This window comes from Urocampus carinirostris, chromosome 11 (assembly GCF_059441175.1).
Source record: "Urocampus carinirostris isolate Australia breed hairy pipefish chromosome 11, RoL_Ucar_1.0, whole genome shotgun sequence".
Classification (NCBI taxonomy): Eukaryota; Metazoa; Chordata; class Actinopteri; order Syngnathiformes; family Syngnathidae; genus Urocampus; species Urocampus carinirostris.
In genome coordinates, this window is record NC_142359.1 from 24,204,525 (window position 1) to 24,430,775 (window position 226,251).

Consider the following 226,251-nt stretch of genomic DNA (forward strand, 5'->3'; position numbering starts at 1 on the left):
TGTAATTGCAAGAAATTGTTTTTTTTTTCAAGCCTTAATTGTTCTATTTTTGTAAGTGATGTTATGTGTGGCCTTTAAGAATTGTCACAGGATATTAAGGCGCCAGTCAATCAGAGGCAAGTTTTAACAGCACTAGCCAATAAAGGCTAGCCAAAGTTTGTAAGCAGCACGCTATGTGACGAAACCCTAACACATTTCTCCAGAAAATGGCACTGTTTTCTTAAGGTTAAAGCATGTCACTATAATTAAGTACTCACAAAAAAAAAAACACAGAATATGCACTTTTCCTTAAAAATCGAAAATCACATTGAGGTTGCAATACTGGTCTGCACAATCGCATTTAGCTTTTTTTCCCCAAAATCAAGCAGACCTCATATGGATTTTATTATATCAAAAACAAAGCTACTGATGCAATGTGTTTGATTCCATAAAATAGCAAATGATTAATCATTAAAGAGACAGTGTGTATGATTTGATCACTAGATGTCGTGTCGGTATCTTGTAGTGCAATCGAAAACCAGTGATTCAAAGCACAATACTGAATAACAAATACGGAGACTCAAAGTGGCCATCATTTTTCTTGTCATATTTTGCCGTAGCAGAAAGATGGCCGACAATTCTGATGAGTCTTACGTTATCTCAAATAAATCCGGTGCAAATCCCTTCCAAAGCACGACGACGCAGTTGGTTTTCTTTGACTGGCTTAATCTACGTAAAAACCGTCTTCAAACCATGAAAACTAAAAACATACACATCAAACACAGTATTAAAATATCATCAGTTATAAAACTAACATGGAACCGAAATAACGAACAAAATGAATAAATGAGGTGGCACGGCAGCTGGGTGGTTAGTGCGCAGCCCCACGGTGCCGAGGTTCAGGGTTCAAGTCCAGCTACTGCAGTCTCCCAGTGTGTAGTTTGCAAGTTCTCCCCGTGCCTGCTTGGGTTTCTTCCGGGTACTCCGGTTTCCTCCCACATTCCAAAAACATGCTTGTCTGGTTAATTGGCCGGTCCAAATTGTCCCTAGGTGTGAATATGTGAGTGAGTTGTCTGTCTCTGTGTACCCTGCGACTGGCTGGCAACCAGTTCACTTCCCAAGGATAGCGGGGGTGGGCACCCCTGCGACCCTACTGAGGAAAAGCGGTGCAAATAATGGATGGATGGATGAATAAACAAATGCTTTACCTCATGCAAATATCTCATGCAAATCTTTTTTATCACAAATGTACATGTATAATAAGTAATTTTGCTCATCAATTCAATCATTTTTTTTTACAATGAATGTTATTTTTTCCACCATTCACAGCTGGCGGATCTCTTAACGACCTGTCATGATTTGCCCATTGCCCTCACCTGTTCCTGCTTGTCTGGCCCCAGCTGTTGCTCGTTTCCTGATTGGTTCCCCTTTTATTTAATTCAACACTTTCATTCACTCCTTGTCAGTCCGTCAATGAACCTCCACACATGCAAGACAAGCACTTTTTAACTCTGGCTCCTGTCTGTCCCGTCCCGTCCCGTCCTGCTCATCTGTCCCTGGCTTCCCGATCGTCTCTGGTCACCCGACTTGTTTCCGTCCACCGACCACGCTCCGATCTCCCGTCCCGGCTGCCAGACTTGTTCCAGTCCTCCACGCTCTGATCTCCCGTCCCGACTGCTCAACTCGTTTCCGTCCTCCGACCACGCTCTGATCTCAAGGGCTTCCGGCTTCTCCTGCCCAGCGAGCATGTCAGGTTAATAGGCCGGTCCAAATTTTCCCTAGGTGTGATTGAGCGAGGGAGATGTCTGTCTCTTTGAGCCTTGCGACTGGCTGGCAAGCAGTTCAGGGTGTGCCCGGCCCACTGCCCGAAGATAGCTGGGATGGGCTTCAGCGCCACAACCCTACTGATGATAAGTGGTGCAGATAAAGCATGAATGTATTGCAAATAAGTTGAATAGTTCTGTTTTGGAGCTGTTTTTGAGGCTTACGAGGTGGGGGCCCAAGGTCGCGTGAAGAATCCCGGCTCCTGGGAATCCAGATCGCGTGGTGGTTCCTGGAACTGCACCCTAGACCAGTGCTTTTCAACCACTGTGACGTGACACACTAGTGTGTCGTGAGAGATCGTCAGGTGTGCCGTGAAAAATTGTCCGATGTCACTTTTTAGAATTTACAATTTTATAAAACATTTATGAATCAATATTATGTCATTGTCAAGTGTCAAAAAAAAACACTGCCCTAGACAGTCACGTATGCAAGGAAGGGCGTCATCAGGGAAAGCGAGAGAAGAAAGCCAATAATAATTTTAAGAAACGGATTGCAGATGTCATGTAACCAATAAAATGGGAGTGGGTAGTGTTTTTGTTGTTTTGATTTGAGTATTGTATAGATAACTCTTCGGGGCTCCTCGGGAAAAAGTGTCTCTCCCTGATGGCCACAGAGAAGCACCGTATTGGTTTTTAGCTGTTAGGAATAAAATCTTGGGTGATTCGGCTGATGGGTTTCCTGGTCTTCTCTCTTACAGAACACCATGATTGTTAGGAAAGGTGAAGCTAAAGTATTATTAGTTTGAATGAAAAATGTATGTTCAAACACTAACACTAGATAGCTGATTGTTTCCAATGATTTATTAGTTAAATTGTATTTCACATGAGAACACTCGACACACAATAAAATAGAGTAAAACGCAAAGTTTGAAATGTCTGAGCAGGAGGTTTCGGAGCAGTTTACTGAAAATGTTGACTTTGTTACAATAGATAGCAGAAAATGAGTTCGACACCTCTGTTCTGCACCGTACAAATCTTCATCTCATCAGCTGCACCGCTTATCCTCAGTAGGGTCGCGGGGGTGCTGGAGCCCATCCCAGTTATCTTCGGGCAGTGGGTAGGGGACATCCTGAACTGGTTGCCAGCCAGTCGCAGGGCACACAGAGACAGATAACTCACTCTCTCATTCACACATAGGGACAATTTGGACAGGCCAATTAACCTGACATGCATGTTTTTGGGAATATAGGAGGAAACCAGGGTGCTCAGAGGAAACCCACGCAGGCACGTGGATAACATGCAAACTCCACACGGGGATGCTGCGGTAGCAGGACTTGAACTCTGAACCTCTGGGCCGTGGGACTGAGCGCTAACAACCCAGCCAATTCCGTTGTGTTTGTTTGACTTCAAATTTGTTGAGTAAAAAAAAAAAGAAACATTTTCGTACAAGTTTAAATATTTTTGTTTATATTTTGTGTCTTTTCCAGGGATCTCATAGCTTTTTCTATCTTGTTTGTTTTTGGCTTTTTTAAGGAACGGCTATACAATACAATAATTTATTATTTAAAAATGTGCCCAAAAGGAATAGGGTGAAGCTTTTTATTTGTTAAAGTTCATTTTGATTTTATGTTATTTATAATCAGTTGTGGCACTGAAAAGTAAACATTTTTTATAAACATTTTGTCATGTTGTGCATATTTCAGGGTTTCTGTGTTGGCTGACTTTAAAGGCACGGTGCTACTTTGGAGGTGTCTCTAAAAAGTCGAAAGTTGAATATTTTCTCTTTCTAGTATGTGTTAACAATGCCCAACTGGAAACGTGACATATAAAGCCTGTCTTTTCTATAAAAAAAAATTAAGTATAACAAGACTATTTAAAGACTGATGGTGGATAATACAAAAAAGGCAGTGAGGGAGCAGCTTGGCCCAACCCAAACATAATGATTGAGATTTTCGGCTCGGCCGGACTGAAATTTGGATCGGATCAGACTTCGGCTCGGGCTTAAGATTTTACCTGTTGGCTGAAGGTGGTGGACAAAACATTTTCCCACTGGCATAAGGCTTGCACGCATCAGAGTTGTCCGACATTCGGCTATTGAATCAATACAACAATGTATTTCCTTGTTCAACAGCTCTTGGCACATTGGTGCATTACCAACCCCTAAGGGCCCGGTCACTCAGCCGTTTGCGTCTGTATCGCGGGTAAAATTTTGCGGTTTTTTTTTTGCCCGAGGTTGCCCGCGATGGAAAATGCGCAAAATTGGCCAACCCGCTGTTCATCGGTGGTATGCCCGCAAAACAGACGCCGGCGACTGTTCCGCTTCCTCATCGCGTCATTTCCGCGTCATTTTCTCGTGTGGACCACAGGTATAAAAGCTGCCGAGCCGGCGTCATGCCGAGAAATGCATCCTTGCCGAGATTTGCATCCCCTCGCTACTACAACCACTTTTACCTCGTTTTATCTAACTTTTATATCACTTTTAGGGAATTTAATGGCGAACATATAACCAAAACCACTTCGTCTTGCATTTGTTGGGAATGTAATACAACTTAAACCATTCCGTCTTTGTATTTGTTGTGAATGTAATCGAACGGTAATGCACGCCGTATACAAATCACTTTTGAGCAGGTAACATGTTTATTTTGCCTTTTTCTATTCAAATCGCTCGTATTGAAACTGTTATGCACTCTACCATAAAGCTTATTTCTGCATAATAAGCTTTACGGTAGAGTGCATAACAGTTCTCAAAAGTGATTTATATACGGTGTGCATTACCGTTCGATTACATTCACAACAAAAACAAAGACGGAATGGTTTATGTTGTATTACATTCCCAACAAATGCAAGACGAAGTGGATTTGGTTATATGTTCGCCATTACATTCCCTAAAAGTGAGATAAAACGAGGTAAAAGTGGTTGTAGTAGCGAGGGGATGCAAATCTCGGCAGGGATGCATTTCTCGGCATAACACCGGGCTGTAGAAATCATAACCGCTCAAGACACAGTCCCGTGAAGATCAAGATTTCAAGCTATGGCACCGAAGAAGCCAATATGTTATTATTGTAATAGTTTTTCATTTTGATTTTATTATCTTGTTATGAAATGAAAAGAAATGTCAAGAAATAAAAATGGATTAAGACGAGGTCACTACGGTGACGGAGATCCATGTCCACCCCTTGACGTCTCGAGCACAACTGATGTGTGCTCGGCAAATCGCGCTGTATTTACGCGGAGAAAGGCGTTTGACCGTCACACCCGTAACACGCTAATTTCACGTAATAACACCGCGATACAGGCGCAGAACATGCTATGACCGTGCTCCACCCACAATTACCCGCTGAAATTTCGCGTCCTACCCATGTGTAAACACGCCCTGGCCGCGGCAAGAGCACGTCGTTCCGCGTCATTTCCGCGTCATTACCTCGTGTGCCGCCCGCGGTTAACACGTGGCCTAAAGTTTTGAGCAGCGCAAAACTTTTTCGCGCGGCCAACGGCGTGTGAATTTCCGACCGCGTGTAAAGCACTGCTGTATCTCGTCTGTATGGCGATCTCAAAGCGTCCAACAGCGTCTGCTTCACAGGCAGAAATTTCTGGCCGTGATTCAGACGCAAACGGCTGTGTGACCGGGCCCTAACATTTTCTCACACCCGCCAACTCCAAATCCGAAAAATCATCAGCTTTCTCGAAGTCTGATATCATTCCCGAGGGCCTTCAGGATTTTTTGTGAAGGCTTCTGGGTAGATTTCTAAATCTATCAGCTACTGATGGCTGAAATGTGATTGGTTAAAATCATCTGAAAGCAGTGAGACACAGGGGAAAGATATGAAAGATGGCTGACAGACAATTTGGAATTATTTGATAAGTATTAATGAAAAAAAAAAATCTAATGCTCCAGATATGTTCTAGGCCAGCAGACAAGCCCTTGAAGGGCCTCACGGCCTACCACTGTGATGTGCCTATTAAAGCAACAACAACAACATCTGAGGGTCTGTTTAGGAGCAGTAAGAGCCGACTCTTTTTAGTTGTTCGAGCTAAAAAAGCCGGTTCTCTATAAATGAGACGGAATTACTATGAATAAAGCATAAGCTTCGACGTTAACCAATCAGGAACAAGTTTAAGGAAGCCGCCATCTCCCTTCCTTCCACTAGATGGCGATGAAGTGTTGACAACTACATATACAAGCGTCAGGCGCTGTCTCGATCATTTGGTTCCTGTTAGCCGAGGCGATAGCAATGGCTGCTATCAAGATGATGGTAAAAAACAGTTTATGTCGAATTATCTTCGTATAATACTTAATTGTACTCGAAGAAGGAATCGAATTGCGTCGTATTGTTCAGGCAGTTTGCACGCAGGGTTGTTATAGCACGCGGATGGCGGCGGATGATTTTCAGGTCACCTCATTGCGTCGCGGCGCATTGAACGCTCACATTAGTAATTTTTATTCTTTTCAAATCGATGTATTTTTTTCCATTAAATCAAATACAATTTAAGTCGACATTTTCTCTCCGATGCAACACGTGGTAAACGTGGTTTCCAATTCTTGAGCGGCTTGAACGCAAACTGTGTTTTGTCTATAACGGGATTAGATGACTACATTTTCATAATTTATTGAACGTTGGAAATATATGCATTGTAGTTAAAGGATCGATGCAAAAAAGCAATTATGGCTGGGACTCTTAAGGGTACGTGATTCAAAAAACTTCGATAGCATTTTAATAAAGTTCCTCTTTGTATGATTTAATCAAATAGAATTAAATTTCACTGCAGTTAATGCTAGTGGTGTGCTTAGTTCGAATCTCTAAGCATGTGTCGTGTATTTTAGATGAGTGGTTCATGATCGACGTGCGTGTCGATGGCGTATGTGTTGACGTCATAAGCCCCGCGAGGCGGGTGGACCACGTGACTGGTTCAAAAAAGGATTAGCCAGGTTTGAGTGGTCGTGACTAAAAGTGGCAGTTAAATTGCGGATCTCTCAACTTCGGGCTGGGATTCTCTCGCCCTCGCTGTTTTTTTTTTCTTAAGTAATGATCAGGGTTGGGTAGGGTAACTTAACCTTGATTACTTTTGGATTACTCCAATACCAAATATGCTAATAAAGACAAAAGAAACTAAATATGAATAAAATTGTGACTCACAATACGTGGTAAGCTTTCGCTCCTGACTTTGATCTCCGGCAAAACTAACATAAAATGTGACGGAATAAAAATGAATAAGTCCAAACAGCTTGCCAGCATTATTTTTGCAGTTTAATGTGCTCCGTTACTCCCCAAGCCTGCACAAATTTTAGTCATTTTACTCATATTTAGTTTATTTTGTCTTTTATTCGCGTACTTGGTATTGGAGTAATCCAAAAGTAATTGAAAGTAATCAAGTTAAAGTAACCCAACCCTGGTAATGATATGGATGACTACTGTACTTCCAGGTCGCTCAAACTTACAAACATGGGCTTTGAAGTGCACCATTGATTTGAAGCTGTACATCCGTGTGGCATTTCAGCGCCGTGTGTGCTTCTGCTAAAGAAGGCACCTTGCCAAAATGCAGCTACTCGTTTACTTCAAGCCCAGTCTCTCAAATCAAGTTTGGTTTGGGCTATATTACACCGCGGGCTGGACTTTTTAGGCCTGGTCTTACTCCAACCGCCATTCATCCAATTTTTTGCGCTACATATCGTCTCACGCTCATTCACACCTAGGGACAATTTGGACGGGCCAATTAATCTGACATTCATGTTTTTAGAATGTGTAAGAAAACCGGAGATTGATTCCCTATTGTATACGACACTATCACGATGTAGTTGTCTGCCTGAGAACTGATATCCTTTTTGGGTTTTAGGTAATCGGCCCTGGATGCTGTGTGCATAAAAGGCAACGAGAGGCAGTGAGGTACGTTTATAAACGGTACAAAAAAGGCTTGCATTCTTAAATGCTGTGATTAGGGCTGCACAATTAGGAGGATAAAAAAAATTCTGATTTTTCAGACCAGTTTTACGATTTTGATATTTTCCAAAAATGGATGCGTTTTCTATTCTAGTTTTTTTTTTTTGTTTTTTTTTTTTTTTGTGAAAACTCACCCCTTGGATGCATGACCTACCAGTACATAGTCTTCCATTAGCGGTGTCAAAGATTAGTGGGCCACATTGCAAAAAAATACTTATGGCAGCATGTCATAAGCATGTTTTATGATGAATACAGATGCTACCCTACTTATGAACGGGATAGGTTCCGGGCGATCGTTTGTAAGTTGAATTTAAGTTGCTTCAGTGCTATATTATGTATGTTTAATGTTCATATAATTGGGTTTAAGGCTTCTATAGCTAACCCGCATTGTTTTGTACTAAAAAAAATCTTTTAATAATATAACATGCTCTATAAAGATAATTAAAGTCCAGTTCAACATTTCTGGAAGATTAACTTCGAGAGTTGCGCGATTTCCTCCTCCGTGGCAGAAAGTGCCTGAAAAGTGTTCCAACCATTTTCTCAACCACATTAAGCTTTCTTATTCGACTTACATTTCAAAAGAACCGGCTCTCTTCTTTACACTTTATACCATCCATATTGAATGGTTGCACGAGATATTAAATAAAAATGTCAAAGTTCTTGGCGTGCTGGAGATACAGTGTGGAATGTTTACTCACAAACTAGGAAGAACGAGCATATTTCTTCTTCAGGGTTGATGTCTGGTGAGCCCTCAGTGCCTCACGCCGGTTGCGGCAGAAAGGAGCACTACAGTAATGCTCGCACTTGGAAAAGGGTGCACTCAATACAAAATCTAACTTCCACCAATGTCCGGATATTTTTCGACATCCCCAAAAAAATGATCGTATCTACTGTTTTTGGTTAGTCGAATGGACGTGAGTAGGGGAGCATCTACTTGGAATATGACATTAATAACAACGTTTTGAAGATTTTAAGGAACAAGCACCCATGGGATGGTTTTGACCCCATTTGTGATTCCAAGTGTTAATACTAGTGACAAGCCTTAAACTTGGGTAGACAGCGGCCTCTTCTGGGGTTGCTGTCTGCTCACAGGAGGCTCACATGTTGCCGAGTGCCGTTAAAACCTGCCTCAGATTGGCCAGCACCTGAGCTATGACAATTCTGGTCGGTCAAGTGCTAGTCACCAAAATAGAAAAATAGCTTTAAACTATTGAATAGGTACAGTGTTTGGCGATTACACAGTCGCAATACCTCACATCGTAATCTTACAGCCCTAATGGTTATCCTTTCTCTTGAAATTACTTTTTCTGGCGTTCATAGTTTCCTCCAGAAGTCATTCTATTGATTTGGTTTTTTTGTGCTGCAGGTAGTGACTATCTTGTGCAAAGACTACAATCCATTTGAATCAGGTAGGCCATAGGATTTGCACAGGGTAAAGGTTTCCCTCGCTGTGATGACGTTTCCTAACGTTCGTAGTTTCCACCGGAGGTCATGTGACCAAAGATGGCTAATACTTCCTTGGATGTCTGAGCGAATTTTTGAAAATATGGCCAGATGCCATTTTTTATGTTCTATTAATTATATTTATTTGTGCTGCAGGTTTCAGCCATGTTGTGTGGTCAGGCAGCCCAAGTCTACTGAGTCAGGTAAGAAAGCCTTATGGTGCATGGCAAAGGTTTCCCTCGCTGTGATGACGTTTCCTAACGTTCGTAGTTTCCACCGGAGGTCATGTGACCAAAGATGGCTAATACTTCCTTGGATGTCTGAGCGAATCTTTGAATATATGGCCAGGTGCCATTTTTTTTATTATGTTCTATTTCATTTATTTGTGCTGCAGGTTTCAGCCATGTTGTGTGGTCAGGCAGCCCAAGTCTACTGAGTCAGGTAAGAAAGCCCAATGGTGCATGGCAAAGGTTTCCCTCGCTGTGATGACGTTTCCTAACGTTCGTAGTTTCCACCGGAGGTCATGTGACCAAAGATGGCTAATACTTCCTTGGATGTCTGAGCGAATTTTTGAAAATATGGCCAGATGCCATTTTTTATGTTCTATTAATTACATTTATTTGTGCTGCAGGTTTCAGCCATGTTGTGTGGTCAGGCAGCCCAAGTCTACTGAGTCAGGTAAGAAAGCCCAATGGTGCATGGCAAAGGTTTCCCTCGCTGTGATGACGTTTCCTAACGTTCGTAGTTTCCACCGGAGGTCATGTGACCAAAGATGGCTAATACTTCCTTGGATGTCTGAGCGAATTTTTGAAAATATGGCCAGATGCCATTTTTTATGTTCTATTAATTACATTTATTTGTGCTGCAGGTTTCAGCCATGTTGTGTGGTCAGGCAGCCCAAGTCTACTGAGTCAGGTAAGAAAGCCTTATGGTGCATGGCAAAGGTTTCCCTCGCTGTGATGACGTTTCCTAACGTTCGTAGTTTCCACCGGAGGTCATGTGACCAAAGATGGCTAATACTTCCTTGGATGTCTGAGCGAATCTTTTATATTACAGCGAACACTCTTTCATATTCCATTCATCATGTGCTCAGACTATGTTTGAGTGCACCTTTTGAAATTGGGATCACATGTTCAACGTTGTTAAATTACAATTTTAACTTCTGTTTGTGATGCAGGTGGCAGCCATTTTGTGGACAGGCAAACCAACCAACCTAATCTGGTCAGGTATGTACAACCTTAAGGCAAAACTTCAACATTTCTCTCGCTATGATGACGTTTCCTAACGTTCGTAGTTTCCACCGGAGGTCATGTCACCAAAGATGGCTAAATACTTCCTTGGATGTCTGAGCGTTTTTGAAATTCGTCCTTAAATGGTTGACAGATTTGTTGCATTTGACTCCGATTTTTTCTTTGTTCTAGGTTGCAAATTTGACCTGATCAGGTCTTGCATGTATCCTGGGCACAAGTGGATTATTTGTTTCTGTGATGACTACACTTCGTGCTGTTGGTGGCAAAATATATCCCAGGATGTTGTGGTCAGTTATCGTTTCTGAATATACAACTACCAGCAAGTCAAACACATGAGAGCGTTGTCTGTATTTTTCTGATTTATTCAACCCAATAAAGTTTTTTAAGTATTGACTGAGAAATGTTTTTTTCAAATGCTTATTAACATGCTTGTCAACCTCAGCCTAATGATTGCAATTCGTTTTATGTAGCAAGAAATCCTTTCACAGGAAGAAAAAGAACAAACTACTAACATTGAGTAATCTGAGTTAGAACACACAGAAATTGATGGTGTTTATTCTCGCCTATAACCTTACCCTGAATTAAATGCCTACAGATGCCATACCTGGTAGTTTGTCAAATTTGATAACAATCTGAAAAGAGTTTATTTCACACATTTTTCTAAGGGTATGTTTAGCAGCTTTCAAGAGAGGGCATTCGTTCTTTTTATAACACTAAAATATTTGCATACGTGTATTTTACTTGGGTCTTTTTTTTTTTTTTTAATTGTTAAGGGGTTAAACGTTTTAATTATGTCTTATTACCATTGTGCACACTTCAAAAATGCTGTGTGAAAATGAATCACCAGTGGTGTTACAGGGTTTAATTTAATTACAATAGAGACATCTTTGTATTGATTTCATTGAGAATTTCATTGGCAAAGCAATGTGTCAATCATTTGGATCGTTAAGTTATTTGGCGGTAAAGATGGCATCCCTTTTATCAATACAGAAGCTCTAGGTTTCCAAGCAGATCGGAATCGACCCGTCACCAGCATTCCAATAATGTGGAAGCATATAGACACGCACGCAATTATCCGATGACGATCTTAGTCTGACAGAGTATTCCAATTGCGTTGGTTGGGTACGTTCTTTCATTATCTGATGGCATTCAAGAAATCCAGTGACTCGTTTCAGTCAACCCGGTAAATTTTTTTGCCTTCGAGCAGGGGTCACCCACCACCAATGGGCTGCGGACCACTATCAAGCCACACGCAAAGGTTGCCATATTTTTGTCCTAATTCCGTATACAGGACTGTCTCAGAAAATTAGAATATTGTGATAAAGTTCTTTATTTTCTGTAATGCAATTAAAAAAACAAAAATGTCATACATTCTGGATTCATTACACATCAACTGAACTATTTCAAGCCTTTTATTATTTGAATATTGCTGAATTTGGCTTACAGCTTAAGAAAACTCAAAAATCTCATCTCAAAATATTAGAATACTTCCTCAGACCAAGTAAAAAAAACAATTTTATAACAGCAAAACTAAATCAAACATTTGAAAATGTGTATTGATGCACTCAGTACTTGGTTGGGAATCCTTTTGCACGGATTACTGCATCAATCCGGCGTGGCATGGAGGCAATCAGCCTGTGGCATTGCTGAGGTGTTATTGATGCCCAGGATGCTTCGATAGCGGCCTTCAGCTCATTTGCATTTGTAGGTCTGGTGTCTTTCATCATCTTCTTAACTATACCCCACAAATTCTCGATGGGGTTCAGGTCAGGGGAATTAGCAGGCCAATCAAGGACAGTGATGCCATGGTCAGTGCACCAGTTACTGGTGGTTTTGGCACAGTGGGCAGGTGCCGGATCATGCTGGAAAATGAAATCCTCATCTCCATAGAGCTTTTCAGCAGATGAAGCATGTAGTGCTCTAAAATCTCTTGGTACACAGTTGCATTTACTCTGGACTTGATGAAACACAGTGGACCAACACCAGCAGCTGACATGGCTCCCCAAACCATTGCTGACTGTGGGAACTTCACACTGGATTTCAAGCAACTTGGATTTTGCTCCTCTCCAGCCTTTCTCCAGACTCTGGCGCCTTGACTTCCAAATGAAATGCAAAACTTGCTTTCGTCTGAAAAGAGGACTTTGGACCACTCTGCAACTGTCCAGTGCTTCTTCTCCATAGCCCAAGTCAGACGCTTCTTCCGTTGTCTTGAGTTCAGAAGTGGCTTGACCATGGGAATACAGCTATTGTAGCCCATTTCCCGGACACGTCTGTGAACTGTGGCTTTTGATACCTGGACTCCAGCTTCAGCCCACTGTCTTTGAAGCTCCCCCAAATTCTGGAAGTGACTCTTCTTCACAATTTTGTTAAGGCTGCGGTCATCTCTCTAGGTTGTGCAGCGTTTCCGCCCACATTTTTCCCTTCCAACAGACTTTTTGTGGATATGCTTTGAAACTGCACTCTGTGAACAGCCTGCTCTTTGAGAAATTTCTTTTTGTGTCTTACCCTCCTAATGGAGGGTATAAATGATGGTCCTCTGGACAGCAGTCAGATCAGCAGTCTTCCCCATACTTGTGATTTAGTTTACTGAACCAAGCTGAGTGTTTTTAAGGCTCAGGAAATCCTCGCAAGGTGTTTCGAGTTAATTAGATGATTCAGGTGATTAGTTGAATAGCCTACTTGTATACTTTTTCATGATATTCTAATATTTTGAGATAGGATTTTTGAGTTTTCTTAAGCTGTAAGCCAAATTCAGCAATATTAAAATAATAAAAGGCTTGAAATAGTTCAGTTGATGTGTAATGAATCCAGAATGTATGACATTTTTGTTTTTTTAATTGCATTACAGAAAATAAAGAACTTTATCACAATATTCTAATTTTCTGAGACAGTCCTGTATATTACACATCATTTACCCACATAAGATCCCAACGTGTGTGTTTCTCAGTACTGTAATGCTCTTGAGCATGAATGGATCAGTCAAATAAAACTTTGGATGCAACGGGAATCCAACCCGGGTCGCAGGGGTCAGAGCACCGTATGCAAGTTATTTGGCGGTAAAGATGGCATCCCTTTTGTCAATACAGAACCTCTAAGTCTAATGTCGGCTGTGCACTGTAATAAAAGCCTGCAATTGGCTAGAAATGATGTCATTCAAAAATGTAGAGGTTGACTACCTATAGAAAATAATTTTTACTATTCAATTTATTTTGGGGGGCTAAACAAAGAGCATCAAAGAACGTCCATCGATGCAGAGCTTGTGGGCAGATTTTAGGCATTTTTTATCTGTCTGCATTGTCGTGTATTTGAGTAAATACTTACACTCCGGTTTCCTTCCACATTCTGACTCAAGCCCAGCAGTGGCACTCTCCTCCCCGCAACTTCTCCCGGGGCGTTCTGGAAGGGGCTTCTTTTGAAGGGAGCCTTCCCCGTGTTGACTACGCAGGCGGACGTCTGTTAGAGCGCCTTCGTCGTGGCCGCGCACGTGCACACCGAATCAGATTGCTTTCGCGGCAACAGCTTTACTGGGGCGGAAGACGCATCGGCGGCCCCGAAGTGCCTTTTCAAATCCCGCCACGAGGAAGGAGGTCAAAAATTCAGAAGCGTTTGCGTGAGCAAAAAGACTCTTTGGGGGAAAAAAATCCAGCAAGCAGGCCCGTCTATCATCACGTCTTTTTTTATTGTTTATTTACAAACACTTTTTTGGGGGAGCATCGCTCATACTCGAGAAGGGTACAGCATCTGAGGGAAAATAAACAATGCATATTTAACGGGCGGCACCCAGAGGTGAACAAAAAGCCACGGTTTTGTTACCACTCGTATGCGATGTCCGATGGCTTTGGCGGGCAGGTTGCTGGTGAACTTTGCCCTCACCACACCGCTGTTGCCGTGGGGACGCATCACCTTGCCCCAAATCACGCGCGTCTTGTTGGGCTTACCGCCCGGCGTCACCATGTTCCTAGCGAGAGCATAAAGACCCCACCTTGACATCGAGGATTCTGGGATTTGCCTTTTCGGGGCTGCCCTGCCACCACCTTCTTGACATGTCCCGGAAAAACTACGGGGCACTTTTAAGAGATTCTGACAGTCTTTTTACGAACGATTTATTGGTCTAAACCAATGTTCTAAAACTCTCCCAAAAAGTAGTGTGAAAAGTAAGGAGGCGATCAAACTCCTAACTAAACACAGACTAAAAGATGCCTGTTACATCTCTGAAATATAAACCATTGTTCCTGTAGTTTCAAGTACTCACATAGGCACGATTCTTGTTTCTTGCTCAAGCTTTGTTACTCAAATTGAAAGTGCATCTCTAAAGAACTAAAACAAGGAACTAGCAGATATTGCGGACACAGAATTGTCACCTACCCCGTGGTCATTCATCTGACAAATAAGACGGATGGGAGGCCTGATGGATTGGCGGACCCTAAGACCATAACAGCTAGGTTGGGCACAAATAACCTGAGCTTGAAGGCCTGGGACAGTCAAGTCTAAACAGTCAGTATCAGGAGCAGCTGTCCGGGGGGTCAGTGTTCAATGGGGTCTCGTCTGGGAGGACAGTGTCTGGAGGGCCCATACCCAAAAGGATCATGTTTTCAGAGCACCGTGGTGGGTTTTGTGCATTGTCAATTGCAGTATGATCAACATCTTGTTCGGGGATGTGCTGACTTCCTTGACTGGATGTATCGACTGTGAGAGATTCAGACTGGGCATCAGATCTGCTGTCGAGTGAGTTATCCTCCACCTCTAAATGAACTTGCTCTTCACCTGACTATCAAAGTCAGAGTAGCTGACAACAGCATCATTGGTACTAGCATGTTGGAACATGACATCGACAGGGAGAAGGGATCCTCCCAAACACTAGGTAGAACGGTGCAAACCCTGTTGTCTCATGCTCTGTGCAGTTGTAGCAGAAGGTGAGCTGCTGCAGCATTTGTGGCCACTTTGCTTTTGTCTTTTATTTTCTCTGACTAAATCGTTCTCTGACCGCAAAATGCAATATGTTGTTCGGGAAATCCAGTTTGAGTATAAAATACTAGGACATCGTATAAAATGACAAGGATGCATTAACGAGAAACTGGATGATTCTTCGCTGGAATCAGTTTTGTCCTTCCTCACTCGCCGTACAGGTCGTATATGTTAACTAGTTAGCAGGTTCTGTTAGCCGGCACCGAGAGGATGGAACCACATGGTATCAAATTATTTCAAGCTTGCTGGTTCTGTTAGCCGCCTCTTCGAAAATGGAACCAAAGGTAAATCTGTGACAATCGTGTTTTGGTTTTAAAATACATGAAGGAAAAATACAATTTCGGTACCACGGCATGTTGTGCGCAACGCGACCCGGTATTGACGTGGCACCTGGTTTAAAAATGGCGATTACCGGTAATCATTTTAATGGCCCGGTTTATCCCTCGCACACTAATTCCAGAACGATCTTCTGAAGATGACCCACAGAGAAAACTGGAGGTAAGTGTCGGCGATCAAGCATCCGCGAAGCTTGCCAGTGATCCACAACAGTCGAACCGAACCGTTCTTCAGGATGCAACACGAGCGTATGCACGTCCAACACCGAGGCCATGAAGCCATGCACGCTGAGATGGTTCTGATCCTGCTGGCCACGCTTGTGGTGGCCCAGATCGTCCTGGTCCAGTGGAAGCAACGTCACCACCGCTCTTACAACGTAAGCGTGCGGACTGCTTTTTTTTTCCTGGGATGCTTTAGCATACTTGTCAAGCTCCACGGCTCCATCCCCTTACAAACTGTCGTATTTTCCCCCTACAAAATACAAAATAATCTTACACCATATTTTTTTTTCCAAACGTGTTTATTTGTTTAGTTTAACATGTTATTTTGTACATGTGTTTGGTTATATCATATATATTGTTAATTAACACTTTGTTGTGAGGTACTGATTTGCATGACATGAATGAGGTTTATTATAAAAAAAAGTTCAAAAATGAAGTAGCTTGGACGTTCACTGTAGAAGTAATACATGCAAATATAATTAAATACAATAATACTAATAATTTTCTTATTCAAATTATTAATTCATTTTCTGCATTAAATTATTGTTGGTAATATACTGATCAAAGGGATAACCACAAACCTTTCTTTTTTTCATCTTTTCCTTTTATACTTCCTTTTTTTCTTAACGTCTTTATACAACATAATAATTCGTAACATGATGCTTTAAAGCAAGAGAGGCGTTTGACAGCCGGCTCTCTTTAATGAGTAGTGCCGAAAAAGCCGGTTCTCTAAAAAGAGACGGACTTCCTTTCACTAAACAACTACCACGGAATGATGCATTATGGGAAATCTTCAGGCGGCAGACGCATGCGCAAAGTAGCATCAAACCGCTCGCTTCGTTTGCAACGAAAAAACCGATACCGAGATGGAGGCTACCGCGGCGAACTTGTTTGACTTGATTGATTTGCAATTTCGTGATAGTCGGTGTATACCGGATGGTACCGATAATTGAAAAAATTGCTTTTTTCTGTACAGATTTTTATGTACGTCGTACACTTCTTAAAATGCATAATAAACGTACTTTGTACGGCGAAAACGCACAGGTTGACAGGTATGCTTTTGAACGGGGCTGTCAAACACATTTTTTTTTTTTTTTTTGCTCAGTCAACAAGTATAGAAAATATAAGAAAAAGTGCTGAACATGTACAAAAAAAGTATGGAAAAAGTACAAAAAATAAGGAATTGAACCCCTTAATGTTCCTGCAAAATTTGCGATAAATCCCAATCCAAGACTCACCTAAAGCGAATTGAATTCTGTTAAACTGTTTTGGGAATATGGACGGTTTTGTTCCTTTTTTAAAGACAATACTCCGAGGGTTTGTCCCATACTGAAATGATCACTGCAAGTAATACTAACATTGAGAAAATGAAAAACGATCAAAGTATTCAAATGTATTTAAAAGTACTGAAAACAACCAAATTGTATGGAAGACTTGAAAAGTATGGAAAGAGTACAAAAATATGAAATTGTTCTTAGAAAATGAAACTGTATGAAATGGCACTGAAAAGTACTCAAAACAACTGAAAATGTAATAAAGTGCTATAAATAAAAACACTATGTAAAAGTATTAAATGGTATGAAAGTGTACCAAAAGGTTTGTAAATATACACCATGTAAATCGACAAAAAGCAACACTACTGGACCATAATATCTTACTAGACCGGTTGTAAAAATGGATTGGTCTCTCAGGAACTGTCCTCTTATGGTTCAGATCCTACCTTTCAGATAGGACGCACTGTGTTAAATATGGTGAAATGACATCTGAGCCCTTTAGTATTACCTGTGGTGTTCTGCAGGGTTCAGTACTTGGCCCCCTTCTTTTCAGCATTTACATGCTTTCATTAGTTATAATATCAGTTTCCATTGCTACGCAGATGACACTTAACTATATATTCCGTTGGAGGAATCTGCCCCACTAACTGGAAATTTGGAGGCCTGCCTCACTGGGATAAAATAATGAATGTCACTCAACTTCCTGCGCCTTAACTCTGAAAAGACCGAAATGTTAGTTATTGGTCCATCTAAATGTCGTGACTTGTTCTCAAAAACTGCTCTGAACATTGACAAAGGTAATATCACCCAGAGGGACTCAGTCAAAAATCTAGGTGCCACATTTGACCCCAATCTGTCCACTTACACATTAAGAATATTGTTTTTGAGTTTTTCCTTGCCCTCATGTTGGTTTTAGATCAGGGGATGGTGTAATAATAGTCTGGTTTGCAACAATCTGTGATCTGTGCAGCCCTTTGAGACTCCTTGTGATAAAGGACGATACAGATAAACATGACTTGACTTGACGTTGAGGGGAATGGGTTCAACCAGGCTCTCCTTGAAGTGATGCCCTGACAACCCTAGCTGTTTAGGACTCCAACCACAACCACCAGTGAATAGTACTGGAAAGTGAGTGTGTGTGAACACTATGGTGACATCCAGTGGACATGTTTGAAACTGCAGCTCATTATTTTAAGAAGTGACTCATTTTTGTGCCGCTGTTGTCTCACCGGCTGTATTCAATTTGTAGGCCGGCCGTATGTTTGACACTCCCGCTGTAGAAAGTTTCACCCAAGTTCCTTCCCCAGCTGGTCACCTTGCTCCAAATGTGGGTCGTCCCTCTTTACTTCACCGTCAAACTTTATTGGTGGAGGTTCCTGTCCATGTGGGGCTTCTTTTCCGTCATCACTAGCTATGTGATCTTTAGAGCTACGCGAAAACCGCTCTCCTGCAGGACACCGAGGTAGGCAGCAGAGATAAATCGCTGGATGACACAAACACCGATTCTCCGATCTTCTCTTTAGGATGGTGTACAAATGGTTCCTGTTGATCTACAAACTGAGCTACGCCGTGGGGCTCCTGGGCTACACGGCCATCATGCTCACCATGTTCGGCTTCAACGTCTTCTTCAGGTGAGTCAGTGTGACATCATGATGGCCGGCGACTGCTATGATTTTACTTTTCTGGTGACGCCCAGGATCAAGGCGGAGGACTCCATGGACGTGGGCGTGGTCATGCTGTTCTACGGCCTTTACTACGGCGTGCTGGGCAGGGATTTTGCAGAGATCTGCTCCGACTTTATGGCATCCACCATTGGGGTAATGCATATCAAGTATAACTTGGGGGTTAAGGGTTAGGGTGTTAAGAGATTCGGGTTAAGGTTTCAGCCCTAAACTAAGCATTTTATGTGTTTTGGCCGGTTGCTTAACATGCTTGCCTTACACACACAAGGTTTTGGGTTAGAGTCCTTATCAAGCCCATATAAATTCTAGAGTTTGGGGTTAGCGTTTAGGTTGGAGCTATGTAAATGGGTCTGGGCTTTCACTCCTAAATTATGGGATTAAAGTGTTTTCACAGGTAGCTCAACTGGTAGAATGCCTGCCTTACACACAGGGTTGTGGCTTCAATCCCCAGTTAAGCCTGTATAAATTATAGGGTTAGTGGGTTAGTTTTTGAGCTAGGGTTAGGATTTTGGTGGAATCTACGGTTTCAGGCCCATACTGCAGTTTCAAAGTCTTTCCAGTCTTTCACCCCAAAACTACGGGATCTAATTGGTTTCACAGGTAGCTCAACTGTCAAGATGCTTTCCTTACTCATAACAGGTTTGTGTCTTTGATCCTTAGTCAAGCCAGTAAAAATTCTAGTTTGGTTTTGCTCTTTAGTTGGATTTAGGTTAAGGGGTGATGGTTTCAGCCCTAAACTAGGGGATTTTACCCAGAGCTCAACTGGGTTAGGTATATAGGATGATTGATTACAATAATCAGAAGTTTTTGATCCTCAAAATCTGTAACAACTATGGAAAGGAACCAGCTAGAGACTCGAAACTTTGTATAGTTGTCCAGTGATTGGAAATTTGTTTTCAGTACTACAGCGGTGGCGGCTTCCCCAGCCGCAGTTTGAGCGAGCACACCTGCGCTGTGTGCGCTCAGAAGATCCTGGTGGAAGTAGACGAGGAGGGCGTTATTGAAGACACCTACCAGCTGTCCTGCGGCCACACGTATCCTCAGCGCCTCCAGAGCATCTTCGGAACAGCCGCAATCACTTGCTCCTAAACTGATCTTGTAGATTCCATGAGTTCTGCATTCGCGGTTGGTGCATTGTGGGAAAGAAGCAGACGTGTCCTTACTGCAACGAGAAGGTGGACTTGAAGACGATGATGAACAACCCGTATCCTTGTGTCCAATCATGTGCGAGTGTGAGTGTGAATGTGACGATCCCACGCCTTATGTCTCAAAATGATCAATTTACTTGATAAAATTATTGTACTCAACGTTCTCAGAGAAACAGTGTTTATTTTTTACCTCTAAATCTCACTGTATTGTGTATTGCTACCTCAAATGAGTGCTACAAAGCACAATAATAATTGCAAACTACAGAGATACAAAGTGACTAAAGTGCAACATTTCTCATTTTTTTCCTCTCACAAGTTTGTGGGGGGTATCTTTAGCAGCAAGATGTCAGACAATCATGTCGGCACACTTTAGGTAAGCCTCGCGCTTCTACTATAAAAAATAAATAAATAATGGTCCATGTATTTTGCCTATTAGTCAAATCAATAGTTTTTTTTTTAATAAATTAAAAAAAAATTAACCCTAGGTATGTGCTGCATAATAAAGGTCCTGGCTTTTTATTCTTTTTCTTCTTTTTTTCATTTTCTTCAATTTTTATTCCTTAATTACTTTTACTTTTTTCTCTTATTGTCTTTTTTTTCTTTTCTTTTTCCTCTTTTTCCACTTCTTTGTGTTTTCTCCCTTTTTTTCTATTTTTCCTTTTGTGTTTTTCCTTTTTGTCTATTTTCTTTTTTTTCCTTTGCCTTTTTTCTTTTTTCTCTTGCTTTCTTCCTCTTTTTACCTTTTCATCATTTTTGTTCACAAAAGGCTGGGAAAACAATAGTGGAAAGGTGGAAAATGGTCTCTTTGAGTCAAGTTCTCCCCAGTTGCCATTTAGCACAGTTTTTTCAGTTGAATTATAACGGGGGTCACCTACCTGTGTAGCCGCAGTTGACTTTAGCACTACCCTAGTAGATCCCTGAAGCTTTTTTGGAAATGTTTGAAAATAATTTTTGTCAGTTTTTTTTTTTGTAAGAGGGGCAAAAAAAATCCTAACCTTTTTTTAATGCTTTAAAGGTATTTTGAATACATCTGAAATATATTATTCAAAATAAGTATTAATCTTCATTTCTTTCTGTTTAAAAATTGATTTGTATAACACATTACCGACTCCACATAATTGTTTTTGGGTCAGTTATGGCTTTTTTCAAATTTGTGGTCGCTGACCCCTACACTATACAATACAGCAACATCTTGTGTTCAAATATTCAACACTGTCCCTTTTAAAACACTACCAAACTAAAATAAAAAACTGTGAATAGTAAAATATATTACAACAAAAGGTCAGAAGTAAAAAAAACAAATCATGCAATCATGAAAAGTGGGTCTAGCATCTATTGAGTGTGGCGGCAACGCGATTGAGTGGTTACCACTTCAGACCCACAGTGCGAAGGTCCAGGGTTCAATTCCAGCTACCAGCCTCCCCATGCGGAGTTTGCATGCTCACCCCGTGCCAGCGTGAGTCTCCAGGCACTGCGGTTTCTTCCCACTTTCCAAAAACATACATGGCAGTTTGATTGGCGCGTCCAAATTGTCTCTAGGTATGAGTGGGCGTGTGAATGGTTGTATGGGATGGGTTCCAAACTCCTGTGACCATAGTGAGGATAAGCAGTGCAGAAACCGATGGGTCTTGAGTGTCCAATCCTTAAGCAGTTTCCACACCCAGCTGGGAAAAGACGCACGTCCTGTACGGACAGTTACTGGACTGGTTGCGATACCTGGTCGCTTGGCAACCCATCATCATCGGCATCGTCCACGGGATCAACTTCGCACTGGGGCTGGAATAGAATCCATTGCCAAAGAATGTGAAGAAATCACCTCATCAGTTTGCAGACTCAAAATCTCAATTCACTTCCGGACAGTGACTCTTCCGCTTGACGTTTCTTTAAGGGGTTGTTATGTTTTTTGTGTCACAGAAAAATCCAATAAATGTATCTTGAACATCCAGATGACCTTTCGGACTCAAATATCCAGCCGCTTTCCCGTCAGTCTTAGTCATGTTTGCAGTGTGATGACATGTCCTCGCAGAGATCCACCAATAGGGCTAAGGGGCGTCGCGGCCGAGCTTAAAAAGCATTCAGGAGACCGCCGGACAGAAGAGCAAAACTGAGATGAAGACGACACGGGTTTTGCTGCTGGTTTTCCTTTACGTGAGCGGGGTCACCCCACAGGGCAACCTGGATTACGATGACTACGACACGGTGAATCCAATCCCGCAGCCGTCGGAATTCTTTTCTGACATGTTGGAAAATTCTAACGGTTTGTACTTGCAGGATACAAAGACTTCCCCCAAGATCAACACGACGGTATGTAACATCGTTTAGTTTTTGCTCTTAAAGCCTCCCGCACAACTAGCGCCAACCGTGTGCGACGCCAACAACACTTTCTGGAGGAACATGGCGCAGCGACAATGGCGTCAAGTAGCAAACACGTTTCATAATTTTGGTGCTTGGACGTCAATCTCCAAGTGCCACAGAGGGGAACTGCGAGCTGCCCTTTTCCATAACGAATGCGGTCCAAATACAAAAACACTGCACTTGCTATTACTCTTAATTAAATGAAGATTGTGCAAATAAATGCAAACAAAAAAGTGATTGGCTTAAGTAATCTATTTCCCTCGTGTATTGCAGATCTATTGGATTTAAGACTATCGGCATATACAAAAAATGAAATACGTCAATCAGCTATTTTTCTTCCCCTGTGCAACCTTTTTCAAACCAATGCAGTCCGCGACTCAAAATTTCTGCTCACGCCTGTCCTAGAGAATCAATGAGTCAATTGTTTAACCAACATTTTTAATAAAATAACAGGAACAAAACTGGGAATTTGAAGGTATTTTATTTAATATTGTCTACGTACTCATATTTCACCTTTTTCACCCACAAATCAAGTTCTCAGATTACACATCTGAATTGAAGAGCAGTGAGAGGTGTCTATCGGAAAAGCTACCGTTCTCTCCTTGTATCATCAAAGTCATTGAAGTTTCCTTTAATCCTTGAGGAACAATGGCAAGAGAAGGCAATTTGGTCCTTTACAGCGTCAAATATCAATGACAACAACACAAAAAAATGACTTCTTACGTCTGTGTTGCAATCTGGCGCTTTTCTCCACAGTATCGTAGCCCTGCTTTTGTTATCTAGAAATATAGACCTCACATTTTACATGATGCAACTCTCTAAAGCGCCGGACTTAAACACCCTAACAAGTGTCTTTGTTTCCACAGGACCAAACGGCACTACACGCTCGTGGCCACCGCCCAATGAATCGAGGCCGGGACTCCTACAGTCCCACTCGCTATTCGCCGCCCCCCATCAGTGGTGGCAGCAGGTCAGCCTTTTCAACCACTCCCAAACGTAACTGTGATGCTAATGCAGAATATGGTCAGGTACCAAGGACGTCCCACCACAACGTCAAGAGGAACCGTGGAGCCGGAAGAGAAGAAGGTGTTCCCAGAATCAGGAGGATGTTCATTTGGCGGAGGAGAATTGGTAAGCGGAACTGAAACATTTATTTGCAATAATCCAATTACTTCCACTTGATCTTAATCTTCCCCCTTCTACTTCCTTGTTGAGGGGAAAATAATGATTTCTTCGGAATTAGAAACACAATTCCATTTTACCACGTCATAAGTCCGAGGCGCACTATTTTGGTCTTAGCACACACAAATTTTAACAGCTTTTTTTCACTTAAAACTAACTGTTAACAATAATAAACTGTAGTGTTTAGCTTGCATAAGAAATATGTACGCCGCCAGGTGAGCACTACTGCGCTACACTCTTGTTTATTCTTCCTTTTGCTCCATGCAACCACTTCTCACTCCTGCCTCTGTGCTTTTCCTTCTCGAAGCCCCCTATGTAGGGACTTAAGTTTCATACTACAACACAACATAAATACATATAATTTGTTCATTCCCTCTGGTTGGTAATGCGTGGTGTGGCCAGGGCACTACAGATCTGTCTTCATGAAAGGAGGCTTGTGTCCTTTAGGCTACCCCATTCCCCTATACTTTGGCAATAAATGGGACAGTCTTCTTCTTGAGGAAAAGGGCAAAATAGAGGCGAAGGAGGAGTAACAGTATGTTTTTATTTTTTAGCACAGTCTATCCTTAAACCTGAGAGTCAAATAAGGATTCTGTTGAGGTGGGATTCATAACTGTTTTCTCCCCTCACCACCAGGGTGTGCTGTGCCCGAACGGATGTGAGCTGAAGACTGCGCTGCTCAAACAAGAAAAGAGCGTCAGCACGGTAATATCAAACATTTAATATCAAAGATGTGAAAAAATTCAGATTTAATATCAAATTAAATTTTGCGTCTATTCTACTTTCATTATTTTATGTCAAGTAAATACAATTTAACAAATTTGGAAATAATTTTATAAAAGTGGGAAACAAATTTTTTCAAATGTCTGTAAATCAAAGAAAACTTTGAAAACGTTCCATATTAGTTTCCATATTCTACACCACACAGCGACATCTACTGGTCAAATAACACACACTGTCCTTTAAAAGATGAGAGGATTTTTCTTATTTCCGTATTTATTTGTGTATGGGATTTTTTTCACCCAAAAAAGAAGCCAAAGTTGGGGTGTGTTTTATATGCGAGGTGTCAAGGCAGTATATTACCATATTTGTGCAATGATTTCTCAGTCAAAAAATATCGCTGACCACAATCGCAAAACACTGGCTACAACAGCAAAAAAAACCCGGGTTACGGCAGTGAGAGTGCTGAATCCTATCCAATAGACCAGTGGTCCGCAACCTCATTTTACCACAAACCTGTTTAGTGTGTGACGGCATTCTTGCAGCCCGGCTCAATAACAACATGAGTAAAAATGACGATAATAAAAAAATCACTTGTCATCTACAATCCTAATGGTATAGTGGTTAAGATTTGGCGCTTTCACTGTCACTATCTTGGTGCAAGTCCCATTGCATTTAACGCAAATGAGGTCAGTGTTAATTGACGACTGATCAATCATGGATCAGATAAAGTTACAATAAAACTTTGTGTACAGGGCGAATGTGTGTATTCACAAATAAATAAACTGTAAGCATCAAATAAGGGCTGGTACCGTCCACGGCCCGTTGTATGCTAATCTCTGTAAGTGACCACCAGTGATATACAGAAAATGGAGGGGTCTGAAATTTTCAAGTTCTATTTTGGTCTCATCTGACCACAAAACTTTCTCCCATGACTCCTCTGTATCCTCAAAATGGTCTTAGGCAAACTTAAGACAGGCCTTGACATCTGCTGGTTTGAGCAGGAGAACCTTTCGTACCATGCATGATGTCTTAGTAGATTAACTACAGTAACTTTGGAAACGGTGGTCCCAGCTATTTTCAGGTCATTGACCAACTCCTGTCGTGTAGTTTAGGGCTGATTCCTCACCTTTCTTAGACTCATTGAGAACCCACGAGGCGATATATTGCATGGGGCTCCACTAGGATTGCGATTGACCGTCATGTTTAGTTTCTTCCATTTTCTAATGATTACTCCAACAGTGGACCTTTTTTCACCAAGCTGATTGGCAATTGCTCTGTAGCCCTTTCCTGCCTTGTAGAGTACAATTTTGTTTCTGGTGGCTTTGGACAGCTCTTTGGTCTTCACCATGTTACAAGTTAAAGTCTTACTGATTGTATGGGGTGGATAGGTGTCTTTATGCAGCTAAGGACCTCAAACATGTGCATCTTATTCAGGATGATACATGGAGTGCAGGTGGACTTCCTATGGGCGGACTAGCAGGTCTTTCAGGGTCAGAATTCTAGATAATACACAGGTGTTCAAATACTTATTCACAGCTGTATCACACAAATAAATTGTTAAAAAATGATGCATTGTGATTTCTGTATTTTTCTATTTAGTTTATCTCTCACAGTGGACATGCCCCTACGGTGAAAATTTCAGACCCCTCCATGATTTCTAAGTGGGAGAAATAGTAAAACAGCAGGGCGTTCAAATACTTTGCTTCACTGTATGTTATACAAAAGGCATTAGATATTATTTCATCATTGCATTATTTTTATTTACTGTAATAGAAACGAATGTTGGAGAAAATAAAAGGTCATTCGAAATTATATAAATGCAAAAAGCATAATGTGGGAAACAACTCATCGGTGTATCTGATGAAGAATCAGGCTTTAACACAGCTCTCTGGTGGCTTCACCTTGCCATTGCATATTTTCTTGCCTCATTATTACCGGCCCCTGGCATTAGTTTGTCTAGAGTTATCCTATAAAGCATCACTTAAACAGGGCAATGTGAAATGTGTATCAGTGCAAGGATTATGTATCAATTTTGGACATTATGGGCCACATAAAAAAATGAAGTAGTGTTCCCGGAGAAAACTGTAGTAGGAAGAACTTCCTGCAACTGAAAAAGTAACCTACACACTACATTTTTAACCAACATCTATTTGGGGAGAGATTTGTCTCACAATATTTTCACTCGTATTGTTCAGATCAACAAATATATACGTATATATATACGCGATGTACTCAAGATCGAAAAATCATCCGTATAAATAAATGCATACGCAAGATTATTCTCATGATTATTATGTAAATCGCAGATATATTTGTGATCTGCAAAATACATGATTCACACCGTATTTACACTTTTAATGGTACTGGAGCTATTGAAAAATGTTCATTGGACGTCCTTAAAAAGGGCTTGATTTAACCATGAAAAAGGTGTACAAACACCATTGAATACGTACGGTAATTGTGTTAATTTATATGGATTACTGCTCCGTTCTTAACAGCCGCGCGTTGTTAAGAATGGAGCAGTCTGTGAAGAACACCTCACCCTATTGGACCCTTCTTGTTTTTTTTTTTTTCGCAGAGCATCAACGAATTGACTCCACTTGTGGACGAACTATCGCGTTCATCCAACATTGTCTACAATTTCGCCACCGACATGTCCTCCTCGCTGGCCGAGCGCCAGCGCATCATCGGAGGTCGGCGCTCTCATTTTGTTTCTCAGTTTCCGTTCTCACTTTCCAATCTCCCCATGTCCAATCACGCGCACTCTCATCTCCGTAGACAACGGACGGGTGGTCAATCAGTTCACAAGTCAAGTGGAAGAACAGCACGCCTTCATTAAGGAGACGGTGGACACGGTTTTCCCCTCCACCATCCGAGTCCTGCAGGTACGGCACGCGCTAATGCAATTAGCGCCTTGACTTGCTATAATTAGCAAGTCTTCTCCCTAGCAACAATTACGCAACGACACCTTTGCATATATAGCCATCTTTTCAAACGCCACGTGTTGATATGTCTGTTGATGACGCTAATGAAATTAGTCATCGGCAGGGACAGATTTCACCAGCAGGGGGTGTTTTTGTCCACGCAGGGGGTCGTGGATAAACTACGTTTGAAGATCGAGAAGCTGGAGAAGGCCATTCAGACGCAGAGGGAGCAGTGCAAGGAGCCGTGCCACACTAAATGCCCCATCCCAGTGGTTTCCGGTAAGGGGAAAAATATGTAATAAATATTATATATAATATATATAATAATCCATTTGGGATCGGCATCTGAACACCAAATTGTTCAAATAGAGAAACAATTTTTTTCCATATTTTTATGTTCCTACACATTCCAAAATACCCAGGAGTGTGAGGAAGACAAGACTTTGTTCTGAAGCACTTAATGTACACTTAAAATTAGAGTCACTGTAACTTTAAGTGAACGTACACTAAGGCTGCTTTATTTTGAGAAAAAAAACTAATTGCGATTTTTTTTTTTATACCAGTTTCAATGCGATTTTTTTATTTTAAAGGAAAAGTGCCTTTCCTGTGCTAGTCTCTTTTTTTTTGGTGAGTGCTTAACCTTTGGATGCATGACCTACGAGTACATACTCTCTTCCATGATTGAGGTCGAAAATCAGAGGGGACATGAATAAAAATTCGAATTGCATCATGTCATGTATTATGAGGAATACCTGAAATATTACAATTTTACAACTTTTTTTAATTTTGAAGATTTTGAAAAATAACAACGCATGGGGTCATTTTTGACACCATTTAATCATCTAAGGGTTTGTACTAGCAACATGCTCTAAACTTAGTAAAGAGGCACTGTTAAAACCTGGACCATGACAATTCTGGTTGACCAAACGTTCCATCACTAAAATAACAAAGGGGAACTATAAGATCTTGAAAAAAAAACACAGTTCTACGCTCTACGTCACATATAAACGATTAAATTCAGGTTAATCGTGCAGCCCTAACATACATTTTTAACAGCACAATTTTTTGCCTGTTTTTATTGATTCATGGCAAATATTTCACTTTTTATTGGTCTTTTGAAGAAAAACCTATCCAATTGAATTGTCTCTGCTTTCCCTTCAAAATGTTACTGAAATGCGCAAGTGTCAAAGTGCCGTAGGACGACCAGTGAGCGCTCTCAAACGATAAGCACTCTCGAGCGCTAAGTGCTCTCCAGCGGTGATTGCTCTCGAGCAGTCTCTAGTGGTAGCCTTTGGGAATGTTGGTAATTTGTATTTTCCGTCGTATGTGGAGCAAGAGTTTTGTTCCACATTAGTCACGTATATTGAAATTCCCGTGTTTAGAGGTGCTTGTATAAAGAAGTATAACTGTACATCTGAAGCAGTGACAAAATACTTGATTATAAGGCTGGGGAATACATTAATTATTCTGAATAATTTGCCTTCTCTTTTTGTTATCGAGAAAAAAGGACACATGTTGTCGGACTGATAATCTCTCTCCAAAATGATGCTAACCGAATAGCCAAGAAGGCCGATCATCTCACTCGGCCACTCCTTTGATTGACTGTGTTGAGGTGTGTTCTAATACCGAACCAAAAATGTTTGGGTCGAATACTGATTTGTTCAAGTACAGATTACCGAGGTATCACAACCGAACCCTGGCATTATAAGCAATATCCTTTGCTGACGTTCTAAAGACAAAGTAGAATTACTTTGCTTATCAAGAGCAAGCACAATAAAAACAAAAGTCTGGATAAACATTAAACAATTTTGTCATCAGAAGCAATCATCCAAAAGTCGCCAAAGGGGGAATAATAATTTAATTCCTTTTTAATATTGGACACCTGCAAAGAAGATTGCTTAGGACGCAGATCTGTTACTACTATGCACTGTTTACATCATTGTCACTATTACAGCAATCTTGTGGCGGGTCTCTGATTTCCACACCCTATAGTGGTCACCAAGCTTTTATAAAGCACAGACCAGTTAAATGTCTGACTGTAATCTCACGGCCCAGCCCAACAATAACATTAGTAATAATAATGAGCCCAAATCCACTGTGTAATCATTAGGCCACTAGGAATCTAGATGACATAGAAAATAGCATCGATTTTCTCATCACCACACTGTTTTTACTCACAGTACCACGTTTTACAACATTATTTCGGATGAACTCTTTCCCATGATGCCCCATCAAATGTTGTAAGAATAATGTGATGTGGAAATAAAATTTAATGCCCTTTTCTTTGTCATCTACAATCCTAGTAGCCTTGTAATTGGGATTCGGCGGTCTCACTGCTACAATCCAAGTTCGGTTCCTGCAGCATCAAATGCTGAGCAAATGAGGTCAGCGATATTTGCCGACTGATCAATCATCGCTCAGTTACACTGATGTTCTACTGTAAAACCAAACTGAGTTTGTTCAGAATTACTCGTATACTTAAATTAACTCGGTATAAGCAAAAAATAAGTTTTTTTTTTTTACGTGCAGCCAGATACCAAACGACCCACGGCCCTGTACAGGTCCTCGGTCCAATGGTTGCCAACCACTGCCCTATAGGACTGGTCTGCTTTTATAATCTAGGAGATTTAATAAAAAGAAAGGGCTCAGGGGAAGGCCTTCAAGACAGGTTCGGATTTCTTATTGGAGGTTTGGGCTCTCCTGTTCTTCTTGCAAGTTCAAAACCCATTGGTGTCTTCTCTCCTTATTTTTGAGTCTCTATTAAAATATAGATTTATCAATCATTTTTTTCTGTCTTTGCAGGAAAGGAATGCGAGGACATCTACCGCCGTGGTGGCAGGGAATCGCAGATGTACTTAATCCAACCAGACCCCTTCGCTCCGCCGTTCAAAGTCTTCTGTGACCAAAGCTCCCACAATGGAGGTAGGTAGGGGGGGTTGGATTGAGGATTTACAAGGACTGTCTATTCACACCAACTTGGGCCGGTGCCACCAGGATGGCTACTCATCCAGAACCGACTGGACGGCAGCGTGGACTTCGGCCGACGTTGGGACGAGTACCGACGCGGTTTCGGAAACATCGCCTTGGACGTGGGCAAGGGTCACTGCGAAACCCCAGGTCTGTTTATTTTGGGGCGTGAAAGGCCAGCATGGCGATGAAGCTCACTCCCCGTGGTGTGACAGGAGAATACTGGCTGGGCAACGAGCACATCAGTCAGCTGACCAAAATGGGACCGACGGAGCTTCTGTTCGAGATGCAGGACTGGACGGGCGCCAAGGTGAGTTTGGCGTTTCGGGTGTCTTTCCATGGACACGTCTGTCAAAATGGCGCCGTTTTTGCAGGTCCAAGCCACGTACCGCAAGTTCACCATGCAGTCCGAGTCGTCTAACTACATACTGGCGGTGAGCGACTACTCGGGCAACGCCGGCAACTGTCTCCTGGATGGTGCTCTGGAGCTCTTCGGGGAAAACCGCACCATGACCAAACACCACGGCGCCAAATTCAGCACCTACGACAGAGACAACGACAACTGGTGAGTGCGACCAAAATTTGGGCGGGGTGTACAGACTCAGTGCCGAGGACGCCGGTGGCCCATAAACACATTGAGCGTGCCAGGGACAGTGATAGACCACTGTGCTGTTTTTAGAAGGTCAATAAATGATAAAATCATTTGAAAAAGGAAACCTATGGTTTGTTTTAGGTCAGTTTCGCCTTTGGAGCACCACAGCAGTTTTTTAGATATGTATATCAGGAAAACGCCGTGGTCACTCTCCTAATCTAAACCAGGCGTGTCAACCTCATTCTTACGGGGGCCAGGCTAGTAAATGAATGGTGTAAAAGTGTGGCATGGCTGGAGGGCAAGGGTTTGTTTTGAAATCACACAATTAAATCATGATTCGGGGACGTAAAATTTGATTATAAAACGATCAATGAGGAGTTTATTTATTCACTAAGTTTTGGACTCTTGTCGTATTTGTGAAAAAAAGCAAAACAACAATTCATTTCTGCTACTGTTCTTTTCACCTCGGGGAAACTCATGCAGATTGGAAAGTGGCAAAAAATACTAAATAAACACCAACTTGACTGTTTGATATATCGAAGTAAGATTTTTTGCTTTTTTGTTTTGTTTTTTATGAAAATGTTTATCTAAATATAGGCACTTTGCTGTTAGATTTAGATCTATGATAGAAAGGAATTAAAGCTTATTCAGTGTTCTCGTTTGCCTGCGTCCTAGACGCATCATTTTTGCTGGGGACGCATAGTCTCAAATCAACGTGCGTCCCCGGGACGCAACTTTTTTGACACAAAATTCAAATTATTACCCAATTCCATTTTTTTTTTTAAACAAAGATTTACCGCACTCCAAACTTTTCGTCAGGCAGATCCGGCAGATGTTGTTTTGATCTCGCGCTTCAAGTTTTCATCTGCACGCCGATCTCGAGTTGTGTAGTGAAAAGTCAGTCTCTTTTTAGAGAACCGGCTTTTTTGGAAAAAAAGTCATTAAACTCATTAAAGAGAGCCGGCTCTCAAACGGCTCACTTGCTTTGATGCATTATATTACGAATTGTTATGTTGTATTAAGAAGTTAAGAAAAAAAGGAGAAAATGAAAAAAAGACAGGTTTGTGGTTATCCCTTGAATCGGTATATAACCAACAACAATTTGATGCAGATAATTAATTAATAATTTGATAATTAAAACTGAATGAATATATAGATTTTTATTATATATTTGTCACCGATTTACAATTTCAACCTCGATAACACTCGATTTTGGGGACCCATAGATCTCTGTTGGGACCCATAGATTTTTGAGCATGCGAGTCCCCGGGACCCATCACTTTTCAGAGGTAAAATGAACACTGCTTATTTAAACTTCTGCAAAGTTATTTTTCGTATTGCATTAAGCAACACGTCTGTGACTTTTATTTTGGGTAAAATGATAACTTCAGGGTGGTTTAATAATAGTACAGCAATTCCCTACTTACGACCATTCGACTTACGAAAAACGGTAGATACGGACATTTTTTTCTGGATGTTGAAAAATATTTGGACATTGCTGTAAGCCGGAAAAAGGTTCACACGATACAAAATCTGAGTACAGGACAGTACTGTAGTGCCTCTTTCCGGCGCTACCGGTGTGTGGCCTTGTGAGAGGTCACCCAGCATCCACCCCGAAGAAGAAATCCTCTTCAGCTTCCTAGTTTGGTGTAAACATTCTATACTGTTAAATTTTTATTGTTATTATCTCGTGCATCCATTCAATATGGTTGGTGTAAAGAAGAGGTGAGCCGTTTCTTTTGAAATGAAAGTGGAATAAGAAAGCTTGATGCGGTTGAGAAAACGGTTGGATTGCTTTAGGGAAACCTTTGGGGAATAGTCAATTGGGCGTTATTTTAATGAAATCAATATCGCCAGATCACTTCAATTGATATCTCTGATTACATACCATGATTCGTCTCTGGTCGTTTGTTGATTGTATGTAAAAGAGTCGGTTCAAGAGGGGGTAGGTTGAGCAAAAATAATAAAGTAAAAATGCAAAACAGAGCCCAAAAAACTCTAGACAGGAAATAATTTGTCAGCGAGACCAAGCTGAAAGCGAAAAAAAAACCTATTTCATCATCCCCGGAAGTTGACTTCTGGCAGTATGTGTTAGCGTTTTATGTTTTTTTCCTCATCTAGAGTTGCAATATCCTCTGCACACCAAATCTTTTTTTATGCTAGGAATCCCGGTGACCCCTCGAAGCAGTGCGCCAGAGAGGATGGTGGCGGTTGGTGGTACAACCGTTGCCACTCAGCCAATCCGAACGGGCGCTACTACATTGGCGGGGCCTACACCAAGCAGATGGCCAAGCACGGCACGGACGACGGCATCGTATGGATGAACTGGAAGGGAAGCTGGTACTCGCTCAAGGCCATCAGCATGAAGATCCGGCCCGTCTTCGCCTCCAGATAGCAAAGGACACCTAGAGAGACACTGTGAATAAAAGTCACACTTACTCATCCAATTGTGTTCTCCCTCATCATTAAAACTCGCATTAAGTGATAGTGATGGGAATCCCGGCTCTTTTTAGAGAATTGGCTCGTTTGCCATTCTTTCGGCTCCCAAACAGATCTTCTGATTTATTCTCGTTGCTTTACTCAGTTTATTACCAATTATAATGAAAATCATGCACAAAATAACTTACATTGAAATATATGTTATATACCATTTTTATTTTCACTCTACTGTGGACTTTTAACCCATTTACACTTTTTAACCTTTTTTCACCTAAAAGAGCCATAAAAGCAAAATCTTTTAATTTTTTTCATGAGAGAGCCATACCATATATCCATCCATCCAATATCTGCACCGCTTATCCTCAGTAGGGTCGCGGGACTCCTGGAGCCCATCGAAGTTATATTCGGGCAGTGGGCAGGGGACACCCTGAACCGGTTCCCAGCCAGTCGCAGGGCACACAGGGACAGACAATTTGCTCGCTCATTCACACCTAGGGACAATTTGGACAGGCCAATTAACCTGGAATTTGGAAGGAAACCACGCAGACCCGGGGAGAACATCCAAACTACAGACGGGGGAGGCTGCGCTAGCTGGACTTGAACCCTGAATCTCTGCACCCTGGGTCTGCGCGCTAACCACCCATCCACCCTGCTGACAAATACCATATATTTTAAGACAAATTTCAGTAAATCTGCCAAACGCGCTCTACAGACAAAATCTTATTTTTCAGTGCATTTCAATTCACTGTGTGGCGTTAAAAGATTCCATTAGATTTATTAAATAGAAATAATGCCGGAATCCGTGTCCCATATCAACAAATACCCAACTTTAAACTTGTCTCCTTTTTGCAATTACTTAATATAGTTGAGGCTCATTTTGACCTTTATTTTTTTTAAATAAATAATATTTTCAAAACAAGGTGCAAGCAGAGAATGTATACCCCCTGCAGGCACGTAGGATTTCCTTGTTTTGCCGTGACAATGTTGAACTGTAATTACTGATTTCAAATTGAGGGATCTTAAGTAATACTGCACCTATTAGAATGCAGGTGTATTTACTCATGATACTGAGGTGTGGTGATGGTTAACCTCAGGACAGGAGGTGTCCTTTCCGTCTTCCAAAGACGGCAATCTTTGAAAATGTTCATCCGTCTACAATAATATGTATTAAAAAGAAATCTGCATCGCCCGCTTCTTTCTGCTCTTAAAAGGCCTCTAGCTGACGCCACTTCGGTGTGTGAGTGAATGGGTGAGTGTGAAATACATTGTAAAGGTCTTCAATGACTTGAAAAGCGCTATACAGACACTCCCCTACTTACAAACATTCGACTTACACAAAATGGTAGATACAAACATTCTTTTCGGGATGTCGAAAAGTATCCAGACATTGCTGTAAATTACATTTTGTGTTGTGTGCACATTTTTCCGAGTAGAAGACAGTACTGTAGTGCTTGTTTCCGCCGTGTGGCGCTGTGAGGGGTCACCCAGCATCTACCCCAAAATAGAAATCCGGCTGCCTCTTCCTAGTTCGTGTGTAAACATTCTATACTGTATCTCCAGTGCGCTAAAAACTTTGACACTTTTATTGTTTAATATCTCGTGCATCCATTCAATATGGTTGGTGTTAAGGAGAGCCGAGCCGATTCTTTTGAAATGAAATTGTAATAAGAAGGCTTGATGTGGTTGAAAAAATGGTTGGAACGCTTTTTTTCGGACGCTTTTTACCGCGGAGGAGGACCTCTTGAAGCGCAAGTCCCAAAAGTAAATAAAACTCAACTTTATATATCTTTATAGAGCATATTATTTTATGAAATGTTTATTTTTTAGTGCAAAACAATAAAGGTTACCTATACAAGCCTTAAACATCCTTATATAAACCTTGAACATACAAAATATAGCACTGAAGCGACTTGCGAACAAATTCAACTCACTAACGATCGTTCGGAACCTAACTTGTTCGTAGGTCGGTCAGCGTCTGTATAAATTCAGGCCGTTTACCATCTACCATACTTAGAGACTTTAAAGTCAAGCAACATTGGATCTCTGAAATACACACAAAAAGATTTGAAATTACTAATATTTATTTTTCAGTGCCACAACCAATAAACCATGAAATACAAGAATAAATTTCTGTACAAGAAAAAAACTACCATTGAAACACAGTATTTCAGGAAAAACACAGGATATATAAACGAAAATATTTGCAGATCTATGAAAATGAATAACAACATCCTAAACAGTTGTAACGTTTTATATACAAAATATCGTAAACCACACAGGGTCATTGAAAAAAATGTACATTGACCAATCACAACATAGAGTTTTGAAGGGAGCTGGCTCCTATACTTTGCCAATAATACATCACTTTAAACTGACACTTCCTGTTTGAAAACAGTGTGAGAATGTGTTTGCTGACTTGATTATTATTTAAACTATTTTAGTACTGTTTTAAGTAAAATTTAGATCTTATTGTAGAAATATAAAATAAAAAAGGGGCAAGCTAGCTCAATCCCAGCTCATGAGGAGATGTGATCAGTTTAGGTCCCGAATCTCATCTGGGCAGCGTTTGGACATTTCCCCTTCTTTCGGTAAAACCAATTGGACACACTCGGATGGGAAACCGTCTCTAACACTTCAATATAAGACAATCATATAAATAAGTGCCCTAAACCGGCACATTCCTGAATGTCGGAGGCAGAAGATCACCTCAAGCAAACTCCATATTTCATCCCTGTTAACGAAATACAATTGCTTCCTCAGGCAAAGGTTAGGGGGCTTGAGCAAGACTCCTCCGCCAATGGTGACGAAGCTATCTGGAGCCAAACAAAATCAAATTGTCGGATTCCTTTAAAATTCAATGTTTAACTTTGTAGCAAATGCATCTTAGATTTACAATAATCCTATCAGTAAGTATGCCAGGTTGGTTGCTATCTTACTCCAAGAAAGGGAGGGCATTGTAGAGCTGAATAGATTTTCACAGAGAAGTTAGCATTTCTTGACTATAAATGCATTGTTATAACTTCATGTAGAAACGGGGGGCAATAATACACACTGCACAAATAGTCTGTGAAATTAGACTTAATTATTCAGTATTTCTACATGTTACGAAGATTAGCATGTACTTTAACGGCTAAATTACCCTCACCTCTTTTTCTACTATCAAAACTAGCACCATACTTCAATAAAGGTATATACACCAAACGGACAAATGCCCATAATTTTGGGACTCCTTCTAGGGACAGTGTGTAATATTTGACCACTAGATGTCGCTGTGTTGTGTTGTGCAACCGTAAATGAGTGTAAAAAAAGCATAAGGAAGAATACAAACTACAGTACTCAAAATGACGAACACGTACCATTGTTCTTTTCATTTTTTGCCCAGTCTTTTGCGTAAAAGAAAAAAAACGAAAAGAAAAGATGAAGGGAGAAAAAATGGCGGGAAATGAAGAGAAAGCAAAAAAGGGGAAAAACAAGGCAAATGGAAGACTAAGAGGAAAGAGAGCAAGCAAAAGAAGAAGAAAGAAGGGAGAAACTAAAACACAAGTAAAACAAGAATAGAGAAAGAGAATTAAAACAAGAAAGGAAAAATAAAATAGAAATGTAGACTTAAAGAAAAAAGTTGGGAAAATGAGTAAGAAAAAGGAAGAAAAATAAAAGAAAGAGATGGAAAAAAGAACAAAAAAACAAACAAACGCGAAAAGTATATCCAAAGAGAGTTTGTGTGATTTTGCTTATTAATCAGATCAATATTGTTTTTAAGCACTAGAAGGCACTAGGTAATACAGACTTTAATACACACTGTCCCTTTAATAACGTCTGAATTTTACACTTTTTTTCACGTGTAACTGATGAATTGATTAAGTGCTAAGTTGCTTCGGGTTCGCCATTGTCATAAAAAATCTTGTTTTGCACGATGTCTTCAAACTGTGTTAGCAACTCGCGTCGCACTGCCGGGATCTGCTTGTACGCTTTGGAAGGGGGCGGGCCCACCGGCACAGGCCGCACTTTGATTGGTGCGATATCTCTTGGGGGCGGGGCTTTCTTCCCACGCCGCCTCCTAAACTCATCCACCCGAAGATTCCGATAGCCGTTCGGGTCGATCTCGAGCGGAACCGCCATCTTGCAGGAGCCGCCGCATGCTCGTAGCTTCATGTCCACGTCCACCTAGCATACGCGGAAAAGGCAAATCAGCTATTGGTAAGGCGTCGTGAGGGTTATTCTCAGGGGACACTCTCATCGGGTTGCAAACCAGTCACAGGGGACAACCCACTGAAAAAAAAACCACACAAGCACGGGGAGAACATGCAAACTCCGCACGGGAAGGCTGGTTGCTGGAGTTGAACCCATCACATCAGAACCTGCTTTCGAAATAACTCTTTTACAAGGTACAGATGTCGCATAGTTGTGTGATAGCAAGTTTGTAAAGAATTGGAAGTGCATATTTCTGTGATTCACAGTACCAGAGGGAGACGTTCAACTCTAGGGGCGTTTCATTACAACTATTATTTCAAAACCCGTTTAAAGCTCGCAAAACATTTCCGGAATCAGTCACGTGGTACAACCGCTTCGTGAGACTTTAAACGTCACTGCTTACGTCATCAACACACACCTCGACTCGCGGTCCACAAACCACTCATCTGAAATACTCGGCACACGCGTCAGGGATTCGAGCCGAGGAGCTCATCACTAGTGACAGCTATAAATCCAAAATAGAGGTTTGAGGCAAAGAACAAGGAAATATCTTTTCGCAACTAGAACTTGATGCTTGTGTTGCTAATTGCTAATGCTAGCAGCCCTCAAATCCACAAAGAGGTAAGAGAAAACACGTGATATAACCACGAGGCAGCAGAAATTTACTCCCTGAAGGTTCAGTGGGCCATCAGAGACTTGGCGCCCGTACTGATGAGTTTAGACTGAAACAGATGTTAAAAGACGGCCTGCAAAGAGAGCAACCGTTGATATCACTATATATTTTCGGAGAAACTGTAAACCAAGACGCGCACCACTTTTCCGAGAAACGATAGTTTGTAGTTACTGGCATCATTTTGACTGGAAATAAAATCTCTTTTCAACCCACTTGAGCTGAGTCAACAAAGCCCGTTTTCATCTCCAGCCAGCAATGCCGTCTGACTTGACCTCACCTCGACTTTCAGCATTTCTTCAGCCTGTTGCCGCACCCGCCCTTTTAGTTCTTCCAGTCGTTGTTGCAACCGCTCGGATCGTTGCCGCAGTAACGTCAAGTTCTTCGCCATCTCGCCAGCGTCTTGAACAAACTTTATCTCCGAGACTGCAGAGGGCAGCACGCACGATATAGTTGACAACAAACTTGTTGCATGCAGGAAGTTAAGGATCTTCATTTAGACAAAATGCATGTTCTGCAGGGACGGCAAAATTATCTACCATGTCAGAATATTTTCAACATTATTTTTATCATATTATTATATTTTTTTTGTTTAACACGGAAAATATGGAAACTTACTATCAAAATAAAATTTTGGGTTCTGTGGTCATAAATAAAGGTAAGCACCTTATTTTTTTAAATAATTTAATTTTATATATTTTAATGAATATTAATTTATAACTACAAACAATAAAACAAAGCGCAGTATGCGAAAACATATATATTTAATATTAAATATTAAACAATAGGTCTGATATTTTTGCTCATTATTAGATTTCTTATTTAAAAAAATATTTTCAAAATATGGTTAGAAAAATAAGAAATAAATGAAAGAAAATTATCAACTGAAAAAGATTTTTTTTAACAGGGTCCAGCTACATTGAAAATTATTACAAAATCAAAATATTATTCTGTAAATACAGATGAAGCCGAGGGTCTTATAATGTTCAATAATATGTAAAAATATTAATTCATAAATAAAAAAAACAAGAAAACAAAGCACGGTGTCAAAATCTATATAGTCTTTAAATAAAATATTTAAAAATATGATTCTTTTGTCCGCTAATATTTCTAATTGTTATGTTTTTTTCATTATTGGAGAAATGCAATTTAAAATGTACCTGAAAAAAGGAAAAAAAATGAGTTCAATTAAAAAGAAAAAGATTACCAAAGAAAAATGCTGGGATCATTACTAATCAAAAATATTATTTTTGGAATAAAAAAACAGGACAAGTGTAAAAAAAAGCTTTGAATTGAAAGCAAACCCAATAAATAAATAAATAAATGTGTCCAATTGGCAATCTTGCTGTCAAGTGAGTTGAGGATCTTCATGGAGACCAAATTGAGTGCCCCGCCGCCATTTGCAGCCGGTTTGGTGCCAAGCTACCACATTCAAGAGGGTTAAGGATCTTGAAAGTAGCGCTATGGAGATTATCAACCACACATGCTTAAAAAAAATTGGCTTTACCGTGTTGCATGACCAGGGCCCTCCGGTGGTGGTGGTAAACCCTTGCCAATTTCGTCATAATTTCTTCACCTGAAGCCTCCACTGTCATCGCAGTCTTACATAACTTGGACAGCTCACTGCCCATTTTCACGTCCACCTCTGAAAGGACGGAGCTAAGACGACAGCCGGACGGACACTTCCTGCCCTGAAAAGGAGGCTCGGTCAAAAAGGGGACAACACCAAATCTTTTACGACGTTGATAAAAGGTAATTAGAAATATATAACCAAATAAAGGGATAATTAGACATTTAAATGTAAACATAGGAAATACATTGTAGTAAATATTGATCATACTACTACAGATATAGTACAAAAACGTTGATAGAGCTACAAAATAATATAGAAATACTACAAGAATGGGCAGCACGGCACCGCAGTGGTTAACGCGTGTGCGGCACAGTTCTAAGGTCTTGGGAACCTCCTGTGTGGGTTCAAATCCACCTACCGGACTTCCTGCGCGGAGTTTGTATGTTCTCCCCGTGCTTGCGTGGGTTTCCTCCCACATTCCAAAGACATGCATTTTAGGTGGATTGGCCGGTCCAAATTGTCCCTAGGTGTGAATGAGAAAGCGAGTTGTCTGTCCTTGTGTGCCCTGCGATTGGCTAGCAACCAGTTCAGGGTGTCCCCTGCCCACTGCCCGATGATTGCTGGGATGGGCTCCAGCACCCCCCCGACCCTACTGAGGATAAGCGCTGCAGCTAATGAGATGAGATGAGATACTGCAAGAATATTAATATGTAAATACTAAAGAAAAACTACAAAATACTATAATAGAAACATTTGAAATATATTTCTAAAGAAATACTACGAAAATACCACTACAGCAATAGTATAACATAAAATTACTACTAAAACAATACTATAATTCGAAAATACTACTACAGAAATGTTACAACAAAAATACAATAGGAATACTCCAAAAATACTACTTTGTAAATACTACATTGGAGGTAGAGCGCTCGTCTTGTGATCAAGAGGTCACAGGTTCGATTCCCGACTCTATGTCGAAGTATCCTTGGGCAAGACACTGAACCCCTAACGCCCCCGATAGCAGGTAGTTGCCTTGCATGGCTGATGCTGCTATCGGTTAGTTAGTTAGTGTGAAAAAGGAAAAGTGTGAAGCACATTGTAAAGCGCTTTGGGAGGTCTTAAAAGACTTGAAAAGTGTTATATGAATGCAGAGAATTTACAATTAAAAAAAAATATAACTAAATAATCCAAAAATATAAACTATTGTAATCAGCAGACTGTCATGATTACCCAAGTGGAGCCACCTGGGGTAATCATGTGGCGCGCTGGAATGTGCTTCCTGATTGGTTAATGCTCCCTTTTTAAACGCGTTACGCGGAGAACTCTTGGTCGGAGGATTACTTCTGTACCCCGTAAGACTCTCCCGATTACATGTGCCTTCTTGTTTACCTGATTCTGCCTGCCTGCCTCCGATCCGACCTGCCTCTGATTCGACCTGCTTTCGTCCCACGCTACGATCTTCTCTTCAGTCCTGGTAAACTCGACCTGCCTTCGTCCCACGCTACGATTGATCACGTCTCCCGCTAACCCTTACGCTTCCCCAAATAAAGAACTGTACGAACGCTCTGGGGTCTCCTGCTCTGTTCTGGTCTTCCTGACACAGACGATTTGTAATTCCATGTTCAATAAAGTTTTGTAAAAAAAAAGAATATCATTAGCTTGTCATTGGTCAGACATAACCTTCGAATATCAAAGCAATTGTTAGCACGCCGTTGCCTGAAAAACAAAATCTCTCCTTTTCAAACAAACTTCCGTTTGACTCCGCCCGGTGATGGTGTGAATCGCAAAGGACGGAAAAACCCAAAGTAGACACGTTTTGGCTGTTTAGTTCCATGGACGATTAGAAGTATTGGTGATCTGATTGAAATGAAATGAAATGATCTGCATTTATATAGCGCTTTTCAAGTCAATGACTTCCCAAAGCGCTTTACATTGTGCTTCACATTTCCCAATAGCGGCCGTGATGTGTGCAGCCATGTAAGACGCTAACCTGCTTATTGGGGGTAATTGAGGGTTCAATGTCTTACCCAAGGACACTTCGACATGTAACACGGACAAGCCGGGATTCGAACTGGGATCCCTTAATCCTAAAACGATCGCTCTACCTCCTGAGCTACTGCCGCCCCAGGTGAATGTAACCCCGTTACATAGTGAGTTACAAATAGAAAAAGAGGATACAAAATTAAAATTTGGTAAGAAACGCATTGTAATGAATATGTGTTCATATTGGTGTCAAACAGCCGGCTCTTATTATTCATGTGGTTATTATTAGAAATGTTATAGTCGTTGTTATTATTATCGTTGTCATTGTTTTGGAAAAAGGACAAACGCGTCTAATGGTGCCCTTATTATTGTCAAACAAAGAACTAGTCAGTGGTACAGAAAAGGTTGCCGACCACTGCCTTAAACCAAGTAAGAGTCTCCTTTGACTATAATTTAGGTTAAATGTTGTTTATTACCCCGATCTTAGCTAACCTGCATTGGCTCCCTGTTAGCTTAAGATGTGATTTTAAGGTTCTGTTGGAGGTATACAAAATCATGCATGGACTTGCTTCCTCATTTTTTTCAGATATAATTTCCCCCTATGTTCCCGTCCGGAGCTTTGAGCCTCTGAAAATGCTGGTCTACTAGTGATCCCAAGAGCCAAGAAGAGATCTGCAGGTTCGAGAGCGTTCTCCATTCGGGCTGTGGAATGCTCTTCCCCCGAGATTCGATCTGCAACCTCACTGGAAATGTTTAAATCGAAGCTTAAAACACACTTCTATTCTATAGCATATGAATAACCGATATTTTATGTTGACTATATCTGTGTAATATTTTCCCTCACGTAGGTTTGAGATCAGGGGATGGTGTCATAATAATCTGTGGTTTGTAATAATCTGTCGTCTGTGCAGCCCTTTGAGACTCTTTGTGATTATGGGTGTCACAAATAAACATGACTTAACTTGACTATTCGCTTGTCCAAATTTCATTGAATTGCCAACTTTGTCCCAATTTATTTTGACTCTGGTGTTTCCCCTATTAATTTTACCACTCATCCAACCTAGAACTAGTCCAGAAGCTCTCTTTCCCTCTGTGTAATAGCATAGTTGCTACACGTCACACCAGGTTATCAAAGAAGACAAATTTGTCGCTCTCACCCAGTTGCCATGGGAACAGGACGGCACGTCCGTCCTGGCGGGGCAGCGTCGCTCATCGGGTTGGAGGCCGGGCAGCCGTCGGCCATGTTGGACGTGCAACGTGGCGCATGCTATGGACACAAGGCAAATATGTGGTGAGCGTGCCAGGGTCCAAGGACGCCCTGTTTGTTTGCTTTTGCGCACAACTCAGTCCAAACACGCAATGATTTCTTTTTTCAGGCTACCGCTTAATATGTACACAGTCGAGCAAAAATTAACATAACCCCGCAAATGTAAACTCAAGTTATCTTTCTCTTGGTAAGTATAATTTTAAGTTTTAGCACTAACGGAATGCCATTTTAGTTGGACAGAATTTTCCCACTATTCGAACCCAATAGTGACTTGCTTTGTGCTTAAGTGTCATTGCTTGTGTCAATGTCATCTGCTGTTGTACTTGTGCATGACTACAATGGAATGCCTATGGGTTCCATTCGTGCACAAATTCTGTCTACGAATAAAATTACGTTTCATTAGTGGCAAAATTCTGCTGATGTTACGTGACAGCAAAACGAACAACAACATGTACCATGCACACATACAATGAAAATTAACATCAACACCATCAATGAGACTTGACTTATTTCAGATTTCAGATTTCAGATCTACTTTATTGTCATTCTAGTACACGAGTATACAGAACGAAATGTCGATGCATCTGACCCCCACAGTTTCCTTGAATGTACAGATATAAATAAAGTTGTATTGTAATTGGCTACGTATAGTATTTTACCATAGTGCCGATAGTGCAAGAAGAGTAGCTAACCAGATGTGCAAAATGGGCAGTCAGGTTAACAAGTCAGGTACACAGTAACATTAACACTGTAACAATAACGCTGTAATTACCATAGTGCAGAGAGCAATGTGCAATGAGTGGCAAGCTATAAAAAACTGCCAGTAGTGCAAAAAGTCAGATTAGCAGCCGTTTAGATTTAAGTTAACTATATGTTAGATTGACCATTTAACAGTCTAATGGCCAGGGGGACTAGACTATTGCGGAGCCTGGTGGTCCTGCACCGCACACTGCAGAACCTCTTCCCAGAGGCTAGCAGAGTGAACAGTCCATGATGGGGGTGAGAGGGGTCCCCGGTAATGTTCTTAGCATGGGATAGGCAGCGCTTCTGGCCAATGTCCTGAATGGAGGGAAGTGTAGTCCCGATTATTTTCTCTGCTGTCCTCGTTACCCTCCTCACACTACCCCAGTCGGTAGCGCTGCAGCCTCCACACCACACAGAGATACAGCTGGTCAGGATACTCTCTATGGTGCCCCTGTAGAATGTGATGAGGGAGGGTGGGGGCAGGTGGGCTCTCCTCATCCTCCGCAGGAAGTACAGGCGCTGCTGTGCCCTCTTAACCAGTGATGCAGTGTTCACGGACCAGGTGAGTTTGTTTGTAATGTGCACCCCTAGGAACTTGATACTGCTGACAACCTCCACAGCCTTGTTGTTGATGCAAAGTGGGGCATGGTTGGGCTGGTTTTTCCTAAAGTCGACAATGATCTCTTTAGTTTTGTCAACATTCAGGACCAGGCTGTTGTCCCTGCACCAGCCCACCAACTGCTCCACCTCCTCTCTGTAGGCTAGGTCGTTGTCATCCCTTATACACATAGAAACGACACGCAACAATAAAGGACCCCACACAACATAGTCAAACCACACATTGGCAACCTACACATTTTCGCTCTACTGAAACATCATTTTATATATATATAGACAGAATTTTGCACCTAATGAAACCCAAAAGTAGAAGGGCATATACACAACAGCAGCTGACATAAACACGAGCAATGACACTTATGCAGTCAAGTCATGTTTATTTACATAACCCTTAATCACAAAGAGTCTCAAAGGGATGCACAGACCACAGTCTATTGCAAATAACTATTATGACACCATCCTCTGATCTAAAACCTACATGAGGGCAAGGAAAAACTCAAAAACCTCAACATGAGGAAAATGAAGAAACCTTGAGAAGGGACTGCACATGAGGTCATCACCCTTCCAGGATGACCAGGCTGCAACGGATGTTGCAATAACAAATATTACACACATATTGTCAACATGAACTATAGGTCATTTATGAGATATAGAATATAAGTTTGTTTAAACAAATAAAATAGTTTCTAACTAGTGGACACACACTATTCTAAGGTTAATTTCAATCCAAATATCAATATTATTGATTCTAAGATACTATTGTACTGGGATCGATACTTCACTCCTCCACCAGTTTCCTCAAAGTGCATTTTCTCTCTGTACACAGCACTTCACTCCCTCACCTCTCTTCAACCACTCTTTTAAATTTATGTCTGAGTCATGACTCATACTACCCGACTTGCTGATGGATCCTGCCCGCCAAGCAGAAGGAATGGCCAAATCTAAGTGTCTATGGTGTGGGCAATACCAGTTTAAATTTGTGTGGTGAAGTGGTCCATTTCTGTGGCAACACCACACATTCACATAAACTCATGAAAAAGGAGAATTAAATGAAATGATCTGCATTTATATAGCGCTTTTCAAGTCAAGACTTCCCAAAGCACTTTACAGTGTGCGTCACATTTCCCAACAGAAGCCGTGCAGCCATGTAAGGCGCTAACCTGCTTATTGGGGGCATTAGGGGTTCAGTGTCTTACCCGAGGACACTTCGACATGTAACACGGAGGAGCCGGGATTCGAACTGCGATCTCTTGATCCCAAGACGAGCGCTCTACCTCCTGAGCCACTGCCGCAACCAAAAATGGGAAAGTGTTACTGTTCCTGAACAAAAACCTGCAAAAATATTTTCTCAGTTTGGCCACAGAACCAATGACAGACAACTGACTCTTTATTTGCACGACAGACTTTATTTTCAAAATAATGTGCAATGGAAGTTATTTTTCTTTTCTTGTTGACATTGTTGTACAGTATTTTTGCTATATTACTGCTTTTTTGGTTCGACTCTTGGCTTTAACGCTGAAACAATTGTATTAGAAATATTTATATTTATTATTTTTACACTGTTAAAAATCGCAGTGTAATTAGTTAATGAATAATGAAAGGTTTTTAGTGCCTACATTTCTTTGCATTGTTTATGGAAATCATAAATTTACTTAAGGGGGCAAGAGTTCAATTACCCAATGATCGTGACGTTTCCGAGGAAAAACTATCCGTATCGATCGATACTACCATGTATTTGCTTGGATCGGATCGATACCAAAATTCCCAGTAACGCCCACCCCTACTCTTAATATTTTGTGAGGAGCAAACAGGTTGAAATACTGATAAGAACACACACAGATCAGATAAGGTGCACATGGATACTTTATTGAGGTCATCACTCAACATTCTTCAAAAGTCAACAAAGCAGCTCACAATGTGGCAGGCCGCACAAACATTTGCACTCTCTTTAATCGACGCGCTCCCCAAGTGGCCCCGTTCCGCGAGTTGAGCTCCGCAGGGCCGCAGTCGCTATACCACCAACCCCCGCCCTGCGTCAGGGCGCAGTTTCCCGTCTCTGTGTCTTGGTCCCGGTCCCAAGTGCTGAACTTCATCCCTCCGTGGGACGCGGCCAGGGCGTCTCCGGCCGTGCCCGAGTAACCGGAAACGTGCAAGGGATAACCTTCGTCTTCCGTCCCCACCTTGATGACGTATTCGGCGCTGGTTACGACCCCGGACGTGTCTTCCATGTCCACCCTCAGCAGGGTTTCCCCCTGCTTGGCCAACAAGTGAAGATTGCGGTTGCCCAGCCACATCTCCCCCTTCCCCTGCTCGTCCACCCTGCCGAAACCTTCGCGGTACTCGGCCCAAGTTCGGTTGAAGTCCAGCAAGCCCTTCTCTCGCTGCTGGACTAACAACCATCCGCCCAAGAGCCCCTCTTGGAGGCAGTACACTGACACTACATCGGCGGCGCTGCTGGAGACTTGTACGGGAAACAGGCCGTTCTTTTGCCCACGGGTGTGCTTTTGGAAGATATCCACGCAATCTGCAAAACAGTAGTTGTTTGCGTCACTTTTTTTAACACGGACGCTAAATGTACTACATACCCACAAATTCCACCAATTAACGCGCTAGACTACTGCTTTTCTCCCCTTAAAGGTGCAGTGCATCGTTTGAGGTGTCCTGTATGGAATTATGAACTTTCTAACTTTCTGTCGCCATCTCCTGGCTTAATGTCATTATTGCAGCCTTAGTCAACTTATTCATGATGCACGTGCAAGTATGTGCATTTCTCAGATGTGCTCCAATAACATCTTCCTTATTTCATCTTTTAGAGGTTTAGGTTCTCCTTTGGATTCTACTTGTGGCAGCCCTTTTCTTACTTTCACCATTTTCATGCCCTACTGGCAAATAGATATTTAGAAGAAAACCTGTGGGATGGGCATGTTGCCACTCTCCAGTACTATCCCCCTCAGACCCCTTTCCTGGAACCTAAAGTATTTTGCCCCAAACAACTCAGAAAAAAGTAAGATACAACCAGATACCCACAGTGCAAGGGCTCTTTGAACTCAGCTGGGCACTGTTAACACATTCTTAATAGATAAAATATTTAACTTTCAACTTGTTGAGGACACCTAGAACGACGCTACCCACCTATAAGAAAGTTGCAAGTTAAATATTTCCTCTGTTAAGTATGTGTTAACAATGCCCAAATGATTTCAAAGAGCCCTTATGCTTTATTTTCCACCACGCCTATCTGCTTTAAGCTTACTTTTAGCAAAGCTGTATGGGGCGGAACACATTAGGTCGAAGGAATGTTGGGAGTGCTGGAAAGTGACATAATGGTCGTCCCACAGGTTTTTGATTTGTCTTTGTTGGTGTAACTTGAAAATGGTGAAAGTAAGAAAAGGCCTGCTTCAAGTACAGTCCAAATGCCAACCCAAACCCGAAAAAAAAAGGCAAAAAAAAGTTATTGAGCACGTCTAAGAAGTGCACTTACTTGCACACGCATCATTACAAGTTGACTGAGGCAGCAATAATGAAATGCCAGAGATGGCAGCAGCGAGTCAAAAAGCTCCATTTTCCCTACAGCTCCTTCAAAAATGCCTACATATTTTTATTTTATTTGAAAAGATACCTAATTTAAACACTAAAAAAAGCCTAGTATACTAGCCAATTGCTTCTTTATCTTGAGGCGGGACTAACTCTTTGAGCAGAGACAAATGACTCCAACAAACGCATGAAATTTCCGTTTCGGTAAAAGTTTGCCACTTCCGGTTTTTAATATTGTGGAGACAGATTATGTTTTGCCCCTAAAAACAACGTGCACGATAACATCTACTCCTTTTTAATGTCAAAAGGTGGGTATGTATGACACCACCTTGGAAATATTAGCCTATATATCCAAAGATTCTGTTTGATCGTATTTTTGACGTTTATCCTTGAGTGCCACATCTAATCTCAATGTAAACAATGACACTATGTTGTTATCAATGACAATAAAGACCATTCTAATTCCGTACTAGACATACAGCAAGCCCGTTGGTCACTCCACTATGCTAAAAAAACATATTATGACCCTAATAAGTGATGAACTAAGTGATAAAATACAACTCAGGAGTCGACATTTGTTTTTCTTATTTCAATTTGAAAAAAATGATAGATTTTTAAAAGATACATTTGTTTGCTGTGCTTAAGGGGAGAAAAAAGTCTAATGCATGAAAAAAAGTGTTGGCGGGTATGCCATCTGCAAGATCTACCTTAACATTCTCAGTGATTGTATTTTTTACAAGTTTATTTTTAAATAACGTGTCTCATTTCGATTTTAACAATTTACACTCAGTTGTTATCAATGCCATTAAAGACGGCTAATTCTACTTCTGCGTACAGTAAACCCGTAAGTCACTCCACCGTGATAACTCGATACTCAAACGACACTGTATTAGAAAAAAAATCGGTGTTCAACCAAGAAATTAGAGTCATCTTTGCTTCGTATTCGGACAAAAAAATGGGAACTTGAACACAGCCGAACGGGTGGCCGAGTGAGATGAGGTAGTATTATTTCAACAGCGATGGTCAATCCAACAAGAAGTGTTGAGAACTAATTGCGATTTGGTGCATTTTATCGCCTGTATTATCCAGTCACAAGAAAGTTCGGAAAAGAGAGAAGAATGTCCAGGTTGAAGAAGGAAATGTTTGCCAAATACAAGGATGGTGTTCAAGTAAACTGATACAAAATTGCTAAATAAAACATTTATATCCCATTATGATCATTTTTTTATTATCTTCACATTTAACTTATTATCGTAGTTAAGCTACATGTTCCAATTCATATTTTGGCAAGTTTTAAACACATTGCAACATGTAAAAATAAATCACAAGACTTTGCCATGGTTACAAATGTTTTGCTTCTTGAACAAATTGGTTTTGCTTCGTATTAGAATGAGAAAATGGGACCCGGAAAAACCAGACGCATTCAAACCAGTGGCTAAGTGAGATGATGATGAGCATAATTTGAAGGGAGAACAGTCCAACTACATGTGTTGACAATCGATTGTCATTTAGTGCCCTTGTTGCATTTTTTGTCACGGCAATGCTGGGTCTGAAGAAAGATGATAAAGGGGTAGGAAAAAATTGAAAAGAAACAGATAAAAAAGGAAATAATTGCGAATCATATATGAGTGTCTGCCAAATTGTTTAATCTTTTTATCTTTTCTATGTATCATTATCCACACAATTAAATCATGGTTGATGTACACGTATTACTCATATTTTGGGTATTCATAGTTGTTTAGGTACACTTTATGACTATCTGGCTATGATGTAATGTATAGGAACATATTGGGTTCGATACACAAACATTTCAGTGGTTGAACACCAATCCGGAACAGATAACGTTAGAGTACTGGGCTCTCACAGTATTTGCTAAGCTAAGCTAACGAAAGGCGCCGTCATTCCAGATGGGAGGCCGGGGTACCTTTTCCCGTGTAATCGTCGATGCGTTGGACGTGCGCGCTCTTCACGGTTCGAGCGTGCACGTCGGGCAAGTCGTCTTCGGTGTTGTCTTTAAAGAATCGCCCCAGGTCGAAGCCCAACTCAGCAATATCATCAGTGTGGCTCCCCTTAACGCCGCTGACGTGAACCGTCTTGATATTGTGGGAGATGTGAGTTAAACCGGGGAAGAGGGAATCCAACCCACCCTTAGTGCCTGACACTCCCTGACAACCGGGTCCCTCCCTGGTTTCAACTAGCTTTTCCTCGGGACCGTCCTTGGTCAACACGATTGTCTTCTTGGTAGCGATGACGCAATTCTTTGTGTCGACACCGGATAGGTTGACTTCTTCAAAGGTGCCGGTGCCAAACAAGTCCTTGTTGCTGCCTCCCGACAGCTCAGTGATGGATTTAGAGGAGCCAGACAAGGTGGGGGAAGTACCTGGGACTTTGGAGATGGTCGCAGGGGATGAGCTAGAACCTTCCGTCTCCAGAATCAACTTGTGCGATTTCACCTGACCAGGGGAGAACAAGAAAGTCAATGGAGAGGTGGTTATCATGATTTTGTGGTGAGATGAAATGAAGTCTGACCTCTTGGAAGAGATCGAGTGGGTTAGTTCCGGTTTTGGTACTCTTGGATTTGTAAATGCTGCCCTGGAGGACTTCTTGCAAGGGCCTGCTTTGCATTACTTCCATGTGTCGCACAGACTCGATGCTCTGCACCCTCTGGGCCTGGAGCTGATTAATCTGTGAAATTTAGTTGGATTAATTCAATCAATCAATTGAAGTCTTTAAGGCTCAATATTTAGGTTTAAAGTTTTAAGTGACTGATTTAAGTCAAAAGCTTCAAATCTTAAGTCTTACATTTCAAGTCCCAAGTAATCCTCACATCATTCACTTAAATCTTAAACCTTACCTTCGAGTCTCAATCCTTCAAACTCTGAAGTAGCTACAAGCTTCAAGGGACTTAACTTTTTCGAGTGATATTTAAGTCAAAACCTTCATGTCTTCAACCTAAAACTTCAAGTCATAGGAAATCCTCACATCATAAACTTAAGTCTCAAGCCTCAGCCTTTTACTCTGTGTCTTTCAAACTCTCAAGTACCTTCAGGTTTTAAATAACTTGACTCTTCAAAATTAGTTTTAGTCAAAACCTTCAAGTCTTAAGTCTTAAACTTCAAGTCCTAAGTAATCCTCACAGTGTATATCAAAACCTCAAGCCTCGACCTACAAGTCTCAGGTAAAATTCAAGCAAAACCTCAAATTCTTAAGTCCAGAGTAATTCTAATATCCTAAACCTAAATCTCAAGCCTTAAATACTCAAAAGTTTCTTTCGATTTGAACCTAAAACTCAAGCCTGAATCTTCAAGTTCCTTGGACTTGTAAATGCTGCCCGGGAGGCCGGCTTTACATTGGTTACATGTGGCGCACAGACCCGATGCTCTGCACCTTTTGGAGCTGATTCATCTGGAATGTGTTGTTAGAATTTTGTTTTAAGTGAAGGCTTGGTAGGAGCTCGTCAGGTTTCCTGCAGATTATCAATAAACCTTAGGGCCCGGTCACACAGACATTTACGGCTGAATGACGGCCAGAAATTTCTGCCCTAGAGGCGGACGCAATTGGACGTATTGAGCTCGCCGTTGAATCGTTATGGAGCTGTGCTTGACTCGAGTTCGGGAATTGGCGCGCGGGTGGCAACGAGATTTACTTTTGCCCTGATTGTTTCCTCGGAGCGCGGGTACAATTCCTTAAACGAGCGTAGAGAGGCTCGAACACGACCAGAAATATCCAGTCGTGAAGCAGATGCCGCCAGGACGTTATTTGACGCTTTGAGCCCGCAATATAGACGAGATAGAGCTGTGCTTTACTCGCGGTCGCAAATTTTCACGTGGTTGGGCGCGTTCAAAACTTTTGAGCAGCTCAAAAGTTTGAGCACGTGTTTAAAACGCGTGCCGCACACGTGGTCAACACGAGTTAATGACGCAGAAATGACGTGCTATGGTCGCGGCCAGGGCGCAGTTACACTTGGGTAGGACGGGGAATTTCAGCGGGTAATCGTGGGTGGAGCATGGTAATAGCATGTTCTGTGCCTGTATCGCGGTGTTATTACGTAAAATTAGCGTGTTACGCGTGTGACAGTCAAACGCCTTTCTCTGCGTATAAACAGCGCAAATGCCAAGCGTGCTCGTGACGTCAAAGGGGTGAACATCCCCGTCAGCGTAGTTTCTCTTCATTTCGAATAAATTATTTGGTGCATCTGTTATGGTCGCAGTAAGGCTGTGAAGCTAGGACCTTAACTTTGCCTTTTGGCTGAGGTTAAGAATCCCTGCTTTTATGCCTTAATACACATTTTGATTCTGATCGATATTGAATAATGAGTACATCCTCACTAAATCCTTCAGCCCCACGCCCTCTCAATCATCATTACAACTTGGTCTCAATCCACTTTAGTATCTTGACATATATTAACTCGATAGGAAAATAAGAATGATGCTATAGCTTGTAAACTTTTTCCTCACAAGACTGTGAATTGTACCATCATGTTCTTCCACAGCCCGGTTCCAAAATTAGCGTTCCCCCGCTACTTCAACCATGTTTACATCATCCTATCTCACAATGAAGTAGGGAATGCAATGACGAATATACAATCAAAACCTCCTCATTATTCATTTGTTGGAAATGTAGTACAGATTAAACCGTTCCGTCATTGTTATTATTGTGAACGTAAATTGACGGTAGACCCCCCCCCCTCGCGTGAACGTGCATTCTCCTGCGCTCCCAACGAATGCGAACGTATTCTATATAAAACATTTATTAAAACTATAAAGCGAGCTAATTATAACAATTGGGAGATCCTAGTCTATATAACGCGTTTATTTAAACCAAAAATTGCGATCTTATTTTACAAAATGCGTTTGTTAACATGGAAGGAAAAGTCACGTGAGGGTGTAGGGCGGTTTGGTTGGTTGTTGTTGGTCTTAACACGGAAATGACCCGCAAATGACGCGATGAGAGGAAGGGGAACAGTCGCCGGCGTCTTTTTTCCGGCCACACCACAGGTCAAAAGCGGGTTGGCCATTTTTGTGCATTTTCCATTGCGGGTAAACACGGGCGAAAAAAAATCCCAAAATTTTAGCCGTCATTCAGCCGCAAATGTCTGTGTGACCGGGCCCTTAGTTCCAACCTATGAAAGAAGAGTCTGTCCTTCATATTTCACCAATATGTCTGGTTTTCATCCGAAGGAAACCATACCAAGATAGTTTGTGACTAGGGGAAGGAAAAGTTGAATGAGTATGTCAGAGGCCAGCTAACCTGTTTGTCCAAAGCCACATAGCTGTCGTGATCCACCTGGTACTCAGAGTACTTTTCACAGGATCCTTTGCAAGAGCGCAACTTGATGTCAATGTCCACCTGGAAAAAGAAGACTAAGACCCTCCTAAACGCATTCCTCATTTCAACGGGGCATTGCGAGGCTAACCTCCAGCCTCTGCATGTCAGCCACTTGATCCATCACCCGGTCGCGGAGGGCCCCCAGGATTTTCTGCTGGGAGTCAATCTTCACCTTCATATCGGAAATTTTCTGGCGGAGGCCCTGCGCCAAGTTGTAGTAACGGTCGTCTTGTCCTATGGGAAAACCGGCCATGAGTCACACTCTAAAATGATAATTTTCCGAGAAGATGTGTGAGGACCAACCGGAATTGAGGGTGAGCTTCTCTTTCAGGTAGTCATACGTTTGCTTGGTGACTTGATCGGCCGAACGGCGGCCTTGTTCGTTCTGCTGTACTAGACGTCTGATTTTTTCAATTTTTTTTAGGAGACTGTGGTCTTGGTGGTCCATCAAACCTTGGATCCTACAACCTGACGGGCACTTGTGTCCCTGGTGGCAGAAGGGAAAAATCCTCTTACAATTTTGAGACATTGATACACCTGCAAAGGATATTGCATAGGATAGCAGTTCGTTATTTTGACTATTATTGCACACTGTTGTTTTGATTATTATGGACTTTTTATATAATTGTCAACATCTGTAAATCATGTCACTGTTCTTTGATGACTGCACCCTTTAGGGTGAATCTTCTTTTGTGTCCTAGTTTTAATAAAAAGAAATAGCCCAGGGGAGGGCTTTCAGAACGGGTTGGAATTTTTTATCTGTGGTTGGGGCTCTTCCCTGTTGTCTTTGCCATATCAAAATCCATTGACGTCTCCTCTCCTTATTTGGAGTGTCTACTACACTTTAAACTTCACAACTTTGTACTTAAAAATCACAAGTCTTCCTAAGATAAAAGATACTACAGTTCTAGAAAAAAGTGGTGTTTAACCCAAAAATTTGAGTCATTCTTTTGCTTCGTCTTCGAACAAAAAATCGGAGTTCGGACAAACCCGGACACCGCCGTACAGTGTGGCCATGTGAGATGAGCGTCCGTCCATCTTGGCTACTCAGTTAGAATAATTTGGGAAGAGAAAGTCAGTCCAACTGAATGTGGTGAGAGTTGATCATTATTTAATGCATTTGATTGTCTTTTTTCGTCTATAATAGTGAGTCCTAAGGAGATTTAATAAAAAGAATGGTCTCAGGGGAGGGTTTTAACAACAGGTAGTACTATCTTATCTGACATTTTGGCTTTCCCTGATCTCCATGAAATGTCAAAATCCATTGTTGTCATCTTTCCTTGTTTTCAGCGTTCACTAAACTTTGAACTTAACAACTTTGTACTTAAAAAAACATTTAAAATGTATTTTCTGGACAATAAAGCGCTAGAGGTAAGATCAGGCCTAAAAAGTTGACAGGATATTTTTTAAGCATTCTGTCATTTAGAAAAGTTGATAATTTGGCCATAAACCAGCATCAATTTGTCCCTAAAGATCTAGAGCGGCACTTTAAGAGAGAAAAAGGCAGAGAGACAAAGAACATGATGGCCAGGTTTTTTTTTGTAGTTAGGTATCCACACATTGTTATAGTACAGATTATTCAAACATTTATCATTATTATTTTTTGAAAAATCAACGGAAAAAAAGCTCGTACTGACCTGAACTAACTACCCGGTAATAGAGATTTTAGGCCCGAAATTCGGGTCAGGCAGGTCAGTCTCGGACTCGGTCTTGGGCTTAAAATCTCATCTCATCTCATTAGCCGTACCGCTTATCCTCAGTAGGGTCGCGGGGGGCTGGAGCCCATCCCAGCAATCATCGGGCAGTGGGCAGGGGACACCCTGAACTCGTTGCCAGCCAATCGCAGGGCACACAGGGACAGACAACTCATTCGCTCAATCACACCTAGGGACAATTTGGACCGGCCAATTCACCTGAAATGCATGTCTTTGGAATGTGGGAGGAAACCGGAGTGCCCGGAGGAAACCCACGCAAGCACGGGGAGAACATACAAACTCCGCACAGAAAGTCTGGAGCTGGATTTGAACCCACGACAGGTTCCCATGACATGAACTGTGCCGCACAAGCGCTAACCACTGCGCCGCCGTGCTGCCCTGGGCTTAAAATCTTACCTCTAAATCGCACCTTTAAAAATTGCAAGGAATTCAGAAAAATGCCTTGTATTCAATTGGGTGCGCTTTGTAGTAAATTAGGCTAACTAATTAGGCGAGATGACCACTCTTCCGGAAAGTATGGTGTGTGTGTGTGTGTGTATATATATATATATATATATATATATATATATATATATATATATATATATATATATATATATATATATATATATATATATATATATATATATATATATAGTTATCTGCACCACTTATCCTCAGTAGGGTTGCGGGGGGTGTTGGAGCCCATCCCAGCTATCTTCGGGCAGTGAGCAGGGGACACCCTGAACTGATTGCCAGCCAGTCGCAGGGCACAAAGGTACAGACAACTCACTCGCTCATTCACACCTAGGGACAATTTGGACCCGCCAATCAACCTGACATGCATGTCCTTAGAAAGTGGGAGGAAACCAGAGTGCTCGGAAGAAACCTATGCAAGCACGGAGAGAACATGCAAACTCCACACAGGAAAGTTGGTAGCTGGATTTGACTTCCACACAAAAGCAATTACAGTACCCAGTCGTCGTCTATGCAAAATGGCCACTCTTTCTCCGTGGCGCATTTTTCAGATCGGGTGTTGGGCACCACCGGTCGTGCTCCCCTGGGGTCAAACCCGCTCACCTGTGGACATTTTTCAATAGTTAATATCCCCCAACTCCGACAAAATGTTCATTTTTCTATTCCTCACCAGTGAGGTGGCACACAAAAGTCCGAGGTAAACCAGCAAACCTGACCGTCGCATCTTGTGGAATGTTCCAAAAATCCCGAGCTCGACTGTTTTTGATGTCGCTTCTCACAAAAGTTGCGCAAACCGCCCAGAAGTCGACGACCTTTTGTTCTATCGCCCTCTGTACACAAATTTGGACTCACACTTTCCCGCCATGAGGACACTCGAACAGCAAATAGGAGAAATCGGCGTGTATTTACACAGCCTATTCCAATGTGTAGTCATAAAGCGATCCCAGGATGATTCATCCGACTTAAAAACAGTGTATTAGTACGCACAAAAAATATACTGTACACAATGTAACATCATCGTTTATGTAGAAATGAAAAGACAGGAACATATCATACTCGACAGGGGTGACAAAACGCATCGATATTTGCAGATGACGGACGACATGTTTGACCTACAACACTCAGAGAACAGTGTAGTTATATTGAACTATGTCACTGCCTGTATTTTGTCATTTTCTTTATTTATAACTTCATTTATTTAGTAACCGTGTAACTTCAGTTGTGTTTTACTTTGCAGCCTGCACTGGCCTTGAACGTCATGTCAGGTCCGTCACCTTATTTCTTTGAATGGAATACACAATGAGAGACAGGAGACATCAGTTTCAGCTCCAACAAAAACAAAAACAATTTATTTCCTCAGGCAAAGGTTGAGCAAGAATTCCCACAAGAGTTATTATAGGTAGGACAGTGCTCTATTCCACTGTGGGTTCCTTTAATGATTATCGTTTGACTTTGTAGCAAATGCATAATAGATTTACAATAATCCTAACAGCCATCATAACAGTACTTGTTAGAACCGGTTTAGATAAAGTCTATATTTTGGTTACAGCTTTTGGGCCGCTCTTTTAGTATAAAAATAATGGCGATCCGTTACAATCTTTGCTCTTGTTAACTTTCTACAGCAGGGCTTTCCAATATGCTTGTTGTGTGGCCCCTAAGAACAGCTGAGGAACTCCCAGACCTCTGGCCAGGTCAGGTATGGGAGGATGCGCCGCTAAGGCACTTCGCCTGATCTGAAAATGTCTCACCAGTTCTGGGTCATTGTGATTGTAAAATATTTTTTAGTGGTAGTTTCAGTTTATCTAACCCTTCTTCCGATAATTAAACCTGGTAATAACATAAGTTGTTATTTCAGAAATGCATATCAAACTGGGCGCCCTTTGTGCTAAAAAGGATAGAGACCCCTGGTCTACAGCCATCGTCTGTGACACATTCATGCCCAGAATATTCTGTAAATAGAACCTTTGAAAAATCTGCTAATCTCTCCAGTCTTTATTTTGATAACCAAACCTTTTCTCTACCCGGAGTCAAACGCGGAAGAAGAAAGAGACGGATTACAACAACAGAAACGTCATGAAAGAGTAAAACTCACAGCTGAAACAGTTACAGAAAGTACAAACTGAATTTGAGACCAAAAGTGCTGTTCTTTGACAGCCCGGGGCAGCTTAGATTCTCATGGCAACATAAGAAACCTGAAACGTGATTGGACAATAAATACTGGAAAAAGTTCAGCCAACAAATCCCTATCTTTTATCCAAAAGTCAGCAGGTGAAGCTCCCCCCGTAAAGTATTTCGACAACGGAAACATTCCCTTCATACATCGGTGGCATTAAGGCAGGCGGAAGCCACTTCCTGCTTCCCCTCCACCATCTTTGTCCTCCCTTCGTCTCCTCCTTCCGCCTGGTGGGCAGAGTCCGGGCGCCCCCGCCGACACCCTGCGTTCCTCAGTTTGAAGGCGGCGAGGAAGGCGGCGCGGTAGTTGCGGTTCATCCAACCGTAGAGTAGCGGATTAGCGAAAGTGGAGCACATGGCCATCACGTGGAAGATGGTATAGAGCAGACGGAATTGCGGCATGTCCGGAACGCTGCTGTCGATGTCGGTCGCCAGCTGGAAGGCGTGATAAGGAAGCCAACTGACGGCGAACACCACCACCATGGTCACCAGCATCTTGGTGGTCTTGCGGTGGCGGCGATGGCGTTCTGAACCGGAGGAAGACCCTTCGGCGTCCGACGGGCTGACGTGGGATCGCAGCTTGGACCAGATTCGGGCGTAGGCAAAAGTGATAATGGCCAGCGGGAGGAAGTATTGCAGCACCAGCATGGAGACGCTGTAGACCGTGCCGTCCGTGCTGGACCCGGGCCACTTTTCGGCGCATACCTGCAGGCGGGGTGGGAAATCGTCATCAGAAAAGGGATAGGCTTTGAGTCAAGTCAAGTCACATTTATTTATATAGCCCTTAATCACAAAAATGTCTCAAAGGACTGCAAGGGATTACAATTACACAACTACCTGATCTTAAACCAACATGCCGCTACTCTACAGTTGGATGAACCGCAACTCTCACGAGACTTGCGGGTTTACGTTTTCGAGTAAGTCTGAATCACAACCGAAGGCAAAATCTTATATCTTAAGTCTCAAGTCTTATAATGGTATTTGTAATTATTTGGTTGTAACTATTAGAAATAGGGTTAAAACAAGTACAGTCAACCACAAAAGCAACTAACCATGTCAATGATTTCTCATGCCAGTTAGAATTCCAATTTCCTAGAAAATCTAATTGACCTATTGCGGGTGAGTCAGAGGACTACTCTGGTGCTCTTAGGTGGCTACCTGGTGCCTGCAGGCCGCATGTTGGAGACCTCCAGTGTAATATTTCAAATCAATATTGTTGTTGTTTTTTACCACTTATAGGTGCTAAATATCTCACAATGTCCTTTTAAGCATGACTCAGCGATCAACTCTATATGTTAATATGATCATGAAATATGACAAAATACTACATTCAGGGGACAGTGTGTATTATTTAGTGCCTCCTAGTGCTAAAAAACATTATTCATTTCATAGAGAACAACGTTGATTGGAATCATAAGAAAAAATACCTTCACTATTATAAAAATGGGAGTTTTTGTAAATACTTGGAGGTGGAGAAATTGGTATTTATTTGTTGTGGATCAACTACAGGGAGCTGTCAAATATGTCAGCCATCTTGCCTTTTTACTTTCTTTTTTTCCTATTTTTCTTATCGTTTTCTTATGTTTTCTTTTATTTTTGTCATTTTCCATTTTTTCATTTCTTATTTTTTTCCCTTCTTTTTTAATTTTTTTCTCCTCTCTTTCTCATTTCTTAAATTTTCTTTTTTTCTTTCTTTTTTCCTTTTTGATCTGTCTTTTCATATTTTATGTTGTGATTACAATTTTACTTTTATTTTTATTATTTTATTTTTTATTTTTTTTACAATTTTTATTTATTATTATTATTATTATCACTTTTGTTATTTTTGTTATTTTTATTATTTGTATTATTTGTATTATTTGTATTATTTGTATTATTTTTATTTTTATTATTTTTACTTATTTATTTATTTTAAATTTGTTTTATTGTTTTTGTATGTGTTTGTCTTGCTGTCAGTCACCCCTCTCAAGGAATATGACCAGGGTAGATACATAGATGTTGTGATTGCTTCCCTTTTCTGTCTGTTTCCCGTTTTTTCCCTCTTTCATTTGTTTTTCTTTTTCAATTTTCTCCTTTCTCTTTACTCTTTTTACTTCCCTGTTTTTCTTCTTTCTTTCATTTTCTATTTTTTTCCTTTTTTCTTTAATTTTTTTCTCATTCATTCAAAAAATGCCGGGCACAAAAATAAGAAGGAAAAACAGTGCACTTTGTTCACTCGGAGCGTCCATCCATCCACCCACTATCCGCAACGCTTATTTTCAGTAGGGTCCCGGGAATGCTTGAGCCTATCCCAGGAATCGTTGGGTTGTGGGCTGGGGACACCCTGAACTGGTTGCCAGCCAGTTGCAGGGCACACAGAGACAGACAACTCGCTCGCTCATTCACACCTAGGGACAATTTGAACCGGCCAATTAACCTGACATGCATGTCTTTTGAATGTGGCAGGAAACCGGAGTGCCCGGAGGAAGGGAGAACATGCAAACGCTACACAGGAGGTTCAATCTCATGACCTCAGAACTGTGCCGCACACGCGCTAACCACTGCCCCGCCGTGCTGCCCCAGAGCGTCCTAAATTTGTGATTTCCCCCGTGTTTTTCCGCCCTTGCTTCTAGTTTCACTCCTCAATACCGTGACATCTAGTGGTCAACACTGTCCCATTAACTCCAGTTCACAATGATGTAAAATGAAAAGATTGCTCCACCTGTATGGTGTGACCTGGCATCAGCGTGAAAGATCCATACTCTCGGAAGATGGCGAGCGGGCTGGCCAAGGCAGCGCTCAGCAGCCACGTGAGCGCAATGACAACGAAGCACGTGTCCTTTCGCATTCTGCTCTCCAGGTGATGAATGATGCACCTAAAATGGCCGCGAGCAAGCCGTCAATGTTAGCTTCAAGGGCCGCAGAGATGCGACCCTCGTCCGCCCGCCTACCAACCTGTGGCGGTCCAGGGCGATGACGTTGAGGGTCAGAGTAGAGACGTGGACGGTGAGGCCCTGGGCGAAGGGCACCAGGAAGCAGAGGGCGCCCCCAAACTGCCACTCGCCCTGGAGCGTGTAGACCAGTGTGAAGGGTAGACACAGCGCGTTCACAAGCAGGTCAGCTGAGAGACAAAAAGTGGCATTTCAATAATACCGCTTGTAGCTTGAGGGTAAGCATAGAAGCGTGTCATTATTTTGTCTTGTTGGGCTGCAACAATTAGTCGACGTTAGCGACAAAAATCAATTATGGAAACAGTCGACTGAATTTCATTGTCAACTGTTGTCGCCTGACATGTTTTTCAACAGGAGGTATCTCTACATGATTAGAATCTCTACTGAGAATCGTTCATGCACAATTGAGTCTCTGTCTCGAGCGGTAAAACATTCAGAAATGGTGGCGTCGGTTTCAAGTACAAGAACCAAAACTTCGAAAGTTTTGGAGCATTTTAGCTCAGATACGGCTAATAAAAAGACTGCTAGAAAAGTTTGTAAAGTCGACCTTGTGTATGATGGCAGTAGCTCAGTGACGCGCGAACATTTAAACAGTTGAACTGAAACAGAGTCTGACTCGCCTCGGTAGGATTCAAGTAACGTTCAAACCAGTCCCGTTATGATGACATGCATCGTACATTTTATACACGTATATTTTAATATCAAAGAGAGCTTTAGCATTATGTCACAATGTTCCTGACAGACATCTTTGAAATTAAATGCATGCAGTTCGAAGAACAAACATCAGTTGTTAAAACATTAAAAACAACAAACGTCAGTTGTTAAAACTGTTTAATTTAGAACTCTTAGTCAGTGATGGCTAGCGATTTGTTTTTGTCTTGTTATTTACATATCATTCGTATATTTTCTAACCTCTTATCCTCACTAGGGTCACTCGGTGGTGCTGTAGCCCATCCCAACTGACACTGGACAGTATGCAAGGGACTCTCTGAACTGGTTGCCAGACAGTCATAGGGGACATTGAGACAAATATTCACACACTCACTCATTCCTAGGAACGATTCTCACTTGCCAATCAACCTGCCCAGTATCTTTTTAGTACGTGGGAGGAAAACTAAGTGCTGAGATATAAGCCACCAGGGCAAACTGAGAACAAGGAGGGTGGTAGCTGGAATTAAATCAAGAACCTCTGAACTGAGAGGGAGAGGTGCTAGCCACCGTTTTATAGTTAGATTGACGTACCTGGTAGCTAATGGTGTTTGTCAATTAAAAAAAAAAAAAACTAATGGAACACATTAGATAGTGTTTGTCAGTTTATAGGTCTAAAGGTCTTTGAACATACCGACGGCCAAGTTGGCGATGAAGAAGTTGGTGACCGTGCGCAGCGTCTTAAAGCGGTAGATGACATAGATGACCAGAGAGTTACCCACAAGCCCCAGCAAGATGATGGCGCTGTAGGCGGCGATCAACACCACCTGTGGGAGGGCGGACAGCACATTGGTTAGCAGGAATTCCGGTCCTCGAGGGCCGCATGCCCTGCAAGATTTAGAAGGTTTCCCTGTGATTTCAATCACCAGGATTGTGAACAAGCTTCCGCCAGCTTGCTGAGGAGCTGATCATTGTTTTCTCCTGAGTTGAAGAAGAGAAACTTCCAAAACCAAGCAGGACAGGTGACCCTCGAGGACCGGTGTGCCCGCCCCTGGGCTAGTCACATACCTTGACGCCAGGCAGTCGGATGGGGTCTTCAGGGAAGGTGCTGCCATCAAAGCCGAGGTGCTTGACCTCGGCCGCCAGGTCGTCGTAGTCATCGTGATAACTGAGATTGGTCGCTGCCGACGGTTCCTGATCATCACAATCCATGTTGTACGTTGGACCCTTCCTTAAGAAATTCCTGTTCGTCCGATGACGTACTTTTGTCCAATAGCATTCGTCCTACCACTAGTTGTACGTACGTGGTATGGCGACAACCTCCGATCTAAAGTCTCCCATGTGAATTTATTTGTCCTCCAATTACCATCCAATTACACGCTAATCAATCACTCAGTATGTCACCTCGCACTTATTAAATTTCTCATGTTTCGCTCATTAAACCAATCGTATGCTCAATCACATGCGTCCTGAGAACAATTTAACATCCGGGAAACCCAATCGGGCCTCCTGCGTCTTATCTCGCATCTCACGAGTCCGGCGGCGGGCATCATTCCTCCGGTGACGATTGCCGATTCAGCACGCCGCCTGTGAATGGAAAACATTTGAGGAATTTCAATTGTCAGGGACGTCGGGAAGAAAGAGCCACGGAGCAATTGGCACTTACTAACGCGCCGGCGAATGCTGATTTATTCATCAACACGTTTGCCGTCTTGCTATTTCGGTCTCAGTCTCATCTGGAGGAGTCGGCGTAGCGTGAGGCGAAGACATCACCTGGATACGAGGCCTTCATTCACATTTTACGGCATAAACAATTTGCCAGGTAACGAGCACGTTACCCTGAGGGACTCCGCCGGGAAGGCTGACGTCAGAAAGTGACGTTGTGGATTCGCTGCATCGGAGATACAAAATATGAATGTTATAAATGATAAATATTGACACTTTGTTGACTGAAGACTTGGCTAATTTATGTTGCTAATACAGTGATACATTGATACTACAGACAACTCTCCATTTCAATAAGTCTGTATTAGACCCAAAGATTTTGCCTATTCATTCAAGCAAAAAATTAGAACTGAAACAAAAACGAACACACCCAGGGTCGGTTAAATGGCCATCTTGGAGATATGATCTTTCACATAATAGCAATAATATGTTTACTTACTTAAACATTATCATTAAAATGATAAATTTGAGCTTAAATTGACTCCTTTACGACCGGGTTTCGTTCAGGAACTGGCCATAGAAGACAGATATACGGTAAACTCATAAGTCACTTCGCTATGTCAAAAAATACTGCAGTACTCCAACGACTATATTTGAACGAATTGGCATTTTGCTTAGGGAATTTGAAAAAAAAAAATTGGAAACACATAAAAACCCAAACACGTACGGATTTAGATATCTTGGAGATATGTTCTTTTTAAATGACAGTAGCCGTATGGTGACTTCAATAAAAATGACAAATGTGAAGTTAAAGTCCTTGAGTTACGAATTTGTTTTTTAGCTAGGATTTTCTCGTGAATTACTCGTACATTGTTATTTGTTTATTTATTTATTTATTTGATTTGATTTTTTTTTTTGTTCACCACTTGATATCACATGTCAAATGAAGCTTTTTTGGGAGTATTTTTAAATACTTCAATTTACATCCAATTCGGCTAACTTAGTATAACTATCTCTGGTCTATGTAGCCCATTGAGACTCCTTGTGATTAAGGGTGTCACAAATAAACATGACTTGACCTGACCCGTTCTATTGATTTTCCACGAAATGATTTTTACCCTTATCTCCAAGTTATTCACTGGATCGATACTCTTAATTTCTTATTATCTACAGGGCTATATCAGATAGTGGGCATACGCGATCCCTCGTTTATGGCGGGGGTTACGTTCGAAAAAGTTCGTGATAGGTGAATCTGTGTAGTAAACACCTTTATTTTAATTTAAAAAAAATGTTTTTTATCATACAATTAAATGTTCTATTATACACTGAAACCAAAGAACAAACCCTTTTTACAGGCTCAATTATATGTTTAACAAATTGAAGTACAGTACTGTAATGTATGAACGCGTTTTCATTTTTTTTACAAATATCTACTGTACTGTAAAATAATAAGTGGGGGGTTTAGCAAATCAGAACGCAATACACAATGCACGATGCAAATCTGCCAAGTAGCAAAGATGTGAAAGGTAGACTGCGCCATTGCGAGAGTTTTACTGTATTGTGATTCAGTTCTTTCTTCTTCTGTCACTTAATTTAAAAAAATTCATATATTCTGGTCATTTTACAAAACTCCTGAAATATTGCAATGTTCTCATTTTTTTAATATTGCTGCTGATCCTCACTCAAAATATTTGTATAACATGAACGCATACTCTAGTAAGTTGTAGGCAACAATCAGCACTCTTAATAAAAAGCTTGAAATATTTCAGTTGCTTTGGAATAAATCCAGAATGTATGTCTTTTTTTTAATTCCAAGACCGAAAAGAAAGAACTTTATCAGAATATTCTCTTTTTCTGAGACAGTACTTCATATGTAAACAAAAGCGATCATGTCCCTTCTTTTGTTTTGAATTGAATTGTCTTTCTTGTCGCGGATAACGACGTAATGAAACGTTGTAGGCAATGAGATTAGACATGGCACTCCAGGGTAAACACGCAATACTTTAAAGGGAAAAAATAAGATAAAACAATCCAAACAGGAAAAAATATATCTAACGTTGTGTCTAGAGACTGGCGGAAGCTGTGATAATAATTGAATGAAAACATTGTAACAGTAGATCAATGAAAAGTAGTGCAATCATTTTGAGCAGAAACCAATATATATATATATATATATATATATATATATATATATATATATATATATATATATATATATATATATATATATATATATATATATATATATATATATATATATATATGTATATATATATATATATGATTGCACTACTTTTCATTGATCTACTGTTACAATGTTTACATATCATTTTTTTCCTAGTTTGCACTCTTGTTTAGGGAGGTGATGGCCCTGGGGAAGAAACAAGGAAGCCTGTTTGTTTTTGTGTTTAGTAACTGACTTTTGCACCATTGTATACAAAACAAAATAGAAATACAAATCTTTCATGGGGGATAAAGAAATAATTGATACCAATCTCTGACATCATCTCCCTAAAGACGTGACACTTCATTTATTCATGGGTCATCTTCTGCACTCTGTTTTAGGGGGGAAATGCGGGCTTGATTCGTAACCATGTCATACCTTTCAACTCTTACACATTTCTCGTATTTTTTTTATTGTTTCAAATTGTGTACGCCAGGCAAGTCAAAATTACGGCCCGCGGGCTTTTGGAGGATTTCATCCGTCCCACCGTAAATCCCCCCTCCCCACCCCCCAAGAAATAAAACAAGTCTATTGATCATTTCCATCAAATGTTAGGATCTGTGTATTGTTTGTTAATTCTACATTCATTGCAACCTTGTCTTCTTTTTTTTATTTATTATGACTTGAAAAGCGCTATATAAATGCAGACCATTTACCATTATTATGATTTAAATACTTGATTTTAATTGTATTGTTTGCTAATGCAACATCCATTCCAGCCTGGTCATCTTGGAAGAGGCATTTCCTCATGTGGGGTACCTTCTCAAGGTTTCTTCATTCTCCCTATGTTGAGGTTTTTGAGTTTTTCCTTGCCCTCGTGTAGGTTTTAGATAAGGGGATAGTGTAATAATAGTCTGTGGTTTGCAATAGTCTGAGGTCTGTGCAGCCCTTTGAGACTCCTTGTGATTAAGCGTTATACAAATGAAAACTACTTGACTTTACTTTTTTTTTTTTTTTAAAAATACAAACCAAATGCTCCTGCAGGCCGTTAGAATACAGCAGAGGTGTAAAAAAGACAGATGTCCAATCTCCTTTCATGTTAAAGACAATATTATGCAGTATTTCCTCAGCTTCAGTAAGCCCAGCCTAGTAAATTGATTGGATGCTATAACCCAGTCACTTCTTAACTCTTGTTTTGTATTTGTTTCAAAGTAGTACGACAATTTAGATAAGTATATTTGTATTCATACTTGAGTTTGGTTATGTTTGTGATGTCTACGGTGAGTTGGTTCAGACTTCAAGCTGCATTTACCCAACTGTTAAAATAAACAAATTGTTAACACATTTAATGCCAAACACAAAAGTTATTTTTTTCCATTGTTTCTGAAGAAATGTGTTGTGCTTAGAAAAGACCCCTTATCATCCGTGATTATAATTTGTAGCGTAGGCTACAAAAGTTGTCAGAATGATAATGCTAAAAAACAAAGACAAATATTTTACCTGGCCTACCTGAAATAATAAAGTCTTAATGTGCCCCCCGGTCCAAACTGAGTTTGACAGGCATTTGCTGTCAACAATTTTTGTCAGGCAATTATTTTTTTATGTGTAATAAGCAAGACTGATTTTATTGCAAGCCAGGAAAGAACTAAGAAAGATTCTGAAAGATTGTTGGAGCTGTTTATTTGCTAAACAAAATCTTGTTTACAAAATCGATCTTTGTTTTTACTCTACACATTCTGTCATGCTGTGAGTAAGTAGGAGCCGCATTGTGTTTGCAAGATTTATTAATGCTTAATAAAGGGGAATTACACTAATAACAGTAGAAATTCGCTGAGGTTGACAGGTATGCGTGTTATCGAATCAATATTTTAAGAAGGTGGACACACTGACCGGTGGCGTCTCGGTGGTCCGGCCTGAGAAAAGTGCAGCAAAGAAGAGGAAAGCGTCCTAGTTGACTTTACTGGAAGCATCCATCAGCTGCTCACGCACGTTGCATCGCTGAGTGAGGCGGCAAAGAAGAAAAAGCAAGACGAGCCAACCCAAGAGAGAGTCACATTGCAGAGGCGGGGCCTCCCCCTGCCTCCCCTCTGCCTCCTGCCTGCCTCCTGAATGCCAGCGCAAGGTGCAAGATGACGAAGGAAGGAGATCAAATCCAAGCAAACAGGCGGGCGATGACAGAAGGCAACAGGATATAACAACAGAGTATGACACAAATTACTGCAAATAAAGGAAAGAAATTAAATCCTTGCAGAAAAAGTGATGGGAAAATCATGTTTATTATACTTTGTACTTTTTTTTTAGTCTGCTTATAAAGGAGAATGCTCATTAAACCGGGCTTGACTTTTTTTAACTATTAAATGCTTGCAACGAAGATTGCTTATCATGCCGGGGTTGGTTTATTTTGACAATAAAACACTTACAAAGAAGGTAATAATGCCAGGGTTGTATTTTTTTGGACTAGTGTGCGTTTGCAATGAAGATTGCTTTTGATACCGCAGTTGGTTTCGACTATTGAACAAAAAGGATTGCTTGTAATGCCAGGGTTGCTCATTTTATTAACGAAAACTTGCATAGAAGATTGCTTACAATGCCAGGGTTGAGTTTTTTTAACTATTGAACACTTGCAAGAAAGATTGCTGAGAATGTCAGGGTTGGTTCATTTTTCACTATTGAACATTTGCTAAGAAGGTTGTTTATGATGCTTGGCTTGTCTTTTTTTACTATTAAACACTTGCAAAGATGATTTTTCATAATGGCAAGGTTGTGCTTATTTTGAATATTCAACCCTTGTAAAGAAGATTGCATATAATACCAGGTTTTATTTATTTTTATTTTATTGAGCACTAACGCACTCTTTGTATCATTGCCACTGTTTGAAAATCATGCATCAATGTTTGCATCATTGCGGTTTGTCTCCACCTATGATAACGCAGGGAGGCCAATCACGTGGCTGTTCTTTGACATCCACACCCTTAAGGGTTGATGTGTGATAAGTAAATAATGAAATATTTATCCAGACATATTTTTCAAGCTTGCTTACAATGAAGAAAGTGGTTCTATTTTGACTATTAAATACCTGCAAAGAAGATTGTCAGGGGTACTAGCGTTTTGATATCTTGACTATCATTGCGCCATTTTGTTTTGTTTTTTGGGCCATTGTCAAGAGCTTGTGCACTGTTGCATCATTGTCATTATTTATTCTTTGATATCCACACCCTTTGATCTCCTCTTTGTAACTGAAGAGAGAGAACTCAGAGGAGGACCTTGAGAGCAGGTTGGATTTTTACTTCTCTCATTGTTCTAAGTGTCTTTAAACTACGGACTTCACAATTGGCCCTTGGAGCTGGATATGGTATGTAGATGTCTTTCTTTGTTCCTCTTTTCTTCTTACTGCAAGCTCAAAAATCATTCATGTGCTTTCGCCTTTTTGAGTTTTTAACTATAAATTAGCTCACAAATAACCAAACAGAAGCAATTAGGCAACCGGGGTGGGAGAGCTTGAGCTCCACTTCCCCCGGCCGAAAATCCCAAAGGAATAACCCGCCTACGTCAGCGTGTTAATGCAAATGTAGGGGGGGGGAAAGCACGCAAAGAAGCTAGCAGCGCTGATGCTACATGAATTAACTGCAGCAACCAAAAGAGATAAGATAAGGTCTAACTCATTTATTTTATCTGCAGAATTTGTTTTTTCAAAAATCTCGCTCCTTAAAAAGATTAAGAAATGCTCTTTTTGTAAATCTTTAAAAGAAAAGAAAGTATACAAGTGGGGTGTAAACCTGTATGATTTTGAGATATATTTTATTTATAAGTATTATGCAATATTATTTTTTCAAAAAAATAGTACCCAGAATTATCTGTGAAAGACAGGAGAAAATAATGTTTTCAATCACATATTTTTGTTCATATTAAATTATTAAACAGTAGAGAAAAATCAAATATAATATTTCTATTTTAATAGTTGAATGATTAAATTGCTCAAAAAAGATTGTTTATAATGGCAGGTGTAAATGATTTTATAGTGGAATGAAATTTACTAATTGTATGCCATAAATTGTTGCAATTTCTTGTTAAATCAACACAGGGTTGTTTTGTTTTTGTTTATTATGGAACGCTTGCAAAGAAGATTCTCTTAATTCCAGGGTTGGTTTATTTTGACTATGGAACGCTTGCAAAGAAGATTGCTTCTAGTACCAGGGTTGGTTTATTTTGACCACTAAACAATTGCAAAGAAGATCGCTTATATTTTCTGATTTAAATGACTTTTTTACTGTAAGTTATTTCCCAGTCAAATTATTGGCAAATTTTTCAATTTCTCAATCGGTCCTCTATGTATATTTGAAAGAACTTATTTGTGGGTGTTTTATAAATTCAAGTTGAAGATTTAGCCCCTTTACATTCTTCGATTGGAAATCTGTGGCCCGAGAAAGACCATATAAGGGTATGACACGAGGCTAGTGGTGCCCTGTTTACGGTTGCCGTCAACCGTAAGGGAAACGTTTAAAGTTTTTCCTCACCTTATCAAATGTTTTTCTTTTGACATTTAAACACAACTTTTAGATGTTGGCCATGAGCGAAAAAGCAGCCGAATTCCCCATTCGCCTGTTTCGATTTTGGTACTGAGGCTTAGAATTAGAATTTTTTTTATTGGCATTGAAAACAAGGTAGTAAATATGACATGAAAAAGACTATAATTAGAAAAAAAATATTCAAAAATGCATCAGCAACAAAAATAGTGTAAGGACATTAGCAGCAACATGTGTTAAAAACAAGAGAATAATAATAAAGTAAGAATATATACGGGCATGGGAAAAAAATATATTTTGGGGAAATCCAGAGAGCAGGGAATTACAATTATCCATTCTTCTTCAATTACAATTGTCTATATTGTGATTGTAAACAACAAAGTGAAAATTGTTTTCAAGGAGGTTGGATGATGCACTCTAGAAGAAACATTTCAGAAAAGACTTTCAAAACAAAAGAAAAAGATTAAAAAAAAGAATGTTATGAGGATTAGAAAAACGTGTTACAAACTACAACTTGGAGATTTGCCAAAGTTAGAAGTTTTTTTCAGAATAATAAGGAATTAAAAGAGACAATTTCTTTTGAAACCTAAAAAATCCCATAGTTTAAAACAAACAAATAAGACAAAAAGGCCATTTGAAAGAAAGAATATTTCTAGATAGTAGAAAAAAACCGAATTTTTAGAAAAATCATCCGAAAAGGCCCTTTACTTTGAAAAAACATAACTAAGCAAAAATAAATCAATACAAATATAAGGAACCCAAAAAAAGGCAATTCACTATTAAAGAATTATTAAACAGAAAATAACAAACAAACACATGATCAAAAAGACTTTTTACTTTACTTTATAAAAAGGAATAATTGAAGCTTAACTAATAAATGCATAAGAATGGAATCTAAAATACCAATATATTTTGAAATAATTATTTAACATAAAAAAAACAAACAAATCAATATTCAAATATGCTGACATTATATAAAATAAATACTAACAGTAACTTCTTGACTCACAAGTATTTAAAAAATGCACATTTATATGATACCTAAAGTATGATTGTTTATTTTTATGGAAATCATTATTGATTTTGTTAAATGAACACATTTTTACCCACTACTAGGCGCTAAATAATACAAAATATCCCTGTAAGATTTCTCATCTCATCTCTCATTTCATTAGCCGTACCGTTTATCCTCATTAGGGTCGCGGGGGGGCTGGAGCCCATCCAAGCCATCTCCGGGCAGTGGGCAGGGGACACCCTGAACTGGTTGCCAGCCAATCGCAGGGTACACAGGGACAGACAACTCACTCGCACATTCACACCTAGGGACAGTTTTGACCGGCCAATTCACCTGAAATGCATGTTTTTGGAACGTGGGAGGAAACCGGAGTGCCCGGAGGAAAACCCACGCAAGCACGGGGGAGAACATACAAACTCCGCACAGGAAGTCTGGAGCTGGATTTGAACCCACGACAGGTTCCCATGACATGAACTGTGCCGCACAAGCGCTAACCACTGCGCCGCCGTGCTGCCTACCCTGTAAGATTTATTTATTTTATTTTTTATTCTAGCCTCAGCTATTGTTCATATTTTGCTTCTCCAAGAGAGTGTTTCTTGTCTTTGTCATGAGCTCTCTCTCTCTCTACCGGTAATCAATAATTTTTTCCCCCCAAAAAAATCTGGATTTTGTTGGTAACCCCTTTCAAAAGGGTGCGTTTCCCCTGTGAATTGCCCGAAAATGATGTTCCTCCATTAAAATCGTGATTTGTGCACCCGTACACACAAGGGCTGGGCATGTTTTTGCAAATTGAGACTCTAAAACGCAACTCAACATTTTAATATTCCATACCTGTCAACCTCCAGGGCTCCATGCCCTTACAAACTGTTGGATTTTCCCTTACAAAATACAAAATGATCTTACACCATTTTTTTTTTTAATGTAGTTTAACATGTTACATTGTACATGTGTTTGGTTATATCATATATATTGTTCATTAACATTTTGTTGTTCGACATGAATGAGGTTTATTATAAAAAAAGTTCAAAAATGAAGTAGCTTGGATGCTCACTGTAGAAGGAAAAAATACATGCAAATATAATTAAGTAGTATACTACATTTTCTTATTCAAATTATGAATTTGTTTTCTGGATTAAATTATTGTTGGTATTATACTGATTGAAGGGATAACCACAAACCTGTCTTTTTTCATTTTCTCCTTTTATACTTGCTTTTTTTCTCAACTTCTTTATACAACATAATAATTGGTAATATAATGCATCAAAGCAAGTGAGCCGTTTGAGAGCCGGCTCTCTTTCATGAGTTGAGCCGAAAAAGCCGGTTCTCTAAAAAGAGACGGACTTCCTTTCACTACATGGGTCGGTGGTTCGCGCCCCGGCCGAGTCATTCCTAAGACTTAAAAAGTGGTCGGCGGCGCCCTCTGTTGGCTGCGGCTGCATCGGCTCGCTACAACGGGTCAGGTGCAATCGACATTTCGTTCTGTGTACATTGTTACACAGAATGACAATACAAGGAAATTATTATTATTATTATTATTATTATTACACAAGTAGCACATGAAATCCAAGGCGGCAGACGCATGCGCACAGTAGCATCAAACCGCTCGCTTCTTTTGCGATGAAAAAAAGCGATACCAAGAGGCTACTGCGGCGAACTCGTTTGACTTGATTGATTTGCTGTTTCGTCATAGTCGGTGTATACCGGATGGTACCCATAATTGACAAATTAGCGTTTTTCCGTACAGATTTTATTGTACGTCGTACACGACTTAAAATGCATAATAAACGTACTTTGTACGGCAAAAACGTACAGGTTGACAGGTATGATATTCTCTCCCGGAGACTCGTACTGCTACTCCCTCTAATTTGGGTCAAACAATTCGCGCGCATCCTGTACCGAAGTATACCGGAAAGGGGGCGACACCTGAAATCAGCATTCTATTTTTACCTTACCAACGCTCAGAAATGATCTACATTTATATAGCGCTTTTCAAGTCAATGACTTCCCAAAGCGTCAATGTGCTTCACATTTCCCAATAGCGGCCATGTAAGACGCTAACCTGCTTATTGGGGGTATTAGGGGTTCAGTGTCTTACCCAAGGACACTTCGACATGTAACACGGACGAGCCGGGATTCGAACTGGGATTCCTTGATCCCAAGACGAGCGCTCTACCTCCTGAGCTACTGCCGCCCCAGTTGTGTAAAACTATTTATTTGAAAAAAAGGATATTTATTTTAACAAGTGTTTTATGAAAAAAGGGGGGAAAACAAGCTCTCTTTTCTGTCCATTTCTCGAAATGTAAAAGTTTGTCCCACCTTCCAACACAGGAGACTAGATGGTTGCTAACCGGGCAGCTCGCTGGCGTCTTGGGATACCAGCAGAAAAATAAAAATAGACTATTATGGTGGTCTCTTGAGAGCCAACACACCCCCTTCCTCTTCTCCTTCTCCTGCAACGGCACATGCGCTTCCCCTCCCCCTACGCTGTGCAACGGAGGAGAGTAAAGGAGCGCAGGCTGCCTCTGACGTTGACGATGACGTCACGTAAAGGTTGCGTCGCGTCAAGGCTGATTCCAAGGAAACGCAACTTGGGTGGGGGGATGATAGTCGAGGGGGATGGGGGTTTCTCAAATGTTTTTTTTCTAAAAGCTCTGTGGATCTGATCCATTTCTCAGAGAATCGTTGCTCACTTGTTTTGTGTGAGTTAGTCCTTTTCAGTCGATACTGTTAGGAAATGAATATTAAAATGTACCGTTTACCAAATTGTTCGAATGAGTTATCTGACTCCATTAACCGAACACAACCTGCATTCTCCTAACAATGCGCGCTCGTTTCTTGATGGGAAAAGATGGACAAGAATAGCTGACAGTTTCACACGTGGGCAGATTTAATTCCTTAAATAATTTAGCTAAGTGAACTTCATCGAATATATGGCTGAATTAGTGTCGCCCGAGTCTCTGTCAAGCATCCTCTCTCGATCTTTTCGCTTCCTTCTCCCGGCCCAGGGTTTTTTTCTCACAAGTTGGTGTGCCGAGTCCTCCCATGGGCGTGCCAGGAATGCCCCCTCGCCTGCATGTCTGAAATGGTCAAAACATCCCCGAGTGTTTCTACATCACCAGGGCCGTCTGCGTCGAGAAGTGCTGATTATCTTATCAGCCCTTTGTCCCAGTTTCCTGCTGTTCCTGTAAACATCATTCTTCACTAGGTTGCATTGACCTCTCCCCACAGCTCAGCCAGTGAATATCTTTTGCATTTAAATGTAATTTGTATTTGATCGTACAAAATCCTTATAGTCAAATGTATAAAATCCTTCAATACCTAGGGTTTATCATCAGATATTTCTGACATATGTGACTATGTACCCCGGGGTTCACTTAGTGCAAAAATGTTCCTAAATATGACATTAGTTATGGTTAAGTGGCGTTGCTAATGTTGATGTTTGGATCACTATCTTGTGAGAGACCCCAAGTGGTGCAAAAATACTTAATTCATTGAAATAAAACACAATTGATTCCATAAGAAGCAAAAACACATGTACTATCTCTTAAAGATTCGTAGGTTTAAATATTTGTAATTATACTACTAACTTAAAGAAGCTGACGTGTTTGGCCACCGTCTTGTTTAAATGGATTACCTCATGTGCAGTCCCTTCTCAAGGTTTCTTCATTTTCCTCATGCTGAGGTTTTTGAGTTTTTCCTTGCCCTCATGTAGGTTTTAGCTCAGGGGATGGTGTAACAGTAGTCTGTGGTTTGCAATAATCTGTGGTCTGTGAAGCCATTTGAGACTCTTTGATTAAGGGCTATACAAATTAACATGACTTGACTTGATGTTAGCTGCCCTTGTAGATGTGCACTTCGGGATTCCGTTTTTGGCAAGATTCCCCCGACGTGTAGTTTGACGGTAGAGGTAAGATTTTGGGCCCAGAGTGAAGGCGTAGCTGTAAATTCCACGGCACCCCACTGGTCGTTGCTGTGTGTATATGTCAAGTGTCGTTGCTGGTGTTGATGTCAACTGCCTATGTATATGCTGTTGAATATGCCCACAAGTAACCATGTACTGGGTGTTCTAATAAAACCAACATTTTGCCATTGTGTACTTTGACAATGTCATGTGACAACCACTAGTGTTGCATGTGGGGGCAGATTCATTTTCCCTAACAATTTAACTAAGTGTACTCCATTGAAGACGGCCGAAGTAGCGACATTGGAGTCTTTGGGAAGCCTTTTTCTGAAGTCCTTTCGCTTTCTCCTATTGGACATATTCTCCCCACATAATGGTGTGCCGGCTCCTCCCAATGGGCGTGCCAAGGAAGCCCAACGTGGGCTTCACAATCTCATAGATGAGTGTCTTGATGGCTGGCTTCCTCAAAACAACGCTTGCGTCAACCGTCAGAGTCCTTTTATCAAAATTCCCTTGACAAAATATTATGCATTTCGAATGGCCTGTCCTGTCATTGAACTAAAGCCCACTCGGTGAAAATCTTGCATTAAGCTCAATAAATGTAACTTGTATTCAATCGTGTGAAATCCTTTATAGTCAAATGTATAAAATCTTTCACTATCTACTGTGGAGTTCAATTACTGCCCAAATTCGTTCAATGTGCAGTTTTTTTTTTTAATATGATGCAACGTCTGTTACTGTTTTGGGGGTTAGTAGTGTTGATGTCGGCTGCCGTTGTACATGTACCCATGTAACGCATACAGTGGGGCTTCACTAGTGCCAAAATTCTCCTCAAGTGTAGTTGATGAATGTCTTTTAATGTTGCGTGTCATTACTGTGTTCATATTTCAAGTCTCGCTGCTGGTGTTGATTTCAGCTGCTGCTGTACTGTATATGTGCACATGTAACCATGTACTGTGGAGTTCCATTAGCGGCTAACTTCTTTGTTAGTGTAGATCTGTTGGTGTTGCGTGTCATTACCATTGTCGATGTCAATTGCCGTTGTATATGTGCATATGGAAAGTGTACTTTGGGGTTCTATCCATCCATGCATGGTTTTGGAATGTGGGAGGAAACCGGAGTGCCCGGAGGAAACCCACGCAAGCACGAGGATAACATGCAAACTCCACACAGGAAGGTACTTTGGGGTTCACTTAGTGACAAAATTCTGCCCATGTGTAGTTTGACAACGACATGCACGTCCGTGGTTGCAGGTATCAATGTCAGCTGCTGTTGTACATGTGTAATGTGTAAGTTGGCTAATGATTAAATTTAGGGTGTAGTTTGTGAATGTGATTCAATGTTTGTTGGTGTTACATGTTGTTGCCAGTGTTGATGTCAGCTGCCGTTGTATACGTGCATATGGAAAGTGTACTCTGGGGTTCTATTAGTGACGAAATGCTGCCAATGTCTAGTTTGATGCAACTTCTGTGAGTCTTGCGTGTCGTTGCTAGAGTTGATGTCAGCTGTCGTTGTATATATGCACAGGTAACTAGGTACAGTGGGGTTTCGCGAGTACCAAAATTCTGCCGATTTGCAGTTAGCGAATGTGATGTTACTTCTCTTAGTGTTGAGTGTCATTTCTCATGTCAATGTCAGTTACTGTTGTACACAGTATGTGGATATGTAAAATGTACTTTGGGGTTCTGTTAGTAACAAAATTCTGCCAATGTGTAGTTTGTGAATATATGTACGTGTCAAGTGTCATCGCTAGTGTTTATATTAGTTGCCCTTTTATATGTGCACATGTTCCATTAGTGCTTATGTTCTATTAATGTATAAAATATATTTTCATTAGTGCCAAAATTCTACAAAATTGTAGTTTGACATGCAACATCCATCCATGTATGTTTTGTTTTGTTGCTCAATGAAGCCTCATGGGGATATGTCCATGTGAAGTTCTATTAATACCAAAATTCTGCCACTGTGAAGTTTGATGTGCAACATACGTTCGTGTTGTGTTTCGTTGCTGTTTGCATATATCAAGTGTTGTTGCTGGAGTCAATGTCAGTTGCCGTTGTATACGTATACTATGGGGTTCCATTAGTGTCAAAAGGAAAGTTGACATCAACTCGAGCAGAGACGCTTGACATATGCACGCAGCAATGACACGCAATACAAACGGACGCCGCGTGACATCGTCAAACGACGCATCGGCAGAATTTGGTCACTAATCTAAGGTCATTTTATATGAAGACAAAACGGAACTCCATACGGCAAGGCCGATTCGATTAACCGTGTTGGCGCCCCCACTCGATAAGCCGCTTTTGATTGGCAGCCACCTGTCCTTACCAACAAAGCACCAAGCACTACCCACATGCTTGCACAAGACAAAAGGGTATAGGATGGGGGATGGCAGGGGACACGAGCTCAGCAGTTATCAGCGACCAATCACGCGACGGCATCCGGCAAAAAGGTCAGGCCGACAGGCGGAACCCAGGAAATGGCAGCGGGTTCCCAAGGTCGAATGACGGAGGAGAGCATCCCGGGAGACGAAGCGCCGGGAAAATAAACTCCCAGCGCAACAATGACGAGCAACAATGACGAGCAACAATGCGCGGTAACCATGGCGACAATTAGCATCCTTTCCTTGCCTCCGTCCACTTCTTTGCCTGGAACACACCTGCAGAATTAAAAGAGGTTGCCGGGTCAAAATTCACACACACGCCCCTGATTGAAATGCTCTCTCACGCGCAGCATAGGGTTTTTTTTTCTTCCAGCTCACACAAAATCCTCTCACGGATTAAGAATATTCATGGGAACGACAACTGACACTCCAAAGTCACCTTGGGGCTCATTTACCACTGTTACGCAAGTGACATCACGACTCTCAGGTCCAGATGTTTTTTTGACTGAAAGAGGTTTTCTACACACACTTCAGAATCTCACTCTATCTTTGGGGTTGTTGTCCTGTCGGGAGGTGAACCTGCGCCCCATCCTCCGGTCTCTGGCAGACCAACAGATTTTCTGCCAGATTCACCCTGTATTAGGCTCTTTCCATCTTCCAGTCAACTCTAATGATCTTCCCAATCCCTGCTGAAGAAAAGCAACTTCAGCGCAAGATGCTGCCACCACCATGTTTGACAGTGGGGATGGTGTTTTCAGGGTGATGTGCAGCATCTCTCCTGACCAGAGCCCTTTGCAACTTGTTGTTTGTGTCTCTCAGGTGGCTGCTTGCAAACACCAAATGGGCGTTTTTGGCTTTCAGAAAGGGCTTTTTTCTTGCCACTCTTCCATAAATCATGCAGAGTTCCACTAACCCAGTCAGGCCCGAGTGTTCAGGGTACACGAGCATTCCAAACGCCGGAGGAGGCGCAGAAATACCCAGCAGGAAGAATATCATCCTGTATTTCCATTTGGCTCTCATGCACAAATTGTCCCACCTCAACTATGTATGCCTGCTGGTCATCCAACGTGATCATGGGCCTCTTGGTTGCTTATCCGATTAGTTTTCTCTTTTGAGCTGGGAAGGTAAAGGTCTTGGTAGATTTGTTGTGGTTTTATCCTCTCTCCATTTTTTATGATTGCTTGCACAGTGCACAGGGAGATGTGTAAATGTTGCAACATTCTAAAGTATTCAATTCCTGCTTTGAGCTTTTTATCCTGGACCAGCCTGAAGTGTTCGTTGGTCTTCATAATGCTCTGTTCTCTTTTTACGGACCTCTGAACCCATCAAATAGCAGGTGCAATCAAACTGAGACTTAATGACACTGATGCACTCTGATTATCGTTGTTGTTCATTGAGGTAGACATTGGATGATTCAGAAGTCATCAGAGAACTTCTGGAGTCAGTTGGCTGAGCCGAGAGAACATGGAGACGATATTGTACTTTCGATAGGCACTCTACAAGAGTGGTGTTCTGCCGTCCAACCGCTGCTGAAAAGGTAGAGTGGATTTTCAAATGGCTTCACATTTTTAATCTTTCTTATGTTTAATCTTTTTTTTTCTTACACATTTAAAGAACTATGCTTGTTTAGGTACAACCATTGAAATCATTGTGAAATATGAAAATGGTGTCTGCTTAAGTTCTTTTTATTTTTTAAAAACATTTATTATAATGTGTAGTATCTGTAGATTTTTGTTGTGTGGGTAAACCTTCTGTTCATTCATTCATTATCTGCAGCACTTATCCTCAGTAGGGTCAAGGGGGTGCTGGAGCCCATCCAAGCTATCTTCGGGCAGTGGGCAGGGGACAATTCGCCCGCTCATTCACACCAAGGGGACAATTTGGACCGGCTAATTAACCTGACATGCAGGAAACCCACGCAAGCACGGGGAGAACATGCAAACTCCACACAGGGGGTTCGTTCGATCTCATGACCTCAGAACTGTGCCGCACACGCGCTAACCACTGCGCCGCGGTGCTGCCCACCTTATGTTCATATTTGGGTTATTTGAGTACACGTTTAATTCACATTTGGTGTGCTGACAAGAGAATAATTACTTTGTATGGGGAAGGATGTTTCAGTAGTCGAACAATTCCATTTTCTCAAACAGATAATGTTGTCCTGGAGAGGGATGGGTGCTACCAGGCTGTACTTGTCAAAAACACACAACAGGAAATGGTGTCCCTATGACCCTAGTGATTAAGGGGTCTGATCCAACCCAACCCAACCCAACCAGCCAATCAACCAATCAACCAAATGGAAGAAACCCAACCAATGAACCAACCAAATGGCAGAAACCAAACCAACCAACCAACCAACCAACCAAATGGCAGAAACCAAACCAACCAACCAACCAAATGGCAGTAATCAAACCAACCAACCAACCAAACTAAATGGCAGAAACCAAACCAACCAACCAACAAACCAACCAACCAAATGGCAGAAATACAACATACCAACTAACCGGCCAACCAACCAAATGGCAGAAACCAAACCAACCAAGCAACCAACCAACCAACCAACCAACCAACAAACCAACCAACTAACCGGCCAACCAACCAACAAAATGGCAGAAACCAACCCATTAAGGTACAAAGCAAAATCCGCAATGGTAGAACATCACTCTTTTTGGTGTGTCTATGAGTCATCATCTAACACTTAAATGAACATGCACAGTGTGACTTTTTTGCATTAAACTGGTGTTGCTCCAACACTTTTTCGTGTTGAATATTAATTAAGTGTTGCATGTTCCAAAAAAATGACCTATTAACACTCATGGGTGTGGAAAAACACTTTCAAATGTTAATCTTCAATGAATCACAACAGCTAATAATTCCTTATATAGGGACGTTGAAAGTGTGACAGTCTCATAAAAACAATGGGAACATGTTATGATTTTTTTAAGGGAGAGAGTATTATTTAGCGCCTCTTAGTTTGAGAAAACAAAAAAACTGCCTCTGTGGGGATTGGCGCACACACTGTTTGCTGTGGGGGGCAGGAGAGTCACGCTAGTGTCCACTTACATACACAATAATAAATGAATGGGATAGTGTATTCGCTGCCAAGACTGCCCTCATTACTACATCCACTTTTCTTTGGGTGGCCAGAGCGTGTCCGTGGGTGGGCACTGCCCAACCCTACCCCTCTTGGCAACGCCCTAGACACGCTTTTTCGTCTCCTTCGGGGTTTGGGTTGGTATCTGGATCAGCACGCCTGAGAAATCACTCTTTACCACCCAAAACCTTGTCTTTTTTTTCTTGCCTTTTTCTTTTCTTTTTCCCCTACTTTTTTATTCCTCTTTGTGTTCTTTTTCCTTTTTTTTTTTCATTTGTTTTTCTTCTCGTCTTTCTCTTTCTTCCCTTTCTTCCTTTTCCACCTTTCTACCTTCTTTTTTTACTTTTTCCCTTGTGTACTCTTTCTTTACCATTCTATATTTTCCCCTTTTTCCTTCATTTATTTCCCGTCTTAATCTTGTATTTCTTTTTTTTACCCTTTTCTTTGTCTCTTTTCCTCCATTATATTTTCCTTTATCCTCTTACTTTACCCTTTTCTCCCACTTTTTGCCTCCTCCCTTTTTTCTCTCACTTCCTTTCTCTTTTTCTCTTTTCTCGTTTGTCTTTCTTTTTATTCACAAAACGCTAAATAAGAAAAGTGGTCCCTTTGCAGATTGTGTTCTTCCTTGTGCTTTTTATTACTCGTTTTGCAATTGCACTATACGATACAGCGACATTTTTGTGGTCAAATATTAAACACTGTCCCTTTAAGTTTAAGGCCACTTAAAGTATGTGATGCGATCTGCGAAAGGGGAGCCATTAGCTGGCCATCCACAAGGTGAAGGGGATGAAGAAGGCAGGAAGAGCAGTCCCAGAAGAGACCCCGAAGCAGGCCAGGGACAGAAAGCCCACGAGAGCCGCCACTGCCGCGTTCTTCTGGTCTCGGATCACAGACTTTAACCATTGGCAGAACTGAAAGAAGACACAAAAAATATCATCAAACTGCTTTGCGTCAGCAAATAATGACTCATTCAAAAAAAAAGTCCAATTTAAAGATTCAGAGAACGGAATCAAACACAAATCATGCGAGAATTTTGCACTCAGAGTGGAAATTGAGAAAAAAAATACCAAAAAAAATCAAACTTAGTTCTCATCTAGAAATGCGAGCGTCTCAATTTTCAAAGCGGCACACGACTCCCATCTAGTGGAGACGATCAGAGGCGGTTCTGCACTAAATGACTCCCTGGGCGAAACCCACTCCAGAGCCAAGCACACCTTCCCCACTCAATCATTGAGAGATATTAACACGAGTAAAACAGGTCGATATTTTTGTCAATCGCACAAATTCATTATTAAAGAATATAAAAACACTATAAAAGAAATGACAAATATTTATAAAAAATCCTTAAATATTAAAAACCAATTCGGTACATGCACTACCATAAACATACCTGTCAACCTGTACAGTTTTGCCGTACAAAGTACGTTTATTATGCATTTTAAGACGTGTACGACGTACAAGAAATTCTGTACGGAAAAATGCAAATTTGTCAATGATGGGTATCATCCGGTATACACCGACTATCACGAAACGGCAAATCAATCGAGTCAAAGATGTTCGCCGCGGAAGCCTCTATCTCGGTATCGTTTTTTTCATTGCAAACGAAACGAGCGGTTTGATGCTACTGTGCGCATGCGTCTGCTGTCTAGGAATTTCCCATCATGCATCATTCTGTGTTAGTTGTGTAGTGAAAGGAAGCCCGTCTCTTTTGAGAGAACCGGCTTTTTCGGCTCAACTCATTAAAAAGAGCCGGCTCTCAAACGGCTTACTTTCTTTGATGCATTATTTCACGAATTATTATGTTGTATAAAGAAGTTAAGAAAAAAAGGAAGTATAAATGGAGAAAATGAAAAAAGACAGGTTTGTGGTTATCCCTTTAATCAGTATAATACCAACAGTAATTTAATGCAGAAAATGAATTCATAATTTGAATAAGAAAATGTCTTATTTATTCCTTCTACAGTGAACGTCCAAGCGACCAACTTTTTTTTATAATGATCCTCATTCATGTCGAGCAACTCAGTATCTCACAACAAAATGTTAATTAACAATATATATGATATAACGAAACACATGTACAATATAACATGTTAAAGTAAACAAATAAACACGTTTGAAAAAAAATATGGTGTAAGATTATTTAGTATTTTGTAAGGGAAAATACGACATTTTGTAAGGGCATGGAGACCTGGAGGTTGAAAGGTATGCATAAAAGCGGAAAATATCCCCCAAAATGCTTAAATAATACTAATGCATTCTATAAATAAAGATGGCAAATATTTATCTAAAATGCTCAAATAACAAATAATAATTTATGTTTACTTTCCACTTGTCTGGAGTGTAAACATGCCCATCCCCCAACTGGCACTCACAACAAGCGACTAAACCAATTCACCCGACTGCTTTCATAAACAATTCGGGATCACATATTTTAAATAGATAGATAGATAGATAGATACTTTATTCATCCCCGTAAGGAAATTCACACTTCCAGCAGTATCCTTGTGTAGAAAATAAAAAATAATAAAGTAAAAGAAATATAATACATAAATACCCAATGTAACGTGTTGATATAGAGTATTTAAATAATGCTACATGAAATACACACTGTAATAAAAATAGGGTCATATGCAAACGTGGGGGTGGGGTTTAATGCGGGCTTATACTCCCCCGGGTGGAGTTAAAGAGCCTCATGGCATGAGGAAGAAATGATCTCCTCAGTCTGTCCGTTCACATAAGCGGTTGGCCTGTATTTTCAAAGTTATGAATAATGTGCCTTATTTGGAAGACTAAGGCCGCCAAATAATTAATTTCTGTATAGTTATTAGAGAAGAGCTGAGGCCAGAGAAATTTAGAAATTTAGGCCAATTGTGGCTTTAAATGTCAATCATTAAGTCAGGCGGGCAGGGGTTCTCTCTTACCGTTTTTCTTTTCTTTTTTTATCCCTTTTTTTCTCTTCGCGGAGGATCTGCACAGCATGCATAAGTCATTATTTAGATAGTTTGGTAAGCATGTTCTCTATCAGTTTTACTCCAAATCACTAAATCCAAAGAATATTTCATCCTCGTTATTGAGGTAAAAGACACGTCGCTTCCTCCCTCCACCTCCCTCACATAAGTCGTCATTTCCGCTTCTTGCCAATAGCTCACAAGCTTTACAAACTTTTTCTGATTTGGCCAAAAAATATTTGCAGCTTGTAATCTGCAGAATAAGATTTTATTTTCGGTGGCATTTCGTTCGGATTCACTTTCGGTTTTGTTCACTGCACGTCGCCAAAATACGCACTTTAGGACCAAAACGCGCATCTCGGTGTTGCACTTGCAGTGCAATGAGCTCCTGCATATCCATGTTAAACTGGAGACATGTTAAGGATTTTATACATTTGACTACAAGGGATTTTATACAACTGAATACAACTTACATTTATTAAGTGCAATAAAGATTTTCACTGAGTGGGCTTCAGGTCACGCTGTTTTGGCTGGGGAATTTTGATACCAGGACTCGATGTTTTGAAAACAAGGCCCTGATGATGTTGAAACGCTCGGTGTTGTTTTGGTTAATTCAAGACATCGCGGCGCTCTTCTCAGAGATGGTGGGGCCCACGTGGGGGCTTTCCTGGTACGCCCATGGGAGGAGCCGGCACACCAGCTTGCGGAAAAAACGTGGGCTGAGAGAAGGCTTGACAGAGACTCGAGCGACACTAATTCGGCTGATTCGGCCATATTCGATGGAGTTCACTTAGTTAAATTATTTAAGAAATTAAATCTGCCCCCGTGTGAAAAGGCTGGTTTCTTGTCCATCTTTTCCATCAAGAAACGAGCGTGCATTGTTAGGTGAATGTACGTTGTGTTTGGTTAATGGAGTCATATAACTTATTTGAACAATTTGGTAAACGGTACTTTTTAATATTTAATTTCCTAACACATGGTAATACCTAGTGCCACTGGTTAAAAACCTTTGAAGTATGTGGTCAAAACTTGCTAGACCCGGTCTAGACAAAGAGAAAATGAGAAAGAAAGAGGGAGAAAAAGAAAGAAGATATATTGCGAAAAAGAGAAGAAAAAAACGAGAGGAAAAGGGAGAGAGAAATAAAAAAAAGAGAGCGAACAAAAGAGAGATAAAGAGAAGGATTGAGAGAGAAGACAAAAAAGAATGTGAGAAGAGAAGAAAAAGAGGCAAATATAGAAAGAAAGAGAAAGAGAGAGAAAAATAAAGAAAGTAAAAGAAGGGAATGGAGGAAGGGCACAAATAAACATCCCATGACTTGACTTGATTTGAGGGACTGAGCCCCAAGTAAACCCCAAGCTGCGTAGTTCAGCCGAAACGCACAGTGAGGCGCTGACGTACGCTCGGCCGTAGTAAGGCTCCGTGTTTACTTCCGCGGCAAATTAAAGCTTCGGGTCTATTTCGGGCCCGGTTATCAAATCAAGTTAATCTGGCGGGTTCGGGTTTATGTACCAGCGACTCGGGTCGGGTCGGGTTGAATTTATTTGGCCAGATCCTACCTCTAATACAATACAGTGAATCCTTCTCCTCCCCTGAGATAGCCAGTCAGAGGTGAACTGTCCCCCTTGTCGCGCCACCCGTCCTGTATGCTTTTTCTCGTCTCTCTGCACACCTACACAGCATCAAAGCTGAAGCAAAGGGACGTCCATTTGACAAGAGGCAATTTAGCTAGAAAGAAGGTCGACATTTAGCTGGATAGCTAGCAAAAATGTACAAAACTAGCTAAATAGCTTGCTAAATAGCTTGCTAAATAGCTTGCTAAATAGCTTGCTAAATAGCTTGCTAAATAGCTTGCTAAATAGCTATAAAGACAGGAAGCTAGCCATCTACAAAGTTGAAAAAGTAGCCATATATCTTGCTAAAAAGTTGTGCATTTTTGGCTCATTTGCTTTATAAAACCCCAAAATTGGAATTTAGTTTGTTGTTTTTCCTGTAAAAAAACAAACAAACAAATAAATAAATATATTCATTCAATACACAAATAAATTGCCATTTTACTCTCTCAATTAATTGCTTAAAAATTCCCGGCTCTTCCGTGTTATATGTCAAAGTGTCCTTGGGCAAGACACTGAATCCCTAATGCCCCCAATAAGCAGGTTAGCGCCTTACATGGCTGCGTGGCCGCTATCGGTGTGTGAGTGTGTGTGTGAATGGGTAAGTGTGAAGCACATTGTAAAGCGCTTTGGGAGGTCTTTATTGACTTGAAAAGCGCTATAAAAAAGCCGACCATTTACCATTTACCGTTTTTAGATTATTTTTTGCCCATGAAGCTCATGAACTGGAACTTATTTATTTAAATTTCCAAAATAACAACTTATCATGTTATTACTACGTTGTTACTATGTTACCGGTTTAATTATCAACATTAGGGTTACCTAGACTCAGTCAACCAACAAATGAATAATTTTAGGGAAAAAATTAAAATGACCCAGCACTGGGTGAGCCAGGGCCGCAGGCACCTTAACTGTCTCTAGGGGACGCCCTCGTGATCCAGCATAATGCATTGTGTTTAATTGTATTTCACGGATGAAACGTGAGTGAGCTTCCATGTAAATTCATTTAAATCCAAATGAAAATTAAGTATGTGCCAATAACCTCATTTGAATTCATCTTCAGTACTAATAGCATTTGCACATAAAAGTCTCTTTTGTAAAAAAATTAATAAATACGATGGATATTTTATTATTTGACGTCGCTATGTTGTGTTTGGAGGAGAGTGCTAAAAAAAGCACATGGAATATCACAAACTATGGAGACCCAAAGTGACAAAACTACATTTTTTCAAACAGCCTTTCAGAAAATGTTTGGTTCTTTCCGTAGCAGCAAGATGACTGACACTAATATCAACCCCCTCAAGGTGAGGCTCATGTTGTGTGTTAGGGTCGTAGGGTCACCATTTCCTGTGGTGTCTTGGGCAAGTGCAGCCTGGGGGCGCCCATCCCTCTCTAAACCAACACATGTTTCCAACGTGTCATTTTTAAAATGAATCATTAATTAATTTGGTGCTTTTTAGAGAGCCGAGCCAAAAGGAACCATTTTTCTAAAAAGTCTGGAAATTCCCATCACTAAAAAATATAGATGTATAAATACAGACGGTAAAATACTTTATTATTCTTTCTGGTAATATAGTCCTGAAACAGCCACATATTAAATGAACTAAGTGTTTCCAACCCACGGGTATGTAAAAAAGCAAGTTTGAATTAAAGTTCATGTGATTTTGCTTGTTTTTAATTTACTATTTAAAGGCTCAAAATATTACACATTGTGCCTTTAAATACCCAGATAATTCCCCTACATATGCATGACAAATTGCCATTTGAGCTCAATCTATATTCATATTTCTTTTAAATATTTCTTTTATGGTCAAAATGTGAAACTGGAGTGCCACCTCCAATTTCGTTGTCACCCTCTTCTATTCGGCAGCGTGTTGGGGAGGCAGCGTCAAGAGGAAGGATGCCTCTCGTCTCAATAAACTGGTGAGGAAAGCGAGCTCTGTTGTGGGCACAGAGCTGGACAGCCTGACAAAAGTAGCTGAGAGACGGGCACTGGAAAAGCTGCGGTCAATCATGGACAATTCATCACATCCACTACACAGCATTATCTCCAGACAGAAGAGCAGCTTCAGCGACAGACTTCTGTCACAGTCTTGTACCACGGACAGACTTAGGAGATCTTCTCATGCCATGAGGCTCTTTAACTCCACCCGGCGGAGTAAAGGCCCACATTAAACCACACCCCCCACATTGCATATCACCGTATTTTTATTGCAGTGTGTATTCTGTGTAGCACTATCTAGATACTCTATATATGGGTATTAACACGTCACATTGGGTATTTGTGTATTATATTCTTTTTGCTTTATTATTGTTTTGTTCTCCAGCACAGGGATGCTGCTGGAAGTGTGAATTTCCCTGCTGGGATGAATAAAGTATCTGTCTATCCATCTCTCTATGTTCAACCCATTTTGTAACAATGATAATAAAGGTATATTCTATTCTATTCTAAACTCGTGGCTCGGGTGCCAAATGTGGCCCACAGGAGCTTAAATGTCGGAACGTCGAAGAATATATGGGTTGAAGGAAGTGCTTTGACCAAAAACTACATTTCCCTCATCACTGGTAACCACCATACCTAAGAACTGACTACTAAGGGGCCGGTCACACAGACATTTGCGGCTGAATCACGGCTAAAATTTTGCGTTTTTTTTTTGCCCGTGGTTGCCCGGGATGGAAAATGCGCAAATTTGGCCAACCCGCCGTTCATCTGTGGTATGGCCGGAAAAAAGACGCCGGCGACTGTTCCGCTTCCTCATCGCGTCATTTCTGCGTCATTTTCTCGTGTGGAGCCGGTGTTGTGCCCAAATCCGACTCCTACGCAACACATCCACCCCCCCCATCCCCCCACCCCCACCCCCTCGCATGAACGCGCATTCTGCTGCGATCGCTTCTGTTGGAAGCGTGCATTGACGTTGGTGACTTTTTCATCCGCGTTGACAAACGCATTTTGTAGAATACGATCGCACTTTATTGTTTAAATAAACGCGTTATATAGACAAGGATCTCCCAATTGTTATAATTGGCTCGCATTATAGTTTTAATAAGCGTTTCATATAGAATACGATCGCTTTCGTTGGAAGCGCAGCAGAATGCGCGTTCACGCAAGGGGGGGAGAATTTACGGTTCGATTACGTTCACATCAAAAACGGAATGGTTAAAGTTGTATTTCATTTCCAACAAATGCAAGACGAAGTGGTTTCAATTTTATGTTCGTTAGAAAATAATGTTACTTTCCCTAAAATTGAGATGAAACGAGGTAAACGTGTTTGTAAAAGCGAGGGTATGCAAATCTCAGCACCGGGGTGTAAAAATCATAATACACAAGACGCAGTCCCGTGATAATCAAGATTTCAGGCAATAGTATCATCTTTATATTATTATCTTGAAAAGAAATGTCAAGAAATGAAATTGGATCAAGACGAGGTCACTACGCTGATGGTTGGGGGGGGAGTGGGTGGGGGGGGTTGCTGGGGTTTAGGTGTTGTTGGTCTATTTTCTTTAATCACTATTTATTATCGATCATTTCATAATTCGCTACAAAGCTTAGGAGCCGGGATTCTTACTCTCGGCCAATAGGCCAAGTTAAGGTCCTGGCTTTATGGCCTTGTTGCGGCCATTGCGAATGCACCGAAAGATTTATTCGAAATGAAGAGAAACTACGCTGACGGGGATCCATGTTCACCCCCTTGACGTCACGAGCACAACTGATGCTCGGCATTCGCGCTGTTTATACGCGGAGAAAGGCGTTTGACTGTCACACGCGTAACACGCTAATTTCACGTAATAACACCGCGATACAGGCGCAAAACATGCTATTACCATGCTCCACCCACGATTACCCGCTGAAATTTCCCGTCTTACCCATGTGTAAGCACGCCCTGGCCGCGGCCAGAGCACGTCGTTTGCGCGTCATTTCCGCGTCATTTCCTCGTGTTGACCGCGTGTGCGGCACGCGGTTTAACACGTGCTCAAACTTTTGAGCAGCTCAAAAGTTTTGAACGCGGCCAACCACGTGAAAATTTCCGACCGCGAGTAAAGCACTGCTCTATCTCGTCTATATGGCGGTCTCTAAACGTCCAGCGGCGCTCAACATCAACTGCTTCACGGCCAGGAATTTCTGGCCGTGGTTCAGCCTCAGTACGCTCGTGAAAGATTGTGTGCCTGCGCTCTGAAAATTTGAGCAGTGTCAAATAATTTCGCGCTGCCACCTGCGCACGAATTTTCGACTGCGTGTTAAGCACCGCTGTATCTTGTCTGAATGGCGATCTTAGTGCGTCCAATGGCGTCCGCCTCAAAGGCAGAAATTTCTGGACGTGATTCAGCCGCAAATGTCTGTGTGACCGGCCCCTAAGCGGGGTAGTGCTTCCATATCAATGCCAGTGAGTAGAATTGAGAAGTGAAGTACCCCCAAAAAAATCCAAGAAGATTTTGTTGTTTTTAGTTTCCAACATATTCTAAATGTGTAGCAATTTTTTTTCCGATGCATCTGTAATGCTTGTGACTTGAAATATTCACTAAATGAATTATTTTACATGAAAGAGTAGTTACATTTACTTTAAATACCCTTCAACTGCATTTAGTTACACGCGTCCCTTTGAGGACAGCCATTCTACTAACGCGGACCTCGGTGAAAATGAGTTTGATACCCTTTGAATAAGGGGTCTTAAACTCGCAGCCCAGGGGGCAAATACAGTCCCCAAGGATGATAGTTTGGGGTCCCCCGCCGGACAGTCCATGCTAGTGTTCGCTAACATATACAATATTATATAATTGGGATATTATATGCACTACCTGGACTGCACTCACTGCCACAACTTTCTTTGGGTGGGTAGAGCGTATCTGTGGGTGGGCACTGCCTGTCCCACCGTCCCCTGGTAACGTCCCTGATTTCTACAATATTATACAGTGGTACCTCTACTTACGAATGTCTCTACATACAAAAGGCTCCGGTTGCAAAGTACCTGAACGGGAAAATATCGCCTCTAGTTACAAAATCAAAAATATAGTATAATACGTAATGCCCTTTGAAGCTCCCAGTTTCCCGAATGTAAACAACCGGGCTAATCTGCCTGGCAAATTCAGTGCGCATGCATGCTCCAAACATGCTCTTCGTGTCACCGTCACAGTTCAAAAACGAGGAGGGGTTTAGGCAAGATTACAGGGAGGACGACGCAGCCATAATTCAATCAGCCCAGGTTAAAGACATCCAAGCAAAAATCTCAGAATTTGTGGAAATGAAAAAGTGTTGACAAGTCGGGCTATCGCTACATCTGCCTCGTGTATTTCTGACGGATTGTCCGACGTCATTGGATCAGTTTTTCAAGAAACATGAGGCCAAAAGGTTAAATGAAATATTTTTTTCCTTTATTCTTAGATGTTTTCTTTACTTGTATGCCTCTCGTTTAATGTTTATTGTGCAGTAATCTAATTTGAACACGTATTTAACAGGTATTTCATGTTTTGATGCTCCTTTCTGATTTATTAAAAAAGATACTTTACTTTGGCGGGGCTGGGAACGGATTAGTGCATTTACATTCTAAATGCGTTTCTACTTAGGATGTTTTCAGGTTACAAAGCTACTCCCAGAATGAATTAAGTGGAGGTACCGCTGTACAAGTTATTCCACAATGTCTGTACCGTTGCTTGGTGAGTACGTCTTTATATCACATGAATTTATTAACTCCCATAAAATGATATAAAGCGCTTTCCTTGCATTGGCCCACCTGTTCCGTCTGGAGGCTGCGCGCATCTCCGTAGCGGCAGCAGGTGACGAAATGCTCGCAGTTGTTCCACAGCAGACTGTAGGGGACGCTACCGAGCAAGTTCTCGGCCCGCCGGGCGACCTCCTCCGCGTCGGGAGGCTCGCGATCGACTTTCTCCAGCGCGTGCGCGTTGAGGCGCACGCTCGCCCCGTAGGCAAAGTCCTCTACGGAGTCCACGCGCACGCTCGCGCGCTTGGCGAGCACGCCGAGCAGCAAGCGCGCGTTGGTAACAGGGCCGCGCAAGAGACGCGCGTCTGCCGTCACGGCCGGGAGGATGTCCGGGATGAGGTGCGCCACGCGGCCGTCGCCCACGTAGATGCCCGAGTGCGTGAAGAGCGTGCGCGCCACTTCGAGCAAGTCGCCGCGCCGGTAGACGTGCGCGCGCTGGAGGGAGGGCGGGGGCGCGCACGTCGTAAAGAAGAAGGCGATTTTGTCCAGCAAGAAGGTGAGCGCGTCCAGCATGACGTCAGGGAGAAGAAGAAAACTTTGTCCTGCGGGAAGGTGAGGCAACACGCGCGCCTGATGCTCTCAATGGGCACATTGGCACCAGGGGCGGGGTCGGATGGGAGTGGCGACTTTTCGGGATGGAAATGCTTGCGCTTTACTAGTTAAAAATCGGGAGGTTAAGGCGCTGCACGCCACCATACCTGTCAAGTTTAGCCAGTTGTTCCCCTTGTTAATGATTGCAAATCCCCTTATTAAGGAATAATAACTCTTGCAAACACACAGTGTAGGGCACGTTGCTGAAAAAAAGTACATGTATTAAAAAAAGGTAGTTGCGTGACCCCCCAGATCACTGACACCCAAAAGTAGCGCGTTACTCTGAAAGGAACTATTACCATAAAAACCTACATAGAAGCCGACCTCCTAGATCCCAGAGACGCTTCTTCCCCATCGCCACAAAGGCACAAAACTGGAAAAACACATCTTAAGACAATTTATTTTCTCTTTTGTTGTTGCTGAATAAAACTGAAGAAAATACTATCGCACGGAGCGGTGGAAAAATGTAATAATATCAACTTATATACTCTTGTAAATGAGTATTTTTTAAATTACTGTTAAATGTCTTTGCACCAATTTTCATTGCACTGTTGTTACAATGCACTTGATCTTTCATTGCATTATCTTAGGCCATATTTTCAAAGCACTACATTGTAATTATTTTTTTGTCCATTTATCCTGATTGTCTTTTTCTCTCTTAAGTCTTTATTACATATTTTACTCTAGTGTGCAATCTGGTTTCTTATATGTTTCACAGCGTTGATATCAACAACAATAAAGACAATTCCATTCTAAAACTCCTGTATAATAGCCACATAATAAAAGAAAATGTGTCCGCACACCGGTGGAAGGAGTCAAGCCATCATATTCCTTAGTTTGCAAAGAAACACTTAGCCGAGACACTTCATATCCAGTTTGTCTTTAAACCACGTGAAGATTCACTTCTCTGTTTGTCAGTAATGTCCAAAAACCTTTTTTTCTCTCCAGGCATATTGCAAAAATAATTTCAAAAATACAAAGACCAAAATTTAGTGCTCACATTGATATCGTTGTTCCTGGATAAGCCACGCAGAATACCTACACGTTGCCTATTATTTGCTCGTGGTGACACACAAACAAATATGTGAAAACTAACTGATCCCCTGATTTCAGAATTTCTTTTATAGTTGTAAATACATCTTAGATGGATGTACATACAGTGGGGAAAGTATTAGATGATCAGTAGGAAGAAATGACACGTTTTCATACTCTTTGCTTGAGACAGCCCATTCGTAAATGTATTCAGTTGTATTTTGCAAGTAGATATACACATCCTAGTTTTGTTCAATTGTTGTCGCCAGTGTAGTTTTGTTGGCGGACGGAGCATTGCAAGTGACTCCGAATTGCAGTAGATATTGTGATTCACAACATGCTTTTTAAATGTATTTTTAAAATGTAGCGGAGTAACGTACCACATTGTAGCGACTGATGAGCTACAAAATTGTATCGATCCTGCGTTACGGTACTCATTACAGAGAAAAGTAATTGTTTTCCATGAACGCGTTCCTTTGAATTAAGCCTAACACTGCAAACACAACGCAGCACCTATTTACTCACATCAAGACAACTATGTAGAATGAAAACAAATATAATTTGTGTAAACAATTCCTTTTTATATACCAACTGAACAACAAAAACAATTCATTTAGCATCTTTCTTTTCCCAATTGAAGTGAATTTAGTGTTGCTTATTGTACGTGCGGTACAGTATCACTTCCCATTGTCTACCTATAATCTATATGTACTTGTGAGAGTGAGGAAGGCAGAGGAGAATTTTGTAAATCTTTTTCATCAAAGGAAAGCGATCTTACTTGAAAGCAATTTTTAATTATTAATACGTATGACCTAAAAGACTATGGATTAATACCACGACAGTATGAGAAATCTATGACATTGTCGTCTGCTACTAGTGAGTGAGCCGATCCAGATTAGAGCCAAAATGGGCAAGACGAGATCGGTCTAACAAAAAAAAGATTTCTTTACCAAACAAAACCAGTTATAGAGCATACAGAATTGACAGTATCAAAAAACGTATAAAATACGGGGCAAATGTATACGTTTACAGGAGTGAAAATGATATGGGGCAGCAGACAATCCAGTTATTTGTGTCAGAGGTCAGCAACCGAAACTGTTGGAAGACTAAATACAAAAGGTCTGGAGCTGCAAAAAAAAAAGCCCTTTTTTTTAAAAAAAAAAAAACAAGATTGTATGTTTTGTGATTGTAGTCCTGCAGGAACCAAATTTGAAAATATATATTTGCTCCCCCCCACCCCCTCCTCTTCTTTTTCTGTTTCCTAGCAATTTTGAAAAAGATCCAGGGTGACACTAGGGTGACGATTAAGAGCCTTGTTCTGCTCCTGGGCCGCAGGTTTCTGACCCGCAACCTAACTCATGATTAAGGTGTGAAGCAGCACCACATACCTACCAACACTATAGTTTAACTCCACTTAAAAAAGGCCTGACGATTAAAAAAATTTAAAGAAAACAAAATACACTCACTCACATGTTTGTTTCTTAAATATTTCGGAGACGTATCGTGTCCCGCACATAAAAATATAATACGCGATCACATCTACTGCTTTTTAAAAATCACCTGGATGGTGGCACACACACACGCACAAGCGCACACGCTATCCACACCAGCCAATGGAAACATTGGAGGAAATAAATGGGAGGGTTCAAATCAAACATGTTTAAAAAAAAAAGGAAACAAAGTGCTCCTTATTCTCCAACTTTCCACAAAGTACGAAGGAAAATAAAGTGTCGAGCTGACGCAACCACTTAAAAACCACCAAACGGCTTCTCGTGTCTGTTACACGCACACACAAGCATCATTAAGCCCCCAACCTTCCAGTGTGTGTTGATGAGACAACAGTCCACATGACGGCTGACAAGCAGCATGCGTTGGTGTGTCTGTTTGTGCGAGACACTAAAACCAGCCAGATGTGCAGTGGCCATTGCGCTACGCTAACAGGATTTTAGCAGCGACGGCCCAAGTTATCATCGCACTTCGCGTGAAGACGACAAGCGCAAGATCAGAGAGGTTGAAGGTCATAAAAGACGCGTAGGCGGGGCTAATCGACACCTTTTACTTCCTGCCACATTTAACTGTCACAGGCTTACCCGCAATGGTTCTGAGGGATTCCACGGCTTTCCCAGAATGCCAGGGGGCCGAGTTGGCAGCGGCCATCTGCTTTCAATTGAGGAGGAAGTGGCGTTCGGTAGAGGAAGGTGAGAGGTCGACGTTCCAATCAAGCCTGTGAGGTTGGCAAATCTGTGCTTTTTTATATAAGTACACTACCGTTCAAAAGTTTGAGGTCGCTTGGATATGTCCTCATTTTTGAAGAAAAGCACTATTTCTTTCAATCAGAAATACACCCCATACATTGTTACTGTGGTAAAAGATTTTTAATGCAATATCTACATAGGTGTATCGAGGCACATTTCCAGCAACCGGATTTCAAGGGTCCTAATTGCAAATTTTGTTGGCCAGTTGTGTAGAACACTAATTAGAAAACCCTTGTGAAATGTTGTGAGTACAGCTGAAAACAGTTTAGCTGGTTAAAGAAGCTATTAAACTGACCTTTCATTCAGATAGTTGAGTATCTGGAGCATCACATTTGTGGGTGTGTTTAAACTTTCAAACTTGTCTGAAAAAAGAAAAGTTTCAATAAAAAATAACAGTCTATACTTGTTTAAAGAAATGAAGGCTATTCCATGCGAAAAATCTCCCACAATGGTGTGTACTTATCCCTTTTGAGAAGAGCACAGTCTCTTACTAGAGTAGAAAGAGAAGTAGGAGGCAGAACCAAGCAAGAAGACAACTGCTTTAGAGTCTAGTCAGACAAATAGACGCCTTCCGGGTCCTCGGCTAGCAGCTTCATTAAATAGTACCCACAAAACACCAGTATCAACATTTATGGGAAAGAGGCAACGCCAAAATGCTGGCCTTCAAGGCAGAGTTGAAAATAATAAAAAAAAAAAATTCTGAGACTGGTCGACCAAAGGAAGAGATAATCGGCGACAGAGCACAGACAATAGACAACTCATTTGGTAAATAAAAGTGCAACTTTTTCAAGAAAATAAAATAATCTGGGCGACCCCAAAATTTTGAACGGTAGTATGCATATGTCAAGTCAAGTCAAGTCAAGTATGTTTGAATTTTAACCAAGCCAGGGCTCGAGGTCAGGAAGTCCACAGAGTTTCAAGTCCAGCAACATCTGAGCCAAGGCTTTTCCCTGCAGGAGGTAACACACACACAAACCCACACACAAATGCATGCTGATTGACAGCCACCTGGTGTGTGCATGAACGAGTGTGTGTGTGTGCTTTACCTGGGGGTCACTGCGCAGGGACGCCACCCCTCCCCCACCCAGGGAATTCTTCAGGACAAAATTAAGGCCATTGATACCTGGAAGAGTGTATCTGGTACGCACAAAAACAGGCTGTTAGCATGCAGCACAACCGCCCGCATTGTCGTTACTTTAACCAGACTTCAATGCGCACTAATGAAGCGCCTGGGGCTGCCATGTTGCATTTCATGGCCTCTTTTACGGCTCTGCAAATGAGCTGATTGCTAACACGTGTGTAGTGCGATGGTAAGCAGCAGTGGTATGGTTAGGAAATACTAATACAGTGATTCCTCGTTTATCGCAGTTAATAGGGACCAGAACCCCCCACTGTGATATGCGACAAGCAGAGTTGCCCCCACCCCTTCATTTTAAACATGCGCTCAGCCGTCCCCCGGGGTTAATGGATCACAGCTGCATGGGTGCTGATAATTTCAGCTGGAAAGAAAAGGAAAAGAAAGCCACCCTGTGTGACACAAATTTGCTCAATCAGTCTTTGCTTTCAGCATTAGTTGACCGGGGTAATGGATCACTACTGCACAGGTGCTGTTCATTTTAGCCAGGAAGAATGGCAAAAAAACAGACAGGATTTGCTCTCTTGGTTTCCGCTCTCAGCAATAGCTGACTGGGGATAAAGGATCACTAATGCACAGGTGCTGGAAAGAACACAAAAAGTAAGCTGCCCTTAGTGACACAAAGCTACTCTTGGCTTCCGCTCTTAGCAATATTTGATTGGGGAAAACAGATCGCGGCCGCCCCAGTGCGGTTCTTTTTAGGCGGAAATAATGATAGATTTTTCCTGTTTATTTTGTCTTTCTTTCCCTCCCTTTTTTCTTCTTCCGTTTTTCTTTTCTTCTTTCGTTTCCTTTAAATTTCTTCTTTTCTTTGTCATTATTTTGTCCTTCTTTTTTCCATTTTTCTTTATTTTTTTCCTTTTCTTTTATTGTTTTCCCCCTCTTTTTTGTTATTTTTCGCATTTTCCAATCCCCCTCTTTTTTGCTCTCACAAGGCTGGCCCCAAAAAATGACCAGAAAACCGGTTACTTTGAGTCTCTGTAGTTTGTGTTCTGCCTGGTGCTTTTTAGTACTTGTTTTTTAGTTGCCTTATACAATACAGTGAGATCTAGTGTTCAAATATTACGTACTGTTCCTTGAAGCACACAAGTTGAATCAGTAACCCTAGATGAGTATCTAGTTTTGGAGGAACGCTTTGCCGTTTTCGGCGCTCCCAACATAAACAGTGGCGCCTTTCAGTGCCAAGATTCCGTGTGGTGGTGACGGGAAACATTTGGGACCAATTAGAAGCAGAACATCCACAGCCCCAAGCTAGTCATCTGCTTTGTCATGACGGGTCACGGCGATTTGGTAATGTTTTTGGGGTAGCAAAAGCGCTAACTGTGGCCTGCTAGCAAAAGCGCTCACCGTGTCACTGCGCCGTGCAGGCCCGGTGGGAAGAGGTGGGCCAGGTAGTCCTCCACGGCATTGGAAGTCAGGTGTTTCTTGAGGTAGGGGAAGAGGCGAGGGTCTCGAGCAATCACACCTGCGTGGAGCTAACGGTTAGCTTAATCTCATCGCAGCGTAAGATCAGCCCAGATTACCAATATTAGCAGAGTCTCCTTTGTCGCCGCTTCTGGCATATGCTAGTTCTTGCAGCGAGTAGCTGTGCGACCCGCCGGGAAGATCTGCAACGGCAACATATATCACAACAGAAGCAAACTCTTTAAAAGTACACGGGAAAAAAATGCCTGCATTGTGGAACAGCAGTTTCAATTTTCTAATTTACCACATTTCCCGCTCTATAAGGTGCCCCCCTAAAACAGTATTTTGTGATATTTTTCCTCATATATAGGGCGCACCAGACTTTAAGGCGAATGGAATTCAAACAAGAGTAAGGTCTACGGTCACACAAAAAATAAAAAGTATTGTATTTGAAATAAGTCGGACAATATCACTGCTCACAATTGCATACAATTGCACAACATTGGTTGTAATGGGAATCAGACCCAGATTGCGGTGTGGAGTTTGCCGGATCCTATCCACTATAACACTAGGGATACAGACGGCATATGAAAAGGCATTAGGTTTTATATCACTATCACACTATTTATTTATTGTTAGTGTTATTATTATTGGGCCAAGCCGCGAGAATATTGTCAGATATAAAACCGGTCTGTGGTACCAATAAATCACAGTATAGTATTGTATTGCTAACTCATATATATATATATATATATATATATATATATATATATATATATATATATATATATATATATATAATTTATATATATATGTATATCCATTATCTGCACCGCTTATCCTCAGTGAGTTGCGGGGGTGCTGGAGCCTATCCCATCCATTTTTGAGCAGTGGGCAGGGGACACCCTGAACTGGTTGCAAGCCGCAGGGCACACAGAGACCGACAATTCACTCGCTCATTCACACCTATGGATAATTTGGACCAGCCAATTAACCTGACATGCAAGTTTTTGAAATGTGGTAAGAAACTGGAGTGCCCCCAGGAAACCCAAACAAACACGGAGAGAACATGCAAACTCCACACAAGGAGGTTCGATCTCATGACCTCAGAACTGTGCCACACATGCGCTGACCACTGAACCGCTGTGTTGATATCATATACACTGGGACCTCGCTACTTCGCGCTTCGACGTTCACGGATTCAGAGCTTCACGGGCCTAAAAAATAATAATAATAAAATAAAATAAAAAAATAAAAAAAAAAAAATATATATTTTCTTTTTTTTAAAAGCATTTTTGAAGGGACGTAGCTACTTCGTGGTTCCATGTTCGCAGGTTCAGAGCTTCGCAGGTCAAAAAAAATAAAAAAATAAAAAATAAAAGAATAAAAAATAAATAAATAATTTATTTTTTTTTAAGCATTTTTGAAGGGGCGTCGCTACTTCGTGGTTCCACATTTGCAGGTTCAGAGCTTCGCAGGTCTAAAAAAATAATAATAATGAAATAAAATAAATAAAATAAAAAAAAGAAAAAAAAAAGTGGGGTTTTTTTAAGCATTTTTGAAGGGGTGTCGCTACTTCGTGGTTCCACGTTCGCGGGTTCAGAGCTTCACAGGTCTAAAAAATAATAATAATAGAATAAAATAATAATAAATAAATAAATTTAAATTATTATTATTTTTTAAGCATTTTTGAAGAAGCGTCGCTACTTCGCAGATTTTCACTTTTCGCGGGTGGTTTTGGTCCCCATTAACCGGGTCTAAATATATATATATATATATATATATATATATATATATATATATATATATACTGGACTGTCTCAGAAAATTAGAATATTGTGATAAAGTTCTTTATTTTCTGTAATGCAATTAAAAAAACAAAAATGTCATACATTCTGGATTCATTACACATCAACTGAACTATTTCAAGCCTTTTATTATTTGAATATTGTTGAATTTGGCCTACAGCTTAAGAAAACTCAAAAATCCTATCTCAAAATATTAGAATATCATGAAAAAGTATACAAGTAGGCTATTCAACTAATCACCTGAATCATCTAATTAACTCGGAACACCTTGCGAGGTTTCCTGAGCCTTAAAAACACTCAGCTTGGTTCAGTAAACTAAATCACAAGTATGGGGAAGACTGCTGATCTGACTGCTGTCCAGAGGACCATCATTGATACCCTCCATCAGGAGGGTAAGACACAAAAAGAAATTTCTCAAAGAGCAGGCTGTTCACAGAGTGCAGTTTCAAAGCATATCCACAAAAAGTCTGTTGGAAGGGAAAAATGTGGCCGGAAACGCTGCACAACCAAGAGAGATGACCGCAGCCTTAACAAAATTGTGAACAAGAGCCGCTTCCAGAATTTGGGGGAGCTTCAAAGACAGTGGGCTGAAGCTGGAGTCCAGGTATCAAAAGCCACAGTTCACAGACGTGTCCGGGAAATGGGCTACAATAGCCGTATTCCCATGGTCAAGCCACTTCTGAACTCAAGACAACGGAAGAAGCGTCTGACTTGGGCTATGGAGAAGAAGCACTGGACAGTTGCAGAGTGGTCCAAAGTCCTCTTTTCAAACGAAAGCAAGTTTTGCATTTCATTTGGAAGTCAAGGCGCCAGAGTCTGGAGAAAGGCTGGAGAGGAGCAAAATCCAAGTTGCTTGAAATCCAGTGTGAAGTTCCCACAGTCAGCAATGGTTTGGGGAGCCATGTCAGCTGCTGGTGTTGGTCCACTGTGTTTAATCAAGTCCAGAGTAAATGCAACTGTGTACCAAGAGATTTTAGAGCACTACATGCTTCCATCTGCTGAAAAGCTCTATGGAGATGAGGATTTCATTTTCCAGCATGATCTGGCACCTGCCCACAGTGCCAAAACCACCAGTAACTGGTGCACTGACCATGGCATCACTATCCTTGATTGGCCTGCTAATTCCCCTGACCTGAACCCCATCGAGAATTTGTGGGGTATAGTTAAGAAGAAGATGAAAGACACCAGACCTACAAATGCAAATGAGCTGAAGGCCGCTATCGAAGCATCCTGGGCATCAATAACACCTCAGCAATGCCACAGGCTGATTGCCTCCATGCAACGCCGGATTGATGCAGTAATCCGTGCAAAAGGATTCCCAACCAAGTACTGAGTGCATCAATGGACATTTTCAAATGTTTGATTTAGTTTTGCTGTTATAAAATTATTTTTTTACTTGGTCTGAGGAAGTATTCTAATATTTTGAGATAGGATTTTTGAGTTTTCTTAAGCTGTAGGCCAAATTCAGTAATATTAAAATAATAAAAGGCTTGAAATAGTTCAGTTGATGTGTAATGAATCCAGAATGTATGACATTTTTGTTTTTTCAATTGCATTACAGAAAATAAAGAACTTTATCACAATATTCTAATTTTCTGAGACAGTCCAGTATATATATTTATATATATTTATTTTTTTAAGGTGCGCCGCTACTTTGCGGATTTTCACTTATCGCAGGTGGTTTTGGTCCCCATGAACCGCGATAGCCGAGGTCCTACTGTGTATATATATATATATATATATATATATATATGGTATTATGCAAAAACATGTACTACTTTCTCACATTTTGCATGTTTTAGAATTTGGGTGTCCCCATACTTCTGCTGTGGTATATGGTCCAATTTTCAAGCCTTCAGAATGACAGACATTTTCTCAACTCTTAAAAAAAATCCGTCAATGATGGTAAATTGTTGGTTAAGACACAGAAATATAAATTATGTAAATGATTATATATATATATATATATATATATATATATATATATATATATATAGGTACTCAATTTGTAGTTTTCTGTCAATAAATATTTCAATCATGGCCCCACATGGGGTTTTGGGGTTTTTAAGGGTTATTGTTCTATCTTCGTTATTCATTATCCATTATCCGTTATCGGTCAGTTCATAATACGCTACAAAGCCTAGGAGCCGGGACACTTACTCTCAGCCAAAAGGCCAAGCTAAGGTCCTAGCCCTAAAGCCTTCCTGCGATCATTGCGAATGCACCGTTCCCGGAGGTACTGCAATACCGGGTGAGAAAATAATGGAGTGACATTAGCTGTGATATACTCAACAACGTGGTACCATGGGTTAAAAAAAAAGAAAAAAGAAGCCTTTACCCATGTCACCCATATCCCCAGTGGTGTAGAGGTTAAATTTCGGTGCTCTCACCGCTGCAATCTGATTTTGATTCTCATTGCATCCAATGTTGTGCGAACATTGTCTACAATATATTTCAACTGATTAATCATTTCTCAAATATGGTAATATATTAGCGTAAGAACTCAGGCATACTGCACACCTAAACTTTTAGTTCTTTTTGGCATTAAAAAAGGGCATCTCACACAAATAAATGCAATATAAGCACAAAAAAACTGTGCGACCCATTAGTTAATTTTGTGATGTGGTGTATGTTGCAAATACATGTAAATAAATACCCAAAAATCATGTGGAAAAATTGAGAGCACGCTGGACATACGCCATCTGCAGGTCACTCTGGCAATTGCAAGCTGATGATCTCTTACCTGCATCCAGTTCTTCCTCTGCACACGAGAGAGGGATTTCCTCCTCAGACTTGTCAGGTTTCGCCTCTGAAATAGATTCCACCCATTGTCCGTCCACGTGGATGTCGAGCTTTAGTTGTGACTTGGGGTGGTAGAAGAAGAGTGGTTTCAGGACGGGCGAGCTTGGAAGACAACGCCAAGGTCAATGATCGGGAAAAAAATATAAGAAAGGAAAAGGGTAGAAGGCGACTCACACTCGGGGACGCCCACCCACAATGCCGCACAGTCCAGGCGCTGCAAACAATGTTTGAAAGGCACTAGTTGGATTTCTTTTTTTTTTTTTTTTTGCAAAATGTTTGACGAAAGTACCCATGCCAGTGCCGGCGGGCGCGATCTCCCTGGAGAAGACCTCCAGTGCCTTCTTGTCTTTGTGGTGGACCGCCAACCACAGGACTGCCTCCCTAGCCTCCTGCGCGGCCAGGATGTTAGCCTGAATGGCGTTTTAAGGTCAAATGTGGAGGTCTCACTTTGTCTGATCCGCTGGCACCATACGTGTCCTCCGCTCCAAGTACTTGGATGTTGACAGCAGTGAAGTCCTCCAGTTTCAAATGTTTGAATATGCGCTTTGTCCTGCAAAAAGAAAATACACAAAATACAGTTAAGAACATTCATCTCTGGGTGGCAAATCAGGATCAATCTAAAATGCACTGTAGCTATTAAAGAATTACCCCCAGTTTTACCCCCACTGTAATCCCTCAAGACTGAAATGTGCGTGGCCATGTTCCAATCAATTAACCATCCATTAAAATGTATTTTTAATTTTTAAGCAATGAATTGCAACTCAAAGTGCTGTATAAAAACATTCAACGTACAAGAAAATAGGATTCCAATATCGCTGTCTACCACACTGTAAAGCGCTTTGGGAAGTCTTGACTTGAAAAGCGCTATATAAATGCAGATCATTTCATTTCATATTGCTGAGATCAGGTGGAGAGAGCATAAATTTGGATTGTGCATGGTGGCTCCTTTTTCTTTTCTTTCAGTCTTTCCACCTAAAATGAACTGCACCCGTACGACTGTGACCATTCATGCTTGATCGCCTATTGCTGCGTGCGGAGGGTGCACTTTTGTCCGGCCTCACGTTTCTTTTTCGCCATTCTGTCCGCCCCAAAAAATGTTTACGCACATGCGGCTGCAATTCTTTATCCTTGACCGCATATTGGAGCGAGTGGGGACAGACAGAGCACACTTTTGTCGGGACTGGCGGCTCATTTCTTGCCGTTATTGCCGCCTACAATGGACTTCACTCGTGCAACCGTTATCCGATTATCCAAGATCCAATATTGCTACGAGCGGGGAACAGCAGAATCACTTTTGTTGGTAGACGTGGATTTCCTGATATGAAAAGCATGCTTGTGGTGGTGATCCATTATGCCTGCTAACTATGGCTCAGAGCAGCGGCCAACAGAGCACATTTTTAGGGGGTCGGACTGCTGACGGGTGCCACTGTTGTCTTCTTACAATAAATTTCACTGTTTTGGCCACGATCCTGTATTCCCAGTTGCCTTTCCTTGAAACGGGGGCCGAGACAACATATTTGTGTCATGTGCAGCCATGATCCATTACCCCCGGTGGAATCTTGCTAAGAGCAGAGGCCGACAGAGAGCTTTTTTCCTTCATTTTGGGCCGCTGTAGCCTGCCTAGAATGAACTGCACAGTTTGAGCTATAATCCATCAACCCCAGTAAACTACTGCTGAGATCGAAGGACCAAGAGAGATCATTTGTGTCTGTGGCTGTTTTCTCCCCGTTCTTTCCACCTAAATTTCGCAGCATCTATGTTGCTGCAATCCATTAGCCCCAGACAACTACTGCTGCAAGAAGGGGCTGTCAAAAATTAAGCTAACCCAAAATTTTTACATATCAAAGGGGGTCCTCATTGACTGCAACAAATGAGGGGTCAGAGTATTCCTATTTTTGTGACAAACCTTTTGATGATGCTCTCTGCAGTCCTGCGAGCTTTTTCCGCCGCTCTCGGACCCCCGAGCGGACACACGGCGGTGGCGCGAAAGCCATCCATGTAAGTGGCGCACACCTGCAGAAAATGCTGGTTAAGAAGGCCCAGCTTGCCTTCAACTTAATGGCTCACCTTGTAGTCACGTGGCGAAGCAGAGCCTTTGGCGCCGCTCACCTTCACAGCACCGCCCTCAATACCTACAAAACACACCGCTGTCTTCAAAAATTGTTGGGACTAACAACTTACAAAGTTTGACAAAGAATTCCTTTTCTCGGTAATGAGTACAGTAATGCGTTATTAATATAAACTCCAAACTCTACTGTCGTTACTACATGGTGTATTATTGTGTTATTCCTTGGTTAATATATGCAGATCATGAGTAACAGTATCCTCTCATTTCTAAATATTCTGGCATTATTAATTTTGTCATATACAACCCTTGATCTGACAGCAACATAATATGGAGGGTGGGTAGGTTTATATTTACCTACAAAATACAGTATGGGGAGGCCGATTTTCTTCTTGCAGATATATTATCCCTGACATACAGTATATACTTTCATCCAAGCTGAATTTACAACTTTAAAATAAGATAAAAAAACACTAATTAGGGGGTCAGCCTATGTGCGAATATTTGGATGTGTGTCACAAGTAGCGAATGGTAGGCAGCGTGTAGGGGACTAGGCATGGGTTATACAGGAGTATCAAACCAACAGGAAATCAATGGGGCAAACGTGAGCAGAGAATTGGCGGTCAAAGTGTGTTGATTATTTTTACCGGTAAAAATATTTTTATGCCTGGAGAAAAAAAAAACAACGTCTTGGACAGTACCCTGAAATAAAGACGAAGAGAAGTGGTGTGAAGCCTGGAGACAAATGGATATGGAATGTCTCGGATAAGTGTTTGTTTGCAAGCTCTAAAAATTTCACAAGCTAAGGAACATGAAAGGTTCACTGCTTCCACGGGTTAGTGTGCATGCTTTCTTTTTCTCTTATTATGTGGCTATTTTAAAGCAGTTTAAGGGGGTCGGGTTCTATGGGAGTATTTACGGTAATTTGTAAATGGTCACTTTCGAGAGACGCTACTTTTAGTTGTAAGTAAGTTTGAGGATAATGCAACTATTTTCTAAATGAAGAAACTAATAACTGTAACCAATTATATTTTTTTCAGTAACGCACCCAACGGTGTCTTCAAAAGTTGGACTTTAAGATGAAAGCGGAAAACATACCAGGCACTTCCTGTATATGTACATTGCTGAAATCGCAAACGACGTCAGGCAGCACGTATCGCCGCGGATCGCCAATCTCGTACACAAGTTGCTCTGCCACGGTGCCAAATGAAACCAGGCCGCCCGTCTTGGGTGGTTTAGAAAGAACAAACGTGCCGTCGGCCGAGCATTCCACCACCGGGAAGCCGATGTTGTCCCTGCGAGAGGTCATCGAGGTTTAGCGAGGCAGGGCCTTTCTGGGGGAGGAGGTGCTCTTACCAGTCAGGGACGCGGTGCCAGTCAGTGAAGATACCGCCCGTGCTTTGGGCACCGCACTCGATCAGGTGGCCTGCGAGGCTGGACCGATTCGCAAAAAGTCAGTGCGTCCAAAAAATCCTCCAAGAAAAAAATAATCTAAAATAATCTACCGTAAAATTCTGACAATAAGCCGCGACTTTTTTCCCAAGCTTTCAATCCTGCAGCCTATGCAATGATGCGGCTAATTTATGAAATTCCTCTAACGCCCGCCAGGGGCGCCCGGCAGTAAATCTAAGAGACAGGTGTATATGTGTCCAGGAAGACGCAAAAGGAATGTAAATTTCGCACTTTGTGCATTAATAAATTGCATGAACAGCCCTCATCATGGAAAAGGGGTCGATCGAAAGGGGATCATTAACTACCATATTGGGAATAATTTTACAGGTCTGTTTATTTGTAAACAGAAATAACGTGGAGAAACGAACAAACGAACATCCAACGAAGCAGAAATGTTTAAGGGGGATTCCTATTCATCCGTCGACATTATCATGTGTTTTGGAGTAAATATTTTACATGGTCGGATTCTATGGATGGTCCTTGATGTAACGAAGCCAAAAGTTGAAGACGGCCAGGGGACTTATTGGTGAGTTACCCCGGCCTCATAGTTTTCGTGTATTTTGTTTCAGACTGATGGTGACGTTTCTCTGATGAGTATATTTAAAATTGTCATCATATTGAATCCTAAGAATTTAAGCTTACCAATGATATGTAGCATGACATAGTTAAGTGACTGGTAGCTCATACTGTAATCTACATTTAACGTGCCTTATCTTATGGTGCACCGTGTGTAAGGAAATTATATGACCAAAGACCATTTTTTGGGGGTGCATCTTGTGATGTACCATTTACATCCATCCATACATACATACATTAAAAAAAAGAAAATATAAAAAATGAAAATCCCTACCTAATAAACAAGATAAAAACACTATTGCTAATAATAACAATAATATTAATTTCATTTTAAAAAGTACAAGTGACCCTTTCCCCAAATTAAAACATAAATAAAATACCGTGTTTTCCGCACTATAAGGCGCACATAAAATCTGTTTTTTTTTAAAAAAAGCTGACTATAATCTGGTGCGCCTTATATATGGATCAATATTGAATTGCAAGGTCTCACAACTAAGAGAAGCAGCCACTGACTCCATTTTTCGCGTAGAAGAAGAAGTGCGCTGTGCATACTGGGAAATATTAAATAACGATTCGCTTTTATTTGTGCATTTGTATAAAGACCCTGAAATGGCTCCTATTAAGAGACACGCTTACAACGCAGAGTGTTGAGAGTCACGCAGTAGAACACGGAAATAGAGCAGCAGCGAGAGAGTTTAACATTAATGAATCGATAGTGCGGAAGTGGAGGAAGCATGAGGATAAGCTGTGCCAAGTAAGGAAGACTAAACAAAGTTTCCGTGGCAATAAAGCAAGATGGCCACAGTTAGAGGACACACTTGAAAAGTGGGTTGTTGAACAAAGAGCAGCAAGTAGAAGTGTCAGTAAAATAACTATTCGAATGAAGGTAACAGCGCTGGCACGGGAACTTAACATTAAAGAATTCAGAGGTGGTCCTACTTGGTGTGTGTTTACGTTTTACATTTTACAGTTATTATGTTATTGCTTTATTGTTATTGTTTTGCACTTGTTGTTTTTGCACATTACGAGTGTCACTATATTGCGATTGCACTAACGTTTAATTTACCATAACAGTATCAGACGGCGGCGCAGTGGTTAGCGCTTGTGCGGCACAGTTCATGTCATGGGAACCTGTCGTGGGTTCAAATCCAGCTCCAGACTTTCTGTGCGGAGTTTGTATGTTCTCCCCGTGCTTGCGTGGGTTTCCTCCGGGCACTCCGGTTTCCTCCCACATTCCAAAGACATGCATTTTCAGGTGAATTGGCCGGTCCAAATTGTCCCTAGGTGTGAATGAGCGAATGAGTTGTCTGTCCCTGTGTGCCCTGCGATTGGCTGGCAACCAGTTCAGGGTGTCCACTGCCCGATGATTGCTGGGATGGGCTCCAGCCCCCCCGCGACCCTACTGAGGATAAGCGGTACGGCTAATGAGATGAGAGTATCAGACGGTTTTTTGCGTGTTGACTAAATGGGGGAAAAGTAAAATGTTATGCCTTGCTGTTGTTCAAAGATGTTAAAGATGTGTCACGAAAATGCTTTACCTCAGAAAAAATAATAAAACAGCTGTTTATTCATTTTGGGAGTGAATGGAGTTGTGGAAAGCTTGTTTGTTTATCTATTAATAAAGTTTGACTGACTTATCTGACTGTTTTGTTGACATTCCCTTTAGCGCGGCACCATCTAATGGTTGCATAACTTAACTACATCCTCTACTGTAGCCAAGTCAAGTCACATTTATTTATATAGCCCTTAATCACAAAAATGTCTCGAAGGACTGCACAGGATTACAATTACAAAATTGCACAATTACCTGATCTTAAACCAGCATACCCTTTTAGCGCCTTATAATGCGGTGCGCCTTATGTATGGAAAACGTTTTAAAATATATCATTCATTGAAGGTGCGCCTTATAACACGGTGCGCCTTGTAGTGCGGAAAATACGGTAAATACAATTTAAATAAAATTTCAAAAACGAAAACATGTAATAATAACTAACAAAGAAAACATGAAGAAAATAATTTAATTAAAAAACAAAGATTTAAATCCACGAGTCAGCAAGTCAGGTTTTCTCACCTTCCGGCAGCCAGCAGGTCCAAGTCACCTGTTCCCCATCCAAACTGTGTGATAAATTTAGAACCCAATCAACATGGAGCTGTGTGTTATTGTGCCAACAATTTAAAAAAAAAACAAAAAAAAAACTTGAGTGCATACACTGTGCATGAGAGGCCCAAGAGCGAGGGCACTGTCCACGCATCGGCCTGTTACTACAATATCAGCACCATGGTCCAGACAACGACGGATGGGCAGCGATCTGCACAGATTCCCACATAAATGGTTTGCCACGTTGATATCGCTTACAATGTATCTTGTATTCTATTTTAAAGTGCACGTCATAAAGAGGGGGTGGTACGCCAGCTTCACTTACCCGAGGTAGGCGTTCATGCTGTGCAGGGTTTTTGGCAGGGAGCGAGTGCTGCCGTCATCAACCGTTTTGACCTCAGTCAGGCGGCTCCTCTACGGAGATGGGTTGAAAAATCAATGAGTGCACTCATCTAAGAAAAAATAAGTCAGAGAGTAAATGCCTGAATGTTGTTACAGTAAAGTAACGTCAATTCCGGAAGACAAGACACTACTTTATTATACATTTTAAACGGGTTTTCAATTCAGCTAATCTTTTCTCTTTTCGCGAGGCAGATGGTCGTAAGGGTGTCAGCGGCGACTCCTGACGCGTCCCGGACCCTTCCCAGAGATCTCCCCAGCTGTAGTGCAAATCGGGGCCCCGCGTCGGCACAAAGCAACACAGTGTTTCACGATTAAGACACTCGTTTGAGGACTGTGTCTGCAGCGGCTAATATTAATTTAATTTTCATTAACATATACGTACAAGTGCCACAAAACATCCTCATAACAAAACTCGATGTACTATACGGACTAAAATTCAGAAACCCATACAATTACAACAGCTTGTAGACATGCTGAGCTATGCAACTGGTCTTAAGCTCTCCCATCTTTTGCGCACATGACAAAGTGATGGAGAAGAGACTAAGTATTGCTTCTAACACATAAAATACAGACGCCCCTCTACCTACTTAAAACTGTTAGACTTACACAAAACAGTAATTACAAACATTTTTTTCGGGATGTCAAAAAATATCCGGACATTGCTGTAAGTTAGATTTTGTATTGTGTGCACCTTTCTCCGAGTAGAGGACAGTACACAGGACAAAGACTAGGAACCTTCCAGTGGTGTCCTGCGAAGGGCTCTCTCCCAGGGGAGCCTTACTAATCCAACTCAATCAACTCACTCGCTCTCTTTTTCTTTCTTGGTCCTCTCTCCTTCTTTGTCTCTCCTTTTCTCTCTTCCCCCTTTACACACTTGTCTCTCATTTTCTCTATCCCTCTCTTTCCTACTCTCTCCCCACCTCTCTCACTCTCTTTTCCCCCTTTTACTCTGTCTGTCGTTCTCTCTTTCTATCTGTCCCTCTCTTTCTCTCTCTTCTACTCTCCTCTCTCTGTTCTTCTTAGGGCGGGCGACATCGAGAGCAACCCTGGCCCCCAGTCCAAATGCCAGTGGTGCTTTCGAACCGTTCGCTGCGATCACTACCCAATCACCTGTACTACCTGCCCACGGGGCTTCCATAAATCAGGCACCGGCCTGTCCGAACGTACTAAGGACTTCAGAGGCTTCGTATGCTTGGTTTGCTTGGGTCACACCCCGTCAGGCCTGGCGGCACAGGACCCCTTGGAGAACTACGGAGCCTCCCACAAGCGGGTCTAGCGCTACTAAGGATTACCAAAAGTTTGACCTCACTTTATTTATTTTTATAGAGCATTTTATTTTATGGAATTTTTTTTTTTTAGTACACAACTAAACAGGTTACTAATACAAGCCTTAAACATACTTATATAAACCTTAAACATACCTAATATAGCACTGAAGGAACTTACGAACAAATTCAACTTACGAACGATTGTCCGGAACCTAACTCGTGTATATATATATATATATATATATATATATATACACACACGAGTTAGGTTCCGGACAATATATATATGAAATGAAATGAAATGATCTGCATTTATATAGCGCTTTTTAAGTCAATGACTTCCCGCTTTACAATGTGTTCCACATTTCCCAATAGCGGCCTTGCAGCCATGTAAGGCGCTAACCTGCTTATTGGGGGTTCAGTGTCTTACCCAAAGACACTTCGACATGTAACACGGACGAGCCGGGATTCGAACTGGGATCCCTTGATCCCAAGACGAGCGCTCTACCTCCTGAGCTATATATATATATATATATATATATATATGTCACCTGATGTCAGACTAAAATCTTCAATCAGCTGACACTAGTTGTTAGAATGATTCCAAGCATTGATGTATTATTATACATTCAGTGTTGTTTTGAGAATGTTTTTGTCCCCCTTTTGCGGATTTGTCAAAGCCAATTTAATTAATATCGACCGTTGCGCTAGTTGATTAAGATTGACAGCAAACGAGTATCTTTTGTGTACTGGACATTTAGGCGCAGATCTATTTTTTCTTAAATGTAAAAAATGGAAGGGCAGCACGGCGGCGCAGTGGTTAGCGCATGTGCGGCACAGTTCAAGTCATGGGAATCTCCTACGTGGGTTCAAATCCAGCTCCAGACTTCCTGTGCGGAGTTTGTATGTTCTCCCCGTTGCGTGGGTTTCCTCCGGGCACTCCGGTTTCCTTCCACATTCCAAAAACATGTATGTCAGGTGAATTGGTCGGTCCAAATTGTCCCTAGGTGTGAATGAGCGAGTGAGTTGTCTGTCCCCGTGTGCCCTGCGATTGGCTGGCAACCAGTTCAGGGTGTCCCCTGCCCGATGATTGCTGGGATGAGCTCCAGCACCCCCGCGACCCTACTGAGGATAAGCGGTGCAGCTAATGAGATGAGATGAGGTAAAAAATGGACATGAATAGGTTCGTTCCTATGGCTGTTTAACCCTGCTTCTTACAATCTACTGTCTTGTCTACTACGGACAGACTGAAGAGATCTTTTCTTCCTCATGCCATGAGGCTCTTTAACTCTACCCGGCAGAGTAAAAGCCCACATTAAATTACACCCCCTACATTGCATATTACCGAATTTTATTGCAATATGTATTCTGTGTAGCACTATTTAGTTTTTCTATATAACACGCTACAGTGGGCATTTGCACGTCACACTGGGTATTTGTATATTGTATTATTTTTGCTTTATTATTGTATTGTTCTCAGCTCAGGGATGCTGCTGGAAATGTGAATTTCCTTGCGGGGATGAATAAAGTATCTATCTATCCATCTATCTATCTATCTATCTGGTGCGGGTTGTACAAAAACAAAGTTGAGTTTCTTCCTTAAATTTCAGCGATGCTGCTTTTATTCAGGTGCACTCTGTAGTTTGGAATTTAAGGTATGGTCTTCCCTAAATTTAGTCAGAATAGGTTAAAAATGACCAAAAAATAAAAAAATAAAAACTAACATATGAGTTAGGAGTAATTACAGTCAGTCAGTAAATAAGGAATAAGAGCTAATTTACCGAGTGATTATCACTTAAAATAAACATTTGTGTCTTACTTGGGTCATGAGGTCATCACCCGTCACCACGGCAACCTTGAGGCCCAAACCAGCCTTCTTGACTACTTCCTGTATTGCCGCTGCGCAAGCTAGCGGGTTCACGCCGCCTGCGTTACTGACCACGCGCACACCTAAGACCACACAAAGTACCTTCACATCAGAGCATTACAACATAGGGCCCCGGGCTGAATCAATGTCACTGACTAAATGAAATTGCCCCAAGAAACTATGCTGTGAGAAGCACAAGAAAAATATGATCTGCACCTTTAAAAATGTCGAGCAGTTTTCACACCCTCAATTCCAAGGCTTTACAGCAGTGGGTTTTACCGGGACTTGTAACGGGTACTGGGCCTTTTGGTAACGGGCCGTACAGAAAGAAACAATGCAGCCCTTCTTTTTACTGACACCTTATTTAAGTCATATATACATGCCTATTTTTCCCGCCCAAAAACCCTCGAAGTTTGGATGCGCGTTTTTTACGGTTTTACGGTGGTGTATTATCATATTTGAGCAATGAGATCAGTCAACAAATATTGCTGACCACATTTGTTCGGCGTTGGATGGACTGAGACTCGAACCCGGATCGTGGCGGACAGAGCGCTGAGTCCTAACCACCAAAGGAGCAATATGGGAAAGAGTTCAGCCAAAACAACATTGTACAACCTGGTACTGTATGTAAAAATAGTATGATGATGAGATAAAATCTAATACCCAGTACAGTACTTCTCACTATTTTTATTTTCATATTTTCACTACTTTTTGTATATTTTCATTTATTTTCATAGATTTAATACATTCAAATACAATCTCATACTTCTCGGTTCATTTTAGAGTTTTTTTTACATTTGATTTTTAGTACTTGTCAGTTCTTTTTCATACTATTTTATTCTTTTATTTTATAGTTTTTAGTACTTTCCGAATCGTTTTAATACATTTAGAAACTTTTCTGCACAATTTTAACTCCTTCACATTTGTTCTTTAAGTACTTCCCAGTACTATTTTGTACATTTTGCTGCTTCTCAGTACTTCATACGTTTCCGTAATATTTTATATTTTTTGATTTGTTTTATACTTATTCCATACTATTCAACAAATTGTAGTACTTTTAAGTATTTTTTTTTTCTACTGTATGATTTTTTTTCCTACTGTGTGGTTTCGGAAAGGAAAGGAACTACTGGCAGTATTACGATTATGTAAACGCACGCAATCATCTGTTTAAAGTTCTGGTGGGTATGCAAGCTTTCTGATTGCAACAGTTGGGTTAGACCTTTAATTTAACCATTGCTTGTTCATGTAAAAGTATTAAAATATCCAATTTCTCATATCCCTCATCAAGGATATTTTGATACTACAAAGAATTATGGGATTTTTAGTATTGAGACCAACGATACAAACTCCAGTAAACGCTTGCAAAAAAAAAATCCTCATTTGTAGTGATTGAAATTTGCGTTTTATTTTTTTCTCCCATCTAATATAGAGGATGCCTTAGTTGTAGCGATCTATTTATAGTGTAAGTCTATGTTTCTAGCTAGCCACGTACGTTTTAATTGGGTTATTGCCCACATTCAAACTTGGACAAGGTTGTCTGTCATGAAAGTGCCCCCAGGTTGCTATGAAAACAGCACACTCACCTTTCCTGTGGATGTCATGAATGGATGGCGCCAAGGCTGCCTGGACAAAGTCAGGAGCATATCCCAGGTTCTGCAAGACACAAATCAATTGAATACCTTCCTTTACTTTCTCGAACATGCACACTTACCGGCGCCTTGGCTTTAGCTGCTGTGAGGAGCGACATTGTAATCTCACTTAGATAATCAAACACCAAGTAGTCCAGTTTCCCGCCGTGAATCAGCTGAGGCACTGATGACACATATAAAACAGAATTAAGTTGCATGCTCAATTTGCTTTAGCTGTGTATGGAGTTTCAATAGTGGCAAAATTCTGAGCCACTGTTTACATCCATTTAACCTGCTGTCATAACCGATAAATAGGATGGGTTTGTTTTTGTTGAGTTTGATCCAGGAGTGATTTTAGGTTCAGCGCTTTGGGGGTGCCAAGCACCCAGAGTGTCTGGCTGGCTATTATTATTATTTTCATCTTCAGCAGAAAAGCTTCTAAATGTATTAAAAAGATTCAAAAGTACTAAAAACTATAAAATAAAAGAATAAAATAGTATGAAAAAGAACTGACAAGTACTAAAAATCAAATGTAAAAAAAAGTCTAAAATGAACCGGGAAGTATGAGATTGTATTTGAATGTATTAAAACTATGAAAATAAATGATAATATACAAAAAGTAGTGAAAATATGAAAATAAAAATAGTGAGAAGTACTGTACTGGGTATTAGATTTTATCTCACCATCATACTATTTTTACATACAGTACCAGGTTGTACAATGTTGTTTTGGCTGAACTTTAACAGATTTAGGATTATTCAACAATTTTCAGAAGAGTCACCATAATACACCAGAGCCTCTACAGACTCTGCTGCTATTCCACAAGTAACATTAGCGGAGTGAAAAGAGGAGCGGGGAGTGCGGCGAGAGCGCTGCTAGGAATCAAGTAAACTAAACCATTTTTAGGCAGTGGAGTATTTCTGACGCTGAATTTTTCACATTTATTTTGGTTTACTTTTTATCTAGCATTTTTCATCATATTTAAGCCTATCCTGTCCTTTATTAAGGAAAAGAGAGTTTTAACAATGCCATACTTTTGGGGGGTGCTTGGGCTGGTTACATCCATGCTGTGATCACTAAAATAAAGTCGCAATCTTGCTGCTCGTCCATACTTTGTGCTTATTTGAAATGTTACTATCGATCATCCACGATCATTCTCTGTCCATCGGCTGGTTCAAACTAACATATATTCTGCTTTTCTGCCCCAACAATGCGCGCGCAGCTTGGCTACCTCAAACTTGTTTACTAACACAGAGAGAGGTCTAAACAGCAATAAAATGCAACACAAACAGAGGTCAAACGACACTTAGGCAGAATTTTGGAACAAATGAAAAATCATCTACATAGACAGAATTTTGCCAGTAATGGAACTTAAAATGCACCTGAAGTGGCCGTGTCCCCCCAGAAACCAGAAGCGCAGCCGATGCGGACCGTCCCTTTGTCCCCACAAGTGTCGGTCAAGTGTCGGGTGTTCGTCAAGGAGCAGACAGGTGAGCGCGAGACACATTGTAACGGTCTTCCGCGACACAACAAGCATGCCAACATCCTCAACGCGGACGAACAAACAAGAAAATAAAAAAGAAGGAACAAAAAAATCTAATGGGTATAAAAATTGTTGAGTTTAAGTTGGAAATGGTACTTTACTTGAGACACTGCTCGTCTGTTTTCTTCTTCGTTTTGTCACGTAGCATGCTGAAACAAGAGAGTCCCCTGTGGCGGAAAGAAAAAGTGCATACAAGGTTTTTTTTTTTAAATAAGTTTATTGGAAAAATAAAAAGTATCAATGGTGCAAAAACACTGTACTGGAGTGCATTCTGAGTTCTCCAGTGCGGGTAGACACATCCAGCCAGGAGTGCAAAAAAAAAAGCAAAGTTGCGTTTTGAATATAATTTGCGTTATCATTTTGTCTTTTTTTTATGTTCACAGTAAAAAAAAAAGGGGGGGGGGGGGGGCATGTACATATTTAAAGGGAAAGTGGGTATGATTTGACCGCTAGAAGTTCCTGTATTATGAAGTGCAACCAAAAATTAGTGAGGCCGTTGGAGGGAGCTGAGGGTGATGATAGGAATGTCAAAGGAGACAAATCAAAGGTGGAGCCAAAAACAAGAGGAAGAACGTAACCATTCAGTTGACCCTGCCAGAACTAAAGTAGGACAATGTCATGATGTGATCTCATCACCAGATCTTCAGATCAAACTCACCTTTAGTGAGCCAAAGGCAGGGACCATAGGCCATGTCTTGCTAAAGCACATTGAGCGATGGAGTCGTCTCTCCGCCTCAGGGCTCCTTCCCTAGTGAAGGTTACGTCCTATGAAGTTGCCTCTGCAAGGAGAGGCCACCGTCTGGGATGAGACAAACACTGAATGACAGGAAGAGAGTGGAATGTGACCTAAAACCCTTTGTGCACCTGGGACCACGCCACTGGCCATTGGTATTTTCTTTCTAGCGTCAGGTCTCCGGGGGGCACTTTTGGGAGCATCGATAATTTTACAGGGGGGAAAATGGCGATCTGCTCTTTTCCACAACGCAAGTACTCCAAACACATGGTGATGACATCAGAAAACATTTCAGATGCCTTTTTGGAGGATAGGTTAGTCCATGCTATTGCTAATATTTTTTACAAGTTATAATTTATAACAGGACCAAAACAGGAGGTTTTCAATATTTATAATTCACTCACAAAATTTCAAAAGTCCTGAATTTATATATCAGAATTGATCACCAGAGAAAGTGAGGAGCTAGTTTCCTTTCAGCAGCATTGTCTATTCCAGAAGTGTCAAACTCATTTTAGTTAAGAGGCCACATGGTAGAAAAAAACACTCTCACGGGGACCAGACTAGTAAAATAATGGCATAAAAAAGTGTGCATTAGCTGTAGGGGAGGGCATCTTTTGGATGCTTGCAATTAAATGCTGATTATGATTAAGATGGGTGTAAGATTAGGTTATAAAACTATTCTTGTTTTTTTCCCCCTTCACTGAGATTTAATGTCTTGCAGTGATTATTAACTGTGACTGTTAAAAAAAGCACAATAACTGAAATAATTCCCACAACTGTTTATTTAACTCAGAGGAACATGCAAACTGGAAATGAACAAAAGAATAGCACACAAACACTAATTTAAGTGCAATTGGTTTTAAACTATTGAACAAACGTTTCTGTTTCTTATGTATTTTTTTTTAATGCAAAGTTTAACCGGAATTTCGGAGCTTCTTTAAACTAATGCAAAGACACCCCTGTGCATTTTCTTAATTTTGAATTTTTTTTAATCGAGGTGAAAATTGATCATTTTCAATCACTCGGAAGAAAAAACACATAGTCTGGTAGCAAACGTTGCAGTTAAGAGGAACATCCATGCACCACACGTGAGCCCAATCACATTACTTTAAACAGCACATCTGTGACTTCTATCTGAAGTAAAATAACATCTGGACGGGGGTTTACACAAATATTCTCTGGTTGATAAATGGTAGTCCGCAAATACAGATACAGTGGGTGAATTGGAGCGGCGCCTGGCATTAGCGACATCCAGTGGACATATTCAAAACTGCAGTTTGACCGGATGCAACTCAACCATCTTGAAGGGTCAACATTGTCTGAAAACAGTGTGACCCTAACCACTGTTTCGCAACTTTTTTTGAGTCAAGGCACCCTTCCTTTCTTTCGTCGACCAACCTCCAGACACTAAAATGTTTAAAATTGAATACTTAGCACCAGTTTTATGTTTTTGAAAATCATGTTGCCGAAATTGAAAGTGAAACGATTTTCTTATTTGACACTGCGTGGTCGGCAGGTAATGCAACTTATTCATTTTGGGAAATAATTTTGGGTTTTCATTCATTATCATCTCATTAGCTGCACCGCTTATCCTCAGTAGGGTCGCGGGGGTGCTGGAGCCCATCCCAGCAATCATCGGGCAGGGGACACCCTGAACTGGTTGTCAGCCAATCGCAGGGCACACAGGGACAGACAACTCGCTCGCTCATTCACACCTAGGGACAATTTTGACCGGCCAATTCACTTGAAATGCATCTCTTTGGAATTTTGGGTTTTATACTTAAAAATTCTTTGACAATGTTTTTATATTGTTTTGTAGTCAGAAAAAAACACAACAAAAAGAGATAATGCACAAAAATGATCAGCCCACATGTTTTTTCTGACGTTTGAACTTTCCTCCCTTTTTAGTGAAATAAGAAATTAATTATAATCAGCAAAATGCTGTGCAAGTTTTTTAATTATTGGATTTACTTTATTATTTTTTGCAGTGTTTTCTGAAACAGCTTCTTAAAACAAAATTGGTTACTAGATATATTTGACTGTGCTACTTCATGAGCAGACAATTTGTATAAAATCAAGATTTATTTGTAAAGCACAATAAAAAAATCAGTTAACACACAACAACTCAGAACACCAAATACACAAACACACAATAGTTAAAATAAAAAAAATAACAATACAATAAAATCGTAAAATAAATACTATTACGTTTAGAAAGAGTTGTTTCGTTGGGCCTGCGGGTCATTTTTTTTCTGTTCTTCCCACCATCAATTTCATCCGTGTGGCTGTGATCCATTATTCCTGATCGCATATTGCTGCAACATGGTGGGGCCGAGGGAGGGGTTTTGGGGGCGCTTGAAAAGCTCATTTCTGATGGGCTCGCTTCCCTTTTCTGCCTTATGTCCGCCAAAAAGTCAACTGCACTCGTGTAGCCACAATGAATTATCCTCAATGGCATATTGCTGCAAGTGGGGGGGTGGGAGAATGCATTTCTATTCAGGCCTTGCAGCTATTGTTTTTGCCGTTAAAGACGCTCCCCAACTTACGACCATTCGACTTACGAAAAATGGTAGATATGAACACTTTTTTCGAGATGTTGAAAAATATCCGGACAGTTAGATTTTGTGTTGTGTGCACGCTTATTGGGCCACTTTTTACCATGGAGGAGGACCTCTTGACGCTCATCTCCCAAAAGTAAGTTAAGTCAACTTTTTTTTATCTTTATAGAGCATATTATTTCTTTTTTTTTTTTTATTTTAGGGCAAAACAATGCAGGTTACATATACAAGCCTTAAACATACTTATATGAACCTTAAACATACATTATATACAAAATATAGCACTGAAGCAACTCACGAACAAATTCAACTTAAGAATAATCATCCTTAAGTAGGGCAGCGTCTGCACTGTATTTCCGGCTAATAAGAACTGCACTCATGCGGCCGTGATCCAAAATCCCTAAATGCATATGAATATGCTGCAATAATATGAGAAAATATTTTTCTTTTTGACGTTATCTTTTTATTTAAATTGTCATTTAACCTGCAATGCGAGAACAGTAGTTTACTGAAAAACATTTTCCAATTTATTTTGTTTCTTTGTGGCCTGAGACTAAATCATCCATTTATGGTCAAATTCTGACCTGGATGCCTTATAAACATCCGGGATTGAGCAGTTTTTTGATCCACCAGAAGTGGAGTCATGCCGCTGCTTTTCAATTCTCAATCACGTGATCCCGGCACCTGTCGGCCAATCCAAACAGGAAGTGATGCCCACATGTTACTTTTCTGTTCTTCGTGGAGTTTTATACTTCTCGGCGTCCTCAACGAGTCGCATTGGCCCTCCTAGACGCTGCCGCTCTCTTTCCACACGTGACAAGTGTTTTCCCAGAATCCTCAGCGAGCGCTCCTTTCCATTTAGGCGTCGTCGAGCCAAAGCCAGCGCCTGCGTCAGGGCAAAGAAAAATGCAAAAACCACTGTACTAGCCTATCAATTGTTTTGGGTAGGACCCACTTAGAGAAACCATGTTACAATACCTTGGCAACTATGAAAAGTGCAATCCTCGCGACTTTGTTTTTTGTAATTCGCCACGTCAGTGCATCGTGGGTTGAAAAATTTTCCATGATCCATTATTCCTAATCACATTTTGCTGCGAGCGACTGGTGGTAGAGCACACCGATGTCGGGGCTGGCGGCTCTTGTTTAAGGAAATCTACTGGTGTAACCGAGATACATTATCCCTGATCGCATATCGCTGCAAGCATAGGAAAGTGGAGCGCATTTTTGTCTGACCTGTCCGCTGCCTTTTGCCATTCTCTCCACAAAATTAAAGAGCACTCGTGTGAGAGAAAACAGTTATCCCCAATCGTATATCACTGCGAGCAGGAGCCAGCAGAAGGCCTTTTTTTAGGAAATGTGCCTTTGGTCACCTAAAAAGAAATGCACAGATGTGGCCCGACCCATTATTCCTTGTCGAGTACAACTGCGAGGGAGCAATGGGCCAGCAGAGCAATTTTTTGGTTCAGATCAGGCAGCTGTTCTTGGCATGACTGTATTTTCACTTAAAATAAAGTGCAGCCGTGATCCATTATCCCAAATCTCATATTGCTGTGAGCAGGGACTGGCAGAAGGCACTTTTTTGTTGGACATCCTAAAATTAAATGCAGGGTTGTGGCCTAGATCCATTATCCCAGGTCAACTATTGCAGAGAACCGAGGCAGGCAAAGCACATTTTAAAGGGTTTGGCCTGCTGGAGCGTACCACTGTTGCCTTCCTACAATAAACTGAATTGTTTTGGCCACAATCCATTATACCCAGTCTACTATTGCCATTCTGGCCCTCGACTCAACTAAAGTTAAGAGAAAAAAATAGTTGTGGCCGCAATACATTACCCCGGTTGACTGGTGCTGAGAGCGGAAGCCAAGAGAGCAATTTTGTGTCATGTTTTGTGGCTCTTTTGCCCCTGCTCTTTCTGCCTAAAATGAACAGCACCCGGGGGCTACAATAGATTAGCCCCGGTTGACTACTACTGAGAGCCGGGGCTGGCAGAACGCATGTTAAAAAGGGGGGGGTCTAGTTCAAGGAGTTTGGCATATCTGGTCCCCCGGACCAGCTATAAACGGGGGATTACAGTATTGTTTCATGTGATTACTTACCTCCGCCATATGGCTGAGTGCACGGTAGGCTTGGTCTTGTTTGGCGGCAAGTGTGTTAACTTGCTGCTGCAGGGTACCAATGTGTGCTGACTGCTCCTGAAGCAACGCGCGAGCCTCCTGTTCCCCAGTCAGTGCTTGGCGCAGGTTGGCACACACGCTGTGGAAGTGCTTTGCGGGGACCTGTATGATCACACAAATGCATCACATAAGGTTGCCTACTACCTGTATTCTTTTGCCAATCATCGAACAAAACAAGTTTTAAAAAAATAAATAAATAACTGGCATCAACAGTGAGATTTGTAAGATTTCTTGATTGTTTTTGACTACAGAGGATTAATTACATTTTGCTTTTGTCAGAACCTATCTTTAAACATTCATTTAAAAAACAACATTGATTTAATAAGCAAAAATTAATGAACTATTATATCAACATGCCTTTTTCAAAACATTTTTAGGTTAAGAAATGTTTATTTATTTGACATAACATGAGCCCCACCTAAAGGGAACTGACACATTTGTTCGCCATTTTGCTTCTACGGGCACCAAAAAAAACTCAAAAAGGCTCAACCAAAAATGAGAACTAAAATGTTTTGGTCACTTTTGAGTCTCTGTAGTTTGGATATTTTTAGTTGCACTACACCATGGAGCAGCATCTAGTGGTCAAACAAAACACACTGTCCCTTTAAAAGACGCACTTTATTACTGCCCTTTAAGGACAGATGAGGTGCCCAAAGACCTTTACTGAAAATAACTCACCAGTACTGCGTCATTATTATTTTCGAGTAAAATGATTTTTTAGGGGTTGTCTTCAGAACAAAGGGTTTGAACCTTCTAACCCTGTCTTCCTTGCGAGTAAAAATCCATCAATGCCTTCTCTCCTTATTTTAAATGCATAAGTTTAAACTTGACAACTAACGTAAACTGATTACAATCATAGTCACTCTACACCCATCCCATTCCTCACCCCCTTTTCCTGCTTACTGATGTGTTGCGCATCACGGAACAGCAATGCTTAAAGATAAAAGCACATAGGCGCGGTGGATTTTTTTTAGATCAAAGCTCTTTAAACTTGGTTGGGGATTGTGAAAACACACTGCAAAGAACATATTCTACTTTAAACTGTGTAAGGACACCTCAAACGCACCTCTCCTTTAATATTGCTCAAACCAAACACGTTATTTTCTCTGACATGATTTATTGATCGAACCTTCCTGTGTGGAGTTTGTATGTTCTCCCCGTGCTTGCGTGGGTTTCCTTCGAGCACTCCGGTTTCCTCCCACATTCCAAAAACATGTACTTCAGGTTAATTGTCCCTAGGTGCGAATGAGCAAGTATGTTGTCTGTCTCTGTGTGCTCTGCCACCGGCTGGCAATCACTTCAAGGTGTCCCCTGCCCACTGCCCGAAGATAGCTGGGATGGGCTCCTGCACCCACCCAGATAATGAATGAATGAATGAATGGATGATTTATTAACTACACATGGATCTCATCACGAATGTTCGGTAAAGTAGATGTGCTTGCGATCAAGTGCTTAATTTTTGAATAATTGACATTTTTGCTATTTTTCCTTATCTCATTCATCATTATTTTTTCTACGATTGTAACCTAATGTTTTGTTTTAAAGTAAAGGAATTGGAAATATTTTTTTGTTTATTGATCAACAAAATCATCTCCAAACTCTGAAAATACAAATACGAAATAAACTACTGAAGGTTTGTTCCCACCATCTTGCAGGTATCCTCTTTACTGTCCTCCATTCTCTTAAGTTGGGCCACCTGCAGCCTTAGGCTCCTCCTCTCCACCTCGACTGAGTGCAGGCGTTGGCTGAGGACCAGGAAGTGCTGCTGGAGGTGGGACACCAGCATCTAATAGTAGACGCAGGTCAATAACAGAGAGGGACAAGATTTGAGCTTCGTTCAAATAATAATAAAAAAATTAACCTTCATGTCACCAGGTGGCAGAGTCTGTGGGATCATTTCTCGTATAATTTCGGAGGGTGATTCTGATTTCCTGACAATTTGATCCAGAAGGCAAGATAATCCAGACTTGGCGGCCGACTTCAAGTGCTTAGAGGACGAAGCAGGAGTCAGTTGGGCCATGCAGGTTAAGATGGTGGAGGACAGACGTTTGGAGCGCAGCCAGCGAGCGCACAATGCGTCGCCACCTCCCGTGTCGTCGTCACCCAGTAATGTTGCCGTGGCCACACACACCACTGGACCCGTGCCTCCCATCTGCAGCCGAAACAATTCCATTCTCCGCCTTCCGATTGCACGCCACCACTTTAGCACCGATACTACACACACATATTTTCTCCACCGTGTCCTGACCAGTGTCCCTTCCTGTGTCCGCCCCCCTCCGTTTCCAACTAAGGCACAGGCCAAGCTCCGAAGTTCCTTTTCCAGCTCTTCCTTCATAGCCAAGCGCCAAGCCAGAAGACTGTTTTGCTCTGTGAGGCATCTCAGACGGTGTTGAGCGTGCGCTGTTATGCCGGCAAGGAGCGCGCACGCCGCCAGGAAGGAGGCCGACTTTCTGCGGCTCAGTGCGAGGAGATCCTGTATTATACCAATAAAAGGGTTAACCCAACACAAACAAATGAATTGATTGTTTCCTAATACTGTAATCCCTCGTTTATCACGATTAATTGGGACCAAAACCCCACACGATATGTGAAAATCTCCTGAGCAAACCCCACACTTCGTTTTAACAGGCACTGTGCCGGCCCGTACTCACAGCAATAGTCAACCGGGGATAATTGATCGTGGCCGCATGGGAGCTGTTCATTTTGAGACGGACAAAAAAAAAAAAAAAAAAAACCTAAAAAAAGAAGAGCCACCGGAAATGACCCAAATTTGCTCTTTCGGTTCCCGCTATCAGCAATAGTTGAACGGGGTTATTGGACTGCGGCCGAATCAATGCAACTCATATTAGGCCAGCCACACAGCATACTTCAGTGGCCCGACCCGAATAAGAAATGCACTCTGTGACCAGGGGTTCACCCCTGCTCCCAGAAATAGTCGCCTGGGAATGATGTCTTGCGGCTAAAACTATGCATTTGCTTGTATGTGCGGCAGAAAGGCACGCCTGCTGACACAACTCCCTTCTGCTAGTCCCCCACATGTTGACTGGGGATAATGGATTGTGGCAGTACAGTGCTGTTCATTTTAAGGTAGAAAAAACATCTGCATGTCTGTTTTTAACACAAATTTGCTCACTCGGCCCCGCACTTTCAGCAATAGTTGATCAGGGATTTTGGACTGGGGCCTAACAGTGCAGTTCAAAGGCACCAAAGCATGATTTAGCAGCCCGAAATGATAAAAAACAAAACAAAAAAAAAAAAAGCTTTAAAATCTTGCATCTAATGCAAAAGCAGCACCTTAAAGCTGTATTTTTTTTTTTTAAACAAACCCCAAAAAAAGTTAAATCGCTGAAAAAAAAAAAAAAAAAAAGCTATGATATACTGAGGCCACAAAGTGTGAAGGGCGAAATAGCAATGATTACAGTACAAAAGACAAAAGATTATGTGCTGGAAGTTACCCGCAACTGAGTAACAGTGTGTCTGTGACGGCTGTTCCAGGCATCGGCTCGCCTCCCCTCTCTCTCCCTGGAGAGCTTGCGACACCGCTGCAGCTTGTTTATGCACCGACTCTGTTTGTCACACGCTACCTGCAAACTCGCAACCTGCCAGCAGTACCGGGTGATGCATTGGGTGGAGGCAAAATTCTACTGTAAGAACACTTTTGCAACCTCGCTCACCTTATTGTTGGCCTGCTGCAGGTTGAAGGTAATTTGCTCCACCAACTCATTGATGATGTTGCACATGTCTGACTCCTTGGAAGTACCCAGCAGGCCTTGCTGTTCCTCCAGCTCACAGCCCGCCAGCAGGCGTTTATACACACAATGCAAGAAGGACAGAAGGGCCTGTGACAAACACATATAGTGCAATACTTAAATAACCAAAAAAAAACCTAACTCGGGCAAACAAACACTGACTTCAAAGTGGAGCAATTCATTTATCATTTTGAAAACATGCAAAATGATGAAGGACAGGAATTCATTCATCCATTATCTGCACTGCTTGTCCTCAGTAGGGTCACAGGGTGCCAGAGCCCATCCCAGTTCTTTGGGCACGCCGTAAACTGGTTGCCAAACAGACAACCATTTACACACTCACTCATACCTCGGGTAAATTTTCAATCACCAATTAACCTGCCATATATGTTGTTTTGGAATGTGGGAGGAACCCAGAGTGCCCGAAAGAAGCCGACGCACACACGGGGAGAACACTGGGAGAATGTGCGAACGGAGAAGAATATACACAGGGAGGCTGGTAGCTGGATTTGAACCCATGACCTCAGAACTGTGCAGCGGAAAAGCTAACCACTTACGGTGCCGCCCAGGAACTATCACTTTTCGTCCGTTTTTCTTGTGAGAGCGTTTAGCACAGGAGGCATTTTTTAATCAATAAAACTTTCTTTATAGAAATATTTTCCGACTGACATTAGTCTGGATTAAATCTGATTGTCTAGACAGACGGGTAAAAAATACATTTTAATTTTGGTGCCATTTCACCCAGCCCTAATTCAATGTTGGCAAACCTACCTCAGAGCGTTTCTGAAGCTCTTGGTTCTGCAGGGCCCAATCACGTCTCTCCCACTGTAACAGCTGCAGAGCCTCCTGAAGTATGCGGAAAACTGTCAATCAAAGCATTTAGCCACTAGGTTCCTGCCAGTCGGGCACAGAAGATTTATTTACATGGATTTGTTTCTTCTGATCTGTCGTTACTTGTTCAAGCTTCCTTTTCTCCTTGTCCATTCTGTCGCAGGCCAACAGCAAATCTTGAACCTGCAGGTACAAACATTACAGTAATTTATCGTTTATCGTGATTAATGAGGACCTGAACCCTCCCCGATATTCAAAAACCCGCAGGTTAGTCCAACCCCCATTTTAATGATTGCTCTGCCAGCCACCGTTTACAACAATTGTCAACAAGGGTTAATGGATGGCAAAACAATGCAGTTCATTTTAAGTGGCCCGAATTAAAAAAAATATGTTCAGCCAGCTTCTTCTCTCAAATTTACGCTGTGCCCCTGCTCTCGAGTAGGGATGATGGATAGCAGCCAAAATTGGCAGTTCATTTTAGGCATCCCACAATGACAGGCTTCAGCAGCCAAAAACCCCCAAAATTGCGGTCTGTCGACCCCTGCTCTCAGCCATGGTCCATCCATCCATCCATTTTCTACACCGCTAATCCTCAGTAGGGTCGCGGGGGTGCTGGAGCCCATCTCAACTATTTTCGGGCAGTGGGCAGGGGACACCCTGAACTGGTTGCCAGCCAACACAGAGACAGGAAACTCACTCGCTCATTCACACCTAGGGACAATTTGGACCGGCCAATTAACCTGACATGCCCGTTTTTGGGAATGTGGGAGGAAAGCCACGCAAGCAGGGGGAGAACATGCAAACTCCCCACAGGAAGGTTCAATCTCATGACCTCAGAACTGTGCCGCACACGCACTAGCTACTGCGCCGCCATGCTGCCCTCAGCCATGGTTAAACAGGAATAATGAATACCTGCCTCAGTTGTGCATTTAGTTTTAGGCTGGTCAAAACAGCCTTTGGCTGGTCCCCCTCACAATAACATGGAATAGGGGATAATGGATGGCAGTTGCACAAGTAGAGTTCACATTTTGGTAGACAAAATGGCGAAAAAATAAGCCGCCAAACCAGATTTAAGTGCACTCTGCTGGGCTCTGCTTGCAGCAGTATGGAATCAGGGATAGTGGATGGTGGAATGTTTCTCAAGCTGCGTTGCACTGAGACAGCCGAGTAGTAAGGGATTACAGTACTTGTGTCAAACCTTTTTTTAGATACAACATTCTGGAACTTGAGAGATATGCGACCTAGGAAAATCACCTGTTGCTCAGCTACTTCCTGTTGACTTATCATCAAACGGAGAAGCTGCATCGGGTCTGCTGGAAGACTCTCCTTCCCATCTTCTGAAAATATAAACACGCATTGATGAGTAGGTCGGCATGGATTCCTATGGTAGTAACATCCTCGTCATACTTTTATGCGTGTGCTGTTGGAGAGCCTCTTTGATCTCTTCCAGGAGTTTTGCACAATACACCTCTTTCTTCAACACCTGAACACAGACAATCCCATTATCTCTTCATGACCAAAAAGTTAAGGTGTGTGTTACTTAGACACAAGTAGTGCGTTGTTGCCATACTGTGGGATCTACAGACAATACACAATGGATTTTTGCTCATGGGAGAAACGAGGAGGGGATACCTGTTCCAGAAGCATGCGTGTGTTGCCATGTTGCCTTTTCTCCTCTACTAGCTTCCTCTTTTCTGTCTCCAAGGCAGCAGTCAGGTCGCACTTGTACTGCTCGTACTCTTTTTGCAGGCTACACTCAGAGTGCACGAGTCATTTTCTTGTTGTTGTGTTTACTGATGTAACGTGTGTTAACTCACCAATGCAGAGCACGCTCAGCGTGGTTGCAGTTCTCTCTTCTCTCCTCGTAGGCCCTCTGCACTTCTTGGAGATTTCTACTCAGTAGCTTCATGTTGGACTGCGCCTCCTGTTGTCTATGATGCTCTGCTGCCAGCAATGCCTTTTAACAATATTCATGGAAATCTCTTAGATCCTACAAGCATAATGGCCTGGTGACGTCGAAAATTATACTTGGGCAACTTTATTGGGGCCGCAGTTTGTTGAAAAAGCGCCAGTGAGTCACTAGGGAGCGGCAAAGAGCTACACAGCGGCATTTTTACAAAAATCGCTTTCAGTCGTTTTGGAACCTATAAGTCACATACAAACTTAGAAGGCAGAAGGCACTTTCATCAAAACAGGCGAGTAGTTTTTTAAACAGTTTTTTTTAACTGAAACAAACAGCACTCATTTCCTCGAAATCTATTATCCAATATTCCTTAATGATCTGAGCAGAGACTGGCAGATGGCACTTTTGTCAAACAGCGCGGATCTTTTTTGAACATTATTTTCCGACTAAAATGAACTGCACTCCTCCGGCCACGATCCATTATCCCTAACCCTGTATTTATGCGAGCGGGGACCTGCAAAAGGCACTTTTGTCGAACCGGACAGATCTTTTTTAACCTTTATTTTCCACTTACATGAACAGCACCCTTCTGGCCACTATTCATTATCCAAAATCCCATATTAATGCAAGCAGGACCAGGCAGCGGGCACTTTTATGAAAACATGCAATTTTCTTTTTTTTTTTTTACTAGAAAGAACCGCACTTCTCCGGCCATGATCCATTATCCCTCATTCCCATTATCTCTTATTGATGCGAGCCGGGATCGGCAGAAAGCACTTTTCTCAGGAAGCGTTGTGGAAGTGATTTATTATCTCTGGACAACTATTGCTAAAAGCAGAGGTTGGCAAAGCTCATTTTTAATTCCATTATATCCTGCCTAAAATGAAGAAAAGTGCAAATTATTATCCCCGCAGAGCACTACTTTTCTGACTTTCGCATATTGTGGAGGGTTCAGGTCCCAATTGATCGCAATAAACGAGTGTTTACAGTATTGTGTAATTGGTCGATGTTGCACAGAGTAGTCTACTAACTACTTAGCAAATTATTCTCCAAAAAAATGCCAAAATGTTTCGCTGCTCGCATCTCACCTCAAACCTTTGCTTGAACTTGAAGTGAGCTTCACGCTCAGCTAGCATGTTGGCCTTCAGAGATTTGTGATCCTGTCACCGAAGAGATAAGATGCTATGGATCCTCTGCTCACCCTGTCAGGGTCACTTTACCTCCTCACCTGTGCATCCTTTTCACGGTCCTTCTGCAGCGCAGCCATTCTCCTCTGTGTCTCCTCAATCGCCTCCTCCTGATGCTGTTATATACACACATCCAATAATCTCATCACATAATCCATATTTTATGTATGTGTGAGACCTGCCTGTAGGAATCGATGCAGTCGCTCGCTCTCGGAAGTCAAGCCCTCAATTAAAGTGTCACGCTCGTCTACTTCCTGCTGCAAAGTGAGCCGTTCTTCCTGTCGAGCCTGCTCAGAAATGTCCAGAACCTTCTGCAGGGATGAAGCTTGTTCTGACACACGAACATAAATAATACTATTATTTATGACACGTTCTAATCAATAATAAATCACAGTTATTTAATACAATGCTCATTTTTTAAGAGATATGATTAGTATCAGTATCACGGTTGTTTAGTTTGTTTTGGAAAGGCTGTAATGGATTGTGAAATTAACATCCAAAAAGGTGCAGTTCATTTTAGGTTAGCCACAATGGCATGCTACAGCGGCCCGCACCCCCCAAAAAATGTGCTCTGTCGGGCCCTGCTTTTGGTAACAGTCGACCAGGGATAATTGATCGCCTCCACAACAGTGGATTTCAGTTTCAATGGGGCGGACACACACGTTTTTCAACAAAATTGCTTTATACTCGCTGCAATATGGGATTGGGTACAATGAATTGCGAGGCACAAGTGTTATAGAATAATGGCAAATAACAGCCACCAGGCATGAAAAAAGTGCCCCCGCATGCAACAATATGCAATTAAGGATAATGGACCGCAGCCACAGAAGTGCGGTTTACTTTTTGGTCGACAGTACAGCAAAAGAGCTGTAAGACCTGACGAAAAACACATTCTACCAGACCCCTCTCGCAGCAATATGTGATCGGACCGCAGTAGCCCATTGAACACAGGAACCGGGGAAGAAGAAAGACAAAAAGAATGAAAATAACTTTAAAAATGGGCCGAAGCAAGCAAATGATCCTTACTTGGAATCATTTTAACGTTATTAATGGCTCCAAAACATTGTACATTGTCTATCACTGACAGAAGAATCTGTGTTTCTTTGTGTTCCATTTAGGAGAGACTAATTACAAATATTTTTTTGTTATACATATTTTAATTCATATTTTACATCTTTTTTTAGAGGTTCTGTGTTATTTCAGTCTACATGGTTAAAACTGAATTGTAAATAGTTAAAATTGTTAAAAGTCACCCTCTGGGCTGTCCTCCCACCGGGGTCTCACAAAATTCTATGGGAAACACAGACTGATGCTGCGAAGTACGACATAGCAAGGAATAAGGCTAGTATTTTCCTCAAATTTGAAGAAAAAACAAACAAAGCCAAGTTTATATTGTATTACTTTTCCAATGATGAGGCCTCATACGTTTGACAACTTCCCACCTGCAAGTATTTCCTTGCTTTCCCACGCTCGCTGGGCATCCAGTTGGCTCACTGTTAACTGGTAGTGAAGCTCTGTTCGCCGAGCTTCCCCCTGCTCAACAGATGCTCGGAGACGTGTGAGCTCTGCCTCCAACGTGCAAAGCTGCAAAGAGCAGATCGGTGCTTCCGTTTTTCAAACGTTTCGCAGTTCACGTCGTAAACTCCATGTAAGAAATTCTGACCTGCTGGTTGTGTGCTGACATCATTTCCAGCTTTTCTTTTTCGAGCTGATGAATCCTTTGCCTGCCTGTAAGCTCACTGTGACAAGAAACTTGGCCAGTGTCCTCACCTGGATGCTGAGGGGCATCCTGCTTGGTGATGCTGATGAAAACAAAACTTGACCTTGAAATAGTGACATATCTCTAATTTATATAGTTGTCATTATTGTTATTCATAAGAACCTAATAGATAGATAAATATTTACAACATAGCGAACATTGTTTACAAAGGTGATTCCACGATAGACATGTAATAAAACACAAAAATAGAGAATCAAAATTGATAAAAAAAGAGAATGTCAGGATAAATAGATAAAAATATTTACAACAAGATCAGATGAATCTCAAGTATTTTTAATTATACTTGTTTTTCGCAGGGGTTGTGTTCCAAAAAGAAACAGTGATAGAATAAATCAGTCACATAAAAACCTTTATTTTTTAGAATAAGTATACAATAATTCCCACTTAGAAATCTGAAATTTTCTGAACTTTCTTTTTATTTATTCTATTTCTCTCACTGTGGACATGCACCTACGATGATAATTTCACACCCCTCCATGATTTTTAAGTGGGAGAAATAGCAAAATAGTAGGGTGTTCAAATACTTATTTTCTCTGATTGGCTAAACAGTTTCCTCGCTTATCTATATTTGATGACACAGAAATTATTCGTTCAAAAATTAAAATAAACATTTAATCAGTACTTTTATTTGCTGGATTCTTGAGCCTGTAAAAATGTTTGATCATTGGTTTCACTATATAATAGTATTCAATTGTAAACAAAAGTTCCTACTGTACGAAAATGTGATTTTGTACAATCTGAATTATTTCTCTCTCTCAATTTAAGAGTCAAATAACATAAGCAACAACTTATTTCCAAAGTAATAGTCTGAATCAATGAGGTGTAATTGTAAATTTAATTGAGGTGCATCTATAACGTTACCTCGGCAGCTTTCCAACGTTCAGCATTGTTACTGCTTTCTCCTCTTACTTTTCTGTTGCTCTCTTTTGCTCCTTTAGCTTGTCCTGCAATGTGGCGCCTCAGATGTCAACATTGCTGTTGAAATCTTGCTCAAAGGAGCGGAAAGACTGACTTTCTGTTTGCCGTCACAGCCGTTTCCGCCTCGATTCATGATGCTTTTGGTTGCCTTGACAGCAGAGCACCTGCTTAAACAAATGGCTGTAAAAACACCATTGTATCTTTTGACAATGGCCGGAGCCCTTTGTTTTCAAAATGACAAAACGGCCCTGCATTGGACCCACTCAACATTTGCACAGATCGAGGGTACCAGTTCACAGGTTTCATCATCAAAAGTAGCACAATAATCCAAAGGTTCAAAGAAAAGTGTCTGTCATGTAACGCTATTACCAAGCATTGAACAATATATTTAGGAATAAAGAGAACTTTCAGATTTGGAAATAAATGCCCTAGTAGTCTTAAAGAGTGTTTTAAGGGGACAGTGTGTATCATTTAGCACCTCTTATTGGTTAAAAAAACTTCATTTAGCAGTATTTCACAAAAGTGAGTACACATTTCTGTAGATATTTCAATAAAATGTTTAAAAGAACCTCACTGAAGAAACATCGCTTTGACACAGAAAAGGAGCATGTAGACAAAAGCAATGGCGTACTGGAAAGATATCCAATGGTATGATGAGGCAAAGATTAATTTATTGTGCTCAAATGGTGTGAAGCATGTGTGGAGGCAAACAGGTGGAGTACAAATATGTTTGTTATTTTTGTTTGTTAAAGTCAAGCATGGATTTGGAAACGTCATGGTTTGGGGCTGCATGATTGCAACTGGAGTTAGGAATTCCATTTCATTGAGGTTAACATGAACTCGAGCATGTACTATGAAATTCTTAAGCAAGGAATGCTCCCTCAGAAACTGTGTCGCAGGGCAATGTCCTAGCCTGACAATGACCCAAATACACCTCTAAGATGAGCAAGGCTTACCAAACAATAATGATTGAAATAATAAGCAAAAATAAATTAATTATCATATAAACATGCATGTGTTTAAATGCTTGTAGGTGGAGACATTTGTATTTATTTGACATGAGCATCACCTAGAGGGAGCTGACAATATAGTCTGCCATCTGGCTGCTAAGGGCAGGGCAAAAATGAGAGCAAAATGTTGCTTTTTGGTCACTTAGATTTTCTGTAGTTTCTACTTTTCTTCGTTTCTATAGCACTCGTTTTTAGTTGCATTAAACCAGAGTTCTCCAACATGGTGCTATCAGGCACCAGGTAGCTTCCAAAGAACACCTGAGTAGTTAGCGGGCAGGTTTTGAAAATAGCACACCAGTGACCAGTCATTTTGAGTCTATAGGAAATTTGATTTCCAACTGGCACAAGATTTTAGAGGTTGATTGGGCATGTTATACTCCTAATGATTACAACCTGGTAGTAACATAGTAACAACTTAGTAACAATAAGTTATTTGAGGAATACGCCATTGCCCACTAATGCCAAAATCTGGCTAAACTCTGAAGAGCAGACTGACACTTTACACCGAAAAGGATGGGCGCCGCCAAGCTGACTTGCCCAAGACACACCACAGGATGACCCAGGCGCTTAAAGGATCTCATCTCATTAGCTACACTGCTTATCCTCAGTAGGGTCGCGGGGGTGCTGGAGCCCATCCCAGCAATCATCGGGCAGTGGGCAGGGGACACCCTGAACTGGTTGCCAGACAATTGCAGGGCACACGGGGGCAGACAACTCACTCGCTCATTCACACCTAGGGACAATTTGGACCGGCCAATTCACCTGAAATGCATGTTTTTGGAATGTGGGAGGAAACCTGAGTGCCCGGAGGAAACCCAACACGGGGAAAACATACAAACTCCGCACAGGAAGTCTGGAGCTGGATTTGAACCCACGCAGGAGGTTCCCAAGACATGAACTGTGGCGCACATGCGCTAACCACTGCCCCTTAAGGGATCTGTGAACCGTAAATTAAACTGGCAGCCCTTCAAGCTAATCAGTAACGAAAAAGTATCCCTCATCTTAAAAAAAAAAGTTTGTGACCCTTGCACAACTCAATACAGCGACATCCAAAAGTTAAATATTACACATTGTCCCCTTTCAGTTTGAAAGTGAATTGTAGACAATTTTTAATTAACCTTAAACAAAGTAGCGATCATTAACAACTTTATTGTACACATTCCGTATGACTTTATCCATATTATAATTGTAACAATTAACGTAAATTGTATGAATGCACACTTCATAATTTTCTATACTATGACGTAGTACTGTATGGAGCAAAGCGTGTAGTTATTATTACAGTATAAATTAGTCATGAGCAGGATTTCATAGCACCTATTTAAGGCAGTAAATACAATTAAAGACTAAAAAGAAAAAATAATGTTTACTACATTCAGCTAAGTAATCTAATTTTCTATCAAACGTATAATTCTCGCATCTTTTTCAGACTTACTACTGAAATCGGGCAGATGGCGTTTGAATCCGACGCCATTTTATCCTAGTTACGTCATATCCGCTTAAAGCACGGATTGGCTTCCACTACATGCTTTGTTTTGTCGAGTTTTATTTTGTAAAGTTCCATATAAAATTCCCCATCATTAAACTATTCTCGCTTGATATTTGTATTTCTTTAATATAAATAATGTTAAAAGTATATATTAGAATAAAAAAAGGAAAATATTAATTACAAATAAATTGAAATATTCAAGTTTTTTATTATTTTGGAAATTAAAACAATAATAAATCAGTTGATTTCTAATGAATCCAATCCAGAATGGGTGACATGTTTCCTTTTTCAATCGCATTACAGAAAATATCACTGTATCACAATATTCTCATTTTCTGAGACAGTCCTCTTTAGGCCTACTGTACCTTACTAAGTAAATAAAAACAGATACGCCGGATATAAAGGAACTAAAAAAAAAACGTTTTATGAAAGAAAATATATTATTGTGAAAAGTGTTTTGACAGTAAAGGGGACGGGACCAATATAAACTCTGGCATTTTCTCGTGAGCACCTTTTTTCATTTGTTTTGGAAGAACAGGGGAAAAAAATATGATTAACGTGTTTACCTTAAGCTTTTGTAGTATTTCATTAAATAAAAAATCATGCTTACAAAAAGAATCACACTTACACCAGTTTAAAATTATCCATCTTTTTTAGCCAGCAAAACGAAACGAGAACTTTCCATACACTTGTGTTAGACTGACAAATGGAACCATGAAAAAAAGCAGTCCTACAAAACAAATGTCATATGTACACAATTTTTCATTATTATCGTTATTGTTAGAGGCAAAACGCAGAAGAGACAACAGCTAATGTGCAAAACATCCCTTCAGACGTCACTCACAGCATACGAGCAACACTCATTTACAGCTACACAACCACAGAACTGAGTACAGAAAACACTTTTCAGCACCGATGGAATGAACAACAATCTTTTTTCTCTTGCTTTGCATGAAAGTACGTACGCTTTGGACATTTAGACAGTACGAATGTTCATATTTTTCCACTTTGGTGTCTTCAACTTCAGATGGAACACGAGTTTTTTTGTTCACACGATACAACAGACGCAGAGTGTGACACAAACCTGTTCTGTGTGATGGGAGTTACATTCTTACACATACAAAGCCACTTTAATGTACAGTGTTCCCCTCCTTAAAATAAATATAGTCCATGATTTGCAAAGATGCTCACCTAACCCAGTATATTGCTTTGCTACCATCTTGTAGCATCTATAACCAATACATGCCCTTTTTTTGGGTGGTGTTAATTCATCGCAGATGAGCGGGCGAACACTGAAGTGAAGCTCACACACCGGGAATGTGTCTGCTCATTCGGATTGCAAGAATCGCAACATGTGTGTGTGAGAGATGGTGAAGGTCAAGCAGCCGAACGTCGTTGCCATCTAAGAGGGAGGTTTGGTGTAACCAAAAATTCCCACCGGAAGGTATTTGACGTGAGTGGGCCACTGGGCGGCAAGTTGGAAGAACTTGACGTCATTCCACTCGACGCCATCGACGGATACTGGAAGAGGAAAAAAAACAACTGTGTTCAGAATAGCCTAGCAAACTACTGTAATCCCTCCTTTATTCACAGTTAAGGGACCAGAACACTCCTCTGTGATATGCAAAAAGTCAATTAAGAACCCATGTTTAACAAGTGCTCTGCCGTCCCCTGTTTGCAGAAATAGTTGACCGGGGGTAGTGGATCGCAGCCACACAGATGCAGTTTATTATAGGCAGAAAACACAGAAATAAAAGAGCTGCCACGAATGCCACATATTTGTTTTCATGGACCCGGGTCTCAAAAATAGCCCCAGCTCACAGAAATAGTTGACCAGGGATAATTTATCACTGGCAAAAGTGTAGTTCATTTTAGGTGGAAAAAAAAGTTCTCTCCATTCTACCACCGGTAAAGTAAAAATGTAGATAGAAATATTTGAGAAAAAAATAAAGCAAAAAATTGCAAATGTGCGCTGCTAGGTTGCTGACTCCACTCTCAGCAATAGTCGACGGTTGATGATAGGCCGTGGCCAAAACAATGCAGTTCATTTAAGAAAAGTCACAATGGCATGTTTTAGTAGCCCAAATCAGAAAAAAGCACTATAACTACCACTACTCTCAACAATGGTCGACAGGGGATAATGGATCGTGGCCACAACTGGGCATTTAATTTGAGGCTGTCTGGATCAGCATGCCTCCCAATAAAAGAGCCTTCTGCCAGACCCTGGTCAAGGCAATATGGTATTAATATGGTCATAATAGATTGAATTGGGGGAAAAACCCGCCAGGCCTGACAAAAGTGCCCGGTGCCAGTCACCTCTTGTAGACATATGCAATAGGGGATAATGGGTCCCTGCCGCACGAGTGCAGTTCATTTTAGGTAGAAATAATAGAAAAAAAGCCACCATGTATAGCACAAATTTGCTTTCACCCCGCCCTCATCAATACGTTTTGAAGGACAGAACAGAAAGATAAACCTGCTAGGCCCAACAAAAATGCATGCTGCCGGTCCCCGCAGCAATAGTCACCCAGGGATAGTAGATAACGGCATTTTTTTAACCCACGATGCACTGACGCGCCAAGTATGAAGTATATATAATATATAATAAGTATAGTAAGTATATAGTATTAGATCCACTCAATTCAACTTCAATTTGGCTCAACTTCACTTCAGATCAAGAGACAGAATTTGATTTTGTTATGTAATTTGTTGGCTTGACATCTTTCAAAAAAAGAAATAATACAACTACCTTTTAGAATGGTCTGCTGCTGTTTGGCTGAGCAAATGAGGCGACTGATGCCTTCTATCATCTGACTCTTTGAGTCCACCTCCTTCTCTTTCGGCTTCTTTCCCAGGAAAATGGTGGCCACTGTGAACAAAAAGCATCAAGTCAGCACAACATCCCTCTATTGCAGTGTTATTTAAAGGGGCTGTCCGCTATTTGAAAATGTCATTGCTGCCATCTCACGGTTTAAAGTCATGATCACAGCCTCAGTCATATCATTCTGAATATGTGCATATCTTAGACACGCTTGAATAAACTGGTGTCAGTTTCACACAGGCTGCAATAATAAAAACAGCCAGAAAATGGCATCAGCGAGTAAGACAGTTCCAAATTCCGTACAGCACCTTTAATAGATAAAACATTTAATTTGCAACTTCTTTAACGACACCTCAAATGGTGCCCTCTATCTTTGATGAAAAAAAGGTGTTGAGAAACACTGCTGTATTGGATTCATGACTTTCCTCTCACCTTTTTTGTTCTTCTCTTTGGTCACAACCGTCATGGCCATGGTGCTAAATTGAACACCGTGAGGCTCGCCCCCTGCGCCGGCACCCCCGGTGGGCAAACGGCTGACTTGCAGCGAGCGGAAGGCGCTTTTCAGCGTGTTCTTGCATGCTGTGTCGCGCCGCTCCCCTTCTCGTCTCTTCTCCGCCAGCGAAGCTAACCAGTAGTCTACCTGCAGGCCGATGGCGTCCACGCCATGTGACATGCCTGGACTCCTGAAGCGAGTTGAGCCTGTTAGCATAGTAGCAGGCTTCTGTGCTTTCAAAGACCTTGAGGCTTACCCCTGCACGGCGACGCTTGCCATGGATGGGGAAGAAGGGGGTGTGGCCGCTTCCTTGATCATGCCTGTGGGAGAGCCATGGGATGGAGGGGACGAGGAGGGGACGGCCAGGCTAACAGCTACACCTTCGTCGGCGTCTCCTTCACAACCATAAAAAAAATAATCACATGAGATTAGAATTCAGTATTAAGAGTTTGCTTAATTTTGATAAATAACATTGAAGTGAACATTATGTACAATAAAATGACTCATGGCACTCCAGGAAAAATATCAAAGGATTATTGAAACAAATATTATAAAAACACGATTTACGATAAATAGGTAAATAACAAGAAATTGGCCTCAATTGTTTGTGAATTGGAACCAAAAAAAACAGTGAAATGACTATAGCAGTGACTGATTTCCAAAAATAGAGTTAAGAAATAAAACATGAAGATACATTTTCTATACGAAGGCAAGAAAAGTGTCTGATGTTATATATTTTGTGGAATCTGGGGAGCAGGGAATTATAATGATTTAATTTTTAGAAGGATCTTTCTTGTCATTGATAACAACGTAGTGAACATTGTTAACAATAAGATGAAACAAAGTGGCACTCCAGGACAAACATGTCATAAAACTTAAAAATATAAGAAATATTGGAATGGATCAGTCGTGCTGAGACTGCCCTAAATTGTTAAAGCATCAAAACAACAATGCAATAGCATTAGCAGCAGCATATTTCTGAAAATAGAATGGAGAAATAAAATCTGTAAAGAAATTTTCTATACAAAGTCAATAAAATTGTATTAATACTCAATTTTGGGGGAATCCAGAGAGCAGAGAATTACAATGATCTAGTGTATGGAATTGTATTGATTGGCTTAAATAGCAACTGCAAGATGAGGCAAAGTGGCACTCCAGGATAAACATGTAAAAAAATCAAGATAGAAACGGATATTAGGATAGATTGGCAGTGCTTGTAGAGTGGCCTTTATTGTAAGTGCATCAGAACAGTGCAATGGCATGAAAAGCAAAATATTTCCAAAAATAGAGCCCAGAAATAAAATACGAGTAAACACTTTATACACAAAGGCAAGAAAGGTGTTTTGGTTTATTCATTTTTAAAATTAGAATAGAATATTGATAATAACTTAGTGGGCATTATTAACAACAAGATTATACAAAAAGGCACTCCAGGAGAAAAATATCATAAAAAAGAAAAATTAGATAAAAAAAAAAAGAATATAAGGATAGATTTTTAGTGCTTATAGACTGGCCAAAGTTTTAAGTGCATCAGAACAATAGTGCAATGATATTAGCAACAACAAATTTCCCAAAATAGATTGAGAAATAGACTATGAATACTCATAATCCTGTTCATAGGCAAGATACTGGTATATAGTTTTTTTCACAGTCTTGGGCATTTGTTTAGGTTGCTAATGGCCGTACTTTTTGTGATACAAATGGGGCTACACTGGTGTTTTTTTAATGCTTAGTTATAGAAATTAACACAAATAAACACAACGATTTTCTTTTAGAAGGCTTTATTTGCACTCCATCATTAGAAATGATAAAATGTCTGCAAGTTTTCAGTTCATGGCCTCTGGCATTAGTGGCTAAAAGGTCTTTAAAATGACTTGTTTGTTTTTTAAATAGTTACAATAAGGAGTCCATTTACTTTTCAGATTTTCTTAATTAAAAAGTGTTTGCTTTAATACATACTCTATCTAGTAAAGATAAAATAGTTGGACTGGAAAATAAGGACGGTATTAAGGATTTCTCTTTTTTTTTTTTCACAATACTAGCATTCAAATAAATACTGCACTCACCCATCAGTGAGGGTCCAGACTCGATCACGCCCACTTTGACCACCTGTGAAACAGAAAGTGATGTAAGTCGAACCTTCATACTCAAACTGTGATAACTCCAAAGGTGAGACCGCACTTACGCCAATGAAGGGAATAAACTTCTGGTAGGACTCTTCTTCCCTCCTGTAAAAATATCAGAGATTGGTTAACACGAGTGTAGTCCTCTCCAGTAAACCGGGGCGTCACTCACGTCTTGTGTTTGCAGGTCAACATGGCCTCGGCAATGGGAAGTTGGTGCGTCATCGTGGCGCCGTTGATGTACTGAGCGATCCTTCCCGCCACGTCGAGTTGGTCTGCAAGTCATGAGTCTCATAGCTTCACTTTTTCGTATTAAGCAAGTCCAAACTTACTTTTAGTGTATATGTCACATTTTTTCCAGACTATAGAGCGTTCCCCCCACAAATACAAGTTTCCCAGAAATTTGAAATCGCGCTTTTTAATCCAGAGAGTCTAATAGATTGGAAAAACAGTGAATGAATTTACAATGAATTGCTTCCACATACAAATGAAACAACAGAGTTTCCAAAAATTGAAATCATTATTTCACAATTTTAAGATTGGGATTCTTTTTTATGTCGCATCATTAAAGGACTAAAGTGGTTCTTGGACAATGGTAAACCACACACCAAACTGTTACTGCAAGTGTCCATAAAAACAGTAATCTAGTAATATTCATGTTCAAGGCAATATTTTTTTTAATTTTCTGACAATTGGCATCTGCTATAGGCGCTATAGGTCCCGTAAGGCAAGGTCAAACAAGCTCGGGGACAGTTTCTTCCCCAGGGCCATCACCACCCTAAACAAGCGTGCAAATCTGTGATAATATAGATCGTGCGACTTATTTGGGAATTTTCATTTTTATAACTTAAGCCAGTCTCTAAGCACTACGTTGTAAATGTTTTTGCCTATTTATCTTGACAGTATTTTATCTTATGTTATACTTTTAAGTCTTTATTATAGTTGCCTATCATTAACTGCCTCCCATGCCCTCACCTCTATTTTCACTGTACTCTGTATTTTTGTATTTGTTGACTGTTTTTATTGATATTCTCAGTACAGCCACCTTGGGTGTCCTGGAAGGCACTTCAAAATAAAATGTAGAATGATCAATATTAGGTGCCTACCTTGGAGTGCCGTGTCTAATCTTTTTGTTGTCCATGATCTCATCTCATCTCATTAGCTGCACCGCTTATCCTCAGTAGGGTCGCGGGAGTGCTGGAACCCATCCCAGCAATCATCGGGCAGTGGGCAGGGGACACCCTGAACTGGTTGCCAGCCAATCGCAGGGCACACAGGGACAGACAACTTGCTCGCTCATTCACACCTAGGGACAATTTGGACCGGCCAATCCACCTGACATGCATGTCTTTGGAATGTGGGAGGAAACCGGAGTGCCCGGAGGAAAACCACGCAAGCACGGGGAGAACATACAAACTCCGCACAGCAAGTCCGGTAGCTGGATTTGAACCCACACAGGAGGTTCCCAAGACCTTAGAACTGTGCCGCACACGCGCTAACCACTGTGCCGCCGTGCTTCTGTTGTCCATGATAATAAAGGCAATTTAATTTCTAATGCAACCCTTGCTCTTACGCGCCTTATTGTCTCTTGTATACAGAAAAAATATCTCAGAAAAGTATTTTGAGGATGTGCCTTATAGTCAGGAAATTACAATAGTTGCATTAACAGATTGGTCTTATCTGCTTTGACGTTACCTGTGGGAGGAGGCTCGGTACGGCTAAAGAGGTCATGCCAAGCGCCGTCCAGGAAGGAGGCGCCGTAACGGTTGTCAAGGACGCCCAGATGCTTGGCAACAGGATGCGAACCTGAGGAAAACGGTGAGAATCTCACAAGTGGCTGTGGGTGAGGTTCATCAAACTCTGTCTCGCAACGTACCCAGAGGAACTACTAGGAAGCGCATGTGGTTGAGCCAGTCCGAAGTCTTGTTGGCAAGCTGCGTCACGAAAAATTGCAAGATGGCGGCCAAGTAACTGTGGCTACCCACCGCAGCCACTTTCACAGCGCGTGGCATGGAAGCGTTACAGTTGCAGCTGAAAACGAAACATTTGGTTATCTGAACCCTTTCGGAGCATCTCCGAAGTGTCCCCGCAGGAACTCACAACTTCTGGATTCGGGTGAGAATGGCAGACAGCACAGCTTGTATCTCCGCTGGCGAGCACGTGCACACTGCCGGCTGCTTGTGCGCCTGCAGCTGCTCCATCACATACTGTAAACAATCACGTAAGAGGGTGGCCATCAAGCTCAGGGAGTGAGAAAATAATCGTTTCACGTTTATAACACATTTGTCCAAATTAGCATTACACTTGTTTGTATATTGATTGCAACGAAAAATGCTTACAAGGCCAGGCTAGTTCTACTTTGATTATCAAACACATGCAAAGATAGATACTGATAACGTCAGGGTGGTTCTATTTTGATTTTTAAAAGTTAACAACAAAGAATGCTTACCATGTCAGAGTTGTTATTATTAAGCGCTTGTGACGAATAATTCTTATAATGCCAGGGTAGTTCTATTTTGATTATCAAACACTTGATACGGAGAATGCTGATAAGAGTAGGGTAATTCTATTTCAATTATTTACCACTTGCAAAGTAGAATGCTTCTCATGCCAGTGTTATAAAAATGAGCAATGAAGAATGCTTACAAAACAAAGGTTGTTTATTTTGATTATTGAAGGCTCGCAAGGAAGATTGCTTAGTGCCAGGGTAATTCTCTTTTAATTATTAAACACTTTCAAAGAAGAATGCTTACAATTCCAGGGTTGTTATTTTACTAAACAAGTGCAAAGAATGCTTATAAGACAAGGGTTGTTTTATTTTGACTATTGAACGCTTGCAAAGAAGAATGATAAATACCAGAGTTTATTTGGATTCCAGGAATGTTTTATTTTGTTATTGAACACTTGCAAAAAAGAATATTTATAATCCCAGGTTTTGTGTATTTTGATATTAATTGGGCAATGTGATAAGTATGCTGGTATTGCAAGGGTTGTTTTTTGGGGGTTATCACTGTATCATTGTTTCCCAGTCATGTGTCGGTTCTTTGATTCCCACACGCTCACGGGTTGGTCTATTTTTGATAAAGGTTGATTTGAAAAAGGGCTCAAGACTAGACCTTTAGAAAAGGCTGGATATTGTACAACTTGATGTTTTTTGTACAGTTGTCCCTTGTTCTCATTGTAAGCTTATAATTATTTGGTGTCTTCGCTCCTTATTTTTAGTGCCTGTAAAATAATAAACTTAACAGTTAGGCTCACCTGGCCCTGCCAGTCTCCGCCGTTGACCAGGATGAGGCTCTCTGGGAGAGCAGAGTCTCCCAACAAAATGTGGTTAAGCTGGTCATACATGGCCTTCCTCACCACCTGTTGGGCACTTTGTTAAAATGGCACAAACAAATTTACCACGATGTTAAGGGGTAGCAATGTTTACCGGCGTGCCGTGCCCCTGTTCGGGAGACCTTTCCGAGTCAGAGCTATTGGCCCGTTCGCTCGGCGCTTTGGACTTGACTGGCGTACAGCTGTTGCGCTTCTGCCTGGATGGGGTGTGGCCACCATCCAATCTACATATAAAATATACAGGTACAACAATACGATCTAAGCTTTTGCCATCAGGAAGCAGCTATGACGTCATGGCTTTCTAGTTACCGTGGCGACGGTTGGCTTTCACTTCTGCCAGTTTTCATAGGCGTACGGGGTTTCTCCACAGAGGACACTGTGATGCAGGGGGCGGTGTCGGAAAGCAGCTCTTGATCTGTTCCTTCCTGAATATACAAACATCAAACAAAACCAATTTAACAAAATCCGTCACTACTTGGCAGCCGCAGTGCTTTGTGGGGTGAAAAGTATTCATTTCAAATGCTTAAAAATATTCAAGATAAATTCAAGCCTTGCTGCCTGTATACTGGATGCACAATTGCAGAGCAATTTTTTCCCCCCGGTGCAATTGTGGCCCGCCTATAATAAACCTACACTGTGCGGTGTGTTGTACTGGAATGGAGGTGTGGCCACGATCCATTATTACTCACTGCTGAAAAAGAGCAATGGGCCGGCAGGGTGCACTTATTTTGTTTGGGTTGCCGAAGTGATCTTTTTGTGGCCTGCTTCAAACTAACTGCACTGTGTATGGCCGCGATCCATTATCCCCGGTGGACTATTGCTAAAAGCATGTCATGAGTTGCACCTCTTCCCTGTTCTTTACAGTACTCCGAAAATTAACAGCACCCAAGCAGCCCCGACTCATTATCCCCATTAACCGCGATAAATTAGGGATTACAGTAATGAGAACATCAATGTGACACGTACAAGAACTGAAAGAGTTGGTACCAGTGCCTCGCTTTCAGACAGAGCTTCATCAAGAATGCGGCTGCGGGACGTTTTCATCTTGTCCAAAGTAGGCTGCTCCCCCTGTTGACAGAGTGACGTTCATTATGGAATTGCAGCAGGGGAATTTTGAAGAAACCCTTCCGAACGTACCGGACTCAAAGTGTCCCGGCCCAAACTGCCTTTGCTGTTCAGACTTCCAATCTCCGTCTGGGAGCTGGACTGAGACATTCCCTCAAAAAAGGGCCTGCACATAAGGAAAATTTAAACCATCTTGTAACATCAGTTCAAAACAAAATAAAGGCGTCAAGATGATTTTATTTGGAGAAGCATTAAAAATTGATCTAAAAAATTTAATAATTCATCAAACCCTTTAGATCGTATTAATTTACAGTTTCACTACTCAGGAAAAACATTTTTATGTAAGAAGGAGCAACTTAAGTGTAACAAGAGAAGCTGTTACCTCAGTTTAGGTTTGGGTGTGCTCATGATGCTGTCCGTCTCCTCCATGTCAGGCCCGCTGTCGCTCGGGTTGTACATCTCCAGGCTATCGTAGAGCTCGTCCAGGTCCTCCTCTACTTCCTGGATCTGTTCCCTAGACACGTGCTCCAGACCAAATCCCACCTGGATTCAAAAGTCAGCAGGCACAAGTCAACACAAAAACCAAAGTGGCCCTCCCCGGCTCTTTGACATACCTCGTCTGTGACTTTGAACCTCTTGAGCAGGGCCACAAATTTCTGTTTGATGTTTGGCTGCTACAAACCGTGATGGAAAATAAAGGTAAGAAGAATCAAAACGAGTGACAAACAACACACGTGATAGCGCACCCTAGTGATGGCAGTGTTGGACGTCAGCTTCCGCCTGGGCTTTTTCTTCCTCACTTCTTCGTCTTCGTCATATAGGTACTTCAAAAGACAATAAATTGTGTCAGAGAAAATATGCCTGGAAATTTTAGCAAGCAAACCAAAGTAGCAGGCTTCAATATGGTGACTTTTTTTGATTATTATGGAACGTAAAATCTTATCCTCAACCCTACTTCTGCTGCACCACAGTTTTAATTTCATGGCAGCCGATTTTGGAAACATACCCACGTACAGGTTGTAGCTACTGTGAAAATGTGAGTGAGTGAGAGAGTGAATAAATAATGTATTCACTGAAAGGTTTCCTTGACAATAAAAAACTACTAAAATCCCTCGTTTATCGCGGTTGACAGGGACCAGAAGCTCCTGCGATAGGTGGAACTCTGCAAATTATGCAAAGTAAGACACCACCCAGACTCCCCTTCTGATTGATAATGCAGCAATTGAAAATGTGAGTGAAAAGGAATTCCTGGGAGTCATAATTGATAACAAAATTTCCTGGAAACCTTACATCAGACACATAAAAAGCAAAATCTCCAAAAGCCTTGCAGTTTTGAACAAGCTAAAACTATTCCTTGATAAGGATGCACAGTGAACTTTGTACTGTACCTTGGTTCTTACATACTTGACATATTGTGGGGAAACACTATCAAAATACAGTGGAACCGTTAGATAAAGTACAATAACGAGCACTGCGTATTATTCACAAGGATGGGAATCTGGATCATACACATGAGCTGGTTCTGCAGTCTAAGTTGCTCAAATTTCAGGACCTTATAATCTTATTTAAAGCTTTTCACTAAATGTTGCCCAAAGATTTACAGAAAATGTTGGAAATTCAAGGAAGGGCTCATAATTTGTGAGGCTATGGAGAATTTATATACCCAGAATTCGAACAGCGTGCAAGAGTTTTTGAGTGTCTGTACGTGGTGTGAAACTCTAGGACTGTCTGACTAAAACAAAGCAAAAATATTCATAGGTTTATACTATTCTACAACTATTTTGTCTGGGCAAACGTATGCGCTGCAAGGGTTTTTTAGGGGCTCTCTAATGTATGTCTGTTATTATACCATTGTTGGTGTTTTGCCCTGATTGTTACTTGCCCTTACCATTGTTGGGATATTATTTTGTTAACATTGTAAGTTTGAAAAATCATTATTTGTTTTTCAAAATTTGCTTTGTAAGGAATGGTGCTGTGCTTTGGTTTTGATTTTGAATATGTTCTTCCTGCAACAAAAAATGTATAGGGGTAGCCATTCAAAAGCTTCACCCTACTTCTTTGGGCACGTGTTTATGTATAATATTATTGTATTGTACATCTGTTTTTGTGCAAATATTTAGTTGTTTCAGTTTTGTGATTTGTTGATGTTGTTTTTTGCATTGTTGTGTCTGAATCAATCAATCAATCATTATTGCTGATTACGGCTTACAGCCAACTGATATACTATTTTAGGATATTTGAATACTGTGAAATGGGATATAAGAACTTTTTCACAATATTCTCATTTTCTAAAACAGTCCGTTTTTTTAGGCAAAAATTACCCAGACCTACAAGGAAGTGCTTGCAAAAACACATACTTGACCATGGATGGGATCGTCACTGCCTTCCTGCTCAGATGAATAGCTCTCCTCTTCCTCCTCGGAGTAGTTGTCGATGTCCGGAGATCGGTCTGCGCAGAAAGAACACAAACTGGTAAAACAACTGCTAGAGAAAGTTTCTTCCCCATAGCCATCACCACCTTAAACAAGCACATATGGATGTGAAAAACTACATATGTTGTCTATGTATAAAAATGTATATTCATAGTCAAAGGTGGTGTTGGTAATTTAAAAATGTTCTACTTGCTGACGCCATCTTATGGCTAAAATCATCATTGCAGCCTATGTCCAGCTGCTTGTTTTGCGCGTGCAAGTACGTGACTTTCTAAGATGTGCTCAAATAATTTAGTTTCTTTTGGGGAGTCAGGGGGCGGGGCTGGGTTGGCATTTAAGCTGTATTTGAAACTGTTTTTTCTTTTAATTTTACCATTTTCATCCTAGAATAAAATAAAACTGCAAGCATGCGCGTAAAATTACAGATCCTTGACTCTATTCCTCCAACTCAATGCGCTCCGTGGACGAAACACCGATGATAAAAGTAAGATAAAAGCAGATAGGCGCGGTGAAAAAAACAAATAAAAAGGCTCTTGAAACTCAGTTGGGTATTGTTAAGTCATACTTAATGGAGATAATATTTAAAGTTTTTAAGGACAACCACACTATTCACCCCACCTTTGAGTTCACTACTCTTATTTCAGAAATATTTTGCTGCTATTTGTTATTGTACCATTGTTCCAATGCACTTACAACTTCAGCCAGTCTACAAGCACTACCATGAAAATACTAATCTTAATATTATTTTTGTTTCTCTCTGAAGTATTTTATGACTGATTAATCCTGAAGTAACACATCTAATTTTGTTGTGAATAATGTCTACTACATTGTTATAATTTTCTTTTTGTAATTTTATTATAAAGACAATTCAAATTCGAAAAATAGTAGAGGACTTTAATTCACTGCTCTCCAGATTCCCCCAAAAAAGATTACCGAAATGTCCTCTTCTCCTTTTTAACCCCTTAATGTTCCTGTAAAATTAGCCTAAAATCCCAATCAAAGACGCACCCACAGTAAATTGAACGCTGTTCTTGAACCTTTTGGAGAAGATGGACGGTTTTGGTCTCTTTTGAACGGTAAGGCTATGAAATTTTGTCCCAAACAGAAATAATCACTGCAAGTGCGATTAACATTCAGTGAGTTGGAACACACAGAAAAAGAAGGTTATTATTCTCGCCTGAATTTGTTTGCAATTAAATGCCCTCAAATGAGCGTAGCATGGACATTTTAGCTGGAAAACAGGCGAGACAATAGCTTGAAGACTTTCCTGGTACTTTTTTAAATTTGGTCACAATCTGAAAAACTAAACATTGCATTTAACACGTTTTTCTAAGGCTAGGTAAGTTTAGGTATTAGCAAAAGTGACCATTCGAAGACCTCATGTTTACAGCAATAAAAACTCTGCAACTGTGCATATTACTTTGGCCAATCTTTTAGACATTGCTAAATAGTTGTAATTGTTTAGCTATTTTTTTCCAGAAGTCAATCAATGAGTGTGCACACTTGCAGGTAATAATGATTTACGATTTGTGTCGCGCATGTTTACTTTTGGCTCTGATTTGAATACACACCGTAAATGTGTACATACTTATTTGGGGCATTTAATTGGCTAACAAATGTCTCAAATCATCATTTGAATCAGTTACTACTGGTTCAAGATATTCAAAGTTACAAGAGGCCATCTCCATTTTATCAAACAGGCCCTATAGGCTGATGCGGACCATGAAAAAATGCCGGCTATTGGGAGAGTGGTAGCAATCAAAAGGTCAGAAGCTAACGACCGTATTGCAAATAATTTTACGAGTCTGTTTATTTTCAGATTCAGATTCATATTCAGATTTCAGATTTACTTTATTGTCAAAGGGGAATTTTGGAACAAAACGAACAAATTACAAGAAGGAATATCCAACGAAAGAAAAATGCTTTTAGGCGGATTTTTTTGTCGGCATTACGGTGTGATTTGGAGTAAATATTTTAAATGGTTAGATTTGCTGAATTGTCTTGGAGCAAACAAAGCCCTTTTTGCGGACATTTAACTCATTTGATGACGGCCAGGAGATGTAATTGGTGAGTTACGCTGTCTTTATAGTTTTCAAGTATCATGTTTCAGACTGATCTTAATGTTTCTGTGATAAGTACATTTTGAAATGATATGTGACGTGACATATTTCAGTGAGCGGTAACCTCGTACAGACCGTCAGAACGTTAAGGCGTTAATGAACAATAGGAATGCCCTACCAGACATTTTGGCCTTTGGTCCCTCATGGTCGATGGGCTGACTGGACAGCGAATAGACGCGCATCTCAGCCACGGGCAGAGTGGCATCTTTTAGCTGGCTGTGTAGGCAGAGAACCTGGGCGCCCTCGCTCGGGTGTTGCATCACCTATGTTAGCGGAAAGCTGAGTCATGCTTTCTACATGGAAAAACAGGCCGGGGACATACCTCAGCCATGTTGATGAGGCCTAAGGCGAGGGTCTTGTAGCCCAGGATGGTCCGATTCTTGTAGCGCTTCCGGCGCTGCAGCATGATCTGCAGCTTGTTGGCGTCCCTCTTCAGGAAGTGAGGGTACTGCGCATGTCAGAGAAACATATAATCAGCTTAATTGCACTACGGTTTTAAAGATTTTTTGCGTACAAACAATGTTAACCTGAAGAGAGAAGGTGAGCTGAAGGTCAGTCTCTGTCATGGCCGACGACGATAGAACGATTTCATTGGAGCGAAGGATCCGCTTGGAACCCTGAAGATGACAAATACAAGATCAAAAGACAGCAATTGTGTGTATTGCATGAGGTCCAAGCGCTCACCTGCAGTTTGACGGCAACGACCACAGAGGTGAGGTCTTTGTCCAACTCCTTGAGGAGGACCAACTTCTTCAGGGTCAAGCTGAAGAGTCTGATGAGGACGACACAATTATTGCAAAGTGTCATGTACAGAACTGTTCCAGAAAATGAGAACATTGTGATTAAGTTGTTTCTTTTCTGTCATTTTTTTTCAGTAATACATTCTGGATCGATTACAACCAACTGAAATATGGCAAAAATTCTGGCACTCAAATAGTTGGAAGCTTACAGCCTACAAGTATACTGGACTGTCTCAGAAAATTAGAATATTGTGATAAAGTTCTTTATTTTCTGTAATGCAATTAAAAAAACAAAAATGTCATACATTCTGGATTCATTACACATCAACTGAACTATTTCAAGCCTTTTATTATTTTAATATTGCTGAATTTGGCTTACAGCTTAAGAAAACACAAAAATCCTATGTCAAAATATTAGAATATCATGAAAAAGTATACAAGTAGGCTATTCAACTAATCACCTGAATAATCTAAATAACTCGAAACACCTTGCGAGGGTTTCCTGAGCCTTAAAAACACTCAGCTTGGTTCAGTAAACTAAATCACAAGTATGGGGAAGACTGCTGTCCAGAGGACCATCATTGATACCCTCCATCAGGAGGGTAAGACACAAAAAGAAATTTCTCAAAGAGCAGGCTGTTCACAGAGTGCAGTTTCAAAGCATATCCACAAAAAGTCTGTTGGAAGGGAAAAATGTGGCTGGAAACGCTGCACAACCAAAAGAGATGACCGCAGCCTTAACAAAATTGTGAAGAAGAGCCGCTTCCAGAATTTGGGGGAGCTTCAAAGACAGTGGGCTGAAGCTGGAGTCCAGGTATCAAAAGCCACAGTTCACAGACGTGTCCGGTAAATGGGCTACAATAGCCGTATTCCCATGGTCAAGCCACTTCTGAACTCAAGACAACGGAAGAAGCGTCTGACTTGGGCTATGGAGAAGAAGCACAGGACAGTTGCAGAGTGGTCCAAAGTCCTCTTTTCAGACGAAAGCAAGTTTTGCATTTCATTTGGAAGTCAAGGCGCCAGAGTCTGGAGAAAGGCTGGAGAGGAGCAAAAAGTTGCTTGAAATCCAGTGTGAAGTTCCCACAGTCAGCAATGGTTTGGGGAGCCATGTCAGCTGCTGGTGTTGGTCCACTGTGTTTCATCAAGTCCAGAGTAAATGCAACTGTGTACCAAGAGATTTTAGAGCACTACATGCTTCCATCTGCTGAAAAGCTCTATGGAGATGAGGATTTCATCTTCCAGCATGATCTGGCACCTGCCCACAGTGCCAAAACCACCAGTAACTGGTGCACTGACCATGGCATCACTGTCCTTGATTGGCCTGCTAATTCCCCTGACCTGAACCCCATCGAGAATTTGTGGGGTATAGTTAAGAAGAAGATGAAAGACACCAGACCTACAAATGCAAATGAGCTGAAGGCCGCTATCGAAGCATCCTGGGCATCAATAACACCTCAGCAATGCCACAGGCTGATTGCCTCCATGCCACGCCGGATTGATGCAGTAATCCGTGCAAAAGGATTCCCAACCAAGTACTGAGTGCATTAATGGACATTTTGAAATGTTTGATTTAGTTTTGCTGTTATAAAATTATTTTTTTACTTGGTCTGAGGAAGTATTCTAATATTTTGAGATAGGATTTTTGAGTTTTCTTAAGCTGTAAGCCAAAATCAGCAATATTAAAATAATAAAAGGCTTGAAATAGTTCAGTTCATGTGTAATGAATCCAGAATGTATGACATTTTTGTTTTTTTAATTGCATTACAGAAAATAAAGAACTTTATCACAATATTCTAATTTTCTGAGACAGTCCAGTATATTAGAATCATCTGAAATGAGGGATGTGTTTTCGTCATCATCGTCAATAAAACTTGCAATATTTCAATGGATTTGTAATGAATCCATAATGTATGACATTTTTTTATTATTATCAAATGCATTAGAGAAATCAAGAAACTTTATCACAATATTTTAATTTTCCGATACTGTCCTGTATGTGACTGGCGAATTCAATAATCATCTCCCAACATTGGCCTTTGAAAAATAAAATAAAAAACACACGGTGGAGATGGTAGAACTTCTGCTAAATTTAGAACCTCCTCTGCATGTAATCAAAATGAATCATTTGAAAAAGTCATTGCATATTTTGGTGATGCATAGTGGGCAGTAGTAAGGAAAATCTGCCTAACAAATAGAGTAAAAAATGATCGTGCAGATAAAGTAGACAGTTTTTATTATGGCAGAGAACGCTATTAAACATATAAAGCTAGGTAAATGTTCATTTGAAAGATGACAGTGTGCATGGGTAAAGCCACAAATGGCTCTTCAGATAGTTGTTAAGCGGACAGAAAATCCTGACAAGAGTCATCAACACAGCCCAGAGCATCACTGGCTGATTTCTACCTAGTCTGGAGTACATTGTCGGATTTTAATACAGCAGTAGAGCCAATAACACCTGTCACTCTGGCCACTACCTCTTTGACCAGCTGGCCTCTGGCTTCCCTAAAAAAAAGAACAGCTACCAGGCTCAGATAAAATTTCTTCACCAGTGCCACCAGTGCCATCACCATCCTAAACAAGCGCACCACAGTGAGAATAAATAAATAAATATATACAAGTTATATATATATATATATATATATATATATACATTGCCTATGTATAGATAAATCTGCACAACATTCAAATCTTATTTCTCTACTTATTTTGGAGACATATTGCAGCTAAAGGTCATTGCACCGCTTTTCATGGCACTATTGTTCTGATGCACTTGATTTAGGCCAGCCTAAAGTAATATTTTTAAACATCTATCCTACGATTGTTTTTTTAATCTTATTTTTCTCTTTCAATGACATGTTTCTCCTGGAGTGCCAATTTGTCTAATCTCCTTGTAAAAAAATGTTCACTACGTTGTTATCAACAAATAAATACATTCTAGTTAAAAATTTAAAAAATATTATAATTCCCTGGTATCCATATTCCCTTCTCTCCACGTTCCCCTAAAACTGACTACCGTGTTGTAATTTCCTGCTAACTGGATTCCCCTCAAAAAAATAACACATTAATACTATTAAGAAAGATGAAGGTCCAACTTGGCAAGCGACAGCCCACCAAACTTTATGATTTAGAGAGGATTTTCAAAGAAGAGTGCAACGAAATACACCCGGACATGTGTCTTAAGCTTGTGGGTTATTACCACAAAGGTCTTATCACTCTGCTTGCAAACAAAGGCTTTGTCACCAAGTATTAAGTTCTTCTGGCTCGCGGGATTAAATACTTATTTAGCTTAATGATTTACAAATGAGTTAAAATATATTATTTAGAGCTAATTTCTGGATTTTCTTTTTGATGTTTTGTCTCTCCATGTTAGAATAAATCAATCATTAAAACAATAGAATGGTCATGTCTTCATTAGTGGGCAAGGCAACAAAATTAAAAAGGGATCAAATACTTTTTGCTTTCACTGTATACTGGATTGAATCAGTAGTCCACTACATAGCTTTGACATTTGCATACACTAAGACTGGTATGACACAGAGAAGATCAGCACGGATCTCGAGGCAAATGTACCGGTACTCATGAAGAGGCATACGTTCCTGACCTCTGCTCTATTCTTATTTTGGAAATACTGTATGTGCCTGCTAATGTCATTGCACTGATGCATTTTAGAATAGAATTGTCTTTATTGTTATTGATATCAAGTTATAAAAACACACCTGTTCAGGACTGCCTACAACACATAGCTTCTCCATTTCTTATGTTTTTATGATTTTATGTCTTGTTTTTATTTATTATTTCGTTTACAACTTTTTAAATTGTATTTTTTTTTTTTTTTTTTTTTTCTTTCATTGTTTGTACAGTGTCCTTGGGTGGCCTGAAAGGCGCTTTTAAATAAAATGCATTATCATTATTATTATTATTATTATATCCAACGAGATTAGACAAGGCACTCCAAGGTAAAATATGTAATAAAGACTTTGAAGACAAAAAAGTCAAAAGACTATCAAGATAAACAGGCAAGAACAATAATTTCAACGTAATGCTTGGGGACTGGCCCAAGTTATAATAATAGAATAGGACTGGTGCCAACTTTGCCATGACCCAACAACAGGCCAGGGACCATCAGCAGTGGGAAGACTGTCCAGAGTTGCGTCCTCATTGGATCCGTTGAACCGTATGAAAAAGAATGATGCAATGCAACAATAGTGCAAGGAAAATAGGTGCAAACACATTTACCGGCAGTAATTTAGACAGCCCAATATAATTCACAAAGTATATGCATTTCTTTCACATTTTTATGGGGCGGCAGTAGCTCAGGAGGTAGAGCGCTCGTCTTGGGATCAAGGGATCCCAGTTCAAATCCCGGCTCGTTCGTGTTACATGTCGAAGTGTCCTTGGGTAAGACACTGAACCCTTAATACCCCCAATAAGCAGGTTAGCGCCTTACATGGCTGCAAGGCCGCTATTAGGATATGTGGAGCACATTGTAAAGCGCTTTGGGAAGTCATTGACTTGAAAAGCGCTATATAAATGCAGATCATTTCATTTCATATTTAGGAACAACCAAAAGAGAAGAACAAATCGTCGAAAGATATATTTTGAGCGTTCGTTTGGAGCGGTGATGGCTCTGGGGAAGAAGCTCTCTCTGAAGCCTGTTTATCTCTTGTACAAATTTGCCTTCTTATTGTATTTTGTTCTCATTTTACCTTATTTTTCTCTTTGCTGTCTTTTTTATCATGTTTGTCCTGGAGTGCCGCTTTATCTAATCTAGTTGAAATGTTATCAATGTTACTTTCGATGACAATGAAGACAATTGGAAATTCTGGGACAGTTTTGTCGTTCCGAATCACATCATAAAAAACACCTTGAGGTCAAAAGACGCAGACTCGGGTTCTGTTTGCCTCGTCAACAATTCACTCATAACGACATCACTTCCTGTGTCAACATCACGAGTTTCAGCGTAAACAGGAAGTGATCGGAGTCTTGCGACGTTGACAAAAAGCAAAAGAACAGCACAAATTAAAGGAAAACCACAACAACACTGCCATCTTGGACGCCTGGGGTTAGAAGGCAGCGTTGTCATGGCAACAGGCTACCACCAGTAGTTATCTCGACCTGCACGTTGACGTGTTTCGCATACTTACGGGGATGGTGTGAGTCACGTGACGTCACCGACGAGATACAGTTAAGAGCAGCAGGTGATTTGGAGGTCACGTGATAAACGCAAAGGAACGGGGAAGGTAAACAAAAGGTGGCAATTCCCACCGATCCCCTCCTTCCCACCACTAGCCGTTTATCTTCATTGCACTTACCTGGGAACGCAACTGGGCGAGGAACGGTCCACTTCCCAGGTGGCGAACAAGTTCATGTGAACCGGCCGGTTCGAGGAGATGCTGACGGGCTTGGAGGGCTGCGGCGGCCCCGCCAAGCCTCGCTCCATGTTGGCGCTGGCTGGAGGCTCGCTCGCGCCCGCCGTTCTCTCCGCTTCCCCCCTTTTCCTTTTAGTACTCGACGAAGGCAAGTTCCATATGAGCTAATGGCCGCCAGGAATCGAACTCTGTCGTCGAGCACGTCGCAGGGCGCTCGCAGGAAGCGGAAACCACTAAGCGAGCGAGCGCGCGCACACGTACGTGCGTGCGTGGGGTACGTGCGCGCCCACGTGGTCGACGTACCCACTTACTGTTTGTCAAAACGATCCCTTCAAAGTTGTTTTTCTTTACTTGAAATCGCAGAAAGGAGTACAAAACAATGAAACAATTAGCGAACACACCTTTTGCATGTTGAACGTGTGATCGATCCAAATAGCGATATTATCGATACTTAGCGAGTACGTGCTTAGATCGGAATCTGTGATCGACGCTTCATTCCTCCACCAGTTTCCTCAAAGCCCCTTATATATACATCCCTCTCTCACCTAGCACCATGGGAAATCCTCTTATTTAATGCCAGACTGACAATTAACCTGTAGCAACTCTTGTTTCACATCCTCCCTAGAGGGCCATATCTAGATACCCGCCCTTTCTAAAAGCTAATATTAACAAAGGCAAAGATGATGCACAGTGCAGTATGGACTTTTTTTCAAATGCAGAAAAGGACAATGCAAAGTGTAGTTATGAAGTCTACTAGTTAGGCAACACTAAGGATTTACATAAACGTGGAGAGAGAAAAAAAACCTGCAGAGAGCAACAAGCTGCAATCAAAAATTTAAACATGTTACTGTTCCTGGAAACACGTGTATCAGTTGTCACTATGGGATAACAGCGAAATGACACGACTTTTTATGATTGCACAATGGAAGTTACTGGGTCTTGTTAACAATGTTAGTCAATTTCCATTCATTGCCTATTTATTTGACTCTTTTGTGCTTAGAAAATTGTAATAGAAACATTATATTTATTGTTCTACATTTTAAAGTTTGCAATAAAGTTATTTACTTAAAATAGAAGTTTTAGTGCCTAAAATTGTTGTGCTGTTTAAAAAACAAACTCAAAGGGGAAGGATTCAATGATGTAATGATCTTTATAGTTCCAAGGAAACCATTTTTGGATCAATTCTGATCAATAGTACTCTCTGTGGTACTTACTTGGATAAGGTCGATACAAAGTCCAAGTATCGCCCAATACTAGAAAGAAAAAGAGCAATTACAATTTTCTTTTATGAACATCGCCTTTTCCAGTCAGGTGGGAGGGAGTGGAATTCCAAATTTCTCCATTGAGGTGATTAAACTGCAGGAGGTTAACAGATTATCCGAGCAGGGTGACCTTTTTTTACTAAGACGTATCAGGTGATGCTAAATCCATCAAGTGTACACTTGTTGGCAGGCGGGTGGCCAAAGTTGTGGAAGAAACCTCACTGGTTTGAATGTGTCAGAAAGAAACAACACATTGGTTGGGTGGATTTTATTTACAAAAAACAGGAAACATACAATTTTCCATCAATACGAAAAAAGAAAAGTTTTCTTGTCTAGAACTTGAACTCCTTGTATTTCTTGGCCCCGCCTCGTGTGTCTTGTGGCTGAGCCTTCCGCTTCTTTTGCTGGGGATTGTAAAGATTGTTATTAGCATTATATAATTAAAATCAGTTATATCTCATTACCCCAAATATTCTGCATTCCAATGAATCAGTATTTGACACTTTTGCTTCGGCATATGAACAAAAAAATGGAACTCGAACAAACACCATAATTAATGCATAACTAACGTGAGATTAACAGCACTTTTGGCTATTTGGTAAGATCATTTGGAGAAAGATTATCAGTCCGACAATACCTGTTGAGAATCGATTGCGATTTAGTGACTTTTATTGGTGATAATAATGGGTCCCAAGAAAATTAGTGATTACAGGAAGTAAAAGAGTGACAACAGCCATTGAGTTGAAGAAGGAAATTATTGCCAAATACAAGAATGGTGTAATGCCATCAAACCGCTGCTGAAAAGTATATGCTGAAATTTCCTCACATTTTTATTTTTATTTTGTTTAATCTTTTTTTTGACACATGTAAATAGTTATTATTGCTTAGGTACATGTTTTCATATGTTGGGTGTTTATATTTGTTTAGGTACACGTTTTCTTCATGCGTAGGAAAGTATGAAAATAAACACCATGGCTTGGTATGGAAAAAAAAATATTTGATTCTAGAACTATTAGGAATTTGAAAACTAATTATGAAGGATTAAGGTACCCAGGTATAACTGTATGGGACACATGTTGGAGTAAATAGTATGAGAAAGGGATAGAGTTTAGTAAAAAGGACAATAACACTGTACTGTGTTTGTAATAGGCCTGTGCTATAAATACTAATGATAATTATGTCAGAAATTTTTTTGCCACGATAAATAAAAAAACGGCTGAGAAAAGTAGATAATATTAACTGCAATTACACCACCCAAGAACCAGAAGAAAATGGGAGCGCTACTGCAATGGAAAACAAACTCCAGACCAACATTCAGGAGAAAAGGTGACGAGGACCACCCAATCATTTTGCATGAATAGCAGCTCACACAGTGAAAGCAGACGGACCAAAATGCGGTCAAAATGAGCAACAAAGAAGAATGACACCCAGAAGACCCATTCAAATGCTTGAAATAGTTGTAGACAGGAGAGGCCCCCCATCTTCAGTTGTTTGGAGGCATTTGGCTACATCGAGTCTGATAAAGACAGAGCAGTGACGTGCACTGCAATTTTTGCCGAGCAAGACGGACAACACAACAAACTTAATCCACCATTTAAAAACACAATGCTTGATAGAATATGCCGAAGGAAAAAAAATTCAGCAAAAAAACCCGGGCCCCATAAAAAAAAAAAAATCTTCCTCTAGTGAGCCAGCTAGCCAAGCGTTGCAACCAGCCAAAAATGGTAATCGGGCAACGGAAAGAAAGTTTGGAGTTAGCGAGAAGCGGAGGCAACAATGAGTCTGACGTAAGCGAGGTGGAAGAGGAAGCGGCTCATAGTCTACCTCCCGAGTTTGGGGAGTTGTTTTAAAGGGACACAGTGGGTGAAGATTTCATTGGATTAACTGATTTTGAGTGAAACTGATTGTTTGGTTGATGTTTGGTAAGCACATTTATCATGCTAGAGCAGACCTGGGCACTCCGGTCCTGGAGGGCCGTATGTTCTGCATGATTTTTGAGGTTTCTCTGATCCAATACAGGTGATTCCAATCACCAGTATCGTTAACGAGCACTTGCTAGCTTGCTAACGAGGTTATAATTTGTATCACCTGAGTTAAAGAAGAGCAAACTTCAAAATCTGGCAGGACGTATGGCCCTCCAGGACCGGAGTGCCCAGGTCTGTGCTAGAGTAATCTGAACATCGCTTAATATGTTACGTTGTTACTGACATTAACAGGCCTGTCAGTCATGTAACATTCATATACTGTAAAATTATTCAGCCTGTTGATCTCTTTTATTTTATTCTTATATCGCCTTTCAAAATGGCTGCTGGGTGGGTAGCGCACAGCCCCGCGGTGCGGAGGTTCAGGGTTGGAGTCCAGCTAGGGCAGCCTCCCCGTGTGGAGTTTGATTGTTCTCCCTGTGCCTGCGTGGGTTTCCTCCAGGCACTCCGGTTTCCTCCCACATTCCCCAAAACTTGCATGTCAGGTTAATTGGCCGGTCAAAATTGTCCCTGAGTGTGAATGAGCGAGTGAGTTGTCTGTCTCTGTGTGCCCTGCGACTGACTGGCAACCGGTTCAGGGTGTCCCCTGACCTAAGATGGCTGGGGTCATCTCCAGCACCCCCGGGACTCAACTAAGGATAAGCGGTGCAGATAATTCATGGATCGATGCCTTTCAAAAAGACATGTATGTTTTAGATATTTCAGCTGGTGCAATTCATAATCCGGGGCGATTTATAGCCTGGAAAATACGGCATATACTGTATAAACTATGCATCATAAGATTTAACATGGGTTCGAACTTCCCATCAACCAAACATTTATGGAAGGGAAGGCGAAGAATGAAAACATAATTTCTGATTAGATGTGTATGAATCTTGAACAAAAAACATGATGATGTTTACTGCAGAAGACCTTATTGAATTGTGTACCTTCTGTTTGGCGGCATGCTCTGCCACCATATCGCTGAAGTCCTCCTTCTCAACCTGTGCCTGTTGCTCACGCACGTGTTCCTCGTATTTCTGAGTCATCGCCATCGGATCCAGCTCCAGCTCGTCAGGGGCCAGCGCCACCTCCACGCCATGTGTGTCCCCGATACCAGCCTTGCGGCCTGCCATGGCCTGTGGGCAGAGAAATGCATTCGTAAATCCTCTTGGGACAATTAATGAAATACTGTAATATTTATTTTATTGCAATTAAGGGGCATCAAAGCCTCCTGAAATATGCGAAAATACGTTAAGTAAACGACCCCCCTCGCCCCCACACATAGATTTTTAACATGTCCTCTGACAGCCTCCACTTGCAGCAATAGTCGACCATTCGGATAATGGATTACAGCCGCACAAGTGGTGTTATCTCAGGTAGAAAGAACAGGAAAAAAAAAAAAACACAATGGCAAGCCGTAGAAGCGCAGACCGGGAAAAAAAAGCGCAGAAAAGCGTTATCTGCCAGTCCACACTCGCAGCACTATGCGATCGAGGATGATGGGTCAAAGCCGCACAGGTGCAGTTCACTTTTTAGTGGACCAGAAGGTGAAAAAAAGCCTCCAGGCCTGAAAAAACAGTGATAATAAACGTGGCTGTTTTTGGAAGACAGCAAAAAACAAAAAAACCTGCCACTAATCAAAAAGTGCGCTGTGCGATATGCAATTTTTCTCCCCGCGATGTATTAAGGCGCAAGGCACGAAGCCCTAAGTAACCAGGGATCACAGTAGTTTGAAATGTGTGTTTTCTCACCGCCGACATGTCATATATGTGCGTAGAACCCATCATGGCAGCGCCCACGGGGCCGGTTCGTCTTTCTTGAAGGACTGTAAACAACTGTGGAGTCTCGTTGCTGTAATGACATTTTAAGATTTAAATAATTTTACACACTCTCTTAATATAACAGGAGCAACTCTCACCCATCCATTGCCTCCTCAATTTTTTTCTTTCTCAGTTCAATGAGCTCAGGGGTTTCCATGCCAGCAGGGACTGATGAGAAGCCTCCTGGTGTGATCAGCCCACTGGAAAAAAAAGAACATTTTTCCCTTTAGAGGTACAGGAAGCAATAACTGTAAATCAGAGGTCAGGAATGTATGGCTGGCGAGCCAGAAATGGCTCTTTATATGAGTACATCTGGATCAGAGAGCAAATGAAGACCAAAGTAATCTTCACTTAAAAGCCGAAACAACACAGAAAGCCTTCTATTTGGTCCACTATATATATATATATATATATATATATATATATATAAATGGCAAAGTTTCAACTACAGTTTACACTTATAGTTTTACATCAACTGACCCTGTTTTGTCTGTACGTCTGTAAGAAAATTAATCTATTATACGAAAGCTTATTAAACAATACATGTTCACTGTTGAGACACTTCAGAAGGAAAACCCACAGATCAAACTGTAAACCCCGAAATTGCCAGCCAGGCACCCAGACCAATTTAATTGGGTGAACGGTAAGAGTGGGCGGCTCACTCCTCTAAATATTCTTCTCCTTTGCAGTATTTTGTGACATTTTTACAAAACAAGTCTTTTCGCAGCTTGTTTTGAAACCCTTATTTACAATACTAATCTATTATAATTACATTTTGGAGAGAGACTCATTTACATTGGTATTTTTAATGATATAGGGACACTCTGGCACTATGGTTATTTCATAGATTTGTTTAAAATTATCATCGAACATCACAGTGTTGAAATAAAATCTGTTGAAAAATTATTTTTGTCTAAGAAGCATGTTTGGAGCTTTTGTTGAATATTGTCTTAAAATATATGGTGTGGCTCTTAATTAAAAAAAATAAAACATTTTGCGTTTATGTCTCTCTCTCATCCAAAAATATTTCAGACCCTTGCTGTAAACAATGACTTATTTGTAACAGGGAAATTTGTCTGGTCAATATAGAATAGAATAGAATATGAATAAAATATCCCACTCTGTCGCATTACCTGTCCGCAGGAGTGAAGAATCCCGTTTCGTCCGGTTTTTCCTCATCACTCTCTTCCTCCTCTTCCTCTTCCTCCGAAGACTCCTCATCAGAAGGCTCCAACTCACCCCATGGCGTCCGGTCCACCTCTTCTTCTTCTGCTTTGGCCTGTTTGGATCAGTCAGCACATGTCATTGCACGTCTCACAGGAAGCCCTTGAGTCGAAACGGCGCACACTCGCCTGGAAATCAGCTGAATTGGTTCCGAACACGTCGCCGTAAAGTGGTTTACCCATCTCGTCCACGGGCGGCTTCCCCCATCCGCCGGCGTGGTAACCAAAAGTGCAGTTCTGGAGAAAAGAAAGAAAAGGTCAGGTATCTTAACATCACTTTGGTATGCACTCCGAAAGATTATTACTCTTCCTACATTTAAAGATGATGTCTGTTACTTCAAAATATTCTACTTGCTGATGCCATCTTCTGTCTGAAATCACCATTGCAGCCTCTGTCAAGCTTCTTGTTGCACGTGCAAGTATGTGAAATTCTTAGATGCGCTCCTTTGAACTCGTTCTTTTTCATGTTTTATGGGGCTTTTGGTTGGGATTTCGACTGTATTTGAATTTGCAGTTTTCTTACTTTTACAATTTTATCAGAAGAAAACTGTGCACAAGTGTAAAATTACTTCACTTCCCACAAAAGTAAGATAAAGCAGATAAGCTGCTGGGGGAAAAGAGGCTCTTTTGAACGGAGTTGTGTATTGTTAATACGTACCTAATAGAGAAAATATCTAATTTTTTAGGGACACCTCAAACTACGCACCCTCTTCTAAGAATCTTTTTCTCACGCCTTCAATCTGTTTCACTCAACCCCAAAAAAATAGACAACAAAATGTGAGTGGCAGACGCAAGGAAGAGTCCATGTGACGGAGCAAGAGAAGATTGAATGTGAAATATTCATTTGTTTATATTTCGTGGAATTTTATGGTTTGACAGCAGCTACGATTTGTGTTTTATACAGGAAAAACAGAACACTTGTTTCTGGCTTTCAGAAATGTCTGATCTAGAAAAGATATGAACAGTGTTTCGATAGTTATATTTAGCTATGACAGTACCTTTAAAAAAATAAAGCTTTTTTTAATGTCTCCAAGTAACACATCTATAAATACATTATTTTCATATCATGGTAAAAAAAGGGATGGAACAACGATTTACACCTTAAACCTTGTTTTTCACTTTGAAAGAAAAAATAAGAAAAACAGCTCGAAGCCTCTTCCTTTGCTTTTTAAAAACTCTGGTGTCTGTGATATCACTTTTTTTGTGTGGTCATGAACCTCGCAATTAGATGATGAACATCTCAACCAGTGTTCCCTCTAAGCTGCGCGCGTGTGCAATTGCGCACTACTCGCACATTCTCAGCGCACAAGAAATTCTAGCCAGCGCACAAGGGTCCTAAACGGCTCTTCAGGTTGTTTTTGCTTCTGTAATCCCAACATGACCAAATATTATGTAAAATTATGCACAAAATGACTTAAAGGAAGGGGGGAATAGAACAAAAAATAAAAAAATACCAAAATGAAAAAGTAGTGAAAAGCTGAGAAAAAAGGGAAGAGAAAAAAGAAGGAAACATTTAGAAAAAAGCCAGAAAAAAAGAAAAGAAAGAAATGTAGGAAAAAGGTAAATAGAGAACAAAAAGAAAAAAGTAACAGCTCGGAAAAAACAAACACAATGAGATTTTTTTAAAAGGAATTTTTAAAAAAAGTAGAAAAAAAACACAGAAAAAAGAAATGGTTTGTGTTGCATTCAAATAATTTCCAATTATATCAAGTGGATCTTGTTGCCAACATTGTACTTCCACTAAAAAATGTGATTAAGTACAGTTCTGTATCTTACAACCGACTAAATAAGCCCCCCAAAATGTTAATATTATGCGACAAAATGAATCAGCAAATAAAAAGAAATGGATATCTTGTGAAAGAATTGTAAGAACAAACGACGTTTGTAGGACGTACTGCCTTTGCAATAGTACATGAGTCAATTCATTCAGCAAAATGTAACTTGATGTCAAGTTTTGGACATGTTTGATAATTATCTTGCCACACTTGGGATTATGGTGGCTCACTGTTGTTTCAAGCGTTGCTCACCGACTTTGTGTGAACGCTCAGACCCGTGGAAAATTAAAGGGAACATTGATCTCAACTGTCTTCCATCAAATTCTTATGGCACCACCGAACACAAAGAGTAATTATGACAGTCCTTTGAATGCTGCTCGATACCTCAGGGATGGGTGAGTTGAGCCCAGGTATCTTGAGGTTCGGATATGAAGGAGGGGGGCCGTACCTCTGCATGGCAATCAACCAGGGCGGAGGAACTTTGTGGGAGTTCTAGGAAACAAATTCCAATGATTGGTGTTCAATAATTCCACAGTGAGCCGACATTGGAGAAACATACCGGGCCCACTGGCATTCCCAGAGCGATGCGCAGCTCCTCGGACAGGTCACCTGGCTTCTTCTCCTTCAGCCGGGTCTCAAATTCTTTCCCCTAGAATGACAACATATGCACATTTAGAAATAATTGACAAAAAGCGCAGCATCGGATGGCTCTGACAAAACTTAAAATTAGTTTTATCTGGTTATATCAGTATCAGAAATATTTTATTAACACTCCACTTATTGAAACATGAATATTTTGTTTGTTTGTTTGTACATGATTCAATTGTTTGTAAATGATTCAAATTGAATCTTTTCTTCCGGCGCCGTCACGAATGGCAGCCACTCCAGCAGCTCCCGTGTTATTTTCGATTGTTCTCGATTGTTCTCAGCTCAGGGATGCTGCTGGAAATGTGAATTTCCCTTCGGGGATGAACAAAGTATCTATCTATCTATCTAAAATGTTATCACCTCATAGTAAAGGTCTCCATGGATGGTGAGCTTGGGTTTTATCTGCCACTTGAAAAAGGCATCATGAAGTTTTTGATAGTCGATGTCAATCTTCCCCATCTTGGGACGGACTTTCTCCCTCATTTTGGTCTTCATGGTTTTAGCATCCTCCTGCAAGACAAGTGTATGGATTTTCTTATTTATTCAATGACCAAAAAAAACCCAAAAAAATAAAACAGATTGGCCTTTTCAGAAAAGAGAATGTTAGACTGGATCACCCTCCAATTGACTTTGAAAACTGTCACTTTTCAGATACAGTGGTACCTCTTTTTACAAGCACCTCTAAATTCGGGAATTTCAATACACGAGTTTCATTTGGAACAAAAATGTTACCAGTCATACAAAGACAAATCCAGGTTATGAGCAATCCAAGGGGCTGACACTAGAGCCCGCTCGAGACCTCCCACCACTAGTGACTGCTTACTGCCAGCATCAGCTGGTTTTAGTTTGTCCATGCAAACCACAGGCAAAAATTTAGAATTAAAAAATTGTTTACATTCATTTAGGGTTGCAGTGGCTTTACTTTTAAGTACACAGAAAGTGCTTACGAATCATTAACAGTCCCTCAATCTAATACCAGTCAACCTCAGCCAGTTACTCCTGTATTAATGATTGCAATTCCCCTAATTATGCAATAATAAACCTCAAACACATTTCTGCACCTGTTTATTCACGGCGAGACAGAATATCGCAACAATATTAGCAATTTACAATGTTGTTGTCATCTGCTACCAGTGACCGAGACAATCGGGATTTGAGACAAATAGGCCAGACGACATAGTTTTTAATTATTTCCTATCGGGAAAATGTGTCCGTTATATGAGCAATTAGAGCTACGAACACTAACTTTGAAAAAATTAAGTTTGTATAAAGAGGTACCTCTGTAGTTGTTTTTTATAATTGCCAATTGAAAAAGGAAAACCACCAGGCCGGCCCAACTCACCTTCTCCTGCAAAGCCTCCCTCATCTCCTGGATGCCGGTCCTCCTAATAAATTCTGGGAGCTGAAACGGTGGCTTCTCAATTCCCCTCTTGCCCTGAAGATATTTGCGCTTGAAGCACCAATGCCGAGGAACTGGCACAGTGTTGCGAGTTGCCTTGAGGTGGACCAGCAGTTTGGGCTCTTGCGCGGTCACGTCGTGCATCTCCACTACATCCGGGCGGTCAACAAGCTGTGGCAGAGAAAACACAGGATGTCACAAACCTTTTTCTGGCTGAGGAAAAAGACATGTGACGGTCCGCCTTTACCTGTTTAAGCTCGGCCACTGTGAGACGATTCATCCTCCTCAACTTCTTCTTGGACAATTTGGGAATATCTGGGTGAACATCCTATTGTGTTTGAAGCAAAAGTGAAAACACAAACAGAAGAAAACCTGCCTGTCAGTTTGATTCCCAAAAGGATAGGGATTCAATCCCCACCATTTTACATTTTGCAACCCAAAGGAATGTAGATATAAGAACAAGATTCCAACCTCGTCACTGTCGTCGCTGTCTTTTCTCTCCAACTCAAAGGGTTTCTTTCTTGGGAAGCCAAATTCTAACTTCTCTGTATTTTCTGGCTCCTTTTCTTTCTCCTTCTTCAGATCATCAGTGAGCTGTCAAATCAAATGATATTTTTTGTTTAATTTAAAGCATAATGGAGCTACATTGGTGTTTTTTTGTGTTGCAGTAGCTCATTAGAATGATTATACTGTTAAAGCAAACTCATCTCCTTTCGACTTTCACCCACAGATGTGGACGAAAAATAGTACATACAATGTTCAGAGACCCTAACAACCAGAAAATAATTTGAGACCGAGTTTGAGTTAAATTGCTATATCTGTAAGATTGTTGAAATCAATTTATTGGAGTACAACTTTATGGTAGAGATTTAAAAATGCAGGTCTGAGAAATCTATTTTTGGACACGTTTTGTATTCAGCAAAAAAAGTAATCTAAATCTGTGACTGAATTTGATTACAGGCAATCACATTCTCACCTTGAAAGCATCAAAGATGCGCTTAAAGATAATGTAGCTGGAGTCGTATATGTCCGGCTCCTCTGCAACGTATTCAATCTCCACTTCAGGCTCCTCGCCCTTTTCCTTGGCGTCTTCCTTTCCTTTGCCCTGTTCCTTCTTATCCTGACCACGCTTGCTCTTGCTTTTCTTTTTGCGGTTTCTGCGCCGGCGGTTCTTCTGATATGCAGAGCTCAAGTTACAGCTTAGAGCTTAGCAACAAGTCAAACTACCGGAAACAGACTCACATCCTTCTTGGACATCCGGCTATCGTCATCGCCCACTTCATTCGCTCCGAACGCAGAGATCCTACCACCCAAGCGCCCATCGTCTTCTGCTGCTTCTGCAAGATTACATGGGATACCTTAGTAAATGTCAACTGCAAAATATTGTTATGTTGCCAAGAAGCTACGAAGTATAAACCTGCAGGGTCCACATGCTGCTCCTGTCGGATCTCCTTCAGCTGAAGGATCTTCTCCAAAGCCTGAGGGATTTTGGGCCCTCCAATAATGATCTCATCGCCCTGCCAGGACTTAAACGTAACATCTCACGTTAGATTGTTGTGCAACATGATGCTATTCTTTTGCTTACAATCAGGCTGCTCACCTCCCTGTTATCCTCCCCCGGGGGTGGCGGCGGCAATCGATGTCGCTGGGCAGCCAGCATGGCGATACCAGGCGGTAGTGCCCCGTGAGGGTCTAATGCAACTAAAGAACAAACAAGCAGGACACGAGGAAAAAAAGGACATTTTGGGGGAAAAAATTGCTTATATACTTTGGACTGCAGTAACAGGGGGCATTGCCCTGCCAACGGAACCCGGTTGCATACTCATGATGTCCTGGTGGCGTTCTTGCTCCAACAACATGGCAGCCTGGGATAAAATTAAGTAAACTTCACGAAGACCCTTTAACCATGCCGGGGCGTTCTCTTACCCTGTTTTGCTGTTCCAGAAGATCCTGATCGTCCATTAGATGTGAACCGTGCTCTTCCTGCTGCATCATCATGGCTGCCCTCTGCTGAGCCATCAGGTGGTCATCTTGCGACATGCCTGGAGGTGGCATGCCAGGCATCATATTCATTGGCGCGTGCAGCATTCCTCCCATCCCAGGAGGCATCTGATGTGCAGGGCACAATACATTGAAGAGACAAAAACTGCATAAAAGGGAAAACAATCAGGAAAAAAAGGAGAAAGAAATTACCTGTGTGCCCACTCCGTTGTCATCGTGAGGTTTTACAAGCAGGATGCCTGTCTATGGAAGGCAAAGGGCACATAAACTCTTTAGCAAAAACATGCAGAAGCTTATAGGAAGATGGATGCTTTATTTGTAATACCTGGATCATGTAGGTTTTCAATCTATCAATTAACTCTTCTCTTGGACCTACACGGGAAAACAACAAAGCAATTTAAATAAGTATTTTTTCCAGTGCAAACGCAATCAAAATGTCTCATTATACTGAGGGATAGCACTCATTTCCAGATTACGTCAAATATATTTTTAGAGTATTTTAAAATGAATGAGAAACAAATCACAAGTTACATCAAATAGTTTCTTTATTTACCGACTACAAGTTAGCTAAATGGCTAGCATAGCAACATGCCGCTAAGCATCACTAGCAGACTTTCTGCAGTTCCTCCCCCGGCTCTCACCCATCACAGGCGCTCCCAGTTCAGCCAATTTGGCTTGGAGCTGTGGGTGGCTCCAAGAATTCAAAGCTGCGATTGCGCTCCCCAGATCTGCTTGGTGAGCTTCAGCTCCCGGTGGGGCATCGGAGGCCATGTTGAACTTTTCTATGTATGCAACAATGGCGGCTAGTGTCAGGGGGAAGAGCGTCGGGTGACGCGTTGCACGTCGGGAATTAATAAGACGCACTGGTTTCTGGGAAACGAAGTCGTAAACCAACAAAAATTGAGTTTCCTTGCCTCCACTACCGGTTTAAGCGTTCTCCCATTAAAAAAAGCATACCAGGGTTAAAAAAATCAACCGCTTTTCAATATTTAAACAACAACAACCAAATATTTGCTTGAGACTAGTATTTTAGTCTGCAGCTCCTTTATTTTGAAGTGAGACTATTTGTGCATGAATCAGGAGCGTTACCAGAGTGGGGCAGGAGTGGGCAGTGCCAACCCACTGCTATGCTCTGCCCACCCAAAGAAAAGTGGATGTAGGAAAAATTAAACAAAAGGAGAAAAAAGTAAAGGGAAAAATACAGAAGAAAAGAAGAAGAAAAGAAGAAAAAGCCGAAAAATAATTACATAGCTAGGGAAAATAGAAAGAAAAAAGAAGGAAAAAGAAAAAAAAGAAGAAAAAAGTAGGGAAAACAGAAGTAAAAAAGAAAAAAGACTTTGAGGCTCTCTTTGATCAGTATATTAAAAATAATATTGTAATGTTATGCATAAAATGAAGTTCTGATTTTTATTGACGAAAAATATGATTCTGCTAAATTATAAAGGCAATTCTTTTTTCACTCCCAAATAAACGTGTAACTCATTTTAACTTTAAATCTTTAAAGAACTTCAAGGTCAAGCAACAGGAATCCCTGCGTGAAACAAAATTACAATTTTAAGTACAAATTGATTTTTCGGTGCAGCAACAAATTACAAAATACAATAATTAACTAAACAGCTTTTTAATCGTAAAACACATCCCCCAAAACACTGGTAACATGGAATAAAATATTTATGAATCTTAAAGAAAAAAGGATCAAATACAAAACAATTTAACCTTTTATGTAGTCAACAAATGGATAAGTCACAACATTAGCTTTTATGCTGGCTTTGATCTCTTTGATCTCTACAAAGGGGAATTAATATTTTAGTAAAACAGAAACAAAACGAAAATAAACCAAAACAGCTTGACCATATCAATCACATTACTGTGCATGTTGAGAGATTTGTCAGCTGGGGTTATAATGTTTAAAATTAACTTCTTTTGTGGAGCACCAAAAGATGTGTCTTACCATTGCAGTTCTCTCTGGTAAGACTGCGAACAAACCCCGCCTCCCGGTCACATGTCAGAAGCCAAAACCAAACCCCACCCCATACCAGCAGATGGCACTGTTGGACTCATCATTGCAGGACATTTACCAAAAACTATACACATATTTCAGCAGGAATTTCAATAAAACAAAAGTTATTATTACACACGTTACATAAGAACATAAATAAATGTCTAGTTTTTGAAAATATTTTGTTTTTATCTGGGTACAAAAAAACATAATTGACACAAAATAAAAATAAAATGTTTGCATAGAATCGGCAGTACAATACAGTCATACAATACATAATCATAAGCCCAAAAAGGAGTAGGCTGAAGATGAAGCTTTTCAGTGCAAAACCATAGTCCAATTTATTTTGCAGGCAAGACATTTCCGTGAATCAAAACGAGAGGAACAAAAATAGACATTTCAGTCTTGTACACATACCAACCTCTTGACTTCAATAAGCGGTAGATGAAATAGTGAACTTTATGTTTCCGAGCGAAACACGATACTGTATGTCTCTGAATATGTGTGTATAAACAATACAATCAATACTTGCTTAACACCGGAAGTGGCAAACTTTTACCAAAACGGATATTTCAAGCGATGGTCGAAGCGGTTTATTCACCCATAAATACTGAGCCTGGCTTCAAAATAAAGCACTCGGAGACTATAGTAATACTTTCGATTTTGTTTGTTGAATTTGTTTGAAAAAAAAGGGTTACATTTTTCTTTTAAAATTGGTAGGTAGTGAGAAAAGGCGTAGTCTAATGAGTATGTATATATACCGCTCACGCCTCTGGTAACACCTACTGTTAATTAATTTCTTAAAAATATTCTAGAATATATTTATAAAATTGATATAAATCAGGGTTTCCCTTCAGCAGTAACCGATTTAACTTTAAAAAAATAAAGAAAAGAAAAGAAAAAAAACACCACTCCCCCCGCGCATGCGCACGCCATTGACCCGAACAAGCACGGCTGAGGCAGTGGGGGAACTGAACAAGAGGGGCTAAAAGAAGAAAAAGGGCTGAGAAAGAAAGGCGTAAGGTTGCGAAAGAAGAAGGAAGAAACAAGTTAGAGTGCCCCTCTTCAATCTTCAAGCTCGTTCTCGTCTTCGGTGCCGCAAAGGAACGGGAGGTAACGCGCACGCGCGCAGGTAACACGCTTCCCGATTCTGCACTCTGTCATTTGCAAATATTTGCTCGATTCTGATCACTTCTGCAGCTACCACCGAACTTTTTCTTTCTTTTTTCTTTTTTGAGTTCTGTACTGTAAGTAGGGTGGGTGGGGTACGTAGTCACGTGATCATGTTGGAGCGCAGCTGCTATTTGCGTGTTTGCATTTTGACAGCCACGCCCATCAGCAGCCATGACCTCTGACCTTTTTATTTCTAATGCAAACTGTGCTGTTATGATTTTCTGTTTATGCACTTATTTCTGATTTAATGCAACACCGGATGTTACAAACAATTGTGTTTGTCTTTTGAAGAGAAAGAGTCAAGTCCAATCTCTTTGTATAGCCTTGGGGTCAGGAACCTTTTTCCACTTCTTTTTTGTTCATTCAGAGGCTCACCATGTACAGAATTTTAAGACAAAATTAAACAAAGCCCTTAAACCTTATCTCCAAACCAAAGCATTTTATATCAACGTGATGTTTGATAATCTCGTAATATGTATTACTGTAATTTCCTTAACTGTCCTACCCTCTAGAGACGTCTTACCTCGGGCTGACCTGAGAGCAGCATTTTGGTTTTCAAGTAAAGACAGTAAAACTGAAACTCAGAATTGTTGCAAACAGGATATTTATTGATGATATAAAACAAGGGTTTTCAATCATACATACACTCTGTGATTACCATTGTCAACAAACCCATGCTAGAAACCTACCACAAAGACAAACACTCCAGGCTTAAAAGCTAAGGTGAAAGATTAAAAAAGACTAAATAAAAACAAAAACTGAGTACTCACTGCTTTTAAAGGCCCCAATCGCTTTCAGTGTGCATGCACACTGGCAATTGGTAGGCAACTATGTGGGTAGGAAGGAATTTCAAAACACCGATCTATGAGTGCACCAGATTAAAAAGAAGAAACTCAACTTTGTTTTGTTACAGGCCGCCCTGGTTTTTAAGCAGCAAAAATTAATCTAATTCACGTTCATTTCTTACATTTAAAAAAAATTACTGGGGAAATGTCTATTAGAGAAAAGTAACATAAAACTCAATGTACTATATTGACCGAAATTCAGAAGCCTGTACAATAACAACAGTCTGTACACATGCTGTGCCGTGAGACTAATCTTAAGCGCTCCCATCCCTCGGGCACATGACAAAGTGATAGAGAGCAGACCAAGTATTGTAAACAACATAAAAAAATCCTTATACATAAATTCTTGGAATCTTTCTAACTAGTAGTGTTAAATATTCTAGCACGGCAGCAGGTGAATTGCTATCAAGTATATTTTTCCTATTGGGACGAAAACTCTGACACCATTATAGGCTGTTATCAGTCCGATACCTATCGTGTATCCCACCTTAGTTAGTAACTAATGTCAGCATGTATAATCCCCTGGCGGGAATCCCAGCTTGGGAGATCCGCAGGCCTGCGTCCGAAGTTGCCGCTGACACCCTTGCGACCCTTCTCCTCGTAAAAAAAAAGAATAAGATACATTGTATCGTAAGCCGCAGTGTTTAAAATGTAGAGAAGAAGTAGCTGCTTATAGTCCGGAATTTACGGTATACAAAATTGATGTCAGAATGGTTGACTGCTGCGCACGTCCACCTGACAAATTAGATTCCCCAGTTTCTGACTATTTACCTTCCTGTTTGGAGTTTGCATGTATAAATGGGTTTTTTTCTGGGCACTACGGTTTTCTCACTCGTTCCAAAAACATGCATGGCTGGTTGTCCCTAGGAATGAATGCAAGTGTGCATGTGTTTATGTGAGCCATGGTTGGCTGGAAACCAGTTGAGGGGGGGGGGGGAGGGGGCGGTCCCCCTGCCCATTGTCGGATGTTGCTTGGGATAGGCTCCAGCAACCGCTTGACCCTGTTGACGATAAGCGGTTCAGCAAATGAATGAATGAATAAGGCCAGAGCTGGTTTCCCATATCAAAAAATATCCCACTTAAAAGTTGTCTCCCTACCACAGTTACTTCAGATCATTGACGTTCGTTTTTACCGTCCTTTTTTTCCATAAATAATGGTTTCAAAACAAGAAGTTATTTAGTAAAAATGTCACTAAATACTGCAAACAACAAGGATATGGCTATATTCACCTTGGCTATATGACGTGTTATTAGTCCGACCATTGGGAATTGAGTAGTCCATTTTCATCCCCGTTTCTGTTTTATTGATGCGTCCTCATTTGTCATCTTTTCATAACTTGCGCAAATTGTACGCTTGAAAACATATCTAGGAAATACTAAAAGGTCAACTTCCTACTCGTATGTTTATTCTGATGCATCTCATTGGCTAATACACATGGTAAAAATAATAAAAAAAATACCATCTTCTTGCCAGCCTTAAAGGTAGAAAAGCGCTACAGCTTTTCTGCCGCAAGGGGTATAAACACCGTGTTGCACTCTTGGCCTAAACGCGTTAAAAAGTGAATTTTTCTCCTGGAAAAAAACTATGTCACAGTGTAACAGTTATTTGAAGACTTATTTTAAGAGTTATAACTTTCTAAATCTGGCAAATTGAATGTGTTTTTTCTTTCCTGTTGAAAAAATATCCCCCAGAAATAATTATCAGTGTTTTAAAAATAGAATAGTCTTTATTGTCATTGATAGCAATGAATTTGAACAAGGCACTACAGTTAAACATGTAATAAAGACTTTAAAGAAAAAAATAAGATCAAAGACTGTCAGGAAATACAGGCAATACGATTTACAACACAGTGCTTAGAGACTGACCCAAGTTATAATAGGGCAATTTTTAAAAATAGTGCAATGAAAAGTAGTGCACGGACATTAGCAGCAACAAAAATTCCCAAACAAGTAGCAAGATATAATTTTCACAGTTTTTCGCACTTGTTTTGGGTGGTGATGGCCCTGGGAAAAAATTGTCTCAGCGGCTGATTGTCCTTGTTTTAAGGATACGTTTGTTTTCATAAGACAGAGATGTGATTTTTATATATTATATAAAAAAATTCTGCAAATGTGATAAGGTGCCCAAAGCTTTTTTTGATTACTCCGACTGCCTCTTTTCTTTCTTTTGTTTTTCTTCTGGGACACACACTGACTTATCAACCAGGAAGTCCTTCTTGCTTGCATAGCCATGCATGGGTTGTGATAAGCTTGGGTGTAGTTGTCAAAGAAGCTTAGGAAGTTTGACAACTGCCGTCATGCACCAAATTTGTTTTCTGACCCGGATAGTGACTAATCCTTGTCTGCACTGTATCTTTTTACCCGCACATTCCTAAGATCCTGAAAGGCGGGTTCCGACCCGTGCACCATCGACTTCAGAACCCGACACGCCGATCGACACACCCACACGTGCCTGACATGGTGGAGCCCATTTGTGCCACGGGTGTGGCGGCCCAGCTGCGGAACAACAGGGACCGACAGGAAGGCCTGGGCCAGAACGACAATGCCGTCAAGTTCCTGGGTCAGGACTTTGAAAGCTTGCGCGCTCAATGTCTTGCTAGCGGCAGGCTCTTTGAGGACAGCCTTTTCCCCTGCGCCACCTCTTCTTTGGGCTTTAACGAGCTGGGACCCAGGTCATCCAAGACATACGGCGTGCGCTGGATGAGGCCCACGGTGAGAAAAATACTACGATTTTACAATATATACACAGTAGCGTTGCAACTAACGTCTATTTTAGTAGACGACTAATCACTGACTATTGAAACAATTTTTTGAATAATCATATAATTATTTATTTTCTTTAATTTAGCATGATGATGATTTGGCAAATGATGATAAACACACAAAAAAATTGGTACAATGAAAAATATATTTTTACTGAACATACTGCGGATTTGTGCAGAAATTAAATAAAACGGCCCTATCTAAGGGTAGTGCACAGTCAGTAGAGACATAAATCCATAAATATACCTCTTTCCATTGTTTAGGAATGAGCAAATATATGATTAAAATGAAGTAAACATTTAGTGCAGTGGTAAGCACATTTGCCTAACACGCGAAAAGTCTTCTGATCGAGACAGAGTGGAAACATGTTGGCGTGGTAAGGGATGGGTGCCACAAGGCTGTACTTGCCCAAGATACACCACAGGAAATGGTGCTTTTACGACCATAGTAGTTAATGTGGTCAACCAACCCGCCAACCATAAACCAAGAACAGGCTCTTTAGCAGCAGGAAACAGCAAACAAAAAAGGCATTATGGGTGTTTCGTTTATTCAGTCAGTGGTCAGCTGCAAGTTCTGTAACTAAATTCTTCAACAATTCGGAACAGTTTGAAATAACACAGTTTTAACAACCCGACAATGTTGTTGCTGGCAAGGCTGAAAAAGAGTATTCAGGGTCGTCCATATTCTAGTTGTAAACAAGGACAGTGTGATATAACCCAGACAAAGACCAGGTTCAAAATCAACATGAGGCTCAGGTTATGCTTGCCAGTTTATTCAAACTAAGAAAAGTCAGCATATCAACATGATTTGCTCTCTCCTGTCCACTACGCTCAGACTGCATAGATTTAATTTAAAATGCATTTGTCAGGCACAGTCTGTCATAACGCTCATGCTCTCTTTTACCGCGAAATACACGCATGCAAAATGTACAATGCATGTTTTCAAAACCGTTTTCTCCGGAATGTTACCTGAATCTTTCCAAAGGGAGTCAAACTTAGTTTCGTTTAACTGTCCAACGTGCTCTTTAAATCTTTGTGCGTCACTGAAGATACCGCAAGGTCTAGTTAGACATTTTTGCAAGTAGTCTTTTTCTTCACTGTATTCAGGCTAAAATTCTCCCCACCTTTAGAAGTTTTGGTAATACCTCACTCTGCATGATCACCATAGTCGATAAATAATTGAATTGTCGACCGACTATCTCTATTCTCGATTTTGTCGTCAACGTCCAGAAATCGTTACAGACCTAATGCACAGTGATAGTACAAAAAATAAAAACAAGTCACTGAAATAATGTATGAACAGTTATTTTTAATTGTTTTTGCTTCCATGAGTCCAGTCCTCGTATGCGTCTCCTACAACAGGGGTGACAAATTGAAACGGACTGAGGGCCAAATAAAGAATTGGCCACAAGCCGAGGGCCGGACTAATCCAATATTAAAAATATTAAAAAGTATACATAGAGTCTAGTGCAGCGGTCCTTAACTGGTCTGACTTCAGGCCCCACTACACCACCGTAATTACGCGCCATGACCCAAATCATGTGGAAACTTCCACTTCTAAAATATATTGAATTAATTTATTGTTCAGTTTAAACCAGAGATAGTTGAATATATTCACATGAACAAAAAATGACCAGCAAAACCAAAACAACTAGAAATAATAATATTTCATTTAATGCTCAATAAACTGCATTTTTAATGAAATCCGAAACGTATCACTTTAGTAGCTTGAGCCATTTTAACATACTCAATACGCACAAACATAAAATAAAAATTGCAACGACTGGTATATTTTAAAACAACTCAAATTTTGTACTTTTAGCAGAGAAAACTCACTTACTGAACTCAAACAATCAACAATGCACTATAAGGGGTTGGGGGCGGAGTTGATCAATTTCCTCCATAGCAGTTTTCATCCCCAAACTCAAACTCAAAACGAATTCATTGTCTTCTCAATAGAAAATACTCTTAAGGGCTTTGAAGAAATTTAAGCAGCACTTATTTCCACATTAGCTGTGACACTAACCTGAGTTTAGGGGAATTAATGGGAGAACTGAGCATGTTTTCTGTTTCAGTTTTGACGGCTTAATGCTTTCACGAGGCAACACCTCGCTGCAAAAGACATACTGAGGTTTTTGAAGTCCATATCTCATATTAGCCGTATCTGCGGCTCACCATGCTCAATATTGGAAACAACTTTTGCTGTGGTGTGTAATGGCTGGTGTGAACCCGCATATGCAGGGCATTGTCGGCATCCAATATTAAGGAGTGTAGTTGACCCTTTACTATTCTTTTTTCTTTTCATCATTTTGCTAAGGCAAAGGCCCGCGACTCACTAGAAATGGGTCCATGACCCACTTTTGGGTCTTAACCCACCAGTTGAGAAACAATGGCCTAGTAAATGTAATTTAACCTACTGAAAGCTAACAAATATATATTCCTATATAATTAGATAAATAAAGCGATATTGTCTTAGGACTCCAGCAGTAATCTACAATTTTCAACGGAAACCCCCAAAGCAAAACGATTCTAATAGTGGCTCAAGATAATCTCAGGGACTTTAGAACATCTTCTCTTAGGCATATTCTGGCCCAGGGGTCTTGAATTTGACATACGTGCCCTGCAGTAGCATGCTCATGGTATCTCATGTTAGCGTGACATGTATGCTCTAATGCAGCCTGTGATTGTGCATCGGCATTGCTTTTAACATACGTCTGCACTCAAATGTAAAGGTGAATTCAAGCGTGCGCACGTGTGCGATGGCACAAATAGGCTCTCTCTTTTTTTAGCTGCGTTTCTTGTCGGCTCGCACACAACCATGCAGCATCGTCAGGAATAGATCTTATAAAATATAGAATTTATGTATAAATATCAAAGCATGCTAGCCTGGAACTACAGTAAGCAAAGCAGGAAACCCAAGAGTGCATTCTATTAATTGATACATAGAATAGAACAGAATAGAATAGAATAGAATATACCTTTATTGTCATTGTTACAAAATGGGTTAACATATTGTGACAACAAAATTGGGCGTGACACTCCAGTCTCACACATTCACAAAGAGGTAAAAAAAAGATAAAGTAACAGAGAAGATTAGAAGAGATACTGATAAGATTAGAAGAAAAGACATCAATGAATTTGAGTCTGCAAGAAAAACACGAAAGGGCCGTACCAAACTCCTAAGATGTAAAAACACAACCTTTTCTAAAGCTCCTACCCAGAGCCCTCTCTATTTAGTATTATCTCCTAGGTTACAAAAAGCATATCAACTCTAAAGGGAGTGGAAATCAAAGAACAGCAATGCAATTGGGCAATAGTGACGATGGTTAAACAGTGCACAAGCTCTCAATAACAAAAAACAGTGTGCAAACATAACCTAAATATAGCATGATAAGCAATCTTCTTTGCAGGTGTTCAATAGTCAAGATGGAACCACCTCTTCATTGTAAGCAAGCAGACTAACAACCAATACCCGCATAAACATTAGCTAGTTTTCTTATCATTCCCCCTTTTTATTATATAGAATCATATAATTGATAAATAAACACAGGTACTATTAGCATTCTTTATTGTAAGCCTTTAATAACCAAAATCATTCTCCATTGCAAGCGTTTAATAACTAAATATATCATTACAAACTCTTAATAACTAAAAATAGAGGCATAAAAAAGCATTCTCCGTTTTAAGCATTGAATAACTAAGAATAGTATTGCAAGCTTTTGATAACTCATTATAAAAGCACTGATAAGCATTTTTCATTGCAAGAGGTTGATAGCTAAAAATAGCATTGCAAGCTTACATAACTAAAAATAGTACCATTAACAAACATTCCCCATTATTCGCGTTAAATATTTTAAAATAGCACTAAAAAGAACCATTAATAAGCATTCTCCATTGCAAGTGTAGTAGAGCTCAAAATAGCACTTCAAGCTTTTAATAACTAAAAATAGAATCATTTATAAGCATTCTTAATTGCAAGCATTTAGTAATGAAAAATAATTTTGTAAGTTTCAAATAACTAAAAACAGAAGCATTAATATTATTCATTGCTGGCATTCACTAACTAAAAAGGTCAACATTGCACAGTTATAAAAAATAAACCAACACTAGCTTCTTAAGCCATCTTCTTTGCAGGTGTTCAATCGTCAAAATAGAACCACATTCTTTATTGTAAGCAGGTAGAATATGTCTGAATAAACATTAATCTATTTTCTTCTTATTCATCCAACAGGTGAGTAGTTGTTACAAAAAAAATTGTTATAATTGTATTGTTTGACCAGTAATCTTCCTCTTAACTTTCCCGTTGGAATCTTTTCATGAATGACTACTCACCACTAAATTCTCACCTTAGGTCAAAAAATGGTTTAATTGAGAAACGATTGCATATTTTCCCTGTCAATTGTGGACAATCATCTACTTTTTGGGCGTTTTTGTTTGTAGGGTGAGGGGCTGCAAGATTGTTTTATGGTCTTCATTAACTAGAGGTTGAGAAACACATTTTTTATAGTCGCGTCTTTGTGTGTCGTCTGCAGGAGTTTTGCAAGCGTCCCGCTTTCATTGTGGACGGAGCGACCCGAACTGACATCTGCCAGGGAGCTCTGGGTGAGTGGCTAATGTTTGCATGTCACATTGAGAATTCCCACGCATTTGATAGCCGCATCCGTGCTCAACGGGTGCGCGTGGTTCTTACATAGATCCTTACCTCACTAGTAAGAGGCATACAATATTTTCCATTCAGCCTTAGAAATTTGATTACTGTATTATTTTATGTGCAAGTCAAAGTCCATGTTTAAAATATTTAGACTCTTCTATATTTGCATTGATAACAACTTATTAAACATTGTTTACAACAAGGATTAGACAAAATAGCACGCCAGGAAAGAACACCTCTTAAAAGTTTGTGTGCGTGTGTGTGATGACAGGTGACTGCTGGTTGCTGGCGGCAATTGCCTCGCTCACCTTGAACGAGACACTCCTGCACAGGGTGGTCCCGCACGGACAGAGCTTTGATCAGGGATATGCCGGAATATTCCACTTTCAGGTAATTATGAATAGTTAAAATCGTTTTTTGGGGGCATCCAAGCCTAAGTAAAGATAATGAAGGGATTAGAATTACCATATTTTCCAGACTATAATGCAAACTGAAATAATCACTGCAAAAGCTACTAATATTTAGTAATCTAAGTTAGAACACACAGAAAGATGAGTTTAGCATATGCGTCTTGAAAAACTGCTAGGACAATACCATGAAGCCTTACCTGTTCTCAGGTCAAAGTTAATCACCATCTGAAAAACTAAACATTAGTATTTTATACATTTTCTAAGGGTAGATAGATAGATAGATAGATAGATAGATACTTTATTCATCCCCGAAGGGAAATTCACTATGTTTGGTATAACCGGTGACATCATACAGACACTACTTTGCTTCTCAACAGCCTGATGGCCCTGTCACTTGTATTAATTCTTGAATGCGTAAGTGGTCAAGTCAAGTGATTTTTATTTGTATAGCCCTTAATCACAAATAGTCTCAAAGGGCTTCACAAGTTATTACAAATAAGAAGTTTAGGTTATTCATATGCTATAGAGTAGAAGTGAGTTTTAAGCTTAGACTTAAACATGTCCACTGAGGCAGCAGATCGGATCTCAGGTGGAAGAGCATTCCACAACACCGGTGCCCGGATGGAGAACGCTCTCGAACCAGCGGAACACTTCTTGGCTCTTGGGATCACCAGGAGACCGGCGCTCTCGGAACGAAGGCTTCGGGCCGGGACATAGGGGGAAATCAGATCTGAAAGATATGAGGGGGAAAGACCATGTATGATTTTGTATAGTAATAGGAGAACCTTAAAATCGCATCTTACGCTAACAGGGAGCCAATGCAGGTTAGCCAAAATTGGGGTGATTTGATCATACTTTTTTGTCCTAGTTAAAAACCTCGCTGCGGCATTTTGTACCAGCTGAAGACTCTTGAGTCTGGTCATCGGAAGACCGGAAAGTAGTGCATTACAGTAATTGAACGGGAGGTAACAAACGCGTGAATTACTATTTCCGCATCCAACTGAGAAAGTATCGGACAAATTTTAGCAATGTTACGAAGATGGAAGAAAGCGGTTCTAGTAATATTCTTCACATGTGTTTAAAAGGACAGATCGGGGTCAAATATGACACCTAAATTTTTAAGTGAGTCGCTCTGTGTGATGTGGCAATTGTCGATGTTCACAGCAGTTTTAGAGAACAAGTCACGGGAATTAGATGGACCAAAAACTAACATTTCAGTCTTTTCAGAGTTAAGACGCAGGAAATTGAGTGACATCTACTCTTTTATCTCGGTGAGGCAGGCCTCCAAATTACCACAGTTTAGTGTGGCAGATTCCTCCATCGGGAGATAGAGTTGAGTGTCATCTGCGTAGCAATGGAAACTGATATTATACTTGCGAATAATATCACCTAGTGGAAGCATATAAATGCTGAAGAGAAGAGCGCCAAGCACTGAACCCTGCGGAACACCACAGGTAACACTAAAGGGCTCAGATGTCAATTCGCCATATTTAACGCAGTGTGTCCTATCTGAGAGGTAGGATCTGAACCATAAGAGGACGTTTCCTGAGAGACCAATCCATTTTTCCAACCGTTCTAGCAAGATATTATGGTCCACTGTGTCAAATGCAGCACTAAGGTCCAGCAGCAGCAAAAGTGATGATGCGCCAGAGTCCATTGCCAGTAGGAGATAATTGGTTACCTTAATCAGAGCTGTCTCAGTAGAGTCAAGTGGTAAAAAAAAGAATCCCATGGGTTGTTTTCTTCAAAATCTTTAAAAAAATAAAAAAAGTTGTAGTGTTGTCATATTCCAGGTATTCCTCATAAAACAATGTTTATGACATGATGCCATTAGTATTTTTATTTTTATACACCTTTCTTTTAAAATCGAAAATCGCATCAAAATTGCAATACTAGTCTGAAAAATCGCAATTATGGGTTTCTCAAAATTGTGCAGCCTTACTGCACATATTAAAGCATTGCACTATTGCTACATACGGAAGATCTTGCTGTAGTTTCAATTGAATGCGCCTTATAGTACGATGCGCCTAGTGTATGAAAATTATTTGACTAAAGAATATTTCTGGGAGGTGCGCCGTATTGTGAAAATACGGTAACTTTCATGCAATCCCTGAATGCCATTCATGACAGTGTTCTCTGGCCTCACAGTTGACGTTACACATCCTTTTTTTTCCCTATGAATGAACTGCGGACTTTGTATATATTGTGAAATTTCAGCATGACTTTAAGAGTGCCAGTATGTTTCCTGGAAGCTTTTTTGGAGCAATCTGAATGTATCGTTCACAAGAGTAGAGACAAAAGAATAATGGTTACGCACATGCGCCGTCATGATGTTACAAAATACGTAAATGCAGTAATCATTTTACATACCGGGGAGCCCTTGTGCCATTAGTACTAATCAACAAACACCAGTCTAGATCATGAGTGTTTATCATCTTTATTTATTGATTTACCCCAAGTGAATTATTTTTTTTAATCAAGTTCCCCCTAACCCATAAGGGTACTCGAAGCTCCATTTGGATTATCATTGTTGAGGTCTGGAGGTTGGACCTGGCACCACAGGTTGAACATGTCATAAAATACTTGGATGGATACAGTAATCTTTGACATGTCGATGTCGCTGTATTGTGTTGTGCAACCAAAAACGAGTACTGTACTACAAAGTAGACTGGAGGATGCAAACTCCAGCGACTCTGAAAACTGCACAATTTTTCTCAAATTTTTCTGCCCTGGACAAGTACATGGTTTTTGGTCACATTGACTCACCAGAGCTTTCTAGAGCATTCATTTTCAGTTCATATAGGGGGCAAAATATTTTTCAGTCATATAAGTACAGCCCATGCAAAATATGTATTCATTTCTTATAGATGAATTTATTTTCATGTCAATTCCTTTTTTTTTGTTTTGTTTTAATATTTTTAGAGGGATCATTTCGCTCCTCGAAAAGGACCTGACTTAACTAACTCGTGCGCTAAGAAACCAGGAGGCCTGGCATTCGTATACCTCCGCGGCTTTAAAAAATAATTAAAATGACTCCCCGCTTCACATTCACATTACTGGGGGTGCCTTGACATTCAACTAAAGACACTCGCAGTACAACTGTGTAAATTTTCACGAAAATCGGTTCAGCCGTTTTGGAGCCTATAGGACTCACAAACACACACGAATCAGGATTTGTAAAGTAGTTTAGATAGATTTAGATCAGATAGATTAAATTAGGTAGACTCTGTGAAGCAAATTTTTTAAAAATATATTTGTGAACATTGGAATTTTCTTGTGGAAAACCCGATGTGGCCTAACCTCAACCACTAGCCCCTGCGGCCCCAAGTCAATTGAGTTGAAGACCCCCGGTATATTCTGTTGTTTAATTGTTGTTGACAGTTCTGGCAGTTCGGCGAATGGGTGGAGGTGGTGATCGACGACCGGCTGCCAGTCAAAGATGGCAAGCTGCTCTTTGTGCACTCGGTGGAGGGGGGAGAGTTCTGGAGCGCTCTGATCGAGAAGGCCTACGCCAAGTAAGCGGGGCTGAGGCCCGTGTCCGAGCCCCCCGGGATGCTGCCGTGGTCTCACTTCGGCTACGTCCGCCCAGGTTAAACGGCTGCTATGAGGCGCTCTCTGGTGGCAGCACTTCTGAAGGCTTTGAAGACTTCACGGGCGGAGTGACGGAAATGTTCGAGCTGAACAAGGCGCCCTCTGACCTCTTTAGCATCATGGGCCGGGCCATTGAGAGGGGCTCGCTGCTTGGCTGCTCCATTGATGTGAGTAAGAAAATTAACATGTGGACATAAACCGGGGGGTGACTGAGGTGGGTCAGGCAAGCATGCAGTCTTCATCTGGTTTGGCTGATCATTTTCCTTCTCCAGATGAAGTTTCATGGAGATCAGAGTTTATCTTCCAAAAAATAATAGAGGAATGGGAATCAGATTAACAGAGGCAGGTTTTTATCCACAAACTTATATATCATCTGAAAAAATTCGGGGGTGATTATTATCCTTAATCTTGGTAGGCGCTGGTATGGTGGAAGAGCATGCAAAAATCCTATACAAAAAAGAGTTAGGGCCTTGACTGTTAGTGTTTTTGCCTCTCTGTCCACCAAAAAGTTAACTACACTCGTGGGACTGTGACCTATTATCCCTGATTATTCACATAGCTGCTTGTAGCGACCAATACACTTTTGTCAGGCCTGGCGGCTTATTGCCCCCGTTCTTTCCACCTAAAAGGAACGTATACCTGTTCTTGTGTGGCTGCAATCTGTTATCCCCAATCACATACTGCTTTGAGCGGGGACCGGCACAGGTTACAGTAAATTTGTCAAGAGGCCTGCCTAAAACAGAATGGGCAGTTGTGGACGTGATTCATCAATACCAGTTGAGTATTGCTGAGAGCAGGGGTCGACAGAGTACTTTTTTTTTCGGTTCAGGCAGCTAGATCGTGCCATTCGGAAAGATATTTAAGTAATTATCTAATCAGGTGAATTGGCCGGTCCAAATTGTCCCAATGTGTGAATGAGCGAGCGAATTGTCTGTCCCTGTGTGCCCTGCGACTGGCTGGCAACCGGTTCAGGGTGTCCCCTGCCCACTGCCTGAAGATAGCTGAGATGGGCTCCAGCGCCCCCGTGACCCTACTGAGGATAAGCGGTACAGATAATGGATGGATAATTATCTAATATAACATCTAAACCAAATTAAATTGAACTCTTGATAATAGAAATTGAATTCTTACAGAAAATTGACTTTGACTATTTTACATCATAGACAAGGTTTGTGGCTGTGAGAATTTTTTTTTCCTTTCAATTAGGTTAAGGAAAAATACAATAACAAAAGAAAAAAGAGAGATAATAGAAAAAAAGTTTTTTTTACATAAACACATTAAAACTAAAAAACTCGGGAAGGATAAAATACAAACAATTTTACCGTTTTTATGCTCAACAAATTTAAAGTCAACAATTTCGAGAGAAGGCATATTGACCAATCACAAGAGCAAAAAGGCATCTTTGGCGTTACAAAATGGTGTTATTTATTACGGCGTTATTCCCAAGACTGTTTGCGGCCATCTTGTGTATTTTTCTTATTCTCCTTTGTATCTCTGTGTGGTGTGGAGGCTGCAGCGCTACCGACTGGGGTAGTGTGAGGAGGGTAACGAGGACAGCAGAGAAAATAATCGGGACTACACTTCCCTCCATTCAGGACATTGGCCAGAAGCACTGCCTATCCCATGCTAAAAACATTACCGGGGATCCCTCTCACCCCCATCATGGACTGTTCACTCTGCTAGCCTCTGGGAAGAGGTACTGCAGTGTGCGGTGCAGGACCACCAGGCTCCGCAATAGTCTAGTCCCCCTGGCCATTAGACTGTTAAATGGTCAATCTAACATATAGTTAACTTAAATCTAAACGGCTGCTAATCTGACTTTTTGCACTACTGGCAGTTTTTTTTTTATAGCTTGCCACTCCTTGCACATTGCTCTCTGCACTATTGTAATTACAGCGTTATTGTTACAGTGTTAATGTTACTGTGGACCTGACTTGTTAACCTGACTGCCCATTTTGCACATCTGGTTAGCTACTCTTCTTGCACTATCGGCACTATGGTAAAATACTATACGTAGCCAAAATACAATACAACATTATTTATATCTGTACATTCAAGGAAACTGTGGGGGTCAGATGCATCAACATTTCGTTCTGTATACACGTGTACTAGAATGACAATAAAGTAGATCTGAATCTGAATCTGAATAACAAATTTATCTCATTTCTTTTAACATTTTAAAGGCACTTGAACTTGAATTTCCCGCAAGATTTTCCCCACAGTGACATGAGACTTCCTCAAACTGAGCGGTTTTACTTACAGTGTTTTGTTGTTTAAACCAGATCACCAGCAACAGAGACATGGAGGCGGTCACCTTTAAGAAATTGGTTAAAGGACACGCCTACTCTGTCACGGGTTTGGACGAAGTGAGAAAGCGTCAGGGTGGCATCGGTAGAGGTAGTGGTATCGCTCTTAAACAACCTATGTGACCACGTTTCTCTTAGGTGGTCTATCGTGGGAACCTGACCAAGTTGGTCCGCATCCGGAACCCCTGGGGGGAAGTGGAGTGGACCGGTGCTTGGAGCGACAAGTGAGACACAACTTTCTTGTGTGGGAAAACTGCAATAATAACAATAATAATAATACAGTGATACATATTTTTTGATCATAATCTGTTTGGAGTTATTTTCCAACACCGATTGTTCAAGTACCAAAGATTTTTTTATCCAAAACGAATTCACATATGAATAAAAGGTGTACTTAAATAAACCTATGTTCACAGAATATTAATAATATTTGTGCCTAAAAGACCTTTAAATATAAATATAAATTTAAATGTGTAAATAATGAAGATTAAACATGATCTCATCTCATTAGCTGCACCGCTTATCCTCAGTAGGGTCGCGGGGGTGCTGGAGCCCATCGCAGCTATCATCAGGCAAGGGACACCCTGCACTGGTTGCCAGCCAATCGCGGGGCACACAGAGACAGACATCTCGCTCGCTCATTCACACCTAGGGACAATTTGGACCGACCAATTCACCTGAAATACATGTCTTTGGAATGTGGGAGGAAACCGGAGTGCCTGGAGGAAACCCACGCAAGCACGGGGAGAACATACAAACTCCGCAGAGGAAGGCTGGTAGCTGGATTTGAACCCACGCAGGAGGTTCCCATAACCACAGAACTGTGCCGCACACGCGCTAACCACTGTGCCGCCGTGCTGCCCATTAAACATGATACTTAATGATAAAAAACATACTTTTGTGCAGCGGTTCGATACCATACAGGAACGGATATGATTATGAACAAGGACGGCAGCAGTTTAGGGGTTATGGGATGGCAGAAACGATTCATTTTAATTGAAAATATGCAGAACAGGTAATATTGGTAATGTGTGATTGAAAGAAAAGTGTACTGTCAATAATGACACCCAACTTTACCCAAGCGGAAGGGGAAATAAAGTGATTATCGAGGGGAAGGAAAAAAAGAGTTGTTGATTTACTAAGAAGGATGGGCGCCACCAGGCTGTACTAGCCCAAGACACACCACAGGAAAAGGTGCACCTATGACCCTAGTGGTTAAGGGATCCAACCAACCAACAAATTAATAGGATTTCACTTTTATTTTTGTTGATTTGGTAGAGGTTGTGGAAGAACAAGAGTTTGAGATCATACAAAGAGTGAAAGAAAAAAAAATACTGGAAAACAATGCAGTTTTTTTTTTTTAAAGTTTTTTAAAGAATATTCTGGGCACAAATACATCACAGACAATGGGTGCGGACACTTCAAATGTGCAATAAGGGAAAATGGCTTCCAATAGTTCCTTTACCAACAGGGCGGTCCATAAGCTCAAAAGAAACCTAAACTTAGAGGAAAACAAAACTTAATGTACAATGGTGTAGGGGAATTTCCACTGCATAACGACCCTTTATGTAAACCAGTCTGATATAACGTTCAAGGCCACTTTTGGCTACAAAATAAAGCACAATTGAGAAGTTAGATGAATGAAAAAGTTATTAATGACTGGAATAATAAACAGGTTATAGATGAAGAAATCATACAATCATGACTTAGTTCAATATTACAACAGCGTCACTCGCGTTAGAGTGAAAATTTCCGGTCTCATGTCAAACAAATTCTAACGTCTCACACTGAAGTATGAGTCTGGGGGCCATTTGGGAACTTGTTACGTAAGCAGACATTCCAAAGTGTTCCCCCCTGTCGTATATCTTTCACTTAAAATATTTCCATCTGTTATGTAAAGAGCAATAAAAATGAAGTTGGACTTGACTATTTCCGTACAGTTCTCGAGAATGGGACAGTGTCGACCGCGGAGTTCGCGCCCGGCTCCAAAACCGCAGCGAGGATGGGGAATTCTGGTGAGTCAACTTCAGTTTTGTTAACCGGGCCGGTTTTTCACTCCTTGTCTGTTGTTCTCGTCTGCCACAGGTTGTCCTTCAGCGACTTCCTGCGTGAGTTCAACCGTTTGGAAATATGCAACCTGACAGCGGACGCCCTCCAGAACAGCCGATTAAAAACGTGGAGCTCCTCGCTCTACCCGGGCGAGTGGAGACGGGGTAGCACGGCCGGAGGATGCCGAAACTACCCGGGTAGGCAAGAGGCCGGGAATTGTGAGGGGTTTTAAAGACTAGCCAAGGGGTCAGCAACCAGCAGCTCTTTGGTGCTGCCCTAGTGGCTCTAAGGAGTTTTTTCAGAAATGCTTAGAAATGGAAACAGATGGGGGAGGCCGATAGATGGAGGGTTACAGAGATTTGGGGGGAGATAGATTGATAGGTGGAGTGAGAAAAAGATTGATAGGGGGGGATGGGTATAGCAGATGGATGGAAATACAGGTAGGTATGTAGGTACAGGGAAAGAGAGATAGACTAATAGGGTGGGAGACAGAGATTGGGAGGGTTATAGAGATGGTGAGGGGGGGAAGGGAAGATTAGGAGATATGAAGATAGATAGGGAAAAAGAGATAACTTCTCAAAGAGTGAGAGAGAGAGGGGGGAGAGCGGTAGATTGATGAGGAGAGAAAGAGCGATTGATGGGGGAAGAGAGAAAGAGATGGGGAAAGAGAGAGAGAGAGAGATCGATGGGGGAAAGATAGCCCAGAAAAGAGAGAGTTTGACAGGCGGAGAGGGGGAGATGTGGAGTGAGATAGAAAGATCGATTAGGGGAGACATAGCTGGATTGATAAGGAGAGATTGAACGAGAGATAGATTGATGGAGAGAAAGAGAGAGTGCAAGAGATAGCGTGATAGGTAGGGAGAGAGATAGATTGGTAGAGAATGAGGGAAAGAGATAAAGAATGATGGCTATAGATAGATTTTTTTGTGTGATTGTTTTCCATAAAAGAAGTTTAAAATATTAAAGGACTACCCTTAATACATGAATTCCCATATTTCTTTATTTTGAAAGCAGGTTTATATAAGTCTTTGAATGTTCTGCGTCTCCAGACATGTTTGTTTTTAGTTTGCCGAACCCCGGTGTAGCCTGACTTTCAACCTTTGCATACAGCGACCTTTTGGCTGAACCCGCAATTCAAGTTGCTTCTGCAGCATCCGGACGCGCCCGGCACGTCGGACTGCAGCTTCCTGGTGGCTCTCATGCAGAAGGACCGCAGGAAGAAGCGACGGGAGGGAAAAGACATGGAGACCATCGGATTCGCCGTCTACGAGGTCCGAGTCGAGCCCCGCAAAGCTCCAAATCTCTAAATCTGGAATTTCACACTTATTGTTATTTCCAAAAACAAGAAACCTGCAATTGCTTTCTTTCAGTGTTTAGCCGAGTAATGCCACTCTTGTCACCCTTTTTTGTTATTTAATTTATTAGTGCAGCATAAAAATGGTAAAAGTAAAAAAAGCCTGCATTAAGTACAGCCTAAACGCCAACCCTGACTCCAACAAAGAAGTTTTTGTTCAAGCACGTCTAACAAATGCACGTACTTGCACGTGTATCATAAGGAGATTGATTGAGGCTGTATTGGCTCCTTGTAAAAATGTTCCGAATCCTGTACAGCTCCTTTTAAGATTTCCCAACAAAAGAATTATAAAACAAATGCTATAAAGCAGGGGTTTCAAACTTGTGGCCCGTAGCATGATAGTTTGACAGCCTTTATATGAAAGTTTAATGTAAGTGCAGCCCATATAAAATTTTAATGTATTTTGTTTTTTTTTTGGTTTTAATCTTCTGTAAAAGTAAAATACAATGAGATTTGCTTACAGTGGAATGTATCTATTCTTGTGGAAAATCTGATTTGGCCTAACTGCACTATGATCCGTTGCCCCAAATTAATTTAGACGCCTGGAATGAAGTCAAAATCTTGCTCACTATTGTAATTATTGTTTTCATATTTTACGACAAAGAAAATGATGACAAAATTAACGCTGTAAAAAAATCTTATCATAGTCCACCTTGAAAATATTTTTTTGCTCGTTTGTAAGGTATATAGTGGATCATTTAGTGCTTCCTAGTGGTACATAATAGTCAAGTCAAGACATGTTTGTTTGTAAAGCCCTTATTTAAAAGGAGTCTTAAAGGGCTGCACAATTGCAAACTACAAACTATTATTATACCATCCCCTGATCTAAAACCTAAATGAGGGCAAGGAAAAACTCAAAAACCTCAGGGAAAATAAAAAATTACTTCATTCTCCAAAGATTTTTTTTTATATGAATAATAAGTAAAAATAAATGAACTATCTCATAAATGTGATTTTTAAAGAAAAGAAAAAATACTCATTGGTTGACAAATTTGTATTTATTTAATATAATATAAGGCTGATATGATTGTCAGCCATTTGTTTCTACAGGTACACCCAAAAAACAAAACCTTTTACAAGAAAAAGAAAAATGTGGTCACAGTCTCTGTAGTTTGTATTCTTTCTCGTGATTTTTTTAATGCTCGTTTTCCTATGCAAGACACAATACTGCGACATCTAGTGGTCAGATATTACACACTGTCCCTTTTATATCAGAAAAACAATGTTGATTTGAATAATTAGCAAAAGTACATGAACTATCATATAGACATGCAATTTTATGGGAAAAATACTCTGTCTACAATTTCGTATTTGTATAACTTAACATGAAAATCACCTAGAAGGAGCTGACATCATCGTCGGCCATCTTGTTTCCCTCAAAAAAACAAAAACCTAGTGAAAGGTAAAAGAGAGAAAAGAAAAATTGTGTAGTTTGATCACATAATAACCCCGAGTGTGTATTCCTCTTTGTGCTTTGTAGCGCTCGTTTTTGGTCGCACTACACAATACAGCAGCAAATAATGTTACTTGTCCTTTTAAGTATTAATTTATCTACAAAAATAAATAAACATTTAGTAAAACCTGAAAACGGTTAAGAAATGTAAAAAAAAATCAAAGAATTGAGCAAATTTATGACCCAAAATGAATTATTTGTATTTGCCACAGTGGCCACAAATGATCAAAACTTTAAATTTCTATGCCGCCATTTTGGCAAAATAATAGTTATCATACATGATGCCGGGACCAACTTATGCTTTTTAAACATTTTTGTGTGTGCCTCGAGATTTTTGTATTGGAAAAAAAGCACCTCAGTTGAAAAGATGTTGAGAAACACTGCTCTAAATCTCTTCGTGTTCTCCATTTGCAGGTTCCCAGTGAGGTATGAGCATTCCAATGCAGCTTTTTGCAACAGAACGGAATCGGCAGCGCTAACCCACTTCCGTCTCAGGCTCGAGGGCAAACACGAGTCCACTTGAAGCAGAACTTCTTCCTGACACACGCCTCAAGCGCTCGTTCCGAACTCTTCATCAACTTGAGAGAAGTCAGCTCACGTTTGCGTCTGCCGGCCGGCGAATATGTCATCGTTCCTTCCACATTCGAACCACACAAGGAAGCCGACTTCGTCATGCGGGTTTTTTCCGAAAAGCCGGCCGATTCTGAGTGAGTGTCACTCTTTTGCATCCCGGTCAGTGTTGGGGCGCGTTACTCCAAAAGAAGTCATTAGTTACAGGTACTATTTACTTGATTTAAAATGTAGATCAGTTACCCCCCCAGATTACTGACACACAAAAGTAGCGTGTTACTCTTAAAGTAACCATCAAGTTACAAATTACCACAAAAACTCAGATTGCTGACCCCTAAAACAGCTTAAAAATAAAGACATAATCGAAGAAATCGAAGGAACCGTGCACACCAACCTGTGCAAGCGATGAACCCCTGATATTTCTTGGTTTGTGCAATTTTGAGAGTTTGCAAACGAACATAGCCGAGACACTCCATAACCGTTTTGTCTTTTGTTTTTAAACCACTCGAATATTTCCTTCTTTATTTCTTAGTACAGACGTTCCCTTACTTACGACCATTAGACTAACGTAAAACAGTAGATACGAACATTTTTTTCGGGACATCAGAAAATATCCAGACATTGCTGCAAGTTAGATTTTGTATTGTGTGCACCTTTTTTCGAGTACAGGACATTACTGTAGTGCTTCTTTCCGCCGCTACCGGAATGTGGCGTTGTTTGAGGTCACCCGGCATCCACCCAGAAGTGAAAAAATCCGCTTCCTCTTCCTAGTTCATGTATAAACATTCTATACTGTCTATGTCTATACTATCTCCCACGCTAAGAACTTTGACATTTTTATCGTTTAATACCTCGTGCATCCATGGTTGGTGTAAAGTGTAAAGAAGAGGCGAGCCGTTTCTTTGGAAACTAAAATGGAATAAGAAAGCTTGATGCGGTTGAGAAAATGGTCGGAACGCTTTTTTTCGGCCACTCTTTACCACGGAGGAGGAAATCTTGAAGCGTATCTTCCAAAAGTAAGTTAAACTCAAATTTATTTATCTTTATAGAGCATATTATTTTATGAAATGTTTATTTTTTAGTACAAAACAATACAGGTTACTTATACAAGCCTTAAACACATGTTCCATTCAAAATATGGCACTGATGCAACTTACGAACAAATTCAACTTACAAACGATCGACCGGAAGTCGGGCAGCGTCTGAAATGTCCAAGGCATTTTTTTTCTCCAGGCATGGTGTATTTTAAAAATAACTTTACAAATAAAAAGACAAAAATTCAGCACTCTTTTCCCGTAAACGCTTTGGTCATGTTCGCCCCATTGATTTCGTTGTTTCTGTATAAGCTACGCCCTCTCTCTGTGCACTCCCTACCATTCGCTCCTGCTGATTTTACATTTGTAAATACGGGAATATCAGAATATCTGTAGGAAGAAATTACGCATTTTTTTGATCCCTGCTTGAGACAGCGCAACTGTATTATGTTGTATTTTGTCAAGTCAAGTCATGTTTATTTGTATAGATCCTTATTCACATATAGTCTCAATGGGCTGCACATTAAGTATCTCAATAGTTAAATAAATCATGAAAATTAAAAAAAAAAGTAGTTTCAGATAAAGAGCATTCAAAAATGTATTCTTTGTAATTTTTAATTATAATTTTAAAAGTATATAACGAATAGTAGGTATTTTAAAACATGCCCACCTTACGCTCTAATAGTCATATTCATCCTTGTGTTGCTGGCTGATTATGGGAGCATGTTACTTCATGGGCGAAGAAAGAACTGTCAAGGAACAGGAGGCAATGTTATTAGTGGTCGGTTTTTAAAGGGTAGCGAAGCAATGCACCATGTTGTAACGACAGTTGAGTTATAAAATCTAATACACGACACGTTACAGTACTCGTTACAGAGAAAAGCAATTGCATTCCAGGAACTTTTGTAATTTTGTAACGCGTTACGCCCAACAACTATCCTTGTCATTGTCAACACTCCCTTAAGTCAAGGTTTTGGGTTTCAGGGAGCTGGACGACGATGTGGTGGCCGATCTCCCGACTGAGGTGAGGAAAGTACAGTGGCCTGCCGTGGATTTTTCGGTCCCGAGACTCATTTATTAACATACTAAATGTAACAATAGCTGTCATTTCTAGTGTAAAAATGCAATATCTGTTATTGTACTATGTTTAACTCAACACAAATGATAAATTACTGTAACCAATAGTATAGCTTGGCATTTTAATACTTGACAATTTACAGCAACTGTGTTTTAGTATGTAGATCATGGTTCCCCAAACTTTTTGGGTCACATAACTTTTTCCTTCTCCGATGAGAGAAAAGTGTGGCAATTGCAGGAGTGCTTAAATGTGACAATTTATTTTTTTCCAGAAAGCCACGATAAAATAACATTTTCAGATTCTTCATATAGCAAAAGTCAGAAAATAAATAATAACACTGTTATTGATATAAATAATAACCCTCACTGGATTCTTTACGGAACAAAAGTCAGAAAATCAATCATAACAGTATTGATAAAAATAATTCATAATTACTCTCTTTAGGGGCCGGTCACACAGCCGTTTGCGGCTGAATCACGGCTAAAATTTTGCGTTTTTTTTTTGCCCGTGGTTGCCCGGGATGGAAAATGCGCAAAATTGGCTAACCCGCTGTTCATCGGTGGTATGCCCGCAAAACAGTCGCCGGCGACTGTTCCGCTTCCTCATCGCGTCATTTCTGCGTCATTTTCTCGTGTGGACCACGGGTATAAAAGCTCCCGAGCCGGTGTTGTGCCCAAATCCGACTCCTACGCAACACCCACACCGCCCCACCCCCTCGCGTGACTTTTTCATCCACGTTAACAAACGCATTTTGTAGAATACGATCGCACTTTATTGTTTAAATAAACGCGTTATATAGACTAGGATCTCCCAATTGTTATAATTAGCTCGCTTTATAGTTTTAATAAGCGTTTTATATAGACTACGATTGCTTTCGTTGGAAGCGCAGCAGAATGCGCGTTCACGCGAGGGGGGGAGGATTATATATACGGTGTGCATTACTGTTCGATTACGTTCACAACAATTACAAAGACGGAGTGGATTAAGTTGTATTACATTTCCAACAAATGCAAGACGATGTGGTTTTAGTTGTATGTTCGCCATTACATTCCCTAAAAGTGAGGTAAAGCGAGGTAAAGGTGGTTGTATTAGCGAGGGGATGCAAATCTCGGCACCGGGCTGTTGAAATCATAACCGCACAAGACACAGTCCCGTGAAGATCAAGATTTCAAGCTATGGCATCATTTTTATTTTATTATCTTGAAAAGTAATGCTTAGAAATAAAATTGGATTAAGACGAGATCACTACGCTACAAAGCTTTGGAGCCGGGACTGTTACTCTCAACCAAAAGGCAAAGCTAAGGTCCCAGAATTAAAGCCTTGTTGCGAATGCACCGAAAGATTTATTCGAAATGAAGAGAAACTACGCTGACGGGGATCCATGTTCACCCCCTTGACGTCACGAGCACAAATGACGTGTGCTCGGCAAATCGCGCTGTATATACGCGGAGAAAGGCGTTTGACTGTCACACGCGTAACACGCTAATTTCACGTAATAACACCGCGATACAGGCGCAGAACATGCTATTACCATGCTCCACCCACGATTACCCGCTGAAATTTCCCGTCCTACCCATGTGTAACCACGCCCTGGCCGCGGCCAGAGCACGTCGTTCCGCGTCATTTCCGCGTCATTACTTCGTGTTGACCACGTGTGCGGCACGCGGTTTAACACGTGCTCAAACTTTTGAGCAGGTCAAAAGTTTTGAACGCGGCCAACCACGTGAAAATTTCTGACCGCGAGTAAAGCACTGCTCTATCTCGTCTATATGGCGGTCTCAAAACGTTCAACAGCGGCCAACAGCATCTGCTTAACGGCCAGAATAATCTGGCCGTGGTTCAGCCTCAATACGTTCGTGAAAGGCTGTGTACCCGCGAACTGAAGAATTGAGCAATGCCAAATTTTCTCGCGCTGCCACCCGCGCGCGAATTTCCGACCTCGTGTTAAGCACCGCTGTATCTCGTCTGAATGGCGAGCTCAATGCGTCCAATAGCGTCCGCCTCAAAGGCAGAAATTTCTGGCCGTGATTCAGCCGTAAATGTCTGAGTGACCGGCCCCTTAGGTTCTTCATCAAAAACAGTCTGTAAACATAAACTTTCTGTTGTAACAGGTACACGATCAGTTTAGTTGTCAGAGCGATAGTGGTATAGATGATTTTCAAAAAGTCAGTCGATTTTTATCTCGTTATCACAATATTTTTAGTCACAGTACCAAAGACAAATGTTAATTTTGTTGTGCTCTTACAAAGATAATTAATTCTATTCTATTTTAGGCAATGTAAGTGACAAACGTTGAATATGTGTGGCCATGATTAAAATCATGAATTGACAATGTAAACTATGAACACAATACCAACATAAAATTTACAGTGTATTTATTCATTGTAATTAATTATTTTCCAAGCATTTTAAGTGACAAATTTATTGTCCTTTTAGCATGAAAATGCAACAAAATACACATTCGTCCCTTGTATCATAAGTAGTGACTAAAAATGGTGTGATAATGAGACTAAATCCAATGCCTTTTCATGTGTCATCTATATCACTGGTAGTCCAGTGGTAAGAGTTTGGCGCTTTCACTGTCGCAACCCTGTGTCGAATCCCATTCCAACCCAAAACTTGCACCCAAACTTTGAGGGTAAAAAAAGGACGTCAAAATGCTCTCTGGTATTGTTTGGGGGGCTGGACAAAATGTGGAAGCGGGCTGTAGTTTGGGGACCACCGATGTAGATGATTTGTATGACGGGTTTATAAAGTAAAAAAGTTGCCGATAAAATATTTGAAAGGAAAGAAAGCAATGATTGAGCCTTTAAATTCCAGCAGAGCCCAGCAGATTGACGATTCTACTACCAATTTTGGTGAATGTTCTTGCTTTATTTTTGATTTTACTCTGTTTTTTTTAAGTTTTGATATGTTTTTTTTAAATATTTTTTGAGGGAAAATAACAAAATAACATTTAAAATGAGCAAACAATGTTTTGACATTAAACGGTGTACATTTTATTGCATATCTTAAGGTTTAGCCCGAACAGAGCTCGACCGGGCCTCAAATGACAATCATTATGTTCGGGTTCGGGCCAGTCTTCTCATATAACTTTTTTATTTATCCATCCGTCTTTGTTCTTTGTTTCGTTTTCTTATGTTGCGCGATGGATTCAGTCCCACTCTCACCCAGCGCAGCTGTCTTTTTTCTTGGCACTGTGCGAGAGAGTGGGACTGAATCCATCGTGTGGTGGATAATTAAAAAAAGAAAAAAAAAAAAAACAGTGAGAGTGAAGCCCTCACAAAAAATATGAAATTTGGGGTTTTCTACGAGCATGGTTCCTTAAATCAAGTCAGTTGTTCGCACTCTGGTTCGGTGCGCCTTATAGTCGTGAAAATACAGTAAAACATGATATCAGTTCATATAGGATTGTGTTTTCTTGTTTTTTTCTCGTAACACTGCCGTCTGGGAATCTTTCTTTGCCCCGGCAGAACTATTTGGACGAGAGTCAGATTGAGGCCGGCTTCAAGAGTCTCTTCCGACAGTTGGCCGGTCCGGTAAGTAATCGCTCCTTTTTCCGCTTTTTCTGAGCTCTGACGTGACAAAGACGTTACTGTTGTGTGTTCGTGGAGGACATGGAAATCAGCATCAATGAGCTGCAAACCATCCTAAACCGAATCATCGCCAAGCGTAAGTCCATTTTTGCCGCTTTTTTCGCTCACGTGCTTTGACATCAACACGGTATCCACGGCAACAGACAAAGACCTGAAGACGGACGGTTTCACCAAGGAGGCGTGTCGCAGCATGATCAACCTCATGGATGTATCCTTTCTCCTTTTTTGATTTTCTAAAAACAATTTACAGTAAAAACTCACATTGCTGATCCCTAAAAAAGCTTAAAAATACCAACATCATTAAAGAAATCGAAGGAACCGTGCACTCCAACCTTTGGAAGTTATGAACCCTTGATATTTTTGGAGATGTGCAATCTTGAGAGAGTGCAAACTAACAAAGTCGAGAGTCTCCATATCCATTTTGTCTTTTGTTTTCATACCACTCGACTTTTTCCTTCTCTATTTTTTTGGTAATGTCCAAGGCGTTTTTCTTTTTCTCCAGGCATGGTGTATTTTGAAAATAGTTTTACAAAAAAAAAAAGACAAAAATAAAGCACTCTTTTCCTTTAAATTCTATCACAAATAGTCACAAATATCACAAATAGTTCTCATACTGAGCAAAAATCAGCCAGTCAAGCGAATATGTTCTTTACTATGTTTTAATTTTATTTGGTACACTAAGAAAATAAGAATTAAAATCGGCAAAATGTGCAAAATATATATATATATTTTTTCCATTCTTTTTTTCGCAGTGCAATCTTAAACTGCTTCATCAACTAAAATATGTTGTTAAAGATATTTCACTGTACTACTTCATAAGCGTTTTTCTGGTACTAGTCCATGAAAGTCATGTATCATGTAAATGCAGTTGGCATGCTTCTTTGCAAAGATAAAATTGGGACATTTCCTCCGTCACACTAAATAAGGTCTACTTGAACCTGTAAAACACTGGCTTAAAGGTACAGTGTGTTTGTTTTGCCCGCGAGATGTTGCTATACAGTATTGTGCAGTGCAACCGAAAACAAGTGCTAAAAAGCAGAAGGATTGCAAACTACAGAGACACAGTGACCAAACCACACCATTTTTTTCGCCCAGCTTTTCATTTTGTTTTTTGGCTTGACCCTCGGAGCAAGATGGAGGATAATTATGCCAGCTCCCTCTATATGAGGCTCGTGGTATCTAAAATGAAGACAAATATCTCCAACTTGTATTTTTTTCAAACATATATCCATATGATGGTTAATTTATTTTTGCTTATTATTCAACTCAAAATAGTTTTTATCTGCACTATAAGGCACAACCCCTAAAAATAGTCTTTTGTCATATTTTTTTTCATTTATAAGGCGCACTGCAATATAAGCCGCATGGAATTGAAACCACAGTAAGATCTACCACATTTATTGCTTTTATTTTTTTTATATGTATTTTTTTTTACTGAAACAAGAACTCATTGTTTGGATATGCGTATACTTGAGGTTTTACGGTACGTATGATTATTTATATGTAAATGAACCGGATGTCATTTTAAAAGGCATTCGATTTTTTCTTATCACACTATGTTTAGTCACGGTGCCAGAAACTAATGTTAAAGATTGGAGAAACAGAAAGTTGTCCTGAAAGATATGAATAAATGCAAAATATAAGATGAGGGAAACAACTGTATCTGATGATGAAGCGGACTTAGCGTTTATTTCTATCTCTCAGGACGACTTTCAGTTTTCTCCATCCAACATTCCTCTCCGGTACTGTGAGTAAAAATAATATAATAGTTATTCCCGTTGCATGCAACGTGTACCGTTTCGATCGATCAATCATTGCACAAATACAGTGGTAAACTGCACAAACCTCGAGCCAATTTGGGTTTTTAGGTGTGCCTTAGTATTTTAGTTTTTTTTTTTTTACATTAGGGGCACCAATTAATAAACACTGTCCTTTAAAGTCTTGCGTCAGTTTTTCCTCAATAACTTTGTAGACGGATGGCAGCGGGAAACTGGGCCTGGTCGAGTTCCATGTACTCTGGGAGAAAATCAAGCGCTATCTGGTAACCGTACTTGGCAGTTTATTACACGCACTTAGTTTATTCTGGAATGCCATCAACTCTCCCTGCTGTTGAACAGACAATATTCAGGAACTATGACCTGGACAAGTCAGGAAGCATGAGCTCCTACGAGATGAGAATGGCGCTTGAGTCAGCAGGTACTTTACGTTGCCGTACGCAAGCTAACTTTTGACGCACGGGCTAATATTTTCGCCCTTCTCTACAGGCTTCAAGCTGACCAATCACCTGTTCCAGCTCATCATCCTAAGATACACCGAAGAAGATATGGCGGTCGACTTTGACAATTTCGTCACGTGTCTGGTCCGTCTGGAGTCCATGTTCAGTGAGTATTGACTTTAACCGTTCTTTCTTGTCTACCTTCGGATTGACCTTTCTTCTTGTCCGGACAGAAACGTTCAATATTATGGACACTGACGCAGATGGCTTCATCTCACTCAACTTCTCCCAGGTAACCGTGAATCAAATTCTTTCTAGCCGATTCCTTATGCGTAAGCACTTCCTGTTTTTTCGCAGTGGCTCTCCCTCACCATGTTCGCCTAGACGCCGGCGGGCGGTGTTTCTGGTGCCTTTATCACCGTTTCGTCGTGCTGGAAGTTTGCTGAGAACGTAATAAGTTGCCAAAAGGGCACTTCAAAAATTCCTCTTTGTCATACTAACGGCTTCCCATTAGCACTGTGAAAACCCCGAACATTACTGCATATCGTCTCTGTCATGTAAAAAAAACACTCATCTCCAAATTATTTTACTGTTATGATTAGCTACTTGGGGCTTGGTACTTCATGGGTTCAATTAATTTTATAATCCACAATCCATTATCCCTGATTGAGTATACCTGAAAGCACATTTTAGTTATGGCTGGCGGCCTTTTTTTGACGTTCTGTCCACTTAAACTGGTGCGGCTGCGATCCATTATATTTGAATCACATACAGTATTGCTTCGAGCAGGTACAGGCAGTACACTTTTGTTGGGTCTTGCAGCTCTTTATTTGCCATCAGTGTATTTCTGCCTAAAATTAAGTGCACTCATGTGGCTGGTATCCATTATCCCAGTCCCATTTTGCTTGTCAGGAGGAGTGCCATTCTGGCCTACTTAAAATGAAATATATTGTTGGTGCCGCGATCCAATATCTCTGATCGAGTATTGCTAAGAGTGTGGGCCGAGAGAGCAGATTTGCTTGGAAGCTCTTTTTTTCATGTTCTTTCCAGCGAAAATAAACAGCAACTGCCCGACCGCGATCCATTAACCCCAGTCGACTATCCCGGAGAGAGGGGGGAGAGAGATTTGTGTCATGCGCGGCATCTCTTATTTATCCTGTTCCTTGCCCTGTTTACAAAAAGCAAGCATGTGGCCGCATCCATTATCTCTGGTCGACTATTGTTGCGATCAGGGGTCGGCAGAGCGCATGTTAAAAATGAAAGGGTTTACCCTGTGGGTTTTTTGCATAGGGGGCTTGTTCCCATTATCAGCCATATAAATATGAACCAGTTATCTGTTATTACAGAGGATTACCAACACTGGCACTGGTGTTAGCAATTAGCTTTGCCAACATGCCTGTTAGCACTATTATTTAAACACTTTTATTCTCCCGAAAAATTAGTTTTGGAGAATTAGTTCCAATGCAATTACTCCAATCGTGGCAAATTTACAAAATAATTACCTGTTTTTTGACTCCTCAATAAACTAATGAGGAACAATTAATATCGTTAACAAAAAATAAACAAATTACGGAGACAATTTCTTGCAGATGACAGCGACGATATGATGTATACAATTGTCCCTAAAATTGGACTTAAAAAAAACCCCACTGACTGAAAGTTAGTGAAAATTCAGGGTGAACTAATTTTTCACTACAAATTAAAGAAAAAAATATATTCAATTTAGAAAAGAACTATAAGTTATCCTGAAATGCCACCCTTAAAAATCTTAGTTGCAAATATTTTTGCTAATACGCTGAATTAAAAATGTTAATTGTGGCATATTAAGACATACAATTTTTGTTTAATTAATGATAAAAAGGGAAAATGTGAATATGCTTGTAATGTTTTTATAAAAGGGCAACTTGCAGCCAAAATGAGAAAACCACTTGCCAGGACTATATCCACCATTTTTTAGTAGGTCACATTGAGTATTTGGATGTTAATTTTACCTTTTATAACCGCCATCTTTATGGACCGAAATGGAATGCCATTACTCACATTTTTGTACAATTATGCCATTGTGCTTCAGGCCAAGCCTAGACAAACATGGCTACAGGGGAGATGGGTGCAGACACTTTGAAATATGAATTTTGTGCCAAACTGATTGCCACTTTTGAGCACATCTGATGCTGTGCATGTGTTTCTTTTTTTAATGATGGAACAGAGTAACACTTTTGTTACAACTTCCTGTTTACACGCATGGTAAAAGCCAATCAAAGTCACACTGTTTAGAAATAAATAAACTTTTATTAACAATACAAAAAACAGCTTGGCTTGAATCATTTTTCTACATTTTGATCAAATACAGAGCTCACATCCAAATAGTTTAAAACAAGGAACAGGAATGTTAGATCTTGGAATTGTTATAATTTGCCATTCTGATGGGTGGACCCAAATGCAGGGAAACAGAACCAGAAGCTAGGGTGCTTGAAAAAAATAATAGTTTTCATTTGAAAAATTCCAACCAAAGTAACAAACAAGTGGTCAATAATAAACAAACTTAGATCTACCCCCAAACAAACAAAAGAAAAAAAACCTGACATGGAAATGCAAGATGATGACCCAACCACCAAAGGACCCAGTGGGAAGATTCCAAGTCCCCGGTCGTGAAAAGAAGGTCCTATCGGCCACTTCTTGTCCCTGTTCCAGTGGGGAAGGACAAGGATCCTTGGCCACCCCCAACCCCTGAATTGACGGCAAGAAGAAGGTCCCTTTCATTGTCTGGTTCTGGTACCTGTTCCTGCCGGGATGGACGAGGACCTTTTGTACCCCCAGTCCCCGCAGTAAGAAGAACCCTTGGACACCCTTATCTCATGTAATGGCAGCGAGAAGTAGGTCCCTCTGCTGTGTTTGGGATCGGGTCATTGTCTTTCATTCCCGAGTCAGGTCTGGCTTTTTGTTGTCGTTTCCTAATTTGGCTAGTTTTTAAATTGTTTTTCAATGACTAGTTTGGTACTTTGGTTTGGTTTCAGATCAGAGGATGGTGTAATTGTGCCCTGTGCAGTTCTTTGAGGCATTGTGTGATTAAGGGCTATACAAATAAATGTGACTTGACTTGACTACTTCGTTGATGATTTTTTTCCTTTTACGATTATCTTTTTTCGAGCACCTTTACTGCATTTGCGCCCACACATCAAAATGTAACAGGAACGTTGAGGAACGTACAATTGACCTATGGCGCGAGGTGAGAAGACTTAGGCGTTGTTGTCGTTGTGCTCCATCCGGCTAACCATGGTGATGAAGAGCTTCTCCACTTGCTCTGCTCTCTGTTTGCCGGTCTGGAGGACCTCCTCGTGATTAGCCTTCTCCTCGCTGTCGTAGTCCATCACCGACTGGTTGGTGATCAGCGACAGGGCGAAGACACGCATACCGCAGTGGCGGGCCACGATTACTTCGTGGACTGTGCTCATGCCTGGCGGGGAGCAGGAGAAGTCAGCTCCAAGGTCATGTGAATTATGAGGCTGGAACTATTTGTACATGTAAAACCTTTCCAAGATTCAACGTGAAGTTTTAAGGGACCCGACTGTCCTCATATTCCCCCCCAATACTCATGCGCTACTCACCGACAGCATCGGCGCCCAGTTTGTGCATCATCCTACACTCGGCGATGGTCTCAAAGGAAGGCCCGCCCAGCACGCAATAGACCCCCTCCCTCAGGAAGTCCCCGAAACCCAGTTCTTGCCCCACGTCCGCGGCCAGCTGTCTTAGGTCTCGATCGTAAGCATCAGACATGCATGGGAAGCGCACGCCGAACCTGAGGAAAGTTGCAGATGTATCGCTCAGCCTTCATACTTAGGACATATGGGGTTTCAAAATTCTGTCTATATACATATAAAACGACGTTCCACAAATGTTTAACGATGTCATGCGGCGTTCGTGTTGCACGTCATTGCTGTGTGCATGTCAAGTATCATTGCTTGTGTCAATGTCAGCTGCCATTGTTTAAGTGCACATGTGCACTATCCAGGTTTACGCAGATGCTTGAAAAGTATTAAAAGGCATTGAATTCATTATTTTAGAAATAAGGCCTTAATCGGCATTGAAATGTCTTAAAACCCAATATTCGAAAGTCTTAAAATGTGAACACATTACTAAGATTTATATTTGCTTTAACTAAAAAGATTTAGTAACCTTCATTAAATGTCTTTGAGGATCTGTGAAGTACTGTAAACATTCTTTTTTTTCCATGTCTAAAGCTTTGGAATTTTTTTTAGCTAGAAAGTTTTACAGAGGGCAGCATGGCGGCGCAGTAGTTAGCGCGTGTGCGGCACAGTTCTGAGGTCGTGGGAACCTCCTGCGTGGGTTTAAATCCAGCTTCCGGCCTTACTGTGCGGAGTTTGTATGTTCTCCCCGTGCTTGCGTGAGTTTCCTCCGGGCACTCAGGTTTCCTCCCACATTCCAAAGACATGCATTTCAGGTGAATTGGCCGGTCCAAATTGTCCTTAGGTGTGACTGAGCGAGTGAGTTGTCTGTCCCCGTGTGCCCTGCGATTGGCTGGCAACCAGTTTAGGTTGTCCCCTGCCCACTGCCCGATGATTGCTGGGATGGGCTCCAGCACCCCCACGACCCTACTGAGGATAAGCGGCGCAGCGAATGAGATGAGAAAGTTTTACACTGGACTGTTTTTTTGTTTGGTGCCAAAATTCTGATAATATATAAATAGACGTCTAGTGGGATGTCAGCAGCTTTTGTACATGTGCACGCGGAATGTGTACTACAGATTAGATAATTGCCAAAATTCTGTCTATGTATAAAATGACGTTCCATTAGCGTCAAATTTCTTAGGAAATGTAAGGTGATGATGTTGTGTGATGTCCGTGAGTATTGCATGATATTTCTGTGTGCATATGTCGAGGGTCGTTCCACATGTTGATGTCATCTGCCATTATGTATGTGCTCATGTGCTATGGCATTCTATTAGTGCCAAAATTCTAATTATGTATATGTTAGATAGATTTTGAAATACGTTTAGTTTGACATGTCATGCAGCATTCATCATTGTTACTGTGTGCATATGTTAGGTGATGTCAACTGCCTTTGTGCATGTGCACGTGTATCATGTACAATAGGGATCCAACAGTAACGAAATTCTGCCTATGTATAAAATGATGCTCCAGTAGTGCCAAAAATCAGTCAATGTGTAGTTTGACGATTCATACAGCACCTGTAAGTGTTTCGTGTTGTTGCTGTGTGCATATAGCAAGTGTACTCGCTTGTGTCAATATTAACTTTTGTTCTCTGTGTGCAAGTTATGTGAAGTCAGCACAAACATGTACCACATCCATACATATAATGAACGTTAACATCAGCATACGCAACGACACTTGACATATGCACACAGCATCGACATGCAACACTAACAGACACCGCATGACACTACACGTTGTCAGAATTTTGGCCCTGGAGGAAACCTGTGGTACGCATTACACATGTACATAAGCAACGCCACTTAACATATGCGCACAGCAAGTCATGTCACATGCCCAGACCACATTTGCCAAAAATGGAGGCCCATATTTAGGTATCCTACCTTTCATCGTTGAGTCCGGCCAGCGGGTTGTTCCCGGCAAAGCCTGGCATGTTGATGTGATCTTTCATGATCATGATGTCGCCCACTTTGTAGTCCTGATTGAGGCCACCGGCCGCGTTGGTCAGCATCACCGTCTCCACGCCCAGCAACTTGAAGATGCGCATGGGCAGCGTGATCTGGACATATCACAAAGTTCTCCGTCTTCTTGCCAACTGATAAATGCTGACAATTGATGCCAAATTACGCTACCTTCTGGATGGGGTAACCCTCATAAAGGTGAAAGCGGCCCTGCATGCACACGCACGATCTCCCCTTCAGCGTTCCGAAAACCAGACGCCCGGCGTGTCCGTGAACTGCAAAAGACCAAAGGGGGAGTCAGCCAAATGGCAGACTGCAAACAGTTTTTCTTCTTCTTCCGTGTGTTTGTTTTGTTCCCAGGTAAAGACAAGGTAGGTAATTAATTAAGGCTGGAACCAATTTGCAGTCCATTCAGACGTTCTTTTTACAGAATATTCTGGACACAAACCAGTCCAGATGTCTCCAACATGGGGTCTGCAGGCACCAAGTAGACCCCTAAGAACACCAGAATAGCCTGCGGACAGGTTTTAAAAATAGCGCGCCAATAGTTGGTCATTGTAATATTCCAGTGGTATGATGTTTTCATGGTTTATTGAGCCTATGTTACAATCAGTAACAAAAACTAGTCTTCAGCTTCAAAAAGGTGACCCCTGCTGTAGGTAGGTCTGGAGTACACAGAGGAAAATTGCTTACCAGGTTCTTATCCTAATCAAAGGGCGGAGTTAAAACAAAACTGAAAAGAGGATATTTCTCACTAACCGAAAATAAGTCCTTATCTAGTAAGTGCATCTAAACTGGCTACAACAAGTTCTAAGGTAGCTAAGTTCTACCTTAGGCTACAAAATAAAACACAACTAGAATCATGGAAAAACAGGATAATCACAACTATGGAATATAAATCAGGAGTGTCATTTTAGCTCGATGGCCACATGTTAAAAAAAACTGATGGGGACGTACTGGCAGATGAAAAAGCGAGAGAAAGAGAGAAAAGGATGAAAAAAGAATGAAAGGGAGAGAAAGAAATACAGAATGACAAATAGAGATAGAAAAAAAGTGAGAAAGAAATATAGATGGTGCGAAAAAGAGAACGAAAAAATAGAAGGTGAGAAAAAGAAAAAGATGGGTAAAAAGAGAGAAAGACAAAGAGAAAAAAACGGTGAGAGAGACGTGCGGAACAGAAAGACAGAAAAAGTAAGAGTGAAAGAAAGCAGAAAGTTGGTGGGAAAGAGGAAGAGAGAAAAAGAAACAGATAGGAAATAGAGAGAGATGCTGAGAGAGAGAAAAATATAAATAGATAAACAATTACAAAGGAAGAAAGTAAGAGAAAGAAAAAAAAACAGACAGAAAAAAAGAAAGAGAAAGAAATACAGTTCCAATTGCTTTGTGAGTGGGGAATTCAAGTGAACATATTTTAAGCCGCAGCTCTTTTTTCTCTTGCGCTTCTCAGTGTTGTCTCGGAGGCCGGATTTAATCCCTCAGTGGGCCTGGACCGGCCCGCGAGTCGCATGTTTGACACCCCAGATATAGATGACATACGTTCCTAACTAAATCCAGACAGTGACATATTTCAACATTGTAGCTTGACTCACCGGTGCTTTGAGGGAAGTTGGGAATGTCCCTGTAGGCGAAGACCACCTGATCCTTCAACATTTGCGCCAAACCGCCGAGACCCGAACCACAAACGATGCCGATAGAAGGACGCATATCCGTCTGAGCCAGCAGCCAATCAGCTGTGGCCTTGCAGTCCTCGTACGTGTAGCTGGGAAAAAGAAAGATAAAAGGGACAGTGTGTGTGATTAGACCACGAGATCTCGCTGTTTTATATGGTACAACACAAAACATTTGCTAAAAAGGAGGATTACAAACTGTGGAGATTCAAAGCGACTAATAAGCACCATTTTTTTTTAATTGAGGGTTTTTTTTTTGTCTTTTTGAGTAGCAGCAAGATGGCTCACATTTATGTCACATCCCTCTGAGCGAGGCTCACATTGTGTCAAATAATTGCAAATGTCTCGAACTATGAGTATTTTAAATAATGCGCGTTATGTGATAGTTTGTGTATTTTTGCTTATGATCTAGTTTAACACTGTTTTTTTAATGAATTATTTTTTACCACTAGGAGGCACTAAATACTACTCAGTGAATATTAAACCATGTCTTTTAAGTAAAGGTAACTTTTTCTTATTAATTAATGAAGCTCTTTTTGTTACTAGGATTCGCTAAAAATGACACCCTGTCCCTTTAAATTGATGTACTTTTTTACACACTGTCCATTGATGTATGTGTAACTTTTTTTTTTTTACCTTTAGGATGCGCTAGATATTACACGCTGTCCCTTTAAGCGCGCGTAACTATTCTATTTTCTTGAATTAAGTCAGTATTTCTTAACCCTAGAGGCACAAAATATTACACATTGTCCTTTTAAGGTTGTATGAAAAAATATTTTTACCTTTCGGAGGTGCTAAATATTACAAACTGTCTCTTTGAATGGATGTCACTATTTTTTTAGATGACTGAAGCTTTATCAACACTAGGGGCCGCTAATTATTATATACGTTCCTTTAAGTATGCGTAATTTAAATTAGATATGTTTTTTCCCACCAGGAGGCACAAATATTACGCACTGTGCTTTTAAGTACGCGTATATTATTATATATATTTTTAATGAAATATGTTTTTCAACACTAGGAGGCACCAATATTGTAAACTGTCCCTATTAATACGGGTAAATGATTTTTACAAACAAGTTTTTAACGTGTAAATATTTTTTATTAATTACGTTTTTTTTACGGCTAGGTGGTGCTGAATATTAGACACTGTCCCTTTCAGTACGGGTAACTGTTTTCTATTAACGAGTTACGTTTTTAACACTCTTTTTAAACTTCAGAAGTGCGAAAAATTACACACTGTCCCTTTAAGTACTTAAAATATTTTTTCTTAATTACGTTCTTTTGTTTTGTTTTTACCGCAAGATGACACTGAATATTACACACTGTCCCTTTTAGTACGAGTAACTGTTTTTTTCTCAAGTTACGTTTTTAATTGATACATTCTTTATAACCTTTAGATGTGCTGAAAATGACAGACTGCCCCTTTAAGTGCGTGTAAATATCTTTTCTTAATAACGTTTTTTCAACCTCTAGGTGGCGCTGAATTCAGTTTTACAAATTGTCCTTTTCAGTACGAGTAAGAAAATTAATAAACGAATGATGGTGGTCGCTAAATATTAGATAGATAGATAGATAGATAGATAGATAGATAGATAGATAGATAGATAGATAGATAGATAGATAGATAGATAGATAGATAGATAGATAGATACTTTGTTCATCCCCGAAGGGAAATTCACATTTCCAGCAGCATCCCTGAGCTGAGAACAATCGAGAACAATCGAAAATTAAACAGTGTAAACGTGATTATTTTTAATGAACTACTTTTTTCTACCACTAAAAGACGCTAAATATTAAACAGTAGTTCTTTGATTACTTGTACAAAAATTAGATCAGATTTCTAATTCATTCTTAAAATGCAAACATTTTATTTGAATACATCAATCTTACCTGGTTTTGTCCTCGGTATACATGATATCGCAGTATTCACAAAAGCAAAATAGATTGAAAGGGAAAAAAGAGTAGGTTATGTCACGTTACTTGATATTTCTCTGCTTTCCCCCCACGAGTGCGTGGATTTATAAAGCAGGAATGACGCACATGCCAAAAACTGTTCATTGGTTCATAAATGGACTCACTCACCCGCCCCTAAACTTCACATCTGTTTTTGTTTTTTCCCCGGGTATCTTATGACATCTTCGTTCTGTGATTCATCAATAATTGTCTTTTTAAAAGGACGTTATGTATTTTAGCAACTCCTTGTGGATAAAAAAAAAAACTTACATTTTCTTTATTTAAAAAAAACAAAAGATATTGTTCTGGATAATGAGAAAAAATGCATGCACATGCCATTTTAAAAAAAATACTGAAGAAATTTGTGTTGATTTTATATAATATGAGGCTCACCTAGAGGATATTCACGTGGTTGTAAGCCATCTTACTGCTAATCTTCTTTTTTATCTTATCTTTTTTTCCTAAAGTCTTTTCTGTTCCACCTTGTCTAATCTGCTTGTAAACAATGTCCACCCAAAAGCCAGAAATCCCGTGAAGGGCTGGGCAAAAAACAAAAAGAAAAATGTGTGGTTCGGTCACTTTACAGTTTTTGTATTCTTCCTTGTGCATTGAAGCGCAAATTTTTAGTTGCACTACACAATACAGCGATGTCTGGTGGTCAAATTTTACTCAGCGTCTGTCGATACGGGATTGGGGATAATGGATCGCAGTCGCCGCACGAGTGCAGTTCATTTTAAGGGGAAATACAATTACGGCAACTAAAAAAAGCGACGGGGCCCAACAAATTAGCGCTCTGCCTGTCTAAGCTTTCAGTAATATGCAATCAAGGATAATGGATCATAGCCACAAAAGTGCAGTTCACAATTGGGTAGAGGGAATGGCAAAATAGAGCCTCTTGGCTTTGAAAAGAATGCGCTCTGCCAGTCCACTCGCAGCAATATGCAATCAGGGATAATGGATCTGCAGGTCAAAGAGGTGGTTGCCAGAGTGAGCGGAGTCTCTCTAGACCATCGGCAGACTCAAGAGAGCAGCCCACGACTTTCTAGATTTTGTTAGGTTTCCTTTTTGGTTTATCTTTGACTTGGTCAATCCAAAATCCTGGAATTGAGATACGATTTTGTGTTATTATAATTGGGCTGTCAGGCAGAGAGCACCCATGATTTTCTGGGATGTGGTGATGATTCTGTGTTTTTGACAAATTTGGGCACTTTCTATTTTCAGATAACTTTCAGACATACTCACCTTTTGACATTAAAAAGGGATAGATGTTATTGTGCACCCTATTTTGATGCAGGAAACACAATCCGTATCCAGAATTTTAATAACTGAACCACATGTGCTTATTCCACACCAGAAGTGTCAAACTTTTATTTAAAGGAAGTCGTTGGAGCCGTTTATCCACGCACAAAGACTTCGTCTCGCTCCAAAATAAAGCAACCATAGACTAAAATGATCGATTTCTGCAATTCCCTCCTCCAGGGTTTTACCTCAAAAGTCCCTGCATAAACTTCAGCTGGTCCATAACTCTGCTGCACGTATCATAACCCAAACCCCCTCTCACCATTACATCATCCCTATCCTTCAGCAACTCCACTGGCTCCCAATCAACCATAATAAAACCTACAAAATCCTGCATGGCCATTCATAACCTTGCCCCTCCCTATCTCTCCGACCTCCTTCACACTGCCACACTATCCCGCACCCTCAGATCATCTTCCTCCCTCTATTTCACTATACCCCCTGCCTGCCTCAGCTTTCAGCCGCTCTGCCCCCCAGCTCTGGAACTCATTGCCGCCTGACCTCCAAAATTCTGCGACCCTGTCCACCTTCAAATCCGGACTCAAAACTCACCTCTTCAGGCTTGCCTATTCTTGACCATCTGCCTCACACACGGTCCCTTTTAACTATTATGTGTTTTATTGACTATATATTAATTGTTTGTTTTACTCTTCTTTTACTCTTCCTTAATTGTGTCTGACTCACATGTACAGCTGTCATGATGTACCGATTCGGGGCCCCTGCGGCTGCCCCGTTGACGCCAACACCCCTGGTCGCTGATTGGCTCCTTGCCACTTTTTAAACCCCCCGGCTCCCTGTTACCGGCGTCAGACCGTTTGCGGACCTATGCTCCCAGCTAGGCAAGGTCATACCTTCCGACATTTTCCTGCCCTGTTTTCTCCTGCCTGATACCTGTTGCTGACCTGTTTCTGGACCCGTTTCTGCCCTGCTCTGCCATCCCGACCACCGACCTGTTTTGCCCTGTTTCCTGCCTGATACCTGTTGCCGACCTGTTCTCTGGACTCTATACCGCCCTTGCTCTCCCGTCCCGGCTAGTGAACAGTATCCCTGGTGCCTACGATTATCCTCGCTCGACACGGAAGTACCACTTTTGCGTTCCAGCACGTGGCTACCCGTGTCCGTCGATCATCGGATCGTGGAAGCAAGCACTGCTCCCTCTCTTTATCAATAAAACTGAGTAAACGAACGCTACTGGGTCCTGTCTCCGTTTCTGGCTTGTGAGAACAGCGACCTTGGGTGTCCTGAAAGGCCCTTTGAAACACAATCTATTATTATTGATATTACTATAAAATAGTCTTGATTTAAGAGGTTTGTTGTTGTTTCAATTTAAAATTTAAAAATCACTGGGCCTTTTTAAGGGGAGAAAATAGGTAGTCTAACCTTAAAACTGCAGTGTTGGTTAGTATGCATTTTTAATGTCTTTGGAAAACACAGATAGGATCTTTAACAGTCCCACAAAGCCAACCTTGAAAGTTTCACTCCCTGCTTATCTCCCATCAAGTCAGCCAGACAGACTACAGAAGACAGTCGATAGTCATAAACTCATAAAGTCTTAGAAAGCATCATTACGCGATGAGTGTACACACCTTCCAGTATATTGCTATGTGCTCTCCCATTGTTTTTATCTATATGAGGGGTCTCAATAACATTGAAACGGTAAAAGGAACACACAGGTCGAGATAAGGAACTGAAGTTTACTCGGGTTCAGAACAACTTTGGTCGGAAAAAACACGAGGATCGAGTCTGTTATCGCATCCCGTGTCATCGGACGGCACGAACGAAACCGATCGATGAGGCGGACGGATGTTTGACGTGCGGGAGTTTCACGAGACGGACAAGACATACTCACGGGGGCTTCGGACGCCATGGTGTCGGATGTGCGCCATCTGCAGATCCGTTTATCGGAACTGTCTTAGTTGACATTGATAACAAAATGGTGGACATTGTTTACAAGCAGATTAGACAAGGTGGTACCCTTGGAGGGACAGAAAAGACTTTAGGAAAAAAAGATAAGATAAAAAAGAAGGTTAGCAATATTTGCTACGTAATCCTTATAGACTGACCCAGGTGGTATGTACATTAGAACAACAGTGCTATGAAAAAGGACATTAGCAGCAACATATTTCCATAAGAAGAGTAAAGTAAACAATATCTGAATACTCATTATCCTGTAAGTAGGCAAGATACATATTTTTTCTTGACTTCTTGGCTTGTTCGGGTAGTGATGGCCCTGGGGAAGAAACTGTTATGAGACTGTTAGTCTTTGTTTTAGGAGACCTGAATAGGATTGGGGATAGAGGATCGCGATCGCCACATGAGTGCACTTCATTTTAGGCCTAAATACAGTAAAGGCTAAAAAAGAGCTGCCAGGCCCAAACAAGTACCCTGCCTGTCCTAGCCCACAGCAATATGCAATTGGGGATAATGGATCGCAGCCACAAAAGTGCAGTTCACTTTTTGGAGGACAGAAAGGCAAAGTAGAGCCATCAGGCTTAAAAAAATATGTGCTATGTTGGCCCCCACTCCTGCAAATTACAATCAGGGATAATAAATTGTTCAGCACACTAAAGGCAAAAGAGCAGAGTATCGAGGGATTACAGTATATATTTTTCCACAGTCTTGTGTGTTTGTTTAAGTTAGTGATGGCCCCTGTGGTAGAAACTGTTACTGAGACTGTTAGTCCTTGTTTGAGGTGACCTGAATAGGATTGGGGGATAATGGCTCGCGATCACCTCATGAGTGCGCTACATTTTAGGCGGAAATACAGTAAAGGCAAAAAGAGAGCTGACATGCACCCTGCCTGTCCCAGCCCACAGCGATATGCAATTGGGGATAATGGATCAATCAAGCTTAAAAAATGTGCTTTGTTGGCCCTCTCTCCTGCAAAGTAGGATCAGGGATAATTAATTCCTAAATATTTTTCAGCCCTACTAAGGACCAAAGAGCAGAGTGGCGAGGGATTTCAGTATATATTTTTTTCCACAGTCTTAAGTGTTTGTTTAAGTTAGAGATGGCCCTGCGGTAGGAATGGTTACTGAGACTGGTAGTCCTTGGTTTAGGGGACCTGAATAGGATTTGGGGATAATGGATCGCGATCTTGAGTGCACTCGATTTTAGGTGGAAATACAGTAAAGGCAAAAAAAGAGCTGCCAGGCCCAAACATGCACCCTGTCTGTCCCAGCCCACAGCGATATGCAATTGGGGATAATGAATTGCAGCCACAAAAGTGCAGTTCACTTTTTGGTCAATAGAAAGGCAAGGTAGATCAATCAGGCCTAGAAAATATATATGCTATGTTGGCCCCCACTCCTGCAAAATACGATCAGGGATAATGGATTCTTGAATATTTTTCAGACCTACTAAGGATGAAAGAGCAGAGTGGCGAGGGATTACAGTATGCATTTTTCCTTGCAAGTCTTGTGTGTTTTTTTGAGTTAGTGACGGCCCTGCGTTCAAAACTTGCTGGGCCTATTAGTCCTCGTTTTAAGTGATCTGTTGACTGAAGGTGGCAGGTTAATGAGATGGTGACCAGGGTGAGCGAGGTCCTGAATAATGTTGCCAGCTATGACCTCAGAACTCGGCAGAGAGCAGCCCATGATTTTCAGGGCCGTGTTGATGACTGTGATGTTTTTCTGTATTGGCAATCCAGGACAAGAGTCTTTTAAATTCTTGTTAGCCCTGAGGCAGTATTGCAAGCCAGCAATGTTGTCTGGACTGCGCAGAGAACAGCTCATGATTTTCTGTGTCGTGTTGATGACTCTTTGTAATTTTTTTCTGTCTGCAGCCGTGCTGCATGTCAAACAGGTAGTGGCCATTTAGATTAAGAGAGATAAGTTCTTCTTAATGTTGTCGGCGATGTCATCGGGTCTGGGGAGAGAGCAGCCTATGATTTTCTGTGATGTCTTGATAACTCTCTGTAATGTTTTTCTGTGTGCCTTTTAAATTGTTGTTAGCCATGCTTCTGTCATGATTACTGATGCGGGGCACCCGTGGCTGCCCCGTTGGCGCCAACAGCCACGGACCCTGATTGGCTGTTGGACTCTTTTTAAACTCCCGTCTTCCGAAAAGAACCCTCCAGATCGTCTGCGAACCTATGCTCCCAGCTAGGCAAGCTTTTGTACTCTCCGACTATATTCTGCCGTTTCCTGTCTGATACCCGTTGCCGACCTCTTTTCTGCACCCGTTTATAATTTTGCTCCTCCGCCCCGGCCATCGACCTGTTTTTTCCTCGCTCTCGACTTTGCCTTCGCTCGACACGTAAGTGCCACTTTTCCGCGTTCCTGCTATGTGCTACCCGTGACTGACAATCATCTGTTCGTGGATGCAAGTCCTGTTCACCTTCTTAATAAAAACTGAGTAAAACCAACGCAATTGGGTCCCGTCTCCGTTCCTGGTCTGTGACAGTTTCAGTATTGCAAGTCCTCCAAACTGGGCAGAGAGCAGCCCATGGTTTTCTTGCGACGTGTTGACTGTTCTTTGTACTGTTTTTCTGTCTGCAGCTGTGCAGCACGTCAGAGGTGGCTGTCATCCAGATTAGGAGAAAGGAGTTCTAAACAATGTCCTCCAGGCTGGGCAGAGAGCGGCCGTGATTTCCTGGACCGAGTTACTGTGTTTGTCCCAACACCTGCAGCTATTGGCCCGCTTTGACTCCTGGTATCTTGTCAACCTCTTTAGACATAACACCGTGGCCGGATCGTTCCGATGTGGCCCTGTTAAATAAAGTCGGGAATTGATGTGACCTGAGCCAGGACTAGCTGATCCATTAAGTAAAGAACATCGTTACGTAAATACGACTCAGAGTATACTGTCCCCGGGCGCCGTTGAGGATTTTACAGCAGCCATGTGATATTTTGCATCCTCATCAAAAAAAGCCCACCAGCCGCTTAGGTTTGAACAAAGCGAGCGTTTATGTACATTGGCCTTTGTTTACTTTTCTTCGGACAAATCTATACTCACGGTTCAATGGTCCAAGGAGAAAGTGCTGGGAAATTGACGGAGATGAATTTTTTTTCTGGGAAAGTTGAAGTTCGCATGATACATTTCGCACGAGATTCTCAGCAGCAGGGTTTTGATGGGGGCCACGCGAAGAGCACGAGTGCTGTTCCTCGTGTGTTATGTAATACCCGGGGAAAAAAACTTGGCACGAGTTTTGGGAACACTCGCAAAAGTCATGAGTTGCTGTAGTACGTCGGAAAAGAAAAAGGACATCTTTATGTAATGAACTTGAAGTGACTTGTTCATAGTTAAAACGAGTTAACACATTTTGTCTCCTTTTTTCTTTTCTCTTAACTCGTTCTCCCTTTTCTTTTCTTTTTTTCTTTCCGTCTTTTTGACCATTTTATTTTCCCCTGCTGTTTCCCTCCCTTTTTCTTTATTCAGTTGTCCCTCTTTTTTTCATTTTCCGCTTTTTATTTTCCCAGTTTTCTTTTTTTGCTTCTTTTTGCTCTCCTTTATTTCCTTTAGTGTCACTTTCCTCTCTATTCTCTTTCTCTTTTTGTTATTTTCCTTTTCCTTTTTCAATTCCTTTTATCCCTTTTGTTGTCTTTTTTCCCCCTTTTTCCCTTTCTGTTTTCTTTCTTTTTCATCAATGTTCTGTCAATTTATTCCTTTTTTCTTTTTCCTTTTCCTCCTTTCTTTTCTTTTTCCTTTTTTAAAATTTTTCCTTTTTAGCTGTATCCCCTATTTCCCCCCTTTTTTCCTGTATTTGTTGATTTTATTCTTTTTGTCATTACTGTTTTCTCATTTTCATTTTTCGTTTTTGCTCCTTTTTCCCTTTTATATTCCTTTTTTATCTTGTTTTTTCTTCTTTTTTTCTTTCCTTCTTATCTAAAAAAAATACGTGTTTTCCATGTTTTCACATGTTTCCTTGTTGTCTTTTTTCATTTCCCAGTTTTTCATTTTTTTTATCTCTTTTGCTCTTTTTGATCACGCCTCAACTTGCGTCCCACTCGCAGCCAACAGATCTGCCTTTTTGAGCCATAGCCACCTAGTGGCTTTTTCTGCGGCTCCTTTGCTCTTTGCCTTTTCTCCTATTTTTCTTTTTCAATCTTTTATCAATTTCCTCTCAGTTTCTTCTCCCTTTTTTCTCTTTCCTTGTTTTTCTTATTATTTTTCTTCATTTTTTTTCACATTCTTTCGTCATTCTTTTTTCCCTTTTTGCATATCCCCCTTTTTACATCCTTTTTCTTCCTCTCCTTTTCTTTTTTTTTTCTTTTTCCTTCCGTATTCCACTGCGGGTGTGGGGCTTTGCGGGGAGTCATAGAAGTAACAACTTTGGTAAATATTTACTTGGTACATTGTAATTTCAAATGACTGCAGTCGTGTTTTTTTTCTATTTTCCCTTTTTTTCTTCTATTCAAAACTGTTTTCCCTTTCCTTTTCTGTTTGATTGAATAAGAACGAGTCTACACTGTTTACATGAACAACTCTGGTAAATAGTGACCTATCCTTTGGTATATACCGTACATCATATCCTCACAAAACCATAAAAGCTTGTATTGTTGCACAACTTTGGAGAACTTATGACATTGTTATGGGTAAATATAAGACATTTACGGCTTAATGAGTGATCTACAAGATTTTAAATCCAAACCCTGAATTAACTGGAAGCTATTACGTGGGGAAGATGAACAAAGAAGGTCTTTCAAAGTCTAGCAACTGTATATTATACATAATTGGAATTTTTAAATGAAATGAACTTTAGTTGCTAATTTCAATAGACAGCCGGTAAAAATACTGTGTAACTTTGTCCCAATGTATTCAGTTTAAAGAATGATATTTTGAATACACATTGTATGTGTTCTTTTATTGCATAATAAAAATGTTTTTTCAAATTTGATTCCTTATTGAAATATGTTTTTGATAATGTCATTACACTATTTTTCAGTGGACCATTGTTTTGACGCACTTAGTTCCTGTTGACTGATCTAAATTCTATTTTAATTCTCCCTTTTCATCCTAACATTCTTTTTTCTTAAATACTTTATTTATCATGGAGTGCCATGTCCAATCTCATTGTAAATAATGTTCACCATCTTTTTATTATGAAAATAAAGACAATTAAATTCTGAAAAAAAAAACATTGTTTATTGCAAATCCCTGCTCTCTGGATTCCAACAAAATAAATAGAACAATTAATTTTTCCTCATTATAAATATTACACCACATATGTTTTTAAACATGATGAATTATCTGAATCAGAGTAGGAGGCTTCTCCTGCTACTGATAAACATGGAAACCAGTATAATCTGTTTCATGTGGGGGAGCAAACCCCTACCCAGAAAAACAGCCTGGAGAAGGATGGGCACCGCCAGGCTGTATTTCTTCAAGACAACCACAGAAAGTGGTGCCCTACAACCCTGGTGGTTAAGGGATCCGTGAACCGTGATACTTAAGTTGATTAGTTTGTACATCTCTCGTTTTTTCTTTAATATCATGTTGCAACAAACACCACATCACAAAATAAACGAATCACCTTGATACTACTTCATGAGATTTTCTTGTCTCATCTCATCTCATTAGCCGTACCGCTTATCCTCATTAGGGTAGCGGGGGGGCTGGAGCCCATCCCAGCAATCATCGGGCAGTGGGCAGGGGACACCCTGAACTGGTTGCCAGCCAATCACAGGGCACGCGGGGACAGACAACTCACTCGCTCATTCACACCTAGGGACAATTTGGACCGGCCAATTCACCTGACATGCATGTTTTTGGAACGTGGGAGGAAACCGGAGTGCCCGGAGGAAACCCACGCAAGCACAGGGAGAACATACAAACTCCGCACAGGAAGTCTGGAGCTGGATTTGAACCCACGCAGGAGGTTCCCATGACATGAACTGTGCCGCACATGCGCTAACCACTGCGCCGCCGTGCTGCCTGAGATTTTCTTGTATTGTATTGTATTTATTCATTCAGCCAGTATAACCATAAACATGATATACACAAGAAATCATTTGACACACGAACACTCAATCATGATAAAATAATAGATTTAAAAGAATAAAAAGAATAGAGTAAAAAAGATATTGTAGTGTATAATACAACGTAATTATATAGAATAGTTTAAAAAAAAAGAATATGTGAATAACAAGACTAGAGTAGAATAGGTCGGAGGAACGCCGTTGGCGTAGTAATACTATACATAATAACCTAAATCAATTCCCGTTGAACATACGGATAGCGGAAGGGTAAAAACTCTCTTTAAGACGTGAAGTCTTGCTCGCAATGGAGCGAAGACGGCGACCTGACGGCAGGTAATCAAAGTACCTGCGAACAGGGTGACTGGGATCGTCTATAATTTTTAGTGTCCGTTTTCTAATTCGATTAATGTAGATACTTTGCAGGGACGGGAGGCCAGTACCTATTATTTCCTCTGCCGTCCTCACTACTGATTCCATCTTTGACAATTATTTCTGATTGACGCGAACAAACCAAACTGTGATTGACCTAGTTAAAACGGATTCAATGATAGCACGATAAAAATTGACTAGAAAGGGTTGACGGACTCCGAATGATTTGAGTTGACGAAGGAAGTAGAGCCTTTGTCTGGCTGACTTTAGAATATCAGTAGCATTGACAGTCCATGTGAGGTCAGCTGACAAGTAAGTACCCAGAAACTTGAATGAATGGACCAGTTCCACCTCACTACCATTAATTGACAGTGGCACATGCGGGGGAGGCTTAGTCCGGAAATCTATTATCATCTCCTTAGTTTTACCTACATTCAATAACTCTGCAATTACTCTCATGACACCAGGTGGAGTAATCTGTTAGTCTTTTTTGTTGGTTTAGAACTTCAGATCATTTCTATTGTTTTCATTTCAAACTATTTTTTCTTCCAATATCAAGACACTTTAAAATTTGGAACGACAGCGATTAGAAACATTTTGAAGCAACGTTTTTTTAATACAACAGTCGAGCGAAATCACAATTTCTGCGTCCAAACTACATATCCCATGATACACCTCGACAAACCACTCCGTCATTCTCCGTGTAACCCGGTCAAGGGGAGTCTGCTCAAGATCGGTCTGCTTCGCGTTCATTAATTCCTACAATTTGGTATGTTTTATAATATAACATTTAATTACCACACTTATCTTTGTCATTAAGTTGATTTAGAACAATTTTATAGTCCAAACTGTCGTGACGTAACGCTTGAGGTTGGCGTCAATGCCATGCTAACAGTTAGCCTAACCATAAATGTCTTATTGTTTTTCCTATTATTCTTTTCTAATTGTATATATTTTCCAGTGAACCTTTTAAAAATGCTGCTGGTAAAAGTGGGTCAGTCTGCTGCACGGTGTGGAGCTGTTCTCCGGGTCCCACCCGGACTCGCTGGGTTTGTGTATTTTATGACTAATGCTATTCCATAATGTTTCATTTATGTGTTAAGTTGTCTATTTATATGTAATAACGATTTTTGATCACGTTACATAGGGCCAAACACCAAGCGATCTTGACTAACACACGCCTTTATGCAAGTCAAGCCACACAGGTATGTAACTCCAGTATCGATTCATTGTACCATGACGTAATTCACCTGTTATGTAATTTATATTTTTGTTATTATTCTTGCACACCTTTAATGTCACTTTGATCTCAATGTCATGCATGCTACTTAGATAACACAATCACCTCATTCCGGAGTAAGTAGGTGAAAGGGCATTGCTCATATTGACGGACCACATAGAAGGTGACACCGAAGTGAGCACTCAAAACAGGAAGTGGTCATCGTCTTAGAATAGCAATTGTATTTCTAACAATGCCGTGAACATTTTAGCAAGACCAGACGTGGCACCCCAGGTTAAACATGGAATCAAATACCTCAAAGAGAAAAATATTTAGAAAAAGAACGTTTGGATGAATAGGCAAGTTTTACAAGGTCGTGTTTACAGACTGGCCTAAGTTGTAAGTACAATACATCAAAACAAGAGAGAAACATATTTTCAAAATAAGAGTTGAGAAATAAACCATGAATAAAAAATGTATATTCATAGGCAAGATATCTATTATAATCCCTTCTTTATCGCAGTTAATGGGGAGCAGAACCCCATGCAATTAGGGCTGCAACTAATACCTATTATAAGTCGATTAGTCACTACCTATGGAAACAAATGATCAGATAAGTATGCATTTGTTCATAAATTTAAGAACAGGTTGAGTAAACTATGTAAACACAAGAAAAATATGTACAAAGAAATATACATCTTTTATTGAGCATACTGCAAATTTTTACAGATATTAAATATAAATCTAAGACCAATTAGGTGCAATGCTCAGGCAGCAGAGACATAATTTCATTTATAGACATCTGTCTGTTTTCTTAGGTATTGGCAAATAAATTCAAATCAAGTAAACATTTTTATCCAAGTGCTTCCCAATTATTTTCTGTCGTTTTGGAGCATATAAGCCACATACGAACACTCACTCATGCAAATCCTGTTTGATATAATTGTCTAGACTCTAGAGCTAGATAGTCAGGATGTTCACTATGTGGTTATAGATGCAACAAAGACCATTTTATTCTAAATATACATTTATATATATATATATATATATATATATATATATATATAATTTTAAAATCTCCTTCTATCTGGATTCCCCAAAATAGGTAATTGTAATTCCCTGCTCCCCAGATTATCTAAAAAGAGTATCGCAAGCGATGTTTTTTATTTTTATAGTTTGAGGAGCCTAGCCCATCTGCTCATTTCTCTATCAGGCTAATACGCAAGTGCTAATCCGTGAATTATCCCGTCAAGTTTAGATGATTGTAATTCCCTTCTGTCCAGATTCCTCTCAAATAAATTAATCTAATTCTCTGCAACCTGGATTATCCCCAAAAATGCAAATGTAATTCCCTGCTCTCAGGGTTTCGGAAAAAAACTAAATAAAAGAAATTTTTCTTGCGTATGAATAGAAAATCTGTAACCATATTTTATTTCTTTTAAGAATTTTTTTTGCCTGGAGTTCCATTTCTGATCTCTATGTAAATCATTTTCGCTGTGTTTTCTAATTGTAAATGACCCTAGGCAGTATTGGATAAGCCAGCAGCGGTCGGAGCAGACGCTGCATCTGCGGTAGAGAAGAAGTCACCTGCAACAGTATGTAGTTATCCCAAATCTTGTGAAGCGGGTTTTTTTAACCACAGATATATACTGAACTCTGTCATACCCTTGCAGGACTCCAAATCTTTTGCTGTCAATATTTTCAAAGGGCAGATTGCCACATCTCAAGTCTTTCCTTTCCCTTCTGGTAAACTACAAAGTTCACCAATAAGTGATTTAAATTCATAAAACGTGGTGACAAACACTTTTGTGTGTTTTAGTCTTGAGCGAAGAGCAGGAGCAGTTTCTTCGAGAGCTTGTACCGCCTGTGGCAAAGTTCTTTGAGGTAAAATGTAAACAACTCTGGTGAGTTTTCTCTTGTGACTTCTATTTCGTTTTCAGGAAGTAAACGATCCGGCCAAGAACGATGCTTTGGAGAAAGTTGAGGACCACACGATGGAGGGCCTGAAGGAGATGGGCGCCTTCGGGCTCCAGGTGCCGGGCGACCTGGGTGGCCTCGGCCTTACTAACACGCAGGTGTGTTTAGTGTTGCATCTGTGCCAATGGCTTCTACACCATCGGCAACAAGTTCATATTATCCTCCTCTCAGTATGCCCGTCTCGTGGAGATTGTCGGCACCCATGATCTTGGCGTTGGCATCACCCTCGGTGCCCACCAGTCTATCGGCTTCAAGGGCATTTTGCTTTTTGGGAATCCGGCACAAAAAGACAAATACCTGCCGAAACTTGCATCTGGTAATGGAGCTCACTCATTGCATTGTATGTTAGAAAGTTGAGACACTCAATTTGTGGTTGGCTTGTCCAGGTGAGAACATCGCTGCCTTTTGCCTGACTGAACCAGCAAGCGGTTCTGATGCTGCTTCCATCAAAACCACGGCTGTGGAGTCCCCCTGCGGAAAGTACTTCACTCTGAACGGAAGTAAAATCTGGATCAGGTTAGACATTCCTCTAATAAATGACACAGTCCTCTAATCCCTATTTATAGCGGTTAATGGGGGCTAGAACCCCTGTAATAGGCGGAAAAGAGTAGCTTGTTTCCCCCATTTATTAACATGCGCACTGCCGTCCCCCGCTTGCAGAAATAGCCCCTGGGGTAAATAGATTGCGGCTGCACGGGTGCTGTTTATTTTAGGCATAAAGAATGAAACAAAGCCGCCACGCGTGACACAAATTTCCTCACTTGTTCCCCCCCTGGAAATAGTCGACTGGGAATCTTGGCCAAAAAAAGCGCTGTTCGTTTAAGCGGGCCACAATAGCACCCTTGAGTAACTCCCAAAAATGTGCTTCTGTTCTCACCAATAGTTGATCAAGTATAATGAACTGTGGCCACAACTGTGCATTTCAATTTAGGTGGGCCAGAACGGAATGTCTGAAGCAATATTTGATTGGGGATATTGGATCTCAGCTGCACTAGTGCTGTTCATTTCAACCGGAAAATACGGCAAAAAAAGAGCTGCAATGGCCAATTAAAGTGCCTCTGCAGGTGCCCCGCTTCCTGCAATATGCAGTCGGATATGATGTAACGCGGTCGCACAAATGCAGTTCACTGTCTGGTGGCCAAAACAGTGAATGACAGCTGCCAGGTACTACAAAAATGCGCTCTGTCGGCCCTCAATTGCAGCAATAGTCAACCACGATAATGGTTCACGCCTGCACGGGTGCAGTCCACTTTTGGCGGAAAGAATGGAAAAGAAAGCGCCGCCAGGATTCACAAAAAAATGCTCTTTGAAGCTCACAGCAATAGTCGACTGGAAATATTGGATCCCGGTCACACAAATTTGTGAATGAATATTTTTCATCACGGGATGCATCGAGGCCGCAAATCGTGTAGTGGCGAGGGATCACAGTACAATAAATGTTGGTCAAAGATATTCTTAATAATTAGCATTTTTTTAATGAGCTCATTTCTTCGTTTGCACTTCTCAGTAATGGCGGTCTAGCTGAGATCTTCACCGTGTTTGCCAAGACGCCAATGAAAGATGCCAAGACGGGAGAGATGAAGGACAAGATCACAGCTTTTGTTGTCGAAAGGAGCTTTGGCGGTGTGACAAGGTGAGGATTTTTTTTCCCCCTGTAATTTCGAAAAAATATGACTATACAGTCAACACTCACTCCTCATAAATACCAGTGGTCCACCAGAGAAGAAGATGGGCATTAAGGCCTCCAACACAGCCGAGGTTTACTTCGATAACGTTCGCGTGCCGGCAGACTGCGTCCTGGGAGAGGTGGGAGGTGGCTTCAAGGTGGCCATGAACATCCTCAACAACGGTCGATTCGGCATGGCGGCCGCGCTGTCTGGTACAATGAAAGGAGTCATCCACAAAGCGGTGATGTATTAATGCCACGGCTGAATTCGAACAAATGGAGCACATTTTCATGATGTTTTTTCTTTCTGCAGGTGGACCATGCAACCAACAGGACCCAGTTTGGCAGCAAGATCCACACCTATGGGGCCATCCAAGAGAAGGTTGCCCGGATGACCATGTTGCAATACGTCACTGAGGTGAGAAGATGTTCAGCATGTGACCAAGTCGCCGTAAATCCATCTTGACGACATCTTCAAACTCCCTCCAGTCGCTTGCCTACATGATCAGCGGCAATATGGACAGCGGAGCCACAGAGTTCCAGATCGAGGCGGCCATCAGCAAGATCTTTGCCTCTGTGAGAATCTTAAGTGGGGGTTCCGTAGTGGCTGGAGCTCATGGAAATGTTGTTTCCTCTTTTACAGGAAGCGGCGTGGACTGTGACAGATGAATGTGTTCAAATTATGGGCGGCATGGGCTTTATGAAAGTGAGTAATTGTATTGCATTTTTTGGCAGTTGGACAGAGAATAGTTCATAGTTCAGTGGACACTTGAAATAAGGAGTAAAAAGACATCAGTTGATTTTGAACTTGCTAGGAAAATGGGAGAAGACCCAACCCATTCTAAAAGGTCATCTCCGAGCCTTTTCTTTTTATTAAATCTCCTTAAAAGCAGATCCACCCTAGAAAGTGTAAAATTTTAAGAACAGCAACATGATTGGCCGATAGTGACATTGACGTAAATGGTGTATAATAGTAAAACCGGGGCTGGAGCTGAGATGAGAAGTTTTTTCCAAGTTGTAATAAACCAGAATATAATGGGAACGAATAAGCTACAAGTCAATGGCTTGTAGGATTCATGAGTGTTCCATCAAAATGGCTGACAATTATGCTTACTGGGAGGCAGGCCATGACAAAACGAAAACTTTAGAAGTAGTGTGAGAATCCCATCTCCACACCAGTTCTTTGTGTAGACTGGGGCTCACGAGTACGGATAAAACTCAAGGTCTTCTGCTACGAATGGAGTCTGCAATAATGTCGGCTCTGCTGCGGTATTGCAGGCCGGCAATGTCCTCCAGACTAGGCAGAGAGCAGCCCTTGATTTTTGGGCTGTGTCAATGACTGTAAGATCTTTCTGTCCGCTGCCATGCTCTCAGCACACCACACTGTGATACGGTATGCCAGGGAGAATTCAAGTGGAAGAAGTCACATCAAGGGGCAATATGTTTGGCAGGACGCCGGAGTGGAAAGGGTGATGCGGGATCTGAGAATTTTCCGAATCTTTGAGGGCACCAATGACATCCTCAGGCTTTTTGTGGCCCTCAACGGCTTCCAGGTGAACACTCTCACAATGTTTTCTCTCCCATGAGCTATTTTTGACATGAAGCCTTCTACTTAGAATGCGGGTAACCAGTTGAAAGGTTTACAAAAAGCGCTGAAGAACCCAATCGGCAATGCCGGGCTCCTCGCAGAAGAACTCGCCAAGAGAGCAAAGAGGTAATAACGCAATATTCTGCTACTGTGTGCCAGAATAAAATGGGCATTTGTTTATTTTTAGGAAGGCAGGCATGAGCACTGGATTAACTCTACAAGGAAGTGTCCATCCCGAGCTGGCTCAAAGTGGCGAACTGGTGTGTTCTCATGGCTCAATTGGTGGGAACTATGCTTTTATTTGTCCCTCATTAACTTTATTTTACCTCCCGCCACATAGGCTGTGAAAGCAATTGAGCAGTTTGGCATGGCTGTTGAAGAGCTTCTTATTAAACATGGAAAGAAGATTATTGGTAAGTGTGCATTTCACCTAGTCTTACAGGATTTTCAAGACAAAAGGCATACCTTAAAAAATATTCCTTAATAGGAAAACTTATTTCATAGAACATAACTATCAGGAGTTCTGGTTTGACAACTAAAATGATTCATTCATCACTGCTTAATCATTCATTTTGTATATGTTTATAAGGTCTACAAAGTGCCCCGGTTTATTAGGTGCACTTTGGAATATCTGGCAAATTTGGGGTTTTTAGCTGGGCTCTTAAAGTCTGGCAAATACGGGAAATGTTTTATTCATTTATTTTTTTTCAATATTTGCAAGGCTGGGTAATTATGCCTAAAATGAAATATATTTTTTGTAAAATCTTTTTAAAGACAACATTAAGTAAAAATGGAAGATTAATGTATTTCCTCATTTAGCATGTGTAATAGGGACCAGAGCCCTCCTGTCATATGGGGAACCCCCAAAACCCCCCACCCCCTGTTTTAAACATGTCCTTTAATGCGCACCCCCCCCTCGCAGAAATAGTTAATAATGGGGATAATAGATCTTGGCTGTACAGGTGCGGTTCATTTTAGGCCGAAAAAGGGGAAAACAACACATGACACAACTTTGCTCTTTCAGCCCTCTTTTGTGGATCGCAGCCCAAGCAGTGTAATTAATTTCAACAAGGCAGAATGGCATGGTTCCTGACAAAAGTGCCTTGCACCGGTACCTCATTGCAGCAATATGGGGATATTGGACCGTGGGCCGCACTTGTGCACCTGTTTTAGGCTTAAATAATGGCAAAAAAGGCCACCAGGCTCACAGTACTTGCAGCTAAATCTGATTGTTTATAATAGTTCACCTTTTCTTGGGACAAAACACCCCCCAGAAAACTGCCAGGCCTCATAAAAAGCCCTCTCCCAGTCCTTACTCACAGAAATACTCACTTGGGGGTTAATGGATCACAGCCGAATGAGCGCATTTCAGTTTTTGATAGACAGAGTGACAAAAAGCCACCAGGATCGACAAAAATGCACTCTGATGGCTTTTACTTTATAGGTGGTGTATGCTAGTTTAAAATATTCTTCTTGCTGTCGCCGTCTTCTGGCTGAAATCCAAATTGCAGCTTCTTATGTTGCGTGTGCAAGTATGTAAAATTCTTTGATTTGTTTAAATAAACTCTTTTTCATATTTTTGGGGGATTTGGGTTGGCATTTGGACTGATTTTGAAGCAGTCATTTTCTTACTTTCACAATTTTCATCCTGGAATAAAAGAAAACAACAGGCACGTGCGGGATATCACTCTGCTCTGTGAACTCAGTTGGCCATTATTAACACATACTTAGTTTAAATGAAATTTATTTTCTATTATTTAAGTTCACCTCAAACTACGCACCCCCCATTAAGCAATATGGGATTGGGGATAGTTGCTTGCGTAGGTTTCCTCTGGGCACTACTGTTTGCATGTCAGGTCAATTGGCGGGTCTAAATTGTTCCTAGGTATGAATGAGCTTGTGACTTGTCTGTCTCTGCCTGCCCTGTGACTGGCTGGCAACCAGTTAAGGGTATCCCCCGCCCACTGCATCGCAGTTAGCTGAGATGGACTCCAGCACCCCGCGACCCTAGTGAGGATAAGCGGTGCAGATAATGGATGGATTGGGAATAACTGATTACGGAATATTATTCAACCTGTAATGCGCCAAGTAGCGAGGAAAAACAGTATTTGTTTTATCTGATGACATATTTACCATAAATCTTTCTACTATGACTTCTTGTTTCAGATGAGCAGTTCGTGTTAATGAGAGTTGCGGATTGTGCGATCGACATTTACACTATGATTACCGTCCTCTCAAGGTACGCGCCATATTCGTTTCTCTTCTCACCACCCTCAATTGTCTGCAAAGCTTGATGTGATTCTTGTTATCCACAGGGCATCCCGATCCCTGAGTCAGAACCAGCCCAGCGCCCAACACGAGAAGGTTCTATGCGAGACCTGGTGTCTGGAGGTGAGATTTTCTTCAAACATTGCCTCCTGAGTCTAGAGTTTCGTACTGATGCTGTCTTGACTTTCCAGGCTTACGGGAGACTCGCACAAGACATCAAGGTCTTGCGCTCAAGCAAGTCCAGGCAACTTTATAACAACTTCCGGGCCATTTCCACAGCGGTGGTGGAGAACGGAGGACCTGTCGCTCCTCACCCACTAGGCTTCTAGATGCTTACTTTAGTATCGTCTTCATATCGCCAAGGATCTCACAAAACTACTTTTCTTCACTCTGTTTTCTTTGTGAGGACATCGTTTGACTCTCAAGCTACAGAAATAACTTCAAGGTTGGAAGGGCCTTCTCAAAAACATCAGAAGGACCCCATCTCATTCCCACCAGTCAGAAAGTTTTCTTCAGTAATAAATCCACGCCAGTTATACAAACAGCCTTCTTGAATATTATTTAAGTTGTAGAAAGGGACTTCTGTGTCAAACATGTTTTATTTGTAATACTGTAATCCCTCTCTACTTCACGTTTAGTGGCCTCAGGTTGAAAAATATTCTGCAATCTATTATGATTGATTGCATTTGGCGCGTGGAAGTACCGCCACAGCCCAGCTCTTTTGTTGCCGTTATTTCCACCTAAAATAGACTGCACTCGTGCGGCTGCAATCCACTAATCCCAAACCCATATTGCCACTAGTGGGTTCGGGCAAGAGGCAAATTTTTCAAGAGACGTGCCGTGCTAGTTCACCCTAAATAAAATGCACGGTTGTGGCAGCGATCCATTATCCCCATTTGACTAATGCTAAGAGCAGGGGCAGAGGGAGCAAATGTGTCTCATGCGAAGCATTTTATTTCCCCCCATCCTTTCCGCCTGAAATAGTTCTTGTGCGGCCTCGATACAACAATGATCGAATATTGCTGCTAACAGGACCCTTACACCGCATTTTTATCAGGTGTAGTGAGCACTGTTATTTTCGACTCGAATTTCACTCGTGCAGCGGTGAGTCATTATCCCCGGTCTCATATTGCTGCAAGTGAGCTTGCTGTTCCGGCCCTCCAAAAATTATACACTGGGTTGGGCTTGCTATGCATTATCCCCAGTCGACTACTGCTGAAATAAAGAGCGTCAGCGCTTTATCTCTTTGGCCTGCCTTAAATGAACTGTACAAATGTTGCCACAATCTATTATCCCCAGTCGATCATTCCTGAAAGTAGGGGCTAGCAGAGCAAATGTAAATCTGTTGTTTTTTTTTTGTCCATTTTCTCTACCTGAAATGTACAGTTCCTGTGCGGCCACGATCCATTATCTCCAGTCGACTTCCTGCGAGCAGGGGCCGGCTGATTACATGTTAAGAATGGCGAAAAGGGTGGGGGGGTCTACTTCGTAGCATATCGCAGGGTTTGTGGTCCCCATTGACTAAAATAAACGAGGGATTACAGTACTTCGAAATGTGACCTGCATTAACGTCTGATGTGATTGTTTTTCTGCGTGTCAAGTTTACTAGCTATGATTGTAAAGCTTTTGCCTTACACGAAACAGAAAAACGCAAGAAGTGCTGCAATTTGTATGTGTCATCCTTTTGAATTGCAATCGCACACGTCTGCATTTTTCCAAGATTGTTGCCGTTATGATTATTGTACAGGATCTAGCCAGAAACTTTTTAATTGATTTGAAAGCTCAATAAATGTGTTATGCTAACAGTATGTTTGACATTTTCTGGGTTTTGTGTGTGGAACAAGGGATGTGATAAAGGGACAAAGTGTAAGATTTGACTACTAGATGTCGCTGGATTGTGTTGGGCAACCGAAAATGAGTGCTAAAAAGCGCAAGGGATAATGCAAACTGAAAGCTCTTTGACCACACTGCACCATATCGGGTACCCATTGCAGCAAGATGGCTGACAATTATCAGCTCCCTCTAGGTGAGGCTCAACATTTTTTGACGTATGAGTCTCATCTCATCTCATTAGCTGCACCGCTTATCCTCAGTAGGGTCGCGGGGGTGCTGGAGCCCATCCCAGCAATCATCGGGCAGTGGGCAGGGAACACCCTGAACTGGTTGCCAGCCAATCGCAGGGCACACAGGGACAGACAACTCATTCGCTCATTCACACCCAGGGACAATTTGGACCAGCCAATTCACCTGAAATGCATGTTTTTGGAATGTGGGAGGAAACCGGAGTGCCCGGAGGAAACCCATGCAAGCACGGGGAGAACATACAAACTTCGCACAGGAAGTCTGGAGCTGGATTTGAACCCACGACAGGTTCCCATGACATGAACTATGCCACACAAGCGCTAACCACTGCGCCGCCGTGAGTATTTCTTTCAAAAACATGATGGTTGTACCATTTAAATCAAAAAGTTTTTACTACTTTGAGGGGCTAAAAAGCACACACTGTCCGTTTAAAACTAATTGTATCAATATGTGGCCATTCAAATTGTAGTAACTAATTTTTAGATAGAATTTAAGTAGATTAACTTTTAATGCAAATTTTAAAACGCTGCGCGCGCAGGAACTTGACAAAAATTGTTGTCATAGGACGAAGGCACATGTTTATGACGTCACTGACAGGCCCTCATTGTTGTTATCTGAAGTTCTTTG

General features: G+C 40.9%; 14 protein-coding genes and 5 non-coding genes across 31 annotated transcripts; 10 read left to right on the top strand and 9 right to left on the bottom strand.

Moving 5' to 3' along the window:
• Positions 1–5,858: 5,858 nt before the first annotated feature.
• LOC148356855 (uncharacterized) lies at positions 5,859–10,764 on the top strand. 10 transcript variants are annotated; one of them, XR_015852095.1, is made up of 9 exons: positions 5,859–5,995; positions 7,575–7,624; positions 9,045–9,087; positions 9,278–9,324; positions 9,516–9,562; positions 9,753–9,799; positions 9,990–10,036; positions 10,299–10,347; positions 10,543–10,764. XR_015852095.1 is itself a non-coding variant. In XM_088348302.1 (6 exons), the coding sequence occupies exons 1-6, from the start codon at positions 5,975–5,977 to the stop codon at positions 10,674–10,676; spliced, it is 324 nt and encodes a 107-aa protein (XP_088204428.1). In that variant the 5' UTR covers positions 5,859–5,974; the 3' UTR covers positions 10,677–10,764. The 10 variants fall into 10 exon arrangements, 1 of the variants encoding a protein (XP_088204428.1); XR_015852098.1 differs by lacking the exon at positions 9,990–10,036; XR_015852096.1 differs by lacking the exon at positions 9,753–9,799.
• Positions 9,124–9,212, top strand: LOC148356856 (small nucleolar RNA SNORD14). Its single transcript, XR_015852139.1, has one exon. It is a non-coding gene; the product is annotated as a small nucleolar RNA SNORD14 (small nucleolar RNA).
• On the top strand, positions 9,361–9,449 carry LOC148356857 (small nucleolar RNA SNORD14). Its single transcript, XR_015852150.1, has one exon. It is a non-coding gene; the product is annotated as a small nucleolar RNA SNORD14 (small nucleolar RNA).
• On the top strand, positions 9,599–9,687 carry LOC148356858 (small nucleolar RNA SNORD14). Its single transcript, XR_015852163.1, has one exon. It is a non-coding gene; the product is annotated as a small nucleolar RNA SNORD14 (small nucleolar RNA).
• LOC148356859 (small nucleolar RNA SNORD14) lies at positions 9,836–9,924 on the top strand. The gene has a single exon (XR_015852164.1). It is a non-coding gene; the product is annotated as a small nucleolar RNA SNORD14 (small nucleolar RNA).
• On the top strand, positions 10,073–10,161 carry LOC148356860 (small nucleolar RNA SNORD14). Its single transcript, XR_015852165.1, has one exon. It is a non-coding gene; the product is annotated as a small nucleolar RNA SNORD14 (small nucleolar RNA).
• A 4,670-nt stretch (positions 10,765–15,434) lies between the features above and the next one.
• Positions 15,435–21,942, top strand: rnf175 (ring finger protein 175). Its single transcript, XM_088348503.1, has 9 exons — positions 15,435–15,620; positions 15,797–15,834; positions 15,907–16,048; positions 18,475–18,629; positions 18,691–18,798; positions 18,864–18,984; positions 19,750–19,883; positions 19,952–20,053; positions 21,662–21,942. Exons 1-9 carry the CDS (start codon positions 15,609–15,611, stop codon positions 21,780–21,782), a joined length of 933 nt encoding a protein of 310 aa, XP_088204629.1. The 5' UTR covers positions 15,435–15,608; the 3' UTR covers positions 21,783–21,942.
• A 94-nt stretch (positions 21,943–22,036) lies between these two features.
• fgb (fibrinogen beta chain) lies at positions 22,037–33,187 on the top strand. The gene is made up of 13 exons (XM_088348502.1): positions 22,037–22,196; positions 22,269–22,301; positions 23,219–23,322; positions 23,381–23,483; positions 24,171–24,239; positions 26,836–26,950; positions 27,036–27,142; positions 27,346–27,460; positions 29,984–30,103; positions 30,176–30,298; positions 30,364–30,458; positions 30,523–30,713; positions 32,904–33,187. The coding sequence occupies exons 1-13, from the start codon at positions 22,107–22,109 to the stop codon at positions 33,133–33,135; spliced, it is 1,497 nt and encodes a 498-aa protein (XP_088204628.1). The 5' UTR covers positions 22,037–22,106; the 3' UTR covers positions 33,136–33,187.
• Positions 33,188–35,242: 2,055 nt separating this feature from the next.
• Positions 35,243–43,069, bottom strand: LOC148356863 (fibrinogen alpha chain). Its single transcript, XM_088348536.1, has 4 exons — positions 42,757–43,069; positions 39,548–39,731; positions 38,321–38,466; positions 35,243–37,343 (listed from the first exon to the last, which is right to left on the bottom strand). The coding sequence occupies exons 2-4, from the start codon at positions 39,669–39,671 to the stop codon at positions 37,044–37,046; spliced, it is 570 nt and encodes a 189-aa protein (XP_088204662.1). The 5' UTR covers positions 39,672–39,731; positions 42,757–43,069; the 3' UTR covers positions 35,243–37,043.
• A 3,004-nt stretch (positions 43,070–46,073) lies between these two features.
• fga (fibrinogen alpha chain) lies at positions 46,074–56,084 on the bottom strand. The gene is made up of 8 exons (XM_088348535.1): positions 55,929–56,084; positions 55,757–55,861; positions 53,391–53,574; positions 53,176–53,321; positions 53,010–53,108; positions 50,289–50,444; positions 49,684–50,212; positions 46,074–46,752 (listed from the first exon to the last, which is right to left on the bottom strand). Exons 1-8 carry the CDS (start codon positions 55,980–55,982, stop codon positions 46,139–46,141), a joined length of 1,887 nt encoding a protein of 628 aa, XP_088204661.1. The 5' UTR covers positions 55,983–56,084; the 3' UTR covers positions 46,074–46,138.
• Positions 56,085–56,332: 248 nt separating this feature from the next.
• On the bottom strand, positions 56,333–72,819 carry npy2rl (neuropeptide Y receptor Y2, like). Its single transcript, XM_088347158.1, has 9 exons — positions 72,692–72,819; positions 66,728–66,942; positions 62,847–62,899; positions 62,675–62,781; positions 62,077–62,595; positions 61,703–61,835; positions 60,365–60,530; positions 60,132–60,285; positions 56,333–58,135 (listed from the first exon to the last, which is right to left on the bottom strand). Exons 5-9 carry the CDS (start codon positions 62,218–62,220, stop codon positions 57,572–57,574), a joined length of 1,161 nt encoding a protein of 386 aa, XP_088203284.1. The 5' UTR covers positions 62,221–62,595; positions 62,675–62,781; positions 62,847–62,899; positions 66,728–66,942; positions 72,692–72,819; the 3' UTR covers positions 56,333–57,571.
• Positions 72,820–80,452: 7,633 nt separating this feature from the next.
• Positions 80,453–90,842, bottom strand: LOC148356866 (lecithin retinol acyltransferase-like). Its single transcript, XM_088347981.1, has 2 exons — positions 90,042–90,842; positions 80,453–80,667 (listed from the first exon to the last, which is right to left on the bottom strand). The coding sequence occupies exons 1-2, from the start codon at positions 90,540–90,542 to the stop codon at positions 80,515–80,517; spliced, it is 654 nt and encodes a 217-aa protein (XP_088204107.1). The 5' UTR covers positions 90,543–90,842; the 3' UTR covers positions 80,453–80,514.
• Positions 90,843–92,883: 2,041 nt separating this feature from the next.
• LOC148356867 (uncharacterized) lies at positions 92,884–114,084 on the bottom strand. The gene is made up of 19 exons (XM_088347980.1): positions 113,795–114,084; positions 112,496–112,596; positions 112,368–112,437; positions 110,737–110,867; positions 107,573–107,661; positions 107,359–107,458; positions 107,221–107,264; positions 104,478–104,555; positions 104,220–104,416; positions 103,124–103,188; positions 102,963–103,069; positions 101,504–101,606; positions 101,346–101,445; positions 101,231–101,270; positions 100,998–101,158; positions 96,566–96,649; positions 96,390–96,507; positions 94,954–95,044; positions 92,884–94,857 (listed from the first exon to the last, which is right to left on the bottom strand). The coding sequence occupies exons 1-19, from the start codon at positions 113,955–113,957 to the stop codon at positions 94,783–94,785; spliced, it is 1,917 nt and encodes a 638-aa protein (XP_088204106.1). The 5' UTR covers positions 113,958–114,084; the 3' UTR covers positions 92,884–94,782.
• A 2,751-nt stretch (positions 114,085–116,835) lies between these two features.
• On the bottom strand, positions 116,836–132,274 carry ccdc171 (coiled-coil domain containing 171). Its single transcript, XM_088347453.1, has 19 exons — positions 132,234–132,274; positions 129,732–129,952; positions 128,754–128,892; positions 128,533–128,674; positions 127,273–127,421; positions 127,132–127,206; positions 126,992–127,063; positions 125,818–125,957; positions 125,633–125,750; positions 125,408–125,483; positions 125,255–125,337; positions 124,094–124,183; positions 123,941–124,015; positions 123,095–123,259; positions 122,876–123,019; positions 121,282–121,893; positions 121,066–121,206; positions 119,343–119,522; positions 116,836–118,132 (listed from the first exon to the last, which is right to left on the bottom strand). The coding sequence occupies exons 2-19, from the start codon at positions 129,755–129,757 to the stop codon at positions 117,968–117,970; spliced, it is 2,592 nt and encodes an 863-aa protein (XP_088203579.1). The 5' UTR covers positions 129,758–129,952; positions 132,234–132,274; the 3' UTR covers positions 116,836–117,967.
• Positions 132,275–132,920: 646 nt separating this feature from the next.
• On the bottom strand, positions 132,921–153,271 carry pacs1b (phosphofurin acidic cluster sorting protein 1b). Of its 4 annotated transcripts, none has more exons than XM_088347208.1 (24): positions 152,730–153,271; positions 147,362–147,449; positions 147,205–147,294; positions 147,000–147,125; positions 146,796–146,940; positions 144,483–144,574; positions 142,872–142,949; positions 142,740–142,796; positions 142,508–142,668; positions 142,198–142,291; positions 142,027–142,128; positions 141,370–141,485; positions 141,155–141,284; positions 140,983–141,087; positions 139,825–139,931; positions 139,601–139,755; positions 139,420–139,530; positions 137,897–137,999; positions 137,787–137,829; positions 137,668–137,710; positions 135,858–135,996; positions 135,541–135,791; positions 135,037–135,156; positions 132,921–133,808 (listed from the first exon to the last, which is right to left on the bottom strand). In XM_088347208.1, the coding sequence occupies exons 1-24, from the start codon at positions 152,855–152,857 to the stop codon at positions 133,690–133,692; spliced, it is 2,703 nt and encodes a 900-aa protein (XP_088203334.1). In that variant the 5' UTR covers positions 152,858–153,271; the 3' UTR covers positions 132,921–133,689. The 4 variants fall into 4 exon arrangements, with proteins under 4 accessions (XP_088203334.1, XP_088203336.1, XP_088203333.1 ...); XM_088347210.1 differs by having other exon boundaries at positions 142,048–142,128; positions 142,740–142,799; XM_088347207.1 differs by having other exon boundaries at positions 142,740–142,799; positions 152,730–153,269.
• A 1,030-nt stretch (positions 153,272–154,301) lies between these two features.
• sf3b2 (splicing factor 3b, subunit 2) lies at positions 154,302–165,715 on the bottom strand. The gene is made up of 21 exons (XM_088346903.1): positions 165,520–165,715; positions 165,204–165,250; positions 165,071–165,121; positions 164,804–164,986; positions 164,646–164,742; positions 164,478–164,578; positions 164,295–164,403; positions 164,120–164,214; positions 163,854–164,051; positions 163,349–163,471; positions 163,125–163,205; positions 162,821–163,048; positions 161,839–161,988; positions 161,390–161,479; positions 161,215–161,322; positions 159,185–159,292; positions 158,966–159,111; positions 157,931–158,032; positions 157,764–157,863; positions 156,960–157,148; positions 154,302–154,452 (listed from the first exon to the last, which is right to left on the bottom strand). Exons 1-21 carry the CDS (start codon positions 165,647–165,649, stop codon positions 154,381–154,383), a joined length of 2,508 nt encoding a protein of 835 aa, XP_088203029.1. The 5' UTR covers positions 165,650–165,715; the 3' UTR covers positions 154,302–154,380.
• A 2,088-nt stretch (positions 165,716–167,803) lies between these two features.
• On the top strand, positions 167,804–199,062 carry capn1 (calpain 1). Its single transcript, XM_088346904.1, has 22 exons — positions 167,804–168,009; positions 171,272–171,607; positions 176,190–176,259; positions 176,580–176,698; positions 180,100–180,233; positions 180,308–180,476; positions 182,592–182,675; positions 182,754–182,839; positions 184,556–184,630; positions 184,701–184,861; positions 185,775–185,935; positions 187,886–187,897; positions 187,967–188,178; positions 190,060–190,099; positions 193,627–193,692; positions 193,768–193,825; positions 193,893–193,957; positions 195,722–195,790; positions 195,867–195,945; positions 196,014–196,130; positions 196,198–196,256; positions 196,322–199,062. Exons 2-22 carry the CDS (start codon positions 171,353–171,355, stop codon positions 196,346–196,348), a joined length of 2,118 nt encoding a protein of 705 aa, XP_088203030.1. The 5' UTR covers positions 167,804–168,009; positions 171,272–171,352; the 3' UTR covers positions 196,349–199,062.
• Positions 198,234–205,323, bottom strand: pnp5a (purine nucleoside phosphorylase 5a). The gene is made up of 6 exons (XM_088346905.1): positions 205,175–205,323; positions 203,204–203,373; positions 201,786–201,889; positions 201,537–201,712; positions 199,570–199,760; positions 198,234–199,418 (listed from the first exon to the last, which is right to left on the bottom strand). The coding sequence occupies exons 1-6, from the start codon at positions 205,195–205,197 to the stop codon at positions 199,201–199,203; spliced, it is 882 nt and encodes a 293-aa protein (XP_088203031.1). The 5' UTR covers positions 205,198–205,323; the 3' UTR covers positions 198,234–199,200.
• A 10,151-nt stretch (positions 205,324–215,474) lies between these two features.
• On the top strand, positions 215,475–225,350 carry acadvl (acyl-CoA dehydrogenase very long chain). Its single transcript, XM_088347226.1, has 21 exons — positions 215,475–215,593; positions 215,786–215,873; positions 215,972–216,029; positions 217,567–217,638; positions 217,717–217,789; positions 217,863–217,927; positions 217,984–218,118; positions 218,192–218,336; positions 218,407–218,536; positions 219,528–219,653; positions 219,730–219,928; positions 220,000–220,104; positions 220,176–220,262; positions 220,330–220,392; positions 221,138–221,239; positions 221,303–221,400; positions 221,462–221,534; positions 221,615–221,687; positions 223,441–223,513; positions 223,590–223,665; positions 223,734–225,350. Exons 2-21 carry the CDS (start codon positions 215,800–215,802, stop codon positions 223,869–223,871), a joined length of 1,965 nt encoding a protein of 654 aa, XP_088203352.1. The 5' UTR covers positions 215,475–215,593; positions 215,786–215,799; the 3' UTR covers positions 223,872–225,350.
• Positions 225,351–226,251: the final 901 nt, after the last annotated feature.

Excerpts from the sequence above, each read along its gene's own strand:
- LOC148356855 (XM_088348302.1), top strand. The coding sequence starts at position 5,975 with ATGGCTGCTATCAAGATGATG. Across the intron at positions 7,625-9,301 it reads AGGCAACGAGAGGCAGTGAG|GCAGCCCAAGTCTACTGAGT; the intron begins GTACGTTTATAA and ends TTGTGTGGTCAG. Across the intron at positions 9,325-9,515 it reads GCCCAAGTCTACTGAGTCAG|GTTTCAGCCATGTTGTGTGG; the intron begins GTAAGAAAGCCT and ends TTTGTGCTGCAG.
- rnf175 (XM_088348503.1), top strand. Across the intron at positions 18,630-18,690 it reads CTCTCCTGCAGGACACCGAG|GATGGTGTACAAATGGTTCC; the intron begins GTAGGCAGCAGA and ends TCTTCTCTTTAG. Across the intron at positions 18,799-18,863 it reads GGCTTCAACGTCTTCTTCAG|GATCAAGGCGGAGGACTCCA; the intron begins GTGAGTCAGTGT and ends GGTGACGCCCAG.
- fgb (XM_088348502.1), top strand. The coding sequence starts at position 22,107 with ATGAAGACGACACGGGTTTTGCTGCTGGTTTTCCTTTACGTGAGCGGG. Across the intron at positions 26,951-27,035 it reads GCGCCAGCGCATCATCGGAG|ACAACGGACGGGTGGTCAAT; the intron begins GTCGGCGCTCTC and ends TCATCTCCGTAG. Across the intron at positions 30,714-32,903 it reads GACAGAGACAACGACAACTG|GAATCCCGGTGACCCCTCGA; the intron begins GTGAGTGCGACC and ends TTTTTATGCTAG.
- LOC148356863 (XM_088348536.1), bottom strand. The coding sequence starts at position 39,671 with ATGGGCAGTGAGCTGTCCAAGTTATGTAAGACTGCGATGACAGTGGAG. Across the intron at positions 38,467-39,547 it reads GGCCCTGGTCATGCAACACG|TCTCGGAGATAAAGTTTGTT; the intron begins GTAAAGCCAATT and ends TGCCCTCTGCAG. Across the intron at positions 37,344-38,320 it reads AAGAAATGCTGAAAGTCGAG|GTGGACGTGGACATGAAGCT; the intron begins GTGAGGTCAAGT and ends CGCGTATGCTAG.
- fga (XM_088348535.1), bottom strand. The coding sequence starts at position 55,982 with ATGCGACGGTCAGGTTTGCTGGTTTACCTCGGACTTTTGTGTGCCACC. Across the intron at positions 53,322-53,390 it reads GAAGCTCACCCTCAATTCCG|GACAAGACGACCGTTACTAC; the intron begins GTTGGTCCTCAC and ends GTTTTCCCATAG. Across the intron at positions 50,213-50,288 it reads CACTCGATCTCTTCCAAGAG|GTGAAATCGCACAAGTTGAT; the intron begins GTCAGACTTCAT and ends TCCCCTGGTCAG.
- npy2rl (XM_088347158.1), bottom strand. The coding sequence starts at position 62,220 with ATGGATTGTGATGATCAGGAACCGTCGGCAGCGACCAATCTCAGTTAT. Across the intron at positions 60,286-60,364 it reads ATCGCCCTGGACCGCCACAG|GTGCATCATTCATCACCTGG; the intron begins GTTGGTAGGCGG and ends CGGCCATTTTAG. Across the intron at positions 58,136-60,131 it reads TGCCAGGTCACACCATACAG|GTATGCGCCGAAAAGTGGCC; the intron begins GTGGAGCAATCT and ends CCCCGCCTGCAG.
- LOC148356866 (XM_088347981.1), bottom strand. The coding sequence starts at position 90,542 with ATGCTGGACGCGCTCACCTTCTTGCTGGACAAAATCGCCTTCTTCTTT. Across the intron at positions 80,668-90,041 it reads GCAGCCTCCAGACGGAACAG|TTCTGCCAATGGTTAAAGTC; the intron begins GTGGGCCAATGC and ends GTCTTCTTTCAG.
- LOC148356867 (XM_088347980.1), bottom strand. The coding sequence starts at position 113,957 with ATGTTGGCATGCTTGTTGTGTCGCGGAAGACCGTTACAATGTGTCTCG. Across the intron at positions 110,868-112,367 it reads TCATGACATCCACAGGAAAG|GTGTGCGCGTGGTCAGTAAC; the intron begins GTGAGTGTGCTG and ends GTGTGGTCTTAG. Across the intron at positions 94,858-94,953 it reads CCCTGCGCAGTGACCCCCAG|GGAAAAGCCTTGGCTCAGAT; the intron begins GTAAAGCACACA and ends TACCTCCTGCAG.
- ccdc171 (XM_088347453.1), bottom strand. The coding sequence starts at position 129,757 with ATGCTGAACGTTGGAAAGCTGCCGAG. Across the intron at positions 127,064-127,131 it reads ACCGTGAAAAGGATGCACAG|GATCACAAATCTCTGAAGGC; the intron begins GTGAGGAGGTAA and ends CTTCGGTGACAG. Across the intron at positions 125,338-125,407 it reads CCAACAGCACACGCATAAAA|AAGATGGGAAGGAGAGTCTT; the intron begins GTATGACGAGGA and ends TTATATTTTCAG.
- pacs1b (XM_088347207.1), bottom strand. The coding sequence starts at position 152,857 with ATGGAGCGAGGCTTGGCGGGGCCGCCGCAGCCCTCCAAGCCCGTCAGC. Across the intron at positions 137,711-137,786 it reads AGTTTATTCCCTTCATTGGC|GTGGTCAAAGTGGGCGTGAT; the intron begins GTAAGTGCGGTC and ends TCTGTTTCACAG. Across the intron at positions 135,157-135,540 it reads CAAAGAGAAGAACAAAAAAG|TGGCCACCATTTTCCTGGGA; the intron begins GTGAGAGGAAAG and ends TTTTGTTCACAG.
- sf3b2 (XM_088346903.1), bottom strand. The coding sequence starts at position 165,649 with ATGGCCTCCGATGCCCCACCGGGAGCTGAAGCTCACCAAGCAGATCTG. Across the intron at positions 165,251-165,519 it reads ACTGGGAGCGCCTGTGATGG|GTCCAAGAGAAGAGTTAATT; the intron begins GTGAGAGCCGGG and ends TTTCCCGTGTAG. Across the intron at positions 164,215-164,294 it reads GCAGCATGTGGACCCTGCAG|AAGCAGCAGAAGACGATGGG; the intron begins GTTTATACTTCG and ends GTAATCTTGCAG.
- capn1 (XM_088346904.1), top strand. The coding sequence starts at position 171,353 with ATGGTGGAGCCCATTTGTGCCACGGGTGTGGCGGCCCAGCTGCGGAAC. Across the intron at positions 180,477-182,591 it reads TGCTTGGCTGCTCCATTGAT|ATCACCAGCAACAGAGACAT; the intron begins GTGAGTAAGAAA and ends TGTTTAAACCAG. Across the intron at positions 193,958-195,721 it reads GCATGATCAACCTCATGGAT|ACGGATGGCAGCGGGAAACT; the intron begins GTATCCTTTCTC and ends ATAACTTTGTAG.
- pnp5a (XM_088346905.1), bottom strand. The coding sequence starts at position 205,197 with ATGTATACCGAGGACAAAACCAG. Across the intron at positions 203,374-205,174 it reads TATACCGAGGACAAAACCAG|CTACACGTACGAGGACTGCA; the intron begins GTAAGATTGATG and ends TCTTTTTCCCAG. Across the intron at positions 199,419-199,569 it reads ACTGGGCGCCGATGCTGTCG|GCATGAGCACAGTCCACGAA; the intron begins GTGAGTAGCGCA and ends GCTCCCCGCCAG.
- acadvl (XM_088347226.1), top strand. The coding sequence starts at position 215,800 with ATGCTGCTGGTAAAAGTGGGTCAGTCTGCTGCACGGTGTGGAGCTGTT. Across the intron at positions 216,030-217,566 it reads ATGCAAGTCAAGCCACACAG|GCAGTATTGGATAAGCCAGC; the intron begins GTATGTAACTCC and ends AAATGACCCTAG. Across the intron at positions 217,928-217,983 it reads CTGTGGCAAAGTTCTTTGAG|GAAGTAAACGATCCGGCCAA; the intron begins GTAAAATGTAAA and ends TTTCGTTTTCAG.